General features: G+C 45.1%; 2 protein-coding genes, 2 long non-coding RNA genes and 1 pseudogene across 9 annotated transcripts; 2 read left to right on the top strand and 3 right to left on the bottom strand.

The window, feature by feature from the left end:
* Window positions 1-56,266: 56,266 nt before the first annotated feature.
* Window positions 56,267-162,912, bottom strand: RGS9 (regulator of G protein signaling 9). Of its 5 annotated transcripts, XM_030923902.1 has the most exons (22): window positions 162,682-162,912; window positions 161,393-161,551; window positions 161,076-161,165; window positions 152,506-152,582; window positions 132,596-132,692; window positions 127,676-127,726; window positions 125,833-125,939; window positions 125,571-125,622; window positions 125,246-125,304; window positions 122,891-122,967; window positions 117,666-117,747; window positions 108,034-108,105; window positions 95,135-95,164; window positions 94,248-94,309; window positions 90,805-90,918; window positions 87,124-87,239; window positions 82,311-82,398; window positions 80,061-80,199; window positions 75,953-76,038; window positions 73,058-73,175; window positions 58,515-58,999; window positions 56,551-56,683 (listed from the first exon to the last, which is right to left on the bottom strand). In XM_030923902.1, the coding sequence occupies exons 5-22, from the start codon at window positions 132,669-132,671 to the stop codon at window positions 56,551-56,553; spliced, it is 1,947 nt and encodes a 648-aa protein (XP_030779762.1). In that variant the 5' UTR covers window positions 132,672-132,692; window positions 152,506-152,582; window positions 161,076-161,165; window positions 161,393-161,551; window positions 162,682-162,912. The 5 variants fall into 5 exon arrangements, with proteins under 5 accessions (XP_010378297.1, XP_010378298.1, XP_030779762.1 ...); XM_030923903.1 differs by lacking the exon at window positions 161,076-161,165; XM_010379995.2 differs by lacking the exons at window positions 152,506-152,582; window positions 161,076-161,165; window positions 161,393-161,551; window positions 162,682-162,912 and adding an exon at window positions 149,575-149,834 and having other exon boundaries at window positions 56,267-56,683.
* A 13,494-nt stretch (window positions 162,913-176,406) lies between these two features.
* Window positions 176,407-187,152, bottom strand: LOC104675435. The gene is made up of 3 exons (XR_749776.2): window positions 186,829-187,152; window positions 186,572-186,661; window positions 176,407-176,786 (listed from the first exon to the last, which is right to left on the bottom strand). It is a non-coding gene; the product is annotated as an uncharacterized LOC104675435 (long non-coding RNA).
* Window positions 187,153-187,154: 2 nt separating this feature from the next.
* Window positions 187,155-204,269, top strand: LOC115894714. The gene is made up of 3 exons (XR_004054851.1): window positions 187,155-187,188; window positions 202,226-202,302; window positions 203,875-204,269. It is a non-coding gene; the product is annotated as an uncharacterized LOC115894714 (long non-coding RNA).
* Window positions 204,270-222,652: 18,383 nt separating this feature from the next.
* Window positions 222,653-225,348, bottom strand: LOC115894956 (annotated as a pseudogene). Its single transcript, XR_004055170.1, has one exon. The product of XR_004055170.1 is annotated as a tropomyosin alpha-3 chain pseudogene (transcript).
* Window positions 225,349-239,861: 14,513 nt separating this feature from the next.
* GNA13 (G protein subunit alpha 13) lies at window positions 239,862-288,036 on the top strand. Its single transcript, XM_030923006.1, has 4 exons — window positions 239,862-240,428; window positions 242,993-243,219; window positions 278,144-278,194; window positions 282,541-288,036. Exons 1-4 carry the CDS (start codon window positions 240,146-240,148, stop codon window positions 283,111-283,113), a joined length of 1,134 nt encoding a protein of 377 aa, XP_030778866.1. The 5' UTR covers window positions 239,862-240,145; the 3' UTR covers window positions 283,114-288,036.
* Window positions 288,037-288,358: the final 322 nt, after the last annotated feature.

Below are 288,358 nucleotides of genomic sequence, written 5' to 3'. Positions count from 1 at the left end.
GCTGTGTATCTGTGCACAACTTTGTTACCTTCACCCAGGCCTTCAGTGTTCTCTCTGTAAAATAGGCACACTATCACCTTGCTCCGAGGGTTGCAGTGAGAATGAAATGAAGTTGAGACAATGCACCTAAAGCATCTGGCAGAGCTGGCAGAACTCCTACTATGTAGAGGCTGTGTTTGTGGGGACAAGACAATGGGCTGCAAGTTTCAGTGCTTGGAACAGCACTTAAGACAGAGGTTGGAAGTAGTGATTCCTAGGCATTTGCTTCTAAAGGCTCCAGTGAGTTGCTGGCAAAGTGACTTTTCTCTGACATCATCTCCTGAAGAGGGAGAGTCTAGGTCCCGGGCCAGGCAGAAGTCACCGTTTGGAGAGTGAGTCAAGGAGTCCTGGCACTTGGATATTCAGTCATTACTTCCTGCCAAGAGTCTGGGTATATGGGGAGGAAGCCCTGTGCCAAGGGAGGCTTCGGGCTTCAAAGCCAAAGAAAAGGCAATTAAGTTTATGATGGAATTAGTCAGGAAACTGTAAACCTAGGACGTCGCCCCTGTACAGTAGATTCTTTTAGCACCACCTCAGAACACACTGAACAGTCTGGTCCCTGGTTCCAAAATTGTCTTAAAAATAAATGCAGAGTCTAGACAAAGTCACTTTGACCTTTCTGCCACTTGTGGGTCTTCATATATCACCAGGTTGAGGTGCATGCCCAGGAATAAACCGAGATATTCCATGTCCTGTACCTCTAACCCGAATCCTTCCCCATCTGGGATCTGGCTTCCATTAAGCCCCTCCAAAGTGGGGAAACAAGGGAAGGAAACTAGAGATGGTGTAGTGCACAGCCCATCAAGGTGAGCCAGGCATGCGTGTGACTTGGCCTCCCACAATGCATTGACTTCACCTGAGTCCCCAGTCTTACTTGGTGAAATTAAACTTAAGCAATAAGAATGTTGCCTTGTGTGCCATGAATTAGGCATAAATGAGATCATTTCATAAGGACAAAGGGATCTGCTAATCAGCAGGACATAACAATTCTGAACATATGTGCTCCTAATAACAGAGCTTCAAAACAGATGAAGCAAAATCTGACAGAACTGCAAGGAGAAATAGACAAATCATAACTGTTGCCAGAGACTTTAATACTCCTCTTTCAGTAATTGATAAATCATGTAGACAGAAAATCAGAAAAGATACAGTAAACTTGAACAGTACTGTTAACCCAACTTGATCAAATTAACCAGAAATAAACCAAGTGTCCATCAATAGAAGAATGAATAAACAAATTGTGGCATATGCAAACAGCAGAACACTATTCAGCAATAAAAAGAAATAAACTATTGATCATTCAATGACACAGATGAATCTCAAAATGCTTAGCGAAAGAAGTGAACCGAAAAATAATACATATTATATGAATCCACTTACACAAAACTCCAAAAAATGCAAACTAATGGAAAGTGAATAGGCTGTTACCTGGGGAGAAGGGTGTTGGAGAGACAGGGAGGGATTACGAAGGAGCACGAGGAAACTTTGCAGGAGATGGAACTGTTCACTATCTTGCTTGTAGTGATGGTTTTATGGATATAGACCTATGACAAAATTCATCAAATTATATGCTTTACGTGCAGCTTATTATATGTCAATTATACCTAAATAAAGTTATTTTTAAAAATATCTTAAGACTGTTCAGAAGACAGGGGAAAAATCCTCCACTTGGAAACCTTGTTTTGGAGGTTATACAACCTACCTGGTTCCCAAATTCATGTATTCTCCTCCTGAGATACTGGTAGAAGCATCAGATACATCGTTTGGCATTCTTGGTTTAAAGTCAGAATCTCTGGGAGCCCAAGATAAAGTGCCAACTGTCCCCAGTAAAAATCCCTTCCATGAAGGGAATAGACACTTTGCAAACAACTACAAAGATTTTACTGTAACAGAGTGGCATAGAGTTCTTGTTTGGGCCAGGACTGACCTTCGGTTACTCTTAGCATCTGCAGTTGTGACACTCAGTTTCCCAAGTGTCTGTACCCATCTGGGCCTATGTCAGGTCTGAAGACCTACTGCAGGGAAAGCTTGGTGTTAGTCCATTCTCACTTTGCTCTAAGGAAATACTTAAGACTGAGTAATTTATAAAGAAAAGAGGTTTAGTTGACTCATAGTTCAGCATGACTAGGGAGGTCTCAGGAAACTTACAATCAAGGCAGAAGGCAAAGGGGAAGCAAGGCACCTTCTTCACAAGGTGGTAGGAAGGAGAATGAACGCAGGGAAACCACCAAACACAAAACCATCGAATCTTTTGAGAACTCACCATCATGAGAAGAGCATGGGGGAAATCGTCCCTATGATTCAATTACCTTCACCTGGTCTCTCCCTTGATACGTGGGGATTATAGGGATTGAAATTCAAGATGAGATTTTGAGTGGGGACATAGCCAAACCATATCAACCTTCTTGTACACAATCATCACTCAGTCACTCGCAGGCATATGTATTCAACTTTGGGTGGTCATGTTGGGGAGGACATGTGAGTCATCCAAGAAAAAAAAAAAAATCAGTCATTTGGGGAGGAGTTTGACCAGAGCATGTCAGATTCAGTTACAGGACCTGAAGATCAGGGGTGAGGGCAGTTCTGAGCAGAATAATCCAGCTGGGTACCCTGGGGCACATGTGAACCCTGAAGAAGAAAAAGGTTTTCTTGTGTGAATTGAAAAACTCAATTGACACCAAAGCCTATGCTCTTAATGATACACCAGTTTGACTTCCTAGATCAGGGGTCTGAAAACAACTCACCACAGGCCAAATCTGTCACACCGCCTGTTTTTGTAAATAAAGTTTTATTGGAATACAGCCCGATCCATTCATTTGCACATGGTCTGTCGTGGCTTTAGTGCTGCAACAGCAGAATTTCACAGTTGTGTGATTGCAATGGAGGCCAAATGGCCTGTAAAGCCTAAAATATTTATTATCTTGTCCTTTAAGAAAAAGTTTGCTGGGGCCTGGCCTTACATGTCAGGCCTTATTATAATGTGAATACCTCATTTAACTGGTGAGTAATGTAATAAATTTTATTTAAAAGACACATATACAGAAAGAAAATGTGATATAGATGTACAATGGGATAAAAGAAAAAAGAAGAAATTCCTACAGCTTAGATGAACCTTGAGAACATTACACTGAGTGAAATAAGCCAATCACCAAAAAGACAAATACTGTATGATTTCACTCATATGAGGTATTTAGAACAGTCAAATTCATAGAGACAAAAAAATTGTGTTGCAAGGTGTTGAGGAGCAGGGAATGGGGAATGAATCTTTTTCATTTTTATTTTATTTTATTTTTATTATTTTTGAGATGAAGCCTCACTGTGTCATCCAGGCTGGAGTGCAGTGACGCAGTCGCAACTCACTGCAACCTCCACCTCCCATGTTCAAGCGATTCTCCCACCTCAGCCTCCTGAGTAGCTGGGATTACAGGCATGCGGCACCACACCCAGCTACTTTATGTATTTTTAGTAGAGACAGGGTTTCACCATGTTGGCCAGGCTGGTCTCAAACTCCTGGCCTCAAGTGATTTGCCCACCTCGGCCTCCCAAAGTGCTAGGATTATGGGCATGAGCCACTGTGCCTGGCTGGAAATGAATGTTTAATGGGTATAAAGTTTCAATTTGTAATTTGAAAAAGAGTCCAGTCTCTCTTCATCTCTCCCCTTCAACCTGGCAGCCCTACCATACCCCATCCCAGCTCCACCAGGAAGGGAGTCTGATCTCAGCCAAATCTTTTAGGATTTACAGGCCATATGGATGGATGGCGGGATGGCTGCACAACAGTGTGAATGTACTTAACGCCATTGAACTGTACACTTAAAAATGGTTAAGACTGCAAATTTTATGGTATGCATATTTTATTATAATTTTTTAGAAAAAAGAAGCAGAAAGAAACAGATATGTGATGAAGTAGAATGTAATTTTCTATAAACTTTTTTTTTTTTTTTTTTTTTTTTTGAGACAGAGTTTTGCTCTGTTGCCCAGGCTGGAATAGAGTGGCGCAATTTTGGCTCACTGCAACCTCCACCTCCCAGGCTCAAGTGACGCATCTGCCTCAGCCTCCTGAGTAGCTGAGATTACAAGCGCCCGCCACCGCACCAGGCTAATTTCTGTATATTTAGTAGAGACAGGGTTTTGTCATTTTGGCCAGGTCGGTCTTGAATTCCTGGCCTCAAGCAATCTGCCCACCCCAGCCTCCCAAAGTGCTGGGATTACAGGCATGAACCACTGCACCTGGCCTCACAAACTTTTTTTTTTTTGATAAAATATAACATTTCAAAGAATTTTCAGATATCCTCCCTCGCCGCCACTATTAAGGACACACAGGTGGACATTGTTGGGAAGCACTGCAAATACCACACCAAGTGGTGGCCTTTCCAGCTGCTCGGAGGATGTCATTCAGTTGCATTCCTCTTTGGTACAGGTGAGTCCCATCAGTTCACAGTGCCAATAAAGGCCATTAAGCCCAGGAGGCGTCAAGGTGGGAGGGTGGCTGCCTGCATCTTCCTGGGAGAAGGTTTCCCGAAACAGTTGCAGTGTCTCTTGAGGGAAGACATCAGTTCTAAGTCTGGCTACCCCCCCAAAACCACACAAGCAGGGAGTGTGTTGGGAGAAGCAAAAAAAGATACCAGAAGTCAATGTGAAAAGGCTTTTTTTTTTTTCTTTTTTTTTTCTGAGACAGTGTCTCACTCTGTCACCCAGGTTGGAGTGCAGTGACGTGATCTCTCGGCTCACTGCAAGCTTCACCTCCTGGGTTCACGCCATTCTCCTGCCTCAGCCTCCCTAGTAACTGGGACTACAGGCACCCCCATGACGCCTGGCTAATGTTTTGTATTTTTAGTAGAGACGGGGTTTCACCAAGTTAGCCAGGATGGTCTCGATCTCCTGACCTCGTGATCCGCATGCCTCGGCCTCCCAAAGTGCTGGGAGTACAGGCATGAGCCACCGCGCCCAGCCGAGAAAAGTCTTTTAAAAGTTTAAAGCATCTGATGGTGGCTGGCTATTCCTTCAGCCTCCAAGGGGCCGATCTGTTTTTACAGGTGGTGCAGCAGTCCACGCATGGGCAAAAGGCTGCTGATCAGGACCCGGGTCTGTGACCTACTGGTTTTGTGACCTCTGGCAGGGCACGCCATTGATCTGAGCCTGTTTCCTCGTGGGTAAATGGGCATGTAATACCACTTGGGGTGGCCAGGAGTAATCAATGCAGTGTTGCATGAAGCAACCGCGTGGTCTGTCAAAGCTGGACCCTGTGTTATCATCTTCCCACGTGGACGCAAGTCCTCACGCACCAGCCAAACTGTGGGCAATAGGCAGGTAGCAGATCCCTTCCCCCAAGACCACTCCAGAGACTGGACTCTTATATCTCAAACCCGAGGTGGGCTCTTTACTGTGAGGGTGGTCTGAGGGAGGTTAGCAGACACCTGCTAGGGTGCCAGAGAGGCTAGCATCTGTGTAAACCTGCCCCCATCCTGTGCCCACAGGCCTGCTGGAGTGCTGAATGAAGCCATCACGAGGAATCCCACTGTTCCACCGACTTCTAAGTAAAACGGAGCTGGGTGGCACAGCCTGAGGCGTCATTGATTATTGTGACAAGCAGATCTGCGGGCTGAGTCGTGAAGCCAATGCCACACATTCATCAGGATGGAGTCTTCCGTGCTAGAGGGACCGCGGCCCATAACAGGACTTCTGAAGGATAAGACACCCTCCTCCTGGCCTCTCGAGGGACTGCACCCATCACAACTAGGCTCCCTGCCTGTGGGATGACCTGAGACTCCAAGGCGGCCTTTGGAAGCGACTATTCACCATTGCTTGGGGGCAAAGAACAGAGTCCCTAGAAGTCCTGTAGCATTTATGGAGTATTGCCCTTTGACAAAATCTGCACCTGGGAGATTTGGCTGTGATTAGATCCCCTTCCTGTTGGAGCCAGGATCGGGAAGGTAGGGAGGCTGGGTTGGATGCAAGACATGGAGACAGACAGGGAAAACGACTTGGCTTAATGTTTTTGCATCAGGAAATGCAGATTCCCTGGTCTTCTTAGGAAGCCTCATGTTGACCCTTGTAACCAGAACAGAAGTTAAGACCCAGAAATGGAAATGATCATGTTTCTGTGGAGATTTTTAAAAATTAAATAACGGGTGAAAGCAAAAGATAAAATAAAGTCGATGACTCTGGGCTAAGTCTTCTCATCTGACTCTCAATCCGGTCGGCACGTTTATGAGAGGACATTCACTTTTCTTTCTAAATGTGGTTGAATTGTCAAATGACACTTTGTTGAAAATATTAAAACCTAGAGGTCATGCCAAACTCAGCTTGAAAGCGAGGAGACATTCTTTCGTCTTAGCACGAGTGCATATTTGGAATTGTAAATGCAAATTCTTTGGAGACAGACTCGCCTTCCTGGCCGGCGAGTACAGACAGAACATTTGAAAGCAGGTCTCGCTTTAATTTTTGACAAGTGTTAGGAAGAGATACTCTTCGCAGCTTGAGAGAGAGGGGAAATGAAAGCCAGCTTGTGGGTTAGAGGAGGTGGCGGGGGAGGGCGATGAGAGAAGGACTAGCTTCTGGAAGAAGCGTCTGACTCAGTTTCTGCTCCTGCTGAGGGCTCTCTCTGATGATAAGGATGGGGTGCCAAGGAGGTCACTAAGGGAAGTCAGGTGACACCTTGCAATGGTTCAGATACCTACGAGTCTGGCAAGCTATCCAAATTATTCTAGGGGAGGTGAGGAAGCAGCAGAAGCTTGGGTGCCTGGAAACTCATTGTAGTCACCTGGCTTAGAAAATTCAACCAGCTCTGATTCTTACGGCTCAGCTGCATGCTTGTACGCTCATGCAAGTTGCCCTCAGACAAAATCTACACCTGAGAGGTTTGGCTGTGATCAGATTCCCCTCCTGTTATTTAACTTGAGTGAAGGAGGGAAGGGGATGTAATTTGCCCCTTTAACCAGACTTCTCCTACCTAGGCTTTCTTGTGTACAAACACTGAGCTCTCACCACCCTGGGAAGACAAGGAGAAGGAAAGAGCAAGACACTAACATGGACTGGGTATGCACCACGTGCCTGGAACTTGACATTGAGTCTTCCCACCAACCAATGTTATAAATGAGGAAATTGAGGTCCAAGGGGCCGGGTAACTTGCCTGAGGTCTCCCAATGAGCAAAGGACAGAACCAAAATTCAACGCAACACTGCTGGCCTCTGAAGCTCATATCCTTTCTTCTGTACTAAGCCACCTACACGTAGAGGAGAATATAAGATATCCATCGACTGCATGAAAGTTATGTAGCAAGGGAAGAAATGACACCATTTTGGGCCAGTGACATGATGGACAAGTGACCTCTTGCCTGTACCACCTACATTTGATGATTAAGAAAAGTCCTAGAGTGAACCAAGAGAAATGAGCCTTGATGTCTCCAAAGTCCTCATTAGTCCCTGTTAGCATGCTTAAACTATCCCCCAAATTCATTTCCATGGCCTTTCCTAAAAATTGACATAATTTACGTATCATCAAATTCACCCATTAAAAGTGTGTGACTCAGTGGTTTTTAGTATATTCACAGAGTTGTGCAACCATCACCATTATATAATTTCAGAATATTTGTATCATCCCTAAAAGAAATCCCATACCCATTAGCAGTCACTCTCTACCCCATCCCCAACCCCCAGTCCTTGGAAACCACCAGTCTACTTTCTGTCTCCATGGATTTGCCTATTCTGGACATTTTCTATAAATGCAATCATATAATAAATATGTGGCCTGAATATGTCTGGCTTCTTTCACTTAGCATAATGATGTCAAGGTTCATCCATGCTGTAGCACATAGCAGTATTTCATTCCTCTTCTACGGCTGAAAATATTCCATTGTACGATATACTACATTTTGTTATTCATAAAAATGAATAATGTTTAATGAATATTTGGGTTGTTTCTAGCTTTGGGGCATTAAGAATAATGCTGCTATAGGCCAGGTGCGGTGGCTCACACCTGTAATTCCAGCACTTTGAGAGGCCGAGGCAGGTGGATCACGAGGTCAGGAGATCAAGACCATCCTAGCTAACACAGTGAAACCCTGTGTCTACTAAAAATACAAAAAAATTAGTTGGGCATGGTGGCAGGCGCCTGTAGTCCCAGCTACTTGGGAGGCTGAGGCAGGAGAATGGCATGAACCTGGGAGGTGGAGCTTGCAGTGAGTCGAGATCGTACCACTGCACTCCAGCCTTGGTGACAGAGAAAGACTCTGTCTCAAAAAAAATAAAAATAAAAGAATAATGCTGCCATAGGCCAGGTGTGGTGGCTCACACTGGTCATCCCAGCACTTTGGGAGGCCGAGGCAGGTGGATCACGATGTCAAGAGATCAAGACAATCCGGGCCAACATGGTGAAACCCCATCTCTACTAAAAATACAAAAATTAGCTGGGTGTGGTGGCAGGCACCTGTAGTTCCAGCTACTTGGGAGGCTGAGGTAGGAGAATCGCTTGAACCCGGGAGGCAGAGGTTGCAGTGAGCCGAGATCACGCCACTGCACTCCAGCCTGGTGACAGAGCAAGGCTCTGTCTCAAAAAAACAAACAAACAAAAATAAGAATAATGCTGCAATATACATTTGTGTACAAACTGTTGTATGGTCATTTGTTTTCCATTCTCTTGGGTATATACTTAAGAGTGAAAATGCTGGGTCTTCAAGTAACTCCATGTTTACCTTTTTGAGGAATTGACAAATCATTTTCCAAAGTTCGTACACCATTTTACATTCCCAACAGCAAAGCATGAGAGTTTCAATTTCTCTACCATCTTTGCCAATACTTATTGTTTGGAGGAACGGAGGCAAGATGGCGCACTTCCGGGTTCTTCATCACCAACTTTTTCCACGCCGGAAAATGCAGCCTGCACCCGGGAAGGTGCAGATCAACCAGGCATGCGCCAGGTGACATCAATCCAAAGAGACCAAGATTTACCTGGCCGCACCTATGGAACACCCCCCGACACGCCCGTGTCCCACCTATTGCCCTCCCACTCCTAGAAAAGCCGCTCCTGGCAAGCGCGCGAAGTCGCGGAGAGCTCCACCAGGCGACTCTCTCGGCCTCCTTTGCCGGAGGCCGACAGACCTCACCCTCCACACCTTCTTCCCTGAAGCTAGGTGACCAAAAAATAAATTTGCAGTTTTGCTCCTAGCCTTGCCTACTCCCTGGTTCTTTTGTGCTCGCTCTGGTGGTCTTAGAAAAACAAATCACTTATTATTATCGATCTTTTTGAGTAGAGTCCACCTAGTGGATGCAAAGAGGAATCTCATTGTGGTTTTTGTTTGAATTTCTCTAATGACTAATGATATTGAGCTGCTTTTCATATGCTCACTGGCCTTTTGTACATCTTCTCTGGAGAAATATCTATTCAAATACTTTGCCAATTTTTTAAATTGAGTTTTTGGTTTTCTGTTGTTGTTGTTTAAGTTGTAAGAGTTCTGGATACTAGACATTCATTAGAAATACACAGTCCCTTCCATTCTGTAGATAGTGTCCTCTGAATCACTTGATTTTGATAAAGTCCAGTTTAACTTTTTCTTGGGTTGTTTGCTCCTTTGATGTCATATCTAAGAAACCATTGCCTAATAAAAGGTCATGAAGATTTATATCTATGTTTATTTTTTAAAAGTTTCAGCTCTTACATGTAGGGCTTTGATCTGCTTTAATTGTTGTATATGGTGTGTGAGGTCAGAGTCCATCCTCATTCTTTTGCATATGGAAATCCAGTTGACCCCACCATTTGTTTAAAAGACTATTCTTTCCCCCATTGTATTGTCTTGGTGTCTTTGTCTAAAATCAATTGAATTGGGTTTATTTCTGGGTTCTCAATTCTATTCCAACAATCCATAGATCTGTCCTTGTTCCGGTATCACACAGTCTTGATTACTACAGCTTTGAAATTGGGAAAGTGTGTGCCTTCCAAATTGTTTTTTTTTTTTTTTTTTTTTTTCAAAATTGTTTTGGGCATTCTGGGTCCCTTGCATTTCCGTAGGAATTATTGGACCAGCTTGACAATTCCCGTAAAAAGGAAAGCGGGGATTTTGACCCCATAGCATTTTATCTTTGAAAAGGGAAGGGAAGAAAAACTGTGAGCAGATAAGGGAACTTTCTTAGCACACTGATAATGGAAAAAGGACAGTGTCTGTTCTTCAGGCCAATTGTCTTACACTGACTGATAAAAGCCAATATAGCTGTGACCTTACAATGACAGCAAAATGACACAGTTTTCTATCCAAATCTGTGCAATAAAGGAGCATTTTATATTTGCCTATTTTATTCCATAGCCACTTGCAAAGGAATGAGTTGATTTGCATCAAATTTAATCTACGACTAAGAGTGTCAAGATGCATAGTAAGTTTGATTTGAGGTTAAGCACACCATCTTGAAATTAAATGGCATACTTTTTGTGATTTTTTTTTTTTTTTTTTTTTTTAAGATGGAGTCTTGCTCTGTCGCCCAGCCTGGAGTACAGTGGCGCAACCTTGGCTCACTGCAACTTCCACCTCCCGGGTTCAAGCGATTCTCCTGTCTCAGCCTCCTGAGTAATTGGGATTACAGGTGCCCACCACCATGCCCAGCTAATTTTTGTATTTTTAGTAGAGACAGGGTTTCTCCATGTTGGCCAGGCTGGTCTCGAACTCCTGACCTCAAGGGATCCACCTGCCTCGGCCTCCCAAAGTGCCAGGATTACAGGCACGAGCCATTGTGCCCAACCTTTTTTATGATTTTTAACCAAAGTCACTGAAAATTGATGAAAGTTATGAAGGTATAAGTATGCCAAATTATATCACTGATTAACAAAATAGTTAATTATGTATGAATATTCATAGATGTGAGCCTCAGTTTTCTCATCTGTAAACGGAGATGATTCTTGGGTGTCTTTTAGTTCTGAAGGTCTACGGTTTCAGGAAGTAGCCAAGTTTTAGTGAACGAATGGCTCCTTCACATCTCGGGTCTTTGCTCAGCGCATGAGCCATCACCTTCCCTTGGTGTTCCTCTTGAAAGGGGTGTCTTGTAACTGTATCATGGGTTCACTTTGCCCACTGCCTAGACAGAGCTGATTTATCAAGACAGGGCAATTGCAACAGAGAAAGAGTAATCCACACAGAGCCGGCTGTGCGGGAAACCGGAGTTTTATTATTACTCAAATCAGTCTTCCCCAGCATCCCCTGATGAGGGGATCAGGGTTTTTAAGGACTGCTTGGTGCGTGGGGGAAGCCAGTGAGCCAGGAGTGCTGATTGGTTAGGTCGGAGGTAAAATCACAGAGAATTGAAGCTGTCCTGTTGTGCTGAGTCCATTTCTGGGTGGGGGCCACAGGATCAAATCCATCTGGGTGGTGCCACCTGATCCATCAAGTGCAGGGGCTGCAAAATGTCTCAGGCACTGATCTTAGGAGCAGTTTAGGGAGAGTCCGGATCTTGTAGCCTCCAGTTGCATGACTCCTAAACCATCATTTCTAATCTTGTGGCTAATTTGTTAGTCCTGCAAAGGCAGTTGAGTCCCCAGGCAAAAAGGAGGTTTTTTGTTTTGTTTTGTTTTGTTTTGTTTTTTTAAACTACAACTGTAAATTAAGTTCCTCCCAAAGTTAGTCCAACCTACACCCGGGAAGGAGCAAGGACAGCTTAAAGGTTAGAAGCAAGATGGAGTCAGTTAGGTTAGATCTTTCACTGTCTCAGTCACTAGTCATAACCTTGCAAAGGCAGTTTCAGTCTCAGAGCTACTTCTGGGCTGAACATAGTGATGAAAAGGGGATGTGCCGTGCTTGACCATATCCTGCTGCTTTATGAGGTTCTCTAAGACGAAAGAGTAAATGTCTATGAGGGAGGGGAGATTTCCCCATCAGCAACTCTTGAGCATCTTATACATCTTATACTGAAGACCTCTCCTTACACATCTTCAGGTTATTTCAATTCATGGGAGGCTCGTATTGTAGTGTCACCAATACTGAGTTTTCTTGGGGTTTCATAAGTCCTAAGTCACTCACCCGTTTGCTAGATCCAGGCCCATGTGAATCCTTCTCAACTTGTAGTGTCCTGACAACATGGTTTTTCCAGTAGCCAGGTTGGAGTGCAATGGTGTGATCTTGGCTCACTGAAACCTCTGCCTCCTGGATTCAAGCGATTCTTCCTCCTCAGCCTCCCAAGTAGCTGGGATTACAGGCGTGAGCCACCATGCCTGGCTAATTTTTGTATTTTTAGTAGAGATGGAGTTTCACCATGTTGACGAGGCTGGTCTCGAACTCCTGACCTCAGATGATTCATCCACCTTGGCCTCCCAAAGTGCTGGGATTACAGACCTGAGCCACTGTGCCAGGCCAGGAAGGAAGTCTTTTTTTTTTTTTTTTTTTTTTTTTTTTTTTTTTTGAGACAGAGTTTTGCTCTTGTTGCCCAGGCTGGAGTGCAACAGCACAATCTTGGCTCACTGCAACCTCTGCCTCCTGGGTTCAAGCAATTCTCCTGCCTCAGCCTCCTGAGTAGCTGGGATTACTGGCATGCACCACCATGCCCAGCTATTTTTGTATTTTTAGTAGAGATGAGGTTTCTCCCTGTTGGTCAGGCTGGTCTTGAACTCCTGACCTCAGGTGATTTGCCCGCCACAGCCTCCCAAAGTGCTGGGATTACAGGCATGAGCCACTACACCCAGCCAGGAAGGAGGTCTTAATGTAGCAAATTAAGTCTATCCCATGCTAATGGGTCCTCAGGGATGAAGGAATGACTGTCACTACAATCTCTCCCCAATTTTGATCTCATAGAAGGTCAGAACCATGAATCTTGTAATGTCTGCTTTAGTGCTTCAGCCACAGTGCTGTTAGTGGCAGATTTCTTTTTGCCACAAAATTTTACCCAGAACTCAAAACGTAAAACAAATCAAAGAGTAGTCACTCCAGTTGAGTGGAGGATGAAAGACCAGCCTCCTCCTCTTGGGCACCCCCAGGGTACACCATGGCAATGCTTGCAGATTTCCAGTCCTGGGTACCAACAGTATCTCAAACCTCCGACCTCATGGCTGCCTTTATCGAGTGGGGTAAGGAAACGAAGACCCACACCCTCAGCCACAAACCTCAAGCCAAACCTTATCCAGCAGCCCTGACAAAATCCAGGCAAGTCAAACATTGTTCTCTTTCCAAACTGGTAAGCTAAAAACAGCTGTGATGATGCATGCACGTTTGAATCGCCATGACACCAAAGAGGGTGACAGCGAAAATCTCGAAGGCTCACTGCAATCCTGATCATGAATCCTTTCAGGCTTTGAGAGTTTGTCTCTAATTTAAAAATATTAAAGTATTTTTATACAATGCCAAAATGCAGACATCTTGTGTCTCATTTATATCTTGTATCTTTAGTGTAAAAACTGCCCAGAGAGTCCACCTCTGCCCCTTGCCGTCCCTCCTCTTTCTCCTCTCCCCTCTTTTCCCACCACTTTGCTTTTCCCTCGTGCTGGGTTTCAGTCAGCCTCGCCCGGGTCCCGCCCCTGTGGTCTGGGCCCGCCGCAGCCCGCAGAGCAGTGAGGGCCTGACTCCATTCCATGCCACCCCCTGGGCAGTTCCTTGGCAGAGATTTGAAACGTTTCTATTTAAATGACATTTGAACAAACGCGGAGGGGTTCAGTTGCACTTCAATCAAATTCCGTGGGATCCAGTTGGGAGCTGGGTCCCCGTGGACAGGGCGCATGGAGTTCCCCCTGTTTTCTGATTTGAATTGCTTTGTTCTCGTTCCAAGAAGGGGGAAAGAGGGGGATGCATTTGGCCTAAAATGAAACATTTCCCTTTTAAGTCAAAAACTTGAACGTGGCTTGGAGGAGAGAGTTTAAGCTCCATAATCCCCGGTCCTGAGCAAAGCAGTAACATGCCTGCAATTTCCTTTTTGGAAGAGAGAAGTCAAGGAAACAGCCACTGGGCAGAGCATCCTGGCGCCCTCCGTGAGCCTGGTCCGAGCAGACGTTTCACAGGCTCCTGGAGCCACTGCAAGGCAGCTGGGCCTGTTTTCTCTCAATGCCCACACAGATATGTGCTGGGTTTCAATTGTTGAGAAAAGAAAGAAAGAAAGAAAACCAGGGGGCAGCTTTTCTGTCCCCATCCCCCAATCTTTTCCACTTTCCGTGCCTGGGTTGAGCCAGCCCTTTGAGGTAGCCTCCATACCAGCTACCGCTGGTCTTTGCTGAACCTGCTGTCCTGGAACCTACGCGTTTTGCCTACAGCCTCTTCTGTCCATGTCCACCAGTCATCACAGCATCACTGAGTAATTGTCACCAAGAGAGTGATGTGGACTTCAGGTCAAATCCCTCAAACTCCCCAGGTTTAGATTTTCTCATCCCAAACATGAGAAAATTGAACCAGATAACACTTGAAGGTATCAGCCCTTTTGAAAATTGTTTCTTGTTTTATTTTGAGATGGAGTCTTGGTCTGTTGCCAGGCTGGAGTGCAGTGGCGTGATCTCAGCTCACTGCAATGTCCACCTCTGGGTTCAAGCGATTCTCTTGCTTCAGCCTCCCAAGTAGCTGGGACTACAGGCATGTGCCACCACACTCAGCTAATTTTTGTACTTTTAGTAGAGAGGGGGTTTCACCATGTTGGCCAAGATGGTCTCTATCTCTTGACCTCATGATCTGCCCACCTTGGCCTCCCAAAGTGCTGGGATTATAGTTGTGAGCCACCATGCCTGGCCTTGAAAATTGTTTGAATCATCAAATAATAGCACTGGAAGGACGTGAGCAAGTCTCTAGGTTAGATATTCTTATTTTGCAGATGAAAAAGAGGACATCTGGCTGAACCCTGGCCTCCAGGAGAGGAAGCAGCTTGCTAGTTTGACCTTGACCTAGTGCTTCAAACCCTCTCTGTCAGAAGTCCTATATCTAGCACTTATTTAAACTCAACAGATATTTGTTTAATTAATAGGCAAAAGTAGAGACAGATGGATGGATGGTTGGATAGATGGGTGGATGGAAACTTTACCAGACTAACAAATGTTTTCTACCCTGCCCAGAATTCCATACCTGCTATAATCTAACTGTTTATGTCTCCCCCAGAATTCATATGTTGAAACATAATCACCAATGTGTATTAGTAGGTGGAGCCTTAGGGATTATTAGATCATAAGGGAAGAGCCATTGTGAGTAGAATTAGTGTCTATATATTAGTGAATAGAATTCACTAATATATATGTATACATATAGACACTAATTCTCTTCACTATTCATATATATAGGCACTCATTCTATATATATATAGGCCCAGGAAAACTGCCTTCCCCCTTCCAACACATGAGAACACAACTAGAAGGTGCTATATATGAACTAGAAAGTAGACCATCCCCAGACACCAATTCTGTCAGTGGCTTGATCTTGAACTTCCCAGGCTCCAGAATTGTGAGAAATAAATTGTTGTTTATAAGCTACCTACTTTATGGTGTTCTGTCACAGCAGCATGAATGGATTAAGACACTATCATAATAAAAATCTGCAGAAGCAAGTGTCACAGCAGAAGCAAAAATGTGTCCCATCTTCCCTGACCCAGACAAGCCTCCCTTAGGTATAGGTCATTTCTTTCGGGCCCAGCCTTGCATCAGATTCCACTCTTCTGAAGGAGGAAGAGCCATTTTACATGATGATTTCATATTCTTGGAACCTTGAAGTCTTTTTCCAAGGAGAACATTGCAAACTTCTGATTCAATTTCTGCATGTTAACATTTATGTAGGAACCTGACTACATGAACCAGAACATTTTTTAATTGCAAGGGCAAGAAACTAACTCAATCTGACTTAGGCCCCACAGGGGATGTATTGGTATCTATACACCAAAAATTCAAAGGTAAATTTTTCCACTATAGGTAGCTGAAATCAGGTCCATAAACAATGCGGTCAAAAATCTTACTCTCTCTTCGTTTTTCAGTTTTGCTTTCCTCAGTTTTGGCTTCATTCTCCAAGGTTCTTAAACATGGAGCCCTAAAAGATGCTGCACACCAAGTAGCTCCAAGCTTACTTGTCTTTACAGGCAATGATCATCATGAAAAAAGTAAGAGTCTTTCCCAGTAGTTCTAGCTAAAGTCCCAAGGCTAACTCTTACAGACTTTGCTTGGATCAGGTGCCTATTCCCGAACCAATCACTGTGACTAGAAAATTAGAATAAATATTCTGATTGGTCAGGCCAGATTTGGGGTGGTAGCTGAATGGAAAGGAAGGGCTCTATGTCCAGAAGGAGAGACATGAAGAACATAAAGATGCTACCCGACCACCACCCTGACCTGCATATTCTGCCACAGGCTACAGCTGTGTTTTTCTCCACATCTCTTCAGGACACATTTACCTTCATAAAAGCCATGAATATTTAAAAGTAAATTAAACCAAAGACACGAAAGATCTGTTCACTGGAAACTATAAACATCAATGAAATAAATTGAAGAAGACACAAATAAATGGAAAATATTCTCTGCCAATGAATTGGGAGACTTAAAATTGGTAAAATGTCCATACTACCCAAAGTGATCTACAGATTCAGTGCAATCTCTATCAAAATTCTAATGACATTTTTCTTAGAAATAGATAAAATATCCTGAACTCCATATGGAATCACAGAAGAGTTCAAGTAGCCAAAGCAATCTTGGGCAAAAAACCTCAAAACAAAAAAAAATTTTAAAAACTGGAGGCACCATACTATGTGATTTCAAAATCTACTATAAAGCTACAGTAATCAAAACAGCATGATATTGGATGAAAAGAGACACATAGACCAATAGAACAGAATAGAGAGCCCAGAAATAAATTCATACATATGTAGTCATTTGATTTTTGACAAAGGTGCCAAGAACACACAACAGGAAAAGGACAATCTCTTCAATAAATGTCACTGGGAAACTAGATATCTACATGTAGAAGAATAAAGTTAGACTTTTATCTCATACCATATATAAAAATCAACTCAAAATTAATTAAAGACTTAAACAAAAGACTTGAAACTGTAAAATGACTAAAAGAAAACACAAGGAAAGGGCTCATAACATCGGTCTAGGCAATGATTTTTTTGACATGACCCCAAAGCACAGGCAGCAAATGCAAAAATAGACAAATGGGGTTACATCAAACTAAAAAATTTCTGCACAGCCAAGGGAACAATCAATAGAGTGAAGAGACAACCTACAGAATGGGAGAAAATTGCAAACTATACATCTGATAAGGGATTAATATTCAAAATCTATAAGGAATGCAAACAATTCAATAACAAGAAAATAAATAACCCAACTAAAAAAATAGAGGACCTGAATAGATATTTCTCAAAAGAAGACATCCAAATGGCCAACAGGTATTTGAAAAATGCTCAACATCACTAACAATCAGAGAAATACAATGAGATACTCCCTCACATTTGTTAAAATGGCTATTATCAAAAAGACAAAAGGTAACAAGTGTTGGTGAAAATGTGGAGAAAAGGGAAACAATGTAAGTTAGCTAGTCATTATGGAAAACAGTATGACAGTTCCTAAAGAAATTACAAATAGAACTACTATATGATCCAACAATCCCTGCTGGGTATACCTACAAAGGAAATCAGATCAGTGTGTCAAAGATATGTCTGCTCTCCCGTATTCACTGCAGCATTAGTCACAACAGCCAAGATATGGAATCAACCCAAGCGTCCATCAGTGGATGAACAGACAAAGAAAATGTCCATTTTCACAGTAGGATACTACTATCAAAGAAGGGAATTCCGCCATTTGTAACAACATGAATGAACCTGGAGGACATTATGCTTAGTGAAATAAGTCAGTGCAGAAAGACAAATAGTGCACAATCTCCCTTGTACATGGAATCTGAAAAATCAAACTCACAGAAACAAAGAAAAGAATTGTAACTTACAGGGGCTGGGGTTTAAGGGGAATTTGGGAGATAATGGTCAAAGGGTACAAAATTTCAGTTGGATAGGAGGAATAATTTCAGGAGATCTATTGTATAACATGGTGATGATAGTTAATAAAAATGTACTGTAGGTTTTAGGTGTCCTTACCATAAAAAAATGCATAAGGCAATATGTTAATTAACTCAATTCAGTCATTCTACAATGTATATGTATTTCAAAATATAATTTTGTACACCAAAAATATGTATAGTTTTATTTGTCAGCTAAAAATAAATAAAATAATTTACGGCATGGATGAATAAATGAATAAAATAGGGATGAGTTCAAATCCCAGCTCTACCATTTATAGAATGTAAATTACAGAAGCCACTGAAATGTTCTGGCATTCAGTATTCTCCTCTTTAAAATGAAATGAACAAAATATTAGTCCATTTTGTGTGCTATAAAAGAGTACCCAAGATCGAGTAATTTATAAAGAAAAGCAGTTTATTTGGCTTATGATTCTGATGGCTGTAAAGTTCAAAGGTGAGCATCTGCCTCTAGTGAAAGCCTCAGGCTGCTTCTACTAATGACAAAAGGCAAATGGGAGCTGATGTATGCACAGATCATATGGTGAGAGAGGTAGCAAGAGAGAGGGGAGAGGTGCCAGCTTTTCAACAACCAGCTCTTATGGGAACTAATAGAGTGAGAACTCACTCCCCCTCCCACAGGGAGGGCATTAATCTATGTATGAGGGATCTGCATCCATGACCCAAACACCTCCTACTCAGCCCTACCTTTAACACTGGGGATCGAATTTCAACATGAGGTCTGGAGGGGACAGACATCTAATCCATAGCACATGTGAAGCTGACACAGCTGGCTGACATGAAGCAACCATCTTGGCTGGCCAGTGGCCCACTAAGTGGTTTGGTGCAAGAGCTCTGTTCATAGAGTGCCCTACAATGGCTGTCCGGTCAGATTCCTCACTCAAAAGTGAGGCCTGCAGAGAAAGAGAGATATTAGTGGAGTAGGAGAAGCCATGGAAAGACACATGGAGAGAAGATATTATGCAGATGCTATAGAAACTCTGAGACTATGGAAGCCTGAATGTGGCAGAATCTGGAAAGTGGGAAGAAAGAAAATCTAGTACTACTTTGTCAATAACAGCAGGAGCCCACTGGCCATGCAGCTGATAAATGACACCTTCTTCTCAGAAGGAAAGCATATGGCCAGGTCACTCTGTTGGGTGACTGAAGTTGCTGTTAAAATAACAGTACTCATGTTATGAGATGTTCCAGTTCTTTGTGGAGCTTGACTATGAGGCTGCTGAGACATTTCCCGTCTCTCTAGGTTTCCTGTATACCCATATCATAATATGCCCTGGTTCCATACAACTTAAAAGAACCTATCATACACTACACTCTGTTCTCTCTCTGACATCTACACTTTTTGGGTAGGCAACTAATGTTTTAATCAATAGAAACTGTGACATAGACATTTTATGCATCAGTGAAAAGTCTAATGGACACATGTACTTTTGAGCAAGAAAACATCAAAAACTACACCACATGAACCACAATGTCCAACAAGACCAACAGTAAGGATCAGAATCCTACCATTTACAAAGGACTATAGTAATTATTCTTTAATTACTCTATACAGAAGATGTGAACAGGACTTCAGAAAATGAATATCTAATTGGCAAATAAACCCATGAAAAAGTATTCAGGTACTTAACTTTACTAAGGCAATGATGTGCCACAGCACACCCACCAAAATAGAAAACCAAGTGTTGCCAAAGATGTAAAGAAATTGGAAACTCTTACACACTTGTAGCTGGATGTAACTTGATACAATCATTTTGGAAATCTTTTTTTGTGGCATCTACCAAAGTAGAACATACATATACCCTGTGACAGAGCAATTCTGCACCTAGGTATATGCCCAAAAGAAATGCATATGTGTGTTCACCAAACAACACACAAAAAAATAAAAAATAAAAAATGAATGCCAATCAGCATTGATTGTTGATGACTGGGTAAATGATAAATAGGTAAATAATGAATGGGTTGAAGAATGGGTAAATTCTACTGTAAATACTCACATATGACAAACATGTGAAAAGCTATATGTCAATGGGTATGAACAAACTTTACATAAACATCAGGGATAAATCTCATTAACATACCGTAGTTTTCACCTTTATTGAGGAGAAAGTAACTGGCTGAGGGCATGAGAGAACTTCTGGGTTTCTCGGAATGCCAGTTTCTTGATTGGGAGCTGGTTACATGAGTGTGTGTAACCAGCTCTCAATGTGTGAAAATTCATTAAGCTGTATCCTGGTTTTCTGTGTGCTCTTCTTTGTCAAACTTCAACGGAAATGTACCTTGAAAAAATACTGCTGCCAGACATCATAGCCCAGGCCTATAATCCCAGCACTTTGGGAGACCAAGGCAGGAGGATCACTTGTGCTCACAAGTTCAAAACCAGCCTGGGCAACATAGTGAGATCCTTTCCTACAAAAAAATCAAAAAACCATCCCAGTGTGGTGGCACACACCTGTAGTCACAGCTACTCGGGAGGTTGAGGTGGGAGGATCGCTTGAGCACCAGAGGTTGAGGCTGCAGTGAGCTGTGATTGCATCATTGCACTCTAGCCTGGGTGACAAAGCGAGACCATGTCTTTAAAAGAAAAAAAAAAAAAACTGCCTAGTTCAGAAGTAATACTAAGTAGATCAATGTTGATGTGATTCATGTACCTTTGTCTCTTAATTCAGTTCTTTCAAAAATGATCATTTCACTGCTGCATCAACATAATTCATCATGGCAAATTTTTCTTTTTCACTATACAGAGAGTTGCGTCCCAGGCCCCACACTGGCCAGCCCTTTTTATGGGCTCTTCTGTTTATTGGCAAGGCTAAGCACTGCTCCGCACCTGGGCTTTCTTGCAGTCTTTAACCCCATCCCCAGATGCCTTGGCTAATTTTGTGTTTAGCAGAAAAAGTTCCCCAGATGGACAATGGAGTGAGCTAGAAAGGACACAGGATTTGAATTCAGATGGACCTGGACTATCACCACATTTCTGCCACTTTGGGTAAGTTGCTTGATTTCTCTGAGCTTCAAATTTCCCATCTGTAAAATGCAAGAATGGGAGTTGTGAGAAATGAATGGGATAATATGAAGTGGCCAGCCCCATGCTTGACATATGAAGCTCCCTTAATAACTGTAAGCTGGTGTTGTTGCTGTTGTTGTTCTTGTTGGAGGAGAAGGAGGAAGAGAAAGATTTTTTCTTTAAATAATTTCAATCTTTGTTTTAGATTCAGAGCATGTGCCAATTTGTTACTTGGTTATATTGTGTGATGCTGAGATTTGGGGTACAAATGACGCCATCATCCAGGTAGGGAGCATCGTCCACAATAGGTAGTTTTTCCGCTCTTTTTTCCCTCCCTCTCTCCCCCGTCTAGTGGTTCCCAGTGTCTGTTGTTCCTATTTTATGTCCATACGTGCCCAATGCTTAACTCCCACTTACGAGTGAGAACACATGGTATTTGGTTTTCTGTTCCTTCATTAATTCACTTAGGATAACGGCCTCCAGCTGCATCCATGTTGCTGCAAAGGACATGATTTCATTCTTTTTTATGGCTACATAGTATTCTGTGGTGTGGATGTGCCACATTTTCTTTATCCAGTCCACTGCTGATGGGCATCTGGGTTGATTCCCTGTCTTTGCTACGGTGAATAGTGCTGTGAGGAACGTATGACTGGTAAAACGATTTATTTTCCTTTGGGTATGTATCCAGTAATGGGATTGCTGGGTTGAATGGTAGTTCTGTTTTAAGTTCTCTGAGAAATCTCCGAACTGTTTTCCACAGTAGCTGAATGAATTTACATTCCCAACAGTGTGTAAGTATTCCCTTTAAGAGAAAGATTTTAAATATAAATTTTTTTCTAAGCTGTTGCTGCTATTAATGATTAACTTACTGCTATGATTGGTCTACATATAATTTGAATTTTTGGAAACTTTAGCTGTGCTATCCACTTTGGAAAAATATTCCAGTTTACCATGTTGAGGGGGCATTGTACAGAAATTAACAGCCATATTGCTCTAGAAAAGTTAAACTTAATTTTTTCCTTTTGTACAAAGGTAACACACTGTATTAAATATGTAAAGTTTTATCTGTGTGAGTCTGACCACAGAAACTAATAAAGTACTCTCTAAATTTATTGAAAAAAATTTTTTCTGACCTCAAAATTAATGTTTTATTGAAAAAAACAAAACAAAACACGAAACACACAGAAAGCACAAGAAGGAAATACGAATTACTCAGTGATAACCACTGAATCATCATTTTGTGGGACTTCCTTTCACTCTTTTCCTGTGCACAAGCAGTGGGCGTAAATCCCCCATCCACTGCTTTAGGTAGGCAAGAAATAGATCTTTATTTCCTCTAGCTCAGCTTGATTTCTATTGTGATTCTTGATTCCCGCAGGCAGGAATTCCAAATCTCCAGTTCCATCTCCCTTCTTGGAATAGGAGGGGGAGAAGATGAGGGGCAAGGGGATGTGGTCCATGGATGGATGTTAGATCCCAGGACCAGGTAGCCTCGCCTTGCCTCCAGCTCCTCCCCCTCTTCTTACTCCTCCAACTTTTCCACTGTCTACTATTTTATTTCCCTTCCCTGAGGCAAGCAGCACCAAAGAGCTGAACTTTTTAATACAGAGGATGGGGGTAGGGAGGAGGTTCCACAAAGGGTAAAAGGAAATGTGGACACAAAAATATCCCTTAATATTTAAAAAATATTGTCTACACACACACACACACATACACACACCTGCATGCACGCACCGGTGTAATGCAGCTTTGTGGCCTAATTTTTCCACTTAGCAGTGTATTGTGGACTCACCCCTGTATTATTATAGCATTTTTATGGTCTATACATTATGCCATTCTACGAGGTAAGTAATTTACCTCTCTGCACCCAGTGTTGGAGAAATGGATTCTTTCCAAATCTTTATTACTGTAAATTATGTTGCAATGAATATCCCCTGAACATGCCACTCTCAAGCCCTGCATTCAAAGTCAAGAGTAATTACATCTCTAAACCTCAGAGAATGCTTGAAAGGATTAAGTGAGACAGTATCTGTAAAGTACCCTGCAAATACACGCTCAACAGAGGAGGATGACGGTGGTTATGTTGATGATGACAACAACACAACTTCTCACAAATTCGTGATATAATCCTCAGGATAAAGACCTAAACACAAAACGGCTAGATTAAACGACAAGAACGTTTTCTACAGTCTTCTGGCAAATCATTGGATTGACCCCCCATAGTACCCTGCCCAGAGCCCCTGTGCCAGGACAATGCCTCCGTCTCCCAGCTGCTGTGAGTGTGGATGCAAAAGGCTCCCGGCTGCTACCAGGAGAACGACCCTTCGCCTGTTGTAGGAGCCACTGAGGCAGGAAGTGTCTGGAATGTCAGCTTACTACCCAGAGGCAGCTGCAGCTAATGGGTGACTGATACAGGGTACAAAGGCCAGAAGTGGGGACCACCTTGTGCTGCCTTTCACACTTCCCAGCTCCCGCTGGGATCAGGCTAAGACGAGACTTCAGCTGAGTCACATCTTGGCTTCTTCCTCTTCCCTACCCTGTTTCCATCACTTCCTTAAAGGATTTTCTTCCAAGAGCCTTCCTTCATAAATCGCTTGTATGAGAATCCCCACTTCTAGCAAACCCATTCTAAGAACCCTTCCAAGAGCAGTGTGTGAGGATGGTCAGGGAGAAGCCTCATGTGCTTTATGCAGTGTCGCTCTTGAAAACTAGTGGAATGGGATTTCGATCTCAGAAAACCCCTGTTCAAATGGTTCCGTCTCCACCTCTTCCAGCAAGCCAGTGGAGTCTCAGAGGCAAAATACAGACAAGCCAATCTTGAGGGGCTGGAGATGTGGAGTTCTACTGCTCTTCACAAAGAGAGATCGTGGAAGGCACCAAAACAGAACCCCAGGAGGCTAAGGGAGGCCAGGGGTGGGGCGGCAAGGGGGGTGGTCAGGCTGAAAGTGAACATAAAGGTAGTTAAGGACAAAGTTCAGAATGGGGCCAAGGTGAAAAGGGAACAGTCTATGACCTGGTTCATGTACATCCATTTAACAAGGACACTCACTGATGACTAGCCACCTGATGCTTATTACATCCTTGAAAAAATAATAATAAAACACCTGCTACTGCCTTGGGGTTGATAAGCCAATATCTTTAATCTTTCTCTTTCTTTCTCTCTTTTTTTTTCCTTGATGACTGAAGTACCCTCTCTGTGCGGCCTTCTGCTCAATCCACACTGGTAATAGTGACAAGACTTTGATGTCCTCCTCCTTCAACAGAATGTTGTTTAGTTCAAAGTGAAGAACAGAGGCAATTCTTTGCTTTTAAATTATTAGCTCCCTAAGTCTTCTGTAATGATATAGTTTGACTGAAGTGTGCAGTTTATTAACTACATAAAGACGACATTATCAGAGCAGAGAAAGGCCGCTGTGAGTTTTGCCTTTCAGCCTAGCAGCAGGGGTCCCTGATACTTTGATCTCAATCAATGCTAAATGTCTTTGTGAGATAGAGAGAGCGCTGAAATTATCTTTGGCATGGCGGCAGCATCAATTATTCAAGTCCTTTTCCTTATGAATTAAAGTGTTCTTCAACTTTTACCCCACTTGTGGGTTTGGATTTTTTTTTTCTTTCTTTCTTTTATTGTTGTTTTTCCAGTCAGGAAAGGCACTTGGAATAAGTCTAAGAGTTCACTAATTGTACTCTGCCTGACCTTTGAAAATCCACATCCACTTCTCCTCCTCCTTCCTAATTGCTCTCTCCACCCTCAATTCCAAGCCCTGGTCTTCTCTGAGGTGACCCGAAGGACTATTCAGAGAAAAGGGGGACATTGTTTCTACTGGGCTTCGTGCCAAAATGGTCAGCAAAGCCAATAAAGTAGCCCCTTGACAAGAAGCATTAGTTTGAAATTCCATGAAATGGAGGCATCCACGAACCACTAGAAACCCTCCCAGCTGACCTCAGGGCTCGCAGTGCCTCCTAAGGAGCAGTTTGACTATTAAATTATGCATATGATCAAGACCCAATTCTCCTTAATACACCCACCCTCTGGAATGGTGATTTCCAAACTACAGGCTGAGACTCATGAGGGGGTCATCAAATTAGCTCAGTAGGTCTTTTACAGCAGGGAAGGGAAGGGAAGGGAAGGGAAGGGAAGGGAAGGGAAGGGAAGGGAAGGGAAGGGAAGGGAAGGGAAGGGAAGGGAAAGGAAGGGAAAGGAAGGGAAGGGGAAGGGAAAAGATCAGCTGCATTTGATATATTAGGGTAAGCATTCTCAAAACTTTTGTTTCACATATGAGTATGCAGTCAAGCACAGTGGCTCACGTTTATAATCCCAGCTACTCTGGAGGGGGATGGGAGAGAATTGCTTGAGGCCAGGAGTTGAGACCAGCCTGGGCAGCACAGAGAGACCTCATCTCCAAAAAGAAAAACAAAAACCAAAAAGCAGATATGAGTACATTGGATCACCAAATATCTTCACTGCCCCTTTACCCACAAAGAGACTCTGAAGTAGAGTTTATTTTTTAAAATTTGCGTGGGTGCATAGTAGGTGTATATATTTATGGGGTACATGAGATGTTTTGATACAGGCCTGTGATGTGAAATGAGCACATCATGGAGAATGGGGTATCCATCCTCTCAAGCATTTATCTGTTGAGTTACAAACAATCCAATTACATTCTTTTTTTTTTTCTTTTTTTTTTTTTGAGATGGAGTCTCACTCTGTAACCCAGATTGGTGTCCAGTGGTGCAATCTCAGCTCACTGCAACCTCCACTTCCCAGGTCCCAATTCAAGCAATTCTCCTGCCTTAGCCTCCTGAGTAGCTGGGATTACAGGTGCGCGCCACTATGCCCAGCTAATTTTTGTATTTTTGGTAGAGACAGGGTTTCACCATGTTGGCCAGATGGTCTTGAACTCCTGACCTCATGATCTGCCCCCCTCGGCCTCCCAAAGTGCTGGGATTACAGGTATGAGCCACTGCGCCTGGCCTCCAGTTACATTCTTTAAGTTATTTTTAAATATAGAATTAAGTTACCATTGACTGTAGTTATCCTATTGTTTGAGATAAAGGTTTGAGGGCAAATGGGTTATTGTGGAGGAGGTCATTCTAGAATGTACTGCGAGGGAATGGAGGAAAGGAGGCAACGAAAGAGAAAAGTCAATGAAGCATTTGTTTATGACCGGGCTCCTGCTTTGGGACCCTGGAGCTCAATCTCATGGAGACCCTTGGAGGGACCCTGTGGAAGGTGCCTCAGAGCTGTCCCTACCTAAGGTGAGGAAGTGGAGTGTCAGCCACAATACCCGTCCTCTGTTGGTTGGAGTCTCGCCTGGGCATTAGTTCCTAGGATGCACCTCATAGGGAGCAAGTGTGCCCCCATGGCCAGAGAATGTCCTTGAGAGGGCTAGGTCATCCACAGGAGTGCAAAAGAGCTGTCTACGGGTGACCTCGGGGTAGACCCAGGGGATACAGATGGAGCACCAACAGCATGGGCTCTGCCCTGTAAAATGTATTCCTTACCATGCACGGCAGTCAGAAAAGTTCAAACACCCATGCCCTGGCAGATAAAAGTAGGAGAGGCACCATCCACACCACTAAAATATCCTATAGCCTTCTAGGCTTTTTAACAACTCCATATTAATTCCATGTTAATACTTGGACCCTACAAATCAATAACATTGGCACAACATAAAATTCTGTAGGTCAATGAGGAGCCCAGCATGGTGTTTAGTGCTACTTCTTTTCTTTTTTTCTTTCTTTCTTTCTTTTTTTTTTTTTTTTAATTGAGATAAGGTCTCACTCTGTCACCCAGGCTGGAGTGCAGTGGCAAAATCATGGCTCACGGCTCCCTCGACCTCCCAGGTTCAAGCAGTTCTCCTACCTCAGCCCCCATCCCCACTCTCACCCCCCAAGTAGCTGGGACTACAGGTGTGTGCCACCACACCCGGCTACTTTTTGTAATTTTTGTAGAGACGGGGTTTGACTATGTTTATTAGTCTTGGAGCCGTCTGTCAATTTTGTTGATCTTTTCAAAAAACCAACTCCTGGATTCATTGATTTTTTGGAGGGTTTTTTGTGTCTCTATCTCCTTCAGTTCTGCTCTGATCTTAGTTATTTCTTGCCTTCTGCTAGCTTTTGAATGTGTTTGCTCTTGCCTCTCTAGTTCTTTTAATTGTGATGTTAGAGTATCAATTTTAGATCTTTCCTGCTTTCTCTTGTGGGCATTTAGTGCTATAAATTTCCCTCTACACACTGCTTTGAATGTGTCCCAGAGATTCTGGTATGTTGTATCTTTGTTCTCATTGGTTTCAAAGAACATCTTTATTTCTGCCTTCATTTTGTTATGTACCCAGTAGTCATTCAGGAGCAGGTTGTTCAGTTTCCATGTAGTTGAGCGGTTTTGATTGAGTTTCTTAGTCCTGAGTTCTAGTTTGATTGCACTGTGGTCTGAGAGACAGTTTGTTATAATTTCTGTTCTTGTACATTTGCTGAGGAGTGCTTTACTTCCAATTATGTGGTCAATTTTGGAATAAGTGCGATGTGGTGCTGAGAAGAATGTATATTCTGTTGATTTAGGGTGGACAGTTCTATAGATGTCTATTAGGTCTGCTTGGTGCAGAGATGAGTTCAATTCCTGGATATCCTTGTTAACTTTCTGTCTCGTTGATCTGTCTAATGTTGACAGTGGAGTGTTGAAATCTCCCATTATTATTGTATGGGAGTCTAAGTCTCTTTGTAAGTCTCTAAGGACTTGCTTTATGAATCTGGGTGCTCCTGTATTGGGTGCATATATATTTAGGAGAGTTAGCTCTTCCTGTTGAATTGATCCCTTTACCATTATGTAATGGCCTTCTTTGTCTCTTTTGATCTTTGATGGTTTAAAGTCTGTTTTATCAGAGACTAGGATTGCAACCCCTGCTTTTTTTTGTTCTCCATTTGCTTGGTAGATCTTCCTCCATCCCTTTATTTTGAGCCTATGTATGTCTCTGCATGTGAGATGGGTCTCCTGAATACAGCAGACTGATGGGTCTTGACTCTTTATCCAGTTTGCCAGTCTGTGTCTTTTAATTGGAGCATTTAGTCCATTTACATTTAAGGTTAATATTGTTATGTGTGAACTTGATCCTGTCATTATGATATTAACTGGTTATTTTCCTCTTTAGTTGATGCAGTTTCTTCCTAGCCTCGACGGTCTTTACATTTTGGCATGTTTTTGCAATGGCTGGTACCAGTTGTTCCTTTCCATGTTTAGGGCTTCCTTCAGGGTCTCTTGTAAGGCAGGCCTGGTGGTGACAAAATCTCTAAGCATTTGCTTACTGTAAAGGATTTTATTTCCCCTTCACTTATGAAACTTAGTTTGGCTGGATATGAAATTCTGGGTTTAAAATTCTTTTCTTTAAGAACGTTGAATATTGACCCCCACTCTCTTCTGGCTTGTAGAGTTTCTGCCGAGAGATCTGCTGTTAGTCTGATGGGCTTCCCTTTGTGGGTAACCCGACCTTTCTCTCTGGCTGCCCTTAAGATTTTTTCCTTCATTTCAACTTTGGTGAATCTGGCAATGATGTGTCTTGGAGTTGCTCTTCTGGAGGAGTATCTTTGTGGCGTTCTCTGTATTTCCTGAATTTGAATGTTGGCCTGCCCTACTAGGTTGGGGAAGTTCTCCTGGATGATATCCTGAAGAGTGTTTTCCAACTTGGTTCCATTTTCCCCCTCACTTTCAGGCACCCCAATCAGACGTAGATTTGGTCTTTTAACATAATCCCATACGTCTTGCAGGCTTTGTTCATTTCTTTTTCTTCTTTTTTCTTTTGGTTTCTCTTCTCGCTTCATTTCATTCATTTGATCCTCAATCGCTGATACTCTTTCTTCCAGTTGATCGAGTCGGTTACTGAAGCTTGTGCATTTGTCACGTATTTCTCGTGTCATGGTTTTCATCTCTGTCATTTCATTTATGACCTTCTCTGCATTAATTAGTCTAGCTGTCAATTCTTCCACTCTTTTTTCAAGATTTTTAGTTTCTTTGTGCTGGGTACGTAATTCCTCCTTTAGCTCTGAGAAGTTTGATGGACTGAAACCTTCTTCTCTCATCTCGTCAAAGTCATTCTCTGACCAGCTTTGATCCGTTGCTGGCAATGGGCTGCGCTCCTTTGCGGGGGAGATGCGCTCTTATTTTTTGAATTTCCAGATTTTCTGCCCTGCTTTTTCCCCATCTTTGTGGTTTTATCTGTCTCTGGTCTTTGATGATGGTGACGTACTGATGGGGTTTTGGTATAGGTGTCCTTCCTGTTTGATAGTTTTCCTTCTGACAATCAGGACCCTCAGCTATAGGTCTGTTGGAGATTGCTTGAGGTCCACTCCCGACCCTGTTTGCCTGGGTATCAGCAGCAGAGGTTGCAGAAGATAGAATAGTGCTGAACAGCGAGTGTACCTGTCTGATTCTTCCTTTGGAAGCTTCCTCTCAGGGGTGTACTCCACCCTGTGAGGTGTGGGGTGTCAGACTGCCCCTAGTGGGGGATGTCTCCCAGCTAGGCTACTCAGGGGTCAGGGACCCACCTGAGCAGGCAGTCTGTCTGTTCTCAGATCTCAACCTCCACGTTGGGAGATCCACGGCTCTCCCCAAAGCTGTCAGACAGAGTCGTTCGCGTCTGCACAGGCCCCCGCTGCTTCCCCTGTTGGTCTTCAGCTGTGTGCTGTCCCCAGAGGTGGAGTCTACAGAGACAGGCAGGCTTCCTTGAGCTGCTGTGAGCTCCACCCAGTTCGAGCTTCCCAGCGGCTTTGTTTACCTACTTAAGCCTCAGCAATGGCGGGCGCCCCTCCCCCAGCCTCGCTGCTGCCTTGCGGATAGATCACCGCAGACTGCTGTGTTAACAATGAGGGAGGCTCCGTGGGCGTGGGACCCTCCCAGCCAGGTGTGGGGTATATTCTCCTGGTGTGCCTGTTTGCTTAAAGCACAGTATTTGGGTGGGAGTTACCCGATTTTCCAGGTGTTGTGTGTCTCAGTTCCCCTGGCTAGGAAAAGGGATTCCCTTCCCCCTTGCGCTTCCAGGTGAGGCAATGCCTCGCCCTGCTTCAGCTCTCGCTGGTCAGGCTGCAGCAGCTGACCAGCACCGATTGTCTGGCACTCCCTAGTGAGATGACCCCAGTACCTCAGTTGAAAATGCAGAAATCACCGGTCTTCTGTGTCGCTCGCGCTAGGAGTTGGAGACTGGAGCTGCTCCTATTCGGCCATCTTGCTCCGCCCCCCTCATCTGTATTTTCACTTTGTATTGCTTTTAGAATGAGAAAGTAAATTAAATTTATCTTGAATGTTCTTTTAAGGGAAGCTTAGCAAATAAGAACAGAAGAAAGAGTTGTGCCTAGAGGAAGATACAGGGTCAAGGGATGGTTTAACATTTTAGTCTTTATTCTAGCTATAAAATCATATTTCAAGTGTATAGAGAAAATATGAACATTACAAAAATGTGTTGAAAAGTATAATAATCATATGCAATCTTGCTGCTCAGAAATAATCACTGGGTAGTGGACACTGGTGCTCTATTCAGAGTCCTGGATCTCTTTTTCCATTTCTGGAGTTCCTCTATCGACTTCAGTGTGGTTTTGCTTCTAACCCCCAGCAAGTGGGATTCTGAAAGACTGCCCACAAGTTATCAGAGCCGCTTTTTGCAAATGTGCAGAGAGGTGGGAGTAACTGAGCAGATTACGCTCAAAGGAGTACAAAACCCTGGCAGATGCACCTCCCACTCCAGGGTTGTCCTGTGATAGGAGACTGAAGCTACTCTCCATGGTACTGACATTCCACCCTTTCTTGGCTTCTCCCCTTGCCTGTCCTGCTTCCCTAATCCCTGACTAATTTTTCCAGGAACCGCTTCCCTAGTTAATCCCTTGCATGTGAATTCTCATCTTAGGGTCTACTTTTGGGAAACCCACCTAAGATGTTGATAAAACGTTAACACATTTCTTTCCATTCTCTTTCCTATACATTAAATATGTGTTTCATTCTTTTTTCTATCCATTTAACACATGCACAGCTCTGACACACAGTACTCATGGAAGATTTAGCTCTGATCTCCCTGGAGCTGGTGCTTAGAGAGAGTCCTGATGGGCCACATGATTCATAGCACCCATGGAAATTGTGCAGTCTAAGGGAGTCACTATTCAGCTTCAATCAGGAATTGCTATATGGGAACATTATTGCCAGATCTTTCAGCTTTCAAGAGGACCTAGGAACTTGAATTTATATAAAAAATAGCTCAGTTTTAATATATTAAAAATATATTGAAAATGAATTCTTTTTATTTTCAAAACACTGAGCCAAAGAAATATGACCATGAACCAAATCCAAAGCATGACTGACAATTTGCAGCCACAGTCCTAAAGGGGAAAAAGAATGCATGCTCTTCAGAGAAGCCAACAAAGTAAACTATTTAAGAAAATATTGTATGTGCAATAAAAACAACCTGAAGAAAATATATTAAAATAAACTTTGTTTATGCTTTTATTATAATAGACTGTATTGATGTTTGTTTCTTTACATCTGGTTCCCTAAGGAGTCAGTTTCTCAAAAGAAAGGATGGTTTGTCTTATAGCTAGCATCTGATCAATGTTAGTGGCATTGATATTTGAATAAATGAATTTACGCCCTGGCTTATACATTTCCCTGCAGGTGTATATGCCCTGTGTCCCATGGTGCTAGCCTCTTCTCTGTGATAGACTGCTTCTTTGGAATCCATTATGACCTTACTTTGCTATGTTCCAGCCCTAAATCTGATGCCACCAAACACTGTTCTCTTGTCCTCAACCCTCATTCTCTCACTCAAATGATTCCCCAAGTCCTATTCAATCTATGATGTACATATCTTTCAGATCTGTTTCTTTCCATCCTCATTGCCACTTTCTTGGTTCAGCCAATGTATTTTTTACATTGCTCCTAGACAGAGCTTCAATCATAGAAATCTTATTGTGTCTTTCCTGATTTAAAATCTTTTGATGACTTTGCACTGTCTTACAGACTAATTCCCTATTTAGAAAGTGCTTATAACCTGGCTCACTCCTCTAGCTTTGTCCCTGGTCCCTCCATTCCTCACACTTGTTTCTGGCCATATGAATGACTTACAACATCCTGAAACTATCAGAAAAGCTACAGATCAGAAGAGCTGACTGAGAGCTACATATTTTTTAATTAATGTAATGGGAAAACATATAAATGCTAAATAAATTCCGTTTCTTAATTCCTTTTAAACTTGGTATAAGTGAGTGGAATAGAATAATAATTTTTTAAAAAGCTGCAGGCCAGGCACAGTGGCTCACTCCTATAATCCCAGCACTTTGGGAGGCTGAAGTGGGTGGATTACCTGAGGTCAGGAGTTCGGGACCAGCCTGGCCAACATGGTGAAACCCCATCTTTACTAAAAATATGATAATTAGCCAGATGTGGTGGAGGTGCCTGTAATCCCAACTACTCAGGAGGCTGAGGCAGGAGAATTGCTTGAACCCAGGAGGTGGAGGTTGCAATAAGCCGAGATCGTACCATTGCACTCCAGCCTGAGTGACGAGAGCAAAACTCTGTCTCAAAAAAAAAAAAAAAAAAAAAAAAAAAAAGCTGCAAAGTTTTAGAAATCACTGAGATGGGATATAAATGACCATTAACATGTATGAGAAAAGGAAAAATAATACTGTTACTTTTATTCTCATTGTATTAGTCCATTTTTGCACTGCTATAAAGAAATACCCAAGACTGGATAATTTCTAAACAAAGGAGGTTTAATTTACTTACAGTTCTGCATGGCTGGGAAGGCCTCAGGAAACTTTCAATCATGATGGAAGGTGAAGGGGAAGCAGGCGTCTTCTTCACAAGGCGGCAGGAGGGAAAAGAGTGAGGAACGAAGAAGAAAGAGGCCCTTATAAACCATTAGCTCTCATGAGAACTCACTCACTATCACAAGAACAGCATGGGGGAAACCGCCCCATGATCCAATCACCTCCACTGGGTCCCTCCCTCGACATGCGGGGATTGTGGGGATTACAATTCAAGTTCAGATTTGGGTGGGGACACAGAGCCAAATCGTATCCTCACCCATGGTGGGTCAAAGAGGTATGGAGAAATGTGAAAGAAAAAGTTGTTTAAGGATGAAGCATTTTTTTCCTACCTACTACGTGAAGGTGAGTAGGGAATGTTAGGAGGGAATTTTAACTATGCCTTGGGAAAAGGAGAAGTTGAAAGTTACCAGAAACATTACTTATGAGGTCAAATATTTAGAGTCAGCCTGCACAAAGAGTGGAGTAAAGGACATATATTTGGACCTATAAGTTAGTAGTGGGGCTGAGGCATTTGCCTATGAAAACTTGTAGCATAAAGCAAAATGCAAGCTTGTACAATTCTGCATTCTATAATGCAGAATGCCAGCTCATGCTCTCTCACCACAAATGGGTTCTTAATGCTACCAGGCAACCCTCTGCACTCACCTTACCCATTCTCACTCCCACTCTCGTCCACGATTATCTGGAATCCCCACTCTCCACGCACTGCCATAACTCCTCTTCCATGTCCCTTTGCTCTCTCTGTCTGAGAAACTGAAGCCACTGGAAGAGAGTTCTCCCCTGCTCTCACTGCCACATCCATCCACCCCCCTGCATCTGTGCCTGTGGACCTGGCCTCTCCTCTGATCTTCTGTGCTCCCAGCAGAAGCTCATGCCTCCCCTTGCACATTCTCCTCATCTGCTTTCACCCCAGCAGAAACAACCCTCCAGAACCCCTCCCACTCCCTCCTGGATCTTCATTTTCCCCCTCACTGTTGAATCTTTCTCATCAACTGCAAAGCATGCTGTTATTTCTCCCATCTTAAATTTAAAACCCTTTGGCCCTACTCCTCATGCTAGCTACTGCCCCATTTTCATCTTCCCTTTGTAAGAAAACTTCTTGAAAGAAAGTTTTCATTCCATACTGTCTCCTATTTCTCTCTGTACCTACTCTCTTGAACCCAAAATTCCATCGGATCACTGTCAGCCCCCACCCCACTAAAACTACTACTATAACATCAAGGCCATCAAAGCTCTCCACATCATTAAAGCCATGGTGAATAAGCCCACACTTTATTAGACCTGTCAGCAGCATCTGACACCACTGATCACTCTCTCCTTCTTGAAGCACGTTCTTCCCTTCCTCCAGAACATACTTATCTAGTTTTCTTCCTTCATCTGTTGCTACTTTGTCATATCCTTGCTGGTTTTTCCTCACTTACATGACCTCCAGTTGTAGACTACCTCAGGACCATTCTTGGGCCTTTACGTTTTTCCATTAACACTCACTCCTTAGATGATCTCATATATAAGTTGGAGACTCCCATATTTATAACTTCAGTCTCAGACAATCCTCTGAGCTCTGAACTTACATATTAACTTCCCGCTTCAGTATCCAGTAAACAGCCACACTTAACCTGTCCGTAAGGAAGCTCTTCCCAATAACTGCTCTCCCCCAAGTCAATAAAGGCCACGTCATCTTTTCTATTTCTGTGGCCAAATAAAATCTGGAGTCACTCTTGCCCCTTCTCCTCCTCGTATTCCTTGTCCAAGCCATCAGGAAACCCCTCAACTTTCATGTCAAAATATAAGCAGAACCTATCTCCTTCTCACACTTCCACTGTCACCACTATGTTCTAACACACCATCCTTTCTCGCCCTGGTATCTGAGAGTCTCTTACACAGTCCTTCTGCTTTCACCCTCGCCTCCACCATCTGTCCTCAGCCCAGAGACACTGGGCACACACACGCACAGAGAGATGACCATGTGAACACATAGCGAGAAGGTGGCCGTCTGCAAGCTAAGGAAAGAGGCCTCAGGAGAAAGCAAACCTGCCAACACCTTGATCTCAGACATTCAGACTCCAGAAATTTGAGATAATAAATTTCTGTTGTTTGAGCCACCCAGCCTGTGGTATTTTGTCACGGCAGCCTATCGAAAGAATATGGGGATGTATTTGCTTCATACGATTGTGAAGACTCAATGAGAGTGCATGTGTGAGTGTGTGTGTGTATGTGTGTGTGTGTGTTTGGGGGGGTGGGAGAGAGAGAGAGAGAGAGAGAGAGAGAAACGGAATGCTTGGCACACACAGTCAGCCTTTAAAACAGAAACCAGCAACTGGAAGTTAGTAGTAACAGTAAAAATTCATGAGGCATCTCCTATGGGGAAAATAAAAGCAAATAAGAAACTTATTCAAGTCTGGGTGCAGTGGCTCACACCTATAATCCCAGCACTTTGGGAGGCCAAGGCAGGCAGATCACTTGAGGTCAGGAGTTTGAGACCAGCCTGGCCAACGTGCTAAAAATCTTGTCTCCACTAAAAAAAAAAAAAAATTAACCAGTCGTGGTGGTGCATGCCTGTAGTCCCAGCTACTCAGAAGCCTGAGGCATGAGTACCGCTTGAACCCAGGAGGCGGCAGTTGCAGTGAGCAGTGATGGTGCCACTGCACCCCAGCCTGGGTGACATAGCGAGACTTCATCTCAAAAAAAAAAAACAAGAAACTTATGTTGCAGTCAAGAGATGCAGAGTTTTGAAAAGGACAAGCCATGATGTTTTTCTTCAAGAATTTGCAAAGTCTGGATGTGCCGGGTAAGCCAGTGACTACAGAGGATAGCAAGGATGCCGCATCCTAAGCTCGGAGGTGAAGAGGAGGTGGGTCCCTGCCACAGTCGACAGGTTGGCTCCCCAGCCGTGGGGGTCAGCAAAGACCGAAATCCAGCCTTTGCTCCTCTTCACAAGCTGAATGGTAGAAGAAAGGGTGCCTTTTGGAATTTGCACAAAGGAGTAGTGTGCTTGCCAAGCCACATGCCTGAAGGATTAGGATTATCTGGAGAAGATACCATTATTCTAATTTGCACAAAGGCATTGAAAGGACCAGCAGGGGCACAGGGAGAGGGAATAGGAAATTAAGTGACAAGGAGAGTGAGCTGACATTATCCATACAATCCCTAGTAGTCTTGGGATGTAGGGACCAGCTCATAAGAAAACACAACAAACCTGAAGTCTTATGAAAGAGTGCAAATTGCCTATGCATCATCAACATTGTGCTTGCAGTTTAGGTACTGGAGGAAAAAGGTTACAATCGTCTATAATAATGCATACTATGTGAATACAGTTGACCCTTGAACAGCACAGGGGTTGGGGGCACCCACCCACACCCAGTCGAAAATTCACATATAATTTTTAACTCCCCTAAAACTTAACTACCAATAGCCATCAGTGACCAGACGCCTTACCAATAACATAAACTGTCAATTGACATATAAATAGACCACCGTCTACATATATTTTGTGAATTCATGATGTACCTTTTTCTTAATTGTTTTCCATATTTCTAGGCTATGAGGTTTGCCTGTGAGTTTTTTCACATTGTCACAAATCCCCTCTCCCTAATTTTTCAGTATATTTATTGAAAAAAAATCCGTGTATCAGTGGACTCACGCAATTCAAACCTGTGTTGTTCAAAGGTCAACGGGGCTGTGAATAGCAAGCGATGTTTGAGGATTGCCTGATAGAAAGTCTGTGAACGTGCTCAGAAAAGCCAAAACCTCATTGAAATCAGGTGTTTCTCCTTCCAGCTCCCACTGCTGGCGTTCCTTGTGCCTTTCTTAAAAGACAATGTGTCCCCTCCATATCTCACTCTTCCTTCTCAGACTGCATCCAGGACCTCAGTATGACTTTTATGGGCTTTGGGCACTTATGTGATTTTTTTTTTTTTTTTTTTTTTTTTTTTTTTTTTTTTTTTGAGACAGAGTCTCGCTCTGTCACCCAGGCTGGAGTGCTATGGCCGGATCTCAGCTCACTGCAAGCTCCGCCTCCCGGGTTCACGCCATTCTCCTGCCTCAGCCTTCCGGGTAGCTGGGACTACAGGCGCCGCCACCTCGCCCGGCTAGTTTTTTGTAGTTTTTAGTAGAGACGGGGTTTCACCGTGTTAGCCAGGATGGTCTCGATCTCCTGACCTCGTGATCCGCCCGTCTTGGCCTCCCAAAGTGCTGGGATTACAGGCTTGAGCCACCGCACCCGGCCGATTTTTTTAAGAGACAAGGTCTCACTCTGTCGCTCAGGCTGGAGTGCAGTGATATGATCTCAGCTCATTGCAACCCTCACCTCCTGGGATCAGGTGATCCTCCCACCTCAGCCTCCCAAGTAGCTGGGACTACAGCTGCACCCTACCACACCCAGCTAATTTTTTATATTTTTTGTAGAGACAGGGTCTCGCCATGTCGCTCAGGCTGGTCTTGAACTCCCGGACTCAAGCGATCCACAGCTCCCAAAGTGCTAGGATTGGAGGGGTGAGTCACCACGCCCGGCCCTTAACGTAAATGTTTTCATTCACATAATTTTAAAAAAATAAAAAATTATGTACGTTACAACCGTGTTGGTATAAAGATGAATATAATCCAAGTTGAATTGCATTCATCCTTTTTTTCTTAAGTTTAAAAGAAAATAAAACATTTCTGTGGACCGCTAAGTGTAGCACGGGCCCCGGCCACAGTGCCTGCTGTGCTGGAGGAGCATTCGGCTGCTGCGTCTCTTTCTTTGCTCTGATCCCTGGGAAGGAAGGAACATCCCCCTCCTAGACTGCATTGTTTTACCTTTGGTCATGATCACTTCCCCCATCTTTCCCGCTTTGCCACTTATCCTCTCCCATATTCAACCCATGAACTTTTCATCTAAAGAGAGTATTTGATCTACCCCTTTTTTTTTTATTGCAGACCATTAAATCATTTTTTAGTATACTCAGAGAATGGTGCAACCGTCACCACTGTGTAATTCCAGCACGTTCTCATCACCCCAAAAGGAAATCCCATCAGCAGCCGCTCCTCCTTCTCCCGTCTCCCAGTCCCTGGCAACCATCCATCTAATTTCTGTCTCTATGGGTTGCCTCTTCTGGGCATTTTGTATAAATGGACTCATAACGGGTGGTCTTCTGTGCTGGGTTATTTCACTCAGCATAATGTTTCCAAGGTTCATCAATGTTGGAGCGTGTATTGAAACTTCATTTCTTTTAATGGCAGAATAATAATATTCCATTATATGGATAGACCACATTTTGTTTATCCATTCATCTGCTGATGGACATTTGGGTTGTTTCCGCTTTTCAGCTATTATGAATGAATCATGCTGCTATGAGCATGCATGTATAAGTTTTTTGCAGACATACGTTTTCAATTCTTTTGGGTATACACCTAGGAGTGGAGTGGCTGGGTCATAAAACAACTCTAGATGGTCTACCTATTCTAAAAAGAAATTTCAGTATGCAAGAGAATAAAACCACAAAAAAAAACTTCCCTTGACCCTGTTAGCATCATCTCTCATTTTCTTCACTGCCAAATTTCTCAGGCCTATAGCATTCATTCCTTAATGCTTTTTTCTCTTTTTCCTTTTCTTTCTTTTCTTTTTTTTTTGAGACAAGGTTTCATTCAAGTACAGTGGCACAATCACATCTCAATGCAGGCTCAACCTCCCAGACACAAGTGATCCTCCTACCTCAGCCTCCATAGTAGCTGGAGGCTACAGGTACATGCCACCACGCCCAGCTTTTTTTTTTTTTTTTTTTTTTTTTTGTATTTTTTGTAGAGATGAGGTTGCACCATGTTGCCCAAGTTGGTCTCAAATTCCTGGGCTCAAGCGATCCACCAGCCTCAGCCTCCTAAAGAGTTGGGATTGTAGACATGAGCCAGCACTCTTGCCCATTCTTTAACTCTTGAATTTGGTTTCCAGAAGGCAGTGGCTTTTTCTCAGTCTCAGTTCCCTGGAACGCTCCACTGGAAATGACGGTGTGTGCAGCAAGTACTTAGCATGTGCCAGATGCTTCCTGAACCTTCTCCATGCACTTCTACCGCCAGGCCCTCCTTCATCTTCTCCGGCCTCCCTCCCTGGCTTCTCTCCCTAAGGCCAACTTTCCTCCAGGTTCTGTCCTAATACTTCCTCTCCCATACCCCCAACTCTGTCCCTCAATGCCTCCTCCCTTCCAGGACCCCAATATTTTCATTATGTCAAAGAGGATGATGTCACCAAAGACTACATCTCCAGTCCTATTTCCTCTCCCAGGTACCAGTTAGTCATTTTCAAACTCACCATCATGAGCTTGTCTCCCCCAAACTGCTTCCTCCTCCTGATTTCCTGGCCCCATGGACTGGGAGTGCCTTCCTCTATTGCACTGGTGATGTAGTTTGGATATCTGTCCCCCCCTCCCCGCCACCCTAGCCCAAATCTAATGTTGAAATGTAATCCCCAGCCTTGGAGGTGTGGTCTGGTGGGAGGTGTTTGGATCATGAAGGGGTGGGTCCCTCATGAATGGCTTCAGCCAAACCCTTGGTGATATGTGAGCTCTTGCTCTGAGTTCACATGAGATCTGGTTGTTACAAGTATGTGGCATGGCCAGATGTGGTGGCTTACACCTGTAATCCCAGCACTTTGGGAGGTTGAGGAGGGCGGATCACTTTAAGTCAGGAGTTTGAGACCAGGTCAATGTGGCGAAACTCCATCTCTACTAAAAATACAAAGATTAGCCAGGTCTGGTGGTGGGCACCTGTAATTTCAGCTACTTGGGAGGCTGAGGCAGGAGAATCACTTGAACTTGGGAGGCGGAGGTTGCAGTGAGCCAAGATCACACCATTGCACTCCAGCCTGGGCAACAGAGTGAGACTCCATCAAAAAAAAAAAAAAAAAAAAAAGGATGTGATCTCTCTCTCTCTCTCTTTCTCTGTCTTTCTTGCTTGCTCTCATTCTCACTATCTTAATGCAGGCTTTGCCTTCTGCCGTGATTGGGAGCTTCCTGAGGCCTCCCCAGAAGCAAATGTTGTTATGCTTCCTGTACAGCCTGTAGAACCATGAGCCAATTAAACCTCTTTTCTTATAATTTGCCCAGTCTCCAGTATTTCTTTATAGCAGTGCCAGAATACAACTTGGTTTTGCATCTCAGCCTCCATTGACTCCACCTCTCCTTCCCACCTCCCCCAGGTCGCATTCCAGGTCCTGCTCATCCCCATCAGGCTGTTCTTTCCTTTTCCATCCCAGAGCTGTCATGTCACCCTAACACAGTCTCCTTACCTCTTCAGCCCCGTGGAGATTTTGAAAACTTATAGCCACTTCACTTCTCAGTCCATCCTACAGCTGCACCCAGATTCATTTTTCCAAAGCACAGCTTCAGTCAGCCACTGCCAGTCCCAAAAGCCTCCTGTGGCTCCCCATGGCCTGACAAATTAAGTCTAAACTCAGTTCAGCTCTAGGATCAACCTACCTTTACAATATTATCTCCTTCCATCCCTTTAATGAACCAGATTCCTTATGGTTCTCACATTCGCCCCCATCCCCTCGCCACACTGTTGTTCTTGCCCTACCCTCCAACTAGATGCTTCCTATTTCTCTCCCTGTCATTTGAGGTCCAACCCAAATTCATCTAGGGACACCCTGATTGCACCAGTGGGGTGATTCTCTCCCTCTGAAATGTCGTCATCTCTAGACAATTGATCATATTCTGCCTTGCATTATTTTATTTATTTATTTTTATTTTTTTATTTTTTTGAGATGGAGTCTCGCTGTGTCACCCAGGCTGGAGTGCAGTGCTGTGATCTCAGCTCACTGCAACCTCCACCTCTGAAGTTCAAGTGATTCTCCTGCCTCAGTCTCCCAAGTAGCTGGGACTACAGACACATGCCACCACACCAGGCTAATTTTTGTGTTTTTAGTAGAAACGGGGTTTCACCCTGTTGGCCAGGCTGGTCTCAAACTCCTGACTTCAAGTGATCCTCCCTCCTTGGCCTCCCAAAGTGCTGGGATTATAGGTGTGAGCCACCACGCCTGGGCTGCCTTGTATTATTTTAGTGCATTTTCGTGTCCTGACAGCTGGGAAAGTCCTCAAGGACTGAAGCCATGTGAGCCATTCGCATCCTTCAGCACCACCCACATAGTATATCCTCAATAAGTGGGTGTTGAATGAATGTGTAAGTTACTAACGGTGCTGAGACATGCTGAGTCAGCCCATTTATAAGCCACCCTCTTCTTAGCTCTGCTACTAAAAACACAGACCGTTGCATTTGCACTTTTCTCTCAAGTCAAGCAGCGCATACACATCCTCTCATTACAGATCTACCTGACTGCTCTCTCTTCAGACCCAGATATCTTGCCCTTAGGGTTTCCAGCCAACTCCCTCCGACTAGAATCGCAGTCTCAGAGCTTAGTCGACTTCTGAGGCCTTGTTCTCTGTCTTGCTGTCCCCAGCTTTCTGCTTCTAGGACAATCCCCAGGCCCAGAAGCAAAGCCAAAGCTTGGTCCCAAGGCAGTCCCCTTAGAACCAGCTAAAGAGCAAAAGAAACTCTGCCTTCTCCGAGATCAAAGCTTTGTGCAGCAGGATCACCGGTGGCCTAATGCCACGCTGCCATGGCAACCTGAATTTTAAGCAGTCATCAGCAGAACCTGCCTCCTCTATTTCAACAACCCTGGAGTCAGCCTCTCCGGCATGAGACTTCCCACAAGAGACAAGGGTGTGCCTGGGGAATCTGAGTCATTTTCTGGGGTCAGGCCAACCTGCCCCCATAACTGACATCCTGAGGCCTGACTCCATGGGGAGTGGGATGTCACACTTATGTTTCCAGAGACCAAATGTGTTACTGGAGAAGACATGAGGGCACCAGCAGCCTCAAGGGCGGAACCCCAACAAGGAGGCTAAAACAGCTTCCCACTTCCGTCCCTTCTAGGAACAGGCTCTTCTATGTCCAGGGATGCAAAGAGGACTGCATAGTCTCCAGTCCCAATGACTTCACAAACCCTCAGAAAGATAAATCACATATTAAAATAATACAGGCCGGGTGCGGTGGCTAACACCTGTAATCCCAGCATTTTGGGAAGCCAAGGCAGGTGGATCACTGAGGTCAGGAGTCCAAGACCAGCCTGGCCAACATGGTGAAACCCTGTCTCTACTAAAAATACAAAAATTAGCCAGGCGTGGTGGCACACACTTGTAATCCCAGGTACTCAGGAAGCTGAGGCAGGAGAATCGCTTGAACCCAGGAGGTGGAGGTTGCAGTGAGCCAAGATCGGGCCACTGCACTCCAGCCTGGGCGACAGAGTGAGATGTCATCTCAAAAAACAAACAAACAAACAAATAAAATAATACAGGCCAGGCGCAGTGGCTCACGCCTGTAATCCTAGTACTTTTGGGAGGCCAAGGCAAGCAGATCGCTTGAGCCCAGGAGTTTGAGACCAACCTGGCAACATGGCAAAATCCTGTCTCTACCAAAAAAGAAAAAAAAAATTAGCCTGGCATAGTGGTGCATGCCTATATTCTCAGGTACTCTGGAGACCGAGGTGGAAGTATCACCTGAGCCCAGGAGTTTGAGTGCAGTGAACCCTGATCACACCGCTGCACCCCAGCCTGGGCAACCATGAGATCCTGTTTAGAAAAAAAGAAAGATACAAAGTGAAATGTAACAGATTCTCTGATTTCCTGTTAAGCTTTACCCTGGGACCACTGATGATGGTGGCACAAGATAAGCACCAAAAGCCCCACTGAGGCTGAATCCCCTGGTGCAGGCTAGGACACACCAGAGGACAGGCAGGGAGGCTCATGCCCCACAGTCTCCCTGGTCATCCTTATCATCTCTGTCCTCCCAGGGTTAGGAGTTTGCAGGAGGACCAGAGTCCCCAACATTCTTGGCCTCTAGAAGAATGTGGTGCTCAGCCCCACGTGGTCTCACTGCTGCAGTAAATGCTAGCACCAACAATGTGAAAGTATTCCTAACAGTTCCAGCTAGGATGTAAGGGCATGATTATCCTCATACATGCATTATTGGTAGCAATCTAAATTAGTACAGACTTTTAAAAGGCGATTTGGTGGTTAGTCATGGTGGCTCACACCTGTGATCCCAGCACTTTGGGAGGCCAAGGTGGGAGGATTGCTTGAGTCCAGTAGTTTGAGACTAGCCTGGCCAACATAGGGAGACCCCCATCTCTACAAACAAATATAATAAAATAAATTTTTTATAAAGATTATTTGGCATGGAAGATTGGTCTTAAAATATGCATACTCTAACCCAGCGATTCCTCTTTTTAGTTTCTTTTCCTTTTTTTTTTTTTTTTTTTTTTCAGATAAGGTCTCGCTCTGTCATTCAGGCTGGAGCTGGAGCACACAGTGATTCAATCAAAGCTTACTGCAGCCTTGACCTCCCAGGCTCAAGCAATCCTCCCACCTCAGCCTCCCAAGTAGCTGGGGCTATAGGGGTACACCACCACACCCAGCTAATTTTTGATAATTTTTGCATAGAGACAGGGTTCTCTATGTTGTCCAAGCTTATCTTCAACTCCTGGGCTCAAGCAATCCTCCCACTTTGGCCTCCCAAAGTGCTGGGATTACAGGCATAAGCCACCATGCCTGACCTTTGGTTTTCTGTCCCAGGGAGATACTTACAGATATGCACAGAGGAATGTACAAGGATGTTCATTACACCACATATGTTTTGATAAAAAGTTGGAGACAATGTTCATCTGTAGGAGAATAGTCAAAGTATGATACAACCTATGTTATGAATTCCCCAGAGCTGCTGTAACAGAGGACCACAAACAAGGTAACTTAAAACAACACAAATTAATTCTCTCACAGTTCTGGAGGCTACAAGTCCAAAGTCAAGGTTTTGGCAGGGCTGTGCTCCCTCTGAGGCTAGGGGAGGGCCCTTTGTTGCCTCTTCCAGCCTCTGGTGGCTCCAGGCAATCCCTGGGGTTCCTCGTCTTGCAGCTGCCTCACTCCAATCTCTGCCTCCATCTTCATGTGAACTTCTTCCCTCTGTGTGCCTCTGTGTGTCCTCCCACTTCATATGAAGACTCTGGTCATTGGGCTTATGACCCACCCTAATCTAGCATGACTAGTGTTTCAGTAAAATCACCTTTAGAAATTTGTTTAAAAAGACAAAACTCCAGGCCACTGACTGCTGTGAAGCCATGGACTTTATCTGTTTTAACGAGAATGCTAGAGATTAAATAGGAGATATAAATGTGAAATGATAAAAGGGCCACTCATTCACAATATTGGCCTCCATTGATACAGTGATTTATCTGGACATGTTCTATATAATCAGGAGATTTTTAACTTAATAACTGACAACCCAACATCTTCAACACCCTAAACCCCAAACGGATGGTGGTGCTACTTTGGGCTCTGTACATAGACGAGAGTGTGGACATGAGTCGTGCCCCATAGAAGTTCCCGTTGTTGAAATATATTGAGATGAAGGTAATGAGCCACACACACAAAATTCAAGAACCATGACACAGGGACAAAGGCCTACCCAGAGGACTGGCCAGAAGTCCCAAGAGTACAGTGTTACTGCAATGCTTCAAATTTCCTATGCCTAGAAGCCCAAGAATAGGGAGAAAAGACTGAGGTTTAGCAGAGGGAAGGACCAGGACTGGGCGCTCTACAAAGAAAGTAAAGACCTCTGCCATCTAGGTCTTTCTAATGTCCTACTAATCACATACGCAATGGAAGCCAGTGACTTGGGTCAAATATGTGGATGCTGCTGGGTGTAAATCTTGTTGTGTTCCTGTATTAGTCCATTCTTAACACTGCTATAAAGAACTACCCGAGACTGGATGATTTATAAAGAAAAGAGGTTTAATGGACTCACGGTTCTGCCGGCTGTACTGGAGGCCTCAGGAAACTTACAATCATGGTGGAAGGCAAAGGGGAAGCCAGCACATCTTACATGGTGGGAGCAGGAGAAAGAAAGTGAAGTGGGAGGTGCTACACACTTTTAAATAATCAGATCTCATGAGAACTCACTCACTATCCGAGAACAGGAAAGGAAAAATCCACCACCATGATCCAATCACTTCCCGTCAGATCCCTCCCCTGACGTTGGAAATTACAATCCTACATGAGATTTGGGTGGGGACACAGAGCCAAACCATATCAGTTCCTGAATAGGTGTCCAGGTTTCCCTGCTGCCTAAAATAGGCACTGCTCTTTCTTTGTCCCTAAACACTGACTCCTGGTCTTCCAAGGACTGGATCCCAAAAAATACTTTATTTCAGCTCCTTACTGAAGTAGCTGTCTCCTTCATTCGGTGACTTCTCATTTTATATGGGATCATATTTTAACATGCTATTTTTCATTTTTCAAATGTAAGTGTTCTGTGATTATTTTCTTATGTTTCTGACCTTTTCTGCTACGTGTTCGTCAAAGGAACGAATGCTTTCTACATACTAGCCTAATATACACACATAGAGCCACATTCTGAGGCCAGCAAGACTCTCTCAAGTCTCCTCTTTGCTTCAACACTACCTTGGAGCAAATATTCATCAAGCATTCACCAGGTCCTAGCCACTGATCTGAGCTGTTTACATAAGTTAGCTGGTGATCCTCACACCCCACCCCCAAGGAGGCTGTGTTATTCTGATCTCAAGTTTATGGACAAGAGAACTGAGGTTTGGAGAGCTTTAGTGAAATGCTCAAGGCCACTCGGCTAGGAAAGGGTAGAACCTGGATCTGACCTGAAGCAGTGTGACACCAGAGTGTGTACCCTTAGCTGTCAAGTTCTGCACCCACTCCTAACACAGTGCATTGTAATTCTTAGTTTAAAAGTATGCTCCCTATCTAACCTATGCATTATTGAGATCAAGGTCTAACTTTATTCATGACAGCATACCAAATGCCTAGTGGGCCCTCCATGAAACTTAGAGGGGTGCATAGATGGATGGCTATGGTGTAAGGGGAAGAAAAATGTTTCCTTCTACCAGTTTAGGTTCAGTGGTTGGGGGCCTGCAAATTAACTGACAAAAAACAGGTTGTGAGAAGACAAAATTTATTTGTATACCTAAGAGTTCCCAAAAATCTGTCTCTCTGAATAGTGAGAGGTAAGGGGTTATACATCATCTTAATGAGAAGGGGTTTTAAGACTTTCCAGGAGAGCAAATGATAGAGAGCTAATGAGAAACAAGCAGAAAGCATGGAAAGTTTTGATAAGTTTTTGTTTAGATAATTCCTTATCCAGGTGTGAGTGGTCCATCTCCTTTCTGACTGTAAACCTCCTGGAGAGAGTATTCATGGCAGCTATATTTTCAGGAGATTCTTATTAAGTCATCAAAAAAAGAAAAAAGCTTAGATAAAGTATTTCGGGTCTTTTATTTCCCTGCTGCGGCTGCTGTTTGTTCAGATGTTTTCGACTTTACATAAGCTTCATATAACATTGGTGTGTCCAAGTGGATCTTATGAGATAGATGGACAGATAGATGGATGGATGGATGAATGGATGGATGGGTGGATGGATGGATGGATGGATGCATAAATGGATGGATGGATAAATGGATGGATGGATAGATGGATGGATGCATGGATGGATGGATGGATGGATGGATGGATGGATGGATGGATGGATGGATGCATGGATGGATGGACGGACAGATGGATGGATGGATAGATTGACAGGTAAATGGAATGATGAGGGTGGATGGTGTGGACACATTTGTGTGTTTAGGATGGAAATCAAAGAGGCACTTCACAGCAGGACCAAAGCCAGAGCCCGTCTCATAAAGCATCCACAAAGAAGTGTGAATCTCCCTGTCCCCAAGTTACAGCTTGTGGTGCTTACAATTCCAAGTTTGGAGATGCATTTTCTTAAGCCAGAGGTCCCTGTTAAAATGGAGCTACAATGGAGAAGGAAATACTATAATTTGATAACTTAGAGCAATGTGTGTATATATAAATAAAATATACATATGAATTTATATGAAGTATATTCATTTAAGTATAAGAAATATATGTGTATAACAATATATGACACATATGCAGGCAGCTATGTTGTTGTGGGAAAAAAAAAGTCCTTGGTGGACACCCAGCTCTAACAATAGGACAACTGAGCTAACATGAACTCCCTTCTATCAGAAAACATGGAATTAATACTGAATGAAGAGAACAATTACCTTGGCCCCAGGGAAGAGTGACAGGAAATGGCCTGTGGTCCAAAGGCTTGGAATACCAGACCTAAGACTCCTTCATCAGTTGAAATTCCTGAAGGGCTGCCCAGGGCAGGAAAAGGGGACTCAAGAGAAAAGAGGCACTTCTCCCTAAGGTATAACAAACATGCAATAGGAGCTGCCAAAAGAGAGAGCAAAGAAAATGGAGAGGAGGAGGAAGCATTATCCAGAGACAATAAATGAGAATTTTCAGAGTGGAAACAAGATATGAACCCTCAGAATGAAGAAGCCTCACCCCTAGAAGGATAAACACAAACATCTCTGTGCCTAGGCATGCTACAGGGAGACTGCAGAACACTCAAGACAACGACTAGTACCTAGAGGCAAAATAGAGAAGAAAATCTGTTAAGCAACAGTAATTGAACTTCTCATCAGCAACAAGACAGGGCAAAGATGATGAAATACTATCTGAATTCCTAAGAAGAAATTACTCTCAACCTATCTTTTTCAATTCACCTAAATGATTGTTTAATATTAAATGATTAAAATAATAATAGGGTAAAATAATGATGAGGATAAAGACATTTTTAAAACAAAAAAATAGAGTTTGCTCTCAAGGCCATCAATGAGAGAATCACTAAAGGATGCACTTCAGTACAAACAAAACTGGACCAGGAAAAACAAGTGCTATCCAAAGAGAAGTGATGAGCACAAATTTGGGTAAACTTGTAGCTGACGCTAAAAAAGAATTGACTATAATACACAATTATAGCACCCCTAATGAGTTATTTTGCTTAAAAACATAATGAAATTAATAATAATGTGGCACAAAGTTTAACAAACTTTGACCTTGAGCTAAATCCAGCCAGCAGCTTATTTTTGTAGTCTTCTGATAAGAATGGCTTTAGTTTTGTTTATTGTTTTAAGGTATTCATACCATAAAATTTATCATTTTAACCATCATTAAGTGTATGGTTCAGTGGTATTAAGTACATTGTTGTGCAACCATCACCACTATCCATTTCCAAAATTGTTTTTGTCTTCCTGAACTGAAACTCTGTGCCCATTAAACACTGACTCTCCATTCCCACCATCACTATCCCAGCCCCTGGCAACTACCATTCTACTTTCTGCCTCTGTGAACTTGACTACTCTAGGTACCTCATATAAGTAGAATTGTTACCAGAAAGGGGTCCTGATCCAGACCCCAAAAGAGGGTTCTTGGATCTTCAGCAAGAAAGAATTCAGGGCAAGTCCACAGAGGAAAGTGAAAGCAAGTTTATTGAGAAAGTAAAGGAATAAAGAACGGCTACTCCATAGGCAGAGCAGGAGCTTGGGCTGCTGGAATAAGATACTTATAGCTATTTCTTGATTTATGTGCTAAACAGGGGATGAATTATTTATGAGTTTTTTGGGAAACGCACGGGCTATTCCTAGGACTGAGGGTTCTTCCCCCTTTTAGACCACATAGGGTAACTTCCTGACATTGCCATGGCATTTGTAAACTGTCCTGGCACTGGTGGGAGTGTCTTTTAGCATGCTAATGCATTATAATTACTGCATAATGAGCAGTGAAGGTGACCAGAAGTCACTTTTGTCACCATCTTGGTTTTGGTGGATTTTGGCCAGCTTCTTCACCACAACCTGTTTTCGCAGCAAGGTCTTTATGACCTGTATCTTGTGCTGATCTCCTAGCTCCCTCTCTCTTCCTGTGACTAAGAATGCCTTCACATCCTGGTTGCAGCCCAGTATGTCTCAGCCCTATTTTACCCAGCCCCTATTCAAGATTGAGCTGCTCTAGATGGAACACCTCCGACAGAATCATACAGTGTTTGTCCTTTTGTTACTGGCTTAGTTCACTTAGCATAACATCTTCAAGTTTCCTCTATGTTGTAGCACGTGTCAGATTCTCTTTCCTATTTAGGTTGAACAATATTCCGTTATATGTATAAACAACGTTTTGTTTATCCATTCCTCCGCTGATGAACAGTTGAATTGTTTCCATAGTTTAGCTATTATGATTAATGCTGCTATGACCATAGTTATACAAATACCTGTTTGAGTCCCTGCTTTCAATTCTTTTGGATATCTAACCAGAAGTGGAATTACCACATCACATGGCAACTCTGTTTTCAGTTTTTAAAGGCAACATTGTACTGTTTTTCATAGTGGCTGCACCATTTTTCCCTTTTATTTTGTTTGGTGTTTATAACAGCCATTCTGGTTGGTGTGAAGTGGTATCTCATTGCGGTTTTGATTTGCATTTCCCTAATGATTAGTGATGTTGAGCATCTTTTCATGTGCTCATTGGCCATTTGTATATCTTCTTTGAGAAAAGTCTATTCAAGTCCTTTGCCCACTGCCCCTCCCCCACCCCTTTCTTTTTGAGACAGAGTCCCTCTCTGTCGCCCAGGCTGCAGTGCCTAACCCTAACCTCTGCCTCCTGGGCTTTAGTGATCCTCCACCTCAGCCTCCTGAGTAGCTGGGACTACAGGCATGCACCACCATGCCTGGCTAATTTTTGTATTTTTGACAGAGATGGGGTTTCACCATGTTGCCCAGGCTGGTCTCAAACTCCTGAGCTCAAGTGATCTGCCTGTCTCAGTCTTCCAAACTGCTGGGATTACAGGCATGAGCCACCATACCTGCTCCTTTGCCCTTTTCTAATCAAGTTGTTAGTTTTTGTTGTTATTGTTGAGTTGGAGGAATTCTTTATATATTCTGGGTATTAAGCCTTTATCAGGAAAGGGTGATCGATATTACATTTTTTAGTAGTTGGAGGAAGGGGAAGAAGGAAGAGGAGGAGGAGGAGGAGGAGGGACCAAATGTGGTCTGCAAGGCCTAAAATATCTATTAACTGACCATTTACTGAAAACGAAATTGTTGACATAGAAGATGAGAGGGACAGTAGATGAGAAAAGGAGAATAAAGATATTATTTTACCTTTTTTAAGCATTAGAAACAATTAGGGCAAAATGTTAACTTTAGGCAATTCTAAGTAATATACATACGGATGTTTGCTATATAATTTATTATATTTTCTATATTTTCAAAATTCCAAAATGTATTTTTTTACTTTGTTTTATTTTTTGAGACAGCGTCTTGCTCTGTCGCCCAGGCTGGAGTGCAGTGGTGAGATCTCGGCTCACTGTAACCTCTGCTTCCCAGATTCAAGAGATTCTCCTGCCTCAGCCTCCCAAGTAGCTGGGATTACAGGTGTCTGCCACCACCCCCAGCTAATTTTTGTATTTTTAGTAGAGATGGGGTTTCTCCGTGCTGGCCAGGCTGCTCTCAAACTCCTGACTTCAGGTGATCTGTCCGCCTCAGCCTCTCAAAGTGCTGGGATTATAGGTGTAAGCCACTGTAGTTGACCAAAATTCCAAAATTTAAATATAGAGTATACATAACATATAACGTGTGTATATACAGAGAAAGAGAGAATAAAGGCCATTAGGCTTCAATTGGAGTGTTTCTACCACTTGTAAGTGAGGAAATCACATCTGCAAACTGAAGGCGGTCTCCCACCTCCCGACACTGTAGTGAGGATTAAATGTGAGCAGGAATTCGTGAGGGGCTCTTTAAACATAAGCCTGTAAGCTGTGGTTGTCTGAATCCCTAACTCCCGAAGATGGAGTCCTTCACGACAAAACAACTTGGTAGCTACCTATGGGTTAACGTGAGGGAATAAAGGGTGCCAAAGTTAGAAGATGGACTATGAAAATGTTTTCTAAAGGTTCTGTAGGGAGACCTGCTGTAATGTGCCCAGGACCAGCCCAGAGTATGACCTTGGTCACATTCATTTAACCCCTTTGCACCCCAGCTGCCTTGTCTAACACACTGTGCTCCCCTTTCCCTAAACATGGTGGGTCAGGGAGACAGAAGTGCGCTTCCTAAAGCAGAGAGCTTCTCACAAACATCCTGGTGATGCTTTCCACAAGCCTGCCCATGCTCCCACGGAGTAACCGCTGTGTTGGGGGTTGCACAGTGTTCCCTGACACCTGTGCCAGTATTAGGCGCATAGCCACAGTGCTCCATGCATGCGCCACGCAGACACTCCATGCCTGCATGGACCAGTGTGCGTGGACCAGAGTGTGGCCCTGGGCGCTTGCAATGCACATGCGCACCTCTATGCAGGCAGGCTCCCGCCCCTCAGACATGGCTGATGCTGCTCTAACCAGTGCCATACACCAAGCCAGCTGTCCCTAATAAATATACTCCCCCTACTCCCAGGAGTCCTTGAATACTCTCATTCTGTTCTTCCCAGAAGAAAAGGAGACTGCCCCTCCCTCAGTGGCTTGTCATGAGGCCATACACAGGTCCCTCCCATCAACTGAGTAGTTCAAAAGATTGTTTTCTGATCCCGTTTATCCCCACTACATGCCACCCCATTCTGGTCCCTCTGGGTGCCCCAGCTCAAGCCTCAACCTCTCAGCAGAGAAGCTGATAATCCCTCAGATTATCATCAAAGATGAATGAGGGACCAGGCACAGTGGCTCATGTCTGTAATCCCAGCACTTTGGGAGGCCGAGGCAGGAGGATTACTTGAGCCCAGGAGTTCAGGACCAGCCTGGGCAACACAGGGAGACCCCCATCTCTACAAAAAACCTTAAAAATTTTGCCAGGCATAGTGGCAAGTGCCTGTAATCCCAGCTACTTGGGAGGCTGAAGTGGGAGGATTACCAGGAGTTCAAGGCTGTAGTGAACTATGATCACCATTGCCCACCAGCAAGACCCTGTCTGTAAAACAGAAAAATGAATGAGGCTTCGTGGGCCTCCAGTCCTAGGGCTCAGAGTTTGACACAAATGCCCCTTGAGAGTGGGATTCTTCTGGCCGCAGTCTGCAGGAGAGGGAGGGGGTTTTCTTTCTTTCTGCTGGAGATTTTCCGCAAAGCCACGGGGGCAGATCCTTGCCTCCCTCCTCCCAGCCTCCTCATCCCTGGTCCGCATAAGCTCACAGTAGCCAGGAGAGCTGCATAGGGGCCCCACAGTCACCCAGGGTCGCATAGGCAGGCAAGACGCTTCTCTTTCATGGGTCCCCACCTTGGCCAGCTTATCCTGCTACCCCTACACCCCAATCTGCCTTTCCAAAAAGGAAGGCACCGTTCTTCAAGCCCCTCTCGACACAGGTCTCTGAATGCTAACAAGAAACTCCCAGCTGCCTCTCTTTAGGCGTCTGCGAACCTAGGACTCCCTCTTCTGGTGAAGTGTGAGGAGGTGACAGCTGCCCAGAGGGGAGAGCTGGCCTCTGAAGCTGGGGTGTGTGAGGCATAAAGTGTTCCCGGGTCCCAGGCTTCCTTCAGCCTCCTCAGCTTGTGAGTCCTTGGCCTGTACAGACTCCTTAGTGATCCCTCTTCTTTTCTTCCTGGGCAAATAAGCAGGAAGCAGCACTGCCTCCTCTCAGACTCAATGACTTCACCCTGTTACTGGGCCACTGTATTCATCCATTCTCACACTGCTGTAAAGAACTAACTGCAGCTGGGTAATTTATTTAAAAAGAGGTTTAATTGACTCACAATTCTGCATGACTGGAGAGGCCTCAGGAAACTTACAATCATGGCAGAAGGCAGAAGAGAAGCAAGAATCTTCTTTACAAGGCAGCAGGAAAGAGAGAGCCCAAGGAAACGCCAAACACTTATAAAACAATCAGACCTCGCGAGACTCACTCACTATCGTGAGAACAGCACGGGGGAAACCGCCCCCGTGAGCCAGTCACTTCCCACCGGATCCCTCACTCAACATGTGGGGATTACAATTCCAGATGAGATTTGGGTGGGGACACAGAGCCAAACCATATCAGGCTAGACGGCCTCAAAAATCTAGGAAACCCTCTACCTAAGTGAGAGCCGGCAGGGGGATCCCAGGAGCACCATGATGAATGGTTTACGTGTTAGTCAACTAAGAACCTTCTTGTTCTCCCCTCTCCACCTCCGCTTTCCCAGGGTCCCCACCTCCACCTCCCTGCAGACGTTCCAGCTGCAACACCCCAAGCCCAAGGAGGGAAGTAACCATGCCTTTGAACGACGTTCCAAGTTTTGCTTATTATACTAACATTTGAACTACATACAGAGCTAAATGGAGACTGTTCTTGTCACTGATAGTACCTGGAGGATCTGTATTATCCAAAAGTGACCAGAAAAGTTATGCGACCTTCTCAGAGTTTTCATCCAGGGTTAGGAAAAGAAATAACTTGCAGCATAGGTTTAAAGGAAGCATTGTGGGGTAAAAACAAAGCTTTTTTTTTTTTCTTACACCATATTAGGTTCTGAGCAGGCAACACAGTTATATCCATATCATCTCATTCTGTAGGTTCCCAAGCATCCCTGTGAAGATCAAATTGTTACTCCCAGTTCGCAGATGAGGAAATCAAGGAGCTATTCCAAGTTTTAAAGGGGTGGGGCGGGACTCCCACAGCCCACAGCCCTGCACTCCCCCAGCAGGGACTAGATCCAATGCCCCCAACTTGCTCCCCAAGCAATGATAGCACCTCCATGAGGGAGTCAGCTTTATTCCCAGGACCTCACTTGGTGTTTGAAACCTACCTGGTGTTCAGCATGAATGAGTGAAAAGCACCCAACTGATCTAGAGCATTGCTACATTTTATAGGCATTTACCAAATATTGGCCAAACAGAAACTAACTGGTCACTCCTGTCTCCTCTTGCCCCACCTCTTGCATTATGTTATGTTATGTGTTATGTTATGTTGTTATGTTATGTTATGTTATGTTATGTGTAACCCATTCCCCCCAAGACTGTGTAATAATTCCACTGTGGGAGAGACCAAGTGTCCACCAATATCCACTCTCCCCATCTTCCTTCCTAGTATTTGAACCTCTAGAACTTTAGCTACTCACAAACTGTTCTAACTGAAGACTACATTTCCCAGACTCCCTTGCGGCTAGGCAATGGTCATGTGGCCAAAGGCCAATCAATGGGTTGTGAATGGAAATTCACACACTACTTCGTGGTTGTGAACTTAAGATGAAGCCACCTTCTCACCATTGCCTCTTTTTCAGTTATCCCCCTGCATATTGGCATGGGTGTAGGGGTAGTGAACCAGCTTCAATCACTACCTCAAGGCAGTGGTTCTCAAGCTCACCTGGACATAGAAACCACCTGGGAAAGCCTCTTTAAAAAATCCCAGTGCCACAGCTCTGTGCATGTGGCCTGAACAGCGGGATCTTTCAATCCCAGGGGATTCTAATGTCCAGACAAGATGAAGAATCATCATACTTGTGACCAGGGGATGGGTGGAGTAACAAGATTAAAAAAAAAATTGGTCCTTGGATTTTTTTTTTTATCTTCCCTGGTCTCCATTCACTCCCAGCCCATGACCTGGACGGCCCTACTGCCTTTAGGTAACTCTGTGTTACAGACAGAAACTCTTTCATGTTAGAACCCACTTCCTCCATTCTGATGTCTATTTATTACTGAACTTTAGCCTGGACTTTGTTTAATCCAACCATTGGATTCTGGAGTCTTCTGTCGTTGATGCTGTATCCATGTGGATCTTAGTTTCCATGTGGGCTTAGTTTCTCTTTAGGACCCTGGGGGCTTAGGAGAGGAACCCTTAAACGCTGATATCCAAACCTGGGGTTGAGATTCTCCTTATTTCTTGACATTGGCTGGTAGCAAACTAAGGGTGTGGATTGCTTCGCCTTTTATCTCATTTTAGAGCAGTATTGCAAATAAAGGCGTCAGATTAACAGCTCACTCACCCTTCCAAGAAAGGACCAGACTCTTTCATTTACATTCTGGGAGAAAATTTTTATTAGCCCTTTGTGAGTGACTTGTGTGAGCCCAATGGAATAGATTCAGTAAAATCTAAAATGAGCAATGGTCTTTAAATATTGAAGCATCTGTGTTTTCCCTACAGGAATTAGCAAATCTAGGTTTCAGCCACGCACCCACCCAACATTCATTTGTAGAAATGTGCAGAGACGAGTCAGCAACCCCAGTATTTATGGGCTAAATAAGTTGTCAGAGGTTAAAAGCAAGTCAGGGGCTCTTATCTACTAATTGAATTCTGAGGAAGTTGAGGGCTAAAGGGGAGGGATATAATGAGTGGTTTGGCAAACAACTTGATTTTTTTCTCCTGTGAGGACTTCCCATGCAGCTTTTAAGAGCTGTTTTATTCACCACATAGCCCTTAATCTCAATCCACTGTCCAATCTAATCATGATCCCAGCAGTGCCCTTTGGGGCAATACTTCAGAGCATGGGCAGAAACCAGGGACAAGTATATAGACTAATCTCTAGTGCAAGGTTTCTCAACAGTGGCACCACTGATGTTTTGAACTGATAATCTTTTGTTGTGGGGGCTTCTGTGCATTGTAGGAAACTAAGCAGCATCTCTGGCCTTTACCTACTAGGCGCCAGTAGCAACCCCCACCCGCTGGCACAGTCTTGACAACCAAAAATGTCTCCAAACACTGCCCAGTGTTCCCTGGCAGGCAAAATTGACCTGGTTGAGAAACATTGTCCCAGATTAATTCCATGAGACAAAGAGTCCTACTCACAGCAACATCCCCAGCACCTATCATAGTGTCTGGCACATAGTAGGGACTCAATAAACACTTGTTGAGTGAGTAACTAGGAGAGGAGGTGGGAGGAGCACACCAAAGCCCAAAGCTCTAGAATTTCCCACTGGCCTAGTGCAGCAGAAGTGAAAATGAGCATTCAGAGCTCCTACTGCAGGGAGCATGTGGGCCGATGGGTGAGCTGCTGCAGCTCAGGACCCACCAGCATGTCCATGCCAAGGCCAGGTTTCCCATGGGATCTCCCAACCCATGACCATGCACTGTGGGGGTACGAATGCAGGGCCATTCCCAGAGATGCAGGCCCTCTCCAGCAATGACTTTGGCTCAAGGACACCCCAGTAGCCTGGTCAAAACTTTCTTGGAATGCACTGCCATCTAAGATTCTGTCTGCCCAGAGGTCAGACTTGCAGCACAGTCTGGACTACCCCCTGCCCTGAACCCCCACAACACCCAACTTGAACTTTCTCCAGATCTGGCCCCTCCTCTATCTACCACAGGTGTTTTCCCCAATAAATCTCTTGTCCACGGAATCTCACCCTGGTGTCTGCTTCTTGGAGGACCTGAGGCAACACACCTGGCATTTTAGGAGTGTACCTCCTCCCAGCCCTCTCCATTCCTGTGAGATGCCATGCCCTGGGGCATCCCCTGGGGAGCTCTGCTAATGAGAAAAGCATTGTGCACAAACCAATTTAGACAAGGAGAGAGCTCTTGGAAGCGACTCAATGTCCCTTTGTCCAGAAGATTGAAGAAGACGTGAGTTTAACTCATAAATAATAGCTCATAAATTACTAACAAAACCAGGCACACACTAACATTCCAAGAAACTTAAAGTTAACCTTTTATTGTTTTTAAGGCAGCAGGGAAAGTTTTCTGGTCTACATGCCTTTCTTCTGCCCAAGGGAGGGAGGGTCAGGAGGAGGAGAAGGAGTTGGCCCCTGGTAACCAGCCAGAGCATTCTTTGCCACAATCTACCCCATCTTGTCTCCCCAACCCTCAAATGTCACCCAAATGCACTTTGGTTCTTGACTGAGTGTGTCCTGTGGCCCATCCCATGGCATCTGTCAGAGCATCTTCCTGGTCCAGAGCCCCCAGCTCTGCCTGCCTTTCCCTCACAGGCTCTCCCAGGGGCAGATGACCTCCTTTTCTGCGGCCCGGTCACCCGACTCTCCTGTTCCAGCATCCTCTGAGTCCATCAAGCAGGTCCCGCTCCCCGTGGGCACATCCATTTTGATCTGGAAAAAGCTTCAGGTGCAAGAGGAAAGTCAGTAATGTAGGGGCAGGGGCAGGAGGGACAGCACATCCCCAAATTATCCTGACCTCCCTGGAGATGAGCATACCAGGTGCATTTGCCAAACACTGTGATGGGGCAGGTATAGCTCAGGGGTAGAGCATTTGACTACAAAGGTTGTGTGTGTAGTGATTGGCTCAGTGGAATCTTTTTATTGGGGAGTCATATTTTCATGTCGAATGAAAGATAATTCTGAAGGTGCTTTATTTTCATTTTTGAGGTGCTTGAATCTTTATGGTTTTGAAGGATTCAGGAGGTCCCTGTAGGGCATACCAGGACTTAAGTCATCAACCCCTTTAACTGCCTTCATGTGTGCTGGTGACTGTGACTCATGCCTGTAATCCTAGCACTTAGAGAGGCCAAGGCAGGCGGATCCCCTGAGGTCAGGAGTTTGAGACCAGCCTGGTCAAAATGGTGAAACCCCATCTCTACCAAAAATACAAAAAAATTAGCTGGGCATGGTGGCGTGTGCCTGTGATTCCAGCTACCTGGGAGGCTGAGGCAGGAGAATTGCTGGAACCTGGGAGACGGAAGGGTTGCAGTGAGCTGAGATTGCACCGCTGCACTCCAGCTTGGGTGACAGAGCAAAACTCCAACTCAAAAAAAAAAAAAAAAAAAAAAAAAAAAACACAAAACTGCCTTCTGAGGTAGTAGTAGTGGCCTTTGAGAAGAGAGCCTTTTAAAAGTCCCAAGCCCATGTATGAGGCATAGCAGCAGCCCCAAAGCTGGAATATTCCCTCTGCAGGGCCAGTTGGGAAAAATCAATAGACACACTCACACTGGATTCTGACCCCCTCCTAAGGCAACCGGAGTCTCCTGCTCCTCCCTCTCCCCCTGAGCGACACAGGCAGGAGGGATAGCAACCTCTGCCTGGCTGTCCCCATGCACACCGCACAACAGAGGCCACGTTCCTTGGGTATCCATGGCAACCTAAGACCTCTGCATGGCGCTTTCTTCTCCAAGCCCAGGCAGGGCCAAACACATGTTGATTGGTGCAGGGGTGCCCCTGACTGTCTCCCCCAAAACTCAGAAAGAGTAGGAGCTGATTCTCTGTGTTTCATCGCTTGCAAGTTTTCTTTCTGCTCTGATCCAGGCATTATGGAGCACTCCTCAGAGCCTTAGTTCTGCTCCCCCTGGGCTGCCTCAGGGAACTTGGGATTCTCAGAGATCAGACTTGCAAGACCACCCAAAATGAAGTTTAGAGGGGCCACCCCTCAGGCAAAAGCTAGGAACTTTCATTTTCACAGAAATGACTGCCAGACAAGGCTCCCTGAAAGTCCCTCTAAGAGACTGTGCCAATGGATGGAGAGGAAGGTGGGAAGGTTTCCTAAAGGGTGAGGGGAAGGGAGGCAAGGGCACTTATGGTGAGGGAGGGGGCTGGAGCACCCGGAAGCATGCCCAGGGCATCCCACCACCTGCAGCTCCCACTGCTGCCATCAATCTTTCCTGCTCTTTACAGATGCAATGGATTCCTTAGACTGATGATGGTCTTGGGATGGGACAAGGTGAGTGGAAGAACATATAAGGAGAAGAAAGATTTGGAAAAATGGAAAAGATTTGGAAGATGAAAAAGAAGGACACCTGTTCCTTCTCCTCCTCAGGAAGCGAACGGAGGACAAAACTGAGTTTCTGAAGACCTTCCAGTGGCCAAGGGATCTGAGTGGGCTGCCTGGGGTACCTCTTCTCCTCCACCCCAGTCCCGGCCCAAAGCATGCACGTTCACATGCAGAGGCCTGCACACCCACAGCCACCCATGCATATGGCACGTCCCCTTCTGGGTCTTACTTTGCTACTCTCTTGGATTTCAGTCGTGGCAGCTGCTGGCCCACGTCCCCCAGGGGCTGCACCCTCCCGTGGGACACAGCAGGGCACTTGGGTGAGAGCCTGGCAAAGACAGGTGAGGCCAGACAGCCTCGTCTCAGAAACCTGGTGAAGGACAGAGCCATGCGGGCCTTAGGAGGGGCCCTGGGCCGGCTGCGAGGCCAGGAGGTGTCGAGGGAGGTCTCGCTGCTCTCAGTGACAGAGGGCCCACGGGGGGCCATGGACCCGCTGCACTCCCCTTTCTGCTCCAAGCCTGATGAGCTCTCCAAGGCCACTCTGATGGGTGAGGGGCAGATGGTGCTGCTGGGTCGCCGAATGAAGCGGCTGGGCGAGGCGAAAGGCTTCCTGGGGGAGCGGCAGGAGGAGGAGAAGGGGCTAGAAGGAGACGGGGGCACACAGGTCCCGGTGTACACAGTCAGATGGGGGCTGGGAGCCATGTGCTGGCCCGGCTGTAGAGAAGGAAAGGAGAGAACTCAGTGATGAGTTGCATGGCCCTGGCCAGCAACTGTGCTGTCCTCTGCTAACTTAGTCCCCTTCCGGAGACAAGAGTGAGGGCCTGATATGGCTGCCTCCTGGAGAGCTGGGAACGGTGCCCAAAGCTACCTATGACAGTGGCACAGCCACACAGAGGCCTCCTGTCCAGAGACCTGCCTGTCGCCCAGCCCTGGTCACAGTCCCGGGGCTAAGCAGTTGCATCCCGGGACACGAACTGACCTTCTTCCAGGCCAAGGATGCTGGAGTGTGGCCAGGCTGCACTCCCAATCACCCCTCAACTCCAGTCCCCAAATGAGCAATGCGTAGTACCTGCCACAGCCCATGCCCTGCCTTCTCCATCCTCGGGCGCCAACCTCAGGTCTGGAGGCGTTTAAAACACTTTTAGCGGATAAGTGGAGGTGACAGAAGTCCCAGCTCATGCCTTGCTGACTGCTCCAGGCCTGAGGCCACTCCATGCACTGAGCCCTGCCCAGTGTCCACAGTGACAACCCTTTTGGGGTGGTCTAGGCCCAAAAGCGCCTTCCCAGACCTCCCCTCAGGTAGAGCTGGGGTGGCCAGGACGAAAGGTTGAATGTAGAACCAGGCCAGGCCAGGGAGAAGGAAACAAGAATGCATGGCAAGGAGGTGTTCAGTGGAGAAAGGGGAAGGATCTCAACCTTCCTGGACCACCATGGCCCCAGCCCCTAGAGCATAGGGCAAGAGGAATAAATCTGGCATTTACAGCCCAAAACTGCCTGAAAATAGACAAAAGGAAATTAAAATCAGAATTTTCAGTGAGCCTCTCTGCTATCACCCCTTTTCCCATGGCAGAACATACTGGCCCATGGGCCTGGGTTTGCTGGATTCCCTTCTAAAGGCCTCCTGTGGCCCAAGTCACATCAAAGCCTGGCATGAGGCCCGGCATGGTAGCTCGCCCATGTAATCGCAGCACTTTGGGAGGCCGAGGCGGGTGGATCACCTGAGGTCAGGAGTTCAAGACCAACCTGGCCATCATGAAGAAACCCTATCTCTACCAAAAATACAAAAAAAAAAAAAAAAAAAATTAGCTGGATGTGGTGGTGGGTGCCTGTAATCCCAGCTACTCAGGAGGCTGAGGCAGGAGGATCACTTGAGCCCGGGAGGCGTAGGTTGCAGGAAGCCGAGATCGCGTCACTGCACTCCAGCCTGGGTGACAGAGCAAGACTCAGTCTGGAAAAAAAAAAAAAAGCCCGGCATGAACAAGCTGGGGATGCTCTGGCCCTGGGAGAAGGAGGTGAGGGGCTCCAGGACAGTCAGAGCAAAGATGGCCTAACACACAGCACAGCCACATAGTTGCCCTGCTCAGTGAGAGCTGCCTGACCCCGGGGTCTGGGCACTGCCCTGGGCTGAAGGAGGCAGCCCCTGTCCTTGAGCAGGCGGCTGCTGCAGAGGGTGGCCTGGCTTTCAGATCACCTGCATGGGCAGGTCCCAGCCTGAACAGGGAAGGGCAGGCACACCCAAGAACAGCTTTTGGAGGAAAAGAAAGGCCAGGGGTCACTGAGCGCAGGGCCGGGAGGGCATGGAGAGCTTGTCTCATTCCCTCCCACCAGCTCCCTGAAGTTCAAACAAGATTCTGTTCCCAAACAGCAGCTCAGAGCCCATCATTCTGCCTCACTGCCCAGAATCCCACAGGGCAGCAGAGCAGAGGCAGGCTCAGGCCCAGGGCCATGGAGTTATTATAGTAATGACAATCACATTAATTCACAATGAGAACACAGCAAATGTGAGGCCCCGGGCTGAGCACTTTACTCAATAATCATGAATTACTGCGTTTGCAATAGTTACTGCAATTGCAATTGCAAATCCACATTGTGGATTATTGCATACTCCACAGGGCCACCCAGTGAGGCAACTGTTATTGTCCCCATTTTACAGATGAGGGCACTAAGAGAAGTCCAACCATCCCTCCAGGGACACCACACTGGGAACAGCAGGGTCAGACTTTGAAACCCAACTGGCTGACTTAGAGTCGGCGGAGTCACCGCTGGCGGGATGCCTCGGTGTGGTCTGCAGATCAGCCACATCAGAATCACTCAGGGTGCTTGGTACAAAGGCAGAACCTGGCCCCACCACAGCCCCACTGAAGGAGAATATCAGGGGAAACGACTGAGGGAAAGCATTTCTAGCTGACATCTGAGATTATTCTGTCCTGTAAGCTTAAGGGACTCCACTAAGCTTCTAACCCCTTCCCTTTTATAGGGAGGTGCAACTGTACTTAGGACACATTCTGCAGAGAATACACAGCAGGGAAAGCTGGGCCTTGATTAGGGGCTTGGGAGACAATTGTTAGGTGGAAAAGTGTGGCTCTTAGATCTGGCAAGTATCTACTACCTGCTAGGTACTTTGCTTATCTGTAACCACCCCATTTTAGAGAACAGAACATTGAGGCCCACAGGGGTTCATTACCGTTTCCCAGCTCTCATGACTAGTCAGTGACTGTGGCATGTAGGATCACAGTGACTGTGGCATGTAGGATTCCCACCCCTGTCCTTGATTGTGCACATAGATGTGATGGGGCAGTCACTCCCAGTCAGGCTGTGTGATAAGGCATAGCTGACTTTTAAAAAGGGGGAGTGTCTGGGTGAGCTCCAGCTGTCACAGGAGCCCTTTCCATCTGAGTCTAGAGGCCAGAGGCAGAAGGCAGAGAGATTGGAAGCTTGGCAAGGATTCAGTTGTGGAGAAGGTCTCCATGGCTGGCGTTGAAGATGGAGGGGGAACTGGTTAAGGAAGGCAGGTGGCCCCCAGCTGCTGAGGGCAGCTGCCAGCTGACGGCCAGCAAGAAGACAGTGACCTGAGTCTTAAACGAGGCACTGAATCCTGCCAGCAACCCAAGTGAGCTTGGAGGCAGATTCTTCTCAGGAGCATCCAGATGAGAACCCCGTCAGCCCAGCTGACACCTTGAGTGTGAGACCCTGAGCCGAGAGCTCAGCTGTGCTGTCTAAGATTTGTGTCCTCCACAAAATGTATATGTTGAAGTCCTTCCCCTTGCAGGTGATGGTATTAGGAAGCGGGGTCTCTGGGAGGTGATTCGTCATGAGGGCAGAGCCCTTGTGAAGAGGATCAGTACCCTTATGAAATAGACCCCAGGGCACTAGCTTGACCCTTCCACCATGGGAGGACACGGCGAAGAGACCATCTATGAACCACAAAGTGCGACTCCCCCAGACCCCGAACCTCTCAGGGCCTCCTTCGTGGACACCCCAGCCTTCAGAACCGCGGGAAGTGTTTGTTGCTGGTAAGTTCCCCAGTTTATGGAATTTCCTTACAGCCCCTTGAACAAGACATCAGCCAAATGTCTCCTGGAAAACTGAGCTCATACCTGGCTGGTGCTTGCGGTCATTGCTATGCAGCAATAGAAAACCGAAGCAGTGACTAAATGAGAACCTGAGGTCAGGTCTGTGTGACTCAAAGGGCCTTGCTTTCCTTACTGATTCATATTGCCACAGAAAAATACCAAATCTAGGAACTCGGCTTTGTCAAGAGAGATACAGAATTAACTTCCATTCCACTTCCTCAGAATTTGTGATAAACTTCTATCATCCCACTATACAGATAAGACAACTGAGGCTCATGGATATGATGCAGCTTGACAAAAATCATAGTTTGTGACCAGACCAGCCTCTCCATATGCCCTCCCCCAACTCTGTGTCCTCCTCTCACCCTCCTACCTCTCTCTGTCCTTCTCTGGCTCCACTCCTCCCCTAGCACCTTCTCTTTGCTGAGATGAATGACAGACAGGTGAGGAAGATGGCCACTTACCTGGCCTGAGATGGTCCTTTCTTCTGGGCAAATGACCATTAGCCTTATTGGTCCTGGACAATCTAAGCAGATGTCTTTTCCATCCGCTCCCAAAATTCCCCACCTTGGTCCCTCCCATGGAGACCGGGGGATCTGCTTGGAGACCCAGCCCCTCCAGCCCATGCCCCACCTACCATTGGTGTGAGGCAGCAAAGCAGTGGCATGCATGACACATGGCAAAGAAATGTGACACCACAGAGACGCAGTGAAGGAGAGCTTGGCATTCTTTTGTTTCATGCTGCTGTTTTATTGTGCAAGAGAACCAAGAGAAGGGGGTAAAGGAGCATGAAATGAAACAGGTACGTTAACATGAGAACACAATCACAGGCATTTTAATGAATGGCAAAGCAGGTAGTGCATAGAGATGCAATTCATTTTCTATCCTCAGAAAGTGGTTGAGAATTTGAAGGAGACCTTGGGGCCACCTGAACTCCCACTTCCTGGGAGCAGGAAGGTGAGCAGAGGGCCACATTTAGGTGCAGCATGCAGTGTGCAAAGTCCCCTCTTCCAGTGCCTTCCCACTCTCCCCTTCCCCACCACTCCCAAGCAAATGTGCAAAGTTAGCCCCATGGGGAAAAGTCTGCCATGGGTGAACACATGGCATGACCCCATACTGGTCATCCCATTTGACACAGTCTAGCACAAGACCTTCTCAGTTAGCAATCACCCTTACTTCAGCCACGAAACTCCAGACTACAGGACTGACCAGTCGCTACACTGTTGCTGGTCAGTCCTCTCCTAGAAGCTGCAGACAGAGGACATGACATCAAATTCTTGCCCTCCTCCCCTCAAATATATCCTAACATTCCCTGGAGAGCTGGAGGACTGCACTGCAAAATTCTCAAAGAACAGAGAAGATAGATGGTTTGAGATGATAACGTTTTAAATATCTCTCAGGAAATGCCTTAAATAAAGAATAATTAGTTACTATATTGGACAACACCAACAGCTGGAAGAAAGCACAAGCTTACGCTAAGACTAGGTGATGGTGATGATGATGGTGTATTGGTGAGGATGGCGGTGATGATAATAATAATGATATGGCAGTGATGATGATGATGGTAGTGGGGGTGGTGTTGATGGTGATGATGAATGATGATGGTGATAGTGATGGTGATGGTGGTAATGGTGATAGTAATGGTGATGAAGGTGGTGATGATGATGATGGTGGTGATGATGATGGTGGTATTGATGATGATAGCAGCTAGTGTTCATTGAGTGCTTATAATAGGCCAGGCATGGTCCTAGGTCTTTACTCATATTTTGTCCCTGGCCCTTACATTTTTACTTAATATTCACAATGAAATCAGTCTTTTCGCTAAAAGTCAAGTTGGAAAATGGAATTCTATAAAGGAAATCCTTGTACTTACAGAATAACTTATATCCTAGCACAAGCTATACACCCCGTGGATACAGGGGTTTGTTAAGTTGTTTAAAATATAACATTAAGAAATTAAAATATGTCTAAGAACATGGCATAATAGAGATTTTCATAATGATTTAAATATAATATTAATATTGTCCAAATAAATGTTTATTTTTTATGCTATTTGGGATTTCAATGGGCCCTGTGGGACACATAGTTTAAATGTTAGCAGGAGAAGCTGCCACCTGCTGGAATAATAGCAGCAGCCACAGATGCTCTTGCAAGTCCTCAGAACCTTCAGTCCCTTCATTACCAAACATGAGAATTGCCTGGTGGACTCCAGGGTTGGAGAGCAGAGCACTGGCATACACTGCAGTTGGGGAGAGGCAGGTGTAAGAGTGGAAAAGAGCTGATACCTGGAGTTGAGATCATGGCGAAGTCACACAAATGCACACAGCCCTGAGTCCCTAGGAGCTGCATAGAGCTTTCCAGGATGGACGGTCCCGGTTGGCCGCTGGTCCTGATCACCAGTGAATTGCCCTGCCCACAGCCCCTCTGCTTTAGCTTCTGCTGATCTCCCCAAGTCTCCACCGCCCTCATCAGGCTAGCAGTCCTTGCCAACCACTCCCAAAACATTATGTGGCTTCCTTATAATATCACACCATTTGGTTTAATCGTCTTTCCTGTTGAACAGCAAATGCCCCAAGGGTGTCTCTCTTGCTCACTGGTGATCCCCAGCACCTAGCAGGATGCTGGGCACGTAACAGGTGCTGAATGTCTCTGTTGAATGTTGAGTGGTCATAACAGATAGAAGAAAACTGGTATCAGAGCCTGACCTCTATATTCACAGAAGCTAGAACTCTGGATCCCAGCCTTGGCAGATTACAAGAAGCAAGACAGTGAGCAAGAAAGTGAGTGAAAGAAGAGAGCAGAAAGAAAGGGGGAGGGAGGAGAGAGAGAGCTATTTCTGAGCATCCGCCCTATGCCAGACACTCTCTACTATCAATAACCTTCTAAGAGAAATTATAACTTCAGACAGATTGAAGGTCAAAGTCACCCAGCTAAAATATCAAAACTATGTCTGCCTCACCCCAAAGTCCACATTCCTTCTCCTACCCATTCAAGCCTGGCTTCAGAAAAAAAACTGTTCTCATACCATCTAGCTTCAAGGATTAAAATTCCTGGAACCACAAGACAGAGATGTGTTCACTCAGTGATGTTTAAGGATCAACCCTTTACAAGTGCTGTTCTGACTGGAAGCTGATAGCAAGCGGGTTTCTTAAAGTTCTGCGTGGAAAGCAGTCAGTGATTACTGGAAGACAACCCCTCCCTCCTTCCTGTGGCCATCCCACAGCATTTCCCATTGACAAAGCTGCTGGAAATTCCAAAGGTTTCCTGAATGGCTGCTTGGCTGACCAAGGAGTATCACGGAATGTACATCTCTCTCTCTCTGCCACCTTCAAACATACAGAAAGTTCCATATAAGGAGATGAGACACTTCTTCCCTCTCATAGCTTGACAACTTTCTACTCAACTGTTTGGTTCAACATCCATCATCACTGCCTTGCAGTGATTGTCAAGCACTTCCCCTACAGTCACATGGTCTTGCTGCTGTGGCCACACTGCCCTCCTCCTGCAATGCTCTCAGCAAATGCCCCAAATGTTCCTTAATCATTAAAATTGATCTTATCTTAACTTAGCCTTCAGCTTCCTTCCCTTCCACTTCCAAATCTCTCTGAGTTGCAACATCAGAGAGTAAACTATTCCTCTCCAAGACCAATCTGGACTTTGGTCTCATCCCTCCAGTTTTTTCCAGACTTTCTCTTATCAATTATTCTTTATTTTACCTCCCCACCTCTCCAGGATCATCCCCTCATTTGGTAAACACCCCCACCTCACGCTGTCCTTTGAAAATGCCTCCCCTCAACCCTCCATCATCTAAGTTACCACCATACCTCTCGCCTTCCTCCCAGACTTCTTGAAGTGGTAATCTACACACACAGCCCACTCTCCTTACTTCCAACATCTTCTCCTTTATTCCCATAAAAGTGACTTCTTCCCTCACTATTCTGCTGAAATCACCCACTCGAAATCCCCAATGATTTCCTAACTGCTAAATCCAGTAGCCTCTGCCGGTCCTCAACATGCTCAACTTCTCGATTCTGCAGGACAGGATGGGCTATGCTACAGCAACTCCAAGCTCTCCGTGACTTCTTATAATAAAAGTCTGGTGTTTTGTTCACATAAAGTCCTGCATGGCCCAGGAGGGACTCCTGCATCTGTGTTGTGCAGAAGATGATGTAGACTCCCAGGTCCACAGCAGGGGATGAGATGGAGGTGGAGCCCCAGGCTCTGATCCACCTCAGCAGAGCCCATGTCTATTGGCCACAACTAGACATGTGGCCCCAGCTAACTGCAGGGTGGCTGCAAAGTGAAAGTGTGCCCAGGGACTATCCAGTGGGCACTGTCTCCGCTCAATGTTGCTGGCCACTCACCCATATCCCCCACACATCTTCTCAGGGAGGCATCCTAACAGCTCTGCTACTCCGTTCTTAACTCTTCTCTCTCCTCTTACACCTTTAAAATGAGGCCTCATCCAAGCTTCCCTCTTACCCTTCTTTTCTCTCTCCATCCACTCTCTGGCCCTCAGGTTCCATCTGCTATCACATCTTCAACCGTCACTTCTGGGTCAAGGAACCCATCTAAAATTACTCCCCTTCCTTAATTCAGAGTTACTCGAACCTACTTTCTTTTCCTTTAGAGCACTTATTTATGATCTACTGCCTGTCCCCGCACTCCCAGCTAAAATGCAAACTCCATGAAATAAGACTTGATGATCTTACTCAGTTCTGCATCCATTATGCCTAGAACAGGAACAGATTAGAAATATCTCTCTCCAGAAGCACATTTTCAACTTCGTGTTGGGACTTAGGAGTACGGGGAGGATCCAGGTAAAGAAGGACTTGAATGCTTGATTTCATGACACAGTAAAATTGTCACCCAGGCTGGAGTGCAGTGGTGCGATCTCGGCTCACTGCAACTTCCGCCTCCCGGGTTCAAGCAATTCTCCTGTCTCAACTGCCTGAGTAGCTGGGACTACAGGCGCCCGCCACCACGCCTGGCTAATTTTTGTATTTTTAGTAGAGACAGGGTTTCACTGTGTTAGCCAGGATGGCCTCGATCTCCTGACTTCGTGACTCACCCACCTCGGCCTCCCAAAGTGCTGGGATTACAGGCGTGAGCCACCGCGCCTGGCCCGACACAGTAAAATTCTAAAACCAATCTGTCTCTCTGTTTGCCTGGTAGTTGTCATGAATTTCAGAGCAAAATTTCATGCAAAAAAAAAAAAAAAGTAACATTCAGTTTTGATAACCCAGTCATCCAAGGTTCACTGTGTACAAACTACTTTTTAAAATTGGTTTTCAATCTATCATTTTAGACATTCCATCATATGGTATTGTAGTATTCTAAGCTGCCTCAAATCCCTTCTGGAAGAAGGGGGAACTATAATTAACCACAGTTCTCTGCCTTCCACTTGGAAAATTCTACTCAATCTTTGAGGTCCAGTTTCCCCGATGCCTCCAGATAGGATCAGTCACTTCCTCCTTGACACTCTCCTCCTGTTCTGCTTGCTCCGCTATGAGTCCTGATATCCTCTGTGTCAGTGAGTTGTACAGTGTGTCTATCTCTTTCCTAGTCTGGAGTTCCTTGAGGGGCTTTGCAGGCTCCCAGTGTCTGGTACATAAGAGCTCCATGGCCAGGCACAGTGGCTCACACCTGTAATCCCAGCACTTTGGGAGGCCGAGGCCAGCGGATCACTTGAGGTCAGGTGTTCGAGACCAGCCTGGCCAACATGGTGAAACCCTGTCTCTACTGAAAATACAAAAATTAGCCTGGCGTGGTGGTAGGCACCTATAATCCCAGCTACTGGGGAGGCTGAGGCAGGGGAATGACTTGAACTTGGGAGGCTGAGGTTGTAGTGAGCCAGGATGGTGCCACTGCACTGCAGCCTGAGACTCTCAAAAAAAAAAAAAAAAAAAAAGGAAGAAAGAAAGAAAAAACTCTGTAAATGTTTATTACATGAATAGTGTATACATTTTCATCTGGGACTCCAAACCTCCCTGGTCCCTCCCCAATTGCTAACACAAAATCCAGTCCTCTTTCATAATCAATACCTTCTTAACATCACCTTATCATCTTAACATCTTAATATCATCTTAGGAGGATCAAAATCTCTGGGTCTTCTTTAATTTCTTCCCCCACATCACCCCATTTCAATCGGGTCCTATCCACCTGCCTCTAGCATCTCTCCTCTTTCCTCTGAACCCATCACCACCCTCCTAATCCACATGTCCCTCCTGATGGAGACCAGAGCAACCACTTCTTAATTCATCTTCACTCCTCAGCTCCTGATTTCCAGTGTGCTAAAGCTCTTCAAACATCCGGCATACCAACTGCAAGCCCATGCTGTGTCTAGCCCTGAGGACACAAAACCCCACAAGACACTCTCTCTCCTTTTTAAGGAGTTTTACAGTCCGGTGAGAGAAAAAGACACATAAACAATTGTTTCGATACAGTGCAGCATTCACAGACAGAGGCATGAGCAGAAAGGAAGGAGAGCCAGAGAAGGGGCATCTAAACCAGCCAGGGGTGGGTGGGGAATGACACTTATGAGACTGCAGTAAAGAGTCCACGTGCCAGCCTTCCATGACACATCTTCAACCCAGTACCCTCCCAGCTTTGCTTCCTGGACCCTGTACTCAGGGCCACCAAATGGTTACGCAAGCTGTGTGCTGCTCAGGGGCACCTGGCTGAGGGGCAAGGTGGGACTGCAATTCGGCCAGGTGTTATAAGGACACCTACTTGGAGGGAGCACCTTTGCCTGATCCAATAAGCTCCCTAGAGGCCAGCAGTAGCCCTGCCTGGGCTCTGCCCACACGCCCTGCAGTGCCCACTCCCCGGTCTCTATCTGATGACACCTACTCTCCTTCGAGACCCACCTCAAGCATGCCTCCTCCAAAAACCTTATCATGATCCCGCAGCCAAACAATTCTCTCCCACCTCTGGGTTCCTCCAGCGTGTGGTCTCAATCAACAATCATCATCCTTGATCATCATCCAGTCTCGACTGCATCCTGCTTCTGGCTACACCCGTTTGCATCCATGCATCTTGTCGGCCCCTTGAGGGCAGAGACCATTTTGTTCATTGTTGTATCCACCATAGCACCCACCACAGATTCTTACACAAAAAAGGTCCTTAAAATATATCTATGGGGCAGGTGCAGTGGTTCATGCCTGTAATCCCAGCACTTTGGGAGGCTGAGGTGGGTGCAACACTTGAGCCCAGGAAATCAAGACCAGCCCGGTCAACATGGCAAAACCCCATCTGTGCAAAAAAGTAGCCAAGTCTAGTGGCGCACACCTGTAGTCCCAGCTACCTGGGAAGCTGAGATGGGAGAATTGCTAGAGCCTGGGAGGTCAAGGCTGCAGTGAGCCGTGATTGCACCACTGCACTCCAGCCTGGGCAACAGAGCAAGACCCTGTCTCAAACAAACAAAAAATAAATAAATAGAATACATCTATGAAGCATAAATGCTGCCATTTAGCCATGAAGCCATTCATATTCCTTCCTCTAGACAGGCAGTGTTGAGACGCTCATGTCCTCATTCATTTAATAAAGAATGCTCATCTGCTTTGTTTACATGCTGTGTCTCTCATTAGATTGTGAGATCCTGTGTGTCTCAACTAGAGCAGGCTTCCATCGATACACAAGGAGTCCCCATATGAGCCTGACACAGAGCACACAGTAGCCTGTGGGAGAATGAGAGAGAACTGGAGCACAAACCTGTGGTGAGTGAGACACGGGATACCTGAGTCAAAGACGAACAAGACAAGGTCTGTGCCCTGTAGAAGCCACAATGCATGTGATGCCCTCACCACCACCCTCACTACCATGCTGCTGGGTACGTCATCTCAGCTCATATGGAGTGACCAAAAGAACCAGCAAATATTCTCTGGTTTCATGCTTCTCAAACATTCCCATAAAAGTAGGCCACACAGCAGGAGAGCCCGAAAACACATTCCCCCAGAAGTTGGAGGGCAGAGCCTGAGCCTGCCACAGCCAAGCTGTGACAACAAAATGCCTTTGATGTCTCAAATTGTATCTTTAAAAATTCATGTACATTTTGCATTCTACTTCATAATATATTCACGATTATTTTAATGTGAAACTTTTTGAAATTACCTAATTTTCCTCCAATTCCAAATCTTCAAGTAAACTGGATGCCCCAGCCCGGGTTCCCAGTCAGAATTCACAAAGTCTGTTTTGAGAAGTTTAGAGCTGGTCCCGATCCCTCATTTCACAAATAAGGACGTAGAGAGGTTAAGTGACTTGTCTAAGGCTATATGACTAGTGCCAGAGCCAGGAGCAGGAACCAGGAGGCTTTCTCCAAATCCAGAGCTCTTTTCATTCATTCATGTATTCATTCATTCATTCATCCACTCATGTCATTCATGTTGGTGCAGAACCCGCTAGGTGTCAGGAATCAGGCTCCAATTAATGAATGAGATAAATACAGTCCCTCCGCTCGTGTCACCCAGTTTACAATGGTTTAGATTTCTACTTGGGGTACCTTCCGGAGTGGGAAGACTCCAAGATTCTCCAGAAGAGAGATGAGCAAAGCATATCCCTCCGTGTGCTTTCAGCATGGAAACTGGTCTGCAATCAGTGCAAATGGAAAGCATAAGCGCCCCTCTTCTGGGCTAGAACCATTTTTCTAACGTGAAACCGGTGACCACAGACTCCTTAGAACAGCCTTGAAGGTCATCAACAATCTGGCCCCTGCGCACTCTGTAAACTCATCTTGCACCGTTTCCGCCTCACCCAGCAGGCTTCACTCACCTGGCCTTTCGGTTCACTCGGAGCCACTTCCCAGCTCTGAGCCTTTGCCCACACAGCCTCCTCTCCCCAGAACATTCTGCTTGCCTGGCCCACGTGCTCTTACAGCCAACTCTTTCTCATTTCCTGCTTCTCTGTCACCACCTGGCAGAGGCGTAGTCTACACATATCCCATCTTCCCTATCCCCGTACCACATTAATTTCCTTTATCATCCCTTGGGCAGGCATTTGTGCTGTTAATTACAACAATGGCCCTCATTCTTCACCTTTCCCTGTATTTTGCGATGAGACTTTGAAATTTCATCCATCTTTCGCCATGAGACTTTGAAATTTTTCTCACTAAAGAGGTATCGTCTATTCCCTTGTCCCTTGAATCTAGGCTGGCTTTATGACTTGCTTTGGCCAATAAAATAAAGTAGAAGAGACTATGTGAAGCCTTGTGTGTTTCTACTTGCTCCCTTGCAATTCAGTCCTCAGCATGGGATTCTGCCCAGGCGAGACTGCTGGGAGATTAGAGGTACATGAAGCAGAGAAAACTAATCACACTCAGCTCAGCCTAGGCCACTGCGACACCCCCAGACAGATGAGTGAACCCAGCCAAGATCCACAGAGCCACACAGATGACCCCACATGTAGGAACAATAAACACTTGTTGTATGTTGCTCTATTTTTCTGGTTGATGGTCACACAGCAATAGCTACCTAATAGTTTGTTTAATTATTGTGTCTCAGTCCTAGACCAGAAGCTCCATGAGAAAGAACCATGTCTGTTTCATTCACCGATGTTTGCACATAGTAGGTGCTCAATAGATGTGCTGAATGAGTGAGTATTCCTGCTTGGTCAGGCTAGTCTGTTGCTCACCTCTGTGTTCTACGTCTGTTGCATTCTTGCACAAGTGTAAGGAGTGAGCTTAACTTCGAGAATGACCTTCTAAACCTCCCAAGGTCCATTAGAACTATCCTCTCCCCCAGTCCTGACTACAGGGCTGACCTCGTCTACACCTACAGAAGAGGGAAGCATCGACATCTAGAAAATGTCCTAGATAGTATCATCTTTGATCCTCACTCATCTTGATGTCTACCATCCTCTTTCCATGAATGAAGACATCAATGCCTTTGTTCTTTAGCCAAAAAGATGCTCCTCAGAGGGCCATTCGAGTCCTTCATTCCCGAAAGCCACTTGTTTCCCCAGCATGGACAAGCGGATGGGGAGATGGGAAGAAGAGAGCCAGTCAACCCTCCAGTAATTATGACTGAGAACAAACTCCACAGGAGAAATGTCTCAGCAGGGCCTTTCCAGGCAGGCAAAGCAGGGGAGTTCAGAGAAAGTACTTCCCTGCAACTAGCCCCTTGGCGGGATCTCAGACTCATTTAGAAACAGTAAATTAGAGAGATAGGATGAGGAGCTTCATAAAGCTATTTTAAACAAATCTCCCTGAAAAACACTAGGCCTTGGGGGTAGGGAGAGGCCTTCTCTTTAATTTTCCAAAGCAAAGCTGTCACTGAGCGAGAGCTTTGTGTACCACGTTTCCCTGTGGCTCTCACTGAGAGAGCTTTTCCCCCCTGGCTCTCACTGTGAGAGTTCTCGGTTCCCCTAAGAACTCCCTAAGGTATACTAGGCAGCCACACAGCAATTGAGTCAGGTGGTCCCCTCTCCCACCCACCATCTTCGCCGACCCTGTCCCCTGATGAGTGGGCTTGGGAGAACAAGCTCTGGTGGCTGTGGTATTAGGAAGTCCCCCATGAAGAAAGTTAGAGGAGTATGGGATGAACCTGATGACCTCCATAAACGGGGAATGGAACCTTCTAGACTCTGACCCTACCCTTCTTCATTTGCCTCTCCCACGTGCGTGCCCCCACCCCCAGGAATCACAGATTTATTTAGGAGGCAGCTCTTTTTGGAGTTGGCTCCTCCGGTCCAGCTTGCTCATGACCTGGGTGATGTCCACGGTGTTGGCTGCTTCTCGGGCCTTGGCTTCCTCTTCCAGCTGCCTCAGGATGACAGGGCTTGGGCTGGATCGCAGGTGACGCCGCATAAAAGGGAGGGTGGAGCTGGAAGGAAGGACAGATTGGTGGTTGGAGGAAAATGACACAGCTTGCCCAGCACTGACACTCTCACACTCAGTGGGAGCTAGGGCCGGAAGGTCCAAAATCTAGATTTTGTTCTCTCCTTTTCCCAGTGAACCTCCAGTGGGGTCCAACCTTGCCTCCATTCACCCCACTTGGAGGATAAGACCAGAGTGAGTACCAACTGCCATTAGATTTTAGGTCAGGCACAAGGAAGACCCTTTGGTTGGTGAAGTTGCATTGAACTTCTACAAGATTTAGAAACCAATTTGTTTTCTTAACTTCTTGTAACATCTTCATGAAAGAAGTGAGTAATGAAGGTCTGGGTACTGGAGATAGTTGGAGCATTTATTTGTTTTCTTTTCTTTTTTGGGGGGGTAGGGGGGTGGGCACAGGGGACAGAGTCTCGCTCTATCACCCAGGCTGGAGTGCAGTGGCATGACTTCGGCTCACTGCAACCTCCATCTCCCAGGTTCAAGCCATTCTCATGCTTCAGACTCCCAAGTAGCTGGGACTACAGGCATGTGCCACCACACCAGACTAATTTTTGTATTTTTAGTAGAGGCAGGGTTTCACCACATTGGCCAGGCTGGTCGCAAACTCCTGACCTCAACTGATGCATCCGCCTCAGCTTCCCAAAGTGCTGGGATTACAAGTGTGAGTCACTGTGCCTGGCTGGAGCATTTGTTTTCAAAAGCTATGGTTCTGGGAAGGAAGGAAAGAGCTGGACTGTCCAAGATAGCTAGGCCCCAATGAACAGAGAAAGAGGGAAGAGGCCTAAAGAGGGCTGGTGGGCTGTTGGCACCCTGCTCAGATACAATATCTTGACATGTGCCAGAACCTTCTTCAAAGCCAAGCATGGATTCCTGGAACCAAACTCTCCCTGCCATGGCCTTAGGATCCAGGACAAAGCTCTAGGTATCCAAGTGATATAACAGGCAGTGAGCAGCAGAGCCACCTGTCTTTGAGGGCCCACGCAGGCTTGGAGCCAAGCACTTCAGCGGCAATGATAGACAAAGACCTGCAACCTGCTCCAGATTTCTGGACTACATAAGCCCCTTGAACTCTTACATCTATCTTAGGGAGAAGAAGGGCTCCCCTACCAGAACATAAAGCCTGATATTGACATTGGATCTCTCACCAGCCCTGCCAAGGGGAAGGCTTGGAACTAGGTGCAACTTGTCATGGAAAAATTAAGTTTGAATACACAGTCTTATACCTGGGATCATGGAACAAAATTCACACCCACTGCAGTCCTGGCATGGACACAGACCAGGCTTCACACTTTACGAATGCATCCACATGTAATTCTCACTCACAATAGTGAGAATTCTCACATCTGCCCCAACTTCTAAAATATCTGGAGAGAGAGGTATGAGACTCCTCTTCTTTCCCCTCGTTACTTTCTGGCAGAACTTCTGGAGCTATTACGGGCCTTTCTTCTGGCTTAAAGTAGAAGCTTTTAAGTCCTCAGGGACACTGAACTCCCTTCCTTACTTGGTAAACCCAGAATAGCACCACAAAGACCTTCTTTCTCTCCTTTTCATAACAGGGCCATTATCCTCAAGAATGAAACCAAGTTGTTTTTTTGTTTGTTTGTTTTGTTTTGTTTTTTTCTCTCCTTTGATAAAGGCTTTGGTCCAGCCATCCCCCTTTGAATTGATGGAAGATGCTGGAAAGGAGCCCAGTGAGGGTTGACCTGGCAAACAGGGGAACAGTCACTATGGGGGGCAGGGACAGGACACATGATTGCCAGGGGAAAAACCTCTTCCAAAGCCTTACAGTTTTGTTCAAGCTGCCATTCGATTACTATTTTGAATCTTCAATCCTTGCAGATTGAACTCCCCCCAAAAAGAGTTCAATCTGCCCCTCAGAACATTATTTCGTCCATTGTCCCAGTGGCTCTACCAGATGAGATGATCCACATCTCCAATAAGAAAAGTGAGAATGAACGAGTTAATGGACTTCTAAAACATGGTTCCCGGAGGCAGCAAGAATACCTAGCCCATTACTGTCCGTTTCCCCTCCATTGAGCATTTTCTCTTGGGGTGTAGTCTGGTATTCTCTCTGAGGTCTTAGAACAATTTAAATACCAGGATGTAGCTTAATTAATTCCCATACATCAGTCTGAAGGTAACACGTAGCAGTTTAAAAACCAAGGAGATTGGCCGGGCGCGGTGGCTCAAGCCTGTAATCCTAGCACTTTGGGAGGCCGAGACAGGCGGATCACGTGGTCAGGAGATCAAGACCATCCTGGCTAACCCGGTGAAACCCCGTCTCTACTAAAAACTACAAAAAACTAGCCGGGCAAGGTGGCAGCCGCCTGTAGTCCCAGCTACTCGGGAGGCTGAGGCAGGAGAATGGCGTGAGCCCAGGAGGCGGAGCTTGCAGTGAGCTGAGATCCGGCCACTGCACTCCAGCCTGGGTGACAGAGCGAGACTCCGTCTCAAAAAAAAAAAAAAAAAAACCAAGGAGATGCTTCCATTTGTGATAAGGGTAATTATTGGTCTGATCATCCAAACTCTTTCAAGCCAGCATTCAGGAAACAAAACTCACTGGTGGTAATTACTAAGGAAATCTTGCTAGAGTGATCTCAGGGCATTATGAAGCAAATGAGGCACTCATTCCCTGAGCAATACTTCCCAATCCCCAATATTTTCATCAAGCAAATATCTCCATAATAGCCATTTGGCTGAAAGAGACCCTCACTTCTCTGTAAACTAAACAGCAGTCAGCCAGCAATTACAGATAATTCCACTTGCCTTTTCTTGGTGGTTTCCTGAGGTTCAATAGCTTTGGCCAGCATTTCCTTATAGATTGGAGATTTTAAATAGCGAGCATAAGAATCCTAGTGGGAACAAGAAAACAACAGTAATTATGAGAGGAAAAAAGGGTCAAATCAAACCAATACCCTTGCCATTTTCAAGCCTCCCTTGGCAGTAGAACGGAGAAGTTACGAGAATTTGTCTCCTTGGGTGAAAGGTGTTTGGGGAGGTGTTGAGAGCAGTGGTTCTCAAGTGTGGTCCCCCCTAGAAGCATCAGTTTCACCTGGGAACTTCTCAGGCCTGCCCCAGTCCTCCTGATGAGAAACTCTGGGAGAGTCACCCTGAGCCTGAGCAGTCTCAGGTTTTACTGAACAGTCTCAGGTTTTACAGCTCACAGCTTCAGATCCTATCAACATTGTCTGTGATTCAGCCAATGTTGTAAATGTAGCCAGTTGCATAAAAGCTCTACAGTTAAAAGTACACTAGACCCAGAACTGCTTAATTTGTTTCACTTATTCTCATATGCTGCATGCTACATGCCAAACAGGTGAGACAGCTGGTCATGTACTGAGACATAGTCTGTCATCATTTGCTCACATGAGGATACCTAAACAATTAACAATTAACAACTACCTGAACAGTCTCCAGGTAATCCTGCTGCACCTTTATGTTTGAGAACTACAGTCTGTAACCCTACCCATGAAGTTCCACCTCGGCGTGGTTCAGTGAAGCCAGCATGAGACAAGAGGACACCCCACCTCTCCTCTCCAAGACTTTCTTTCAAGGAAGATGAGCAGCCAGGAGTACGGGGCCCACTTCTAAGCCACTGACAGCCCTGTCTGCCCTGTGTTTTGGCTGTAAAGGCGAGAGAATACCAAAGCAAAACCAAAAACAACCAACACTTAGAGTCCAATTATGGGGATGTTTACTGGGACCCTGGGCAATTTCAGAGAAGCTTCATGAATGCTTGTCACTTTCAAGCCAGCGGAAAACTCTAGTCATACCCAATACGGGACAAAGCCCACTGCAACAAACCAGGGATTGAGATATTTTAAAAATTTATTGAAATGGCACTATTCTAAAGACTAAGTGGGAGCAGTAAAAGTTACGAGAACTAGAATAGAGTCTAGGAATAGGGGTCATGGAGCCACAGGGATACGTTGAGTGTATCGCCATAGGACATGGCTATAATGGCATATAGAGAGTCCAGTGGGCATATGTGCCATTCTTTTCTGAAGTTACCTGACTGTTGCATTCTGGCTTGTAGCTGGCCTCCCTGGGCAGCCCCTAAAAGGCTACATGAAAACTACATTTTTTTTTTTTTTCTTTTTGAGACAGAGTTTCGCTCTTTCACCCAGGCTGCAGTGCAGTGGCAAGATCTCAACTCACTGCAACCTCCACCTCCCAGGTTCAAGCGATTCTCCTGCCCCAGTCTCCTGAATAGCAGGATTATAGGCGCCTACCACCGTGCCCAGATAATTTTTGTATTTTTAGTAGAGACAGGGTTTCACCATGTTGGCCAGGCTGGTCTCGAACTCCTGACCTCATGACCTGCCCGCCTCAGCCTCCCAAAGTGCTGGGATTACAGGCGTGAGCCACCGCGCCCAGCCGAAAGCTACATTTTTAGGAACCAAAACGTTTTAAAATACATTAAAGAGGATTATTAATAAAGAAACCCTGCTGTGAATCTTCTAGTAAGAAAAACACAGAGACACCCCACTGATTCAAAAAAGGATGAAAATGGCTAATCTGGCTTGGTGGCAATTCTAAATTATTACATGCTTTAAAAACAAAGTAAAAATATTTTAAAATGATACAATAAAAGACTAAGTAGAAGAAATGTAAATTAGAAGAAATATAAATCAGGAAAGCTAATCAGCATTTACCATTCACACAAACCAATGTATATAACCTATATCATATAACCTATATCACATGACCATATCATACACTTAATCTCATATAACCCATATCACATACTCTATCTCATATAATCTACATCACATAACCTACATCATATAATCTATCTCATATAACCTATATCGAATAGCCTATATCACATAACCTACATCATATAAACCACATCACATAACTGATCTCATATAACCCACATCATGTAACCTACATCATATAATCTATATCACATAATCTAGATCACATAACCTATATCAGATAGCCTATATCACACAACCTATATTATATAACCTATATCACATAACTGATATCACATAATCTATATCACATAACCAATATCACATAACCTGTATCATATAATCTATCTCATATAACCTATATTACATAATCTATATCATATAACCTATATCACATAATCTATTTCATATAACATATCACATAACCTATATCATATAATGTATCTCACATAACCTATATCACATAACCTATATCAGATAGCCTATATCACATTATAACCTACATCATGTGACCTATATCATAAAATCTATCTCATATAACCTACATTACATAATCTATATCATATAACCTATATCATATAATCTGTCTCATATAATCTATATCACATAACCTATATCAGATAGCCTATATCACATTATAATCTATAGCATATAACCCACATCATATAACCTATATCATATAATCTATCTCATATAACCTGTATCAGATGGTCTATATCACATAGCCTGTATCATCTAACCTATATCACATAACCAATATCCATAACCTATATCACATAATCTATCTCATACAACCTATATCACATAACCTATATCAAATAGCCTATATCACATAACCTATATCTTATAAAGATACTTTGCCATTAAAGAAATCATTGCCATAATGAGAAGTTGAAGCACCCAAAGAAAGTCTTGTCAAGGATGGCACCAAAGAAGAATGAAACTAGTCAACTTCTCTAAAGCTAACTCTGAGCCTCTGATTCTAGTTTCTTAAGAAAATGATTGATTTTTCTCTCAGGTTCGCTTCATGTATTTTTTTAAAAATTCCCACCACATTCACACTTTGTTAATAATCCAGAGGGCTATCTGGATTCTCACAGAGTCTTACTACAACCACACACACACAAATTTGTCTCTTCTAGACACTATGCCTCTATGTGTAATATTTGCTTAGGGCCAGGGTGGTGAGAATTGCCATCACTCTACAGCAGAAACTAAGAGCTCAGCCTTGAAACCCAGGAAGACCTGGGTTTGATGAATCCCAGCCCCATCTCTGGTGAGACCTTGACCAAGTCACTAGATTCTGGAGCAGCAAAGCCTAACTTGTGGGTTGTCTTTGAGCATAAAGTTCTGTGTTTTGCACAGTGACTGCACCTTGTAAGCTCTCAATAAATGAAGGCTGTTATCATAATGCTAGCATTACTAATGCCATCACTCCTACCTGCCTACCACTGCAGAGTGGGGCCCATAAGGATGCACACAGCTTCTACAGGAGTCCCTCTAGGCCCATGAGTGAGGGGCTCAAGGCAAGTCCACTCCAATAGACAGGGGGAAGAGATGGCTGACAATTCTGGGTTTTTTTTTCTCTCTCTCTTTTTTTTTTTTTAAATATATACAGAGACAGGATCTCACTGTGTTGCCCAGGCTGGTCTCAAACTTCTGGGCTCAAGCAATCCTCCCACCTCAGCTTCCCACAGTGCTGGGATTACAGACATGAGCCCCCAAGCCTAGCTGCATCCCACAACCGGCAAAGCGCTGTCCATGTATCATCTCCCTTTTTCCTATATGTAAAGAATTTTCCGGCCGGGCGCGGTGGCTCAAGCCTGTAATCCCAGCACTTTGGGAGGCCGAGACGGGCGGATCACAAGGTCAGGAGATCGAGACCATCCTGGCTAATACGGTGAAACCCCGTCTCTACTTAAAAAATACAAAAAACTAGCCGGGCGACGAGGCGGGCGCCTGTAGTCCCAGCTACTCGGGAGGCTGAGGCAGGAGAATGGCGTAAACCCGGGAGGCGGAGCTTGCAGTGAGCTGAGATCCGGCCACTGCACTCCAGCCTGGGTGGCAGAGCAAGACTCCGTCTCAAAAAAAAAAAAAAAAAAAAAAGAATTTTCCAGGTACCTAGGGATGGAAGGCCTATCTGGACCCTGTATCCTCAGCACGGATCTACCTACCTTCTTCATGAGCATGTAAATGTGGGTCTGTGCGGCATCCAGCACGTAGCGGTGGGGGTGCTTCAGCCCCTTCACCGTGATGTCCATGGTCTTGCCATCTATGTTGATCCAGCGCCTCGCCCCTGGGGCCAGGAACAGCCTGAAGTGGGAGGGAGATGTCAGTAAAAGTAACTAAACCAAATGGGTTCATGAAAAGCTCCCAGCTGCTTGGAAGGGAAGGACTGACGTGACTCAGGTTACCCAAAGTGAGGGTGGCAGTTTTTTTTAGGAGACACTAAAGAGCGTGAACTTTTGAAGAGGCTGTCAAGCAATTTTTCCTCGAAGCAAGAAACATCCAGTATTGGGAATGCGAATATTTAACTTTGATGTTTCCAGCCTCCAGGAGAGAGAGCAAGAAGGGGCTGGGGTAAGCCCAGGTCAGATTAGGCCCTGGCCATGAGGGCGAAAAATTCAGCCTCCAACTTCACACCTTCTACACCAGGATTCCAGGGCCGACCTGGGACCAGGCTAAGATACCTTCACACAGGTATTTTGGGGGTCTCTGCTCTCCCTCTCCCAATCCAGATGTGCTTTGTAATGAATCTCACATGCTGCGGTGAGAGGCAGCCCATGGTCCCAGAACCCAGGGGTCTGAGCCCCTGGGCAGACAGGCCAAGGCTCCCAGTTAGACCAAACTTGGCCACACTTCCTGAGCCTGTGGCTCTACCTGGGATGTCGGGATGCAGAACTCTCTCAGTCTTTCCAATTCTGAGCTGTTGCTGGATTAGAAATACTCACATGAATATTTTCCCACCTTTCTAAGATGTACATTAAAATTTTGGAATTCAAACTGAGATTTACGTAACTAGGGAGCCTGGGGAAGAAGGAGAATCACACTAATGGCAGACGCAGCAGGCTTCCTGTAGCAGATTTTCAGAATCAGGAGTTGTGTGTGTGTCACCGTGTGTAAGGCAGTCAGGCACCCGTTGTACTGCGAAGGATGTCATGGAACCTTCCTGGACCGTCAGCCCTCCCCACTGCACCACACCCGCACCCCCATTTCTCTCAATGCATGGATCCCCTCCCTGTGGGAGGAGCTGGGCAAATTTGCAAGAGAGTGCATGAACCCCTAAGTATAAGAAGAAGTGAGACCTCAAGCTTTTCTCTTCAGTGCTGCAGGTGCTTCTCTGGAAACCGGGGTGTTGCAACCTAAGTTCATTTGCAGGAAGGACATCCAGGATCCAGAAGCTAAGTCCTCAGAGGAAGGGACTGTTTGGCCTGCTATCCAAAGTTCAGCACCACAGTCTCGTGGCTGCAAAGGGCTGGTTCCAGCCCAGCGTGGTGCTTGGGCTTTGGGAAACACGGCTAAGCATGTGAGCATGAACTAAAAATGCTGGGCCCTCGATGTCCAGGACTCGTGTCCACTGCAGCCAGTGCAGATGAAAGAGCCCACAGAGATGGGACCACAGCAGGACAGGAGCACCCACCAGGCCTGCAGGGGGAGTAGCGTCGGGGAAGGGGAGTGTGGCTTTCAGCAACCTTGGGGGCCTCATCACACCTTCACCCCTTCTCCACTTGGCCATTGAAAACAGGACTGACCCTTTTAACCTGGAACGCTTGGCTCTTGTATAATTTGGAGGAGAGACGGGCCTGGAGAGGGACAGACTTATTGCTGCTCAGAACAAGTGGGGGCTAGAGCCGTGATGTCAGGAGTGAGATGTGCCCACCCATGTTTGTACCCCAAGCTGCACTCACTGTCTCAGACACGTGGGAGGAGCTCCCTTCCCCTGTGATCCTCACATCTCTAAGGAATAGGTTTTCCCATGTTGCTGCTTCTCTCTCTCTCTCTCTCTCTCTCTCTCTCTCTCTCTCTCTCTCTCTCTGTCTCCCCTCTCTCTTGCTCTCTCTCTCTCTCACACACACACACACACGCACACGCACAGCCCTCAGGACACCTAAGAAGGCTTTAGTCAAAGACAGAGCACTCTGCACTGTAATTCGGGACAGCTTGCTTTTTTAACCCCTAGACACATTCCCATAGGAACAGGAGACTCACACTGCATGTCTCACCAGGCTTTCTTCAGGGAACCCCCAAACCTCCCAAAGCAGCGGGGAAGTATTTCTAGCATGGCAAGTACAGCGAACCGATGCTGACCAGGGCCCAGCCAGCCACCAGGCTGTGGTCCTCTCGTCCAGTCTCCACCTCAAGCGCAATGGGGTGGTTCTCGGAGGCCCAGGGGAAGGCTTTCCAACGCCCTGGCTGATGCTCACTTGTAAATCTCCTCTGCTTTCTCCTTGACCTTGGACTGATCTCCGTACTTTAGATCCTCGCAGGCTTCCCAGAACCCCAGATTCTCTCCTGCGTGGTGAGAAGTCCACGTGGATGAGGGCCGGGAAGGAAATAAGTTGAGAGAAGAAAAGAGGAAATGAAAGAAATGAGTCAGCCAGGACGGATTCCATTTCCCAGCTCGGTGAACACCTTTCCTGCCACAGAACAAGCTGTTGTATATTGTGATGCTAGACAAAAATACTCCTTGAGGAAAGGAGCCACATCTTCCCTTCTACGGCCTGGGAGAACATTGGGAACTTAGTAATTGCTCAATACGTGGTCTTTGAAATAAACTAGATGGGCACCTACCATGTTTGCAGCAATGCATTCACACTGTGGCGGCTTCCTTTCCTCCAACAATACACAGGCCAATGTTCATATCACCCCCCAGAGGTTGTCATACTCTTTTTTATTCTAGCATTTGGCTGTAGCAAATATTGCTTGAATGAGTTCGCACATGAATAGGCTTATATACATGTGTTGCTACCCTACGGTTTTCTTCATAAAGACCTCCTTCCTTTGCTCCTGTTGAATGACTGTGCGTGAGTTCTTCCTCCTTTGTTTGGCTGTGCTTAGAGAACCCATCATTTCCAGTCCCTGAGCGGGCATATTCCAGGCCATGGTTCTTACAGAGAGGCTGCTCAAGCAGCAGTGCTGATGGACTGACCCTCAGGGAAGGTCTGGCCAGGAGCAGGACTGAACTGCGCATCACCTGAGCCAGAGGGAATTGGCCCAGAAGGAAAAGCCAGGTTCCCCCAAATCCTTCATCTCCCTCCAACTCAAAGTTCTCTAACCTGCAGCGCCCAGAGGCACCATGCATATGTTCACACGGTGGTCCCAGGTGGCAATTTTTGCCTGGGAAAATAAAGATGATCACGAGAGAGCAAGTGTGTGTGTGTGTGTGTGTGTGTAAATCGTGGAGTGTGTCACAGTGTGGAGAAATGAACAACAAAATCCTCTCCTCTCCTTTCTCAGTACAGTTGACCTTGAACAACTAAGTGGTTAGGATGCAGACCCCCATGCAGCGGAAAATCCAAAAACTTAACTACAAATAGCCTGCTGTTTACCAGAGGCCTTACTAATAACATAAACAGTCAATAGACACATACGTGGATATGTATCTACATATCTATTGTATGGATTCATGATACTTTTTCATAACTTTTTTCTATTTCTAGGCTGTGCAGTTCATCTGCAAGTTTTTTCAGATTGCTGTAAATCCCCCCAAGTTTTTAAATATATTTACTGAAAAAAAAAATCCACCTCTAAGTGGTCTCGTGCAGTTCAAACCAGTGTTGGTCAAGGGTCGACTGTATGGTTTTAAAGCTCCTGGGTGTTTCATATTAGAAAAGGCTGCACAATTCTAAACTAGTTGGCATTTGTCCCACAGCTCTGTAGAGGTCCTTCCTCTTCAGCATGAACTTTAGGGCGTTCTTTGGACCGAGATCACAGACCAGTGATGCTCTTCACTAAAATGTAATTGACCTGACAACAAGTGCCATGTAAACTGTCTTGCCCACAGCAAAAGACAGTTGATTGCTTAGTAAAATTAAGCAAGCAATTATTCATGATAGCCAAAAAGTGGAAAGCACTCAAATGTCCATCAATAAAAGAATGGATGAACAAAATATGGTGCAGACTACAAGGGAATATCATTTGGCCTTAAAAAGGAAGGAGATTTCCGCCGAGTGTAGTGGCTCATGCCTGTAATCCCAGTACTTTGGGAGGCCAAGGTGGGTGGATCACGAGGTCAGGAGTTCGAGACCAGCCTGACCAAATGGTGAAACCCTGTCTCTACTAAAAATATAAAAATTAGCTGGGCATGGTGGCACATGCCTGTAATCCCAGCTACTCAGGAGGCTGAAGCAGGAGAATCACTTGAACTCGGGAGGTGGAGGTTGCAGTGAGCCGAGATCACGCCACTGCACTCCAGCCTGGGTGTCACAGCAAGACTCCATCTCAAGAAAAAAAAAAAAGGTTAAAATGGTAAAATTTATGTTACATATATTTTCCCACCAAAAATATTAAATAAGCACACAAAAATGTGTACACAAAAGTTCATAGCAGCATTATTCATAATGGCTAAAAAGTCAAAGCAACCCAAATGTCCACTGACTTATGAATGGATAAGCAAAATGTGGTACATACAAACAAGGAAATAGTACAGGGTCATTAAAAAGGAAGGAAGGAAATATAATGCAGTCATTAAAAAGGAACCAAGCAGCCAGGCACAGTGGCTCACGCCTCCCAGCACTTTGGGAGGCCAAGGTGGGTGAATCACCTGAGGTCAGGAGTTTGAGACCAGCCTGACCAACATGGTGAAACCCCGTCTCTACCAAAAATATAAAAATTAGCCGGGCATGGTGGTGGGCGCCTGTAATCCTAGCTACTCGGGAGGCTGAGGCGTGAGAATTGCTTGAGCCCGGAAGGCACAGGTTGCACTGCACTGAGATGAGATCACGCCACTGCATTCCAGCCTGGGTGACAGAGTGAGACTTTGTCAAAAAAAAAAAAAAAAGAACAGAAATGCTGTTACATGCTGAAACACGGACAAGTCTTGAAAACATTATGCTAAGTGAAAGAAGACGAAAGGCCACATAGTGCATGATTTTGTTTATATGAAATGTCTTGAAGAGGCAAATCCATAGGGGTAGAAAGTAGATTTGTGGTTGGTTGCCTAGGGCTGGGGTGCAGGAGAGGAAGGAATAGAAGATGATTCTAATGGGTAAAGAGTTTCTTTTTAGTGTGGCAAAAATGTTCTGGAATTAGTGATGATGGTTGCACAATTTAGTGAATACACTAAAACCCCTGAATTGTACACTTTAAAAAAGTTAATTTCATGATATGCAAATATTTCAATTTAAAAATCTTTTTAAAAAGTAAATGAGCAAATTGATGATTTATCTGCCCTATTCATACCTAAAGCCTCAGGAATCTCATGAGGAGATGGCTAATAATACGGTTTAAATAACGCAGGGAAATCTTTTCGCTGGATTCTCATTAAGGAATGAGTGCGGGGGGCAGATAATAAACTCAGGGTGTATGTTGTCACTTTGCCACTAGATGGCACTATAACCACTTATTCACCAGTCCATCCATCTTTTCTGGGTTTTGTTCTAGAGTGGTAATTAGACTTGATTAGGGAGGCAGACTATCAACAATCCATATTATCATGTAATGTTCTGCATCCAGCAGTCAGCCAGGCTAAAGGCATGTCCAGTAGGATTCGTTACTGGAGCAGTGCCACAGACAAGTGGATCTTGGGTAGTAAGCCGCCGAGTGCCAAGGCTCAAGCGTGATGCCCCCAGGGCTGGGGACTGAGCAAGGAAGTAAAAGAATCCCGTAAGGGTAAATATTTCAATGAAGGTGGTGAATGCACAGCCTGATTCTGATCTGGCCTCGTGGTTTTCGTGGATGCTTCTCCGGGAAGTGCAGTATATTTAAAAAGCCAAAGGCCTGGTGCGGTGGCTCACGCCTGTAATCCCAACACTTTGGGAGGCCAAGGTAGATGGATCACTTGAGGTCGGGAGTTCGAGACCAGCCTGGCCAACATGGCGAAACCCTGTCTCTACTAAAAATACAAAAATTAGCCAGGTGTCGTGGCACGTGCCTGTAGTCCCAGCTACTTGGGAGGCTGAGGCAGAAGAATCACTTAAACCTCAGAGGCGTTGGTTGCAGTGAGCCGACATTGTGCCACTGCACTTCAGCCTGGGCAACAGAGCGAGACTCCATATCAAAAAAAAAAAAGTCACAGTGCCCCTTATGAGGTGACATCCAGAGATGGGATATAAAATGTGGCCCTGCCCATTCCACTAAAATCCACACCCTCCTAAGGCCCTGAAGAAATCAGGCCAGGAGTTAAGGTGATGGCTGTCAATCACCACACATTGGAATCATCTGAGGAGTTTCCAAAATTTCAGGGATTCCAACCTCCACCAATTTAAAAGCAACTTTAGGGATGAGATCCAGGAAAATATGTTTTAAAATATCCCCAGGCAGACTGAATGTGTAGAACCACTGAGCTAAAGAAAATCAGGAAGCCAGGCGCAGTGGCTGATGCCTGTAATCCTAACACTTTGGGAAGTTGGGGAGGGCGGATCACCAGAGGTCAGGAGTTAGAGACTAGCCTGGCCAACATGGTGAAACCCCATCTCTACTAAAAATACAAAACAATAGCCAGGTGTGGTGGCAGGTGCCTGTAATCCCAGCTACTTGGGAGGCTGAGGCAGGAGAATCACTTGAACCTGGGAGGCACAGGTTGCCGTGAGCTGAGATCATCCCACTGCACTCCAGCCTGGGCGACACATCAAGACTCTGTCTCCAAAACAAAAGAAAAGAAAAAGAAAAAAGAAAATCAGGCTGGGGGACAAAAAGAGAAAGAAAGGGAAAGCCTGCCTGTCTCCCTTCCCTTCCTCCAGGTTCATTATACTTAGGCTGGAAGGAGCGGGAACTCCTCGGGTGACAGCGGGGGCATCCAGGATGAATGGAGCCCTCAGAAATGTGAGGGATCCAAATGTGGATTCTGTGAGCAGGTGCAATTTTCCCCCAGACAGTGGGGCCTCTTTGAGTCTATGGAAAGAATGAGTCTTGGGCTCACGTCCCATTCTTAAAGCTGTGAAAGGAAGCGACTGTTTGAGGGCATAAGCAAAGCTCTGAAAACATCTGCTGAGAAATTCCCCAAACCTTAGGCCAGACATTAAAGGACTCTTTCTAAAAGTAAATTATTTTAATTTTTTTTTTTAAACAAAGACCCACCACTGAATTCTTTCTTGAGGAAGTACTGGAAGCTCTGTCGACCTTTGGGGTCTCGGATCAATTCGCTGAAGTTGAAGGCCCATCGTTCCACTCGCATCTTGGTTGGGATTTCCACCCTGCAAGGATGATTTGTAAATGCACCAGATAGGTAGGGGTTGTGCCAGGCGGTGGCCTGGGTTGGGGTAAGGGGCTTTAGTCGAATGGCCCAGGGCTCAATCCAATCCTCCTCCTCCTCCCAATCCCTGCATAACACACAAGCCAAGTAATTACTTGCTAGGAAGATGCGGCCACAGACAAGTCCCCTGGGGCTCACATCAAAGACATGACCATCCCAGTGGTGAGGAAGATGCCCACTGTTGGGATCCCACACTCAGGTCCCGCTCGCTTAGCCTTCAAGACAAACGAATTCAAATGCCTCCTCCAAGGGCTGGTAACAGCCTAGAGCCTGGCCAGCAGAGGGTCAGCCTGCCACCTGGATCAGGAGAGAATTCTGGAGCAGCATTGGCGATGGGTGCTACAATCACTGCCACCTGCTGGGTGCCTATCACCCATGACAGCTGCCCCTCCACCATGGCATGCCCTGGCTTCTGGTGGAAGCTGGTGGCTCCTCCTGTACCTGCCTCAGGCCACGTGCCTCGGAGTAGACCCGTTTGCCGTCTCTGCACTCCCTTTCAGGGCTTCCTCTAAGATGCAGGTCCCACTGCGTTCCTTGTTTGGAAAGATTTCCCTGATCCCAGGTAGGACATTCGAGCCCAGCTAGCAGAGATCTAACAGTCCAGAGAATCAGAAAAAGACTCAGTTTTCTCCCCTATTCCTTACAGAATTCTCCTAAACCTAACACAGACCTTTGAAACTAAGGTTTCAAGTCCATCACACCATGTTTCCCACTGATGTAGCAGCTAGGACCAGAACCAGGCATAATTCATGTCTATGGGATCCAAGATAAAGCCTGCCAAGCAAGTTTTACACTTTTCTTAAGAACAAGTGTAGAAACAATAAGAAATCCGATAACACTAATAGCTGCCATTCACAGAGCATTGTCCTATGTGAGGTACTGTGTGTTACATACCATTGAATCCTTAAAAAAACACTGAGTTGAGTATTACTATCCCATTTTATTGTCAAGAAGACTGAGGCTCAAAGAGATTAAATATTTGCCAAGTCTCACATAATTAGTAAGAAGCTGAGTTGTGATGACGACAGTGGTTTGCAAACTTCCACATGCATCAGGATCACCTGGAAGACGCATTGAAACAGATTGCTGGGTCCCAACCTCACAGTTTCTGATTCAGTAGGAGTGGTTGGGGCCCAAGAATATGCACGTCTGACAGGTTCCCTGGTGCTGCGGACGCCGCTGGTCCAGGGACCACACTGGGAATCAATGCTCTAAACCAGCCTCAGAATCCTGGCTGCTTGTGAAAATCAGCAGAGCTTTCAAAAAACACCGATAGGGGTGAGAGAGCAACCCAGGCCAATTAAATAAGAGGTTTGGGAGGATAAGGCCTGAACACTGATGTTTCTGTTAAGCTTCCCCAATAATCGTAATAATGTTCTAAAATCTAAATCATTAAGAACAAGACTTCCCACTTTCATGGGAGCTAAGCTATGAGGATGCAAAGGCATAAGGAATTACACAATGGACTTCAGGGACTCAGGGGAAAAGGGTGAAAAGGGAGTGAGAGATAAAAGACTACAAACTGGGTTCACTGTATACTGCTCAGGTGACAGGTGCACCAAAAAAAAAAAATATATATATATATATATGTGTGTGTGTGTGTGTGTATATATATATATATATATATATATAAAATAAGTTCAACAAACATATAGGATCCACAATAAAGAACAGGGCTTCCCACTTTAACGGGGAGTTCCAGTTGTCACCCACCCAGTGCCCTCTGATCAACGGTTGTTACACAGAACACACCCTTTTCTTCTCTCCAGCAACCTCTACCTGTCTTCAATACCATGCTCCCCATTTTACTTAAAATTCAGCTGCCATCCATCTCTCCTCCCCAAGCCCTCCTAGGACAACCCTCTTCCTGGCCAGGTTCCCTGCCTTCTCCTCCATGGAGAGCCGGCGTCTGCACACACTTGTCCACAGGCAGACACAGGTCGCCTCTCTCATTCAGTACCCTGGGAGGCAGACACGGGCTGCAGAGAAGCACCCCAATAACCAGAGGCCACAGAGGATAAGGGAAGCCACCCCAGAAGATAGCTCTAGAGTCTTTGGCTCTGCAGTTGACCTTAGTAGACAGGGGACCCCCAACTCCAGAGGATTGGCCTCCTTAACCCGTTAGCTGCCCAGAGCGGGCCACGTGGAATAGGTACCAGTGTTGCTTGAGATAAGAAGTGGGACCCTCCCAGACCAGGCCTGCTTACCCAGCTGGGTCAGTGTCACCTGTGTGTTCCTCATGGCCTCGGCAGTGTTGACCCAAGCTGTGACCTATACCTGGCACTCCCTCCTTTCCCATCACCCCACCTCCCTCACACACTCAGGCCTGTCCTTTCTCCCCTGTCCTCCTCTCTCTCTCCCTCTAACTTGACCATTATACCCTTCTCTTCTTCCTCCCTCTGTGTGCTGGAATTCTCCTGCATTTCTGCCTCTGCCCCCTCTTCCAAATAACACATGAGTGCAGGTCCAGTGAGCAAAGAGTGTTCAAAACTGACAGAGCCAAAGGGCAAGGGAAAGGGCAGGTTTAGGGCTCTGCCCACCCAGAACTTAAGTTTACTCTAATTAGATATCAAACTTGCAAAGCCATACATATGATTTTTTAATTTTCAAAACCAATCTGTTGTTAAACATAGAGTCACCATTTGACTCAGCAATTCCACTCCTAGATATACACCCGAGAGAAATGAAAACATGCCCACGCAAAAACCTGCCCACGAATGTTGATAGCAGCATTCTTCATAATAGCTAAAAGGCAGAAACCACCCAAATGTCCATCAGCGGATGAATGGATAAACAAGCTCTAGTGCATCCATACCACGAAGATGATTCGACCATAAATGGGAATGAAGTTCTGATCCATACTACAAGATTCATAAACCTTGAAAACATTATGCTAAGTGAAAAAAGCTCATCACAAAAGACCCTATTGTCTTTCCTAGATTTCCTAGAAGCGCAACATCCAAGAGATGAAATCAATACACAGGTCAACTGACCAGCCTGTCCTCTTTTCCGAAATCAATACACAGGTCAACTGACCAGCCTGTCCTCTTTTCCGAAATCAATACACAGGTCAACTGACCAGCCTGTCCTCTTCTCCTGTATCGATTTGGTGACATATTTATTACTGTCTTCTTAGAAACTAGCTCGACTCGAGTAGCCCTTGGGATTGGCAAGTATTTGACAAAATCAGTTCCTCTTCTACTTGTGAAATGAAACATTGTCTGCCATCCAGTCCCTCTGTCATTCCTCCAATTCCAATTGATGCCATTGATAGGAAATGTCCGGATAGCCAAATCCGTAAAGATAGAAAGCAGATTCATAGTTGCCTAAGGCTGGAGGGGTCCAGGGTTTCTTTTCCGTGTAATGAACGTGTTTTAACATTGATTGTAGCTCTATGAATATAATAAAAACCATTGGACTGTATGCTTTGAATGGGTGAATTTTATGGCATGTGAACTGTAACTCAAAAATGGTTTTTTGAAAACACCAATATATAAAATACATACAATTTGGCGTTTAAGTCCCAGAACTGGGTGTCATCGGTGATCCAGGGGTTGCTGGGAAGGCAGCCTGACATGATGGCATCGTTGGATGAGAACTGCTCACTGTATTTCACAATCCTGAAAAGCAAACAGAAAACAATTTCTAAGAAGCACAACACCCAAGATATGACATCGATACACAGGTCAACTGACCAGCCTCTTTTCCTGTATTGATTGGGTGACATACTTATTACTGTCTTCTTTGAAACGTCCTCAGATAGAATAACCCTAAGGATTGGCAGGTATTTGACAAAATCAGTCCCAATCCTACTTGTGAAATGAAACATTGTCTTCCATCCAGTCCCTCTGTCATTCCTCTGTACCTATTTCTTTCTTTTGTTTTTCTTTCTTTCTTCCTTTTTTTGAGACAGTCAAGCTGGAGTGCAGTGGCACAATCTTGGCTCACTGCAGCCTCCGCCTCCCAGGTTCAAGCAATCCTCACACCTCAGCCTCCTGAGTAGCTGGGGCCACAGACGTGCACCACCATGCCAGGCTAATTTTTTTGTATTTTTGGTAGAGACGGGGTTTCGCCAAGTTGCCCAGGTTGGTCTCAAACTCCTCGGCTCAAGCGATCCACCTCAGTCTCCCAAAGCGCTGGGATTACAGGTGTGAGCCCCCACGCCCGGCCTTTCTGTACCTATTTCATTAAAATATGGCCTGTTTCTATTTTATCAATACGTTTTTAGATTCAAAGCCAACTTGGAGTGTTCAAACTTGTGTCTCTGCACCCATCTTAGAAGCCCAAAGTTGCCATAGATTCCAAGACTCTTGCCATGTTGCATTCTACCCTTTGTCAGGATAATGCCTGGGTTTGGAAACTTAGGTCCATTATTTAAACCTGGGGCTTAATTGGCTCACATACACTATTTGGAGGAAGGGCTAATTCCTTCTCTTCTAGCTATTTGGAAATACATACTATATTATTATTAACTACAGTCATCCTACAATGCTACAGAACACTGTCTAGCTGTAATTTTGTAACTTTTTTTTTTTGCTCTGTCACTGAGGCTGGAGTGCGGTGATGCAATCACGGCTCACTGCAGCCTTGACCTCTCAGGCTCAAGCCATCCTCCCACCTCAGCCTGATGATGAGATGGGACCACAGGCATGCGCCACCACACCTGGCTATTTTTTTTTTTTTAATTCTTTGTAGAGATGGAGTCTCACTATGTTGCCCAGGCTGGTCTTCAACTCCTGGACTCAAGCAATCCTCCCGCCTCGGCCTCCCAAAGTGCTGGGATTATAGGCATGAGCCACCACTCCCAGCCTAATTTTTTATCCTTTAACAAATAGTTTCCTATCTCCCCTCCCCCCTGCCCTTCCCAGTCTATAGTAACCTCTGTTCTACTTTATATACTTTCAAATAGCCAGAAAAGAAGATATTGAATGCTCCCAACACAAACAAATGATAAACCTTTGAGATGATGGATATGCTAATTACCCTGATCCAATCAGTATACACTGTACGTACTGAAACATCACTATGTACCCCTAAACATGTACAATTATGTGTCAATTTAAAAAACCTTTCTAAAAAAGAGCTAATTCCCTTGAGTTGACTCAGACTTTCTGAGTTAGTGCATCTCCTGCTGTCTGGGTATTGAAAACCTGCTGTGCCTCCTCCCCGTAGTTAGAAAATTGTGTCCACAGTGAATGTGAAATGCACCTGCCCTGAAGTCTTCCCTCAGCCATGAGATCTGGACAGAACAGGATCTATGCCTTAGAGATAAACCACTGGCGCCTTAGCGACAAGCACTGGGTTTGCAATTCTATGCAGAACTCAAGCCCCCTGACTTCTTCTCTCCCGAGACTCTCTTAGTCCACAATCAGACCTTTTTTTTACGTTTTTTTTTTTGAGACGGAGTTTGCGCTGTCTCCCAGGCTGGAGCGCAGTGGCACTCTCTCAGCTCACTGCAGCCTCCTCCTCCTGGGTTCAAGCAATTCTTGTGCCTCAGCCTCCCGAGTAGCTGGGACTACAGGCGCACACCACCATGCCCGGCTAATTTGTATATTTTTAGTAGGGACGGGGTTTCACCATTTTGACCAGGCTGGTCTTGAACTCCTGGCCTCACGTGATCCACCTGCCTCAGCTTCCCAAAGTGCTGGGATTACAGGCGTACACCACCTCACCTGGCCCAAACCTTTACCAGTACACACCAGGCCCAGACCTTTACCAGGTGCACACCACCTCACCTGGCCCAGACCTTTACCAGCGGAGAAGCTGGAGGCAAATAACAGAAACAAAAACAAAAACAAAAGAAAAAGAACTGGTTCACAGGTCAAAACACTAATGATGTCAAAATTATGGTAATGAGGGCCAGAGACAAATAAAAATTGAAAGGGTGTCTAAGAAATATCCTTGGGTCTCCTTCCATTTTCTTTCTGTTTGGTTTCATGAAACCGGGTTTATGGAACATGGAAGTAAATGGTTTTGTGTTTATCATAGAACAATGATGATTATTATAACCCAAAGTGAATGCCCCTGAGTACACAGGTGCCCTCCTCAGCTGGGATCAGGGCTCAGTAGCAGCAGAGTCACTGAAATGTGGGTGGGGTCAGGACATATTATCTCAGGCAGGTGGCATTTTTGCAAACTGGGGACATAGGGAGACGTAAAAAATTTTTACAAGAGCCCAACCCTTAACCATATTGAAGGAAGGCACTAAACAAAACACAGCATCTTCAGTCCCGATTAGTACCATGACTTGAGTCTTACACAGTCAGAATACATGATTAGTCACATCGTGCCTCCCAGGAATAAGCCAAGTTTATTTTCATGTGTGCAGGAAAATCCCAGAGTTAGCAATATGGTCCTAAAATAAATTCCGCATTTTAAAGGAATAACTGCTTGCATATGGGAAGTGGCACTCAGCTTTCTTGTCTCCTAGATGATGTCCTATTGGGGGGCTGGGTCAAGGTAGCCAGAAAGTTCAACAAATCAAACATAGATGTGTAATTTATCTTAATGGGATTTTAAATCAGAGATGAACGACGGACATTTAGTAGCACATGGAACCAGTAAACATGACTCACACACCCCTGATGAATTGGAACGGGTAATGATAGGAACCCAGGCTGTCTTGGATCCTCACAGGGTCTTCAGTCCACAGACTTCCAACCCTTTCCAACTTCCCCATCCACACATTAGTGGATTCCAAGAAACATAACAGTCTTTTCTAGAATCTCACCTACCCTTGATTTTGCCTAACCCAAGATGAGACCCGGAGGCTTATTCTGAGAGATGAACTAGGAACTAAGCCCCCAATAGACTGGTTTTGTCCCTCACAGTTCTGCTGAATCTTCAGTCCATCAGCCCAGGACCTGTTGAGTTTGCCTTAAAACAGAAGTTCTCCTCTTGTCTTAACTATTGCTCAGACTTTAGCAAGATCAACAAATCAGGGACATACCCTCCCAGGGACACGGAAGACTTCACTGTGGACCTCATCAAGGCCTGTTGGTAATACATGATCTGGAAGAGACACAGTTGTTAGAAGATGTTCAACCCCCCACCCCTTCAGTGTCACTACACACAGCCTCCAAACCCAGAAGCCATTTACCCACAGCCACACCCCATGCCCAAAGCCAGTCCCCTCAGTACCAGTGGGTCAGGCCCACAGTGGACAGATGACCACAGACTTCAAATCAGTGGCCTCCTTCAGCCATTATGTATTAGTCTGGGAAAAAGCATCAGCAGAAAAAAAAAAGTTGTAAGGAGCATTTAACTGAGACACGGGGACAAATACTTGACTTTTCCCTCACGTGCCTCTGACTGACAGAAGCAGAGAGTGGTCCCCACCACAGGTGACATCCTTAAACTTCCTGATTCTGCAGCATTGGCCAAAGCAAGTTATCCCCTCCTCAACCACCTTCTTCCATGTTCAGATAGCTAACCGCACATCCCACCTCAATGCCCAGTGCTTCCCAGGACTCTGTCTTGGGCCCCAGACATAAGATTTGCCAAAACAGGCAGTTTGCCACCTTGGGTACATTCTGGCCCTGTAATGATAGGCACAGGGGCCACGTTGGGGATGCAGAGTCTCTGCAGCCTGCAGCATTGGTTCCACAGTCCTCTCTGGCCACCCCTCAGCTCTGTGCCTTTGAGGGGTTTTTCAGACCCAGCCAGAGCTTACAAAAGATGCTTCATCACTCTGTGCCATCCATGAATTTGGAAATAATTGTTTGAACACAGCACATGGTTTTCATTTCATTACCAACCACAGAGGGTAAAGCAAAGTACATATAATCTGTCAGAAGATTTAAAACCATTCTTCACTGGAAGTGGAAGACTAATTACCTCTTTTTTGACAGCAATGACTGTTTGTTTCTGTAAAACAAAGAAACAAAACCATTAAACAGATGTCATGAAATCATTACAGCTCAAACACCCATTTGAAAAATAAAAATCCTTCCCCATGAGAAAAATGCCCATTTTTTCTTTCTTAAAAGGTAGGATTTCCCCGTTTCTACTGCCTCCACTCTATTCTATGTAAACCCTGTGGAATAAATACCAACTAAGAGATTTGGCAAGCGAAGGAGCATAACTTAGCACTGTAACTTTGCTTGCCTAAAGGCCAAGATGAATTAAGGACTAAGTTTGGGATTGGTGCCAATTTAGCATAGTGCCTACAGAATGATCTGTAGAGTGAGAGATAAAGATTCCCATCTGAGATATGGATTAAAAGAAAATGGGGAAGGCCAGGAGTGGTGGCTCAAGCCTGTAATCCCAGCACTTTGGGAGGCTGAGGAGGGAGGATCGCTTGAGCCCAGGAGTTCGAGACTAGCCCGAGCAACATGACAAAAGCCTGTCTTTACTAAAAGTACAAAAAATTAGCCAGGCATGGTAGCGTGCACCTGCAGTCTCAGCTACTTGGGAGGCTGAGGTGAGAGGGTCACCTGATCCTGGGAGGTTGATACTGCAGTGAGCCATGATCATGCCACTGCATTCTAGCCTGAGTAACAGTGCAAGACCTTGTCTCAAAAAAGAAAAAAGAGAGAGAGAGAGAGGAGACAGAAAAACTAGCACAGAGCTTGGGTGTTGGTTTCTTTTGTTACGGGGAGAGCTCTGAAGCATGGTGAGATGCATTCCTCAAAGAGTCATAACAATTTGACCAATAATATAAGTTGAAAAATAAACCAATGTTACCAAAAATAAAGCACATAATGGAAAGGCTTGAGGCCAGCATGCACTGCGTGCACAGCTCCAAGAGGGGCTTCATGTTCAGGCTCTTAGAAGATCCTGGAAGCCATTCAGATCTATCTCTGGCTAAAATACATAGATCTGCAGTTGCAGTGGGCTGTGCTGCCTCTGTGCTGCTTTTCTGCTCCACGTAACTCTTGGAGGTTGGGCAAGGTGGTGATCCCAGCCTCAGTTCTCCTGGGTTTGGTTGTGTCCAGACGCTGGTTGGTACTGACTCTTACACTTCAAGAGGAGCCTCTTTTTTGTTGTTGCTGTTTTTGTTTGTTTGTTTGTTGTTGTTGTTGTTGAGACAAGAGTCTCGCTCTGTTGCCAGGCTGGAGTGCAGTGGTGTGATCTCAGCTCACTGCAACCTCCACCTCCCAGGTTCAAGTGATTCTCCTGCCTCAGCCTCCCAAGTAGCTGGGACTATAGGCACGCACCACCACGCCCAGCTAATTTTTGTATTTTTAGTAGAGATGGGGTTTTACCATGTTGGCCAGGATCGTTTCAATCTCTTGACCTCATGATCTGCCTGCCTTGGCTTCCCAAAGTGTTGGGATTACAGGCGTGAGCCACTTTGCCCGGCCTCACGCAGAGCCTCTTAACTCCTGCCTTGCTAATATCCATGCTGCTTAATGCCCCTAAGTCTTCACTTGGGAAAGAGTCATAAGTCTGAGGAGGACACTACTTCCTTTGAGCCAGTCAGCAAAATAAACACTGGCCCATGAGCCCATTGAAAAGGAGTAAAGGAGAGTCCAATCTAGAATGTGATATACTCGTCTCTCCTTTCTAACTCAGGCTGGGTTTCATTTTGCTTCCCTAGATTGCTTTTCTATCATTGCTTTTCACAAGAAATCTTTTTCCTGCATAAGGGATTAGGAAGAGTTATCTCAGAAAGGTAAGGCTCATGTAGTTCTTTATGTTTTAGGCTCTTATACATCCTGACTTCCTCCTTCATAGCACTGATCACCAGTTGAATATTATCCTTATTTGTGTAACTCTTTGTTTAATGTATGAACCAATATGAAAACACCATTAAGGGCAGGGGGCCATGTCTATCTTCCCTAGCACAATGTCCGACGCAGAGTAGATGCTCTGTAAATATGTAATAAATGATGACTTCAGTGTGCTTGGGGGCCTAGAATAATGGGGACATTTTCTAAGCTTAATAGCATTTTTTTCCGCTAAAAAATTGAAAGCACTCCCCAAATGATCCAAATGCGTTGGCAACTATACTTATTTGATTCCATTCTCCTCCAACATAAGGCACTGTTTTAGAAGATGCACATTTCAGGTAGAAAAGGACCCTGGGGCCAGAGTGGACTTACATTCAAATCTAATACTGCATAATTACTTCCTTCTGTTGGAGCCTTGCTGGAGTGGGTTATTCAGAATAGCATCTACTGGTCCATGCCCTCTGCTCAAAGCGGGAGCTGTACTTTTACATAATGATAACTGCCTAGCAACTACTGCGAAGCAATTTACACTTCTTTGAGTCTTTACAAAGCTTAAGGTAAGGAGATTTTATTATACTCATTTTTAGCAGAGGAAACAAAGCTTCTGAGAGGTTGTGGGTAACCTTCTCAAAACCTCCTGGTCAGTAATTGGATGGGCCAGGATTCATATCCAGCTCCTCCCCTTGCAAAGCTGAAGAGTGATTGTTGAGAAACACAAACTAGTTGATCCTGTTCACTTTCTCCTCCTAGCCTGCTCTCTTCCCATTCCTTCCTTGCCCTGAAGCTGAGAGTGCTACAGGATGGAATGACTCTGTCCAGTCACTTAATTTAAAATGTAAACAAGGCCGGGTACAGCGGTTCACGCCTGTAACCCCAGCACTTTGGGAAGCTGAGGCAGGCAGATCACCTAAGGTCAGCCTGGCCAACATGGTGAGCCCCCCATCTTTACTGAAAATACAAAAATTAGCCGGGCATGGTGGTGCACACCTGTAATCCCAGTTACTTGGCAGTGGGCGGGGGGGTGCGGGGTATGGTGGTGGAGGCGGGAATGATGCAGGAGAATGGCTTGAACCCAGGAAGTGAAGGCTGCAGTGAGACGAGATCATGCTACTGCACTCCAGCCTGGGCGATAGAGCGAAACTCCATCTCATAATAAATAAATAAATAAACAAAATGTAAAGCAAAAGTGAATTAGAGCCTAACACAAGACAAACACAAGTACCAGAAACACTCTGTCCTTAACGCTCATGATGGTGAAGACCAGAATCATGCTAGGCCCATACTCAGCAGCCAGTGTCTTAAGCACCTCCAAGGAGTCCAGACCCCAGCATCAAGCTTTCTGCCTGTCAGCCACTGTCCTGCAGCCAGAACCTGGGGGCACAGGGCTCCTGAGTGGACGCATCCTGGCTGCCTGGTGTTCTCTGGACCCTGCAGGGAGCTGCATTTGCAGGACTTTCTGCCATGCTCATTTCCATTCTGCCTCTAGGGGGTCTTCCTTTGGCCTAATATACTGGCTTCTAGGGCCATTATCTCAGTCTTCAGGGGTTTACAATTTGTATACTCCTGTTCACTTCATTTGATTTTATTATCTTCCTAGGGCTCTGCCTCTGTGCTGTAGTTTGCTATTTTGTTTTCTGATTCCCAGAATTACCAGTTACCTTCTGGGAATGGAACTGCAGCCTGCTCTCCATTAATAGGATTTGGTGGAAGGTGAGACTTTCCCACCTCTACCTTGGATTGTCCACATGAATTTTAGCTTGTATTTCTAGCTTTAAAAATAGCTGTCCAGGTTGCGTATGTTGAAGGACAGTGGCTGCGGAATGTGTGGCTTTGGCTAGATTGAAATCATGGCAGGTCCAGAAAATGATGCCCAATTCCAGGCAGTAAAATACATTTCAACTCTTAGATCCTCACCAGTAGAATGAGCTGTGTACTGGCCACATATGTAGGCATTGCTTTGATGACCTTTCACTCCAAGTCAAGTCTAAAAAAACTCCAGTTGTGAAAGCAACATAATGGATTCTAAACTGTCTGTGCCTCCTCCATTAAGTTCTCATGCCTGGAGAAGCTCATGTCAACTTGTCATGTGATAATTCAATTTGTACAATAAATTATGAACCTGGAAATATTAGCCGTCCATGGGATCTGCTTCCTCTAGGTTGACATACAGGGATCTCTGCTCTTCTAGGAGTGCGTGCAGGGAGGGGACAGTGAGGGAAAACAGTCTTGAACTTCTCTAAAAGGTGAAGAGACAATTTGATTTGGAGGGAGTGGTGGAGAAGAGATTCAGGAAAGAGTATGGATGGTGATACATGCCTGTGGTCCCAGCAACTGCTGGAGGCTGAGGCCAGAGGATTGCTTGAGCCCAGGAGTTTGAGGTGGCAGTGAGCTAGGATGACACAACCGCACTGGAGCATGGGTGACTGAACAAGACCTTGTCTCAAAAAAGAAAGAAAGAGAGAGAGAGAGACAGAGAGAAGGAAGGGAGAAAGGGAGGAAGGGAGGAAGGGAGGAAGGGAGGAAGGGAGGAAGGGAGGAAGGGAGGAAGGAAGGAAGGAAGGAAGGAAGGAAGGAAGGAAGGAAGGAAGGAAGGAAGGAAGGAAGGAAGGAAGGAAGGAGAAAGAAAGAGAAAGAAAAAGAAAGAAGGAAGGAAGGAAGGAAGGAAGGAAGGAAGGAAGGAAGGAAGGAAGGAAGGAAGGAAGGAAGGAAAGAAAGAAAAGGGAGAGAGCGGAGGGAGGGAATGAAGGAGGGAAGGAAAGAGAGAAAAAGGAAGGAAGGAAGGAAAGAAATAGAAGTATATGGGCTTTGGGGGTCAGACAAAGGTTAAAATCCTAGTCCTACCACTTCCTGGCTATGACCTTGGATGAGTTGCTCAGCATTTCAGAGCCTCTAACTTCTCATTTGTAAAAGGAGAATAGAAAAAAAGAGGGACTTGGCCGGGCGCGGTGGCTCAAGCCTGTAATCCTAGCACTTTGGGAGGCCAAGACAGGCGGATCACGAGGTCAGGAGATTGAGACCATCCTGGCTAACACGGTGAAACCACGTCTCTACTAAAAAAAATACAAAAAAAAAAAAAACTAGCCGGGCAAGGTGGCAGGCACCTGTAGTCCCAGCTACATGGGAGGCTGAGGCAGGAGAATGGCGTGAACCCGGGAGGCGGAGCTTGCAGTGAGCTGAGATCCAGCCACTGCACTCCAGCCTGGGCGACAGAGCAAGACTCCGTCTCAAAAAAAAGAAAAAAAGAGGGACTAAATGAGATAACAGACATAAGGTGCCTGGCACATAACAGAGACCCACACACAGAGCCTACTCATTAGGGTTACTACACCACCACTGAGTACGTGCATGCCACAATTTTAGCCCTCATCATAAGATACAATGCAGGATTCACAGGCAATATTTGGGACCTACTTATGTGAAAAAGATATTCATTGCTTATCTGAAATTCAAATATAACTGGGAATCCTGTATTTTTATTTGCTAAGTCTTGTAAAACTATTATCAATATTATTGTATCTTAGCTGAAGGCAATAAGAAACATTATGTTAAAGTGAAGTCGTTACAAAAAAAAGAGTACACACAATTCTAAGCAATTCAAAGAAAACCACCTCATGATAAAATAAGAAATAAGGGGTTTTTTTTCCAGCCTGGCATTTACACACAACTTTCCTCCTTTCTCAGCTGCCAGCCCTCCTGGAGCGAAGCCACTTCTTTATGCCTCATCTCAGCGACACACTTTGCTACAGGAGGAAGATTCCACCTGAGGAATCTCTGGATTCTTAGCATTCTAACAACTTCTTATTTTTCCCTTGCAGAGTTGCCCACATAGGGACACATCTAGACTTGCTGTTTACATAGCTCTGGGCCGGCTGACAGGGGAACCCGGGATGGAGGCTGCAGACAATTATCACAGGGCAGGAGGGGTCAGGCCACCGGCAGGAGTGCAGGAGAGAAATAAGCAAGGACCTTGGGATTGGGTAGCCGGGCAGGTCTCTGCAGAGAAACACAGGTGAGGGGCCGAGAAAGCCATGGAGCCAAAGGCGAGATGGGGAGAACCGTGAGGAATCGGGCAGCACTGGCTTTGAGAGCAGAGAGGGGATCTAAATTCAGAAACCGGGAGATCCAGAAACACAAGTGGTTAAGGCAAAGCAGGCAAGAAAAGAGATGGGGCTGGGCGTAGTGGTTCATACCTGTTGTAATCCCAGCACTATGGGAGGCCAAGCCAGGTGGATCACTTGAGCCCAGGAGTTCAAGACCAGCCTGGACAACATGGTGAAACCCCGTCTCTACTAAAAATACAAAAATTAGCCAGTCTTATAATCTGGTCTCAAAATAAATAAATAAAGGCCAGGCATGGTGGCTTACATCTGTAATCCTAGCACTCTGAGAGGCCAAGGCAGGCGAATCACCCGAGGCCAGGATTTTGAGACCAGCCTGGCCAAAAAGGCAAAACCTTGTCTCTACTAAAAATATAAAAATTAGCTGTGCATGGTGGCACACGTCTGTAATCCCAGCTGCTCAGTAGGCTAAGGCACAAAAATCGTTTGAAACCAGGAGGTGGAGGTTGTGGTGATCCGAGATTGTGCCACTACACTCCAGACTGGGCAACAGAGCAAGACTGTCTCAAAATAGATAGGTAGGTAGGTAGGTAGGTAGGTAGAGAGATAGATAGATAGATAGATAGATAGATAGATAGATAGATAGATAGATGATAGATTTTTAAAAAAAATAAGGGGGTGCAGCTGTCTAAGGAGTCTTGGATTCAAGATTGTGATCATGCAAAGTAAATAGCCATCCAGCCATAGATAGATAGATAGATAGATAGATAGATAGATAGATAGATAGATAGATAGATAGATTTTTAAAAAAAAAATAAGGGGGTGCAGCTATCTAAGGAGTCTTGGATTCAAGATTGTGATCATGCGAAGTAAATAGCCATCCAGCCAGGTACGACCTCATCGGTAGAGGTAGAACTGCTTACAGTTTACAAGGCTCAATGCAAAATAAAAATGCAGGTTTACTGTTCAGAAAAAAAAGTGTGAAGAATTCTGAGAGGGTAACAGAACATTAAACCAAACAAGGGTTCTTCTGAGGGTGGGGTCTTGGGCGGCTGTACAAGCCCCCTGCCCATGAAGCTGGCCCTAGGTGCAGGATGTAGGCCTTGCCAGATGGAGAGGGGAGCAGTGGTGGCATCAGGGAGGTACATGAGCTACAGAATTGGAAACACATAACTGAATCCTGGCTGGGTCACCTTGGGCAAACGGCTGTGTCTCTCTACTTTGTTTTCTTCATGTGAAAAAGGAAACTGAGGGCCGGGCGCGGTGGCTCAAGCCTGTAATCCCAGCACTTTGAGAGGCCGAGACAGGCGGATCACGAGGTCAGGAGATCGAGACCATCCTGGCTAACACGGTGAAACCCTGTCTCCACTAAAAAATACAAAAACTAGCCGGGCAAGGTGGCGGGCGCCTGTAATCCCAGCTACTTGAGAGGCTGAGGCAGGAGAATGGCATAAACCCGGGAGGCGAAGCTTGTGGTGAGCTGAGATCCGGCCACTGCACTCCAGCCCGGGTGACAGAGGAAGACTCCGTCTCAAAAAAAAAAAAAAAGAAAGAAAAAGGAAACTGACATTACCTCTGTTAATGGATTTCAGGAAATCCAGAAAAACTTCTAAAGCCACAATAAAGACATTAGAAAACGTCAGGCAGGATGTGGAGTGGGCTCTGGCGGCCATCAGCTGAGGTTCAGATCCTGGCTTCACAACTTCTCAGCTGTGTGTCCTGGGGGAGCCAGCCTCTCTCTCGACCTGGTTTCTCAAATGTGAAACAGGTCAACGTGGCCGTCTACCTCATAACACAGTAGCGAGTCTTAGCTGAGCCGTGACAAGGGGTGACGCACTCTGTTCCGTGCCTGGCACGCAGGGAGCTGTCAGCAAACATCAGCCCCTTCCCTTCCCTCAGCCAGCCATGGTCACACAGTAGCCACAAGAAGAAAGCAGTTTGTCCCCTATTGGTGGGAGCATATGGTGTGGGAAGGGGGTGTTGCTCACTGAGGGCTGCAGGCTGAGCACCTCTGCAGAGCACAGTAGTTTATACTGCCAGGCCGTATTTCTGCCTTTTACCGAAAGATCTGTATACTCGCCAGTGTAGACTGAGGTTCTGAGCAGCTGCTTATTGGAGTAGGCAGAGAGATTGAAAGTGGCATGTAACCCCTCCTTCCACCTCCAACCAGGGGAGAAGTATGAGAAGGTGAAGAGGTAGAAGAGGAAACTGGCTAGGTACAGCACCCTAACATGGAGTCTGAGGTCTACAAGTCCCACAAATTCTCTCTCACAGCATGACAACATTTAGAATAATACCAGCTGTGTGTGGAGTGTCTCCACGTGTTGATTAGCATTCTAGACACTACACATAAGTGATCCCACTTAATCCTCTGAGGAAGGAACTAGCATGCTTCCCCTATTAGAGACGAGGAAACTGAGACTGTGCCTCAAGAAGGAGCTCACCCAAGATCACGTGGACCGGAAGTGGCAGAGTTGGGACTCAGGCCTATGTCAAGGGTCTCTTCAGCACCCGGCACTGCCCTCATCCCTAAATGATAGCAGTGACCCTGCCATGAGCAGCCCCTGCCCCCATCACCTTCTGGGGTGGAGGACTTGGAGGCTCCATATGCCTTAAGGTATTGAAGCTGAAAGAGGACTCCCTTCTAGAGTGTGGTCCTGGCCCCTGGCCAGTCCCTCCCAGCGGCCATCAGCCAGCAGGAGTGGGCTACCCAGGGCCCGAGACACCTGCCAACCTAATGAGCTTCCTCCTTATGGTTGACGGTTACTTCCCTCTATTTGGGGAAAACAGATACATCTTCTCAAGAATTTACTCATTCTCGAAATGCAAATCAAAACCACAATGAGATACCATCTCACACCAGTCAGAATGGCTATTATTAAAAAGTCAAAAAATAACAGATGCTGGCAAGGAGAAAAGGAAGCTGCTGGTAGGAATGAAATTAGTTCAGCCATTGTAGAAAGCAGTGTGATGATTTCTCAAAGAACTTAAAACAGAATTACCATTTGACCCAGAAATCCCATTACTAGGTATATACCCAAAGGAATATAACTCATTCCATCATAAAGACATATGCATGCCTATGTTCACTGCAGCACTATTCACAATTGCAAAGACATGGAACCAACCTAAATGCCCATCATTGGTAGACTGGATAAAGAAAATGTGGTACATATACACTGTGGAATACCATGCAGCCATAAAAAAAAAAGAGATCTTATTCTTTGTAGCAACATGGATGGAGCTAGATACCATTATCCTAAGCAAACTAACGCAGGAACAGAAAACCAAATACCACATGTTCTCACTTATAAGTGGGAGCTAAACATTGAGTACACAAGGACACAAAGAAGGGAACAACAGACATCCAGGCCGGGTGGAGGGTGGGAGGAGGGAGAGGATGGAAAAGCTACCTATGAGTACTATGCTTCTTGCCTGAGTGACAAAATAATCTGTACACCAAACCCCTGTGACATGCAATTTACCTGAAATGTAACCCCCGAACCTAAAATAAAAGTTTAAAAAGAAGGATTGATGGCTGGACGCAGTGGCTCACACCTGTAATCCCAGCACTTTGGGAGGCCAAGGTGGGTGGATCACCTGAGGTCAGGAGTTCGAGACCAGCCTGGACAACATGGAGAAACCCTGTCTCTAGTAAAAACATGAAAAAACGAGCTGGGCGTGGTGGAACACACCTGCAATCGCAGCTACTCTGGAGGCTGAGGCAAGGAATTACTTAAACCCAGAAGGCGGAGGTTGCAGTGAGCCGAGATCGCGCCACTGCACTCCTGCCTGGGTGACAGAGTGGGACTCTGTCTCAAAAAAAAAAAAAAAAGAATAGAAAACAGGCCGGGCACGGTGGCTCAAGCCTGTAATCCCAACACTTTGGGAGGCCAAGGCGGGTGGATCACGAGGTCAGGAGATCGAGACCATCCTGGCTAACACGGTGAAACCCCGTCTCTACTAAAAATACAAAAATATTAGCCAGGCGTAGTGGCGGGCACCTGTAGTCCCAGTTACTCGGGAGGCTGAGGCAGGAGAATGGCGTGAACCCGGGAGGCAGAGCTTACAGTGAGCCGAGATTGCGCCACTGCACTCCAGGCTGGGCGACAGGGCGAAACTCCATCTCAAAAAAAAAAAAAAATACAAAAGAAAAAAAGAAAGAAGGATTAATTCCTTCTCAAAATGACCTCTCTTCAAACCAGCTCAGGCACCGAGAGTTCTCTGAAGTGAGACAAAAATCCAAAGCCTCTGCACTCCCAGGTCTTCACGGAGATGCTTCGTGCTCTTGGCGACCCTCTCCTCTCAGGGCAGATTAACCCAGGAACACAGGGGACTCGCAGACAGTGGGAAATGTTGCAGACAAATAAACCACAGCATGCTGGGGCTGGCTGAGGGGAGGGCTGGAAGGGGCTCTGCATGCATGAGAATTGCAGTTCTTTATTCTTCTTAATACTTTATTCCACAGCAGCCAGAGTGCACAGGAAAAAGATAGCTGGGAAGAAAGAGAGAGAAAGACAGAGAAGATAATGGTAAGCAACAGCGGAGACATGGCCGGTATCACACCCCACCATGGCAAGGACACCCTCTGTTGCACACCCAGCCTGCCCACTGGGCTCTGGGCTGAGAGTGTTGCCAGTATCCACATCCGCAAGAAATGGGCTCTGAGGGCCAAGGGGCACAAAGATGCCTCCCCAGTAAAGACAGTAATCTGGTCACCCTCCTCGGAAGTCACATCCAGGATGGAGCAGCTCAGCTCCTTAGCTTCCCTCTCAAATGGATGAAGTTAAGGTCCTGCCTAACACCCCCAACACACACACACACACACACACACACACACACACACACACACAGATACACAGCTGAGCAGTATCCTGGCTTGGGTCACGGATGGGTGCCCCTTGGTCCCCACTCCCTATGTCAGAATGAGTGATGTGCTTTCTGCCTCCACCCTCTCTTTCCTCCCCAGGAAAGAGGTTTCCAGAGCTGCTAGTTAGCCATAGAAAAAAAAAAGCAAACCTTCCACCCAGGTTCAGTCTTTTACTCGAGGATTCTGTTTCTATGGCAACCAAGCCTACAAGGCCTCAGCAGTGATCTGTTATCTGACAAGGAGAACACAGGAAAGGCTGCCCTGGGAACAGCGGAGTTAAGGCTGACTGCGCCCTGTGTGTATCAAAGGAAGGGTCTCTCCGGCTTGTGGACAAGGGACCTAATGATTCCCCTGGTGACCCTCTCCAGGGAGCAAAAGCAAACACTGTCCCAGAGCTGCCTTGCCAACATTTCTGGCTCCTTTTTCTTTCCCCTCCCACTTCCACACTCCTCCTTCCCCTGCACACCCCTACAAGCCCCCACTCATGCCTTAAGGCTCTGCAGAGCCCTATAGATACACCCGAGGCTAAAGAGATGATGACCCTTGCTACCTAAAGACAATGTTTGACGGAAAGCAATGAAACCATCTAAGACCTGTTTAAATGGATCTAGGCTGGTTCATTGGAATCAGTGGTTCTCAGCCAGAGCAATGTTGACTCCCTCCCCAGCGTACGTTGGGCAACGTCTGGAGACGTTTTTGACTGTTAGGACTGGGGGTTAGGTGGGCAGGGAGAGGAATGGAGGTACTCACATCTCATGGGCAGAGGCCGGGGATGCTGCTAAACATTCTAAAATGCACAGGACAACTTCACCAAAGAATTGTCTATCTGAACCAGGCACAGTGGCTCACACCTGTAATCTCAGTGCTTTGGGAGGCCAAGGCAGGAGGATTGCTTGAGCCCAGGAGTTCAAGACCAGCCTGGGCAACATAGAAAGGCACTATCTCTACAGATAATTTTAAAAATTAGCCAAGCATCGTGGCATGTGCCCATGGTCCTAGCTACTTGGGTGGCTGAGGCAGGAGGATCACCTGAGCCCAGGAGGTCAAGGGTGCAGTGAGCTGTGAGCATGCCACAGAACTGCAGCCTGGGCAACAGAGTGAGACCCTGTCTCAAATGATAAATTAATTAAATAAATAAATAGAAAAAAAAAGAATTATCTGGCCCAAAATGTCAATAGGGCCATGGGTTCAACAGCTTATGAACTGTATTTCTTTTTTTTTTTTCTTTTTTTTGAGACAGAGTCTCGCTCTGTCCCCCAGGCTGGAGTGCAGTGGTGTGATCTCAGCTCACTGCAAGCTCCACCTCCTGGGTTCACACCATTCTCCTGCCTCAGCCTCCCGAGTAGCTGGGACTACAGGCGCCCACCACCACAACCGGCTAATTTTTTGTATTTTTAGTAGAGACGGGGTTTCACCATGTTAGCCAGGCTGGTCTCGATCTCCTGAACTCATGATCCACCCGCCTCGGCCTCCCAAAGTGCTAGGATTACAGGCGTGAGCCACCGTGCCCGGCCTATGAACTATATTTCTATAAATAAATAAATACGCATAGGACATTGGTTATCCATCATGAAAGATGGCCTATTGAGGAAAGTGTTTTTTTTTTTTTTTTAATGAAACCTGCTTGGAGAATCTTTACAAAGATTCCCCTCCACTGGGATATGAAAGAAAGTGTTAGATTCCAGGTCCTGTCATGGATTAAGGTTAAATCCAAAGCTGATTCAAGAGTTTTGAGGCTGGGGTCTACAGTCTCCTCAGGATCAAGGAACTGGCTGAAAATGTGTACAGAACATCTGTCTATGCATCTTTGAGTGAAATGAGCTCATAACTTTCGTCAGATTTTCAAAGGGGGAAGTGACTCAGAAAAGTTTGAAAACCAGCCATCTAGATCCCATTAGCTCTTCCCTGCACTGTACAACCTCTGTCTTCAATCATAATTTCTCCTTACCCAGCACCCTGCCATGGTCCCACTTCTCCTCCAGCCCCAAGTCCACAGAGCTCACAGTCCTCCTCTCTTTGGCAGTCTCAAAGGGGAGACATCGTTGCCCTAACAAACATGAATAGATGTGTGGACACCTTCCCAGCCCCAGAATCCGACCTAGGCCCTACCCACACTATGCGGCAGAGACATACCTGGTTTACCTTGACTTCATTCGGATTGGTTACTCGGTCCAAGCCATAGTCTAGCACATTGTCCATTCCAGGCTAAACGGGATAAAAACAACATAAGGATCATTACAGGGAGTCTCTGGTTTCTGGTTAACTGTGGGTCTCGGTTAATCTGCCAATTGTGAGATCGAGCTGAGAAGAACTTGTGGCCTAGCCCACAGGAAGTTTTGAGTGGGTGTAAACCCTCCAGGTGAGCTGTTGAGCTTCATGAGGGCTGTTCTGTCTCCCAGTATCCCCAGCACCTAACATAGTGAGATGGAAGGATGGATGGAGAGAAGAATGGGTAGATGGGTGGGTAGGTGGATGGAAAAATGGACAGGTGGTTGGCATCCCCAGCACCATAGTGGGATGCATGGACGAGTGGATGGATGAACAGGTAAATGGGTGGCAGGTAGATGGTGGATGGGTGGGTGAGTAAATGGATGGATGGATGGCCAGACAGATGAATGGCATTCCCAGCACCAGAGTGGGATGGGTGGCAGGAAGGAGGGAAGGAGAGGGGGATGAGTGGATGGATGGATGGATGAATAGGTAAATGGGTGGTGGGTGGATGGTGGGTGGGTGAATAAATGGATGGATGGATGGGTGGATGTACGGATGGATGGACAGACAGATGAATGGCATCCCGGCACCATAGTGAGATGGATGAATGGAGGGATGGAAGGATGGATGGATGGATGGATGGATGGATGGATGGATGGATGGACAAACAAATGAATGGCATCCCCAGCACCATAGTGAGATGGATAGATGGAGGGATGGAATGGTGTATGAATGGATGGAGGGAGGGAAGGAGGGATGGACAGATAGATAAATGGGTGGTAGGTGGATGGTGAGTGGATGGGTGAAGAGATGAATGGATGGACAGATGGATGGATGGATGGATGCATAGACAGACAGATGAATGGCAAACTCAGCACCATATGGGATGGATAGACGGATGCATGGATGAATGGGTAAATCGGTGGTAGATGGATGGTGAGTGGATGAGTGAAGAGATGGATGGATGGATGGATGGATGGATGGATGGATGGATGGATGCATGGATGGATGACAAACTCAGCACCATAGTGGGATGGATAGATGGAGGGATGGATGGATAAAGGGAGGGAGAGAGGGATGGACGGACGGATGGATGGATGGATGGATGGATGGATGGATGGATGGTTGAATGAGTAGATAGATGGATGAGTGAGTGGGCATATGGATGGGTAACATTTAAGCCCCAGAAGAGTTCACTGAGACTAATACATGGGCCTCCTGACTCTTCCCACAGTGCTTCCCCACACTCTGTGGTTTCGTCTTGGGCTGGGTGGGAAAAGAGAAGTGACAGAGCAGTGCTTTGGGAGAGTCCAGGCTTGTCAGGTACCTCTGGGTGCCACTCCTGGTTCTGCCACTTCCCAGCTGTGCAGAAGATCTTGGAAAACACTCCTTATCTCGGCACTCACTAACCTCTCTAAGAAACAGAGAAGAAGCCTCCTACGTGGTAGGTTCTTGTGAAGACTTAACAAGATAGGGTGTGAAGCTCTCAACAGAAGGTTGCTATTGCTGAAGAAGGGGTTGTAGTCATTTTAAAATTATGTATATAAAAGAACGGCCCAAAACTGGGACTGTAATCTCTGTTAGCTCCCTTTTCCAGCAGGTAACCCAACTCTCCAGAAAATCTTACTTGATCTCTCTCAACTCCTTGACTCTTTGAGGCCAATAATTTGGCCTCAAATTCCCTTTCACTTCCCTTGATGCAGGTGTGATGCCAGGCATCCACCTACTGCTCAGCTCATGTGACCAACCAGGTTGGCTACACCGAAGCAGAGAATTTAGAATCAACTGGGCTTTCTTGCCATCAGATTCAGCCTCATCCATGGGATCAGAGTGGGTTTTAGCTCAGACGTAAGACTTCCAGATAAAATGTAGGAAGTCCAGTTAAATTAAGATAAATGGCAAATAATTTCTGCTCCAATATTTTGATGCTTATTATATGTTTATACTAAATATACAAAATACATTTACGTAAAAATTATTTGTTGTTTATCTGAAATTCAATTTCAATCAAATTTCCTGTATTTTATTTGCTAAATCTAGCAACCTAGCTCATTAGGCTATCATGGAGGCATATATGTGCAGACAAGACGACACAGGGAAGAGAAAGGAGAAGGCAATAGAAAGTGGGTGGGGAAGAGGACAGGGAAAGGGAACAGCCATCCTTACCCTAGTTGTTACAAGTGGATCTTGATCAGCAAATATCTATGGGGTACTTCCTATGTGCCGGACATTGTGCTGAGCCCTGGGGAGCCCATGGTGAGTGTGCCCCAAGACCACTGCTCCCCAGCAGGCATATTGAGGCACTCCCAGTCTCAAGGGGGAGGTAGCCACTCAGCAATTAATCACACAAAGGATAAATTACAGTTGAGACAGGTGTCTTGAAGGGATAACACCATGGGATCTAACCTCACATGGCAGGGGCTCAGCAAAGTCAGTGTCTTTGCCAAAAAGGGTTCTAGGAGTTGCCCCCTGAATCTGTTATGGAGAAATCCCCCTGCATAACTGAAGACAGACTTCATACACACACTTTGGCATGTTCACACACTCTCACACTCACACACATCCACACACTCTCATACATACATACTCATACTCACACATGCTCACACACATACATGCCCTGACACACTGGCACACTCACACACATGCATGCTCACATACATGCACACACCTACGCATATTCCCACATGTACATATGCACACCCACACATGCTGACATACACGTATGACCTGACACACACATATACACACATTAATATGGTTTGGCTCTGTGTCCCCACCCAAATATCATCTTGAATTGTAATCTCCATAATCCCCAGGGATTGAGGGAGAGACCTGGTGGGAGGTGATTGGATTATAGGCGTGGTATCCCCCATGCTGTTCTCACGATAGTGAGTTCTCATGAGATCTGATGGGTTTATAAGTGTCTGACAGTCCCTCTTTCACATACTCGCTCTCTCTCGCCTGCCACCATGTCAGACGTGCCTTTCCCCCTTCCACCGTGATTGTAAATTTCCTAAGACTTCCCCAGTCATGCAGAACTGAGTCAATTAAACCTTTTTCCTTTATAAATTACCCAGTCTTGAGTATTTCTTTATAGCACTATGAGAATGAATACACAAAAACATGCTCACATACATGCATACACGTATGCATGCTCACACATGCACACATTCACACACACTCACACATATGCGCACACTGACACATATATACATGTTTACATGCATGCATACACCTAGGCACACTCTCACACATACATATGCACACTCACACTCACATACATGCTCACTTACATGCACACATCTACACACACTCTCACACATACATACACACACTCACATACATTCACACCTTGACATGCCAACACAGACACACATACATCCTCACATACATGCGCACATGTACACACACTAGCACACATACATTCGCACACTCTCACTCACATGCAGACCCAGATACACTGACATGCACTAACACTCACACACACACAGCCTGTGCCCATGACGCCCTACAACCACTGTCTGGCTGCTCTTCCACAGGTGCTCACTGCTTCAGTGACTTCAGTGTGGTTATCCGCTCAAGTCTTGAATTCATTATCTAGTTCTTTCCTTCCAACGTGCCCCAGGCTCTGACATAAATTTGGTTGTCCCAGTGCTCAACAGTGCACTGCATAACTGAGATAGACTCCTCTGTGCCCTCAGCTGCCCAGACCAGATGGCCTTAGACTCTCAGATCCGCAGCCACCCACTGAGCTTGATGATTCTGCCAGTCTGTCCAGTTGTAGCCCCAACCTGGCTCTCTGTGCCTCCCCTACAGAACAGCCAGGCACAGTCCCCTGGCCGCTGCTGCCTTGGCTCTTGAGCCTCTGTGGGCAGCAGCCCTTGAGTCTCAGTTGTTCCCAATCAAGCTGTGGTCCTTTTCCAGTTCCCTGCCCTCGAAACTCGTGAGGGGGCTGCCTTTCTGCCTCTGCTGGTTTCAGAGACCCCCAGGCTCCTTTCATTTATCCATTTCTTCATTCATCAGGTAGTGTAAAGTCTTTGATCCACTGTGATCATCACCAGAGCACTGCTGACGCAGTTTCTGGCACATAACAGGGTGTTCAAATGAAGATAACCAGGACTGACTGTTAGCACCCAGGAAGTAAGGGCAGCCAATGCATCCTGCGGTGTGCCGCCCGCAGATAAGGAGGCAGCAGGCGCTTTCTGCCCTGGTGCCTTACGCAGGAAGCCTTCAGAGACCTGCAAGCTCCCCTCCTTCACCCTGAGGAACTGTGAACACCAGGGTGTGACCCCACCCCCGCCAACAACATCCCTTGGGTGTAAGCCGAAGAGGCAGTTTGCTCAATGCCTCATCATTCAGGTCAGGAAAGGAGCTCCTGTACTCGTGACAACTGCTGGTAAGGAGGCGATGTTCCCAGGAACCCACATACAGAGCAGAGGCAGCATGGGAGCTGACGGTCACTTCTTGGTGGCACTCCACCATGTCCCTCTGCCCCTCCTTCTCTCAGCTTCACTCTCTTCCCAAAAGTATCAGACTCTTCTGATGCATGGAATAGAAAACAAATAAGTAAAACACTAACTCGTTTTCTAAACAAAATAAGACAGGGGAAAGAAATAAAGATGAGGCCAGGTATGATAGCTCATGCCTGTAATCCCAGCACTTTGAAAGGCTGAGGCAGACAGATCATGAGGTCAGGAGTTCGAGAACAGCCTGGCCAACATAGTGAAAAACCGATCTCTACTAAAGTTACAAAAACTTAGCCAGGCAAGGTGGCAGACACCTGTAATTCCAGCTACTTGGGAGGCTGAGGCAGGAGAATCACTTGAACCCAGGAAACAGAGGTTGCAGTAAACTGAGATCACACCATTGCACTCCAGCCTGGGCAACAGGGCGAGACTCTGTCTCAAAAAAAAAAAAAAAAGAAAAGAAATAGAGTTGAGGTGAAACAGGGAGACAATTTTACATTGCAGCGTTAGGAAAGTCAGCTCCTAGAGGATCTTGGCTTGAATGTCACTCTCCATGCCCTGTGTTCCACGTTCCCTGACCACCAACTGGACACAGGGTCCCTGCCTCCTACCAGCTTCTGTGGCATTCTGCATGTTACTCATTCATTGGTTTAATCATTTTAGTCTTTGTCTCTCCACCAGACTACAGGAAACTCCTTGAGGTCACGGGCAATGTCTGTCTTGGCTCATAATCTAAATATCCCCATTGCCTAGTAAGCACCCGGCATAGAGCAGATATTCACAAAATAAATGTTAACTTTTTTTTTTTTTCTGGACCACAGTACACGGAGCATTCCACCCACCCTGGTTTTATAATATATTATGTGTCAGGTCGCCACAGTGCCTCATGCCTGGAATCCTAGTACTCTGGGAAGCCAAGATGGAGTCAGGAGTTCGAGCCCAGCCTGGCCAACATGTCTCTACTAAAAATACAAAAATTAGCCAGGTGTGGTGGCAGGCACCTATAATTCCAGCTACTCAGGAGGCTGATTCAGGAGAATTTCTTGAACCCAAGAGGCAGAGGTTGCAATGAGCTGAGACCATGCCATTGCACCCGAGTGAGACTCTGTCTCAAAAACAAACAAAAAACAACAAACAAACAAAAAACACATTATATGTCAGATCATTTTCCTAGGTCAATGAATGGCCTTTGAAAATATTATTTGAATAGCTTCACAATGTTCTATCATGTTAATATACCTCAATTTATTTTGCCATTTTCCATGGTTGGACATTTAGCCCAACCTCAATGGGAAATGGAGGGCAGACATCTCTGGCAAGTGTCTGCATATGTGGTTGAAACAAGGGTCATTTAGCTTGATATGCAGATAAGGGATCACTTGATTTAGCACACCCACCTCCAGGAGGCAGCCTCAGACTACATCCTTGGGAGGCAGGAAGTCACAGATGGCACAGCAAAGATGCAGGGAAGGCCTCCACATGACTGTCTAAGGGAGCACTTTCTCCCTTTGTTCATTTACAAAACTTACTGTTGTTTGCATCATGCTCAGATCTGTACTTGGTACCATTTGGGTAAAACACGGATGAGGAACATCATTTTCCTTCATTACAGGATGCTGAATCACAGGTGTCATTTGGGCTCTGGGTAGGAACTCAGGTCAGAGCCCTCAACTACCACCACCCACGTGGGGTCTTGGCCTTTGCCAGTGATGATCTCCTTGATACAGCATCTATCAGACATTTCTCCCTGGCTTTCTAAATCAACCACCCTCTCACTGTGCCCCTTCTGCATTTAGGTCTTATCTCTGGGAGAGTGTTACTCACCTGTGCTCCAGCAATTTTGATTTTGAGCTCTTTGAGCTGAGAGACGGACCACGGGTGGGGCCTCCTTGCACAGAAGTAGCATATCAGGCTTTGCCATCAGAAAGGTGTGGCTTCCTCTCCCAGAACTGAGCAGGCAACTGAACCTCTATGAGCCTCAATTTCTCCATCTGAATAATGGGGATGGTGATATTCCCTATATCATAGCATCGGACGTCAATAAGGTCATCTGTGCCAAGAGCTTAATACAGGCACAGAAGAGCACTCAATGACTCTTGACTTATTTCACACCCAGCACCTAACCCCTTCCCTGGGACAAAGTCAAGGCTCGATGAAGGTTTCATGGATCAGTGAACAGACAAATGAACAAGTGAATGAGTTGGTTCAGTAACAGCAGGCCGCGTCTCACTCTACAACTGTTGGTTACAGTCTGACACGGAGTGGCCGCGACACTCCACAGCGCCAAGTGCTTTGTTTGCCTTGGCTGGCTTTTTTTCCCATTGAACTGACGGTTTGTTTGGGTCTCCTGGAAACAGTCTGGCAGTCTGTGAGCTCCAGGGCTTCCTGAGCCTGTCAGTCAGATTGCTCAATTTCTAGACTGAGATGCTCTTCAAAAATGCTACCTTCCACCCCGACAGGCCAACAGGCCAACAAGAGATGGGGAGAATTTTAAGAAAATCGCAGAGAGTGGGGCAACGGCACTCTCCTGCCTCATCTTTGACTACTGGTCTGGTTTTCGCTTAGGAAGCAGTCATGAAAGAGGTTAGATGTAGGGAGCAGTTTTATGTCCTGGAAGTTCTAGGACCACTCTGAGTCCATCAAAGCCTCAAGCTGAACTTGGGTCCCCAGTGCTGTCAAAGAGGGACCAGGCACTTGTGGACCCAGGCATTCAGCTGCTTAGAGCAGCAGTGACCCAGGCAACGTTCTAGACCCAGGAGGTTACCAAAGGACTGAACTGCGCCAAGACATCCCATGACATTGCCTGAGAGGCAGAAGTGCACAGGGCTAAGTCGGTGCGGGGTTCCACAGTCGGAGGTATGTAGGTTCAGACCCTCTGGCACTTACTAGCTGTGTAACTTCGGGCAAATTAGCAACATCCTTGAGCTTTCACTTGCTTATCAGTAAAATGAGAATAATAACAAGCCCTTCCATACAGGGCTGCAAAGGTTCAATAAGAATGCAAAAGGCAGCCAGGCGCGGTGGCTCACGCCTGTAATCCCAGCACTTTGGGAGGCCGAGGTGGGCAGATCACGAGGTGAGGAGTTCGAGACCAGCCTGACCAACATGGTGAAATCCCATCTCTACTAAAAATACCAAAATTAGCTGGGCATGGTGGTGCACGCCTGTAATCCTAGCTACTCAGGAGGCTGAGGCAGTAGAATCGCTTGAACCCGGGAGGTGGAAGTTGCAGCAAGCCGAGATCGTGCCACTGCATTCCAGTCTTGGCAACAGAGCAAGGCTCCATCTCAAAAAAAAAAAAAAAAAAAAAAAAGAATGCAGAAGGCTTAGCACAGTGCTCAGCACACTGGGAGTTCTCAGTTCATGCCTACTGTGACGGTGATGGTGACAATGACCACAATGACGATGACAATAAGGGTGGTGGAGGTGGTGGTAAAAGTGGGGGAAATAAGAGATGTGGTAGAGGTCAGGGAGATAAGGGAAGTAAGGGAGTGAGAGGTGGGATGACGGTCATGGTGGCGGAGATGGGCGGTGGGGAGGTGGTGGTCATAGAGACACGTTGTCATATTTATGTGATTCCGCATCATGCTGTGAAGAGCCACTCAGCCACTAGCCTGGTGGGGGCTGAGAGCTTACCCCAGGAGAACTGAGAAGAACCTGGCTGATCAGTTTTTCATTTTACTGCATAGCTAGTCCATGTCACTTTGCAAGGAATGTAGTCACATCGGCAATCCCACAGTGAGGAGTCTCTGCATATAATATAGAAGCCATTCTTTACCTTGAAAGAACTAGAGTTCCCTCAGGCATGGTGGCACTGGGCACCAAGGTGTCTTGCCAAATGTGGCGTATCCACCACATCTCCTTATCCTCACCACAGAGTGCTTCTGGAACACACGAGCAATGTGAGGCTCCTTCTCATACAAAGAGCTTCTACGCTACCAACCAGCAGGGGTGCTTGTCTCTAGGACCCTGTTCTCTGTCACCCAGCCCCCAGATACTTGTGTCAGGCATCTGTAAACTGGTTTCCCTAGAGGAGAAACCCTGAAGCCACGAAAAAAATCAAACAAGCTGCTTGGGGATCAACCTCAGAACCTTAACCTCAGCAACACAGCATCCAAACCCATGCCCCTACAGGGTGGAACACCTTAGGAGAATCTGTTTTGAGTATATAAATAAAACAAGCAAAACAACCAAAATCAGATGGGCTTGAAGTTCAAAAATCCATAAACTCTGACACCAGGCCTCACTCAGTTCTCTTTCTGGTTCTGAGAATGTCTGATACCTGGCAGGCAAGGAAGCTAAAGGAAGAGGAAGAAGAACATTTCTTTGTAACTCTTTGGTTTCCAGAATCTCATTCACATCTCCTACCTCCCCTGACCAATAGGCAGCACAGGGGGCTGAGACAGGAGGAAACTGAGGCAGCAGAGTTAATCCCAGTATGTGGCAGTCAGAGTCCACTTCTGTGTGCTGCGGAATGAGGCTACCATTTCCCAGTGATGATCTGGGGCAAGTTACACCAGCTCTGTACAGCTTGTCTCTCTAGGCCACCGAAAGTCCCAAAGCCAGAGATTCAGTGTGCTCCAAGCAAGAAGCAGCTCAACACAGACGTATTCTTTCTCCTCCTCCCCTCTCAGCTGCTGGGAACTGGATCTAGGAGAGGAAAAGGTGAGGGAGCAGGAGACACCAAGGAGAACTTTGGCCATGCAGTTTCCATTCTCACGGGACACTACTTTTCTGCATTGGAGCCTCCATTGGGGCCTACATTCTAATTTTTTTCTCCTTATATTCCTTTACTAGATATCCTAGTAAAAAAAAAAAAAAGTCCCAGCCCTCATAAAAGATAAATTCATTCAGGTCCCTCCCTACCTAACAGCAACACATGGGCCATGAGCAGACCCCATCCAGACAGAGAACTTCCTTTTCTAGTCAAGAGGCCCTGGGATGCTAACCCGACACTGAGCAGCTCCTCCTGCTGATCCAATTCTCACCCTAGAGAAAGAGGAGTTGGACACAGGCATGGAGAGCACAGGATGGAGGTGGGAGGCACAGGAAGAGACATAGGACACCAGGCAGGAGGATACTCACCGGGCATCGGTGCACCAGCCAGTATGCCTTCTCCTGGCAGTCCAGGGCATATCTGTCTGCTTTGTTCCTCTCCTTTCCAGCCCTGAAAAGCCAAAAGCCACGTTTAAGGCCAGGAAGATTTTGTATCTTTTGATTAGTGATGCCCCCGATTCCTGATGACCTAGACCCCTCTCCCAACCTGCCCAAGTAATTCACATATACTGTAATAGTAATGAACACAGCAAGTACTGACATCACACTTAAGTACTAGCACCCTTCTAACCACTTTGACACGTAGTAACTCTTTTAATCCCACTTAATCCTCCCAGTGGCCTTTTCTCACTTCAAAGTTCAGGGCACTGAAACAAAGAGAGGGTGAATGCCCCACCAGCCCACCAGGGTCACACTGCCAGCAACTGGCAGAAGTGGCACTTGCACTTGGGAGTCTGGCCAGGGTCTAACTCCCCTGGACAGCACAGTGCTGCACTGAGATCACACTGCTGCCACGAGCCCTAAATCAAACCAACTCCACCAACTTCAACACTGGAGCACAGTGCACATGGGTGACCTTCTGGCATTTGACCTCCTGGCTTCTTAACTTTTCCCTGTTTGGGCAAACAACAGAGTCAACGTCTGGACATCCCACCTGTGGGATGGTGACAAGGAAGATGCTGGCCTGGGGAGTCCTCTCTCCTCCCTGCCTGTGACTTCTACTCTGGCACTGCAAAGAGTTCATGACACATCAGGGGTTTTTCTGAGCACAACTTATTGCTATAAAAGGCTATTTATGGCCCAGAGCTGTGGCTCATGCCTGTAATCACAGCACTTTCGGAGGCCGAGGCGGGCAAATCACTTGAGGTCAGGAGTTCGCGACTAGCCTGACCAACATGGTGAAACCCTGTCTCTACTAAAAATACAAAAATGTGCCGGGCATGGTGGCACACACCTGTAATCCCAGCTACTCAGGAAGCTGAGGCAGGAGAATCATTTGAACCTGGGAGGCAGAGGTTGCAGTGAGCCGAGATTGTACCACTGCACTCCAGCCTGGGTGACAAGAGCAAAACTCTGTCTCAAAAGAAAAAAAAAAAAAGCTGTTTATTTTCCTTTTTATCTCTCAGTCTCTCTCCCTTCCCCACTCTGGATGGGAAATGATGCAGGGCCTTCTTCCTCCAGGGGCACAGTAACACTAATAATCCTGCCATGGGCCCCCTTCTGTACCATTTCCACGGCGACCCGCGCTCACACTTGTTAATGCTTGTTTTCCCAGGCAACATGGGATGACGCACATGCCCTCTGCCAGACAGAGTCGGCGGACTCATCGCCCCATTAACGTACTATGGAAAACATCATAACACTCAGGGAGCCAGATGGGTGAACAGCGCCATTTCATTTGGGCGTTCCATCAGCCTCCTCTGGAAATTAAATATAAACACTGTCTTCAAACTTCCCCTTGACAGCCTAACTGGATTTTCTACCAGGTTAACTAGCCCCTGACCTCAGGAGCATGGGCCACAACCAGCCTGAGGTATTACAGAGTTTCCACAATGCTGGAGAGCCTGGCAAGTAGAGTCACTCTCTGATTTACCCCATGGGTCCTGTCCGGCTTTGCTCTTCTGCTTTTCCGTGACAGATGTTATTAGAGGAGAGTTGTGATAAATGGAATGCAAGAGAGTTAGTAACCTAGGAATTACTTTCGTTTGTCATTTTGTGATTTTTTCAGCAACAGCATTTGCTTAATTATTCATTCATTCATTCGTTCATTCATTCACATATTCATTGATCTTCCACTAAGTTCCAAGCACGGGGAGTCTACTGGTGAACCAAACATAGTCCCTGCCCTTGAGTAGCTTTTGAACTAAACATCATATACACAGTCAAAGAATCAATACAGAATTGTAAATTGCATTATGTGCCATAAGGAAACATTCAGGGTACCGTCATGGAGCATCAGGGATGGCCTCTGTGGTGATTTTTAAATATGTCTATAATTCTTTGACACTCTTTCCGTTGACAGATGTGGGTCTATGTCTCCTCCCCTTGAAGCCAGGTGGGATTTTGTGGTGGTTTCTGCCAACATGGGATGTCAGGCATGGCACTGTAATTTCTGAGGCTGGGCCATAAAAGGTGGGACAACTGTCACCCTCCTTACTGGAATATGTGGTCTTGAAGTCCCCAAACACCTGTAAGCTATCTAACAACCCTCCCTGATGCAGCCATGTTGTGAGGGAGCTCAAGCTAGATCACAAAGAGATGCTACAAGAGAGCAGGAAATGCCAGCCAGCCCCCAGTTGCTCTAGGCCGCCAGCTCCAGCCATCTGCCAGCAACCACTCAAGAGACTCTGAGTTAGAATTGATCAGCCAAGATATTCCCAAATCCCTAACCTATAGAAATCAGGACACATAATAAAATAATTGTTGTTTTGAGCCACTAACTTTAGGATGATCTGAATGCAGTAACAGCTAATCAAATCAAAGAAAAGCCTCTTTGTGGAAGTTACATTGGAAGTGAGTGCTCTCCCTGATAGCTAGAGAAGATGGAGTGAGATGATCTTATTCGTATTTCAAACATGGGGGCAAATTGGGAGCAGAGAGGCCAGTCGGGAGGATGTTGCCATGGTTCAGATGATGGTGAGGTTGGTTCAACCAGGGTAGGGGCAGTAGAGGTCCTGATATGGGTGATACTGGAGGAAGAGACTTGGAGAGTGAGGGAAAGACATATTCAAATATGGACAAGGTAAGTCGGAGGTTTGACAGCAACGTGAGATCTTGAGTAGGTAGCTGGATGCTGAGTGTGGAACTTGGAAGATGGGACTCAGCATAACAAAATGACTACTTCATGGGCCAAGCTACACGGTCAACCTCGTTTTGTGCTGAGACCCTAAATCTGAAATCAGAGGAGCCTTTAAGCCATAAAATTAGCGGGAAAAAGCCATCTCAAGTGGAGCAAGCCTTTTAGGAATCGCTCATTCCAAGGCCCCTGGAAGAATGGAAGAGGGGAATGTCCCAGGATCTGGGCAGCACAGAGCTTTCTCCCAGCTAAGGCCAAGGCCGTGGTGGTGGACCTGCAGGGATTACTGAGAACAGCTCTGAGCTGCAAGAGCACCCAGAGCGCCCAGGAAAGCAGATATCAGGGTTCACAGTCCTGTGAGTTGCTGGGATCATCCTGCTCAGAGCAGACAGGAGGAGGAGGGGATGGGCGGGCTGAGGGAGAGGGGCACATCTTACCCATTTCTGTGTCCCTGGAGACCAGCCTAGTGCTGGAACCCATCAGAAACTCAAAACTGGTGCAACAAATGGAATTAAGTAACATCAGCCAAAGTTCTACCATGATCTCACCAAGTAACCTCAGCTAAGTAATTTTCACCTCCCTAAGCCTCAGTTCCCCATTTGTAGAAATGCAGGGTGACAATAATTACTATGGTATTTCCCCACACCAACATAAAGTGAGACAGTACCCAAAAACTCACCACATGAAGTTTTGTGAACAAATGTAAGTGATTAAAGATAACCCATGTTGTTTCATCTCAAACGTGCCCAGGTAAAAACATGTTTGTGGCTAACGAGTAGTGGCGGCTCTCTCACTGATGTTCTGCCTGATTCTAAACCCTAAGAATATATTTTCCCCCATGCAGGGCAATAAAGCTATTCTGCCATAAGAATCTATTTTTCCCAGACCAGCTCTCCCGTAAATAGTGTTCATCACTATTCCAATACTTAGGCTGCTGGGTGAGAATCAGGTCTTCCCCATCCAGCCCAGCTGAGCACCAGCAAGTCTAGACCTTCCCGGATCCAGTGAGTCACAGTGACTCACTGTCACAGTGAGTGAGGTCGGACCAGGGGATCATCGCTTTTGGTAATCACTGGTGCGGGTCACCAGATGTTCCCAGCTGTCCCTCTTCTCAGGCACCTGGTAGGATTCTATGTCCCCACCCACCAACCTTTGAAGTTGACCTGCTTTGCCTTGTGACTTATGGGCAGGATGACAGTGCTGCTCTGATACACACAGGAAATCCCTGTCCCTGCTAAGCAACGCACAAAGCCCAGATGGTGCTGCTGCTTCTGCATGGGACCTGGAGGTGGGGAAAGCATGTCAGGGTCCCAGCTGCCCCACGGGGGATGGGGAGCACCAGCAAGAAATGGACCTTTTGGTTTCCAGCCCCTGAGAGTCGGGGGCTGTTTGTTATGATAGCCTAACCTTGTCATGACAGACACCCTCTCCCAACCACTCACTGTCCCCAATATCTGCATCCAGCTCTCGTTAAGGCAGAGCCCAGGAGGGGACTTCCAGTTCCAGTTCTGATATGGCAACAGGCAAATGCAAGTGAGCGAGGCGTGGTTCTGACACGTGAATCTGATCACTGTGTATCCCTCCCCTGCTTAAACATCATTCTATGGCTCTCTGTGGCCCTCAGCACAAAGCCCTCTCACGATCCGCTCTTGCTAACATCTCTAGTTCACATCCTGCTAATTTCTGCCATTTCCACACTTTGCACTCTCAGATGCACCTGCAAGGAACTGCTTGCAGTGGGCACACTCCTGCCTCCAGGCTCTGGTTCTGCCTGCTGGGAGCCCCTTCCTCCTACCACACCTCTCCTCTTCCTCTACAACTGCCATCCTTCACCTGGACCCCTCCTATGCATTCCCCGGGTTCAATGCCATTTCTACGACTCCCTCTGAAAACCCCAGCCAGGTGGCCCTCATCTCACAGCAGCACCATAGCCTATTCTTTCATCTGCCTGACCTGTGAGACTGTGTCTTTTTATTCCCCCTACCCAGCCCAGTGTTAGGCACACAAATGCTCAAAAACAAGTTTATTTTAATAAAAGGAAAGAGTCCAGGTGCAGCGGTTCACGCCTGTAATCCCAGCACTTTGGGAGACTGAGGCAGGCCGATCATGAGGTCAGGACTTCAAGACCAGCCTAGCCAATATGGTGAAACCCCATCTCTACTAAAAATACAAATAATAGTAATAATAATAATAATAATAAGCAAAAATTAGCTGGGCATGGTGGTGGGCACCTGTAATCTCAGCTACTTGGGAGGCAAGGGAGAAGAACCACTTGAACCCAGGAGGCGGGGTTGCAGTGAGCCGAGATCACGCCACTGCACTCTAGGCTGGGCAACAGAGCAAGATTCTGTCTCAAAAAAAATAAAAATAAAAAATAAAATAAAATGAATAAAAAGAAACAAAGAAGGAAGAGAGGGAGGAAAGACACCGAGAGGACAAGCAGTCTCCTTTCACTCACCTGTACTGCTCTTTGGCCTGCATAATGACAAAGTCCCACTTATAGTTCATTTTTTGGTTCAAGAAATTGTAATTTTCCTAGAGAAGAAAAACAAAATGAGAACAGTAAGCCCCAAGACATATACCATGTGCCACAAGGCAACAAACTCTAAGTCAACAGGGGCACACCCCTGGCTCATGGCAACCATGGACCCAGCCTGATGGTGTCTGAGCTGGTTTTACCCTGGTGTTCACTCAAGGAGCAGCTGAATTCTCAAAACGCTTTCATAAGAAGCCTCACTTTTACTGGTTTTCTTCATTTGTAAAAATAAATGTATCCCGGCTGGGCATGGTGGCTCACGCCTGTAATCCCAGCACTTTGGGAGGCCAAAGTAGGCAGATCACAAGGTCAGAAGATTGAGACCAACCTGGCTAACATGGTGAAACCTGGTCTCCACTAAAAAGAATACAAAAAAATTAGCCGGGCGTAGTGGCGGGCGCCTGTAGTCCCAACTACTTGGGAGGCTGAGGCAGGAGAATGGCATGAACCCAGGAGGCAGAGCTTGCAGTGAGCCAAGATCACGCCACTGGACTCCAGCCTAGGTGACAGAGCGAGACTCTGTCTCAAATAAATAAATAAATAAATATATCCCAAATCTGATTAGGAAGAAAGCATCAAAGAAGAAAAAGAATTTGAAAATCTTTTTTTTTTTTTCTGAGACAGGGTCTTACTCTGTTGCCCAGGCTGGAGTGCAGTGGCACAATCATAGCTCACTGCAACCTCAAAGTGCTGGGCTCAAGCCATTCTCCTGCCTCAGTAGCTAGGACTATCTGTGCATGCCACCACACCTGGCTAAGTTTTTAACTTTTTGTAGAGATAGGGTCTCACTATGTTGCCAGGCTGGTCTTGAACTCCTGGCCTCAAGTGATCCTCCCATCTTGACCTCCCAAAATGCTGGGATTACAGGCGTGAGCCACCGCACCCAACCTGGAAACTCACTATTCAGCAACAGAGCATCACAAATTCACAAAAATAAACCCTAAGATAAACCAAAGATAAGCCGGCCTTTCTGAAAACATGCCTGTAAGAATAAAAACACATGGCCTAACATGGTGGCTCACTCCTGCAATCCCAGCACTTCGGGAGGCTGAGGTAGGCGGATCACTTGAGCCCAGGAGTTTGAGACTAGCCTGGGCCCCCTGTCTCTACAAAAAAATACGAAAATTAGCTGGGTGTGGTGGTGTGCACCTGTAGTCCTAGCTGCTAGGGAGGCTGAGGCTTGAGCCCAGGAGACAGAAGTTGCAGTGAGCCGAGACTGCACCACTGCACTACAGCCTGGGCTATGGAGCAAGATGTTGTCACAAAAATAAATAAATAAATAAATAAATAAATAAATAAATAAATAAAAGAACACAGCAAGATTTTCACCCTCTGCCCAGAAATTCTAGCCTTTTGAGGGCTAGCATATGTTCTTTGGGAAATTGGACTCACCCAGCCTAAAACAAAAGTCTATACAGTACTATTGTTTTCCCATCATAAATTGAAGTTCGGGCCAGGCATGATGGCTCACGCCTGTAATCCCAGCACTTTGGGAGGCCGAGACGGGCGGATCACGAGGTCAGGAGATCGAGACCATCCTGGCTAACACGGTGAAACCCCGTCTCTACTAAAAGTACAAAAAACTAGCCGGGCGAGGTGGCGGGCGCCTGTAGTCTCAGCTACTCCGGAGGCTGAGGCAGGAGGATGGCGTAAACCCAGGAGGCGGAGCTTACAGTGAGCTGAGATCTGGCCACTGCACTCCAGCCCGGGCGACAGAGCAAGACTCCGTCTCAAAAAAAAAAAAAAAAACAAAAACAAAAACAAAAATTAGCCAGGCATGGTGGCACATGCCTGTAATCCCAGCTACTCGGGAGGCTAAGGCAGGAGAATCGCTTGAACCCGGGAGGTGGAGGTTGTAGTGAGCTGAGATCATGCCACTGTACTTTAGCCTGGGCAACAGAGCAAGACTTTGTCTTAAAAAAAAAAAAAAAGAAAAAAAAATTCAAGTTCAAATCTGTTAACCAAGGTTGTCCATTAGAGTACATATTAATTATGTCACATTGTTTTGGGATGGCAAAAGGAAGCGGGGAGCCACCGTGTGCCCAGTAGCCACCGAGGCAAGGGCTTAAAGTACAGCAAGAGAAAGTAAAGTTAGACATGGGAAAGAATTTACTTCAGTTAGCTGCTTCTAAGTAGTAAAAGGATGGCTAGCTGGCTGGCTGGATGGATGGATCATGAGGGCACATATGAATGTAGTGATGTAAGAATGAGGAAAGTACAGCTCAAAGCTATATTCCACTCAATTATAATAACCTCTACTTAAAAGCACCTCCATACCTTTTCATATTCTTCCAAAATTCCTTTCTTCTTGATATTTCGCTTGGCCAGATAGATGGCTGGAAAACAAAGCAATGACATTTTCCATCATCATCATCTTTCAGAACCCCATCTGCAGCCTCCCTAAGCCTGAGGCTGCTGCGCTCAGAGTGAGGGAGAGAACGCTCAGCACACCCAGTCCCTTGCCCCTGGGGACACGCCCAGTGCAGATGTGGACTGACATAAAGGTCATGATGACAGCAAGACAAATGTCACCAAAATGCAGCAAGTAAATAAGCAGCATGTTAAGCACTACCAAAGGCATAGTTGGGACTGAAGTATTTACCGTAATCGGTATCTTCAGCTGGCCACTGCTGGGTGGGCCAGAAATACGGTGTCTGCAAAAGAAACCAGGGAAACCACACTTTAAAACTGGATTGTGACTCAATGGACCCCAACCCTGTGACTAAAGAAACTGAACCACCTTAGCCCCCTCCACCGTTTCTGAAGTCCTGATCTGTGAAACTATGAACCCGACCTTTACAAATGAGATCTTTTCAAATGAGATCAACCCTATATGAACAGCCAAGGTCAAGGCCAAGACTCACCTGAAATCGGTAGAGGCTGCCATCAGGCTTGAGAACGAGATTCTTGGGGTCTTGCAGGGGGTAAATGTAGCCATACCTGACAATAAAGTTGCCCAAGTTCTGTGCCTCTGGGAAAAGCAGTTCAGACACGGATGTTAAGAGCAGGGCTGAGACAGGAGCTCACTGCCGGCCCTCACGGCACCCCAAACTCCAGGACAGGTGCCCCCTCCTAACAGCACTGCCTCTCACGAGCAGTGAGGACACTAGTTCCTGAACTTGGCTGTGGACAGGCATCAGGTGCGTTGCACACTAAAAGGAGGACCTCCCAGGTCTTATCCTCAGGAATGACAACTCAGTAAGTCTGGATGGGAACTAGGAAACTTGGATGTTAACAGAACCCACAGGTGGTCTGCTGCAGCGGGTGATGGTTAAGGAAGGCCTAGAGAAGCCTCTGTAGGCCCACTGGGTCTGGGAAAGGCCACAGGACTGGGAAGAAAATGTCTCTGTTGGACCAGCGGACACTTTGTCACTCAAAGAATGAGCGAGGAGCACTATGTTTATTGCCAACTTCTATCCCAAGCTCACCTCTACCTGATCCCAGGTCCAGGTTCCTCTCCTTCCCATTTCACTTTAATTCCTACCCTGCTCCAGTTTATTTGGAAGCACAGCCTTGTTTATCAATTATATCAATTAAAGGACAAACTTCTTTCTTTTTTTTTTTTTTTTTTTTTTTGAGACGGAGTCTTGCTGTGTCACCCAGGCTGGAGTGCAGTGGCCGGATCTTAGCTCACTGCAAGCTCCACCTCCCGGGTTTATGCCATTCTCCTGCCTCAGCCTCCCGAGTAGCTGGGACTACAGGCACCCGCCACCTCGCCCGGGTAGTTTTTTGTATTTTTTAGTAGAGACAGGGTTTCACCGTGTTAGCCAGGATGGTCTCGATCTCCTGACCTCGTGATCCGCCCGTCTCGGCCTCCCAAAGTGCTGGGATTACAGGCTTGAGCCACCGCGCCCGGCCACTTCTTTGGTTCTTTCTCCAAAGCACCAATGGAAGCAGATGTCTTTCCATCCTCTGGAAGGGATTCCATCCCTCCATTCCTGCAGGAACCCCCAGCCCAAGGACTCAACCCATCTCCCCATCCCATAGCTCAGCCTCCAAGGTGTGGGAAGACCTCCTCCCCAACCCTCCCTCTCCGGGTCTCGCTCTCTCCGTCAAAGACCAAGTCCTAAAGTTGTATCCCTCATTGTACCAACAGCCTATTTTCTAGTGTGAAATCCCCTCCAGTTTCTTTCTGCTCCAATCCGTCTTCTAAATTGCTCAGGCACCCTAGTTGAAGTACGAGTATCATGTACACTGCCATGCTGGAAAATTGTCTGTGGCTACCTATTGCCTATCTCCCAGATCTTCAGGTGCTCTTCCACCCCTCTGCCACCCTCCATAGCCATCTGGAGCCATGACTCTCAATCTCCCTTGTCGCGCCTCCACTTTCCGCTCATTCCATTTCTATACCATTGTTCTTGCTAGTGTCCCCTTATAGGAAGACTCTCAGAGCTCCTCTTCATCAATTCACAAGCATCACTTCTTTCAACACCAGCTATACACAGCACCCCCTCCAGGACTTTCTTGACTGAGTCCTCCCCACTTATCCCTGTTATTTATGCTCTAAATATTTGGTATAAAATAACTCTTTTGTCCCCAAATTATCCTGCCTTTGCTTTTGATTCTGGCAGTTTTACAGTCGAAGGTCATGACTCTCCAATTAAAATGCAAATTTCTCAGAAACACAGGCTAAGTCTCTATTTAGTTTCTCCCATGGTGCTGTACACACAGCTGTCCTGGATAACTGACTGCCAGATGAGCTCTCACCCAGATTGGAGATCCAAAGCCGCTGGACGATCCATTGCAGAACATCACTTCCTGCAAAACAGAGACGTTTGCGGTTATCGTCATAGCCTCCTGACATATCCCTGCTCCTCCACGCTGTTGCCTGACTGGTCTCCTTCCTGTTCAGCTGCAATTTCATTCCTCTTTGCTCAGAACCTTCGGAAACCCCCACCTCATCATGTTCAGTCCCAACTCTGCAGCCTGTAATTCAAGGCTATCCATGATCTCACTCCAGCAGATGTGCAACCTAACACCGCACCGCACCGCACCGCCTGGCCCCCCACCACACACACTTCATCTTTATCGTCTCTTATCGTATTGACCTTTTACCTGACAATAACTTGTGCATGGACTGTTATTCACTAACTAGATAGTAAATAGACTAAGTCTAAACACACACACACACACACACACACATACACACATACACACACACAAAACAGACCCAAGGCAAGTTGTTTGCAGGGCTCTGGACCAAGCTAGGACTCATGGGAGTAAAACAGACCCAGGGATGGGAAGAGGACAGGCTGGGGGCTGCGGCTGGCTCTCCATCTCCCCAAGTTCCCAGGCAGAACTCCGAGGAGTCAGAAAATTCTAAGCTTGAACCTGGCCTTCCATGACGTTGTGAAGGTACTTTTGTCAGGGTAGGAAGATGGGACCTATCCTAGTTATTTATAACTTTAGATGATGGAATGAAGGCTCCATGTGTACCCTTGCCCCAGGCCTGGCAAATCTTAGAGGCTGGCTTGGGAACAACACACAAACACACCAAAAAAAAAAAAAAAATGTAAAAAACAGCAGGAGATGCAGGCTTGGAGGCCAGGAGAGAATGTGCACCCATGCACCTGTCCCACCCACCCGCTCCCCTCAAAGATTCAGATTTATCTAAGGATCAAGGCAAGCCAAGTTCCATCAACAAGCCCAGAGGTGCCATACAACCCCACAGAAGCTCTGAGCCCCTTTCCTCAGCCTGGGCCCTCTGGCCTCACAAGCAGAAGGTACGCCTTCTAGGCACAAGGTAAGAGCATCTCAGAAGATAGACAAGGTGCCCTGGAACGAAGCACCCCATCACAGAGGCCATCATGCAGATGCCAATGGTCAGATTTCCAGCAATCTTAGCCTACTCTCCAAAGGCTAAGCTGGAAACCTGTCTGCATGGGAACAGGTCCACAAAACGCACCAAAGAAGAGGGCCAGGATTGAGACCCCACTGCCTGTATTCTTATGTCTGGATAATTGCCAATGATACTTCCCTCCTCGGAGGTGGTGCAGGGACATTTCTTCTTATGACCCACATGCACACTCTCTGGGCATAATTGCCTGCCTATGACCATGACTGGGTATAGACAACCTGCAATTCTTCCCTTCATGCCCACACGCTAGGACACAAATGTCCAGCCATGATCTCTGTCAGTGTCTGCATGCACACCATTGTGGTTTTCCATGGTTCTACTTCTATTGTTCTTAGCATCATTCATTCCTGGTTGGCTGTTCAAAAGCAAAATCCTTCATCTAAACTCCTACTTAAAATCCACTTTCCACACCAAGTCTCTCTCTTTAAATGCTACACAGTGTTGCGCAGGCAGAGAGAGAGACCCAGGCAGACATCAGACTGATTAGCTCTCTCCACCAAGGAGCTGAGGGCTTTCTCATCCACTTGACTGCCTCCCAAAATAGATCAAATGAGATTATGGTGCCACCAGCCTCTGTACCACACGGTCTGTGCTGACAGCATGGAAGACTGCTCAGGCTCCCCCATCAGTCACCTTTGTCCCGAGGAAGCCCTGGGACGCCTGCCGTCCATGAAGTTAAATAATTTGTTTTTATCGGTGCTAATGTTGCAGGACCAGGGCTTCTCCCTGTGTTGTTTCTATAGCAGCTGGAATTCACCTGTGCAGGAGGAACAAGGAGAAACATGGCAGGATGGGCAACCTCGCCCAAATCCAGGAACCAAGTGTGCCCCGTGTGCAAGGAAGGAAAGCAGCTGGTGCACACTGACAGTGGATAAGAATATGGACTCTGGGCTGGGCGCAGTGGCTCATGCCTGTAATCCCAGCACTTTGGGAGGCCAAAGCGAGCGGATCACCTGAGGTCAGGAGTTCGAGATCAGCCTGACCGACGTGATGAAACCCCATCTCTACTAAAAATACAAAAATTAGCTAGGTGTGGTGGTGGGTGCCTATAATCCTAGCTACTTCAGAGCTGGGGCACGAGAATCGCTAGAACCCAGGAGGCAGAAGCTGCAATGAGCCAAGATAGCACCACTGCACTCCAGCCTGAGCAACAGAGCAAGAGCCTGTCTCTAAATAAATAAATAAATAAAAGTAAAAATTTAAAAAAAAAAAAAAAAAAATATATATATATATATATATATATATATATGGACTCTGGAGTCACATTGCTGGGCTGAAATTCAAGCTCATTCATGAAATGAGCTTAAGGACATGAAGGCAAGTTGCTGAAAGGCAAGTTGCTGAAACTCTTTGGTCTCCATAGCCCCAGGTGCAAAAGTGGGCAGTCATATCTACCTTTAACTTTATTGTGGCCAGGCGCGGTAGCTCAAGCCTGTGATCCCAGCACTTTGGGAGGCCGAGACGGGTGGATCACGAGGTCAGGAGATCGAGACCATCCTGGCTAACACGGTGAAACCCCATCTGTACTAAAAAATACAAAAAACTAGCCGGACGAGGTGGCGGGCGCCTGTAGTCCCAGCTACTCGGGAGGCTGAGGCAGGAGAATGGCATAAACCCGGGAGGCGGAGCTTGCAGTGAGCTGAGATCCGGCCACTGCACTCCCGCCTGGGCAACAGAGCAAGACTCTGTCTCAAAAAAAAAAAAAAAAAAAAAAACAAACAAACAAACAAACAAAAAAAAAAAAACTTTATTGTGGGTGTTAACAGACAACGCATGGGCAAGCGCTAGCTACGACCACCATCCAGCACCCACTGCACACTCAGCACCGGCACAACAGCCTCTCACTTCCTTCCTGCACTCGTTCCCTTAGGGAGGGATTGCTATTCTTGCATTAAAAATGAGAAAACTGGCCAGCTGTGGAGACTTGAGCTGGCAATCCCAGCACTTTGGAAAACCGAGGCAGGAGAATCACTTGAGCCCAGCAGGTCAAGGCTGCAGTGAGCCATAATTGCATTACTGCACTCCAGCCTGGAAGGCAGCATGAGACCCTGTCTCAAAACAAACAAACAAACAAACAAAACAATGGGGAGAGTAAACTGAGACCAGAGCTATAGCTAGAAAAGACACCTGAAGGATTTAATCCTGCACTTTCCACACAATGACAGACAAGAAGTGACTCACGCATTCAATAAACTTTTACTAACCATCTGTCATAAACACAGCTCTGCTAAGCATTGGGGTTACCCAGATAAGCAAGACAAGATACTTTCCCTCGAAGGGCCCCAGTCCAGTGGAGAATTCAGGCCAAAATTAATGACAATCAGAGGCAGGGAGGGGGACGGGGTTGGGGATGCCTTCAGGAAGAATTGTCCCAGCTGCATCTGAGATGATGGGGGATGCAAAGGCACCCTGAAAAGTCTGCCCACTGTTTCCACTCTTTAGGTGCCCAGAGCTACTCTGGTTCTTAGCCTTTCCAAAGTCTGGCTTGTCAATGTTTCCTTTCCCTCCATGAGCTGCTCTCTAGCGTTTCAATTAATTCCCCTTTTGCTCCAACAAAAGAGTGGGTCTTCTGTTGCTTGCACGCAAGGAAACCTGAGTGACACATTGCTGGTGGGGGCATCCTTTCTTCTAAGCAGTCAGAAAGGGAAAGGGGAGGCCGTGAGCCAGCTTGTCTCTGCAAAGACTAGGGCATCTTGAGTGAAAAATAAATAGTCAGGTCAGGGGTGGCATAGAGAGGGAGGCCTCACATTGAGCACAGCAGTGGTGAGGCCCTGGCTTGGGCTATGAGAAGCTGTCTGCTTCTGCAGGCAATACACCCAAGTATGAAACACTGTCTTTACTGCAAAATCAAGACCAGAAAACAGGTAACACATTAACCAAAACGCTCTCCTAGTTTGGTGTCCAGCCCCTCTTGCCAATATCCCCAAATGATGCTCTGTAGGCACGTCACCCCCCAACACACACACACAGAGAGGAGACAGTGGCACCACCCCGAAAGGGCAGTTGAGAAGGGCCTGAAATGAATTAGAAGGTAGAAGGTGGAGCAAAACAAAGGCCAACTTTTTTCTGCTAAATAGTATTTTTTTTTCTGCGACTTGGTTTCACCACAAAGCAAACAAAACAACAAAACAAAAAATAACAGTGAAGATTTCTAAAATGAACTTCTGGGAGGAATGGCTTCAGGAAATGACCTACTGAGTCCTTTTCTCCTTCCTGACCCCTTCCTCAGAGGAAGACTTTAGTCCGGGAGTCAGCAAATGTACTCTGTAGAGCGCTAGATAGTAAATAAACATTTCAGCTTTGTGGGAGTCTTGTTCTGTCATCCAGGCTGGAGTGCAGTGGTGCGATCTTGGCTTACTGCAACCTCCGCCTCCCAGGTTCAAGCAATTCTCATGCCTCAGCCTCCTGAGTAGCTGGGATTACAGGCATGCACCACCACGCCTGGCTAATTTTTGTTCCTGTAGTAGAGATGGGGTTTCCCCATGTTGGTCAGGCTGGTCTCGAACTCCTGACCTCAGGTGATCCACCTGCCTTGGCCTCCCAAAGTGCTGGGATTATAGGTGTAAGCCACTGTGCCTGTCCACAACTATATATTTTAACTCTGCCATTGTAGTGTAAGAGCAGCCATAGACAATACATAAATGAGTGAACATGGATATGTTCCAATAAAACTTTATTTAGAAATAAAGTTTTTTACAAATACAGGAGGTGGGCCGTATTGGGCCTCTGGGGTCTATTCCAGGCCAAGACTAAAGTGCAAGCTACATCACCTGTCATGGCATGAGGAACGCTGGTGACCAGGACCCTCTGGTTCTGCATTCGGACCCCTGTCTCTGGGTTCTGCATGTCCTTCACGAGCGCTTCAATCTGCAAGACAGAACGGGAAAAAGCCAACTGACGAGAACAATTTTGAAAGTTGTGCAGGGCCATTTCCACTGCACTGAGAGGGATCTCAAAATGCAAAGGCGGACACCGGGGTTCCCCATCTGGTACAGGAGCCAGGTGGGCACTGAGGGACTCTAATGCAGCCAGGACTAAGGTGTGCTCCACAGCCACAGATCCCATCCCTGTGTGTGAAGACTCGCACATTCATCCTGACTGGGAGATTCTGGGGTGGCTTTTAAGGAAAGATGGAGCTTAACGAGAAAGGATTTTGCTGGGCCAGGCACGATGGCTCACGCCTGTAATCGCAGCACTTTGGGAGGCCGAGGCGGGCGGATCACGAGGTCAGGAGATCGAGACCATCCTGGCTAACACGGTGAAACCCCATCTCTACCAAAAAAGACAAAAAAATTAGCTGGGCATGCTGGTGGGCGCCTGTAGTCCCAGCTACTGCAGAGGCTGAGGCAGGAGAATGGCGTGAACCCAGGAGGTGGAGCTTGCAGTGAGCCGAGATTGCGCCACTGCACTCCAGCCTGGGCAACACAGCGAGATTCTGTCTCAAAAAAAAAAAAAAGAAAGGATTTTGCTGGACAGAAAGTGATAGAACACCATGGGCAAAGGCGTGAAAGGATGACAGCTCCCAGGGTTAGTGGAACAGAAAACAGCAGGAGTTGCGGCTGGAATAGCCAGTGGAGGCCAGATCACATGGACCTCAAAGCCACCCCTGCAGTGTGGATTTTGTTCCAGTGACTGTTCCTGGAGAGCATTTTGGAAACGTGGCCCATGACAGAGAGAAGAACATGAAGTAGGAAAAAGTTCGCAGAGGTAGAGAAAAGTGCAGTGACCTCTTCAAAGCTATTGCATACAGCCCAGTGAGGAACAACAGTGACCAGGCACAGTGGCTTACGCCTGTAATCCCAAATTCAGGGAGGCAGAGGCGGGAGGATCGCTTGAGTCCAGGAGTTTCTGACCTGCCTGGGCAACACAGTGAGGCCTTGCCTCTACAAAAAACTTAAAAATTACCTGGGCATGGTGGCACATGCCTGTAGTTCCCAGCTACTTGGGAGACTGAGGCAGGAGGATCACTTGAGCCCAGGAGTTCCAGGCTACAGTGAGCTATGATCGCACCACGGCACTCAGCCTGGGTGACAGAGCAAGACCCTGTCTCTTTTTAAAAGAAGCAAAGAAATGACAGTGCTTCAACCCTTAACACCCCCACTCTTTGTACTCTCAGCAGAGCAGCCAGATGGGCTTTCCATTATTTTAGAATATGTCACTCTTCTGCGTGGCTGTTCCACTGCAAGGGCCACTTGACACCGAGTAAATGATAAAGTTTCCCTACTGGTCTACATGTTCGGGACCTCCTTCCTCTCTGACTTCTTTCCTACCACTCCCCACCAGCTCCCTCTGATCCAGCCACACTGGCCACCTTCCTTCCCCCAGCCATACCAAGGACACTCCCAGCCAGCCTTGGGTGGGTCCCGTGCTCTGGCTGTTCCCTCTACCTGGGCCAGTCTTCCCAAGAGACCAATCTGGCTCCCTTCTCACCTCCTTCCCCTTCTGATGGTCTCAGGAGGCCCACTCTGACCATTCCTAAAGCTGCAACCCTGAACTCCACCCTTGGCATTCCTGACCCCCTGCTCCATTTCTCGAGAGCATGCGTGTTCTTCAAACATACAAAATAATTGACCTAGTTATTACATTGTTGATGGTGCATCTCCCTTTGCTCCTGGAAAATAAGCTCTTCCTGGGGGTCTTTGTCTGTTGTTGTTTGCTGCTGGATGTCAAGTGTCAGGAAGTGTGCCTGGCACATAGGTAGTACCCAGTAAGCAGGTGATGTGTGAATTAATAAATAAATGAGGCAGTGGCCAGGAAGATGGTAAGCAGGCATGACCTTCAGAGCCCTAGAAGAGCAAAAATAAACTGTATTTGCAAGTGACTGAGTGGTTCACTGAGGGTGACACAGAATAATGCCAAGGTTTATAACTTATACAACCAGAGTTACCAGTTACCAAACTAGAAAATGCAAAAGAAGAAGCCGCTTCTGGCAGCAAAGGCATCTGCCTTGGCAGGTCGACTGCAAGGGGCTGCTGAGATTCCCACAATGTCTGGGAGGTGATTGGAAATGACTGCCCCAGGTTCAGAAGAGACAGGATCAGAGATACGAATTACAGCCATGACTGTCAGGGAGAGTTGAAGCTAAAGAGAATCAAGAAACTGTCTGAGGAAGCCTGAACTGCAGGAAGGCAGCCACAACAACAGCCCTGACTATCTTTAGAGTTGTTTTTTTCATTTTTATTACTAAAAATTATTTCCCACTTGAAAAAATCAAATGGAAATAATATCAACTGAAGGATTTATTTTTTTTTTTTTTTTTTTTTTTTTTTTGAGGCGGAGTCTCGCTCTGTCGCCCGGACTGGAGTGCAGTGGCCGGATCTCAGCTCACTGCAAGCTCCGCCTCCCGGGTTTACGCCATTCTCCTGCCTCAGCCTCCCGAGTAGCTGGGACTACAGGCGCCCGCCACCTCGCCCGGCTAGTTTTTGTATTTTTAGTAGAGACGGGGTTTCACCGTGTTAGCCAGGATGGTCTCGATCTCCTGACCTCGTGATCCGCCCATCTCGGCCTCCCAAAGTGCTGGGATTACAGGCTTGAGCCACCGCGCCCGGCCTGAAGGATTTATTTTTATTTTATTTTATGTTTTGAGGCAGGTCTCCCTCTGTCACCCAGGCTGGAGTGTAGTGGCACGAACTTGGCTCACTGCAACTGTCACTTCCTGGGCTCAAGCAACTGTCCTGCCTCAGCCTCCCGAGTGGCCGGGATTACAGACACATGGCACCACGCCCGGCCAATTTTTGTATTTTTAGTAGAGACAGGGTTTCGCCATGCTGACCAGGCTGGTCTTGAACTCCTAACCTCAAGTGATCCACCCGCCTCGGCCTCCCAAAGTGCTGAGACTACAGGCGTGAGCCACCTCACCCAGCCTGAAGGACGTTTTTTTTTTTAAACAAACTGGATGTTTGACACTAGTCAACAAAGATGACTAGAGAAAACCCAGGTGTTTCTCTTGTTATTCAGTGTTTGCTACTGACCTTGAGAAAGCTTCATGTGCAGAGGTTTCAAACTTCATGTTCCCCTAGAAAAGCCCTCACTAACGGGAAAGCTGTCTACTCCCCGTGTCCCAGATCTACTTGCCAATGGTCAGTTGGTCATTTGACATCCAGGCACAGTCATGATCGACTCTGGGAAGCCAGAGAGAAGAAGCTTTGGTCCCTGAGCCCAAAGATCTCACTGACCAGTGCAAGCATATTCTAGGACAATGCAGAACGTACAATGACAAGGGTGAGTCTATGGTGTCATGTGAACACAGCAGTGCCTAGGGCTGGGCAGAAGGGAAGGACGCCTCCTAGATTGATTTTTCTTTTTTTTTTTAGACTGAGTCTTGCTCTGTTGCTCAGGCTGGAGCACAGTGGCGCGATCTCAGCTCACCGCAATCTCCACCTCCTGAGTTCAAGCGATTCTCTTGCCTCAGCCTCTCAAGTAGCTGGGATTACAGGCACCCACCACCACGCCCAGCTAATTTTTGTATTTTTAGTAGAAACAGCGTTTTACCACGTTGGCCAGGCTGGTCTCAAACTCCTGATCTCAAATGATCCACCCACTTCGGCCTCCCAAAGTACCAGGATTACAGGTATGAGCCACCGCGCCCAGCCTCCTAGGTTGAATTTTACAAAGTTTAGCAAGTATTAGGAAGCAGAAAGAGAAAAGGAGCATGGGTGAGGGTGTTCCAGGTGGAAGGGCCACAGGAGCAGAAGCACAGAACGTGAACCAGCAGCAGGGAACAAAGCCCTTTCCTGCCTTCACCCAGCCCAGGGCTCTCTCCTGAGGTCTGGGCTGCTACGTGCAGCTGGACATCCACGTGGAAGGCTGCTCTCACACCCAGTCTGTCCACATTCCCACCACTACCCAAAGTAAAACATTTCATCCATTTACCTGTTTCCCCTCTCCCCTCCATTTAGCCACCTCGCTTACACCATCTCTTGGCATTGAATTAAACAATATCTCCCAACACTGGCTCATTAAAATTTACAAAATCCTTTTGTGATCTGAAGGCACTTGCTAGCGGTCCAAAGAAAAAGCACTCAGGCTCTGTGGGATTTCCTTTCTCTATTTACTGTAGGATCTTGGGCAACTCACTTAACCTCTCTGAATCTCCTTTCTCTGCCATAACATGGGGACCATGATAGTATGTGGACTACTAAATGATTCTATAATACCTTAGAATTTAATTAATTTGTGGCTTTATAATCCCTTAGAATTTAATGATGTAAAATGCTCTATAAGGAGAGATATATGTTATGTATGCATAATGATATACGCTTTGTCAGGAGAGACATATGTTCATTGCTATGGTTAGAATTACTAATATTAGTAGCATTCATACTAATACGTTTTGAAACTTTGCATGCAGGGTTGTGTTTAGGTGCCCAGGAATAGAAACCCAGGTCAACAAAGCAAATAAGTATAGGTATTTACGGGGCATGTATTAAGAACACTGCACTGCAAGGATACAAGGTAAAAGACTCCAGTCTTCAGAGAGTTGAGCAGACAGTTACATGAAAATAAAAAGTTAACTAATATGAAAGCTAGGAGTCTGAATGCAGAGAAAGCTCAGTTCACACCTCTGCTCCAAATTAGAAGCTAGAGGCTTTACGTAAATTGCTAAATTTCACTAGGACTCATTTATCTGTAAAACAGAGCTTGCAGTAGTATCAGGCCCGGTGTGATGGCTCATGCCTGTAATCTTAGCATTTTGGGAGGCCAAGGTGGGTGGATCACTTGAGGTCAGGAGTCCGAGACCAGCCTGGTCAACATGGTGAAACACCATATCTGACAAAAATACAAAAATTACCCAGGTGTGGTGGCAGGTGCCTATCATCCCAGCCACTTGGGAGGCTGAGGTGGGAGAATCCCTCGAACCCAGGAGGCAGAGGTTGCAGTGAGCCAGGATCACATCACTGCACTCCAGCCTGCACAACAGTGAGACCTTGTCTCAAAACAAAAACAAAAACAAAAAAAACACCAAAACCATTCATCATAGGGATGTTGTGAAGACTAAATGAGATTAAGCATACAAAGTATTTCATATCATTCTGTGCACAAAGTATTTATGAAATAGCAATTGCAAGTCAGACATGGTGGCTCACGCTTGTAATCCCAGCTACCCAGAAGGCTGAGGCAGGAAGATCACTTGAGCCCAGGAGTTCAAATCCAGCCTGGGAAACACAGGGACCCCTTGTCCTCCTCCCCCCGCCCACCCCCCCAAAAAAATAGCAACTGCAGACTGGCTGAGATGATCATAAAAAGAGTGCAGAGAGGGCCAACAGAATCTCCATAGATGGTGAGGACCCGGCTGCACTCCAAGGGAGGGGTGGTATAAGAAGGACTCAGGTTTCTTAATTCAGAAATGGAAAGAGATTGAAATGGGAACCCTGAGCACTGTTGGTAGAAATGCAAAATGGTGCAGCTGCTGTGGAAAACAGTATGGAGGTTCATCAGAAAAATTAAAAATAGAACTGCCACAGCATCCAACAATACCACTTCTGGGTATGTATCCAAAAGAATTGAAATCAGGCTCTGCAAAAGATACCTGCACCCCCATGTTCACTACAGCACTATTCATGCTAGCCAAAATGTGGAAATAACCTAAGTGTCCACTATCAGATGAACAAAGAAAATGTGTTCTATGCATACAAAAGAACATTGTTTGGCTTTTGAAAAGAAGGAAATTCTGCAATATGCAAGCAAATGGATGAACCTGGGGTTAATTATGCTAAGTGAAATAGGTCAGTCACAGAAGGACAAATACCACACGATTCCACTTACATGAAGTACCTAGAATAGACGAATTCATAGATCAAATATCAGAATGGTGGTTGCCAGGGGTCAGGGAGAATGGAAAACGGGAAGTTGCTACTCGACAGACATAAAGAACTTTCAGTTAAATGACATGAATACATTCTAGACATGTGCTGTACAACATTGTACCTCAAGTCAACAATATTGTATTATACACTTAGTTTTGAAAGGGTAGTTCTCACGTTAAATGTTCTTACCGCAATAAAATAAAAAATTTTTAAAGAAAGGCCAGGCACGGTGGCTCACGCCAGTAATTCCTGCACTTTGGGAGGGTGAGGCAGACAGATCATTTGAGGGCGGGAGTTCGACACCAGCCTGGTCAACAACGTGAAACCCCGTCTCTATAAAAAATACAAAAATTAGCCGGGTGTGATGGCACATGCCTGTAATCCTAGCTACTCAGGAGGCTGAGGCAGCAGAATCACTTGAACCCGGGAGGTGGAGGTTGCAGTGAGCTGAGATCACGCCACCGCACTCCAGCCTGGGTAACACAGTGAGACTCTGTCTAAAAAAAAAAAACAAAAAAAAGTTTTTAAAAGAGAGAGAGAATGATCCAGGTGCATTCAAGGTGACGGGTCATTCAAGGGAGTCCTGAAGTGGAAAAATGCTACCTGCCGCCTGTCACTCAGGCAGCCTGAAGCTGGAAGGCTCCCACCTTCCCAAGGAGCGTGGGACCATGTCCTAATTTGATGCTGAGGGGTGAGATTCCCTACTTCAATCTTTGTTGCGAAACCAGCATTTGCAGCTGAACCATGATTTCGAGAAATGGGCCAAGGGCAGGTACACAGCTGAGGCCACTCTGAGCACAGAGCCAGCCAGTGTGCAGAACCCAGGCAGCTCCAGGGACTCCCAGTGCAAGACTGACTGTCAGCTTCCTCTGCACAGATACATTCTCGGCTCACAGAATTGTTTTGGAACACAAAATACTCATTTTGACTTGACTCAGAGCCATAGTCCTTGGCCATCTGCAGTGTCGGGACTTAGCGGCATCTGAGGTCACTGGGTCAGCTGTAAGTCTAGCAGCAATGAGGGGAGCAAAGGGACAACCCCAGGAGGGTGTTTGCGGGGCGCTGAGAGGTAGAACTGCTGCTCCTGGGAGTGGCCCAGGGAACGAAGGAGCCGACAGGTTGTGGGAGTGACTCCTTCTGGAGTTCTCCACTAACTGTGACCTCAGGTCTCCATGGTACCCAAGAAGTGCCCGAGTTTCTTGTGTTTGTTTGTTTGTTTGTTTTTGAGACGGAGTCTCACTCCATAGCCTAAGCTGGAGCGCAGTGGCGTGATCTTGGCTCACTGTAATCTCCACCTCCCAGGCTCAGGCGATTCTCATGCCTCAGCCTCCCAAGTAGCCGGGACTACAGGCGCACACCCCATGCTAATTTTTTGTATTTTAGTAGAGACGAGGTTTCACCATGTTGCCCAGGCTGGTCTCAAACTCCTGACCTCAAGTGATCTGCCCGCCTCAGCCTGCCAAAGTGCTGGGATTACAGGCGTGAGCCACCATGCCTGACCAAGATTTTCTTTTTTTTCTTTTTCTTTTTTTTTCTTTTTTGAGACGGAGTCTCGTTCTGTTGCCAAGCTGAAGTGCAGTGGCGGATCTTGGCTCACTACAACCTCTGCCTCCCGGGTTCAAGCGATTCTCCTGCCTCAGCCTCCCAAGTAGCTGGGACTACAGGTGCACACCACCAAACCCTGCTAATTTTTGTACTTTTAGTAGAGATGGGGTTTCACCATGTTTGCCAGGATGGTCTCGATCTCTTGACCTCGTGATCCACCCGCCTCGGTCTCCCAAAGTGCTGGGATTACAGGTGTGAGCAACCGCGCCTGGCCAAGGTTTTCTAATATGAGGGTCCAAGACTCCTTTTTCCCACATTAGCTGCCGGATGAAAGGCTGCCTTCATTAAAAATGGTTTTTATTAGATGCAACAACAGCATGTTATAAAAACAGGGAGTCCATATATTGGAGAAGACATATAATCCCACTTTAAAAGTTAGAAACCCGAGTTTCTCCGATAGAAAGTTGGCAGATTTGATTCCTTGTCTTTGCATTAAAAAAAAAAAAATCGAGTTATAAAGAGTTTGAAAATAACCTTCAGAGGAGGAATAATGAGAGTTATTTTTAAAACACAATGAGGGGAGTCAGATTTCTTTCTAGCAGGTGTGTCACCCTGCACAGAAAGAAGGGCTGGGTGGGAGGAGGGAACGTCACGTGAACCTCAGGAACATTTTGAGGGAGTTCGGCCCATTGGGATCCCGATCCTTTCTCCTCCTTTCCCGATACAAATTCCTCTGAGGCGTCTCCTCAGTCACCACAGGAAACCACAGAACTCTAGCTCTATGGGCTGAACTGCGTCCCCCTATAAATTCGTACATTGAAGTCCTAATCCCAGTACCTCAGAACGTGACTGCTTTTGGAGATAAGGTCTTTAAAGAGGTGAAATGAGGCCAGGTGCAGTGGCTCATGCCTGTAATCCCAGCAATTTGGGAGGCTGAGATGGGCGGATGGTTTGGGGTCAGGAGTTTGAGACCAGCCTGGCCAACACGGCAAAACCTCATCTCTATTAAAAATACAAAAATAAATAAATAAATAAATAAATAAATAATAGCCAGGAGTGGTGGCAGGCACCTACAATCCCAGCTATTCAGGAGCTGAGGCAGAAGAATCGCTTGAACCCGCAAGGCAGAGGTTGCAGTGAGCCGAGATCGAGCCACTGCACTCCAGCCTGGTCACGGAACAAGACTCAGTCTCAAAAAAGTAAAAATGAGGCTGGGCACATGGCTCATGCCTGTAAACCCAGTACTTTGGGAGGCCAAGCCGGGTGGATCAAGAGGTCAGGAGTTCGAGACCAGCCTGGCTAATACTAAATACAAATAATTAGCCAATACTAAAAATACAAAAAAATTAGCCAGGCGTGGTGACGGGCACCTGTAATCCCAGCTACTTGAGAGGCTGAGGCAGAAGAATCTCTTGAACCTGGGAGGCGAGGTTGCAGTGAGCCGAGATCTCATCATCGCACTCCAGCCTGGGCGACAGAGCGAGACTCAGTCTCAATAAAAATAAAAAAATAAAATAAAGCGGTGAAATGAGGTCATGGAGTGGATCCTAATCCCCTATGACCAGTGTCTTTATGAGAACAGATTAGGACACAGAGAGACACAGAGGGAAGATGATGCAAGGACAGAGCGAGAGCAGCCATCTGAGAGCCAAAGAGAGAAGCTTCAGGAGAAGCCAACCGTGCCACACTTTGATCTCAGACTTCCAGCCTCCAGAACTGTCAGCAAAGAAGTATCTGTTGCTTAAGCCACTCAGTCTATGGTTCTTTGTGACAACAGTCCTACAAACTCATACAGACTCTGTGTCCTATATTCAATCAGAAACATCCCTTCCCCTGCACAGAGCGGGGAGAATCTGAACTGTTTCCTGAGTTCTCCAGGAAGTGAGATGCCCTTGCTATTCTGCTGCAAACTTCAGCAGATCTTGCACTCTCCTCCTTGTGTCCTTAGGGGCATCCTCACCCTCAAAGGCCAACACTCTCATTCCCAAACGAACTCTGCTTCCCAGCTCCTCCCAAGACAAAGCATCAGCCCCGCTTCGTTCCCAGGCAACATGTCAGTGCTGCACAACCAGGCGCCGCGGGACCCTGTCTGACCCCGTGTTGGGGAGAAGGGGGTCAGGGTGTCAGCTGCACCTTTCCTCTCTCAGATGCCAATGTGCTGAGGCATGACAGTAGGCGTGCCAGGGAATCCCGACATCACAGAGGGATCAGGGATGAGGGCTTTGATGGATCTGACATCCCACCCACCACGCCCACACTGCTCCTCACATTAAGGAGCTGTCACTCACTGCGGAAGATCTCTGGGGCTGGAATTTTCCTTTAAGCTGGAGAAGGCACCCGGGGGAACAATAACAATCGGTACTTTTCTGTACAAAGATGGGAAAAGTGACCCAGAACTGCAGAGTTGTTTTTCTAACAGAGGAGGATGTGCTCCGGCTAAGAAGCCTGGCCACACAGAGTCCAGCCACCCTCCCGCTGTCTCGCCCAATATCTCCCAGACACTCAGCACTATGCCCTAACCAGTGCTTCGTAGTCTTTCACCAAAATCTGCTCTTCCCACCCTGGTCAAAAGCCTGGGAATTGTTCCAGGCGACCCCAGCCAAGATGTGGGCAACTTCTGTTGAATGGGCTTTTTTATCCCTTTTTTTTTTCAGGCTGGAGTGCAGTGACACGATCATAGCTCACTGTGGCCTCAAACTCCTGGGCACAAGTGATCCCCCCACTTTAGCATCCCATAGCTAAGACTACAGGCATGTGCCACCCGCCCAGCTAATTTTTTTTTTTTTTTTTTTTTTTTTTTGAGACAGGTTCTGGCTCTGTCACCCAGGCTGGAGTGCAGTGGCACAATCCCAGCTCACTGCAACCTCTGCCTCCTGGGTTCAGGTGATTCTCACACCTCAGCCTCCCGAGTAGCTGGGACTAGAGATGCCTGCCAGCACGCCTAGCTCATTTGTGTGTGCGTGTTTGCATTTTTGGTAGAGACAGGGTTTCACCATGTTGCCCAGGCTAGTCTCAAATACCTGGGCTCAAGTGATCCACCCACCTTGGCCTCCCAAAGTGCTGGGATAAAGGTGTGAGCCACGGCTCCTGGCCCCCAGCTAATTTTTTAATTTTTTCGTAGAGATGGGTCTTGGTATGTTGCCCAGTCTGACTGCTTTTGTTTTCAACACATCTCTTATCTGCCCACTCAATCCTGCCTCCGTGGAACTTCTTCTAACCCGTCTCCCGAACTATCAGGTTCTGCCTTTCAGCTGTGGCATCTGTCTCCAGCCTTCGGGGTGCTCCTTCGCTCAGGGCTCTCAACCGTGGCCCCATCGATGCTTGGAGCTGGATCATTCTTTGGGGGTTGGTGAGGGCGGCTGTCCTGAGGGCTGTAGGATGTTTAGCAGCATCCATGTCCTCCACCTACTAGATGCCAGGAGCACCTCCAGTTATGACAACCTAAAATGTATTTAGACATTGCCAAATGTCCCTGGGGGCTTTCATCCTGGCTGCACATTCAAACCACCTGGAAAACTTTTCAAAAAGAGCAATGGTTAAGCCTGGCATGATGGCAGGCACCTGTAAGTGAAATTACTCAGGAGGCCAAGGTGAGAGGATCCCTTGATCCCAGGAGTTTGAGTCCGGCCTGGGCAATATAGTGAAACCCCATCTCTAGAAAAAGAAATTGTTTTAAAAAAAAGAAAACCAGGCCGGGCATGGTGGCTTACACTTGCAATCCCAGCACTTTAGGAGGCCAGGGCAGGTGGATCACCCGAGCTCAGGAGTTTGAGACCAGCCTGACCAACACAGTGAAACTCCATCTCTACTAACAACACAAAAATTAGCCAGGTGTGGTGGCAGGTCCCTGTAATCCCAGCTACTTCAGAGGCTGAGGCAGGAGAATCACTTGAACCCGGAGGCAGAGGTTACAGTGAGCCGAGATCTCACCACTGCTCTCTAGCCTAAGCAACAGAGACAGACTCAAGTCAAAAAAAAAAAAAAAAAAGAAAAAAAAAAGGAAGAAAACCAGTGGCATAAAAAGACCAATGCTTAAGTCTCACTTCCAGGCCAAGTAAATCAGAAACTCAAAGTACGGTGAGTTGATATTAACGTTTTTTAAAGTGCAGTCCAGGCCGGGCACTGTGGCTCAAGCCTGTAATCCCAGCACTTTGGGAGGCCGAGACGGGCGGATCGCGAGGTCAGGAGATCGAGACTATCCTGGCTCACACGGTGAAACCCCGTCTCTACTAAAAAATACAAAACACTAGCCGGGCAAGGTGGCGGGCGCCTGTAGTCCCAGCAACTCGGGAGCCTGAGGCAGGAAAATGGCGTAAACCCGGGAGGCGGAGCTTGCAGTGAGCTGAGATCCGGCCACTGCACCCCAGCCTGGGCGACAGAGCAAGACTCCGTCTCAAAAAAAAAAAAAAGTGTAGTCCAGGTTGAGAATTACTCATTCCATCTCTTACCAGAATCATCTTTCTAGCTTATAAACCAACTCATCTTATTCATCCCTGATTTTAAAACGTCAAACAGCTTCTCATTAAACACAGAAGTCATTAAACTCTGTAGCATGACCTAGGAGGCCCTCCAGTTCTAGGCTTTTCTTTTTGTTTGTTTGGTTTTTTGTGTGTTTTTTGTTTTGTTTTGTTTGTTTGTTTTGAGACTGAGTCTTGCTCTGTCACCCAGGCTGCAGTGCAGTGGCACGATCTCAGCTCACTGCAGCCTCTGACTCCTGGGTTCAAGTGATTCTCCTGCCTCAGCCTCCCGAGTAGCTGGGAATACAGGCACACGCCACCACGCCCGGCTAATTTTTGTATTTTTAGTAGAGACAGGGTTTTACCACGTTAGCCATGCTGGTCTTGAACTTCTGACCTAGTGATCAGCCTGCCTCGGCCTCCCAAAGTACTGGGATTACAGGCGTGTGCCACCGCACACACAGTTCTGGGGCATTCTTACCTACCAGCCTTCCCCTCCATCAATGCGAAACTCACTTCCTGCACACTTGGAGCCAGCTCTCCCGACCCCCAGGCAATCTCCCAAACCACCCTGCTACTTTACATGTCCATGTTTTGTATTGCCTAAAATGTCACTCATTTCCCCAACCTCCTGGCCAAAAACTACTGACTTCTTATCATTCGACTCCATTACAAGCCCCCTTGTGAAATCTGTCCTGATCCCCCGTGACCCCAGATAGAACTGACCACCCCCTGCTTGGTGTTACATGTATCCTCTAACAATGTCTGTCACAGCCTATGGAACAATTCTTGTCTCCTTGTTTACACATCTGTCTTTCCCCACTAGACTCTAAGCTCCTTGGTGCTCCCAGGACCTGGCACAGCATTTAGCCCATAAGTGCCCAGTTATGTGTCTGTATTGAATGAAAGAACATTACAAGCAAGAGATACCAAACTCTGCCTGAATATCCTCAATATTTCTGCTTCTGCATTCCTTTCTCAGGCAAAAAGAGGTGCCAGAAGCCACACAGGAAAACAAAGCTGTCTACCAGAAGGCTTCCCCAAGAAAGTCCATCCCATGGTGAATCCCAAGGGCAGTGGTGGTACTGGCTCGGAGTGTGATCTGGTAATTGCAGAGGGGAATGGGCCATCCCCAGAACAAGAGTCCATGGGTGCTGGAACCACAGGAGGCCACCTACCTGCGTTCATCTGTCCACTGTGTGCCATCAGCTAATTCCCCAGCAAAGCCTCTGCCTCTTTCTACCACATCTTAAACGAGCCCAGGCATCAGAGGTGGGCAGCAGCATGGCTGGTGGGCATGCTGACCCATGGTTACATTGAGACTGAGATGGAGGCATGAGTGTGAGAACCTCAGGAATCGCACAAGGGCCTTTCTGACCAGCATGGCTCTCGCTGGCCCCATGACAGCTGTCATTTCTCAAGAGGCTGTAGTTGCAGGGGCACAGAGGATCCTGAGTGAACTCTCTTAGTTCAGGGAGAAGGCATCCCACCCATTCCTCTGGCTCACATCAGTGGCCTTTTTTTTTTTTTTTTTTTTTTTTTTGACAGAATCTCTCTGTCACCCAGGCTGGAGTGTAGTGGCATGAACTTGTGAACTCAAGTTACTGCAACTTCCACCTCCCGGGTTCAAGCAATTCTCCTGCCTCAGCCTCCCAAGTAGCTGGGATTACAGGTGCCCACCACCACGCCCCACTAATTTTTATATTTTTAGTAGTCACAGGGTTTTGCCATGTTGGCCAGGCTGGTCTCAAACTCCTGATCTCAGATGATCCACCTACCTCGGCCTCCCAAACTGCTGGGATTACAGACATGACCCACTGCATCTGGCCCACCAGTGGTCTTCTTAATTTGCAAATCTGCCATATCACTTGCCCATTCCAATTTCTGTAGTGGCTCTGTACGAGATAAAACCAAAACTTTCAAAGGTCTTGAAGGCCCATATGCACCTGCTGCCTCCGCCTTCCTTTCCAGCTTCCCACTCCCCTTGCACTTCAAAATCCATCCATTACAGAACATGGCCCCAACCTCCTTAGCTTTCCCATGCCTCTGTGCCTACACTGTTCCCCCTGCCGGAAACATCTTTCCCTTCCTGCCTGGAAACTCCTATGTATCCTTCAGGTCTCAGCTCTGTGTCCCTAAGCACATTGAGCTGGGCTTTCCCACAGCCTCCACACTCTGCCCTACATCATGGGAAAGCTCCTGGCATTGCATCACCACTTGTGACAGACAATGACCACTCCTGTATTTCTTCCTGGTTTCACACCATCTAGTGCTGCGTGACTGGCAAGCCGCTTAGCCTCTCTGAGCCTCAGCTTTCTTCTTTGTAAAATGGTGACCATAACCTCCAGCTTATGAAATAGATGAGATAATGCACATAACGCCCCTCCCCACCCCATCGCAGACACAGCATACTTCATCACATGCACAGAACAAGTGGTGAGTGACAGTTGCACCCAGGTCCACACTTTTTAGTTCCAGGCCCTTCTCCAGAAAGCTGGACATAGAATGCAGCTGAGTCTTCATTAAGGATCACCTGGCACAGGCTCTTGAGGCCTGTTCTGCAGAATTTTATTCTGTCCCCTGCTCCAAGGAGCTCTGTGACATGACCAATACATACACAGATATACAGGATAATAGACAGGACCCTCGCCAGCACAAGGTCTAGGGAAAGAGCAATGCTAGAGGTGCGGCAGGGTCTGTAGGGCACAGAGAAGGGAGCTGTCCTGCCCAGGGGCAGTAGGAGAACCAGCCTTCATGGACGAGGCGTAGCTGAGCTGGGCATGGGAAGAGAAGTGGAGCTTGGCAAGCGAGAGGGGGAGAAAGGACTTTCCCAGCAGACGGACCCTGAGGCATGAAAGGGCACGGGTTCCTAAAAAGGAAGGAAGTCCTTGAGGCAGGAGCCCAGGGGTGCCTGTGGCTGCTTTGTTGTTTCCCAGAGGGCAGGTGTGGAAGGCAGGCAGGCAGGAGGCAAAGCCGGGAAGATGGTGGGAGCGGGATCCTGGGTAGCCAGGGTGCTCAGGGGAAGGCTGGACTTTATCCTGGGAATGTGGGAAGCCAGTGGAGGGTTTCAGGTCAAGGAGGTCGCCATTGATTTGGGGGGGGAAAACTGTGTATAGGAAAGATGTCATGGGGGGGGGAAGCGGGGTGGAAGAGGTGGAGCTGGGATGCAGGAGGGGAGGTTAGGGTAGAGAGGGGTAAGTTAGGATGGAGGAGGAGAAGGCTGGGGAGGAAGAGGACAATGGGGTAGAGGAAGGGGAAGACAGGGTGGAGGAAGAGGAGCTGGAGTCGAGAAGGGAAAGGTGGGTGGAGGGGGGAGAGCTGGGATGGAGGAGGGGCAGCTGAAATGTAGGATGCAGAGGTTAGGGTGGAGGAAGGGAACTGGGGTGGAGGAGGAAGAGTTTGGGTGGAAGAGGGGAGGCTAGGGTGGAGGAGGGGATGCTGGGGTGGAAGAGGGGATGCTGGGGTGGAGGATGGGGAGTTTGGGTGGAGGAGGGGAGGCTAGGGTGGAGGAGAGGGAGTTTGGGTGGAGGAGGGGAGGGTAGGGTGGAAGAGAGGATGCTGGGGTGGAGGAGGGGTGGCTGGGGAGGAGGAAGGCAGCCTGGGGTGGAGGAGAGACTAGAGACCAAGACACTAGTTAGAAGACCAAAGTAAAGAGAGGAGAATCTACTAGAGAAGAGTCGTGATGGAAAAGAATGCCAGAGATTCAATAAACAAATTGAATATCTCCAGACAATTACTCTCTGAGCCTCCAAGCCAGAGCTGTCCTGCCTGGGAGGAGGCAGTCCTAGGGTAAATCCTGGAAGATGATGTGTGGCTTTCAGATAGCTGACTTAGGCAGCTTCTTCTGCTTTTAGTAACTGGTATCTGCAATACAGGCTCTCAGGGTTCTTTCTGAGGGAAACAACATCCAGCCTGTCTGCTTTATGGATGATACCCACACCTCTACTACCCAGGAGATGAGCACAAGCATCTTGAAGTAGGTGGACCAAATGCAACCAACTGTCCCGGGGTCCCCAGGACTGTCCTGGTTTTAGCACTGAAAGTCCTGGGCAAATCAGGACAGTGGTCACCGACTATACCAATTTGCTGAGCTCCAGAGGCTCAGGGAGAGCCCAGCTAGTCACAAAACATTCAACTAATTCTACTTAACAAGATAAGCCTAAGAAGATGGACCCTACGCTGTGAAAAGTGGCTATGGGTGGGAGGAAGGACAAAGACATGACCCGGGACCTAATCCTCCACAGATCTCTTCTGACAGTGATTATCTCAGAAGCTCAGAACTAAATGAACCACTTTGTCCCCAGACACATCACCCCACAGGTGCATTCCACCTCCCACATGTCCATCCTGTGTGCACACCCTGTGCCCGGTCACTTTGTCTGGGAAAGCATTCACAAGGGAAGCGAAAAGGTTGGGACTTCTGCCGCCAGCGCAGACAGCGGGAGATGCACAGACAGACACACTCAAATGAGGGCTCTTGGGGCACTGTAAGTGGGGTGGCCCTTTATCCTACAAATCACCCTGTTTTCATGGTCTGTGTGTACACACACACACACACTTTAAAATAGTGCAGTTTTGGATCAGAAACTAAAGGCAAAAAATGGTAATGTCACATCTGGTCGTCTTACAACAATATCAGCAGGCTGTCTCAAATCTGCCACAGCCTGAACTGAACCTGCCTTTCCCGAGTAACAGGTTGTTTTCACCTCCCGCAGACCATCGCGCTGGCTTCAGATTCTCCACTACAGGCAGGGCGCACGAAAACCTAATTATTATAGTCATCAATATCGACACACACAGCAAAGAAGTCACTTAATAAAATCGAGCAGCACAAATCGACCCAAAGGAGTGCCCTCCACTCCTGCCCCACGTGTCCTCGGACGCCTCGCAGATGCGGTCCCCGGCCCGCCTCCCAGGGCCCAGGTGAGGGGCCAGGGTTACCTTTTGGAGAAATGCCATCCTCGGCCTGTACTGCTGGCCTTGGTGTCGGATTGTCATCTTGGCCCCTGGATGGATTCACAGCCAGAGCACCAGTGGGAGACAAGAGGAGAAGCCCCCCAAGTTCGAAAGGCAGCCTGGCTCGCCCCAGCCCTGGGCGTCGACGGGGAGGCGGCTGGGCGGGGAGGGCGCGGGCCGGGCCCCCCTGACTCTCACTAGGCGCCGCTGACTTGGAAAGCAGCTGGAATCCGCGCCAGCCAATCCGCGAGCGGCGCCGCGGGCTCATTAACATGCGCTGCGCGGGCGCCCACCTGCCGCCAGGGGGCGCTGTCCGGCCCTCGCCGGGACCCCGCGGAGCAGCAGGTGAGACCCGCAGGGCAGGGCCCCGGGAGGAGGAGGAGGGGGAGGAGGAGGAGGGGGAGGAGGGGGAGGAGGGGGAGGGGGAGGGGGAGGAGGACCTGGCGGGATGAGCGAGCCTTTTAACTTGGGGCGGAGGTATGCACAGAAGTGACACAAAGAGCCCTCACTAATGCAGCGCGGTGGAAAATACAGACTTTCCCATTTCAGCTCTGCCACTAACAAGCCGGCAGGCCTAGGTAAGTTCCTTACAATCTCTAAGTATCAATGTCCTTCACTCAAAAGTAAAAATTGGAAAATGGGATCATAATATCAACAGAAAAGGTTGCTATACCATTTTAATGAGGAGACGTGTAACACAGTGCTTGGCCCTCAATAAATGCTTAGAAAAAAAAAAATTAGAGGTGGCGATTTATTGACCCAATAGCAGAAGAATTGCTAACATGTGGGTTTAAAAAGAGAGAGCAAAGAAGTGAAGAAGGAACAGGGGAAGGTTGTAGTGCTCACCGGGCTAGCTGTCCGGCATTGAGCGAATTATGTTTTACTTCTCTGGTTCTTAGTGTTTCGGTTAGTCGGTTGGTTGGTTTGGGTTTGCTGTTGTTGTTTAACTTTTTTTTGAGACAGGGTCTTGCTCTGTCACCCAGGCTGGAGTGCAGTGGCGTGATCACGGTTCGTTCCAGCCACAACCTCCCAGGCTCAAACAATCCTGCCACTTCAGCCTCCCCAGTAGCTGGGGCTACAGGCACGCACCACCACACCCAGCTAATTTTTACAAAAATTGTTTGTGGAGAGGGTTTCACTATGTTGCCAAGGCTGGTTTCAAACTCCTGGGCTCAATCGATCTGCCCACCTCGGCCTCCCAAAGTGCTGGGATTACAGGAGTGAGCCACTGCAGCTGGCTGGTTTGCTTGTTTTAATAGACTTTATTTTTTAGAGCAGTTTTAGGTTCACAGCACAACTGAGCAGAAGGTATAGGGACGTGTCATATATCCCCTCTCCCCACACACGCACAGCCTCCCCCATGATCAACATCCTCCACTGGAGTGGCGCATTTGTTACAACTGATGAACCTACATTGACACCACATTATGTCAGCATTTTCATCTTGAGAAAAATGCAAGGATGAAGCCTCTAAGTTACTATCAAGAGCCCTTCTGCTTTGTCATATAAAGCACTTTCTCTTAAACATACTCGATGGTTATTGAGTGTAGCAGATAAAATGTTTAAGTTGGAAGAAAACAAGAAGGCATTTACCTCAGAAAGGCATGGTCAACCAATGTCCCTTTAAAGCAGTGGTTCTTGGCCGGCTGTGGTGGCTCACGCCTGTAATTCCAGCACTTTGGGAGGCCCAGGCGGGCGAATCACTTGAGGTCAGGAGTTTGAGACCAGGCTGGCCAACATGGCAAAACCCTATCTCTATTAAAAATACAGAAATCAATCAGCATAGTGGCGCAACCTGTAATCCCAGCTACTCAGGAGGCTGAGGCACAAGAATCACTTGAACCCAGAGGCTGCAGTGAGCCAAGACTGAGCCACTGCACTCCAGCCTGGGTGACAGAGTCAGACTCTGTCTCAAAAAAAAAAAAAGGCCGGGCGCGGTGGCTCAAGCCTGTAATCCCAGCACTTTGGGAGGCCAAGGCGGGCGGATCACAAGGTCAGGAGATCGAGACCATCCTGGCTAACATGGTGAAACCCCGTCTCTACTAAAAAGTACAAAAAACTAGCCGGGCGAGGTGGCGGGTGCCTGTAGTCCCAGCTACTCGGGAGGCTGAGGCAGGAGAATGGCGTGAACCCGGGAGGCGGAGCTTGCAGTGAGCTGAGATCCAGCCACTGCACTCCAGCTTGGGAGACAGAGCGAGACTCTGTCTCAATAAATAAATAAATAAATAAATAAATAAATAAATAAATAAATAAATAAATAAAGCAGTGGTTCTTATCCATTCTCACAGGTGATATTTACCTGTAAGAATCTGATGAAAGCTATGGACACTCAGGAACGCACACACACACACACACACACACACATGCATACACACACATTCACACAACACTGACTGAAGTTTGCAAACAATTTCAAGAGGTTCATGCCTGGGCCCTCTTGTGCCTTTTCAGGAATCCCTGATTCAGAGCCTCCAATTTAGAGGACCCTGGACCCTGCAGAGATCCATCCATGCAGAAGACCAGAGATTCTGCCAAGCAAATGGAACCACTGAGAAGTATGCTCCTGGTGTGAGCTGAAATCCTAAGAAAATGCTGGAATATCTTGATGTTTTTCTCATAAAGCATCTTTTGAGCCTATTGTCATACAGAGCACATGCTGGGATCTAACCAAGAAGATGAGCTATGAAGTTCCTTCCAACTTCAGCATCCCTTATCTCTAGAAACCCTAAGCATCAAGAAGATAAGTGGCTTTCCTAAAATGAAGGATGAGAAAAGTTATTCAGGAGCAAAGAGAGGCAAAAATACAAAGCGCTTTGCTCACTAATAGGATAGGAGAGGCCTCAGTGCCTGCCACTCTCCTCCCCACCCCTTCTGTCAGGCCCTGCTCTCCAAGCAACTATGTTTTGTGGGACCCACCTTTGCTCACTGGACTAGAGATGCTGGGCAGGGGACCCAGAGGCCAGTTCCCCACACGATAGGACCATGATGTGGATCTGAAAAACAGAGAGGAGCTTGTTAGATTATTACCTTCACAAATGTCAGCTTGAGTCAGATAAAGTCAGGGCCACAGGAAGCTGAAACCAAATGCAAGCTGAAGTTATGAGGAAGGCAAAATGAAAGGTGAGCAGAAGAAGCCGATCAGAAAAGGGAGGCAAACAGGCTGGGCGCGGAGGCTTATGCCTGTAATCCCAGCACTTTGGGGGGCCGAAGCTGGTGGATCACCTGAGGTCAGGAGTTCGAGACCAGCATGGTCAACATGGCGAAACCCCATCTCTACTAAAAATACCAAAAAAATGAGCTGGGCGTGGTGGTGGATGCCTGTAATCCCAGCTACTCAGGAGGCTGAGGCAGGAGAATCGCTTGAACCTGGGAAGTGGACGTTGCAGTGAGCCGAGATTTGCACTCCAGCTTGGGCAACAGAGAGAGACTCTGTCTCAAAAAAATATACATATAGGCCGGGCGCGGTGGCTCAAGCCTGTAATCCCAGCACTTTGGGAGGCCGAGACGGGCAGATCACGAGGTCAGGAGATTGAGACCATCCTGGTTAACACGGTGAAACCCCATCTCTACTAAAAAATACAAAAAACCAGCTGGGCGAGGTCACGGGCGCCTGTAGTCCCAGCTACACGGGAGGCTGAGGCAGGAGAATGGCGTAAACCCGGGAGGCGGGGCTTGCAGTGAGCTAAGATCCGGCCACTGCACTCCAGCCTGGGTGAAAGAGCGAGACTCCGTCTCAAAAAAAAAAAAAAAAAATATATATATATACACACACACACACACACACACACACACACATATACATATAAAAGAAAAGAAAAAAAGGGAAGCAAACAAGCTGAACAGAGAGCAGTGGAGGGGCCATGACACAGACAAGCCCCTCAGATTAAGTTGGGTCAGTGCCTTCCCAAGGGCAAGGGTGTCTTCAGGAATCCTCCCACATTGTCTGAGTCTTTGTTTCTTGCAACTGAAAGAGCCTGTCATGTAATATGGTATTCAAAGTTTCATGCCAGTGTCCTGGGGGAAAAAATTGATTTAATTCATCGATTTATTTAATCAACAAACATATTGTTTGCCAGCCATTGTGGTAGAGTCTGGAATTCAAAGCAGAATATGACTCAGTCCTTTCTATGAGAATAAGACCAGAAAAATACAAATATAAAAAAGGAAAAAAAGAATGTGATCCAGTTCCTGTCTCAAGGAGCTCAGAGTTTAAAATGGAAAAAGAATATTTTTTTAAAAAGTTATAAAATAAAATCTATGTGTAATGAAGATGTAGCCAACGCAATACAGGATTTTGTGGAAAGGCACCTCACCCAGCCTGAATGGAAGAGAAGATCAGGAAGGCTTCCTGGAAGAGGAGTCTTAAAGAAGATAGGAAGTTAACCAGGTGTAGGGGCAAACAAAGTTTCCTCACAGAGAACAGCACAAGAAAAGGTGCAGAGGCAAGGATTAACATAATTTGAGGGTGATGACTAGGAGTTTGTTGGACACAAGGTCAAGAAGTTTGGAGGGGTCAGGCATGGTGACTCATGCTTGTAATCCCAGCACTTTGGGAGGCCGAGGCGGGAGAATCACCTGAGGTCAGGAGTTCGAGACCAGCCTGGCCAACATGGTGAAACCCCCGTCTCTACCAAAAATACAAAAATTAGCTGGGTGTGGTGGCAGGCACCTGTAATCTCAGCTACTTGGGAGGCTGAATGAGGCAGGAGAACCACTTGAACCCAGGAGGCCAAGGTAAGCCAAGATCACACCACTGCACTCCAGCCTGGGTGACAGAGAGAGACTCTATCTCAAAAAAAAAAAAAAAAAAAAAAAGTAAAAAAAGAAAAGAAAACTTTAGAGGGTTTGGGTCAGGGATTAAATGGAAAGGGACATAAAAAATGTTTTATATCTTGATGGGAGTGCTGGTTAAACAGGGAAATAAGTTTGCCAAAACTCATCCAACTATTCTTAAAATTAGAGCATGTAATTGTATGTAAACTGTACCTCGAATATAAACTTTACCTCAAGTAAAAGGTTGGCCCTGTCATCTCAATGCTTTGAGAGGTTGAGTCGGGTGGATCACTTGAGGCCAGGAGTTTGAGACCCAACCTGGATAACATAGTGAGATGCTGTCTCTACAAAAAAGTTTTAAAAATTAGCCAGGCATGGTGGTGCGTACCTGTAGTCCCAGCTGCTGGGGAGGCTGAGGCAGGAGGATCACTTAAGCTGAGGATCACTACTGTACTCCAGCCTGGGTGACAGAGTGAGACCCTGCCAAAAAAAAAAAAACAGGCCAGGCACAGTGGCTGATGCCTGTAATCCCAGCACTTTGGGAGGCTGAGGCGGGTGGATCACTTGAGGTCAGCAGTTCAAGACCAGCCTGGCCAACATGGTAAAACCCCATCTCTACTAAAAATACAAACATTAGCTGGGCATAGGGGCAGATGCCTATAATGTCAGCTACCTAGGAGGCTGAGGCAGGAGAATCGCTTGAACCCGGGAGGCAGAGGTTGCAGTGAGCCGAAATCGTGCCACTGCACTCCAGCCTAGGTGACAGAGTGAGACTCTGTCTCAAAAAAAAAAAAAAAAAAAAAAATTGACCAAAAAAAGCAAATAGTTCCTTGCAATAAACCAGTACTAAAATTAAATCCTCCTGTGACTCTGACTGAGTCAGTAAATGGACATTCCATTATCATCAACATCAATATCATCATCAGTTTTGTGACTAGCATCCTCTGCATCATTATCAACAGAAGAGTGTGATTCAGACCCTACGTGGAGTCATGCTGCCCTGGGTATTGTACAACGTGATCTACATAGTCCTGGACCTTGTTCCCTGTAGGCTAAAACCTCATCCCAGTACAATCATGTGTTCATCCAGACAGAACACACAAGCAGCAGTGCCCTTTAATGTCCAGGTCTAAGATCATTTCAATAAAATATCACAACACCCCTAGTCAACCCAATAATTTAGTTCAGTCCAAGCGCTGCACTAAAGCTTAAAAGGACATGTTGCCTGCCTTTGTGCCCCTCTCAAAGTCTGGGAAAAGAAACATAAACTTAAATAGTTCATTTGGACATGATGGATGTTTCAGATCGCTGCCAGGCCAAGACTTCCATGAAGGGACTTCTTAGAAGTGTGGCAGGGTTAAAGGAGCCACTAAGGGATGTTAAAGATCCCAGGTAATATAATAGCGACCATGGAAAGCTGTTATCCATTATCTAGGCATTTAAGGATGGAAAGCCAGAGCCCTGCTGGGAGAGGGGGCTGTCATCTTGGAGGGAGAAAGCCTGAGGGAGTACATACCCCGGCTCTCTCTCCTCCTGCCCTCCATCTCCTGTTTCCTCCCAGTGTTCAGTCTTGACCCAAATCCAGAGGGCAATGGGTCTGCAGTCTTTTAAAGTTAGCCTCCTGCAGTGCAGAGGCAGAGAAGGGCAAATATTCTGGGGGCTGGAAAGGACACAGGGGAGTCACACTGTGAAGAGGCAGCATATGGGTTAAATGTCTGTGGTAGTGTGCACGCCCAGATCTCGGTCTCAGAGTTCATCCTCTGTCCCCAAGCACTTTGGACAACTCAGGTACAGCACCTCCCACACCTGCACAAAGAGACATATCCCTGACCTGGACAGAAATGGTGTCGGGTTCATCTGACTCCCGGAGTCACTGCCCATCCTCTACCCTTGCTTACGTTTCATCTAATTGTCTTGTGTGAAAGTATTATAAGTGTATACTACATTTGCAATTCTTAAAAAAATCATACAGAGAGAAAAACCTTCAGATGCATGAATGTTTCTTCTTAGGTCCTTGTAGCCAATACAGCATGAAGACATACTCTGGTGGGAAACCAAAGGGCATTATTTTCCACGCTGAGCATATCAAGCCAGCTGGGCAGAGTCTCTATGGGTCAGTCCAAGTTCAACAATAAAAGGAAGTGATGGTTGGACACACCCACCTTTATCTCTGCACTTTCACGTTCTCCACAAAGAAGCCATGTTGGACCTCTGGAAGCTGGCCAAACCTGGTGGCCCTGGGTGTTTGATCAGGGAAAGAAGGAGAAAAAGAAGACTTGGTACTTCCTAGAAGGCTTCCTGCCTCTTCCTCATCTAGGGGTTGTTCAGAAACTATTTCAACCTAGTGGGGACCACCGGCTACCACCACAAACCACAGTCCTATCATAGAAACCTGGTTCCTCTCAATTTTTTTAATCCTAAATTCAATTCACCGGATGCATCCAGAAAAGATATTTTCACACGCATTGCTCGAGATGAACATAGCAAAAAAAGAACAAATCACACCTTTCTCTGTTCCCCACCCCTTCCCAATTCTGTAGGGTACACTTCCATCTAAGGACCAGGTCAGATTGGAACTACTGAAGGGCATTTGCTACTTGTTTTAAGGGTGTTATTATGTATTATAATAGAAAATTTAGAAATACAGAGTTTTTAAAAAATGACAGTATGGGAAAAGGTACTTTTATGACTTAGAATAAGCTTTGCTTTTAAGACAGTCCTGGGGTTAGCGGGGTGTGAAGATGACACAGCACAAGACATGTGCCCTTGTCCCTCCGCTGCCTCTGACCAGATAGGAGCCTTTTGTTCACAGCTTCATGGAGCATAATCGGCATACAATAAACTGCACATATTTAAAGTGTGCAATTTGATACGTTTTGGCATATATATACACCCATGAAACTATACACACAATCAAGATAGGGAAATTATCCATCATCCCCCAAAATTTCTTTGCACCACCTTCTGACCTTCGCCTCCTCCCCTACACTGTCCCCACATAACCACTGACCTGCTTTCCGTCACTATGGATTAGTTGGATGGGTGACTTTGTTTTATTATTATTATTTTTTTATTTTTTAGCTCTGTCGCCCAGGCTGGAGTGCAGTGGCACGATCATAGCTCACTGCAACCTCCAACTCCTGGGCTCAGGCAATCTTCCTGCCTCAGCCTCCCGAGTAGCTGAGACTACAGGCATGCACCACCATGCTAGGCCAATTCTTTTATGTTTTGTAGAGACAAAGTCTCGCTGTGTTGCACATGCTGGACTCCAAATCCTGGGCTTAAACGATTCTCCAGCCTCAGCCTCCCAAGTAACTGGGATTACAGATGTGTGCCACCACACCCAGTGAGGATGGGTGACTTTGATCAAGTTACCTAACCTCTCTTGATTCTCTGGTTCCTCACTAGTAATATGTAATTTCAAAAAGAAACAGACGTGATAAATTCAAAACTCCCCTCAAATTTGGAAATCCTATGAGGTCAGTATTCTGAGGAGAGTAAAAAGCTCAATCAGCCCTAAGGTGTAGCAGAATGGGAACAATGCTCCCCCAAAGTCAAGGCCCTTCTGAACTTAGACCAGTCCCCAAAATGGGACTCCATGTGGCAGACATTCAAAAGAGCTGAGGGCTACCAACAACATTCCCCACAAGTTACCAGACAGAGATCAGGGATGGGGCAAGAGGGACCTACTTTAGAAAAAGAGACCTCAGGAAAATGTACTAACTGCTGCACTCCATTTGTATTAATCTTACTGAAGCCCCTTTCTTTGGCCATACACTCCCACCCTGCAAAGGATGCTTAAACAGAATGCACGCCAACTGAGGGTCCTCTACTGACAGTGGCCCCCAAGATCCACCTGGAGGCTTGTGCCTCCCTCAGTGTTTCTGCCAACTGCCCAGGTTCCCCCCTTGCCCTGACTGTGACAGGATGGCTACGGCACCACAGCTGTGTGGATCGGGGGGGATCCCACCTCCTCCACCAGCCACCACCACTCTTTGTAAGGAGCTGAGAGGGTGGTAGGGAACAAGCATCTGTCTTACGGTTTTCCAAAGCAAGGGATTTTCCAAAACTCCTGCCCGTTTTACCCTTGGTTTTCCCAGAAATGGAAATGTCTGGAAGGGCACAGGAAGATGATTGATACAGGAGACACAAAGAAAATAAAAACATTAACTCCTGCAAGAATGCATTTTTAATCCAGTTCAGGTGTTACTTCTAAAGATCCACTTTCCCTAGGCTCATTTCTCTTTGTTTTGATGTGTGAACCTAATAATCACTTTCTCTATCTGTGAATCAATCAGTCTGTCTATCTAATCATCTATCCATCCATCCATCCATCCATCCATCCATCTTTATCTCTATGTCTTGTTACATCACCTAAACCTTGGAAAAGCTAATTGTGCTTTTTTTCTCATCTTTCTTTATCTTTAGTAGACAGCCCTTCTGGGTTCAAAATTTAAAACACCCTGCTGACAGCAAATGTGGTGTTAAAAAGTACAAATTCTGACCGGGCACAGTGGTTCACACCTGTAATCTCAACACTGTGGGAGGCCACGGTGGGCAGATCACTTGAGGTCAGGAGTTTGTGACCAGCCTGGCCAACATGGCAAAACCCAGTCTCCACTAAAAAATACAAAAATTAGCCGGGCATGGTGGCACATGCCCATTAATCCCAGCTACTTGGGAGGCTGAGGTAGGAGAATCTCACTGCCACCCAAGTTGCAGTGCAATGGCGTGATCTTGGCTCACACAGCCTCAACCTACCGGGCTCCAGTGATCCGCTGACCTCAGCCTCCTAAGTAGCTGGGACTACAGGCGCGTGCCACCATGCCCGGCTAAATTTTTTTTGTAGTTTTGGTGAAGATGGAGTTTTGCCATGTTACCCAGGTTTGAAGTCCTGAGCTCAAGTGATCCATCCACCTCGACCTCCCAAAATGCTGAGATTACAGGCGCAAGCCACTGCACCTGGCCTACTACCTTCTTAAGAACCTCTCAAGAAGAGCCCCTCACCTTCTCTCTAACAGACTTGTCCCAAATTTCCCAGTCATGGATCAATCAATCCCATACCCAGGTAGACACAGCCAGAGTTTATCATATATTTATTTATTTATTTATTTTGAGACAGAGTCTCGTTCTGTTGCCCAGGCTGTAGTGCAGTGGTGCAATCTTGGCTCACTGCAGCCTCCACCTCCCAAGTTCAAGCAATTCTCCTGCCTCAGCCTCCCGAGTAGCTGGGACTACAGGCTCATGCCACCATGCCCGGCTGATTTTTGGTTTTTTGTTTTGTTTTGTTTTCTGTTCATTTGTTTGTTTAGTAGAGTTGGGCTTTCACCAAGTTGGCCAGGCTGGCCTCAAACTCCTGACCCCAAGTGATCTGCCCGCCTTGGCCTCCCAAAGTGCTGGGATTACAGGCATGAGCCACCGTGCCTGGCCGACACAGCCAGAATTTATTTCACTGAATTTATGTCACTGTTATCTACCAGTTCAGGGAGGCCGAGCACTGCAGTCATGGAAAGAGCACAGAATTTGGAACAAAATAAACCATGGCTGAGTCTTGGTTTGGCTGCTTACTAACATGCATGCCCCTGGGCAAAGCCTCCACTTTCTAATAATTCATTTGTTTGCTATGAGAAAATCAAATTATTCTTAACAAATTATAATTACTATTGTAAGTGAAAATGTTTAGGCCAGGCACGGTGACTCACGCCTGTAATCCCAGCACTTTGGGAGACCAAAGCAGGCGGATCACCTGAGGTAAGGAGTTTGAGACCAGCCTGGCCAACATGATGAAACTCCATCTTTACTAAAAATACAAAAATTAGCTGGGTGTGGTGGCACAGACCTGTAATCCCAGCTACTTGGGAGGCTGAGGCAGGAGAATCACTTGAACCTGGGAGGTAGAGGTTGCAGTGAGCCGAGATCATGACAATGCACTCCAGCCTGGGTGATAGAGTGAGACCCCATCTCAAAAAAAAAAAAAAAAAAAGTGAAAATGTTTGCTAAATTGCAGAACCTGGTGGTAGGAGAAGTTAGTTAAGTCAAGAAGTCCTCTATCTGTTAAGTTCCGGCTGGCTCACCGAAGGCTGCTAAGGGTTACTAGTACCTGAATTAGGACACCATTACATTAACACCAATTAGGACTTCATGGAAAAACTTTCTAACAACTAATTTTGTTCTTTAAACTAAGCAGATGATCTCACAGACCAGGGAACTGGGTGTCTTTGGAGTGTTCCCAGCGTCAGTGGCCATGGTCCAACGTTGTAGATGAGATCTACTCTATACTCAATGGCAAACTGTGTTCCTGTCCATCTCTTTCAACTCTGAGAATTTCTGAGTCTCAGATGGATTCCAGGAGAGTCTTGTATGGCAGAGAAATTGATGCTGCTATCACTCGTTCAGTATCACCATCAAAAGATGAGTAATCACTCATTAGAAAGGGTTTTCAAGGGTTTCCAGGCTGGCCTGACACATCTGCTCCAGGCACCTAACGAAGCCTGCCCCTTCCCTAGTGTCTTACTGTATCTTTGTTGAGATGGGGTCTTGCTATGTCGCACAGGCTGGTGTCAAACTCCTGGGCTCAAAGGATCCTCCCGCCTTGGCCTCCCAAAATGCTGGGATTACAGTTGTGAGCCACCATGCCTGGCCTTGTTTACTGTATCTTAAGCTTCCTCTACACTTTGCATTTTATGTCTGAATGTTTGCATATGAATACTGGCCTTGCAGGGTGGTCTTTCTTGAAGGTAGATTGGATCTATCTGAAGAGAATGCTAATTTCTCCTTTTAGTCTCCAAGGAAAGAGATGATTCCTAAGGCAGAAAAAGGAAGCAGTAATTCAGAAAGTGAATTTTAGGCACAAGTCTGTCCCTAGAACTCATCTGTCCACCATATGGGAGCCAGTCTAGGGATAGGGAGATAGGCAGTCTGCAATCCCCAGGGATCAAGTTTTTTGTTTTTATGTTTTTCTTTAAGAAAATTGTTCATATTCATGTGGTTCCCTCTATTCCCCTTTTGTCGATCATCTAGGATTTATTACCTTTTCACTAGTTGTTCCAACTTCTTTCTCAGCTCTGGACTCGAGGCTATTCTGTTTTCTTCAAGAAGACTTTATTGAGCACCATTTCTGGGGTGGGACAGTGTTAAGCACCCAGAGTACAAAGGTGAGTAAGACACAGTCCCACCTTCAGGGTATTCCCTGTAGGAAAGAAAAATATAAAATAAATGTCTAGGATAATGCAGTAGATGATATTGCAACATGTGGAAAGTAAACAGAAAAGGAAAGAAAGGAAAGGTGGTAATAAAGCGTGCTAGACATAGAAAATATTGATCAGTCACAGAGGCAGGAACTGATGATGGTAGGACGTAACAAGCATTATTATACCTGCTTCATTCATTTAATTTTTACCCTGTGAGGCAGGGAACTATTAATGTGCCCATTCAACAAATGAGTATACTGAGAGTCAGAGAAGCTAAATAACAAGCTGACATTCATGCATCTGTCAAGCAGCAGAGCCAGGACTGGGGGGCCTTCAGTCTGGCTCCTGACTTCATGTCTTACTGCCTCGCCATGCTGAGATATTCTCATTGGCCAGGCCTGCGTCATGGGCTCACCCAGAAGTGGATTGAGGGCTAGCAGGTTTCCCGCAGAAAAATCCTACTGTTAAAATCATTAAAAGAAAAACTAAATGTTGGGCAAACAAAAACAATAGTTGTCCATTGCAGAATCACTTCAAAAATGCAGCTTTTCCTTTCTCTTGCATTATTTGCTTGAGATAAATTTTCACAGATGGGATCCCATGAGTCACGGTGGCTTTTGATATAAAATGCCAAGTAGTTTTTCAACAGGATGGCATATATTTACATTCTGTCTGCTTAGAATGAACTAATTTCATCACACCTTTATTTGTGTTGGATGCCATGTTTTATAAAGCTAGACAATTCTAATTTTACTAGATTCTACAGTTATTTGTATTTGCATCATTTTCCCTATCCCTTTTTAGAGTGGAAAATACAGATAAGAAAGTCTATATAAGTTGGTTAGCAAGAACCTTCGAATCAACAGATGGGCCAGCTGGAGCCCTGGGAGCACATGGAAGGACAGGTGTGTCTCTCCTGCCCGCCGCCCTAGGGACCAGAGGGCAGGGTCTGTGCTGAGAGATGAGACCAGCTCATCCAGACCCAGCCTGGGGTTCAAACTCAAAAGGAACTTCAAATGTCAAACATTTTGGGGTTATTATTATTATTATTACCAGTCATTTCAACTGTGTTATTGCATGAATGTTAGACTTTATCTAAATTTTTAAAATGCATGTGTGCATACACTACCGGAAAAAAGCCAGAGAGACTTGTTGACGTTGGGGGTGTCCTAGTGTGTTCTTGTGTCTTCATGTTGTTAAATCGTGATGAAAGCAATTTCCGAGACTGTGCTGGTGGTACTGCCAGGTGCGCTCGAGTGTGAAGGGGTAGGAAAGGGATCACGAAGAGATGAACCGATGCTCCTTCCCCTCCTCGCTGGGAGGCCACTTTCCTTTGCACCAGAGACCTCAGGCTCCGCCGCTTGAGGCCCAGACCATAGAGATGCGGAAACCTCCGGATTCCTAGAGAGGAAAAGCGAACTCAGGAAGTCGGCTTCTGCCGGAGGCCCACTTCCGGCTTCCTTCAGACAGCGCGAGTGCACTGAGTTCGCGGGCTTCTGTCTGCTGGAGGGTTTCTCGCATCATCTTAGGTCCCTGCTCTGGGCTCAGGGGAGGCCTTGCCGGGTGGACACGAGCCCCTAATGCCGATTCTGGGGCCGCAGGCGGGGCCTTCTCCACGGAACTCGCACGCCGCGGGATTGGGGGTCAGGGTGGAAGGCTTTTCGGAGGAGCCACCTTGAAGCCCGTAGCGCCGGGATCCCTTTCTCCTAAGTGCTACTTCGAGATCGGCCCCTCGAATACCTAAGCTCTGGACTTTCTTTTATATAACCCCTACAGGCTCGAAAAAAATAATGGTGACACTGCAACTTAAAAGTATTTAGTTTAGGCCGGACGCATTGGCTCACGCCTGTAATCCCAGCACTCTGGGAAGCCAAGTTGGGAGGATCGCTGGAGCTCAAGAGTTAGAGACCAGCCTGGGCAACATAGCGAGACCCCGTCTCTACTAAAAAATACAAAAATTAGCCGGGCGTGGTGGTGTGCGCCTGTGGTCCCAGCTGCTCGGGAGGCTGAGGTGGGAAGATCGCTTGAGCCTGGGAGGTCGAGGCTGCAAGTGAGCCGTGGTGGCACCCCTGCACTCCAGCCTGGGTGACGCAGTGAGACCTGTAGATATATATATATATTTAGGACTCATTTTTCCCGTATGTAGGAGAACGACTGACTTGTCAATTTTAAAAACAGTCAAGTAACTAAAACAAGACGAAAACATGCACTTTAGTATTGTGACCAGATATGGGGAAGAAGATTAGTTCAAAAGATGAGGAACTATGACCCTGGAAGAGAAGAGTACAAGAACTATGCAGACAATGCCACTTGGAAGGAGGATTGGAGGTACAGGGGTAGAAAGGGTCCTAATGTCCTCCCTGTGGGAGAGGAGGGTGAAGACAAAATCAAGATCTCTTTACCAAAGGCCGTGCGGGGTGGTGCACGCCTGTAGTCCCGGCTACTCGGGAGGCTGAGGCTTGAGCCTGGGAGGCGGAGGTTGCAGTGAGTTGAGATCGTGCCACTGCACTCTAGCGTGGGCGACAGAATGAGGCCCTGTCTTAGGAAAAAAAAAAAAACTTAACCAAGGAGAAATGGGACTCATGAGTGTAGACTACTAGTTTGAGAATACTGGCCTGGATTCTGTACCAGGGCAGCCACTTACCACGGGTATTAGTTGCTCAATAATTTCGACATGTTATTTACTGTTCATGATGTATGGTGGAGGAAGGCCAAGGCCAGGTTTTGTTCATTTCCATTTCCAGGAGTTGTATGGCTTGTGGCACTTCACTGATTATGAATCATTTTCTTGAACGTTCATAAAACAGAAACTATCCATTCATAAAATGGAAACTATTCATGTGTGAAACTGATATACCTTCTCTGACACTTGTATGAGACTGTGTTGGGAAATAGTCCCTATAAAGAAGCATTTACCATGATGTGTTCCTGAGGAGAAAATGAGAAAGAAAGAAGGAAGTTTGTTATCTGCCAGTCTCTTAACACAGTTAATAGAATATTAGATCGCTCAGAGAAGGCCTACAGTAATGAACTTGCTTAACTTTGTCTGGTGTTTCTGTAGCATTTTGACCACAGTAACTTTAAAGTAACACTCTATTAATATCCCTCCCATGTGGTTTTTCCCAGAACACATTTTGCAAAATGCTGACATAAATCATTGACCTGGGCACAGGACTGCTCAGAAGGCACTCTCGGCTCTCAAAAGGCATTTCAGATCTACTTTTTTGAAATCATCTGACTGGATTTCGGTAAGGATAGTTTCCGTTTTATGAACGTTCAAGAAAATGATTCCTAATTAGCGAAGTGCCACAAGCCATGTAACACCTGGAAAAGGAAATGAACAAAACCTGGCCTTGGCCTTCCTCCTGCATACATCATAAACAGTAAATAACATCTCAATATTATTGAGCAAACACTATCAATATACGGTTATTTATAAAACTGGAAATAATTATTTGGAAAAATGTGAATTGTGTCAAGGAAATTCTAAAATTCAGTAGATTCAGGGATTCTTAATGACAAACCTAGAAATTTGTTCACGGTCTCCTAGATGGACCTATTTTAAGAAGACATGATCAATATTTTCTAACTGTATAAATAGAATGTAAGTAAAAACCATTTAAATGTGTTGTATATTTGCATTGATACTCATTGGAACCTTCCTCTGACATTATAGAGTAAAATTTAGAACAATTGTTTTGAACATCATTCAACATAGCTTCATTACTGAAACTATCTTGTTTGGCACAAACCTTCAAGTAGAGCTACGAATTGACTTACTAGTATATTATTAAACTGTTGGAGTTTCAAACATGACCTGACTGGGGATGACTGGGTAACAACGCCTTGGACTGTCTTCTTCCAGTGTCCTATGCTTCACTGTAGGGCCCAAAAGCTGGTTCCATTAGTTGACACAGAGGTAAGCAGGATCCAGAGGACACATGCTAACCAAACTAAAAGAAGTTGTTGTATAAACCTGGAAAGTGAGTTAATTCCTTTCTAGTGAAATAATATAATTATCCGTCAGACTGGATCATTGTATTTGCCAACAGTGTGTTTCTTTCTGGTAGGAAGATCTACATGGGAGACTAGATACTTATATTCTATTGAAACATACAGTGAGCTTGGAATCGGAACAAGGAGATGGTCGGGAGTTCAAGACTAGTCTGGCCAACATGGTGAAACCCTGTCTCTACTAAAAATACAAAAATTAGCTGGGCATGGTGGCATGCCCCTGTAACCCCAGCTACTCAGGAGGATGAGGCAAGAGAATCGCTTGAACCCTGGAGGTGGAGGTTGCAGTGAGCCGAGATCACACCACTGCACTCCAGCCTGGGCGACAGAGCGAGACTCTGTCTCAAAACTAACTAACTAACTAAATAAATAAATAAATAAAGTGTCCTGAAATTGTGCTACCTTTTACTCCAAAATAGCAAAAACCATACATTTTGTTTATAGCGGTCTCCATCCCACTGACCACCTGTCTCTGCTTCATATTTGACTGTCAGTATTTAAAGTGTTAACATCCCTCCCTTTCTTCAGGCCTTAGACTAACCCCCATCACTACCACCCTTTTTATTGGACCTCAGGCTTATTGAATTGGGGTTAGTCATAATTCTCAGTTCCTGGTACACAAACATCTTTGTTCCATGCATGGCCCTTTCTATTTATTTTATTCTATTTAGATTTATTTAATAGTATTTAGGAATATTTCATGAACCAACATGACCAATAACTTATAGTTACAACATGCTCCTGTCTGACCAATCCTCCTGCTTCCCTGTCTACAGGGGTGACCACTATGATAAACTTTGTAAAGATTATGCTCTTGCCTTTGGAGTTTTTTGTTTTGTCACAGCCATTTATATCTAAACAGTACATTAGTTACTTTTACTTTTTTAAAACTTTATCAAAAGGGTGTCTTACTGTATTTTGTCTTCTGGGACTAGCTTTTTTTACTCAACATTATGCAGCTAATATTAATGTATGTAGTGGTGTTTAGCTCATTCATTTTCATTGCTTGTATGTCATTCTGATTATACCCATCATCCTTTCCTAGTTTTACATTAGTTTAGTTCCAGACCCTTTCGTCATCCAATAAAGAAGAAAATTTTCTTAGGCACTTTTGTGCTCATTTTCACTCTTTATTCGTCTACCATTTATCAAGTGAACCACAGTGGGTAAAAGGTTAACAAAACTCCACTACTCAACAAGAACGTGACCTTCAGCTAACTCTTGTGTTAGTTATTGCTGAGTAGCAAATTTCCACAAAACGTAGTGGCTTAACACAACAAGTATTTATTATCTCACAGTTTCTGTGGGTCAGGCATTTGGCAGCATCTTAACTAGGTAGTGCTGGCTAGCGTTCTCTGATGAGACTGTAGTGAAGGTGTCCGTCAGGGCTATATTCATCTGAAGGCTTGGGTAGAGTTGGAGGATCTGCTTCCAAGATGGTGCCCTCACATGGCTGTTGGCAGGAGGCTTCAGTTCCTCATCACACAGGCCTCTTCATAGGATTGCTTGAGTGTCCTCATAACATGGCAGCTGACTTCCCCTGGAATAAGTGGTTTAAAAGTGCTGTAATCCCAGCACTTTGGGAGGCCGAGTCACCTGTAAGACGGAAGCCATAATATCTTTGATGGCCCAACCTCAGAAATCACACACCATTATTTCCCCAATAACCTAGTGATTACATAAGTGGACCCTACTCAGTGTGAGAAGGCATGAAAACAGGTGCAGGGATGATTGGGAGCCATCTTGGAAGCTGGCTACCAAAACTCTTGCTGTTCCCTTGGTAACCTATTAAGGTGGTATGTCAATTTCTTGTTGGACATACTGCCTAAGAGAAAAGTGACCCCTGACTGGTCAACTGCATCTGGCTGGGAGGCCTATAACCTCTAACAGGAAGCCACAGTTTTGGGCTTTCCTGATAATGGCAACTCTTATAACTACAGGGACCCTGAAAGAAATGCCCATGTAGTGGTTATAAGAAATATTGGCGGCCGGGCGCGGTGGCTCAAGCCTGTAATCCCAGCACTTTGGGAGGCCGAGACGGGCGGATCACGAGGTCAGGAGATTGAGACCATCCTGGCTAACACGGTGAAAGCCTGTCTCTACTAAAAATACAAAAAACTAGCCGGGCGACGAGGCGGGCGCCTGTAGTCCCAGCTACTCGGGAGGCTGAGGCAGGAGAATGGCGTCAACCCGGGAGGCGGAGCTTGCAGTGAGCTGAGAGCCGGCCACTGCACTCCAGCCTGGGCGACAGAGCGAGACTCCGTCTCAAAAAAAAAAAAAAAAAAAAAAAAAAAGAAATATTGGCTCCTGTGAGGAATGAGGCTTTAAAGCCAGGCTGATTTCCACAGCCACCTGATGTGTATCTCATCTCCTCATAGCTGAGCAGTCACCTGGAGAAAAGATAGCTATATGGACCACTGCAAGGACTCCCCTAGAAAAGGAATGCCCCTGTCTGTCCTGCTGGGCATCTGTGTTTCCTGTCTTAGCAGATGAGTGACAAGGGTGGCTTATGGAGGTCTTGTGAACCTAAATACTTAGATGAGTCCCCTGAAAAAACCCCCTGGTGGGTGATAGAATTGAATTTCATCTTAACTCATGAATGACAAAGAAGAGTAAGATATAACCACTATGGAAAACAGTGTAGGGATTCCTGAAAGAACTAATCTTCCATTTGATCCAGCAATCGCACTCCTGGGTATCTACCCAGAGGAAAAGAAGCCATTATGCAAAAAAGACACTTGCACACACGTTTATAGCAGCACAATTCACAATTGCAAAAATATGCAACCAGCCCAAATGCCCACCTATCATCGAGTGGATAAAGAAAATGTGGTGTGTCTATGCCATGGAATACTACTCAACCATAAAAAGGAACAAAATCATGGCATTCACAGCAACCTGGATGGGATTGGAGACATTATTCTAAGTGAAGTAACTCAGGAATGGAAAAACAAACATCGTATGTTCTCATTTATAAGTGGCAAAGCAGGGCGGGCGCAGTGGCTCACGCCTGTAATCCCAGCACTTTGGGAGGCCGAGGCGGGTGGATCACGAGTTCAGGAGTTCAAGACCAGCCTGGCCAAGATGGTGAAACCCCGTCTCTACTGAAAATACAAAACTTAGCCTGGGGTGGTGGCAGGCACCAGTAATACTAGCTACTTGGGAGGCTGAGGCAGGAGAATTGCTTGAACTCAGGCAGCAGAGGTTGCAGTGGGCTGAGATTGCACCACTACACTCCAGGCTGGGTGACAGAGTGAGATTCCGTCTCATAAATAAATAAATAAAATAAGTGGCTAAGCTATGAGGATGCAAAGGATGGACTCGGGATTCTGGAGGAAGGGTGGGAGGGGCGTGAGGGATGAAAGACCACACATGGGGTACAGTGTACACAGCTCAGGTGATGGATGCACCAAAATTCAGAAATCACCACTAAAGAACTTATCCATGTAAGAAAACACCACCTGTTCCCCCAAAACCTATTGAAATAAAAAGAAAAGAAGAGTGAGACATACTTGCTTTTCAACAGTGTGTGTGAGTGATTCGTAAACCAAAACATTGCAGCATTTGAGTGTTCATGCAGGAAATCTACATTCAAGCATATGGCAGAACATACGGCAGGTGCACTGGGGATCCCTAAGACCACTCAAGACTCCCAGGTTCAGCGATTTGTTTGGAGGACTCACAGAACTCAAAGTATAGCCATCAGCATGGCTGTAATTTATTACCATGAAAGGATATAAAGCAAAATTAGCAAAGGGAAAAGGCACACGGGGGCAAAGTCTGGAAGCCACCAGGGGCAAGCTTCCAAGAGCCTCTCTCAGTAGAATCACACAGGACACGTTTAATTCCTCCAGCAATGCACTGTGACAAGTGTGAAATGTTGTCTATTGTCAGGGAAGCTCATTAGGGACTCAGTACCCAAAGATTTTGCTGGGGGCTGGCCATGTAGACAACCTCTGCCTAGCATGCACCAAGATTCCAGACTCCCAGAAGGAAAGCAGGTGTTTCACATAAGCCACACTGTTTGCACCAACAGTCCAGGCACAGTGAGCCACTCTTATCAGGGAATCATGGGAACTCTCCTGAAACCCAAGCTCCTACATGCCAGCCTTGGAAGGGCCAACCTTGAAAGCAGGCCTTTCTAAGGATAGCAGTCTCAGGCATGCTGTGGTAACTCTCCTCTGCACGGTAGAAATTGCTGAGTGTAGCCTGCAGATACTCAGGAGAAGATGAGAGAAATGATGCTTGGAGTGAACCTTGAAAGCTGAAAAGATCACTAACAGTGTGAAATGAGGAGAAAGGGGACTTCCAGCAGAGGGAAAATAGTTAGCAAAAGCAGAGAGGTGGGAACATCCAGATGCCTTTGGAGAAATGTGTATAGTTTGGAGTGACTGGCATGTGGGTATGGATGGCATGCGGGTGTGAATGACAACCACTGACCTGGTCCAAGTCTCAGTTTCCTCATCAGTGAAATGAGATGATTGTTGTGGATGACCTCTAAGGTCCTTTCCAGCTCCTGCTTTTCCAAGGAAAATGGGAGCAACTGAGTCACGTGTCAGCAGCTGAGATAGGCATAGAAAACGTGACTGGACCTAGAGCAAAGAGCGTGAATTAAATCTGATCCAAACACTCTCTGCACTTACTAGATGCGTGACCTTAGGCAAATTGCTTCCCTGAGCTTCCACTTCCTTACTTGTAGTGTATTAATCCATTCTCACACTGCTAATAAAGACATACCCAAGACTGCGTAATTTATAAAGGAAAGAGGTTTAATTGTCTCACAGTTCAACATGGCTTGTGAGGTCTCAGGAAACTTACAATCATGGTGGAAATGGAAGCAAACACATCCTTCTTCACATGGCAGCAGGAAGGAGAAGTGTCGAGCAAAAGGAGAAAAGTCCCATATAAAACCATCAGATCTCGTGAGAACTCACCCATTGTCACGAGAACAGCGTGAGGGTAACCACCCCCACGACTAAATTGCCTCCCACTGGGTCCCTCCCATGACATGTGAGGATTATGGGAACGACAATTCAAGATGAGATTTGGGTGGGAACACAGCCAAACCATATCAGATAGTAACGATATTTTCTTCACAGAATTGTTTTGAGTATTCATGAGATGCTCTATAGAAGTTTCTGGCAGAGCACCTGACAGTAGGTGCTTAAGGAATGGTAACTGCTAAAAAAAATTTGTTAACTTCATTTTGTCCATAATTCAGTTTATTATTATTAAAATTTAATAAGACAGGGTCTTGCTGTTACCCAGGCTGTCACGAACTCCTGGGCTCAAATGATCCTCCTGCCCAGCTTCCCCAGTAATGACTGCTAAAATTGTAATATTCAGTCTTTCCTCCCATACAGTTCAAGCTCTTGTTGCTGAATCAGTTATCAGTGTCTCCAGCCTTTCCAGTTGTAATCTCCACAGGAGGTTAAAGCACAGCTAACAAATGGTGCAGTCAAAGGGAGGCTCTGTCCCCATGACCAGGCCATGTCTCAGAGCAGCCACAAATGACAGCAGGTCTCCAGATCAGCAATATGCAGAAAGAGAAGCTGATGGGGTTTGTGGAGAAAGGCTTCCATCCCTCAGGGCAAAGGAAGCCAGAAGGTTGACAAAAGGACACTGTCTCGGTTGGCCTGAAGCAGAGGTGAATTGAATTGAGGACACCTTGACAAGGAGAAAAAAAAATCAAGTCACAGATGGGGCAATCTGGGAGGGCTGACAAAGACAGCCCCACAGTGTGAAGTCACACACATTTCCTCAGGAAACCATCTGTTTGAACAGTAAGGAATGTGTTCCTAAAATACAAAATTTTGCTTCTTTAAACAGAATTTAATGTTTTAAAATATATGTACCACATTCTGTTTGTGAAAATGTATTGATCTGTACATGTTTTCTGAGTGAATACCATATTTCAATTAAAATGTGTATATGTATATTTCAATTAAAATGTATATATATACATGCGCCAGGAGTACCTATAATCCCAGAACTTTGGGATGCCAAAGTGGGAGGATTGCTTGCACCCAGGAGTTTGAGACCAGCCTGGGCAACACAGTGAGACCTCACCTCTACAAAAATTTAAAAATTAGCCAGGCATAATGGCACATGTCTGTAGTTCCTGCTACTCAGGTGGCCACGGCGGGAAGACCGCTTGAGCCCAGGAGGTTGAGGCTGCAATGAGCCATGATTGTGCTACCACACCAGTACAGCCTTGGTGACAGAGGAAGACACTGTCTCTCAAAAAAGAGAAAAAATACAAGAATAGATGAATATATAGGTAATTATGAATGAATATTTATTGCCAACCCAATAGTTATAATGTCTTATGGAATTTAAATATATGTGTAGAACTAAACATGTATAACAACAACACAAAATGAGGAAGGGGATAAATAAAACTAAAGTTTCCTAAAGTTTTAAATGTTTTGGGAACTGGTAAAAGTAATAATTTGTATTACACAGAAATAAGTCAAGATTGCATGTTGTTTAATCTTTAGGATAACAGCTAAAGAAAAAGAATATGTAACAAAAGTGTATAACTAACAAGTTTGAGGTAGAGAGTAGAATGGTAGAAGATATTTTATTAATCCAAAAGAATGCAGGAAAGAAGAAAAACAACAGAAAACAAATGGGTCAAGCAGAAAACAAATAGTAAGAACAAACCCAACTTTATATCAATAATTACTTTACTATTATGTAAATAGACAAAATAGTCCAAATAAAAGACTAAGATTGGCCAGGTGCAGTGGCTCATGTCTATAATCCCAGCACTTTGGGAGGCCCAGGTGGGCAGATCACAAAGTCAGGACATCAAGACCATCCTAGCCAACACGGTGAAACCTCATCTCTACTAAAAATACAAAAATTAGCTGGGCGTGGTGGTGCGTGCCTGTAATCCCAGTTACTCGGGAGGCTGAGGCAGGAGAATCACCTGAACCAGGGAGTCAGATGTTGCAGTGAACCAAGATCGCGCCACTGCACTCCAGCCTGGGCGACAGAGCGAGACTCCATCTAAAAAAAAACAAACTAAGATTATCATACTGGATAAAAAACATAAAACCTAACTATATGTAACTTCTAAGAGAGACACTTTAAATACATGGAGATAGATGATTAAAGATAAAGGAAAAGGAAAGATAGACTATAAAAGTCTAACAAAAGAAACCAGGTATATCTATAGCAGTATGAAGTAAGATTTTGAAGCAAAAAGCATTACTACAAATTAAAAGGTACATATTATAATGGGTCAATCCAACTAGTAGATATCAAGTCACAAATCTATACGTACTTATAACTTCAGAATACATAAAGCAAAAATTAAGCAACTCAAAGAAGAAAGCGACAAATTCACAATCATAGTGGAAGACTGTAACATATTTCTCAGTAACTTATAGAATAAGAAAACAGAGCAGTAAGGATCTAGAAGATTTAAATGACACAACTAACAAACTTGACTTAGTTGTTATATATATATCAAATTCTGTACCCATAATGATAGAATTTTATTTATTTATTTATTTGTTTGTTTATTTATTTTTTTTTTTTTTAAGATGGAGTAGTTGCTTTTGTTGCCCAGGCTGGAGTGCAATGGTGCAATATTGGCTCACTGCAACCTCCACCTCTCAGGTTCAAGCAATTCTCCTGCCTCAGCCTCCCAAGTAGCTAGGATTATAGGCATGTGTGAATTTACTTTTTAAGTGTACATGAAACATATCAAAATTGATCATATGATGGGCAATAAAGAAAGCCTCAACAAATTTCAAAACATTGAAATCATTCAGAGAATGTTGTTTGACCAGAATAAAATTAAGTCAGAACTCAATAATAAAAAGATAATATCCACTGCCTGGAAATTTCTAAATAACTCATAGATTAAAGAAGAAATCCAGACAGATATTAGCAAATATTTTGAACTGAATGTGACCCCATAAAACTTCTAAAAACTCATAGGATGCAGCTAATGTAGGGACTAGAGAGCTATTTGTAACCTTAAAAATTTATATATTAGAAAAATGCAAAGGCTGAAAGTCAATGATTTATTTTTTTAGTTTAAGAACAAAAGAACAGTCAGTTATATCTAAGGAAAATAGAAGTAAGTAATAAAGATTATAAATCAGTGCAATAGAAAACAAATCTGCCGGGTGCAGTGGCTCAACGCCTATAATCCCAGCACTTTGGGAAGCTGAGGCGGGCCGATCACGAGGTCAGGAGATCGAGACCATCCTGGCTAACACGGTGACACCCCGTCTCTACTAAAAGTACAAAAAAATTAGCTAGGCATGGTGGCGGGCGCCTGTAATCCCAGCTACTCAGGAGGCTGAGGCTGAAGAGGCAGAGCTTGCAGTGAGCTGAGATCATGCCACTGCACTCCAGCCTGGGCGACAGAACAAGACTCCGTCTAAAAAAAAAAAAAAAAAAGGAAAGAAAGAAAAGAAATAGAAAACACATATACAATGGAAAAAAATCAACCAAATCAAAAGTTGGTTATTTGAAAATATTGTTTATATTGATAGACTCCAAACAATACTGATCAACAGAAACAAGAAAGATAAATTTTCAATATTAGAAAGGAGTATCCCACAAATATAACAAAGATAAGAGAATATTATTGTCTTCACACCCAAATATTGACGACTTGGATAGACTAGACAAATTCCTCGAAAAATACAACTTTCCAAAGCCCACGTAAAAAAATAAAATCTGAGGCCGGGCGCGGTGGCTCAAGCCTGTAATCCCAGCACTTTGGGAGGCCGAGACGGGCGGATCACGAGGTCAGGAGATCGAGACCATCCTGGCTAACACGGTGAAACCCCGTCTCTACTAAAAACTACAAAAAACTAGCTGGGCGACGTGGCGGCGCCTGTAGTCCCAGCTACTCGGGAAGGCTGAGACAGGAGAATGGCGTGAACCCGGGAGGCGGAGCTTGCAGTGAGCTGAGATCCGGCCACTGCACTCCAGCCTGGGTGACAGAGCGAGACTCCGTCTCAAAAAAAAAAAAAAAAAAAAAAAAAAAAAAAAAAAAAATCTGAATAGCCAATATCTAATAAATAAAATGGAATCTATTCAAGAGCTTCTCACAAAGAAAATTCCAAACCCGAGATGACTTCATCAGTTAATTCTTCCAAATATTTAAAGAATAATATCATGGGCTGCACGTGGTGGCTCACACCTATACTCCCAGCACTTTGGGAGGCTGAGGTAGGAGAATCACTTGAGTCTAGGAGTTCAAGAGCAACCTGGACAGTATAGTGAGGCACCGCCTCTACAAAAAATTTAAAAATTAGCAGGGCATGGCAGCATGCACCTGTAGTCCCAGGTATTTAGGAGGCTTAGGTGGGAGGATTGCTTGAGCCCAGGAGTTCAAGTTTATAGTGAATGAGCTGTGATGGCATCACTGCCACTCCAGTCTGGGTGACAGAGTGAGACCCTGTCTCTAAAAAAAAAAGAATAATACCAATCTTGCATAAACTTGCACAAACTCTACCAAAGAATAGAAAAACAGAGTGTACTTCCCAACTCCTTTTATGTGGCCATAACCTTGATAGAAAAACTGGACTAGGATATTACAAGAAGAAAAAATTACAGACCAACGTCAATCATTGTGGTATGAGAAAAAATAAATATTTGGGTTTTGTTCCTGATTCCTTGCACATGGCTCCCAAAACTCCTGAAATCTCCACAGAGGCAAGAGTGTCTTCTGTATACTAATGAAATGACTAGTGGCTAGAGGCTTCTAGGTAGTTTGGGATGAAGGGGTCACCAGAAAGACCTAGACAATAGCTCTTATTTTGCATGCCAAGAAAAATAAATAATTTAAAAAAAAAAAAAAAAAAGGAGAACTAGGCATGATTAGAGGGTTGGAACTTTTATCCCCACCCACTGACTTCTGGGGAGGGGAGAGGGACAAAGGGCTGGAGATTGAAGTAATCACCAATGTTCAATGATTCAATCAATCATGGCTATGTAGGGCTCACACCTGTAATCCCAGCACTTCGGGAAGCCAAGGCAGGCGGATCACTTGAGGTCAGGAATTCAAGACCAGCCTGGCCAACATGGTGAAACCCCATCTCTACTAAAAATGCAAAAATTAGCTGGGCATGGTGGTGTCCACCTGTAGTCTCAACTACTCGGGAGGCTGAGGCAGGAGAATTGCTTGAACCCAGGAGGTGGAGGTTGCAGTGAGCCGAGATGGTGCCACTGCACTCCAGCCTGGGTAACAGAGTAAGACTGCGTCCCAAAAAAAAAAAAAAAAAAAAAAAAAAAAAAAAATGCTTATGTAATGAAACTTCCATTAAAACCTCTAAATGATGGGGTTCAGAGAGCTTCCAGGTTGGTGCACAGCAAAATGCTGGGAGAGTGGCGTGCCCGAAGAGGGCAGGAAAGCTCTGGGCTCATTCTCCCTTGCCTTGCTCCATGCATCGCTTCCATTTGGCTCTTCCTGAATTGTATCCTTTGTAATAAACCAGTAATATTAATTAAGCACTTTCTTGCATTCCACTAATCATTCTAGCAAATTGTCAAGCCTGTGGGAGGTGGTCATAAGAACCCCCAAATTATAACCAGTTGCCCAGAAGTATGGGTGGCCCGGGACTTGCAACTGGGGTCTGATTAGGACAGTCCTGTGGGACTGAGGCCTTCAATCTGTGGAGGCTAATGCTAACTCTGGGTAGTTAGTGTCAGAATTGAATTGAATTGTAGGACACTCAGTTTGTGTTAGAGAATTGGTTGGTGTCAGGAGAGGAAAAAAATTCTCACTTGTGAATATAGATGCAAAATGCTAAATAAAATATTAGCATTTTTGCTAAGGAATTAGAAAAAATCAAGCATCTATCTAGGATTTATTCCGGGAATACAAAAGTGAATTAATATTCTAAAATCAATCAAGGTAATTCATCACATTAGTAGGAAAAATTAAGATCATAAAGTCATATTGATATATACATAAAAATGATGAGTTGATAGATACATAAAAATGGTGACTTCAGAAAATGTGGTCTCAAGAAGTAACATCAGATTCATTTTTCTTTCCTCCCTCGGAGTTCTGTCCATCCAGTCTAGATTGATTTGTAGGAGAGAACTGCAGTCTGTTCCATGCCTAGCCTAAGCCATGGCCTGTACTACCTGTTATGCTGTAAGACCCTCTGATTTCCAGGACCCTCTGGCTTTGGATTTTGGTCGCCATCTTTGGTTCTGCATGTTTTATACTGATGGTTCAACCTGCAAGACAAAAAAGAAGGAGGTATTGTTTAACATCATTACTGACATATTTAATATAATTATTGTGTCAGACACTCTGGTAGGTTCTGGAAGGACAAATGTGAACCCAAGTTCTGGAAGTCTAAGTAACTCATCGAAAGTCCTACTGCTGGTAAATGACAGAGCTGATATGTGAACCAGTCAGTCTGGCTTTGGAATTCATACTCTTACTCATTGTGTCACTAATTCTACATGACCAACCACAATACTAGGCATTAAGTGTCAAATAGATGTAAGTTACACAGGCTGTGAAAGTATAAAGAAAAGATATCAGTTCTGGCTAGGGGTGGGTTGGTTCTGGAAGGCTTTTAAAGAAAGAGTATTTAAGCTGATACTTAAAAGATAAAGATTTTTAACTGGCAGAAAATAAGAATGTATTACTCAGGATAATTTAGATTATGCTGTGGTAACACAGGTTTAACCCAACAAGGGTTTCTCTCTCTTAAGAAAATGATAAGTCGGCCAGGCGCGGTGGCTCACGCCTTTAATCCCAGCACTTTGGGAGGCCGAGGCAGGTGGATCATGAGGTCAGGAGATCGAGACCATCCTGGCTAACACGGTGAAACCCCGTCTCTACTAAAAGTGCAAAAACTTAGCCGGGCGTGGTGGCAGGCACCTGTAGTCCCAGCTACTCAGGAAGCTAAAGCAGGAGAATGGCATGAACCCGGGAGGCGAAGCTTGTAGTGAGCCAAGATCATGCCACTGCACTCCAGCCTGGGCGACAGAGCAAGACTCTGTCTCAAAAAAAAAAAAAAAAGAAAAGAAAAAAAGAAAAGAAAATGCTAAATCAAGTTGGGCAGTGTCCAGGGCCCTCCCTTGATATCTTGACTCAGCTCTCTAGGCTGCTACCATTTAGAGTTTCTCATTCCATCACATGTGCTCCATCAGTGTGCAGGGGAAGAGAGAAAAACATGGAGAATTAGTACTTGCCCTTCAAGGCTTCGGCCTGAAAACCCACACAACACTTCTGCTCATGGCCCATTCATTCTAACTCAGAGAACATGGGCTATTTGGCAAGAAGTTGTTGCTTCTGCTCCAGAGAAAAGGAGCATTTCAGACTGAGGAACAAGCACATGCAAAGGCATGAAAGGGTAAAACTGCATGGTATGCAGTGGAGAGCAAATAGATCCAGGACACAACAGGTCTTCAATGCCATTCATAGACAAATGGAAGCTCTCATGGAGGAGCAGCAGAGTTTGCCTTGTTTTACAAAATTATAGATGGTTTTAGATGTGCAAAATTATAGATGCAAAAAAGGAGGGCATGCAGAGATGAAAGACCAATGAGCTGGTTATAACCATGCCCTTGGACTTCCCAGCCTCCATAATTGTGAGCCAAATAAGCTTATTTTCTTCGTAAATTACCCAGTCTCAGATATTCTGTTAGAGCAACAGAAAATGGACTAAGACAGATGATCAAGAAATACTTCCTAGAGGAAGTGAACTTGGAAGGGAACCTATGGTATGGTCAAGCAGAGAAAAAGGAGGAGTAAACCTTTCTGTATCAGCGGGAAATAATCATGCAGGAGAGAGCACAGTTCAGGCAGAGGCAATGAGGAAAAGTAAGAGAATATGGTCACTAGAAGCACTTTAGGTGAGTCTCGTGTACTTAGACACTGCAATCCTAATTGCACAGCTCAAAATGGACAGCAATCATGGGATGGTCCTGTGGTTTGAATGTGACCCCCAAAAGTTTGTGTGCTTGAAACTTAGTTGATAATGTATACAATTTGGTGAAGGCAAGAGAACATGATTCCAAGATTTCCTACCTCTCTGCCAAGCCAATAGTGGTAGTCAGTATCTAAAATAGGAAACACAAAAGAAAGCAGCCTGTTTTGAAAGAGAAAAACTTGTTTGTGCCGTGCTCTGGAACACATACACAGAAATGTGTAGGAGACAACTGGAAATACAGCCTCAAGCTCTGGTGTGAGGAGAGGCATCCCAAGATGAGGGTACAAGAGAAGCAAAGGAATGGAGACAGGAAATATCAGGGTATACAGGAGACCTACAGTAAGAATGAAGGTCATTCCTCACCCATTTACTGTCCTTGCCACCCTCCTCAGAGTCACCTCCCGCTGCCTGCTACACATCTGCACCTGGAGGGCCCCTCAAATGCAATCAACTCTTTGGCTCCTATCAGTAAAATCCAGAGCCATCCATACATACTGCTCTGTCTTCACTGAACTGTTTCAATCTTGCAGTAGCTATTTTTCTGCCATTAATCCTAATTCTATGCAGCACTGTATGAGCCCTCAGTTCACAAAGTCCTTTTAACATATATGCACGTAGCCGTCCTCTGAATGAGATCACTAGTTTTTCTAGCCTCAGTGAAACTGAAAAATAGATCATGTCAGCTGTGTGACACTGGGCCAGTTAATTGACCTCTCTGAACCTTAGTATTTTCATCCACTAGGGGAAAAAACATCTAATATCTGCCCTATCTATTTAAATGGGTGGTTGGGATCAAATGAAAATAATGAATGTGAAACAGTTGTATAATCCCTATGGGCAATATAGGAACAGTGACAATAGGGTGAGAGTGGTAGTGATAGAAGTTATCGTTGTCACAATATGCCTTCTAGGGACCAGTCAGTAAAGACACATAAGAAAAACTCAGCTAGACAACCTAATGCAAAGAGAGAGATTTAACTGAATACTTTTTATATATGACTGCTACAAATAAACAGCATACTTGGTGTCCTCTGGGAGCTGGGGTGATAAAGTATACAGACAGAGATGATCAATGCACAGCATAGAATAAAAGTGTGTCTCATGTGAATCATACAGATCCTAATTGCACAAGAGCTGAAAAGGGACTGTGATCACAGGCTGCGTCTTTGGGTTTGAGTGTGTCCCCCAAAAGTCCATGTGTTGGAAACTTAGTCACTAATATAACAGTATTGAGAGGTGGGGCCTTTTGAAAGGGAATTAGGTAATAAGGGTAGAGCCCCATAAATGGATTAAGGCTGTTTGCGAGTGAGATCGTTTCCAAGGAACTGAGTTAGTGCCCTGAGGTCTCTTTGGCATGCACTCACTTGCCCTTCCACATTTCTGCCGTGTTATAACGCAGTATGGAATCCCTTACCAGGGGCCAGGCACAGTGGCTCACACCTGTAATCCCAGCACTTTGGGAGGCCGAGGCGGGTGGATCATGAGGTCAGGAGGTCGAGACCATCCTGGCTAACACGGTGAAACCCCATCTCTACTAAAAATACAAAAAATTAGCCAGGCATGGTGGTGGGCACCTGTAGTCCCAGCTACTAGGGAGGCTGAGGCAGGACAATGGCATGAACCCAGTAGGCGGAGCTTGCAGTGAGCCGAAATCGGGCCCCTGCACACCTGGGTGACAGAGCGAGGCTCCGTCACAAAAAAAAAAAAAAAAAAAAAAAAGAAGAAATTCTTACCAGAAGCTGTCACCATGCCCTTGGTTTTCCCAGCCTCCATAACCGTGAGCCAAATAAGCTTCTTTTCTTTTTAAATTAGTCCATCTTAAACATTCTGTTATAGCAACAGATAATGGACTAAGACAGATGGTCAATGAATGCTTCCTAGAGAAAGTGAACTTGGGAAGGAGCCCATGATATGGCCAGGTAGACAGGAAGGAGGTGTAGACTAACCTGGATATATCAGAAGAGAGCTGAATCAGAAAACTCCTAATTGCCCCTCCCTCTCAGCCAGCCTGCTCCTGAAGCTAGAAGGCTCCAATCTTCCCAAGGAGGGAAAGAGTGTGGAACAATGTCTTATGCCAATACTAAGGAAAGGGATTTCCTATTTCAATTTCTGTTGCTAAACAAGCATTTGCAGCTGAACCACAATCTCAAGAAATGGGCCAAGATCAGGTGCACAGGGAAGGCTCTGAGGATGGCCTTACCACTCAGCATTCTGGGCACAGCGCCAGCCACTCAGACAGCATGCAAAACACGGCTGGGGCTCCTTGTGCAAGACTGACTGCAAGCTTTATCTGCATGGACACTTTCTTGGCTCACAGAATTGTTTTGGAACAAAAGCTATTCATTTCAGCTTGATTTGGAGCCACAGTCCTTGGCTTTCTGCAGTGTCAGGGCTTGGCAGTGTTTCTGGCCACTGGGTCAGCCATGAGGCCAACAGCAGAGAGGGGAGCAAAGACACAACCCCAGACTGTATTGGGGGATGCTGAGAGGTGGTCCTGCTCTTCCTGGGATGGCCAGGGGACTGAGGAGCCAAGGCTGCTGGAGTGATTCTTTTCAGCAGCAGTCAATGGCCCCCTCCTCCCCAACACACACACACACACACACACACACACACACACACACACTCTCTCTCTCTCTCTCTCTCTCTCCGTTATGCTAGTTTCTGATGACAGGGCTTAAAGCATCCTCATCCTTTCAGTCATAACTTTTCAGATTATAAATACAGTACTTCATCAGGTGAAATAACCATCTCCTTAGTAGTGAGGCAGAAGCAACTAAATGGCAGATGGTGGAGTTGTACCTAATTTGCCAGTTAGAAATTTAAACTTCTTTGATAAAAATGACAGACACTCTATTTCTTTCCCTTTGTGTTTAAAAAAAAAAATCAATCTCTGAAGAATTTGCAACTACCCCTCAAAGAAGATTAACAGGAGTTATTTCTAAAAGCACAATCAAGAGGGGCTTTCCAGCGATGACGTCTCTTTACACAAAGGAGGGATTTGCTGGGAAAAGGGGAGTCTGTGTCGTGAACATTTTTGGGAGTCTTCCCGTTAGGGGACAGAATAATCTTCCTCTAACCATTTCCCATATAAATTCACTTAAGGGATTCCTTCTTAAATGGTAATAAATCTAAACTACAAAAAAGATGACTGACTCCTTGGGTCTGGAATGGTCTTCAAGAGGTGATCTTGGTGCCCACTCACGACGGGAGAAAACCCACCTTGATATTCAAGCTCCCCAGGAAGGGTGTAGCTGTGGTCTTTCTCCAGGCCACCCCTTCTCCTTCTGTCCAGCGTGCATCCCTTCTGAGCTATCTCCTTTCGTGAGACACATTGAAGACCCCCGGTTCTTCCCCATACCGTCACCTCCCCACCCCACCCCGTCACCGTTAACCAGACCACAGCTGCCCACTTCTCCCAGAATCCTGACTTCTCCACAACTATTTCCTGAGGCCTCAAACAAATGCTGCACAAAAGGGTCATCACTGGGCCGGGCACAGTGGTTCACATCTATAATCGTAGCACTTTGGGAGGCCAAAGCGGGTGGATCACCTGAGGTCAGGCATTCGAGACCAGCCTGGCCAACATGGCAAAACCCCGTCTCTACTAATAATACAAAAATTAGCCAGGTGTGGTGGCAGTCACCTGTAAGCTCAGCTACTCAGGAGGCTGAGGCAGGAGAATCGCTTGAACCCAGGGGTGGAGGTTGCAGTGAGCCGAGATCGCACCGCTTCACTCCGTTGGGAAAAAAAAAAAAAAAAAAAGCGTCATCACTGGACTCTCTCTGACCCCATCACAGGCCTAGCATTGCCCCTCTCAGATTCCAGCTAAGTGAGGTATGACATTGAACATTTTAAAGAACTCAGAGGGCCGGGCGCGGTGGCTCAAGCCTGTAATCCCAGCACTTTGGGAGGCCGAGACGGGCGGATCACGAGGTCAGGAGATCGAGACCATCCTGGCTAACACAGTGAAACCCCGTCTCTACTAAAAACACAAAAACTAGCCGGGCGAGGTGGCGGGCGCCTGTAGTCCCAGCTACTCGGGAGGCTGAGGCGGGAGAATGGCGCAAACCCGGGAGGCGGGGTTTGCAGTGAGCTGAGATCCGGCCACTGCACTCCAGTCCGGGCGACAGAGCGAGACTCCGCCTCAAAAAAAAAAAAAAAAAAAAAAACAAAAAACAAAAAACAAAAAAGAACTCAGACAGTCACTAAAAGTATCAGAAAGTGATAGTCTCAATATTCCATCCATCCCATGGTCACGATTTCTTCTCATAGGAAGTGGGTGTCACGCTCTACAAGATTTCGGGGACTGGAACTTTCCTATAATCCAGAGCAGGCTTCCTGGAAGACAATCGTAATTATGTGTTTGCTGTGCAGAGATGTAAATAGTGACCCCAAATCATTGTGCTCTTTTTTTTAGTAGGCAACTCACATCCCAACTATAGCACTGCCAGCCACAGTCCAAATGCCCAAGTCTAATATGCCGTGTTAACTGTACCCAGCCTCAGAAACGTCTCTCATCTCTATTACATTCTCAATGACCCGTTTAATGTGTCTCCCAGGTTTTTCAGGCCCTGCCTCCAGACACATAATTGCCTACTGGACATCACCATCTGGCTCTGACCAACAGCTGACACAAAATAGATCCAAGCCAAGTTCACGCTCCTCTTCTACCTTTGTCCCAACTCTCTTCCTGGCACCCCATCTGCCCTAAGAACAGCTTCACATCGTCAAGACCCAGAGAAATCACCACCATATCTTTCAGAATGCTTTCTTGACATTCCATCCAGGATAAAGTAAAGGCCCACACTTAAGCACCTTCTTTACCCTCCAGCTGTCTGCATGGCACCTGCGCCATGCCACTGAGTTGATACACGTGGCCATCTCCTACCACTAGACTACAAGTCACGTGAGAACAGAGACTGTGTCCTGAAGGTCCTGAAGTCTGTGTTATTACAGTGCCTAACTATACCCGACACATAGTAGATGCCCAATAAATGTCTGTTACGTGGAGGAATGACCAATGGTACAAGCAATTCTAAATTCCACCCAAGCCTTATTAAGACCCTTCCTTCCTGTAGCCCTCATCTAAGTTCAACTCTCTTCCTGGAACCCCATCTGCTGCAAGAACACCCTCACATCCACAAGTTTTCCTTAAGTCAAATAGGAAAGCATTTTAGAAGTCCAGATGGAAATTTTTTCCACCTCGCCCCAGGTGGTCGGGGCTGCAGGAACACAGGAAATGAGAGGCTAGGCTGAAACAAGAGCCCTGCATGTGCTGGAGGCCACAGCAGGTTGCCCAGCCCTACTGTTTAGTTTACTATGTGTCACCAGCTAACACCCCCAGGCAGAGCCTCTGGACAGGGGAATTCTTCATCTCCTTCTACACATTAAAAAAAAAAAGAAAACTACGCAAGTATTTTTGAGACAGTGTTTCACTCTTTCACCCAGACTGGAGTGCAATGGTGCAATCACAGCTCACTGCAGCCGGGACCTCCTAGACTCAAGCAATCCTCCAGCCTCAGCTTCTCGAGTACCTGGGACTATGGGTGTGCACCACCAAACCTGGCTAATTTTTTTTTTTTTTTTTTTTTAGAGACAGTGTCTCACTCTGTTGCCCAGGCTGGCCTCAAACTGATGGGCTCCAGCCATCCTCCTGCCTCAGCCTTCCAAAGTGCTGGAATTATAGGCATGATCCACCATGCCCAGCCTCCACCACATTTTAAACAAGTCTAGGCATCAGAGGTGGGCATCAGCTTGGCTGGTTGGCGTCAGCTTGGCTGGTAGACATACCTACACAAGGCTGCATTGAGACTGGGACATCACAGGAGAGATAGGTGTGAAAGCCTTGACAATCACAGGAGAAGGGCCTTCTGGCCAGCACCACTCCCTCTGATCCCATGAAAAGCTGTCATTTCCTAGTTGACTGGAGTTGCAGACAGCACAGAAAGACACTGAGTGAATTCTCTTGGCTCAGGGAAGGAAATATATCCCATCCATTCCTCTGGCTTATATTAGAGTCCTCGTTTGAATGTAAATCTGGCCACTTCACTCACCTGCTCCTTGGGGAAAAATAGCACCACCTTTGTAAGGCATAGACTTTTCCTATCCATCCCTGCCTGCCTGTCCCACCTCACACTCCCCTTGTACTCTATGCTCAGCGAACAGCAATCAGCATGCCCTCAGACACGCCAGACTCATACATCGCTGTGCTTCGGCAGGGTCTGCTTCTGCAGCCAGGGTCTTCCTTCCTCTGCCCAGCTGAAGCCTCAGGATCCTCCAAGCTTCAAGGCTCTCTCTTCATAGATGACTACTCCCACTCTTCATGTAGAATCGGAAGCTCCCTCTCACCACAGTCTTAATGTTATGTTTCTCCTGGCTGGGCACAGTGACTCATGCCTGTAATCGCAGCACTTTGGGAGGCCGAGGCAGGCAGATCACATGAGTTCAGGAGTTTGAGGCCAGCCTGGGCAACATGGCACAAAATCCCATCTCTATTAAAAATACAAAAAAAAAAAAAAAAAAGAAAGAAAAATGAGCCAGGCATGGTTGTGCCTGCCTGTAGTCCCAGTTACTTGGGAGGCTGAGAAGGGAGAATCACTAGAGCCCAGGAGGTCAAGGCTGCAGTGAGCCGAAATCACGCCACTGCACTCTAGCCTGGGCAACAGAGTCAGACTTCACCTCAAATAATAATAATGGTAATAATAATAATAAAATAAATAATTATGTTTCTACAATTGTAGTGAGACCAGTTTTTCTGTATCATGTCAACAGTTCTTCCAGTGTTAGTCCTTACCAGCCTCAGTTTCCTTACCTGTAAAATGGAAATAATAATTGAACTACCCTTTCGCATGGGTGGGAAGATTGATCCCAGAAAGCGGCTGGTGCCTGGGGAGGTGGGACAGGGAAAGTAAGGTGGGCAACACAGGGCTCATTCACGAGCAGCAACCCCTGTGGGCCACCTGAGTTCTGCCCTACTGGGAGCCTCTGGGAGAAACAGCGTAGAACACCCTCAGAACAGGGGGGCAGGGAGGAAGCTTGGTACTTTTTATCAAGCAACTATTTTTCACTATCAGTTGCAGGTTGATCCAGGGGGCATCCACTCCCTGGCGCTCTGGCCACATATGTGGCAGTCATGTTCCTATGACCAGAGAAAACCCCCTGAGCAGAGAGGCTCAGGCACTTCCCGTGTAAGTCCCTGATGCTGGGTGGGATGTCCACACCATCTGATGTCATTCACCTGCAGCTCTGCCATTGGCTGGCTGAGGGAGCTTCGCTCCTCTAGAAAGTAGATATATTTCGCCAGGTGCAGTGACTCATGCCTGTAATCCTAGAACTTTGGGAGGCCGACAGGGGCGGATCACTTGAGGTCAGGAGTTTGAGATCAGCCTGGCCAACATAGTGAAACCCCGCCCTACTAAAAATACAAAAATTAGCCAGGTGCGGTGGTGCACACCTGTAATCCCAGCTACTCAGGAGGCTGAGGCAGGAGAATCGCTTGAACCTGGGAGGTGGAGGTTGCAGTGAGCCAAGATCGCACCATTGCACTCCAGCCTGGGTGACAGAGTGAGACTCTGTCTCAAAAAAAAAAAAAAAAAAAAAAAAAGTAGATATATTTGACTGGGGGCACCCTAAGGTACCTTGTGGTGGACCCAGTCCTCCATCAGCCCACATCCCCCAAGGCTGGGCACCCTTAAGCTGCCCTTAGCCTCAAGGGACTTTGAGGGCAGGAGCCATACTCGTTTTGCTCATCACTCTGTCCCTGGTACCTCGAGCAGTGCCCAGCAGATGCCAGCCTCCAAGTCCACATTGGCTGCCTGGCTGACAGAGAGCACGTGGTGCAGAATGAGGTTATAGCAAAGGAAACCCTGACATTCAACCTCAAACCTAGCCCCAGGACCCCAAGCAATGGAAAACCATGACCACTGCCTTTGCATCTGTGAGTAGGTTGTGGTGTAAGATACGTTTTTGAGATCTATGTGTGTGTAAGATACGTTTTTAACTTTCATATATCACACTTCAGATCCAGAAAGGGCAACTTACAGGAGCTTTAAATTCGTAGGTGGCGGTCTGGGTTACCTTATGTGACTCAGAGCTGGGGCGGGCCGCCTGAACTGCAGTCTACGGATCTCTGTCTCAGTCTCCAGGCCCAGGAGGCAGCTTGCAAACCTAAACGGAATTGTCTTTATCACAACTCACACCAGTCACTTAATGAAATCGAGCTGCACAAAACGACCCAAATGGGTGCCCTCCACTCCTGCCCCACGTGTCCTCGGACGCTTCCCAGATGTGGTCCCCGCCCGCCTCCCAGGGCCCAGGTAAGGGACCAGGGTTACCTTTTGGAGAAAAGCCATCCTCGGCCTGTACTGCCGGCCTTGGTATCGGATTTTCATTCTGGCCCCTGGATGGATTCACAGCCAGAGCACCAGTGGGAGACAAGAGGAGAAGCCCCCCAAGTTCGAAAGGCAGCCTGGCTCACCCCAGCCCTGGTTGGTCGACAGGGAGGTGGCTGGGTGGGGAGGGCGTGGGCCTGGCCCCCCGACCCTCACTAGGCGCCTCCAACTTGGAAAGCAGCTGGAATCCGCGCCAGCCAATCCGCGAGCGGCGCCGCGGGTTTACTAGCATGCGCTGCGCGGGCGCCCACCTGCCGCCAGAGGGCGCTGTCCGGCCCCCGCCGGGACCCCGCTGAGCGGCAGGTGAGACCCGCAGGGCAGGGCCCCGGGGCGGGGGTGGAGGGGCGGAGGAGAAGGAGGAGGGAGAGGAGGAGGAGGGAGAGAAGCTGGAGGAGGAGGTGGAGGAGGTGGAGGAGGCGGTGGAGGAGGAGCTGTCAGAGGAGGGAGAGGAGGATCTGTGGCAGAGGGCGAACCTTAGACTGCACCACTAAGGACTGGGGAAGTGAAAACAGATGTAACATGCTTTGGCTCCCTGGCTAGCCAGCCCCCAAATCATTGAATGGCACTAAGCAAATTATTCGGTTTTTGCCATTAAAATGGCAAGCCACAATTACTTTTGCACCAACCTAATATTTAAACTTTGTCAGCATCAGTTTCCCCAGCTAACACGAGAAAAGCAAGTGGGTAGGAAATGACTCATGTGCTGTGAGGCCTGAATAAGTATCTGGGTTAAGGACTGGCAGTGGGGTGTGCTTGGTGGCAAAGAATGCTGCTCACGGGCCAGATGGGCTGGCTCCGAGCCCTGGATTTGCCACCTAGCTATAGGATCTCAAGCAAGTGATGGAACCTCTCTGGGCTTCCTTTGTCTCATCCGATGAGTGAGAATCACTGCACCCTCCCCAGGGTGCGGGCAGCGGTTTGTTTGGTTCTGGTTTTGGTTTTAAGATTACTGAGCTGATTCATGTACAAGCACTTAGAACTATGACTGACACTTGGTGAATGTCCAATAACCAATAGTTTCTCTCTTATGTCTCTTGGGACTCTAAAAAAAAAAAAATGTACTAGGCGTAGTGGTTCCATTATATACACAGTCTGATATACTGATATATATATATATACACATAAAATTCTGAAAATAATTCTCAGAGTTCTCAAAATAATATGAAAACTGTTGGAGTCAAAACTGGAGGTAAAGTATAATCTCTGGAATCAGATTACTCAGGGTCAAATATCAACTCTGCTACCCTCTGTGTGACTTTGGGCAAGTTACTTAACCCCTCTGTGCTTTGATTTCTGTCAAATGACGATGGTGCAATGACAGGGGACAAAGGAGTAAAGAATCAATAAATACCAGTTGTTGTTAGTATTATCAACATTAAAATCTTTAAAGATAGTTTAAATATGGAATGCTAGCTACATCTCCGGCAGGAGGAGATTTTCCAGGTTTAACATTCAGGATCAGGGACGTTCCCATCTTTTATTTCTACAGCCAGGTGGCCTGAGCATGGCAGACAAAGCTGATGTCAGATGGAGGCATGTGGGCATTTGTTATAAGAGGTATGCTCAGAAGATATGTCTTCAGATCATCTGCATCTCATTCCTATGGAAGAGCCACGTTTCCACCAAGCTACCGAGACATCTTAGCTCCAGGTTAGAGTACTGGAATAAAAGTTTCAGAAATGAGACTCTGAAGTCTGGTTGACTCACAGGGAAATGACTAGGCAGAAAGCCCTGAGATGTAGCTTCCAGCCCTAGCTTGGCCACGGCCATAGTGAATGACAATGTGGAAACCAGGTTTTCAAATTTAGTTGACTTGGTTCAGCAAAGCAATTTCAAAATCATTTCAACTTTGTTGTATCTGTGATTGGTTCCCATATTCTCTTATTTTGCTAATTTGGGCTTTCTCTCTCTCTCTTTTTTTCTTCTTCTTCTTCTTTTTTTTTTTTTTTTTTTTTTTTTGAGATGGAGTCTCGCTCTGTAGCCCAGGCTGGAGTGCAGTGGCGTGATCTCGGCTCACTGCAAGCTCCGCCTCCCAGGTTCATGGCATTCTTCTGCCTCAGCCTCCCAAGTAGCTGGGACTACAGGCCCGGCTAATTTTTGTATTTTTAGTAGAGACGGGGTTTCATGCTGTTAGCCAGGACGGTCTCGATCTCCTGACCTTGTGATCCACCCGCCTCAGCCTCCCAAAGTGCTGGGATTACAGGCTTGAGCCACCGCACCCAGCTTCTTTTATTCTTAATGAGGTTAGATAGTTATTTTTTTATTATAATAAGATGCATGTATTATTTTTCCTTGAGAATCAGGTTTTTTTTTGAAAGTTAGAACTTTAGGTCGGGCACGGTGGCTCAAGCCTGTAATCTCAGCACCTTGGGAGGCTGAAGCAGGTGGATCATTTGCGGTCAAGACCAGCCTAGCCAACATGGCGAAACTCATCTCTACTGAAAATACAAAAATTAGCTGGGCAGTAGTGGCACATGCCTGTAATTCCTGCTGCTTGGGAGGCTGAGGCAGGAGACTCACTTGAGCCTGGGAGGCAGAGACCATGGTGAGCCAAAATTGTGCCAGTGCACTCCAGCCTGGAAAACAGAGTGAGATCCTGTCTCAAAAATAAATGAATAAATATAAATACATAAATAAAAGTTAGAACTTTAAAATTATTTTGTCATCAGATATATATGCAGTTTAGTTAACAAATATGAGGGGGTCCTGTAAATTAGAAATATCTTTAGGTATATAGAGTGACAACTTATGTCGGGTTGCATTTATTGTCCTGAAATAGCTAATGGTGCCCTCTTGCACTCTCAAAAGTGACTATGTTTAGGCCGGGTGCAGTGGCTCATGCCTGTAATCCCAGCACTTTAGGAGGTCAAGACAGGTAGATCGCTTGAGCCCGGGTGTTTGAGACTAGCCTGAGCAACATAGTGAGACCCTGTCTCTAGTAAAGAAAATTATTTTATAATTAAAATAAAATAAAACAAAAAAAGTGACTATGTTTGGATGATAACTCATGTGGCTACCCTAATCACATGCTAATTTCCTTCTCTAACAATTATCAAACCAGGCCTCCTTGTTTCCTAGATGAGGGAGACACCCACGGTGCGCTGGAAAGTTAATATGACTAGGACTTGTGACACTTGGATTCTAATCCCAGATCTACTGACTGATTAGGGAACTTAGACAAGGCACATTGTTTCTCAGAGCCACATTCACTGATCAGACATGTTCAGTGTTTCCCAAAGTTTGTGCTAAGATCAATACTTCTCAACATTTAATGCCAATGTTCGTCTCCTAAGGATCTTGTTAAAGTGCAGATTCTGGCCGGGCACAGTGGCTCACACCTGCAATCCCAGCGCTTTGGGATGCTGAGGCAGGAGGATCGCTTGAGCCTAGAAATTCAAGATCAGCCTGGGCAACAAAGGGAGATCTCCCTTTCTACAAGAAAAATACAAATATGAGTTGCATGCTGTGGCGTGCCTCTGGAGTCCTAGCTATTCAGTAGGCTGAGGTGAGAAGATCTCTTGTGACCGGGAGTTTGAGGTTGCAGTGAGCTATGATCACACCACAGCACTGTAGCTTCAGCAACAGAGCAAGACTCTGTCTCAAAAATAAATAAATAGGCTAGGTGCAGTGACTCATGCATGTAATCCCAGCATTTTGGGAGGCTGAGGCGGGAGGATTTCTTGAGGCCAGGAGTTCGAGATCAGCCTGGGCAACAAAGTGAGACCTCCATTTCTACAAAAAAATAAAAATAGGAGCCGGATGCTGTGGTGTGTGCCTGCAGTTCCAGCTACTCAGGTGGTTGAGGTGAGAAGATAGCTTGTACCCAGGAGCTTGAGTATGCAGTGAGCAATGATTGAGCCACTGTACTCCAGCCTCGGTGACAGAGCAAGAACCTCTCCCAAAAATAAACAGGCTGAACATGGTGGCTCACGCCTGTAATCCCAGCACTTTGGGAGGCTAAGCTGGGAGGACTGCTTGAGCCCATGAGTTTGAGACCAGCCTGGGCAACATGGCTGGTCTCAAGTCAGATGAACACCTTGTCTCTATTTTTTTTCCTTCTTCTAAAAACAACAACAACAACAACAAAAAACAACAGGATACATGTGCAGAACATGCAGGCTTTTTACACAGGTATACGTGTGCCATGCACCTATTGATCCATCCTCTGAGTTCCCTCCCCTCACCCCCCACTCCCCAAGAGGCCCCAGTGTGTGATGTTTACCTCTCTGTGTCCGTGTGCTCTCAGTGTTCAACTCCCACTTATAAGTGAGAACATGTGGCATTTGGTTTTCTATTCCTGTGTTAGTTTGCTGAGGATACTGGCTTCCAGCTTCATCCATGTCCCTGCAAAGGACATGATCTCATTACTTTTATGGCTGCATAATATTCTATGGTATATATATGCTACATTTTCTTTATCCAGTCTAACATTGCTGGGCATTTGGGTTGGTTCCATGTCTTTGTTATTATAAATAGTGCAGCAATGAACATACGTGTGCATATGTCTTTATAGTAGAATGATTTATATTCCTTTGGGTATACACCCAGTAATTGTATTGCTGGATTAAACGGTATTTCCGGTTCCAGATCCTTGAAAAATTGCCACACTATCTTCCACAATGGTTGAACTAATTTACAGTCCCACCAACAACGTTCCTGTTTCTCCACAGCCTCATCAGCATCTATCGTTTCCTGACTTTTTAATAACTGCCATTCTGACTGGCATGAGATGGTATCTCACTGTGGTTTTGATTTTCATTTCTCTGATGATCAGTAATGATGAGCTTTTTTTCATGTTTTTTGGCCACATAAATGTCTTCTTTTGAGAAGTGTCTACTCATATCCTTTGCCTACTTTTCAATGGGGTTTTTTTTTCTTGTACATTTGTTTAAGTTCCTTGTAAATTCTGGATTTTAGACCTTTGTCAGATGGGTAAATTGCAAAAATTTTCTCCCGTTCTATAGGTTGCCTGTTCACTCTCATGATAGTTTATTTTGCCGTGTAGAACTCTCTAGTTTAATTACACCTCATTTGTCAATTTTTTGTTTTGTTGCAATTGCTTTTGACATTTTAGTCATGAAATCTTTGCCCTTGCCTATGTCTTGAGTGGTATTGCCTAGGTTTTCTTCTCAGGTTTTTATGGTTTTGGGTTTTACATTTAAGTATTTAATCCATCTTGAGTAAATTTTTATATAAGGTGTAAATTTCTAATTTAATTAATTTAATGTATTAATTAAAATTTATAAATTTATTAAATTAAATTAAGTAAATTTAAATTTATTAAAAAATTATAAATTTATTAAATTAAATTAATAATTTAATTATTTTAAAAATAATTAAAACGTTTTAAAATTTTAATAAATAAATAAAGTACAGTTTCTGATGCAGTAGTTCTGGGGTGAGGCTGAGATTCTGCACTTCTAACAGGCTGCCAGGGGATGCCCAAGCCAACTTCAATCTGAGTAGCAAGATGTAAAAGCAATGGCATGTTAGCTTCTAACAGCTGACATAAAGAAATATAAGAAATGGGGGTACAGGTGGGGTGTATTATAGCCAAACACATTCAGAAGTCTATGTGTTTAATACATTTAAAAAGGATTATTGCCAGACACGGTGGCTCACGCCTATAATCCCAACACTTTGGGAGGCCGAGGCAGATGGATCACCTGAGGTTGGGAGTTCAAGACCAGCCTAGGCAACATGGTGAAACCCTGTCTCTACTAAAAATACAAAAATTAGCTGGACATGGTGGCAGGCGCCTGTAATCCTAGCTACTGGGGAGGCTGAGGCAGGAGAATCGCTTGAACCTGGGAGGCGGAGTGAGCCAAGATCACACCATTGCACTCTAGCCTGGGCAACAAGAGTAAAACTCTGTCTCAAAAAAAAAAGGGGGAGAGGGGCGGAGCAAGATGGCCGAATAGGAACAACTCCAGTCTCCAACTCCCAGCGCGAGCGACACAGAAGACCGGTGATTTCTGCATTTTCAACTGAGGTACTGGGGTCATCTCACTAGGGAGTGCCGGACAATCGGTGCTGGTCAGCTGCTGCAGCCTGACCAGCGAGAGCTGAAGCAGGGCGAGGCATCGCCTCACCTGGAAGCGCAAGGGGGAAGGGGATCCGTTTTCCTAGCCAGGGGAACTGAGACACACAACACCTGGAAAATCGGGTAACTCCCACCCCAATACTGCGCTGTAAGCATACAGGCATTCCAGGAGAATATATCCCACACCTGGCCGGGAGGGTCCCACGCCCACGAAGCCTCCCTCACTGCTAACACAGCAGTCTGCCGCGATCTATCCGCAAGGCAGCAGCGAGGCTGGGGGAGGGGCGCCCGCCATTGCTGAGGCTTAAGTAGGTAAACAAAGCCGCTGGGAAGCTCGAACTGGGTGGAGCTCACAGCAGCTCAAGGAAGCCTGCCTGTCTCTGTAGTCTCCACCTCTGGGGACAGCGCACAGCTGAAGACCAACAGGGGAAGTAGCGGGAGCCGGTGCAGACGCGAACGACTCTGTCTGACAGCTTTGGGGAGAGCCGCGGATCTCCCAACGCGGAGGTTGAGATCTGAGAACGGACAGACTGCCTGCTCAGGTGTGTCCCTGACCCCTGAGTAGCCTAGCTGGGAGAAATCCCCCACTAGGGGCAGTCTGACACCCCACACCTCACAGGGTGGAGTACACCCCTGAGAGGACACTTCCAAAGGAAGAATCAGACAGGTACACTCGCTGTTCAGCAATATTCTATCTTCGGCAACCTCTGCTGCTGATACCCAGGCAAACAGGGTCTGGAGTGGACCTCAAGCAATCTCCAACAGACCAACAGAGAGTCCTTCTGACTGTCAGAAGGAAAACTATCAAACAGGAAGGACACCTATACCAAAACCCCATCAGTTCGTCACCACCATCAAAGACCAGAGACAGATAAAACCACAAAGATGGGGAAGAAGCAGGGCAGAAAAGCTGGAAATTCAAAAAATAAGAGCGCATCTCCCCCTGCAAAGGAGCGCAGCCCATCACCAGCAACGGATCAAAGCTGGTCAGAGAATGACTTGGACGAGAGGAGAGAAGAAGGCTTCAGTCCATCAAACTTATCAGAGCTAAAGGAGGAATTACGTACCCAGCGCAAAGAAACTAAAAATCTTGAAAAAAGAGTGGAAGAATTGACAGCTAGACTCATTAATGCAGAGAAGATCATAAACGAAATGACAGAGATGAAAACCATGACACGAGAAATACGTGACAAATGCACAAGCTTCAGTAACCGACTCGATCAACTGGAAGAAAGAGTATCAGCGATTGAAGATCAAATGAATGAAATGAAGCGAGAAGAGAAACCAAAAGAAAAAAGAAGAAAAAGAAATGAGCAAAGCCTGCAAGAAGTATGGGATTACGTAAAAAGACCAAATCTACGTCTGATTGGGGTGCCTGAAAGTGAGGGGGAAAATGGAACCAAGTTGGAAAACACTCTTCAGGATATCATCCAGGAGAACTTCCCCAACCTAGTAGGGCAGGCCAACATTCAAATTCAGGAAATACAGAGAACGCCACAAAGATACTCCTCCAGAAGAGCAACTCCAAGACACATAATTGCCAGATTCACCAAAGTTGAAATGAAGGAAAAAATCTTAAGGGCAGCCAGAGAGAAAGGTCGGGTCACCCACAAAGGGAAGCCCATCAGACTAACAGCAGATCTCTCGGCAGAAACTCTACAAGCCAGAAGAGAGTGGGGGCCAATAGTCAACGTTCTTAAAGAAAAGAATTTTAAACCCAGAATTTCATATCCAGCCAAACTAAGTTTCATAAGTGAAGGAGAAATAAAATCCTTTACAGATAAGCAAATGCTTAGAGATTTTGTCACCACCAGGCCTGCCTTACAAGAGACCCTGAAGGAAGCCCTAAACATGGAAAGGAACAACCGGTACCAGCCATCGCAAAAACTTGGCAAAATGTAAAGACCATCGAGGCTAGGAAGAAACTGCATCAACTAACGAGCAAAATAACCAGTTAATATCATAATGGCAGGATCAAGTTCACACATAACAATATTAACCTTAAATGTTAATGGACTAAATGCTCCAATTAAAAGACACAGACTGGCAAACTGGATAAAGAGTCAAGACCCATCAGTCTGCTGTATTCAGGAGACCCATCTCACATGCAGAGACACACATAGGCTCAAAATAAAGGGATGGAGGAAGATCTACCAAGCAAATGGAGAACAAAAAAAAGCAGGGGTTGCAATCCTAGTCTCTGATAAAACAGACTTTAAACCATCAAAGATCAAAAGAGACAAAGAAGGCCATTACATAATGGTAAAGGGATCAATTCAACAGGAAGAGCTAACTCTCCTAAATATATATGCACCCAATACAGGAGCACCCAGATTCATAAAGCAAGTCCTTAGAGACTTACAAAGAGACTTAGACTCCCATACAATAATAATGGGAGACTTCAACACTCCGCTGTCAACATTAGACAGATCAACGAGACAGAAAGTTAACAAGGATATCCAGGAATTGAACTCATCTCTGCACCAAGCGGACCTAATAGACATCTATAGAACTCTCCACCCCAAATCAACAGAATATACATTCTTCTCAGCACCACATCGCACTTATTCCAAAATTGACCACATAATTGGAAGTAAAGTACTCCTCAGCAAATGTAAAAGAACAGAAATTATAACAAACTGTCTCTCAGACCACAGTGCAATCAAACTAGAACTCAGGACTAAGAAACTCAATCAAAACCGCTCAACTACATGGAAACTGAACAACCTGCTCCTGAATGACTACTGGGTACATAACGAAATGAAAGCGGAAATAAAGATGTTCTTTGAAACCAATGAGAACAAAGATACAACATACCAGAATCTCTGGGACACATTTAAAGCAGTGTGTAGAGGGAAATTTATAGCACTAAATGCCCACAAGAGAAAGCAGGAAAGATCTAAAATTGACACTCTAACATCACAATTAAAAGAACTAGAGAGGCAAGAGCAATCACATTCAAAAGCTAGCAGAAGGCAAGAAATAACTAAGATCAGAGCAGAACTGAAGGAGATAGAGACACAAAAAACCCTCCAAAACATCAATGAATCCAGGAGTTGGTTTTTTGAAAAGATCAACAAAATTGACAGACCGCTAGCAAGGCTAATAAAGAAAAAAAGAGAGAGGAATCAAATAGATGCAATAAAAAATGATAAAGGGGATATCACCACTGACCCCACAGAAATACAAACTACCATCAGAGAATACTATAAACGCCTCTACGCAAATCAACTAGAAAATCTAGAAGAAATGGATAATTTCCTGGACACTTACACTCTCCCAAGGCTAAACCAGGAAGAAGTTGAATCCCTGAATAGACCAATAGCAGGCTCTGAAATTGAGGCAACAATTAATAGCCTACCCACCAAAAAAAGTCCAGGACCAGATGGATTCACAGCTGAATTCTACCAGAGGTACAAGGAGGAGCTGGTACCATTCCTTCTGAAACTATTCCAATCAATAGAAAAAGAGGGAATCCTCCCTAACTCATTTTATGAGGCCAACATCATCCTGATACCAAAGCCTGGCAGAGACACAACAAAAAAAGAGAATTTTAGACCAATATCCCTGATGAACATTGATGCAAAAATCCTCAATAAAATACTGGCAAACCGGATTCAGCAGCACATCAAAAAGCTTATCCACCATGATCAAGTGGGCTTCATCCCTGGGATGCAAGGCTGGTTCAACATTCGCAAATCAATAAACGTAATCCAGCATATAAACAGAACCAAAGACAAGAACCACATGATTGTCTCAATAGATGCAGAAAAGGCTTTTGACAAAATTCAACAGCCCTTCATGCTAAAAACGCTCAATAAATTCGGTATTGATGGAACGTACCTCAAAATAATAAGAGCTATTTATGACAAACCCACAGCTAATATCATACTGAATGGGCAAAAACTGGAAAAATTCCCTTTGAAAACTGGCACAAGACAGGGATGCCCTCTCTCACCACTCCTATTCAACATAGTGTTGGAAGTTCTGGCTAGAGCAGTCAGGCAAGAGAAAGAAATCAAGGGTATCCAGTTAGGAAAAGAAGAAGTCAAATTGTCCCTGTTTGCAGATGACATGATTGTATATTTAGAAAACCCCATCGTCTCAGCCCAAAATCTCCTTAAGCTGATAAGCAACTTCAGCAAAGTCTCAGGATACAAAATCAATGTGCAAAAATCACAAGCATTCTTATACACCAGTAACAGACAAGCAGAGAGCCAAATCAGGAATGAACTTCCATTCACAATTGCTTCAAAGAGAATAAAATACCTAGGAATCCAGCTTACAAGGGATGTAAAGGACCTCTTCAAGGAGAACTACAAACCACTGCTCAGTGAAATCAAAGAGGACACAAACAAATGGAAGAACATACCATGCTCATGGATAGGAAGAATCAATATCGTGAAAATGGCCATACTCCCCAAGGTTATTTATAGATTCAATGCCATCCCCATCAAGCTACCAATGACTTTCTTCACAGAATTGGAAAAAACTGCTTTAAAGTTCATATGGAACCAAAAAAGAGCCCGCATTGCCAAGACAATCCTAAGTCAAAAGGACAAAGCTGGAGGCGTCACGCTACCTGACTTCAAACTATACTACAAGGCTACAGTAACCAAAACAGCATGGTACTGGTACCAAAACAGAGACATAGACCAATGGAACAGAACAGAGTCCTCAGAAATAATACCGCACATCTACAGCCATCTGATCTTTGACAAACCTGAGAGAAACAAGAAATGGGGAAAGGATTCCCTATTTAATAAATGGTGCTGGGAAAATTGGCTAGCCATAAGTAGAAAGCTGAAACTGGATCCTTTCCTTACCCCTTATACGAAGATTAATTCAAGATGGATTAGAGACTTAAATGTTAGACCTAATACCATAAAAACCCTAGAAGAAAATCTAGGTAGTACCATTCAGGACATAGGCATGGGCAAGGACTTCATGTCTAAAACACCAAAAGCAACGGCAGCAAAAGCCAAAATTGACAAATGGGATCTAATTAAACTAAAGAGCTTTTGCACAGCAAAAGAAACTACCATCAGAGTGAACAGGCAACCTACAGAATGGGAGAAAATTTTTGCAACCTACTCATCTGACAAAGGGCTAATATCCAGAATCTACAAAGAACTCAAACAAATATACGAGAAAAAAACAAACAACCCCATCAAAAAGTGGGGAAAGGATATGAACAGACATTTCTCAAAAGAAGATATTCATACAGCCAACAGACACATGAAAAAATGCTCATCATCACTGGCCATCAGAGAAATGCAAATCAAAACCACAATGAGATACCATCTCACACCAGTTAGAATGGCAATCATTAAGAAGTCAGGAAACAACAGGTGTTGGAGAGGATGTGGAGAAATAGGAACACTTTTACACTGTTGGTGGGATTGTAAACTAGTTCAACCATTATGGAAAACAGTATGGCAATTCCTCAAGGATCTAGAACTAGATGTACCATATGACCCAGCCATCCCACTACTGGGTATATACCCAAAGGATTATAAATTAGTCTACTACAAAGACACATGTACACGTATGTTTATTGCGGCACTATTCACAATAGCAAAGACTTGGAATCAACCCAAATGTCCATCTGTGACAGACTGGATTAAGAAAATGTGGCACATATACACCATGGAATACTATGCAGCCATAAAAAAGGATGAGTTTGCGTCCTTTGTAGGGACATGGATGCAGCTGGAAACCATCATTCTTAGCAAACTATCACAAGAAGAGAAAACCAAACACCGCATGTTCTCACTCATAGGTGGGAACTGAACAATGAGATCACTTGGACTCGGGAAGGGGAACATCACACACTGGGGTCTATCATGGGGAGGGGGGAGGGGGGAGGAGGGAGGGATTGCATTGGGGAGTTATACATGATATAAATGATGAATTGATGGGTGCTGACGAGTTGATGGGTGCAGCACACCAACATGGCATAAGTATACATATGTAACAAACCTGCACGTTATGCACATGTACCCTAGAACTTAAAGTATAATAAAAAAAAAAAAAAAAAAAAAAAAAAAAAAAAAAAAAAGGGGGGGATTTTTTTAGTGCAGAGCTCCCCAAAGCCTCTAACATACTTCCAAATAGAATGACTTAAGCAACTCAGAAGAAAAGTTTTTCAGAAAGACAAAAGTGTTTATTTGCAATAGAGGCAAGAGGGCAACTGGTTTTCCCACACTCCTGCTCAATCCCTCTCCCAGATGAACAGATGATGTCTTGCCATACTTAAACTTCATTGCAAAGAAACTGGTTTCATCCACAGCTCCCTTCACATTCCCACCCAATCCCTTAGCTTCCATTTTAGACCATGGGACTTGACTCACAGACTGGCAATCAACCTGTAACATGGCCAGGTATAAAAGGGATGACCTGAGCCTAGGCAACGCAGTTAGACTCCGTCTCTGCAAAAAAATTTTAAAAATTAGCCAGTGGTGGTGGTGCATGCCTGTAATCTCAGCTACTCAGGAGGATGAGGTGGGAGGATCACTTGAATTCAGCAGGTCGAGGCTGCAATGGGCTGTGAATGCACCACTGCATTCCAGCCTGGATGATGGAAAGAGACCCTGCAAAAGAAAAAAAAGAAAACAAAAAGGATGACCTGGACCAATCAACAACACGATCATTCTTGGAAACAGCCAGTTGAGCCAGTTGGTAGAGTTGGACAAATTTGAAAAGCGTGGAATCAGGCCCATGCTGAGGCAAAGCCACAGGAGAGCAACCTTATGAGGGAAGTGAACTCTGAGCAGGCAGTGAAAGCCCACGGTAGAAACAGAAGCAGAACGTTCTGTTCCAATATGGAACAGAAGCACAGAGCACTGCAGAGATGCCCCAAGAGCTCTTAGAAATGGAAGTTGATACGGTGTGGATGTGTGTCCCCTCCAAATCTCATGCTCCCCAACGTTGGAGGTAGACAGGGTGGCAGATATTGGATCATGGGGGCAGATTTCTCAAGAATGACTTAGCACCATCCCCTTGGTGATAAATGAGTTCTCCTTCAGTTACTTCACATGAGATCTGGTTGTTTAAAAGCGTCTAGAACCTCCCCTTTCTCTCTCTTGCTCCCTGTCTCACCATGTGACATATCTGCTCCTGCTTGGCCTTCAGCCATGAGTGAAAGCTCCCTGAGGTCTCTCCAGAATTGAAGGGGATTCTGGCACCATGCTTCCATTACAGCCTGCAGAACCGTGAGCCAATTAAACCCCTTTTCTTTAGGAACCAACAACACAGAAGGAAAAGCCACTGGGGGCTATTGCTGGGTCAAAAAGAGCAACTTAGTTTTTCGTGATGGTAACAGGCTACAGACTAGAAGAATAATACAGTTATGTTTCAATGAGACTTTTCTGTTTTTTGTTTGTTTGTTTGTTTTTGGGATGGAGTCTTAATCTGTCGCCCAGACTGGAGCGCAGGGGCGTGATCTTGGCTCACTGCAACCTCCGCCTCCCAGGTTCAAGTGATTCTCCTCCCTCAGCCTCCGAGTAGCTGGGATTACAGACGCATGCCACCACACCCGGTTAATTTTTGTATTTTTAGTAGAGACGGGGCTTCACCATTTTCAGACCAGAGGGGAAAAAGTGAACTTTGCCCCCTTCCCTCTAGAAAGCCCAAAGCCAATTTGCAGCCAACTTGAAGCAATAGTAGTTTATTGCCTTTATATCTTCATTCTCTCCAACCTCACCCTATATCCACCCTGGTCTTGACTCCATATTTAATTTGTTTTTTGTTTTTTGTTCCGATTTTTAATTTATACTTTATCATTTTATTTGATTCATCTCCTAAATGCCCTGTCGACTCACTTGCGAAAAGAGACACAACGGCCGGGCGCGGTGGCTCACGCCTGTAATCCCAGCACTTTTTAAGAGGCCGAGGCGGGTGGATGACGAGGTCAGGAGATAGAGACCATTCTGGCTAACACGGTGAAACCCGTCTCTACTAAAAATACAAAAACAAAATTAGCCGGGCGTGGTGGCGGGCGCCTGTAGTCCCAGCTACTTGGGAGGCTGAGGCAGGAGAATGGCGTGAACCTGGGAGGCGGAGCTTGCAGTGAGCCGAGATCGCGCCACTGCACTCCAGCCTGGGTGACAGAGCGAGACTCCGTCTCAAAAAAAAAAAAAAAAAGAAGAAGAAAACAAAAGAGACGCAGAGACACAACAATAAATAAATGTACCACATGAGAGCTAAGTGAAGTGATTTGTGTCTGAATGACCATAATCCCAATTCCTCCTATTAATCATCATCGCAGGCATAGAGATAGGTCTATAGAAGCATGTCACAGGATTCACCCAAAACTGCCTCCTGTTAAAAATTAAAATGATTTAGATAACAACATTGATGACACACTGTTTACATTTTCAAACAAAGATGCAAATGGAAAGAATGACTAACATGTTAGAAAATAGGATTTGCTTCCAAAAGTTCTTGCCAATCTAAGCGTAAGCCAGTGTGCCTTCAGGAACTGATCAAATCTCCACTGTGAATCAGCATCTCTGGGCTAAAGTTCAGTGTTACAGTTTCCCACTGTTATCTAAAATCATTATAAGAATCAATTGTACTGGGTGCTGTGGCTCACGCCTGTAATCCCAGCTCTTTGGGAGGCCAAGGCAGGCAGATCATTTGAGGTCAGGAGTTCAAGACCAGCCTGGCCAACATGGTGAAACCCTGTCTGTACTAAAAATACAAAAAAATTAGCTGGGCACAGTGGCTGTAATCCCAACAACTGGGAAGGCTGAGGTGGGAAAATCGCTTGAACTTGGGAGGCGGAGGTTGCAGTGAGCCCAGATCGCACCACTGCACTCTAGCCTGGGTGACACAGCGAGGCTCCATCTCAAAAACAAACAAACAAACAAAAACAAAAACAAAAAAAAAGAAAAAAAAAACAAGAATCAGTTGTGTGAATTTCTCTTTGAAAAAAAATTGTGATTTGATACCAATCAGATCCAAACACTGTTGTCAAAGAATTACCCATTCTCTCTCTCTACCATGTACAATAGGAGAAATTTCTTTCAAAGTTTAATACCAAGAAAAACTTAATTTTCCTTAAAAAAAAAAACTCAGAATCTTTCTCTGCTCAAGAGAGATGTGTATCATGTTTCTTTTTTCATCTTGACCATCAAATCACTTCAGATCTGCCATCAGTCTCCCTTGGAATAAACATTTGATTTCTAATATTTTCTCCACTCTTTTCCTATTTTGATTCCTATACAATTGGCTTTTACTATCTGGGCTTTTATCTATTGGTAAGCCACAACAACTTTTTTTTTTTTTTTTTAGAATGACTTGGGATATAAATAAACTAAATATATCCTATTTGAATAATAAGTGGAAGACAGCGTGATGAATTGGACAAGGTAAGTGAAAAAAGGGCAAAAAGGAGCAATCTCAATAGTTTTCAAGATAAATAACTATATCAAACTGATTTTTTGAATCTACATTGTTTTACTTTGGTCCAAGACATCTGCTAGAGGGAGAACAGTCTGAAGAAGTGTATTCAGGTTTGATAAGCTTGCTCCTTCTTATCCTTACATTCTTTTGCATCTTTGTTTGAAAATGTAAACACTGCTTAGAGCACCTCTCTCCATCTAAATCAACTGGCTTTGCTTGACAGTAAAAGGAGGTCTTGTTCCCGCAAGCCTGGAACTCTGTTCTTCTCCCTCCACCTCCATCATTTCCAGGCAAGGTGGGCCAGTGAGTAGGTGAGGAAGGGGGGAGTGGGGAGGAGAGTGGGTTTTAGGGATTTCATGGAGAATGATTTGACCGAAGACAGACCTCCTGGTCACCTCCTCCATGTGCTACCCTACAATAAGAGATGTTTCCTCCTTTCCATCCTAAGGAATGGAGTTCCTGCAATGGTAGAAATTTCCCAGAAACACTTGCTAGAAATTATCAAAGACAAATATGGCAATACCATCCTGTCTTCTGACCCCGCTCCCCATGACACCCCACATGCCTCCTTTAGACCAAAGTCAGATGATTCTGTTTAATACTGATGTCTTTGCTTTTGCAAGTCTCTTTTTCCCCACTATAAATATTATACATGTCCGCTACTGAAAATTTAGAAAATAGAGAAAAGCAAATTTTTTCAGATGTAATAATATCTGCACAAGGCATGGTGGCTCACATCTGTAGTCCCAGGTACTCAGAAGGCAGGCAGGAGGCTCACTCAAGCTCAAGAGTTCACATCTGCCGTGAGCTATGACCTTGCCACTGTACTCCAACCTGGACAACAGAGCAAGACTCCATCTCTAAAAACAATGAATCTGGGAAAAGAAGTCTAAAAGATGTGAAATTAAATGTATGGTAGAAAGGGATGTACTGAGAGTCAGAAGTCTTGGATTATAGCCTCACGTCTGCCGTAACTATTAATAGCTGGGGTAATCTTGGGCAAGTAACTCATCCTTGATGATTTTTTTTTTCACTTGTAAAAGGAAAAGGTTAGGCTGGGCAGACCTGCTCTTCTAGCATTCCACGATCACAGAATGGTTCAACAGGAGACATAATAATCAGTCTGTCTGGGTTTATATTCCCAGCACTGCCACTTATGAGTTGTTTGACTTTGGGTAAATTTCACAGCCTCTACATGTTTCAACATCCCCATCTATAAATGAAAAATGATAATATCTCTCAAATATTGATGATTTGGTGAATGTCAGCTACTGTTATCTCTCCCTTCCCTTCCGCTTCCTTCCTTCCTTCCTTCCTTCCTTCCTTCCTTCCTTCCTTCCTTCCTTCCTTCCTTCCTTCCTTCCTTCTTTTTGCAATATGGTCTTGTTCTGTTGCCCAGGCTAAAGTGCAGTGGTGCTATCTCAGCCCACTGCAACCTCCACTTCCGGGCTCAAGCAATCCTCCCGCCTCAGCCTCTCAGGTAGCTGGGACTACAGGAGCACACCACCATGCCTGGCTAATTTTTGTATTTTTTGCAGAGATGGGGATTTTCCATGTGGCCCCAGTCTGGTCTTGAACTACTGAGCTCAAGCAACTGCCCACCTTGGCCTCCTAAAGTGCTGGAATTACAGGCAAGCTATTATTATCTTAAACATGGCCCAGTCTACCTTTCCAGCTGTATCTCATGTCACACAAGACCTCTTTTCTGAAAGCCACATGTCCAATGCTGTCTACCCAGCAACGCCATAACCTCACATGTCATTTGGGATCTCAACTTTGTGATATCCAAAACCGAGTGAATAATTTCTATGCACCTACAGTCTGTGTCTCCTTAACTGTTTCCTATCACAGCAGGTAATACCAACACCTACTCACTTGCTCAGCTCAAAGACCTGGGAGTCATCCAGAGACCTCTTTCTCCCTTACTCCTGAGAGCCAATCAATCATTAAATTAATTAAATCTGTCTCCTTAATGTTTCTTTGATGCATCAATTTCAGTCATCTTCACTGCCACCCACCCTACCAGTATCTCCTGCCTGGGCAACTCCCATGGTGCCTCATTGGTCTTCCTTCCAGCTTCCAATTCATTCCTCCACTGTGGCCGGAGCAACTTTTTTTTTTAACTCTGTATTTAGACATTCCACTTTTCTGCTTAGAGGGCTTCAGTTGTCTACCACAGCTCTTAGAAAACAGCCCATTTGTAATGAGTCCTGCATGGCCCCCCAATCTCGGTGCTGCCCACCCCCAGGGATCCCCCCCCATGCCCCTCTCTTTATGGATCTCTGTGCCCCGGTCACACTGCTCCCTTTCCATTTCTGGAACAATCTCAGCTTCTTTTTGCCTCGAGGCTCTTACGTGTGGCCAAAACTATTCTTCATTTACCTTTTACCCAGCTAACTTCTCATCCTTTGGGCTCCAGCCAAAATAGAACTTCCTCAAGGGAAAACCTTCCCTCTCTCCGCCTACTAGGTTAGATCCTTCTATTATGCCTCTTTTTAGTCCTCTTTCCTTAACCATACATTTTATTCACTTGCAAAAGGAAAAGGTTAAATGTACACCCATGTTCATAGCACCGTGATTCACAATAGCCTGAAGGCGGAAGCCACCCAAGTGCCCATCAACGGATGACCCGACAAACAAAATGTTATATACATGCAATGGAACATCGTTCAGCCTTAACAAGGAAGAAAATCCTGACCCATGCTGCAACACGGATGAGTTTTATGTGATTCTCCATATTGTCTGTCTTGCTCATTGGTTTGTCAGTCCCTGCAGGGCAGAGATTTTATTATTCACTCTCTATGCAGCACTTGGCTCCATACCTAGCATAGAGCAGTTCCTCCATCAATACACAAAAGAAGAAGATTCAAAGAGAGATGCAGAGACCAGAGATGGGAAACCACACAGCCCCAGGAGCCTCTGTTTCTGCCTGCTGGGTTCCAGCCCTGGTGAAGCTCAGCTGTCCGCTGTCCATGGAGGCACAGACATGTCATTTAAATTCCTTTACTTAAGATGGCATGAGGTCCTTTTTCTTCCTGGAGGAGCTGGAACTTTGCTTTTTCCCTTTTCAAAAGAGAGGCTGATGTGAGCCTCATGGGCCCGGTGTGGTGGCTCATGCCTATAATCCCAGCACTTTGGGAGGCTAAAGCAGGAGGATCACTTGAGCCCAGGAGTTCGAGACCAGCCTGGGCAATATAGTGAGACATCCCCATCACTACAAAAAATAAATAAACACAATTAGCCAGGTGTGGTGGTACACGCCTGTGGTCCCTGCTTCTTGGGAGGCTGAGGTGGGAGGATCACTTGAGCCCAGGAAGTCAAGGTTGCAGTGAGTCAAGATCTCGCCACTATATTCCAGCCTGAGCAACAGAGTGAGACCCTATCTCAAAAAACAAAAAACAAAACAAACAAACAAACAAACAAACAAAAAAGCCCTCAAGGCCTTTCATTTAATAGCCAGGGTAATAACCAACACTGATAGAGTCTATCTGTAAAACATTCATATAAAGACCACTCATTTAATCTTCATGACCAGCCCCTGAGGGGGATATGGTGATAGCCTCCTCATTGTTCAGATGAGAATCTGGAGGCAGGTGTGGACTTGGCACAGAACTGTGAAGTAGCGAAGGTCAGATTCAAAACCTGGGTAGTCCAGCTCCAAAGTCCATTGCCGAACCATTATACTGATTGCAACGCCCTGCCCCAAGTGTAGCATAAAAGTGTTTGTAGAATAGACATAAGAGACACGGAGTAGCTGAATGTTAGGGGAAGGCTTGCTCCCCATTCCCCTTTTCCTCCTTGAGTCTGCCCTCGCCCCAACAACTGCTGAGGCCCCTTTGCTGGCTGGGCCCTAGGAGAGGTGGAATGACTCACTGGATTAATACATTTGGGAAGAACTATATAATACAAAATAAATATTATAAATCTAATATAAACTATATTCATATTAATAAAATATTTACTATATTATAAATATAATATATAGCTTATAAAAATATATATAACTGTTAAATTTATTTATTTATTTTATCTGTTTATTTAATTTTTTTGAGACGGAGTCTCGCTCTGTCACCAGGCTGGAGTGCAGTGGCATGATCTCAGCTCACTGCAACCCCTGCCTCTCAGGTTCAAGCAATTCTCCTGCCTCAGCCTCCCGAGTAGCTGTGATTACAGGTGCCCGCCACCATGCCCAGCTAATTTTTGTATTTTTAGTAGAAATGGGGTTTCATCGTGTTGGCCAGGATGGTCTCATTCTCTTGACCTTGAGATCCGCCTGCCTCGGCCTCCCAAAGTGCTGGGATTACAGGCATGAGTCACTGCGCCCGGCCGTTAAATTTATACATAAAACATGAATATATAACATATTTATATTAATGCCTTTCCTCTTACACATTGAGCTTCCTGCAGGCAGCATCTATTCTGCATTACTCCACCCTAGGCCAGCCCCTGCCTGTGGCCAGCGCGGCTGTGACCAGGTGGGAGAGTCCACTCCACTCTGACTTTAGGCAGGCCCGTTTGGCTCTCAGACTAAGCTAAGGTCTTCACTTAGCCTTTATCAGAAATGAAAGTGTAGGCCAGGCATGGTGGCTCATGTCTGTAATCCTAGCATTTTGGGAGGCCAAGGCATGAGGATTGCTTGAGCTTAGGAGTTCGAGACCAGCCAGGGCAACATACTGAGACCCCCCCCTGCTCAGGAAGGAAGAAAAAGAAAGAAAGAAGGGAAGGGAAGGGAAGGGAAGGGAAGGGAAGGGAAGGGAAGGGAAGGGAAGGGAAAGGAAGGGGAGGCGAGGGGAGGGGAGGGAGAACAGAAAGGGGAAGGGGAAGGGGAAAGGGAAAGGGAAAGGGAAGGGGAAGGAAAGAAAGAAAGAAAGAGAAGGAAGGGAAGGGAAGGAAGGAAGGGCAGGCACACTCCACATCCATTAGGATCTTAAGGGAGTACTAAGTGGTCTGGGTGGAGGGCTGGGGTTTAGTGCCAGGCCCCTCTGACTCAGACACCCCAAGCTGAATTCCCAGTAGCAGGCACTCAGCCATGAGCTAAAGGATCATACCCCACCTTTACTGGGTGTTTGGGGTCCCCACCATTCAATTCATTTAATTCTCACAAAAACATCCCTATGAGGAAGCAGCAATTATGATCCACATTTTACAGATGGGGAAACTGAGTCACAGAGGCTTTAAATCACTTGGGGAAACTGAGTCACAGAGGCTTTAAATCACTCGCCCGGGTCCTGTAGCTTTGAATGGTAAGTGGCAGCACTGGAGTTTCGCCCTCGGCAGGCTGGTTCTGGAGTCCACACTCCTAACGCTTCCTAATCCCTGCCTGGGCTGCTTCGGCCAAAGAGACACCAGCTGATGGCCCTCAGAGACACCAGCCACCAAGACCTCCCTAGGGGTCTTAGCGTCCCTAATGTTCCTGCTACTCAAGCTCAGCCTTCCAGACCCCCCACCCCTCCTTCTGCTTCCGGCAGGCATCTCCTTCCGTGAGCAGCAGATGGGGGAGCAGGAGCCGGTGCATCCACCCAAGACTCTTCACAACAGGGACTTTCCGGTTCCCACCCCTGCTGCTCTCTGCCCCTGATTTTCCTGGGAATGGCAACATCTGGAAGGGTGCAGGAAGATGACTGAGCCAGGATATGCAAAGGAAATGAAAATGGGAGCACCTGCAAGGATTTTGTTTACTATTCCACAAGTTCTACTTTCTTTCTTTAGACAGGGAGTTTCAAATTCCATGTCCTTCACTCTTCGGGTCCTCCCACCTTGGTGTGAAGACTCTCCCTCAAGTCCCCCAGGTGTGGGACCATTTGCGTTATGTTTCACAAAACATAACTGTGACATCACATCAGGACACTCCCAAGGCTCACCATCCGACTAGGGTCCGTAAACTGTTCATCCCCCTCTTGAACTTGGCAGCTCTTTTTGCGGCTCTTACACATTAGCCCATCTTCTCAAGCTCCTGACCAAGGCTTCACTCCTCTCATTCTTGGCAGGTGACAATGCATTTGCTAAGCTAAGCAGCTGGCAGCCTTGACTGCTACCTCCCCCACCACAAATGCATCTTCATCTGCAGTGTTAGAGGGTGATGTATCTCTTTCCTCTTCAAGACCACCCCCTCCAGCTGTGTGTGCTCTCCTGCTATCTCCTTTTTGACCTTGCCCACCCCTATTCTCTTGGTCTATAAATATCCTAAAGTCATTTCTATCCTTTATTTTTATTTATTTATTTATTTTTATTTTTCTTTATTTATTTTTATTTTTTGAGACAGAGTCTTGCTCTGTCGCCCAGACTAGAGTGCAGTGGCACAATCTTGGCTCACTGCAACCTCTGCCTCCCGGATCCAAGTGATTCTTCTGCCTCAGCCTCCTGAGTAGCTGGAACTACAGGCACCTGCCACCATGCCTGGCTAATTTTTGTGCTTTTAGTAGAGACAGGGTTTCACCAAGTTGACCAGGCTGCTCTCGAACTCCTGACCTCAGGTCATCTGCTTGCCTCAACCTCCCAAAGTGCTGGGATTACAGGTATGAGCCACCGCGCCTGGCCACCTTTTCTATCTTTTAAAAAAATGTGGTCCTCCCTTCCCTGCCCTCAGCTACCACTTTTATCTGTTTGCTACCACTCTATCTGTTTTCAGCCCTTCTCTGTGCCTTCTGGGGAGCGGTCGTCTCTTGCTCTCCTCCCATCTACTCCCTAATCTGGGGCAATCTGGAATTGGCCCCATCCCTGTTTCATTTAAACTGCTCTCTCCACAAATGTCCTGCCAAATGTCAACTGCAAGAGACACCCCGCATTCATTTTGTTTGTTTGTTTGTTTTGTTTTTTTTCCAGACAGGGTCTTACTCTGTCACCCAGGCTGCATGATCACGGCTCACTGCAGCCTCAACCTCCCGGGCTCAGGTGACCCTCCCTCCGCCTCCTGGAGACTACAGGTGTGTGCCATCCACTCCCAGCTAGTATGTATGTATGTATGTATGTATGTATGTATGTATGTATGTATGTATTGTAGAGATCAGGTTTTATCCTGTTGCTCAGGCTGGTCTGGAACTCCTGGGCTCAAGTGATCTGGCCACTTCAGCCTCCCAAAATGTTGGGATTTGCAGCTCTACAAAAGAGGGCCACTCTGTCTGCTCCCATTTTTTTGTTCTATCTGCAACATTTCACACTGCTCACCTCTCCCTTCTTGATGGCTCTTCCTGGGTTTCTGGAACATGATTCTATTCTAGTTCTTATTCTTCATCTGATAGCTATTTCTTGGTCTTCTTTGCTGGCTCCTCAAGCTGCCCAGTAAATGTGTGTGTTCTGCAAGAGTTCACTCTTTTTATTTTTTTCTTTCGATACTGTAAGTTCTAGGGCACATGTGCACAATGTGCAGGTTTGCTACAAGTTGGTTTGCTACATCCATCAGCTCCTCATTTACATCAGGTATGTCTCCTAATGCTATCCCTTCCCCGACCACAGGCCTTGGTGTGTGATGCTCCCCGCCCTGTGTCCCTGTGTTCTCATTGTTCAATTCCTACCTATGAGTGAGAACATGCAGTGTTTGATTTTCTGTCCTTGTGATAGTTTGCTGAGAATGATAGTTTCCAGCTTCATCCATGTCCCTGCAAAGGACATGAAAGAATTCACTCTTAGTCCATCTCTCTTCTCATTCTTCGTGCTCTTCAAGCTGACCTCACTCCTCCCATCATGGTTAACCACCCTTATGTGTTGATGATGTCCAAGTCTCTCCTTTCCAGCCCCACCTACTCTCCAGTCTTCTAGATGAGTGCTGTGCAATAGAACTTGCTGTAATGATGAAAACGTTCTATACACTGAGCTGTCCAATATCGTAGCCACTAGCCACATGTGGTTACTGAGCACTTGAAATGTGGCTATGGCCAGGCATGGTGACTCACACCTATAATCCCAGCACTTTGGGAGGCTGAAGTGAGAGCCCGGGAGTAGAGACCAGCCTGGGCAACATAGTGAGACCTCATCTCTATATTTAAAAAAAAAAAAAAAAAAAGGTAAAAAGAAAGAAAGAAAGAAATGTGGCTAGTGTGTTTAAGGAACTGAGTTTTAGATGTTATTTAATTTTAATTTTAATAGCTACAGGGCCAGCTCACGCCTGTAATCCCAACACTTTGGGAGGCTGAGGCAGGTGGATCACGAAGTCAGGAGTTCGAGACCACCCTGGCCAACATGGTGAAACCTCATCTGTACTAAAAATACAAAAATTAGCTGGGCACGGTGATGGGTGCCTATGATCCCAGCTACTCAGGAGACTGAGGCAGGAGAATTGCTTGAACCCGGGAGGCAGAGGTTGCAGTAAACCGAGATTGCGCCACTGCATTTCAGCCTGGGAGACAGAACAAGACTCCGTCTCAAAGAAAACAAAAAAAATAAAAATTAAAAAAATCAATAGCTACAAGTGGCTAGTGGCTACTGTATTGGATAGTACAGTTGTAGACCTACATTGCCAACTGCCTGTGGACATCTTGATTAGGATGTCTCTCTGGCTCCTCAGTAAGTCCCAAACTGAGCTTATTAGCATCACACTCTCCCCTACCTTCGCCTCCATGCCCTTTAGCAAAATGAAAACCTTCTCTTTCTCTTGATTTCCCTTCCTGAATTGACAGCATCAATACTCATGCCTTTACCCAAAGCCTAAACTTCTAGACTTCCAGGCTCTTCCTTTTCACTCATCTTCTATAATTATGTGGTCAATTCTCCCTCCTAAATTTCTTGTAGCTCCATCCTTACCTTTCCAAACCTTCTCAAAGGCTTGAGTTCAGAATCAAAGCTTCTCTTGTCAGGCTATTACCAATTCCCTGCACCCAGCCTCTGCCAAGCCACCAGCAGACCTCTGAGCTGGACAGCTTTCCTTTGCTTCTCCAGATGCCCTCTCCATCTCCACCCTCTCCATCCTGATGCCCTAGTAGCTGGCTTCTATAGACTCTGTCACCTGGACTTCTTTGCTCTTGGACTTCCAACTAGTTCAGGAAGATTGGAAGGTGGGAAGAGGTTGGTGTATATAACCCCTGAGCTCCTAGGGTTGTCAGTGGCTGCCTTGGTCTACCAAAGCGCATGTCCATGAGGTGGCCACTCCTACAGCTATGGGATTCTGGTTCTCACTCTTTTCACTTGCTGCTTCCAGCCTAGATGCAGTAAGAGTTCCCTGCTGTGGTTGTGCTGGGGCACTGAGCCACCCTTTGTTGTTTCCCTAATCACTTCTCAATCCCCCTGCACACCACCCCCCACCTGTTTTGTTTTTTGCTTATTTGTTTGTTTTTTGGAGACAGGATCTCACTCTTGCCTAGGCTAGAGTACAGTTGCACAATCATGGCTCACCGTAGCCTCAACCCCCTGGGTCCAAGTGATCCTTCCAACTCAGCCTCCCAAGTAGCTGGGACAACAGGTGTGTACCACCACACCCAGGTAAGTTTTTTTGGTTTTGTTTTAATTTTTAGAGATGAGGGTCTCACTATGTTTCCCAGGCTAGTCTCGAACTCCAGGGCTCAAGCAATCCTCCCACCTTGGCCTTCCAGAGTTAGAATTACAGGCGCGAGCCACCTTGCCCAGCCTTTCTCAAACCTTTATTCATGGTCCATTTATTAAACTCTCCTTGTTTGTCCAGATTGAGTGTGTTATCCGTTTCTTCTGGGACTTGATTGATATTTCCAAGCTTTGAAATGCCTCCTCGTCACCCACAGGAGAAAAATAAAGCCTGTGCTTACTTGAAGAGCACCTGAAGTCACTTATGATCTGTTTCCTGCCTGCTCTTTCCACTTCATCTCCCACCTCTCCTTCTCTTGCACTTTATAGTCCTATAATGCCAGGTTGCTTATATACCTAGAAGGGGCCCTATTGTTTCCCACCTCCATGCCTATGCCTGCCAAACTCTTGTTTAACCTTTAAAACCATTCTCCAGATGTTGCCTCCTCTGGGAAGTCCCCCAGGCCTTCCTTTCTACTTCTACTGTATTTTGTAGATATTTCCATTATTTATGACATCATGATATATTATAATTTCTTGCTTAGGTCTGTATTGTCTTTTCTGCCCTTAGAGTGCCTCTTAAGGAAAGGACTAGGCCAGATGTGGTGGCTGACACCTGTAATTCTAGTGCTTTGGGAGGCTGAGGCAGAAGGTTCACTTGAGGCCAGGAGTTCAAGACTAAGCTCAGCAACATAGTGAGATTCCACCTCTAAAATAAAATTTAAAAATTAGCTAGGCAGGGTGTCACACACCTGCACTCCCAGCTACTCAAGAAGCTGAGACAGGAGGATCACTTGAGCCCAAGAGTTTAAGGCTACAGGGCTACAGTAAGCCATAATCACACCACTGCACTCTAGCCCAGGTAAGAGAGTGAGACCTTATCTCTTACAAAAAAAAAAAGTAAGGATATAAATACAAATAAATAAATAAATATATATATATTTAACAAAATATTTATTGATCCTGGCATTCTAGGTGCTAGATAGCTAGAGATATCAGTAGTGACCCCTTTCTACAAGCACTATGAGAGAAGTACGATTGTCCCTATCTTAGAGGACACCCAGAAGGCCGAGGCTCCCATGATGTGCCAGGTTCAGAAAACTGGCAGGAGGTTTGGATTTGGTGTGAAACCAAGTCCTTCTAGCTGCACAGTTCATACTTTTGGCAACAGTTTTATGTTGCTGCGGGTCTTGCCAAGAATAGTTTTATTAAGACTGGCGTTACAGGTTGAATTGTGACCCCCTCCCATACTCACAAAAGGATCCGCTGAAGTCCTGACGCCCACTGCTTCAGAATGGGCCTTATTTGGAAAGAAGGTCTTTACAGAAGTAATCAGGTTAAAATGAGGGTCAGGGCTGGGCGCAGCAGCTTACGCCTGTAATCCCAGCACTTTGGGAGACTGTGGCAGGAGGATCACTTCAGCCTAGGAGTTTGAGACCAACCAGGGCAACACTGTGAGACACTATCTCAATTATATTTATAAATATATATACACACATATATGTGCATATTGTTATATATTTATTTAATATATATTTATAGTTTAAATATATTTTCTTTAATATATATTTATATAATATATAATAAAATATAAACATAAATGTGTTATATATTCATGTATTATAAATTTAACATTTATACATAATATAATATAAAAATAATATTTATATAAGCTATATATTGTTTATAATATATTAGTTATATTAATATGAATGTAGTTTATATTAGATTTATAATTTAACATTTACACATAATATAATATAAAAATAATATTTATATAAGCTATATATTGTTTATAATATATTAATTATATTAATATGAATATAGTTTATATTAGATTTATAAAATTTATTTTTTCATTATATATATATGAAAAATAATAAAATGAGGTGGGGGGGCCCTAATCTAATATGATTAGTGTCCTGGTAAACAGGAAATTTGGACACAGAAATACAGCGGGCAGGTGGTGTGAAGATGTGGGGAAGAGACAGCCATATGAATAGAGATGCCAAGGATGCTGGCCAGCAACTGAAGCTGGAAGAGATGAGGCAGCATTCTTAACCCAGAGCCATCGGAGAGAGTACGGCCCTGCTGACGCCTTGCATTTAGACTTCGAGGCTCCAGAACTGGGAGATAATAAATGTCTGTTGTTTTAAGCCTCTCAGCTTTTGGTTCTTTGTTATGGCAGCCCCAGGAAACGCATACATCTGGGGAGGCTCAAGCCCCTCCTCGCTGGGAAGCAGGGGGTGGGGGGGGCGTTGGGATCCTAACTGGATGTGGAGTCCCCCTGGGGCTCTACTGGGAGTGCCAAGTGGATCCTGGCAGTCACTGAGTAGGCTTCTTTGTGTCATTTTGCTCCAGCATTGACCTGACAACTCAACAATTATTTTTCTTTTTCTTTTTTTCTCAGAGACAGACTCTTGCTATGTTGCCCAGGCTGGTGTTAAATTCCTGGGCTCTCGCTCTGCATATTCTCAGTGCAATAAAAAAAGAAAAAATAAAGTGGCAGTCAACAATTTTATTTTTTGGTGTTTTTTTGTTTTGTTTTGTTTGTTTGTTTGAAACGGAGTCTCACTCTGTCACCCAGGCTGGAATGCAGTGGTGTGATCTCAGTTCACTGCAATCTCTGCCTCCTGGGTTCAAGCGATTCTCCTGCCTCAGCCTCCCAAGTAGCTAGGATTACAGGCATGCACCACCACACTTGTCTAATTTTTGTATGTTTAGTAGAGACAGCGTTTCGCCATGTTGGCCAAGCTAGTCTCGAACTCCTGACCTCAGGTGATCTGCCCACCTCGGCCTCCCAAGTGCTGGGATTACAGGCGTGAGCCACTGTGCCTGGATACAGTCACTGATTTTAAATTACACTTCCAACTGGCTCCAGTGACCCCATAAGTCTGTGACACGCAGTAATTTGTAAACCTGAGTCTCCTGCCCGAAGGACGTGATCCTCAGCATGCTCAAATCCTCAGCTCCCAGCACAGGGCCTAACACCCCCCAGGTTTCCAGTGCTGGGTACTGAGTCAATAAATTCTGCTCAACTAAGGCACCAGGAGTCCGTGCAGTGCTTGGGATCTCGAAAGGTGTTGAGAAGCCTGGTAGAGCTATTGTCTCCCTTGCCACAGGCCAGCCCCCAGGACATATTCCAGTCTCATGCCATGGTCAAAACAAACAAGTCAAGTTTCAGGATGCTCTAGTGGGTTCTATTGACTGTTTCCCAGGGTGAGTCACTGCTCCAGGGAGAGAAGCGGGCTGGGACTCAAGTGTCTGTGCTTTCTTTTTCTTTCTTCTGTCTTTCCAGGAAGCCCTTGGAACAGGATGTAAAAGCAGCACTTTCCATCCAGCCTGACATCCTGCTTCCAGATGCAGAAGGCTGAGCAGGCCACCAGGATCACATTTAAGTGGCTGTGGCCATGATGTTCCAATTTGAAACCCGGACTCCACTAACTTCCATACTCATCCCTTGCTCTCAGCCCTCTCCGTCCCCTGTCCAGGTCCTCAGGATGATCTGAAATATATATTACACTTTTATTCCTCACTAGATGTCAACATGTTGGAAGGCAGGGACCTTGATATATTAATCCTTAGGGCCTTGGGTTCTGCTGTAGTTAAGACGCAACAAATGTTGGGTAAAGTGAATTTTAAAAACAACTTGTGACCGGGCATGGTGGCTCATGCCTGTAATCCCAGCACTTTGGGAGGCCGAGGCAGGTGGATCACCTGAGGTCAGGAGTTCAAGACCAGCCTGTGCAACATGCTGAAACTCTGTCTCTACTAAAAATACAAAACTTAGCCTGGCGTGTTGGCGGCACCTGTAGTCCCAGCTACTTGGGAGGCTGAGGCAGGAGAATCGCTTAAACTCGGGAGGCAGAGGTTGTAGTGAACCGAGATTGTGCCATTGCACTTCAGTCTGGATGACAGAGCAAAACTCTATCTCAAAAACAAACAAACAAACAAAAACAAACAAAAAAACTGGCGAGAGTCAGGCATAGTGGTGCATTCCTGTGGTCTCAGCTACTTGGGAGGCTGAGATGGGAGGATAGCTTGAGCCCTGGAATTTTTTTTCTCTTTTCTTTTATTATTATTTATGTGTTTGTTTTTTAATTGAAACAGAGTCTCGCTCTGTCACCCAAGCTGGAGTGCAGTGGCACAATCATAGCTTACTCAAGCCCAGCCTCGATCTCTCTGGGCACAAGTGATCCTCCTCCCTTGGGCTCCCAAATAGCTGGGACTACAGGCACATACCACCATGCCCAGTTAATTTTCGTATTTTTTTTTTTTTTTGTAGAGACAGGGTTTCACCATGTTGCTCAGGCTGGTCTTGAACTGCCCTCAAGTGATCCTCCTGCCTTGGCCTCCCAAAGTGCTGGGATTATAGGCGTGAGCCACTGTGCCCTGCCATATTTTTTTCTTTTTTTATTGGACTGAGAATATGTAGAGCAAGAGCCCAGGAGTTTAAGGCCACCCTGGGCAACACAGTAACAGTCCATCTCTAAGAAAAAAAGAAAGAATGATAAAAAAGCAATTGTGGAGTTTTCAGGTCAATACTGGAGCAAAATGACACAAAGAAGCCTGCTCCGCTGGGGTTTGCTGAGCACCCATCCCATCGGGGTCCCACTGGCACCACCCAGCTAGTGATCCTCTTAAACAAGGACTCCACAATTTTACAGTCTCCTCATCCTCTTTTTTCCCAGGTTCTCAAAGCTCCAACTCCCAGAGTACGAGACAGGAGCTGAAATGAGCTGATAAACGTTTATGTGGAATATGCTGATTGTGCTATTAAGTGAAATAGATGCCAGAAGTTTTTGCAAGTGTCTGACTAATAAAGGGAATGGGACTTTTAATGTCCCTGGGTCCATGATGAGAGCTGAGCACCCCAGAATGGGCAGGATAGGAGCGTAGAGGATCAAGGAACATGAGTGACCACAAGTCAAATCCCGTGACCCAACCCCGGCCTCACATTTGGTAGCAGCATGTTTGGGTAAACCCACCAGGATGCGATTCCTCATGGCTCTAGCTAAGAAAATACATTTATTCATGCAGTGTCATTGTCTGGGCCTCTGTGTGGCAGCAGTTCTGCTTGTGCCAGGGAAAAGCTTTTAAGATCTTTCCATGTGAAAAGTGCCACAATGGCACTATCATTCAACCTGTTGAATGACAGGACTGAGCTAGGGGATGCACCTGACCATCAGGCATCTATTGAGCCCTTATTGGGAACATTATTATTATTACTATTATTATTATTATTATTTTGTGACAGAGTGTCACTCTCGTTGCCCAGGCTGGAGTGCAATGGCATGATCTCAGATCACTGCAACCTCTGCCTCCTGGGTTCAAGCAAATCTCATGCCTCAGCCTCCCAAGTAGCTGGGATCACAGGTGTGCACCACCACACTCAGCTAATTTTTGTATTTTTAGTAGAGACAGGATTTCACCATGTTGGCCAAACTGGTCTCAAACTCCTGACCTCAAGTGATCTGCCCGCCTCCGTCTCCCAAAGTGCTGGGATCACAGGTGTGCACCACCACACTCAGCTAATTTTTGTATTTTTAGTAGAGACAGGATTTCACCATGTTGGCCAAACTGGTCTCAAACTCCTGACCTCAAGTGATCTGCCCGCCTCCGTCTCCCAAATTGCTGGGATCACAGGTGTGCACCACCACACTCAGCTAATTTTTGTATTTTTAGTAGAGACAGGATTTCACCATGTTGGCCAAACTGGTCTCAAACTCCTGACCTCAAGTGATCTGCCCGCCTCCGTCTCCCAAAGTGCTGGGATTACAGGCGTGAGACACCGCGCCTGGCCAGGGCCCTTATTATTAAGCCCTTGGGAAACCTGGTGGTCCCTTGTTCCTGGGAGGTCATCTTATTGATACCGAACTTAGTGCAGACGCCCAGTTGGCATAGTGCACTATAGCCCAGAGCTCCAGGACTCAAGCAATCCTCCTGCCTCGGCCTCCCAAGCAGCTGGGACTACAGGTGCATGCCACCAGACCTGTATGCACGAATACCAGGCATGGAGTCACATTGGGGCCACCCTGGAGGCCGGCTACTGCTAGTACTGAATTGTGTATAGAGACCATGAGCTCCACAGGAGTTCGGATGAAAGGGAGAGAGATGAAAGTGAGAGGGCTCAGGGCATGTTCAGATTATTATCTGGTCTATAAGCTAGATCTTGAGGGAATGTCTTTCCTCATTTCTTTCTCTTCATATTCCTCCCTTCAGCAAAACTCAGAAAGAAAGGAAGATGGAGGACAGGACTCACAGTCAGAAGGGCAAGAAGGAAGCAGGGAAATGTGAGGAAATGTTTAAAAAGAGTGGAGCAGGGCCTGATTTAGGGGCGGTGAAGAGTAGACTGACATTGAAAAGAATAAAAAGTTTATAAATAATGAAGATGAGGCCAGGTGCATTGGCTCACACCTGTAATCCCATCACTTTGGGAGGCTGAGCTGGGCGGATCACTTGAGGTCAGGAGCTGGAGACCAGCCTGGCTAACGTGGTAAAACCCTGTCTCTACTAAAAAAAAAAAAAAAAAAAAAAAAAATTAGCCTGGCATGGCGGCACACTCCTGTTATTTCCAGCTACTTGGGAGGCTGAGGCAGGAGAATCATTTGAACCCAGGAGGCGGAGGTTGAAGTGCGCTGAGATCTCACCACTGCACTCCAGCCTAGGGGACAAAGCAAGACTCTGTCTCAAAAAAAAAAAAGATATAATAAGATGAAAGAAGTAGTGGACCCATCAAGGAGGGCCCAAAAAGCCAAGAAAACACATTTTAACTAGCTGGAGTAGAAAGTAAATGTTCAGGGCCTAAGGCTTTGAAAACAAATTCCTGCAGGTTTGTTTAAACTGGAGGATTTGAGGCTGGGTAATGGATGGTGGGGGCGGGGGTGGTGGGGGGTGTGAGGGTGGGGGGGTGTGAGGGTGGAGGGGTGGGGGGGTGGGGGATTGTGGGAGGGTGTGAGGGGGGTGTGGGGATGGGTTGGGGGGGGGTTGGGGGGCGGTGTGTGTAACACTTCTCCTCTAAAGGACATATGCTTCTACACAAGTTAAGTCCTGATGGGGTCAAGGCAATACCAGGAAAGGGACTTTAATAGCTTCCTTATATCAGAATAGGAAGCACAAGTTGATAAGAAGTTGGAATCCAGTATCCCAACTGGAGGGGAAGCCTCCCCAAAGGAAAAGCTGCAGTGGGAGATAGTCTGTGTTTACACAGCACGCCTGCAATGTCTGCAGTTTACACAAACCGTATCCTCGGGCCAGCCTGAAGATAGAACTGCCTGACCTAGAAAAGCCTGGGTCTGGGAGCGGTGCCCAGCCAGCTCCGGGAGGAAGCGTCTGCCCAGACCCACCCAGCCAGGGGGCTCTAAGCTGCTGGGACATGCTGGGGGCTGCCGGAGAGGGGCGGGGGCTGCCGCACACTGCTGGCTCCATACTGCAGGCTGGGCAGAGCCATGACAATACCTTAAGTATCCCCTTCATGTCCCGCACAGAATTACAAGTTCAGTGCTTCCAGTTTATTCCAATGAGAAATAGGGAATACCTCATGACACCCCCACTTCATGACTTTGGTCCACTCATCAAAACTGTAATAAAACCTAATGTTTTGTAGACCAGTGTGGGGTTCCCCAGTGCTCCCAATAGGCCGCTCAGTGGTTTGCAGATCTGCGCTGCTTAAAGAAATGGACATGAGTCAGGCTTTTATGGGTTTGAATGCGCACCATTCTTTAAGTATGACCTTGGACAAGTGCATTTTACTGCTCAGAGCTCAGTTTTTCCATCTGAGCAATGAGGAGAAGGCTAATAGATGAGAAGTCCTTGAATGGTGCCCAGCATGCAGCAAGAGCTCAGCAGACAACAAGTGCCATCATCATCTTATTATCTTTGCATTATTATTCCACATCTCTGTGTCTTTACCGCACGTGGTTCCCCAGCCCAGAATGCCCTCCTTCCCCTCTGTTGCCTAGGCGGGAATGCAATGGCCCCATCTCGGCTGCCTCCCAGGTTCGAGGGATCCTCAGCCTCCCAAGTAGCTGGGACTACAGGTGCATGCCACCATGCCCAGCTAATTTTTGTATTTTTAATAGAGATGGGGTTTTGCCATGTTAGCCAGGCTGGTCTCCAACTCCTGACCTCAGGTGATCCACCCATCTCGGCCTCCCAAAGTGCTGGGATTACAGGCATAAGCCACCATGCCCAGCCTCTTCCTCTTCTTTTGAAACTCATGCCAAGCTCAAGGCTGGTTCTCTCAGAGTCCTGGGCAGCTGTCCCTGCCCCCATCATGGCACAGAGCACTTAGCACTGTAGGAGCTGGGTGACACATTTGCCTCACCCAGGTTGACTGTGATCACCCCCATAAACTCTTACTCCCAGCATCTAGTCCAGTGCCCGACCCAGGGCGGGCACTCCTCACATGTCTGAACAATGCAGTGTTGGGCTTGTTTCACATAACAGAAAGCGCAGTCCGTGGGTCAGTCGCTGAGTGCCAGCAGCCTGAGTCCCAAGAGGCTTGCTTTTGACCTGGACTGTCTGCGCGCGGCAACTGGACATTGCAGAGACTCAGGGGAGTGGAAGATTAGGGACGCTGAGGGGAAGGGGAGGAGCAATTTCCCCGGCAGAACCTCCTTCATAAGGCACAGCAAAACCTAAATTCACATTGGAAGTAATGCATTTCCCAGGGAAGGTGTCGGGGTAAGAAATAGCAAGCCAGAGAGCCCAGGAGTTGCCTTCTAGCCTCTTTCCCTCACTGCTGAGTATGAAGCGCCTTTAATTCAAATCCCATTTGGACCCAGCACCTCAAAGAGTTCCCTAGAACAAAGGAGTGTTTCTCAACAAACTCAGAGACTCAGGGCAAAGTCCAGGGTCACTGTGATTCAGAGGGTGGGGTGGGTGTTACACATTTTACGTTTACTTTTTAAAAACCCATTTAAAAAAATACAGATTCCAGGGTCTGGGTTCAGTTATCTGTCTTAGGGAGTCATGTCCTAACCAACAGAATCACCCTGGTTCGCTGAACTTTTCAGTGTCCACCCAGTCTCCCAGACACGTAGGCCCCAAGCTTCCTGCCCTCTCTGGCTCTTTCCTCTAAAGAGCTATCTCTAAACAGCCTGGCTGGTTTCTAAGTCCTTTGGAGTATGGCTTTATAATGTCTCCGAATGGTTCTATCGGCTCACATGCTAGCCAGGTGCTTTCACCACACACCTGAACCACTGCAGCCATCTCCAACCTGCTCTCACTGGATGCTGTCTCTTTTTTCTCCATCCCCTCACGGGCACTGGTGCCAGACAGTTAACCTAAAACAGTGCTCACATTGCCTGCCGGTTGCTCAGAAATATTCCAGTTGGCTGGGCATGGTGGCTCATGCCTGTAATCCCAGCACTTTGGGAGGCCGAGGCAGGCAGATCACTTGAGGTCAGGAGTTTGAAACTAGCCTGGCCAACACAGGGAAAGCCTGTCTCTACTAAAAATACGAAAATTAGCCAGGCGTGGTGGCGCATGCCTGTATCCCAGCTACTCGTGAAGCTGAGGCAGGAGAATCGCTTGAACCCAGGAGGCAGAGGTTGCAGTGAGCCAAGATGGCACCACTGCCCGCCAACCTGGGTGACAGCTCTCTATCTAAAAAGAAAAAGAAAAAGAAAAAAAGACAGAGAGAGAAAAAAGAAATATTCCAGTGGTTACTGTTTAACGACAGAATAAAATGCTAACCTCATAACCTGAGGTCCAAACCCTTCCTGATTTGACTCTACCCTGACTCATCAGCCTCAGCTTGTTGGTCCGATAATCAAACTGGCTTCCACATTGTCCCAGGCTCACGCCAGCTGCATGCCAGCTCTCTGGCTATTCCACCTGCCTTTCCCTACTCCTTTCCTCATATCCAATCATTCAAGGCTCCTGCCCACTTGCCATGGACTAGCCCAGGAAATAACTGCTAGTTCCAGGTAACTACTGAACACTTGAAATGTGGCTAGTGTCACGAATTGGAATTTATTTAATTTAATTTTAATTAACTTTAAGATTGATCCTTAACTCTGACTAGAAATTGTGTGACCACATTTGGAGCAGCTTGGTTTTGTGAATCTACTTTTTCTACTGCACATTTTATGAAATCCAAATACAGATGAAGTATCTCTGATGAAAATTTCACATCTGAACTCAGATTGCTGCAAATGTAAAACACACACACTGGATTTTCTTCTCTTTGCTTCTTTTCTTTTCTTTCTTTCCCTTTCATTTTTTCAGAAACAATTCTTCCTCCAGACACACTGGTTTTTTTTTTTGGTGGTTGTTGTTGATGTTTTTTAAATTTTCTGAAATGACGTCTCACTCCATCACCTAGGCTGGAGTGCAGTGATGCGGCCTTGGCTCGCTGCAAGCTCCGCTTCCCAGGTTCAAACGATTCTTCTGGGTCAGCCTCCGGAGTAGGTGGGACCACAGGAACGCACCAACCAATTTTTGTATTTTTCAGTAGGGATGGGGTTTCACCATGTTGGCCAGGCTGCTCTCGAACTCCTGATCTCAGGTGATCGGCCTGCCTCAGCCTCCCAAAGTGCTGGAATTATAGGCACGAGCCACCTCGCCTGGCCAGACGCACTGGATTTTGAAGACTTAGTCTCGTATCTCTTAAATGATCTTTATATTGATTACATGTTGAAATAATACCTTAGAGATATTGGACTTGATAAAATATTATCAAAATCAATTTCACTTTCTTTTCTTTATTTGTACAATTTTAAGTTTCAAGAAACCTCACCTGGACTTTTAACCTTTTTAATGTGGCTACCAGAACATTTAAAATTATCTAGGTGGGCTTGCATTGTGTGTGTGTGTGTGTGTGTGTGTATATATATATATATATTTTGGAGGGACTGGTTCTTTATTTCAAAAAGTCACTTGTCAATATTCAGTATCAAAACAGTCGCACTATTGATTTCTCTTTCTCTCAATAGACCCCAAAGAGACCACATCAAAGGAGAGTACATTTTAAGCCAATAAGCCGCAGGATGTACACCTAACAGACCTCCTAGAAACCTTACCAGAAAATGGGGACTCGGTAGGGAAAGAAATTTTAAAAGATCAACAAACTGCCAGCCCACGGACTGCAGAGGCTGTCACAGCCAGATGGGGTGGCCAGGCTGCCACAAACCCAAAGAAGCAAAGTTTCAAAATAATATGAAATTTTAAAAGTTTTGTACATAAGCTATTCAAGATTTTTCCAGCACTGACTGATACAAAGCACAATGAGATGGTACTTCTACAGACAGCAGCTTCAAACCCAGAAAAGGGTAATGAGTTTCACATGGTTAAATCAGTGGCAAAAACACAATCTCTTTCTTTCAACGAGGCAGGAAAGCAATTAAGGGGTCACCTCAACATAAGGGAGACAAGATCCATTCTCTAAGCAGTTGGGAGGGGGTAAGAATGAGACAAAATTTTGGTCTCAGAGGTCTTACCATCTTAATTTGGTCACGTCTAATGTAAAAAAATAAAAAATAGAAATAACATTATCCAACGATATCTTAAAGCTGAAAACTTGAACAGCACATTTTTTGTTCTTGTTGTTGTTTGACTAACTCCTCCTGGAATCACCTTTCCGGTTTGGCTAGTACTTTGTACAGAGCAATGAGGTTTCCCACAGTGGAGTCTCCCTGGGCTGTTTGGCTCTCAGTAAGGCAGGCCTATACCTTTTCCTCTCCTCTATGGAGAGGGGAATATGCACTAAGGTGAAAAGTCACCTTCCAAAAGTGAGACAGGGATTCGATTGCTGCTTCAGGGCTGTGGAATTATTTGGAATGTTTTACAAATGTTGCTACAAAACAACAAAAAAGGTAATGACAAAATGTGTACATCACCACCTGCTTTTTAAAGACATTATGCATTGTGCTCACATTCCCTTAAATGTTGTTTCCAAAGGTGCTCAGCCTCTAAGCCCTGCTGGAATCTCTGGGAAGAGGCAGAGACTGTTTGGCGAAAAAGACACAGGGAAGGAGGGGGAGGCAAAAGGAGAAAGCAGCCTTTCAGTTAAAGATCAGCCCTTAGTTAAAGGGCAGCTTCGGGCAGGCTGGCCTCAGGCGGAGTCTGGGTCAGAGGGAGGAGCAGCAGCAGGGTGGGACTGGGGTGTTCTACATCTCATTCAGGTCAGAGTCTGGTCCAGCATCCTTTGTGTACAGAGGTGTTCCTCTCTGGTGCATTTCAGTTTATCTTCCAAGTCATCAATTGTCTTTTCCAGCTTGGCTACCGATCTCTCTGCAAACTCAGCACAGGTCTCTGCCTCCTTGAGTTTATCACTAAGAATCTTGATCTCTTCCTCATATTTGTCTTCTTTTTGAGAGTATTTTTCTTCAGCAGCACTCAGACACTTCAGGTTCTGGTCCATCAGTCTAATTTGCTCATCCATCTCTCGGCAACGGGACTCTGCCAGCTCAGTTCGTTCCTCTGTGCGTTCCACGTCTCCTTCAATGATTAGTAACTTATGGGCCACCTCTTCATACTTCCTATCTACCTCTTCTGCAATGTGCTTAGCTTCTTTGAGTTGGATTTCCTGGAGTTCCATCTTTTCTTCATCTTTTAAGGCCCGGTTTTCAATAACCTTCATACTTCTCTCACTCTCATCAGCAGCTTTTTCCAATTCTTCCAGCTTTTGCAAGGCAGTGGCCAGGCGCTCCTGAGCATGGTCCAGCTGCTCTTCAACCAGCTGGATCCTACGGTTCAAGAAGGCCACCTCAGCCTCTCCCTGTTCCCCGGGCACGTCTTTCTCCCTCAACTTCTCGCTGGAGGCGCTCAGCTCGCTCCTCTGCATCATCTGCCTGCTGCTGCAGAACCTGAATCTTGCACTTCACCGCCTCGATGGTGGTGATCCCAGCCACGGTGCCCACACAGCGACTCGCATTGTATTTATAGTAACCGTGCTCTGGTCTCTGCATCCCTGAAGCAATGATCAGCACACCTTCTTTAAAACTCAGCATATGCAGCTTTGTGTTGGTTTTTTAAATCTTCATATGTATATTATGACCTCATTGTTACCATTTTTTATCTCCATTACCTAGCAGCAAAGGCTACTATTTCTGGACTCCTGTTATGGGACAGGCACTTTGCCAGGTGCTTTACATATGTTATCATACTTAACCCTTTCAGCAACCCTGAGGTGTGGGCATATTAGCTCCATTTTTCAGACAAGGTAAATGATGCTCAGAGAACTTAGGTGGGTCATGACTGGGAACCGATAGATGCATGAGGTGCCAGAGCTGGGATTTGAAAATGCCTGCTGACTTCTTTCTGACCCCAGCTCACATCTGACAGGAGGGCATCCATGAGGTATCTGCTGTTGATATTGATGGCTGAAGTTCTGGTTTACCCTGGCCCACACACGGAAACGTGACTGTCCCACTCGCCCGTCTGTGAGAGGCTACTAGACTGATGTCTGCTGTATGCTGTTGCGCCCCAATCTTCCACCCCCACCCCAACACACATACATCCTTAATTAGATCCACTTCATAGCCCACAATGTGGTATTATTTACCCCCTGACCCTTTTTTTTTTTTTGAGATGGAGTCTCGCTCTGTCACCAGGCTGGAGTGCAGTGAGATCTCAGAGGATCTCAGCTCACTGCAACCTCCACCTCCTGGGTTCAAGCAATTCTCCTGCCTCAGCCTCCCAAGTAGCTGGGACTACAGGCATGCGCCACCACGCCCGGCTAATTTTTGTATTTTTAGTAGAGACAGGGTTTCACCATGTTGGCCAGGATGGTCTCGATCTCTTGATCTCGTGATCTGCCCTCCTTGGCCTCCAAAGTGCTAGGATTATAGGAGTGAGCCACTGCACCCTGCCTATTTACCCATTTTTAGGTAGCATAGTGTGCAGTAAGACCCAGGACTCTGGTTCTAACCAGTAGAGATGAGCCAAAAGTCTCTTTTCTAGTCATTGCATAGTTCCCTATAGTTCTGGTGGACAGCAAATCCAGCTCCTAACCCTTAGAAATGCAGGAAGAAGGGTGGCTGCCTGGAGATGGTGCACACTCATTTAAATTATGTTCAATTATTGCATCTTGGCCAGGTGTAGTGGCTCACGTCTGTAATTCCAGTGCTTTGGAAGGCTGAGGTAGGTAAGTCGTTTGAGGCCAGGAGTTCAAGATGAGCCTGGGTAACACAGCAAGACCCCATCTCTAAAAAAAAAAATGTTTTAGCCAGGTGCGGTGGCTCATGCCTGTAATTCCAGCACTTTGGAAGGCTGAGGCGAGTGGATCACGAGGTCAGGAAATCGAGACCATCCTGGCTAGGACGAGACAGTGAAACCCAGCCTCTACTAAACATACAAAAAAAATTAGCCAGGCGTGGTGGCAGGTGCCTGTAGCCCCAGCTACTAGGGAGGCCTGTGGGGAAAAGAGAGGAATTTACTTCTTTCTATATAAACACAGTAACAAGTTGACCTCTTTTTTCCCCACAGAGGCCGAGGCAGAAGAATGGTGTGAACCCAGGAGGCGGAGCTTGCAGATCATGCCACTGCACTCCAGCCTGGGCAACAGAGCGAGACTCCGTCTAAAAAAAAAAAAACTTAACTAGCTGACTGTGATCATACCACTGCACTCAAGCTTAGGCAGCACAGCAAGACCTCATCGCTACAAAAAATTTAAAACTTAGCAGGGTATGGTAGTGTACAACTGTAATTCCAGCTACTTGAGAGGCTGAGGCAGGAGGATCACTTGAGCCCAGGAGTTCAAGGCTGCAGTGAACTGTGATTGTGCTGCTGCACTCCAGCCTGGGTGACAGAACGAAATGCAGTCTCTAAAAAAGTAAAAAATTTTTAAAAAACACTATTGGGCCTTTATTATATGTCATGCTAGGTGCTGAAGATATAGAATAAGTTAGCTGTGTCCCTTACTTGAACCCCTATTCCGGTGTGGTAGGCAAGGAAGGGGACAATTACAATCTAGGGTGACAAGAGCTGTGATGGAAAGAAGCGAGGATGCCATAGAACCTCAGAGGCAAGGTACCTTGAGCAGCCTGGGAAAGGAGACTAGGGAAGGAAGGGCTGGGAGGGAGGGGGAGGAAGGAAAGGATGGGAACGGGGGCAAGATGGACTGGAAACCAAAAACAAGGAGAGCTTTGTGTGTTTTCTACCACTGCTGGTGAAACTCGAAAAATGGCTGGCACTAAATGGACATAAAATTAACCAAGACAGTAATTTGTCCAAAAAAAAACCAAAAAACAAAAAAACAACTTCCTAAGAAAATGCTGTCATTCTGACCAGCCTGGCCAACATGGTGAAACCCCATCTCTACTAAAAATATAAAAATTAGCCAGGCGTGATGGTGGGTGCCTGTAATCCCTGAGGCTAAGGCATAAGAACCACTTGAACCCGGGAGGTGGAGGTTGCAGTGAGCCAAGATCATGCCACTGCGGAAGGAAGGAAGGAAGGAAGGAAGGAAGGAAGGAAGGAAGGAAGGAAGGAAGGAAGGAAGGAAGGAAGGAAGGAAGGAAGGGAGAGAGAGAAGAGAGAGAGGAAGGGAGGGCGGGAAGGAGAAAGGAAAGGAGAGGAAAGGAGAGGAGAGGAGAGGAGAGGAGAGGGAAAATGTTGTTATTTTAAGAGAAGACTAGGTTGAGGGATGGAGGGAAAGGCGTTGTAGAAATACTTCATAGTTTCTGCCTATTGATAAAGTGATCACCATCATTATTTGTTCCCTCTTTTATGTCAAGGATTAAGTAATTAAGAAAAGGACCATTGAGGGTCAAATCTTTCAGGAAACAAGACATAAAATTGTTAAGTATGTAGTTTGTTTAGCTTTTCCATCAGAACTCATGTTGCTCTCCTTGGTGAGTCTATTGGGTGAAGACTGTTTGTCCCAAGAAGAATTAAATAGCATTCCTTTTCTCAATTCCTTAATCGTTGTAACAAATTAGCCCCCAGTCTCTGTGGATCTGTGATCCTTAGAAAACCATCTAAGACAGTAGGTATTTATTTTTTCTTTTCTTTTTTTTTTTTGTTTTTGAGGCGGAGTCTCGCTCTGTCGCCCAGACTGGAGTACAGTGGCCAGATCTCAGCTCACTGCAAGCTCCGCCTCCCGGGTTTACGCCATCCTCCTGCCTCAGCCTCCCGAGTAGCTGGGACTACAGGCGCCCGCCACCTCGCCCGGCTAGTTTTTGTATTTTTAGTAGAGACAGGGTTTCACCGTGTTAGCCAGGATGGTCTCGATCTCCTGACCTCGTGATCCACCCGTCTCGGCCTCCCAAAGTGCTGGGATTACAGGCTTGAGCCACCGCGCCCGGCCTCTTTTTTTTTTTTTTTTTTGAGATGGAGCTTTGCTCTGTTCCCCAGGCTGCTCTCTGCAACCTCCCCTCCCAGGTTCAAGAGATTCTCCTGCCTCAGCCTCCCGAGTAGCTGGGACTACAAGCACGCACCACCACGCCTGGCTAATTTTTGTATTTTTAGCAGAGATGGGGTTTCACCATGTTGACCAGGCTGGTCTTGAACTTCTGACCTTGGATGATCCACCCTCCTCAGCCTCCCAAAGTGCTGGGATTACAGGCATGAACCACCGTGCCCACGCCCAGCCTGTAGGTATTAATCTTTACAAATCTGAGCACCTTGCACCTTCTACTCTTCTGAATGCCTATGCTTAGCTCATTAATCATGGAGGAAGGGGCTTAGGGGCTTCACACCCTGCCTCAGGGCAGAACTCTCACCTCCTCTTGAAGTGTGTTTAACTCCTTGAGGATAATTCTCTTCCCTTAGCAGAAATCCAGGGTGACAGAATAACTGAGGGACGGTCCAAAATGCATTTTATATCTGCTGTTCTATAAAGTGCCCTTTGGGTTCTTGCCCCGGGTAGCCTTGGGAACGGGAGTGACCACAGGAGCCTCAGCAGGCTCCCATGGGAAGGGCACAGACAGTCCCCTGCCAAACTCTGGCTACTGCATAAATTCAAGGCAGTGTTTCAGCAGAACATTCAGTGTCCCCATTGGGATCCACTTCCAGAGTCTGGGACCTTGGAGGTCTAGTTCAGCCCCTGTCAAACAGGGACAATTTAGATGCTATTGCATTATGTCTTCCCAGCCAGTACCACTCTTAGCTCCAGGCAACAGAGGCCCCTGCCCGCCAGTGCTTTACAGGATCCTGCTCTGGCCCTCACCTGGTGCTACCCCTACGCATGAAGCAAGGCCAAGGGACTTATCAGAGCCTGTACTTCCCCTCAGACCAAACCCTAGGTACGGGGAACTCCAAGGCTCTTCATTCAAGCAGGCCAAGGTCTGGGTGTAGGGCTGTGCTGAGGGAGGACTGCAACACTGATGTGCCCATCCTAGGCTGTCCAGTGGCAGCTGAGGGGGTGAAGGAGTGCACAGAGCATGGGTGTGCAGGCTGACTCATCCACATTCATGCCCGAGGCACCTCCCATTGCCCATGACCTTGATGGCATAGATAGCAGTCCATCAACTGGACAATGAGCACTTTGATAGAAGAAAATGTGGTAACATGGATAGCCTGCTCTTTTATATAACCCCTACGAAACCCTCTGAAATTATGATGTCCAGTTTCCAGATTAGAATACAAAGCCCAGACTGGGTGCAGTGGCTCATGCCTGTAATCCCAACACTTCAGGAGGCTGAGGCGGGCAGATCATTTGAGGTTAGAAGTTCGACACCAGCCTGGCTAACATGGTGAAACCCTGTCTCTACTAAAAATACAAAAAAATTAGCCAGGCATGGTGGCACACACCTGTGATCCCAGCTACTAAGGAGGCTGAGGCAGGAGAATTGCTTGAACCCGGGAGGCAGAGGTTGCAGTGAGCCGAGATCATGCCACTACACTCCAGGCTAGGCAACAGAGTGAGACTCCGTCTCAACAACAACAACAACAAAAAAAAAAAGATTACAAAATCCACTCCTTTTTTTTCCCCCTTTTGCACAAGCCCCCCCACCCCTTCAGATAAAAGCTCTTGCTCTTACTGTACAGTGCCAGCATCCCTACTCGAACCTCTGCTTTCTGGCTGAAGAAGTGATTCCTTAGGCTCATAGGAATTAATAAACCCTTCCTCTCTTCAGAGTTGAGATTCTGGATATAACCCTAAATAGGCATGTTTTTTTTTTTTTTTTTTTTCTTATTGCTGCATCAGGCCCTTTCCACCAGAAACAGATCCTGTTTGGGGACACACCTGTGGCTGCGAGTGAGCCTGAGCATGAGAAAAGGAGCAACTATGTTTAAACCGCAGAAGGAAGGGCTTTGGAAAGATACAGCAAGAGCATTCCGACAGTAACAACATTGCTAAACCTTCAAAGGGCTTTTAAAGAAGTTTTGTTTTTCCTTCCCCAAAAAATCTAAAACTAAACCTCCCATTTATGGACAAACACTGAGTCTGGGGGTTCTGTAATCTAATCCTACCATAAATCTGTGTGTCTGACTCCCAGTTTACAGATAAGACAGGCAAAGCTCTCTTCTATTAACTGAGTTCTCCCTGGGGTTCTCCCCACTGTACTGCATTCTTCTCTGGAAAGCCAAAAGAATAGCAAAGAATCTGATATGGGCCGGGTGTGGTGGCTCAAACCTGTAATCCCAGCACTTTGGGAGGCCGAGGCGGGCGGATCACGAGGTCAGGAGTTTGAGACCAGCCTGACCAACATGGTGAAACCCCGTCTCTACTAAAAATACAAAGATTAGCCAGGCATGGTGGCTAGCGCCTATAATCTCAGCTACTCAGGAAGCTGAGGCAGAAGAATCACTTGAACTCGGGAGGCGGAGGTTGCAGCGAACCGAGATCGCACCATTGCACTCCAGTCTGGGTGACAGAGCGAGACTCCATCTCAAAACAAACAAAAAAAAAATCTGATATGATCCATACTGGTTTCCGCAGAAGTCAATTCCCTCGCTATCTTAAAAGTATATATATATATGTATATATATGTGTGTGTATATATGTATCTATATATATGTACATATATGTGTGGGTGTTTATACATATATATACACACACACACATATATATACATATTTGATATAGAGATGGGATCTTGCCATGTTGCCCAGGCTGGTCTCAAACTCCTGGGTTCTAGCAATCCTCCCACCTTGTCCTCCCAAAATGCTGGAATTATAGGCATAAGCCACCACACCCAGCATCTCACTATCTTAAGGGAGTTTTTCCTATTATAGTTCTGCTTATTAGCAAAGAAAGGGGAAACAATCACAAATACACAATTGCTTGCCACACACCCAGCACCTTCGTTTTTTTTTTTTAGGCGGAGTCTTGCTCTGTCGCCCAGGCTGGAGTGCAGTGGCCAGATCTCAGCTCACTGCAAGCTCCGCCTCCTGGGTTCCCGCCATTCTCCTGGCTCAGCCTCCCAAGTAGCTGGGACTACAGGTGCCCGCCACGTCGCCCGGCTAGTTTTTTGTATTTTTAGTAGAGACAGGGTTTCACTGTGTTCGCCAGGATGGTCTCGATCTCCTGAGCTTGTGATCCGCCCGTCTCGGCCTCCCAAAGTGCTGGGATTACAGGCTTGAGCCACCGCGCCCGGCCCTTCCTTTGTTTTTATTTTCTCCTCTTCTCCTCCTTGGGCCTGACATAACCTTTCCACAACCAGGAGAAAGCTAATAACTAAAGTATATGAGGGCCAGGTGCAGTGGTTCATGCCTGTAATCTCAGCACTTTGGGAGACTGAGGTGGGCAGACTGCTCGAGCCCAAGAGTTCAAGACCAGCCTGGGCAACATAGTGAGACTCCATCCCTACAAAAAATTTAAAAATTAGCAGAGCATGGTGGCACGTGCCTGTGGTCACAGCTACTTGGGAGGCTGAGGAAGGAGGATCGTTTGAGCCCAGGAGGTCAAGGCTGCAGTGAGCAGTGATCTCACCACTATATTCCAGCCTGGCGACACAGCAAGACCCTGTTTCTAAATAAATAAAGTAAATGAGGGACCTCAGCTACAGTGCCTCATCTGCTAAGCCCTTTAAGTCTGTCATTCTGACTCAGCAGTTGCTGCCTTTCCCTGACTCCTATCGTGAGCAGGCCTTTCCTTTCTGTAGCAGCTGACACAGGAGCTTAAAGAAAACTTACGATATTGTTTGCACTGGGAGCCCACATGTTATGGTCTGACAAAGGCTGCATGGACTATATCTCAGCACCCTCTGAGTCTTTCTGCTCAATGATAAACTCAACCAGCGGACATGCCCTGGCATTCTGCACTGAGGCAAAGGCCAGGTCTACAGGCCATGACATGTGATGCTACCTGTAGACAGAGCAAGCTAGCCAGAAGTGTGGTTGCTGGAAGCGGCAGGTCCAAGCTTGCTAATCCAGTGTTCTAAGGGAAAGAAAACTGCTGCCTACTGTCGGGTTGCGAGCAGAAGATCTTCATGTGGAGGAATGAATTGAGACTGCCAACTTGAACTTCACTGGAGAAACAGAATTGACGTTCAAGCATCCTTAGGCCAGGCACAGTGGCTCTCCTCTGTAGTCGTAGCACTTTTTGAGGCCAAGGTGGGAGAATCACTTGAGGCCGGGAGCTCAAGACCAGCCTGGACAACAAAGTGAGAACCTGTCTCTACAAAAAATAAAATAATTAGTTGGATGTGGTGGCCTGTGGTCCCAGCAATTTGGGAGGCTGAGGTAGGAGGGCCCCTTGAGCCTAGGAGTTGGAGGCTGCAGTAAGCTATGATCATGCCATTGCACTCTAGTCTGGGTGACAGAGTGAGACTCTGTCTCATAAAAATAAATACGTAAATAATTTAAAAGTATCGTTACCCGTTTCTGGCAAGGGGCAGCGCACTGACAGGCAATAAAATACTAAAAACGTATCCCTCTGCTTTGAAAGCTGTAAGTAAAAATAAAGGAGGGGGGTAAGCACGATGTTTTGAGTTTTTCCGAATCTCAGATTTACGGGCAAAGCCTTGTGATTAGTGTTACATTAAGAGATTGCCCTTAAACCTATCTGACGCAGTGAGCGAGGTGGAAGGATTTTGTGAGTGCCAGTGTGCCTTTAAGACAGTACCAGCAGCCGGGCGTGGTGGCTCAAGCCTGTAATCCTAGCACTTTTGGGAGGCCAAGACGGGCGGATCGCGAGGTCAGGAGATCGAGACCATCCTGGCTAACACGGTGAAACCCCGTCTCTCCTAAAAACTACAAAAAACTAGCCGGGCGAGGTGGCGGCGCCTGTAGTCCCAGCTACCTGGGAGGCTGAGGCAGGAGAATGGCGTGAACCCGGGAGGCGGAGCTTGCAGTGAGCTGAGATCCGGCCACAGCACTCCAGCCTGGGTGACAGAGCGAGACTCCATCTCAAAAAAAAAAAAAAAAAAAAAAGACAGTACCAGCTTCTGACCTTGGGGGAGCTGTCTCAGCTGGTCAACAGCAGCCCATAGGTCTCTTTTGGAGGCTGAGAAAAATAGAACCAATAATGAAAGTCATGTTTTCCATTATTAACGACAACAAACAAAACCACCAACAATTCGATTCCACATGTCTAGTTTCATACAAAATTTTCCACATGAGAGGCTTATTCTGGTAAAGGCAACACCAAATTTCATTACACACACACACACACACACACACACACACACACACACGGTTTTCTTTTTAAATCTACCTCATGGTAAGTGAACAATGTGTGGGGCTTGTGCATCGTACAAATAAACAAACAAACAAGTTTGGCTCTTTTCTTATTTCTCCATCAGCCACCTGGAATATTTTACAAACCAGAGCCTGAGTTAAAAGTACAGAACATCTTACCAGGATCCATCTGAACTGGGGAACTTCAAGATGGCAGTCAGCCTGAAAGAGGCTGGAAAAATAATAAAGAAAGTACTAACTCTATGGTGCCTGGAGGTTAAGTACAGTTAGCTACTTGTCTCAGGTTTGAAATTCATTCAGTTGAGCATTCTGGGCACTACGGCAATTTTGGTACATCAAAAAGAGCACGGGGGGCCAGGCATAGTGGCTCATGCCTGTAATCTCAGCACTTTGGGAGGCCGAGGTGGGGGGATCGCTTGTGGCCAGGAGTTCAAGACCAGCCTGAACAACAAAGTGAGAGCCTGTCTCTTAAAAAACAACAACAGAAAAAGTCAAGAACATTGGGGCAGGGTGCAGTCATTCATGTCTATAATCCCAGCACTGTGGAAGGCCAAGGCAGGAGGATCACTTGAGCCCAGGAGTTCAAAATCAACCAGCGCAACATACTAAAACTTAAAAAATTTGCCAGGCCTGGTAGGGCACACCTGCTACTCAGGAGGCTGAGGTGGGAGGATCGAGGCTACAGTGAGCTATGATAGTGCCACTGCACTGCAGCCTGGGCAACAGAGTGAGATCTTATCTCTTACCAAAAAAAAAAGAAAAAAGAAAACAAAGCACTGGACTAAGCAGCTTCCAGTTCCAGCTCTGCAACTGGCCACAGTGAATGAGGCTTTCAGAGAGTCATTTGCTCAACGGGAGTGAGGTTAATGTTGGGTGTTCCTAGTCAGGCTACTGTGAGCAGAGAATGAGATAAAGTAGGTCAAAGTGCTTTGAGGCATTTAAAACATGACACAAATGCAAGGGATTTGTATTTTGGGAGGGCTTGGGAATTCCCTTCCTTTCCCTATGGAAGGTAAGAAAAGTCCACGCCTGTTTTATCTGTAAGGAAGGGTTAGAATCCACCTATTTTGTACTGATGGTGAAACAAAAGAGAGTTTCGTAATAAGAAGGTTGGATTAACACAAGGTTTAACCATCAAGTAATGTGACAGATTTTTAAATAAACATATCTAAGTGGGCGTTGTCCCATCCTGAGTAGTGAGTAGTCACCTTGGCAGGGGAAACACTTATTTAAATTATATTTCCCATCAAAAAAATTTTTTAACTCCTCTTTTGGAACTGTTCCTACAGCCTTTGGCACATTCTTCTGAATATGTCTGAGGGTGACACATTTTTTGTCCTTTGTGGATGATTCTGATTTTTGTAAACAGCCCAAAGTTATTTGGCACAAAGTAAGACCTTTTTTTTTTTTAATTGAAAATAAACTGTAACTATAAGAAGCCTATCTTTCCAGAAGAGTTAGAAATAGATTTCAAGACTGGCAGTATTGTTGGAAAGAGCTTGTTTCTTTCTAAGGTGACAAGAGGAGAAAAGCTATTTGGAAATGTATTTCCTTTTCAGTCACACGTTTAATTATTTATCTTGCAAGACTGACACTAAACTGAGTTTCCAGAAAGAAACGAACATTGCAACTAATCAACTGCTGCAACTATTTTATCACAGCTCCACAGGGCATCTGAATCCATCTGCATATGGATTAACGGGCTAGCAACAAAACAGATGCTTCCAATGAGTTCACAACTGGGTCCGTTGGAAATACAGCATCCAGTAGATTCAATTCTAACTAGCAGACTTTATACTCCCTTAAAAAGTTTGGATTTTTTTAAAGTTACAAAACAATGTATCTGAAAATTAAAATATCATTATTATGATTACAATGTAACTTGAAGCAACTGCTAGATTTCCTTCTGTTGCAAAGAATTTCAGTTGTATTATTTTGAAATAAACACAATGGCACTTTCATTCTTTGAATGTTGCACACTGTGAGCACTTCAACCTTAAATGCCAATGACTTTTTACAGAAAATATTTTTCTGGCTGGGCACGGTGGCTCACGCCTGTAATCCCAGCACTTTGGGAAGCTGAGGTGGGCGGATAATGAGGTCAGGAGTTCGAGACCAGCCTGGCCAACATGGTGAAACCCCGTCTCTACTAAAAATACAAAAATTAACCGGCTATGGTGGCAGCGCCTGTAATGCCAGCTACTCAGGAAGCTGAGGCAGGATAATTGCTTGAACCTGAAAGGCAGACTAAAAATACAAAAATTAGCAGGGCATGGTGGCAGCGCCTGTAATCCCAGCTACTCAGGAGGCCGAGGCAGAATTGCTTGAACCTGGAAGGCAGAGGTTGCAGTGAGCTGAGATCACGCCACTGCACCCCAGCTCTGGGTGACAGAGCAAGACTCTGTCTTGGAAAAATAAAATAAAATAAAAATATTTATAGTATACATATTATAAATATATAATATATATTTATTTTTTCCCCAATTCATTTGTTTTATTGTGGCAAAATTCACATAAAATTCATCATGTGACAATTTTACAGTGTAGAATTCAGTGGCATTTAGTACATTCACAATGTTCTGCAACCATCATATCTATTTCCAAAAACATTTTCGTCATCCCAAAACAAAACTCTGCACCATTAAGCAGTCTCCCCACATCTTCCCTCACCTCATCTGCTGTCTGCTTTACGGATTTGCCTACTCTGGACATTTCGCGTAAGTGGAACCTTATAGTATGTGGCCTTTTGTTTCACTTAGCCTACTATTTTCAAAGTTCATTCATATGGTAGCATGTGTCAGCACCTCATTCCCTTTACGGCCGAATAATTGCAATGCAGATATATGACATTTTGTTTATCCATTCATTCATCGATGGACATTTGGACATCTTTCGGTTATTCCTTTTTTGTTGTTGTGGGGTTTTTTTTTAACTCTTATTTTAGGTTTAGGAGTACACATGCAAGTTTGTTACATAGGTAAACTGCTCATCTCAAGTTTGGTGTACAGATTATTTAGTCACTCAGGTAATAAGTATAGTATGCGATAGGTTTTGTTTTGTTTTTTGAGACGGAGTTTCACTCTTGTTGCCCAGGGTGGAGTACAGAGGTGTGATCTGGGCTCGCTGCCACCTCAGCCTACCAGGTTCAAGCAATTCTCCTGTCTCAGCCTCCTGAGTAGCTGGGATTACAGGCATGCGCCACCATGCCCAGCTAATTTTTGGTATTTTTAGTAGACACAGGGTTTCGCCATATTGGCCAGGCTGGTCTCGAACTCCTGACCTCAGGTGATCCGCCCGCCTTGGCCTCCCAAAGTGCTGGGATTACAGGTGTGAACCACCGTGCCCAGCCAGGTATTTTTTTTAATCCTCTCCCTCCTCCTACCTTCCACCCTCAAGCAGGTCCCAGTGTCTGTTGTTCCCCTCTTTGTGTCTTGTTTTTTAGAGACAGGAGAGTTCAGTGGCATAATCATAGCTCACTGTAGCCGTGAGCTCCTGGATTCAAGCAATCTTCCTGCCTCAGCCTCCTGAGTAGCTGGGACTACAGGTGTGTGCCACCACATCTGTAGTAGGCTTTTTCTTTTCTTTTTTTTTTTTTTGAGACAGGGTCTGGCTCTGACAGGTCTAGGCTGAAGTGCAGTGGTGCAATCTCGGCTTACTGCAGCCTCCGTCTTCTGGGCTCAAGCGATTTTCCCACCGCAGCCTTCTGAGTAGCTAGGACCACAGGCACACACCACTTTCAGCTAATTTTTATATTTTTTTTTTTTTTGTAGAGACAGGATTCCACCATGTCGCCCAGGCTGCTCTTGAACTCCTGGCTTAAGTGTTTGGATTACAGGCGTGAACCACTGCGGCCAGCTAATCTTTTGGCTACTATAAATGGTGCTGCCATGAATGTGGGTATACAAGTTATTGTTTGAACACTGGTTTCAATTCTTTTTAGTATTTTGGGGGGCATACCCAGGACAACATTACTGGGTCACATGGCAATTCTACGTTCAACTCTTTGAGAAACCACCAAGTCTCTAACTCATTTTTATGTTTACAATTTACAAGGTGTCTCGATCACCAGTTAGAAGCTGGACAGCTGCAGCCAAACCCCAGGTTAGACCCAAAGAGGTCTCTTTTTCTTTCATTCATTCATGCCTTTTTTTTTTTTATTGAGACAGAGAGTCTCACTCTGTCACCCATACTGGAGTACAGTAACGTGATCTCAGCTTACTGCAACCTCCACCTCTCGGGTTCAAGCAATTCTCCTGCCTCAGCCTCCCAAGTAGCTGGGACTACAGGCGCGCACCATCATGCCCCACTAATTTTTGTATTTTTAGTAGAGATGAGGTTTCACCATGTTGGCCAGGCTGGTCTCGAACTCCTGGCCTCAAGTGACCTGCCCGCCTCAGCCTCCCAAAGTGCTGGGATTACAGGCATGAGCTACTGTGCCTGGCCCTCTTTTTCTTTCTTTCTTCCTTCCTCCTCCTTCTTCTTCCTTCATTTGACTTTCAGGTCAAAGGGGTCTCTTTTTAAAAACTACACTGAGTAGAAGAGCCAGACTCGATGTGAGCCAAGTTTGTTCCAAGGCAAGCTTACACGCAGGACCTGGAACAGCTTTCTCTGCTGCTCTACATGTCAGAACATGAACTGGCTGGGCAGGAATACCTTCCTGCCTCCTAGGCATTCTTGGTTTTCCATTATGTTACACACACTTCTGAAAAAAGATGTTAACTATCAACTTACAAGTTTCTCTCCTCTGTCTTTGTTGGAGTTGAGATTAGCACCTGGGGTCAATGCAAAAACAGTGCTTGGGGACAGGTTCTATGCCCCAATCCTAGGATAGGCGAGTCCTTGCATGGTGAGAGAACAGGGCCTCCCAAACACTAGATGGGATGATGGAGAAATTCTCCATCCAGGGCGGGCTTTTACCATGTATTTTGCCTGACAGCACTGCTCAGTGATTCTGACTCTACCAATCCACAGATATCGGAGGTGAGCCTACTGTACTTATATACCATATGTTGTCCAACCTCCAGGCTTGCCAGAGCCACAGGAGATAATCCTACTATAGGCATTGTTTACTGCAGCCAATCTACTGAGTTGAGGCTTCTCAGTCATTAACCCAACCCCAGACAGTAACTCATTAGTACTGATTTTAAAATTTAAACCTGTTCAGGAGTTTCTTGGAATGCTGATCTCTTACCTCAGCTCCCTCACACATAGGAAGTTTCTGAGCCACAGGAGCCCAAAGCTGTGTTGCATTGCCAAAAACAAGGACAGATCAAAGTGGCTTTTTCCACTTGAAACTAAATATGAAGAATGAAGAGGTCGGTTTTAGGGGGTCTCGGTTAAGCAGTTTCTCTGACAACCCACAGCAGTCCCTTGAGGCTTGTCTCCTGGCCTCCTTTCAGGTGTCCTGGCCTGAATCTGCCATTAGGAAAGAAAAAAAGTCCCTTGACGGGTCATATCCTCTGTAATCTGGCAGGAAAGCTGAAATTTGCGTGCTCCCATTCCTAGTTGTGTTTGTGTATTTGCTTCCTTGTTGGGAAGAGCCTGCATCACAGTGTCCGGTGTAGGGGATTTTCACCATGACCTCACCCTCCTGCTGCCACTCACTAATTCCGGCTCGGCCGAGCGTCCCCGAAGTCACATCACAGCCCAGATGGAATGCACGAGTGAGCGATTAACAGTCCCTCGTAGCACGTCTCAGGTGAACATCAACTCCAGTTCTTTCCCCTCATAGATGGCCCTGGCAGGGGTCTGAAAATGTCAGAAAGAACTGGAAGTGGGGGTGGAGGACGTCTGGTGACCGTTCCGGGATTTGAAGACTAGAAGGTCAAGGGAGTCACCTTAAGAAAACACATCAGGCCAGGGCCCGCTGACTCTGTCTGGAATCCCCGCACTGTGGGAGGCCAAGGCTAGAGGATTGCTTGAGCTCAGGAGTTCGAGACCAGCCTGGACAACACAGGGGAAGACCCCTGTATCTAAAAATAAATACAAAAAATTAGCCGGGTGTGATGGTACACGCCTGTAATTCCAGCTACTCGGGAGGCTGAGGAGGGAGGATGGCTTGAACCTGGGGGGCGGAGGTTGCGTGAGCCGAGATCGCGCCACTGCCCTCCAGCCTGGGCGACAGGGTGAGATTCCGTCTCAAAAAATAAAAAATAAAATGAAATAAAGAAAATGCACCAAAAGCCTGCCAGGCTCACGCCAGCTGTTCCGTTCGAATAACTTTCGAGTCCGTGGCCTCGAAATGGGTCGGGTGGGCGGTAACAGCGGGCAGCGGGCGCGCAACGCGGGAGAAAGGGCGGCTAAGTGGGAGCCCAAAGAGCCGCGTCCGGGACCTGGTCTCCGGCCTCCAGGCTCGGGCAAGCCCTTCTGCCCACAAGTAGGTTCAGACCATGAAAGGGAAACAGAAAGTTGTGCTCCCTAGCCCGGCCCACGTGACCGCGGTTCCTCATCCCTCCCCATGGGCACCCAAGCGACACATGGAGCGCGTGACTCCCCGCCCAAGGCGGGAGGTGGGGGAGCGGCCACGGCGTGCGCGCGCGCCCCCGGGAGGCAGCGGGAGCGCGCACGCTCCGGGGCCACCGCCCCTCCCGGGTCGGGCCCGCCCTCCTTCCCTCCCTCCCCCGCTTTCCTGGCCCGCCCTGCCCGGCCCGCCCTGCGAGTCAGTTCGCTGGTTCCCTCCCTCCTGGGCGCGCTTGGGCCGCCACCGCGCACCCCGCCCTCGAGCCGCGGTGCCGGAGCCGTCCGCCGCCGGAGGAGGAGGTGGAGGGAGCCGGAGGGGCCCGCCGAGGCGGCGGCGGCGGCGGCAAGATGGCGGACTTCCTGCCGTCGCGGTCCGTGCTGTCCGTGTGCTTCCCCGGCTGCTTGCTAACGAGCGGCGAGGCCGAGCAGCAACGCAAGTCCAAGGAGATCGACAAATGCCTGTCTCGGGAAAAGACTTACGTGAAGCGGCTGGTGAAGATCCTTCTGCTGGGCGCAGGCGAGAGCGGCAAGTCCACCTTCCTGAAGCAGATGCGGATCATCCACGGGCAGGATTTCGACCAGCGCGCGCGCGAGGAGTTCCGCCCCACCATCTACAGCAACGTGATCAAAGGTGCCGGGCCGGGAACGGGGGCCGGGGGTTAGGGGCCAGGGGGCTGGGGCGGCGGCGGGCACGGGGCCGGGCACCGCCCTCGTCCGCTCTGTCGCTGGCGGAGGACCGGGCCCGGCGGGCGGGCTGGCGGGAAGGGGGCGCGCCCGGGGAACCGACCCTGCCCGCCCGGGATGCCCTCGCCCCCCAGGCGAGAGGATGCTCGGGGTCGCCCTGCTCTCCCTCTTGTCTCCCCGGTGGGCGTCACGGCCATTCCCCCACCCCCCACCGCGTCCTGGTCTCGCCCCCTGCGAGAGGGAAGTGGGGCGAGCTGGGTGCTGCCTCAGGGTGTGGGGAGACCTCTTCTGTCCTCCCCGCTGCGGATGAGGCAGGAAGACCCATAGCAGCCCCAGCCCCTTCACCCCCATTCCCTGCTCGGGCGATGTGGGCCGAACCTCGTTATCCCGCTGGGTGACCCGAGTCACATGGGGTCGCATGCGCTCCCAACTCCCTGTTTCCTTGGCAGTCTCCTAAGCAGGGGAGTTCTGGAACCGTCGCAATAAGGGAACTTTTTGCCCGATACTTCTTGTCAAGGGCGTAGGGTGACAGCCTCCTTTTAAGCAAGGATATGAAACTTGAGAGAGTGTCAGGTTGACCGTACTGGAATCAGAAGAGAATGGACCCGTACAGTTAGTCTGAAAAAGTAGCGTCTGTGCTTTTTCGCCCCAGTGTCACGGTCAGGTAGGATGTTTACGTGTAATTTCTGTGCAACATGTTCCACTCTCCTTTTCGCTAAGTAACTGGGGGCTGGCGGGAAGGGAGTACCACTAGTTCTGTTGAGATGAAATGTAGTGGTAAGAAGACTGGCCTAAAAGTCATGTGGATCCTGTACAGATAGAGACAATGAATGAGTGTTGAGTTAGATAATTGGTTCTACCCTTTATTGACAGTTTTAAAGTTAAGCTTTGTTCTTAAGTGAAAAACAAGTTGTTTCTGGGCATTCAAAGAAATCAAAAAGACGGTTTTTATTTTGTCATTTGAAAGATAATTAACACTCGTGTTTCTGTGTGTCATATGTGTGCTATAGAAAAGACATTTTGGCAGAATTTAGGTGCAGAGCCTAGTACCTCAGGTGCATCTGGATTTTATTTTATCTGGGGAGCAGTTTAGGAGTTTGCTACAGATTGCAGGTCTTTTTAAGCGGGATTTTTGGTCAGGAGGTACATAAGGGACTTCTTCATGTCACCCCTGCTCCCCCAACCTTCCAGCGTTTGGGTAAAGGAAAAACTGCCTGAAGAGCTGGACATTGTGGAGTAATGAACTAGAGAGAATCACTAGACCACAGCCCGCTCTAGCCCTAGTGCCTCTGCAGTTAAACTATAAAGAACAGTTGTATTTATTCTACTGTAATGTTTAGCACAAAACTAATTAAGGTCTTTTTCAAGGCTGCAGACTCTGCCTTGACAGTCCTTAATTGAAGGAACCTTTGTAACCTGATGCAGCTGAACTTAAGGAATTATGTTAATGAATAGCATCAGCATGTTAACTGATTGTGAGCCAGGTAAACACCTCGTTCTTAATGTACACGGAGTTGTAAGTGTGATCTACTTGAGCATTGATTGCGAGATGATGTAAGTCGTCAGGAATCTAGTTTTTCCGAGTTGACATGAAATTTGACAGAACAGTTTTTCAGGCTGGGCGTGGTGGCTGACTCCTGCAATCCCAGCACTTTGGGAGGCCAAAGTGGGAGGATGGCTTGAGCCCAGGAGTTCCAGACCAGCTGGGCAACATAGCCGGACCTCGTCTCTATTAAAAAAAAAAAAAAAAAAAAAAAAAAAACAGAAAACACCAGGTTTTCAGTTATTCAAACAGATGACTTCCTAATAGCCAAGTGACTGCTCAGATTGATCAAAGGTAATGAAAGTAGTAAATCAGTGATAATGAAAAAAGAGTTTGAACTAACCTCTGTGAGCTGGAGTCCGATTTTGTATTATTTTGCAGTTGCTCTTCCTCCCTTTTAGGGAAATTGAAGGCCATCCTGTGACTTAAACTGGATTGAAACTTGGGCTGGAAGAAGTTTTTAAATTTTGAATGTGTTCCTAGAAGACTCAATGTTGGGTTACGGTGCCGAAGGAACAAACAGAACGTGGAGCTATAATATAATAGTTGGTTCTTAGTGTTTCATAAATGAACATCTTTTAGGCTCGTAATATCTTGGTTGTATCTGTTTTCTTGTGAGCTTGGACGTTGGTCTGTGCAGCATAAGTTCTTTTTCCTTCTTGAGTTAGGTTCTTTTTTGACCACCTTCTACCCCAGAAGTTATTTTATAAATTGGAACATGTTAAAAATCCTTCAGAAAGAGGAATTGTCCTAATAGTATTTGCTTTTCAAGGCTCTAATTTTGAGACAGTGAGCAACTGTTATTTTTTTTAACCTCTGAGAAGTTACATTTCTTTTTGATGTTGGTCTTCTTTTTTGAAGATTTGGGATAATTCAGAAGTATAAGGAAATAATACTGAAATAAAAACTTATGATAATATGTAATGACTCCTCTCCATACATTTTTTTTTTCTTCTTTTTAAACAAAGGTATGAGGGTGCTGGTTGATGCTCGAGAGAAGCTTCATATTCCCTGGGGAGATAATTCAAACCAACAACATGGAGATAAGATGATGTCATTTGATACCCGGGCCCCCATGGCAGCCCAAGGAATGGTGGAAACAAGGGTTTTCTTACAATATCTTCCTGCTATAAGAGCATTATGGGCAGACAGCGGCATACAGAATGCCTATGACCGGCGTCGAGAATTTCAGCTGGTAAGAGATTTGCTCTTTTAAAACGTGTGATTTTATTTTAACAACGTTTAGTAATACAGGTTGCACATCCCTAATGCGAAAATTCGAAATGCTCTCAAATCTCAAAGTATTTGAGTTGGAGGAACAGACTGAGAGGCTAAGGGACAGACCTAATGTGTTCTAGTCTGTAATGACTACTTGTAAAAATAGTGCATAAAATTACCTTTAGGCTACATGTCTTAAGGTATATATGAAACATAAATGAATTTCTAGTTTAGACTTGAGTCCCGCTCCCAGCATATCTCATGTGTATGCAGATATTTCAAAAATCTGAAAAAATTCAAAATCCAAAACACTTCCGGTCCCAGGCATTCAGATAAGGGATGTTCAACCTGTATCTGATTTTAGCACACTTTTTTCACTGACTTCCATAATACAATGTATCTATCCAAAATTGTAGCCTCAGAAATTTGTTTTTTTGTTTTTTTGGGTTTTATTTTGAGATGGAGTCTCACTGTGTTGCCCAGGCTGGAGTGCAGTGGCGTAATCTTGGCCCACTGCAACCTCTGCCTCCAGGTTCAAGCAACTCTCGTGCCTCAGCCTCCTGTGTAGCTGGGTCTACAGGCACATGCCACCACACCTGGCTAATTTTTGTCTTTTTAGTAGAGGCAGTTTCACCATGTTGGCCAGGCTGATCTGGAACTCCTGACCTCAAGTGATCTGCCCACTTTGACCTGCCAAATTGCTGGCATTGCACCAGGCATTTTCCCCCTTTTTCCTTAAAGGAGTACCCATAAAATACTTTGTAGCTGTTACACAACATTGAAGACAGGTTTGGGAAAAAAGTATCCAGTCCAGGTTAAAAATACAGAATACAGTTGAAACAGATTTTTAATCAAGTGTTCGGTACTTTAACTGTGAATGCTGTGATTGGGTTTTATTTGCCAAAGGCCAGAAAGATTCCAGCAGTGATAGAAATCTAGACTGTATGCCATTTGGAAGTAATTCAGATCTGAAGTGTTTTACTCTAATATGATTAAAATGGAGTCACAGTTAAAAGTAAAATTGCTGGCTGGGCGTGGTGGCTCATACCTGTAATCCCAGCACTTCGGGAGTCTGAGGCGGGTGGATCACCTGCCTGATAGCAGAAGTTTGAGACCAGCCTGGCCAACATGGTGAAATACCATCTCTACTAAAAATACAAAAATTAGCTGGGCGTGGTGGCAGGCACCTGTAATCCCAGCTACTCAGGAGGCTGAGGCAGGAGACTCACTTGAACCCAGGAAGCGAAGGTTGCGGTAAGCTGAGTTCACTCCACCGCACTCCAGCCTGGGCAACAAGAGCGAAACTCCGTCTCCAAAAAAGTAAATAAATAAACTCCTTAGGAAGTTGTTTGATGATGTCACCAACATTAATCCACATTAATGGGTATGGCTACAAGGTGATGTACAACCAGCCGTCCTTGCTGTTATTATTTGTACTTAGAAGTAGTCTTGCCTTTTAAAAGTTCTAGGAAAGTGTTCATGATAGCTTTTTATAAAACTGACACCTTAATTTTTACTATATCTGAATTATAGCTTTTATATCTGTCATTCAACTAGCATTGGATTATTTACCGTCTTGTATAGTTCTCTTCTATCATGTTTGTACCTTGTCTTTTCAAGTAATGTGTTTATTTCTGTCTCACATTGTTGTTAAAATGAATAGCTGCCAGTATTGCATGTTTAAAATGATGAATTTAACTTGACAAATGACCTCCATCCAATTCCCAGATTTCTGGTTAGTTTTGTCCTTTGATGAATGTTTCTTACTTTATTTTTGGTAGACTTGCTTGCATGAGTTCTTCCATATACCCCTTCCCATCACCCATCACCCTACCTCCTGTTTTTCGTTTTTTTGTTTTTTTGTGTTTTTTTTGAGACAGAGTTTTGCTTTTGTTGCCCAGGCTGGAGTGGAGTGGCGCAATCTTGGCTCATCTCCGTCTCCCAGGTTCAAGCGATTCTCCTGCCTCAGCCTCCTGAGTAGCTGAGATTACAAGCATGCGCCACCACACCTGGATAATTTTGTATTTTTGGTAGAGACGGTGTTTCTCCATGGTAGTCAAGCTGGTCTCAATCTCCTGACCTCAGGTGATCCACCTGCCTCGCCCTCCCAAAGTGTTGAGGTTACAGGTGTGAGCCACTGTTCCTGGCCATCTACCTCCTGTTTTTAAGTGCTGCTTAATCTCCTTTCTTCTTAGTTCATTTTCTCAACAAACCACACAATTTCAACTGTTTTCTCAGGCTCTATTCATCCTTCCAGGTCAGAGAAGAAACATTCATCTGTAATAAGCATACAGTGCATATGGATTAAATGAATAAATGAAGAACTGCATACCTGAAAGTTCTCTGTGGGCAAGTTCCATATTTGCCCTAAGTCCGTTTAATTAAAATTGGGTTTACATGGACAGTTTTTCAATTTGGAAGCTTACGTCTAACTGTCTAACATCAGAACTATCATGTCATCATCGTTGAGAAAGCATCCCTAAGTATATCTTTGTGATTAAGAACGAATAGGTAAAACCACTCAGGATGAGGACCTGCTTGTTGTTGACTTGAGCCACTTGATGCTTAAGGAGCAAAGAAGTCCTCAAAGATGAGGAAAGTTCCAGAAATACTTTTTTCCATGATGAAAAGTAGAGACAAGAAAAGAGGAACAGAGCAAGATCTAATTTTAAACTTCTGGAGGACAGAGATTCTTTTTTCCTGAGTCTATGTTCAGCATTGTTTTTTGTTTCTTTGCTTTTGTTTTTTAAGAGACAAGGTCTCACTGTTGCCTAGGCTGGAGTGCACTGTTGTGATCATAGCTCACTGTAGACTCAACTCCTGGGCTCAAGTGATTCTCCGGCTTCAGTCTCCCAAGTAGCTCGGACTACAGGTGTGTGCCACCACACCCAGCTAATTTTTTAAAAACTTTTTGTAGAGGTAGGGTCTTGCTATGTTGCCAGTGCTGGTCTTGGACTCCTGACCTCAAGCAGCCCTCCTGCCCTGGCTTCCCAAAATGTTGGGATTACAGGTGTGAGCCACTGTGCATGGCTTCAGCATTGTTAATAGCACCTGACACATATAGATGCTCCATTATTATGTTGACTTAGTGGCTCTTAAACCCTTGGATGTGCTGTGGTGCTTGGCATAGTGTCAGGCACTGAGAAGGCACTGGCTTACTTAAAATTTTCCTCAAAGTCATCATCAATTCCATCTACTCATCTACATGCAGCAGCTCCCCAAGTTCTGATTTTTCTATCTCTGTAACATGTCTTGTATTCATTCCCTCCATGTTATTGTCCTGCTTCCTCTTGCTTGGACTCCAAGGCAGTCTTGTTCAAACACAGCATTGCTTTGCTCAGAAAGCTTTGGTGGCTCACCATTGCCTCCAGAACAGAGTTCAGCTTCTTTGTGTGAGTCCAGACTCTAGCTAGCTTACCTGTGATTCCACCAATGTATTTCATTAGGCCACTGGACATACTCTGTAATCTCTTGATTCCCACATACCCTAATTTTTTGCTTCTATAGCTCTCGTCATGCGTAGTCCCTTGCCAGAATTATTCTTGACCCTGTCTGTTATTAGGTCTTGCCCTTCACTTAATGCAGTGATAATCACACTCATTGTGGCCCACGGACCCAGTGGACTGGAATGCTTGTTAAAACAAACAAGTAGATGCTCAGACTTCATACCTGAGGATCTGATTCTGGATTCTGGGATGGGACCCAGTGATCTGTATTTTTAGCAAATAACCACAGGTGATTTGGATGAATTTGCCCCATGCCGCCTCCCTTTCCCCAGGACCAGTGCCTTAGGGGCTATGTCTCCTTCCTTGAAACATCTCCAGTCTTCCTGGCTAGAATGGAGATCTCTGTGTCCTTTGCTTTCCCTAGCATGCTTGCTTCTGTCACTCCTCACGGTACCCATTATGTGTGTTAGAGTTACAACTTTCATGTGTAGCTGTCAATCATGTAGACGTCCTTTGGTATGCCTTGTCTTTTTCTCTCCCACTAGCATAGTGCCTGACACTTTTATTTCCTCCTTTTTCAGACATTCTTAATTACAGAGGTCTTCTAAAAAAGTAAAATGTCTGTAATCCCAGCTCTTTGGGAGGCTGAGGCAGGCAGATCACTTGAGGTCAGGAGTTGGAAACCAGCCTGGCTGACATGGTGAAACCCCATTTCTACCAAAAAAAAAAAAGAAAACAAAAACAAAAATTAGCCAGGCGTGGTGGCATGTACCTGTAGTCCTAGCTACTCAGGAGGCTGAGGCACAAGAATCGCTTGAACTCAGGAGGTGGAGGTTGCAGTGTTGGGGATCATGCTAATGCACTCCAACTTGAGCGTCAGAGTGAGACCCTGTCTCAAAAAAATAAAAATGTAAAAATATATAATATAATTTAATTCTACATTAAGTTCCTTTTGGCAAATATAGATTATTTCTGTAACCATTTCCTAATTTTCTAGGAAATGGAAAGTTCTTATATAATTATAATTTTTATTTGGGGGGGTTTGGAATGTGTTTTTGTTATGTTTAGCACATATTTTTGAATTTTGGTTAGGAAAGGTAAACAGAAGAAATAGGAGAGGTTAGCAGATAAAGTAACTAAAATTAAAACTAACCTTTTCATTTCACCTAATGATTTGATTATTAAACTTATTAATGAAAATTAAAAACTGACATGTTTTAAGGCTCTACATGACTTAACATTTTGCTTAAGATGAACAACTGCCCTTTAATCAATTTTCGGGACAAGGGATAGGGTATTGATAACACAGCTTAGGTTTTTAGCAGGCTACTCATTTGTTAGTAATAACTTTGGGTGTAAACATGAATGTTTTTCTTTCTAAGTTCCCAAAGGCAAACATTTCCTTTTTTGGTTAGTTCCATTATGGGTCAGCTAAATAGCTTACTGTAGAAAAGAAAAATACAAGATTCGCATTCTTGTTATAACTTAAGGTACCTTTCTAGTTATTATAAATTAGCACATTGAGGATAATATATTGTAAGAAGTGGTCTCTTTTAGTACTGAATGAAAGATTTAAAATACTCTACTTCGGCTGTACGTTCAGTATGCCTGCCACTGCACTTTTGAGTTACCCTGTTTTAGGAAACCTTCTCATGTGACGATAACTAGATAGTTTGGTAACTCAGATGAATAAAGAGATGGGAGTCAGGGGTTGGCTGGATGATACAATTGGAGATATAGATGAAAACTAACAAAATGGCTAGGAGTCATTTCCAACTAATTTTTTTGTTTAATTTGTATTCGCTTATTGAGAAGTATAAGCAACACTGGTTACGTAGGACTGGACAGAGTGTGTGACAGTGGGAGGAACATCCCACAGCTTCCTACTTTCTGTAAACAATTTAACATTGTCAGCATTAATACAGCTTCCTGTAATGGCCAGTCTGTCTTTGCAATTCCTGAAACCAAACTGTTTTTGCTAATCATGGTACCTTCAGTTAGACTTAATTCTTTTCTTTTTTGTGCCTGATGTTATTCTTCTTGAAGCCCATAAGGTAGTGTATTCATTAACACAGAGATTTACTCACTCAATCTGTGTGACAAGGTAACCATTTAGCTCCATGACTGGCATGTAAAAAGCTGAGGTCCAACTAAGTATTCTAGAAACTTCAGTTTCAGCTAATTTTTTAAAAAATGTATTTGCACTGCAGCGTGTGTTTGAAATATAATACAATCGAGAGTCATTTGAAGCTCCTGTAGTCCCAGCTACTGGAGAGGCAGGAGGATTGCTTGAGCTCAAGAATTCAAGTCCAATGTGGGCAACATAGTGAGGACAGCCCCCCCTTAAAAAAAAAAGAATCAGAGTCATTTATTTATAAATTAATGCGAATTTGGATTTGCTTTAAATAGTAAAGAATTGCTACTTTCAGTTGTAAAATATTATGTTTCTTTTAGATGATTGGTCCATTTTCTCTATAAGTGTAGTGAAGCAAGGACTTTGAGTTGCTAAAAACCTATTGGGTATCTTTTGGTTCTAGGGTTAGTGTTAAATGTTTCATCCCATATAAAATAAAGATTATATATAACATTAGAGATAGAAGAGGTTTTTATCTTACTTTATTAATAGTTTTTAGAGACAGAGTCTCACTCTGTTAAACAGGCTGAAGTGCAAGTGGTGTGATCATAGTTCCCTGTAACCTTAGAACTCAAGTGTTCCTCCTGTCTCAGCCTCCTAAAGTGCTGGGATTACAGTAGTGAGCCACCTCACCCAGCCAGAGATAGTAGAGATTTTAAAATTGAGTTTAATTTCCTTGTGATGACATTGATCAGATGTCAGAGTGGTTACATTTTATCCAAATCTTGTAAACCCGGAGCTTTATGTTTATTTACGTTAAACACAAAGGTTTTTTTTTTCTTTTTAATTTCTTTTTTTAAATTTCCGTCAGTTCCTTTAAGTGTACACTTATAGTTTTAATACAACTGTGAGGTGTGTGTGCATGCACACATAGGTGATATCATTTGATGTATTCTATTATGTTGAAATTTTCATGTTTGCATTTTTTTGGGTGAAAACTTGTCAGGCTGTAGGATGTCTGGGTTCTTGGTCCTAAAGGGGAATTGGAAAATACTTGCTGCTTTCTATATTACCTTTTATTGCTAAACAAAGCTAGTGGCACAGTAATTTATGATTCTCTGAAAATGTTTATTAAACAACTAAGAGGTGGAACAAGTAAATAGTTTTGTTATGAAAAGTAGACTTTAGTTTCAGAACTCTTTGCCTAGAGTGTGAACCTAACCCAGGAAAAAGGTTTGTGAGCTTACTTTAAAGAAAAGCATAATGACCAAAGGACTCCTCGGATTGAATGTTCCCTGCTCATCTTTCACAGATATGCAGCAGCCAAGCGAGTTGGGGTGTCCAGTCCTGTTAGCCCAAAACAGGTGCCAGTTTCTTTCTTCAGAAACTTAATTCAGGCTGAGAATTGCTTGAGGCCAAGAATTCCAGAACAGCCTGGCCAACATAGCAAGATCCTGTCTCTACGAATAATTCTAAAAATTAGCCAGGCGCAGTGGCACGTGCCTGTAGTCCCACCTACTTGGGAGGTTGAGAGAAGGAGATCACTTGAGCCCAGGAATTTGAGGTTGCAGTGAGCTATGATTGCACCACTGCACTCCAGCCTGGCCGACAGTGAGATCCTGTCTCAAAAATAAATAAAAATAAAATTCATAGTGCTGATAATTATAATAATTGTTTAATATAATAACTGTTTAATACCTTATGTTTTATAACATTTGCTTTGCGCTTTTCAAAGCCCTATCACATTCATGATCATATAGTCCTATATTTAAAAAGGAGACAGAGGGGCCGGGCGCGGTGGCTCAAGCCTGTAATCCCAGCACTTTGGGAGGCCGAGGCGGGTGGATCACGAGGTCAGGAGATCGAGACCCTCCTGGCTAACACGGTGAAACCCCATCTCTAGTAAAAATATAAAAAACTAGCCGGGCGAGGTGGCGGGCGCCTGTAGTCCCAGCTACTCGGAGGCTGAGGCGGGAGAATGGCGGGAACCCGGGAGGCGGAGCTTGCAGTGAGCCGAGATCGCGCCACTGCACTCCAGCCTGGGCGACACAGCAAGACTCTGTCTCAAAAAAAAAAAAAAAAAAAAAAAAAAAAATAAAAAAAATAAAATAAAAAGGAGACAGAATCCTGGAGTGTCAGGTCCCCCAAAAAAAGAGCAAAACAAGATATACTGTTATGCCCATTTCACAGATTAAAAAATGGAGACTCAGAAAGATTCCTTGAGATGCTTCAATTCACAGACCTAGTAAATAATAATAGAATAGACACTGCAGTCCCAATCTGCTGACTCCTAGTCCACAGCTCTGGCCACCAAACCATTTTACTGACACTTGGACATGGCATCTGTGGAGCATTCTTCTTGTCTTTCATTCCCAACTTCTTCTGACCACCACCCATACATACAAATAATTAACACTCCCCTATTCTAGCACATTATTTAAGTGCGTGTAAGGTTTTATTTAAGAGTATTTTTATATCCTGAACTTTCCTAATATTCTTGTACCATTTCTTCTTTATTATAGTAATGATATAAGTAATCTTAAGCGATGTTTAATACTAAATTTACTAACTCTGAATGGTACATTTTATCCTAATCACTATTCAGCTTGGTAAAGGTTCAGTTTGAATCTTTACCTCCTTGAAAACTAACTGTAATAGTGATTCTCAACTGATGTTTCATCAGCGGACACAGGTGTTTTTTTTTTTTTTTTTTTTTTTTCCCCAGACAGAGCCTTGCTGTGTTGCCCAGGCTGGAGTGCAGTGGCATGATCCCAGCTCATTGCATCTTCCAATTCCCAGGTTCAAGCCCTGACCCAGCCTCCTGATTAATTGGGACTACAGGTGTGCACCACCACACCCAGCTAATTTTTGTATTTTTAGTAGAGATGGGGTTTCACCGTGTTGGCCAGGTTGGTCTCGAATTCCTGACCTCAGGTGATCTGCATGTCTCAGCCTCCCAAAGTGCTGGGATTACAGGCATGAGCCACCGTGCCTGTCTGAACACAGTTTTTAATGTATTCTGAAAAATAGAAGTTTAGTGGCAACCAGTTAGCTGAAAGAGATTGCCAACCTTTTTCTAGGATATTGCCATTTGGAAATTAGTGCCTGTCTTATATGTAATTGGTCAGATTTGAGTTTGTTTTAGAAAAGAGGACACCATAACATTTTTTTTTTTTTGAGATGGAGTCTCACTCTGTTGCCTGCATTGGAGTGCAGTGGCATGATCGTGGCTCACTGAAACCTCCACCTCCCAGGCTCAAGCAATTCTCCTGCCTCAGCCTCCCGAGTAGCTGGGATTACAGGTATGGGCCACCATGCCTGGCTATTTTTTGTATTTTTAGTAGAGACAGGGTTTCACCATGTTGGCCAGGCTGTTCTCGAACTCCTGACCTCAAGTGATCTGCCCGCCTTAGCCTCCCAAAGTGTTGGGATTACAGGCGTGAGCCACCACGCCTGGCCTATTGTTAACTTTTTGTGAACTCCTTTGAAATGCTTCCCATGTAATCATGTCACAGTTTTCATACTGCCTATGAGCACTTGAGACTGCAATTTGTCACAAAATTTTTTCTTCTTTTTCCTTTTTTTAGGAGATGGGGTTTTGCCAGGTTGCCCAGGCTGGTCTTGAATTCCTGGGTTCAATTAATTCTCCCACCTCGGCCTCCCAAAGTGCTGGGACTACAGGCGTGAGTCACCACCATGCCTGGCTTGTCACAAATTTTTGTTCCAGTTAAAAGTGACCTATTTTTTTTTTTTTAAGTGTGTATTTCTGGAAATTAGAAGTGATTTTTATTTCCCTGCTTGAAAGTATTTCGTTTTTCCCTAGCTATGTAGTATTCACCTTTGACTATATTGTGAACCTATCTTGTTTGCAAGATGCCTTTTATTCAAAAGAACTTGTTATGGCCACATTAGCAGAGCATAGAATGAGCTGATATGGATCAAGAAAATAGTTTTGTTTTGGAAACTGAACTTGAGTGCACTTGGCCAAAGTACTGATCTGTTGGGTTGATGGTAGCTGTTTATCTTAATCTTCCAAATGTAATCACTCTTCTTTTGGCAAAATGAGTTGAAAGTAGTTTTTCTTTTTCTACTTTTTGACACAGGGTCTTGCTCTGTTCCCCAGGCCTGTGTGCAGTGGCACAGCCATGGCTTACTGTATGTAGCCTTGACCTCCCCAGCTCAAGCAATCTTCCCACCTCAGTCTCCTGAGTAGTTGAGATTACCGGCACATACTACCACACTCGGCTAGTTTTTTTGTTATTTTCAGAAACAAGGTCTCACTATGTTGACCAGGGTGGCCTTTCCCTGGCCTCAAATGATCCTCCCATCTTGGCCTCCTAAAGTGGGGGGATTTCAGGCGTGAGCCAGTGTGCCCAGCCTCGAAAGGATTTTTAAATCCCTTCAGTGGGTAAACTTTTTCATCCCCATCTACTCTGCAGTAGATCCAGAATACTTCAGTGGAAGTCTTTGTTGATTTTTGTTTGTTTTTTGTTCTTGTTTTCATTTTTTATCAATCCTGGCCTATAGATATTTTTGTTTTTTAATCTAAGTAGTACAATCTCTGTGCTTGGTTGTGCTGTGACTTTTTATAAGCTTTTATCTTCCATACAAATTAAAAAATAAACATATTTTGTTGAAGCGTAGTGGCTCACATCTGTAATCTCAGCACTTTGGGAGGCTGAGGTGAGCAGATTGCTTGAGTCCAGAAGTTTGAGACCAGCCTGGGCAACATGCCAAAACCCTGTCTCTATCTACAAAATAACACAAAAATTAGTCCAGCATGGTGGTGCACACCTGTGGTCCCAGCTACTCGGGGGTCTGAAACAAGAGGACCACTTGAGCCTGGGAGGCAGAGTTGCAGTGACCTAAGATTTGCACGGCTGCACTCCAGCCTGAAAGACACAGCAAGACCTTGTCTCAAAAAAAAAAAAAGTAATAAACATGTTCAAACTTAATGATTTTATATATTGCAAAACATTTTTACATTTGGTTTCATGTGATGGCCTTAAGATTGGATTTGGTTTTGTGCTGTGCTGTGGGATAACGTGGAGTAAGGCAGCAGCCAGAGTTCCTGTTCTGGCTGCCACTCACTGTGTGAGCTCAGGCAAGTCCCTCGGCCTCTGAATTTCTAATTCTGCAACTGTAAAATGAGGATGATCTATTATTAGGGGCCTACTATTATTATTGTGATGAGGACATGAGATCACCCATGTAAAGCCCCACAGTACCTATATTGTATTAACCATATTATTAACATTATTAATATACTAATGGTCTTTATGCACCTAAGTAGCTTCATAGAAAAATAAAGCACTGTAAACTTTGATTTACTCTCTAAACCTGATTACCAATATAAAAAATTCTGAATAATGTAGAATATATTACTTGTGTTTTCTTACTAGATTGTATGTTGTCTGTAGGACCACATGTTGAAAAGAGATTTGAGGTTTTCCTTGTTACATTTGTTCTTTTTTTTTTTTTGAGATGGAGTCTCGCTCTGTTGCCCAGGCTGGAGTGCAGTGGTGTAGTCTTGGCTCACTGCAACCTCCTTCTCCCAGATTCAAGTGATTCTCCTGCCTTGGCCTCCCAAGTAGCTGGGACTACAGGCCCGCGCCACCATGCCTGGCTAATTTTTGTATTTTTAGTAGAGATGGGGTTTCACTGTGTTGGCCAGGCTGGTCTGGAACTCCTGACCTCAATTGATTTGCCCACCTCGGCCTCCCAAAGTGTTGGGATTATCGGCTTTACTGCGCCTGGCCACCTTGTTATGTTAGTTCTTGTTGCCTAGTGATACCGCTGTGCTTGAGTTTTAGATCAAAAACTTATGATGTGGTTCTTCGTTTTTTTTTTTTTTTTTGAGATGGAGTTTCACTCTTGTTACCCAGACTGGAGTGTAGTGGCGCGATCTTGGCTCACGGCAACCTCTGCCTCCCGGGTTCAAGCAATTCTCCTGCCTCAGGCTCCCGAGTAGCTGGGATTACAGGCATGTGCCACCATGCCTGGCTAATTTTGTATTTTTAGTAGAGACAGGGTTTCTCCATTTTGGTCATGCTGGTCTTGAATTCCTGACCTCAGGTTACCTACCTGCTTTGGCCTCCCTAAGTGAGGGGATTACAGGCCACCACAGCTGGCTGGTTCTTCATTTTTTCACAGTGCCTTTTTAAACAAGTGAAAACATTTTACAAACAATAGGTCTATATTTTTATGGCTAGTCCTTGTGTGTCTTTGTAAATGTAAAAACATACAACTCTAAAGAATCAAATGTCATTTGAAAATAATAGACTGTTATATAGATGGTTGGTGAAACTAACCAGTATTGATCCTTCTCATTATCACGATGAGATTTGTAGCCAGAATTATTTGATTGTTTGGAGAATGTGTTCCTGAAATGCCTCAGATGTACCAGAGTGAGACAAGTCATTTATCTTCCTGCTGGAGGCATGGGGAGATAACCAGTGGCTCAGGTGCAAAGTGCTCACCACTCCCACTGAATGTGCTGCTTTCGTCCCCTCTTCCTTCACCTTTGTCTCTGAGGCGCTCCTCACACCTCTTCCACATGCACACACAGACATACTCTTTCCCTTTCTGTCATTTCTCTGCCCTGTGACTTCATTTCCAAGGTAAAAAAATTCATATGTTCACAAAATACAGAATTTTTTTTTTTTTTTTTTTAGATTCCATGTTTTTTGTGAGATCTCAGCACTTCTATTTTGTATAAAAACCAACTAAAAAGTTAGTCTGGAGGATATCTACTTTTTCTCAGGGAGCAAAATTAGCAAATTTCAAATTTGCTCCTCTCAAAGAAAAAAATATTGAATTTAGCATTTAAAAACAAAACTCTTCTATACCACCTCCCTCTCCCCAAAAATCATAAAACAATGCCATTGGGTTCTTTGAGCCAAGGCAGCTATATTTAGCTTGTAAATAGGCCATTTCTTTTCTCTTTAAACTCTTCTGGAAAGGTTAAAGAAAAAGAGCTGAAATAATGAATAATTGGGGTGAGAGACTTTCACTTTCCTTTTCAACATCTTGGTTACTGTTTTCTTAGTCTCTGGGTAACTTTAAAAAATTTTTTTTCTGCTAAATAGGATGAATTGGCTCAGAAATTATATAGAAAATCAGATATATCATCTTGTGATTTTTATTTAAGCATCATGATGTGAAATGTGCTTGTGTCTTTTCATTGATATTAAATAAAAGGAACATTTATGGAAGCTACTAGCAATGAGCAGCTGCCCCAGAATTTCCATGTTGCTAGAGAGTTGCTCACAAGTTATTGCCTGGCCAGCTCTGCTACAGTAAGCCTAACACATGAGAGAATGTACAGGAGTATACTTGAGAAAGATAAAGTTGCTATTCAACTATTAAGATGGTCTCTAAATTTTTAATGGGTTTTTAAAAACCTAAATTATTGGCTAGGTGGGGTGGCTCATGCCTGTAATCCCAGCACTTTGGGAGGCCAAGGCAGGCAGATCACAATGTCAGGAGAGCGAGACCATCCTGGCCAACAGGGTGAAACCCGTCTGTACTAAAAACACAAAAATTAGCTGGACATGGTGGCATGTGCTTTGTAATCCCAGCTCAGGGAGGCTGAGGCTTGAACCAGGGAGTCGGAGGTTGCAGTGAGCGGAGGTCGCGCCACGGCTCTCTAGCCTGGTGACAGAGCAAGACTGTTTCTCAAAAACAACAAACAAACCCTGAATAATACTGTATGTTTACAAAGTTGCAAATACTGTTTATCCTAATTGCAAATTTTAAAAAGAAAATATGATTTATCCAATTCAGTTAAAAATATTGTAATACAAATGATTTGCTATTTTTAACTGTTACCAGCTTGCCACATTTACTGTTAAACTATTTGCCACAGCTTCAAACATGGTAGGGACTTTAAACTGTTGCCATAAAGATAATATACATTTCAGCTCTAGACTAGAACAAGGAGAATTATACTTGCTTCCATTTTGTCTTGACTTTTCCAATTATGGTATGTTATGATTAAATGTTGCAACCAATTTTAAAGTTGGTGCTATAGTTTAATAGTTTAGTAAGAGAACCAAGGTTCCCCTTGTTGTATAGTATTTTGCACAGTTGGCCTTAAATATATCTTTTTTTTTTTTGAAAAAGAGTATTTTATTAAGCTTCATTTTGTAGAAACACTTTTTCTGATAAGAATATGTTCATGTGATATTTTTGTATGTAATTATAGTTTATTCTATATGGAAAGTAAATAGCGAATGTAAAAAGTGATGAGGACAAGAAAGCCCTAGGTAGTGAATTACAGGAAATGTGTTATTCTGAAACAGGTCTGGTAACAGTTCACTGTTAGCTTTCAGCAGCCATGCAGTCACATGTTACTGAACACCTATAAATGAGTCAGTTACCTTTTTGTGGGCTAGGTGTTTGCTAATGAACCAAATGAAAGTAATCTCTGCATTGATCTTAGATGCTAGTCAGAGTAATGAAATATGCACACAAATATGTAATTACACACGTGGTAAATGCTCTGAAGGAAAAGAAACAATGAGAGACTAGGAGGATAGTCTGAGGAGGCAACATTTAGGTGAAGATCCCATGGATGAGAAAGTCCTCCAGGAAAGGAGGGGGAAGAATGCTCCAGGCAGAATGAGCACCGTCTGCACAGTTGGAAAAAAACTTACTGCCGGTCAGAAAACGTGATCCAGGCCAGGAGGGAGGAGCAAGTGAGGGAGAACTGAGGTGGAGGAGGCAGGCAGCAGCCTGTGACTGCCAGGCCTTGTAGCCCATGTTGAGGAGTTTGAGGTTTCTCTGCCTTGGGAAGCCACCGAAGGATTTTAAGCAGGATCACTCAGGCTGCTGTGTGGAAATTAGAGGGGAGTGAGGGAGAGCCTTTGCACCAGGTACTGTTTTTGGTTCTAACCAGTTCCAGAGTTAGGAGACTGTTGCAGAGCAAGCAGCTTGTTGTCAGGTGGTGGCCATAGAGATAAGAGAAGAAAATGGATTCAGGATATACTTTGTAGGGAAAATCATTGGAATCTGATAGATTGGATGTGGGGTAGGGGAGAAAGGCATATATTAAGAGTGACTCAAGTTTCTGGTTTTATCAACTAGGTGGATATTGGTGCTATTTACTCAAATCACAGGATCATGGGAGAATGATATTTGAGGGGGATGATTAAGAGTTTAGTTTGGGCTACAGGCAGTCCCTGATTTACTGTGGTTTGACTTATGATTTTGTTTTACTTTATGGTGGTGCAAATGCAACACACATTTAGTATAAACTGTACTTCAGGTACCCACACAACCATTATGTTTTTCACTTTCGGTATAGTATTCAGTAAACGTTGTGAGATATTCAACACTTTATTATAAAATAAGCTTTGTGCTAGATGATTTTGCCCAGCCATCAGCTGATGTGAGTGTTCCGAGCATGTTTAAGGGAGGTTAGGCTAAGCTGTGATGCTTGGTGGGTTAGATATATTAAATGTATTTTTGGGCCAGGCACGGTGGCTCACGCCTGTAATCCCAACACATTGGGAGGCCGAGGTGGGGAGGTTGCTTGAACTCAAGAACTCGAGACCAGCCTCACCAACATGGTGAGAACTGCCCCCGCCTGACACCGTCTCTACTAAAATTACAAAAAAAAGTTGGGTATATGGTGGTATATGCATGTGATCCCAGCTACTCACAGCTGAGGTGGGAGGATCCCTTGAGCCCAGGAGGTTGAGGCTGCAGTGAGCCATGATTATGCCACTGTGACTCAAGCCTGGGTGACAAAGCGAGACCCTGTCTCTAAAAATAAATGGGTTTCTTTTCTTTTTTTTTTTTTTTGAGATGGTGTCTCGCTCTGTCACCCAGGCTGGAGTGCAATGGCGCAATCTCGGCTCACTGCAACCTCTGCCTACCTGCTTCAAACGGTTCTCCTACCTCAGCCTCCCAAGTAACTGAGATTACAGGTGCATGCCACCAGGCCCGGTGAATTTTTGTATTTTTGGTAGAGACGGGGTTTTCCCATATTGGCCAGGCTGGTCTCGAACTCCTGACCTTGTGGATGTTTTCATCTTAAGTGATGGGTTTGTTGGGGCATAACCCCATCAGAAGTCAACGAGCTTAAGTACTAGGTTGAGATCTCTGTGAGATATCTGGGTGGAGATAACCAGGTAGACAGCTTGATACATGAGTCTTGAATCCAGAACAGTTTGGGGCTAGAGATAGAAATTCAGGAGGTGTTTGTATCTAGGAGGTGTTTGAAGTCTGTGAAACAATTACTGAGTATAATTTTTCTTATATGATTACTCAGGGAAAGGGTGTAAAAAGAGATGAGGGCTCATGGTAGAGTCTTCTTTTCATTTTAGTAGAGGCCGGATCTCGCCATGTTGCCTAGGCTGATCTTGAACTCCTGGGCTCGAGCAATCTGCCTGTCTTGGCCTCCCAATGTGTTGGGATTACAAGCGTGAGCCACCGTACTCAGTCTGACAGTAGAGTCTTGAGAAACCTCCACATCTTTTGAGAATGTTCAGAGGAGGAGATCCTAGCAGAAATGGCCAGAAAGGTAGGAGAAATTTAGGAACATGTCATGTCATGGAAGCCAGGAAAGTGTTTCAAGAAGAAAAAAGTGGTTAGCAGTGTCCTGTGCTGGTGAGAGGTCTAGGAAGAATGACATGTGCATTGATGTTTGGCACAGGAAAGTTGCATATGCTGACTGGCAGCAGGTGCCCTGCTGAGGGACATGCCAGCCTAGAAGGACTTAAAAGGAGAGAGAGGCGAGGAAGTGGAGAAGATTCAATTGAAGTCAAGCAGACTGTTCCCTTGTCCCTTTTACGGTACTTTCAACCCTCTGGCTTAGTAAGTTGTGGTTTTTCTGATCTTTTTAAAGTTTGACAGGACATTGTATTTATATTAACCAGTTTATTTGAATTACAATCTCAGAAGTATTAAATATTCATAAGATTGTTAATCTGTTAGGTCAGGCAAATACAGAAGAGTTTTTCACTTTGTACTTGATTATTTTATTTATGATCATTTCCAATTTAGGGTAATAACCTGATCAGTTATATACATGGCACTCATTCATTCTTCAGCAAACATGTGCTGAATACCTGCCCCTGGTATGTTCTTGGCCCAGACTAGGCCCTAGCAACCCAAGTGAACTGCCTGTCTGGCTGCCTTAATGGGGGCTCCCAATCTAGTGGGGAGCAAATGAAATGGTCAATGCGATCATATACTGCACTTTTGCAGCTGTTCTGCCAAGAGTGTGCAGAATTACTCTTTATTAACCAAAAAAATACCTAAGAGAGCATGTAGTCGAGTTCTGTTCATGTTGTATATAGAGCATAGGGCCACACAGGTGAAGGACACATAGAGGTTAACGTCACAGCTAGTTTTATTTATTTATTTATATATTTATTTATTTATTTGGGACAGAGTCCCACTCTTTCACCCAGGCTGGAGTGCAGTGGCACGATGTACGCTCACTCCAACCTCTGCCTGCCAGATTCAAGCGATTCTTACGCCTCAGCTTCCTGAGTAGCTAGGACTACAGGCATGCACCACAACACCCACCTAATTTTTGTAGTTTTAATAGAGACGGGGTTTTGCCATGTTGGCCAGGCTAGTCTCGAACTCCTGGCCTCAAACAGTCCACCCGTCTTGGTCTCCCAAAGTGCTGGGATTACAGGTGTGAGCCACCGTGCCTGGCCCAGCTAGTTTTAGTGATAGAGCCAAGATTCAGACTCCGGGTTGTAGGGTTCCAAAGCTCAAGTCTGATACTCCGCTGCCTTGCTTTATTGCTTCCTTAGTAACAAAATTAACCAGATCGGGACTTAGAAACAGGAGCTGATGTGCCATTATACATGTTGAGCTAATTTTCACATTCATCAGCTTTTGAAAATATTTAGAAGTTGAACTGCTTTGCTGCCTGACTGGTTGAAGAATAAGGATGGGAAGGTATTTAGTGCTCCTTATAGGCTGTGTGGAAATTTTCTGCTGGAGAGAGTTTGGTTGGGATAATGATTGAACTCTAAACTGGGAATAAAGTCATCTGGGTTTTCCTTGCACCTGTTTTGTGATCATATGCATAGAATTACTTTATTAATTAGTGTTGATTATTGTGTAATGTTTGACTTATAGGGTATTTTTTAGCACACCATCACAGAGCAGAATTTTCCATCTGGAGTACATTCACGAGGACTTCAGGGTATTATGAAGCGCTCTTATAGGCCCTTCTGTTTAGATACTAGGGGAATTGAAACTGCATTTGGGAAGTATGTCCTGTGTTGGAAAGCAGCATATTCTTTTTTTCTTTTTAATAATTGAAGTCATTTCTTTTTGGGAATCAAAAAAAATTTTTTTACAGTGAAGGGTTCTAGTTCTGACAAAGCTAAATATTTCTTGCTATGCTGATGGGATTATATATGATTGGCCCTTTTCAAAAAGGTATTTTAACCTTGAGGGATTTTTCAAGGCTTAGAACTCTGAAGCTTTGTTATCATTATGTGAAAACTCAAGAGTAGGAAAGTGGTTTGTCTGTTCTGAGGGAATGACTTACAGGCTCCAGAACCTAAATTAGCTTTTTTTTTTTTTAAGTTTAAAATTTTAAAACGACATGGTTTCTTGTAAAATATCCAGCTAGCCACTGTCCTACCACCTCAGGACATCTCCGCTGACATTTTGGTGTATTTCCTTCCAGTATTTGAATACAATATTGGTTGTTGAGATAAGCTTGTTTGTACTTTCTGTACAACTTTATATCCTGTTAATTTAATGTTGCAACATTAGCATTTCCTGGAGGAGGTGATTTTCTTAGAGGAACAGCAAGGCATTTTTTAGAAATAGATGTGGATTTCTTATTTAAATGGAAAATTCTTCCCTGTATATATATGTATTTTTTTAGCTACCAGAAGATAGTGGTGCTAAATGGTAACATGGAACAAATACGGCTTTAATATGACCATGTTGCTACCTGATTGATCAGCAATGTATATAATATCAGAGCTGACCCATTTGTGCAGTATTAAACTCCTTTCTCACATTTACAATTTGTACTTAATTTTGTTAAGTACCGTGGCTCATACCTGTAAACCCAGCACTTTGGGAGGCCAAGGCGGGCCGATCACCTGAAGTCAGGAGTTGGGAGACCAGCCTGACAAACATGGAGAAACCCCATTTCTACTAAAAATACAAAATTAGCTGGGCGTGGTGGTGCATGCCTGTAATCCCAGGTGCTCAGGAGGCTGAGGCAGGAGAATCACTAGAACCAGGGAAGGCGGAGGTTGCAGTGAGCCAAGATCGTGCCGTTGTACTCCAGCCTGGGCAACAAGAGCAAAACTCCGTCTCAAAAAAATAAAATAAAATAAATACTGAACATACAACTATAACATTTTTCTCTGTTTCTCCATGATGAAGCATTTTAGTAAGGTCCTTTTTTTGTGACTTCTGTAGTAGGAGAATTACGAAACTGCATTGTACATTTGTGTTAACATTTGATAGGAGTGTGGAAATACTCCTAGAACACTTGGATTATTAAGATTATTAGCCTTGGGCCAGGCATGGTGGCTCACACCTGTAATTCCAGCACTTTGGGAGGCCAAGGCGGGAGGACCACAAGGTCAGGAGATCGAGACCATCCTGGCTAACACAGTGAAACCCTGTCTCTACTAAAAATACAAAAAATCAGCCAGGCATGGTGGCGGGCGTCTGTAGTCCCAGCTACTCCACAGGCTGAGGCAGGAGAATGGCATGAACCTGGGAGGCAGAGCTTGCAATGAACTGAGATAGCACCACTGCACTCCAGCCTGGGCAACAGAACAAGACTCCATCGCAAAATTAAAAAAAAAAAAGATTATTAGCCTTAAATTATTTTGGTGATAAAGCCAACACAAAAACTTGATATAAAGAGGAAATTATTAATTTGTGATCAGCAACAAGAAAAAGTCAGTTTCTAGAATAAGGTAATAAGTTCTTTCCAAAAAAAACTTATTTCATGTGCAGTAATTTATTTTTGTAGCGTATATGCAAGAAAACATTGAAATAACTTAATGAGATAAAGGTAGTATTCTACTCATGCTATTGTAGACTGTCTTACATTGGTCTGAAAAGATACTTAATTTGAAAAAGAAATTTTCAAATATTGGGATGATTTATGATGTAACTAATTTTAGTTCTTTTGGAATTTTTTTTTTTTTTTTTGAGACAGAGTCCTGCTCTGTGGCCCAGGCTAGAGTGCGCGGGGTGATCCGGCTCACTGCAACCTCCGCCTCCGGGGTTCAAGTGATTCTCCTGCCTCAGTCTCCCGAGTAGCTGGGACTACATGCACCCGCCACCACGCCCAGCTAATTTTTGTATTTTTAGTAGAGATGGGGTTTCACCATATGGTCCAGGCTGGTCTCAAACTCCTGACCTTGTGACCCACCCACCCCGGCCTCCCGAAGTGTTGGGATTACAGGCATGAGCCACCAAGCCTGGCCTCTTTTGGAAATTTTAACTGATAAACATAGAAGTTGCTGGCAAAAAATTTGGAACTGTGTATTCACTTGGAGTCTGCTTAATTTTTATGTATCTACACAGCAAAGGAAAATGGCTTGTTGGCTATAAGTTTTGTTCCTCGTGAACTAAACATTTTACTCCTCCTGAACTAAACAGAAAGGCATGACGGGTGGTACTTTAAGTATGCTGTAATTTTTTAAAATTATTTTTTTAAAGGCAGGGTCTCATTTTGTCACCCAGGCTGGAGTGCAGTGGTGCAGTCATAGCACACTATGGCCTTGCACATCTGGGCTCAAGTAATCCTTCTGCTTCAGCCTCCTAGTAGCTGGACTACAGGTCTACCACACACCCACACCCAGCTGATTTCTTCTCTTTATTTAGAGATGGTGTCTTGCTCTTTTGCTCAGGCTGGTCTCGAACTCCTGGGTTCAAGTGATCCTCCCACCTTGGCCTCCTAAAGCATTGGGATTACAGATGTCAGCCAGTGTGCCCAGCCTAACTATGCTCTAATGATAACGATGACAGTATTACCCTTGTTGAAAACATATGCTATGCATCATATCAAGTACTGTGGATTTGTTTTGTTTTGTTTTGTTTTTTAAGATGGAGTCTCGCTCTGTTGCCCAGGCTGGAGTGCAGTGGCACGATCTTGGCTCACTGCAACCTCTGCCTCCTGGTTTCAAGCAATTCTTCTGCCTTAGCCTCCCGAGTAGCTGGGATTACAGGCACCAGCCACCACACCCGGCTAATTTTTGCATTTTGAGTAGAGATGGGGTCTCATCAAGTTGGCCAGGCTAGTGTGGAACTCCTGACCTCAGGTGATCCACCCGCCTCAGCCTCCCAAAATGCTGGGATTACAGACATGAGCTGCTGCGCCCAGCCTAGTACTGTGTTTTTTTTCCAGAGAAAAATGAAGTCATAGAGAAAGCCATGGGGCAAAAAAGGCAATATCAACATAAAAACCAGTAGAATAGGTCCCTTGTGACAACCAGGCAAAATGAGAATGTTGGAAATTAAATAATTTAATTAAATATTAAATTAAATAAAAGAAGTGAAACTGGTCCATGGTAAGCTCTGAGAACCAGGAGGAGAGTTTTGTAGGCTGTATGTAAGCCAGCCTCTGGACTGGGAAGGCCTTCGAGGTAGTATATTTTTCAAATGTTTGAAATAAGATGGTTCCAAGATTTTTTAACTTTAAAATCGTTTTCAAAGCTGTGAATAAACTTAAAATATAACCAGGCCTGGTTTTGTATTTACTGTCTTTAAGGAATTGCATGTAATAGATTTCAGGTAAATAGTCTGGGCAGAACAATATCATGCTATATTTCATATTTTTATGTTAATATGTGGAAAGACAGTAGAGAAAGGACAGATAGGATGGGAAATTGAGTGTAAGTAGTAACAAATATTACCTTCTGTCTTTTTACTAGCCATATCCTCGGATTGAATCGAAAAGTCTTGGTTGATTAACCAGCCTTAACCCCAGAGTTTTCCATTTTGTATCTGTTTATGTTTGACATTTAATTCTTGCTGAAAACTTTCTGTAAGTACATGCTAGATGGAAAGTCTTCTGAATAGAGTCCATTATAAGCCTACTCTTGTATTGAACTTGGACTGAAATTATTACTGTATACGTATTTGAATTATTGATAAAAGCCTATATTCTAGGTCTCTTTTACACACACACACACACACACACACACACACACACACACACACACACACACACACACAGTCTCTCTATGTTGCCCAGGTTGGTGTAGAACTCCTGGGCTCGATAGATCCCCTGCCTCAGCCTACTGAGTAGCTGGAATTACAGGCGTGCACGGCCGTGCCCAACTCTTAGGTCTTTTTTAAAACCGAGGTAATAACTTTGCTATTGAATAGCTTTCCCCAATCATATGCTTAATGAATCCTGCCTAATGAATATTTAGAAAACATTTTGACCTGGATTTGTTTTGGGATTATAACTCTGATGGAAATTAAAGGCATATTATAGGTATGTAAAAACCTTATGCTAATAAAGATCCTCACAGTTGTGATTAAGTATGAATACACTTAGTTCCAGTTTTCTCTCATATCCCTTGATTCTTTTTCCTCTTTGAAATGTTCAAAACATTTCAAACTTACAAAACAAAGAACTTAACATATGCATGGGAAGTGTGTAAACCATTTTAAACCATTGGGCTTAGCTATTTTAGAACACAGACATTTACAGTCATGTGCCAGGAAGATGTTTTGGTCAACGACTGACTGCATATAAGATGGTAGCCCCATAAGATTATAAGGGCGCTGCCCTATACAGGTGTAGCATTTTAAAATCTTTCATACTATATCTTTACTGAACCTTTTCTATGTTTAGATACACGAATACTTACCATTGTGTTACAGTTGCCTACTCTATTCAGTACAGTAACATGCTATACAGGTTTGTGCCTAGAAGCAATAGGCCATATCATATAGCCTAGGTCTGTAGTAGGCTGTGTATACTAGTACTTAATTTAGATGTCCTGCTCTTTATAGCACTTGGTTGGTTCTCTATAAAGAAAAACTGGGTATTAACTTTGAATTATACTTTCATTTTCGGAATCACATGTATACTTAGGTTTCAGAAGAAACTCTACTTAATTATCTTGGTAATATAGATTGTTTTACTTTCAATATTTTTTGAGCTGTTTACTTTTAAAAGACACATGTAGATGATGTTAGCCTCATAACTAAAGAGATCTCAACACATAAAAATTGGATACATTTTTAAAAAATTGAGATGGGGTCTCGCTATGTTGCCCAGGATGGTCTTGAACTCCTGGGCTCAAACAGTCCTCCCACCTCTGCCTCCCAAAGTGCTGAGATTATAGGCATGAGCCACCACACCCAGCCAAAATTGGATACTTTTTAATTCCATTTATTTAGTTCTTCATAATTGACTTGGTTTTTTCAAAGTGAAGTTTCTGCCATTTACGGTACATACTTAATTGGCCTGCAATTAAATTCTGGACATTTTACAAGATTAAGCAATGATGTTTTATTTTAGAAGCAAACAAACTTATGAATAGCCTACTTCAGTGTGACCTTCATTATAATGTGATCTTCATTATAGTCTATAAAATCCAGTAAAATGAAGTTAATTACATGTGTGTTGCATATTATTACCTAACATTCTCATTGTCAGAATTTGACCTTTGTCAAATTCCCAATATTAATCATTAGAATATATACTGTCTATGACAAAAACAAAACCTTTCAAATTCTGCATAATCTGTGATTCTTCACTAGCATCTGGAGATATAATCTTGGAGTAGTTAATAGCCCTACTTGGTCATTACTTTGAATTTGGATCTGCTAAAACTTCAGGATTAAGAATATTCTGAAAGTTTCTAAATCTGCTCAGAGAAAAAGCAGTTAGGAAGATTTGTCATCATCTTTGCCCCTTCCAAATTCTATCTTTATATTATTCTCTATGAACTACCAGGATACTTTATTTCTCTTTTATGGGACGTATTTTTGATTGATGTTAACACTGAATGGTTACTTACATGGAGTAGGAGCTTCCCATTTTGTCTTAGCATCTTCCCGAACCTCTGCCTACAGTGCTCTTCAAAGCATTCAGACTTATTGAAAAGAGTCATGCACTTTATGCCACTGAAGATCTTTGCGATGTACATTTGAGTTGATCTCTTTTTCTGTCTTTAGCATTTACATTTATAAACAAGTGGAATTTAGTGGCAGAAAGTTGCCTTTAAAAAAAAAACCTTCCCGTTCAATGTATTATGCTTGTAACAACTCTGACATTTGTAGAAATAGTAAGATGGAAACAGGATGTCTTAAAGGGGAAGTTATAATACAAAAAATTCAACATGTTTATGTAGCTATTGCTAGGTACAGGGTAAAATTGCTATCCTAGGATACAGGGAGGTGTAGCAAAGAGATTTGGAGTCTAAATTTGACATGTAGGACTACATATAAAAATAAAGAAGTGCCATGAGTGGTATAAACTGTAAGTGCAAAAGATACTGAGTGAAGTGTCTGATTACCAAGAATTGGGAAATTGCAGTGGAGGTAGGGGAAAAATAAGAATCAGGATATATTAAATTCTTGGTTCTGCCACTAGAACAGTTTTGTTGGCTAAGCCACCTAACTTCCCTGACCTTTAGGCTTCTCATCTGTAAAATGGAGCATAAGGTTACTTGTTCTCCAAGCTGTCTTTCAACTTAAAATTTGTCTTTGTTCCCTGTATAATAGTAAGAACCCCAGAAAAGGAGAAGGGGAGGTGGAGGTGGAGGCAGAGGTGTGTGGGGAAAATGGTGTTAGGTAGAGGAGGTAGGAATGTGCACAGAATTTTCCAGAAGCATGAGGAGATGAGCATGGAGCTTGTTTCATAGGGAAAAGTAGGAGTTATATTGGAGATAGTTGGGACTAACTGGAGAATTCAAACACGACATGCTAACTGCATAACTAATTCAGCATTTTATCAGATACTGTTATCTTTCTCCTATTTTAGGTAGTTCTTGGTAAATACTTTTTAACTCAGCAGTACAACCGAACAGTATCCTTGATCCTTCAGTGTTTACCAAGTTTTTCCCAACATCTTTAACATTTCTCATTCAGGTGAACTTCTCAGTATTATATCAGTAACTCTGCCTCTTTTTTTTTTTCTTTTTCTTTCTTTTTGTTTTTGCCTCCTTTTTAAAAAACAAAATCTGTAGTATTCTTAAGGAATACTACACCTAGTTGGCGAAGGCTAGATTCTAGAGACTGCATGCAGAGGCTGTAGCTCTCTGGAAGGTGTGTATGTGGGGGGAAAGGTGGCTGCAGATTGGAAGAAGAAGGTGTTGTGGAACTGAAGAGTGAAGTAGGGAGACAGGAATTAGAAATAGTTTGATCTGTTTTCCTTGACTTTCATCTTTCTTGGTGACCTGAAAGTTGCTTAAGGTTGTGGTGCTATCATCCTAGTGTTGAAGCAAGACAAGTGATCTAGAGTCATACCTTTCATGATATATGAAATAGTCTTCTTTTTAGGCTCAAGTGTTTCATGAAATGCCCTAAGTACCAGTGAGCTAATTACTTCAAGAGGCAACTGCTACCATTTAGGAAAATTCTAATTACAGTGGTTCTTGCAAGTAGGTGATGAGCAACCTTAAGAATCACCTGTGAAGTGGTTTTTTTTTTCCCCCACTTTCTTCCTTATATGGTAGGTGGTATTCTTTTTTCTTTTTCTTTTTCTTTGTCTTTTTTGAGACAGTCTCACTCTATCAGGCTGGAGTGCAGTGGCGTGATCTCAACTCACTGCAACCTCTGCCTCCTGGGTCAAGCAGTTATCCTGCCTCAGCCTCCCAAGTAGCTGAGACTACAGGCACCCATCACCATGCCCGCCTAATGTTTGTACTTTTAGTAGATGGGATTTTACCATGCTGGCCAGCCTGGTCTCAAACTCCTGGCCTCAAGTGATCCGCCCACCTTGGCCTCTCAAAGTGTTGGGATTAAGGGCATGAACCACCACGCCCAGCATTGTTTTCTTAACTGTGATAGAAGTTTTGAATATTTGGTTTTGTTTTTGCCTCTCCCATCATTCTTAGGAAAGCCTTCTGTTGTAAAGGAGAAATTAGCATGTCAGTGTTCCTAGTTTCAAGAAGAGTCCAATTCTGTGATACTCATTTTTTTCAAACATATATATTATTTAACGCTATATGCAAATAATACGAGGGATACAATGACTAATAAAGCAAAAACCGTCCCCAGGAACAATCGTTCGTAGAAAAGGAAATAAAACAAGTACACGGATGATTGCGATGAGGTAGAAACTGACTCATGCCATAGGAGGTACTGATAAAACCGCCATGGAAATTTAAGCAAAAGATTTTCTTAGTTTTTTAAAGGGTCCCCAGTGGCTGGATGTGGTGGTCCGCCTGTAGTCCCAGCTACTCGGAAGGCTGAGGCAGGAGGACTGCTTGAACCCAGGAATTTGAGACCAGCCTGGGATACAAAGCGAAAACCCATCTCTTTAAAAAAAAAAGGGGGGGGGGGTGGGGCAGGGGAGGGGTGTGAGGTGGGAATTTGGCTTTACTGTATAAATAGATCTGGATGATTTGAGAAAGACAGGTGCACTTTGGATTTCTGAGGCAAGAGAGGACATAAAAGCGTTAGTGTTAAGATCAGAATTGTAGAAAAATGCTTAGGAAGTCAGTAAACTAGATTTTCATAAAATGATTTATTCCCTTCTGCTTCAGAAAATAGTGAGCCTTAAGAATATGCTGGGAAAAAGAGGCCAGGTGCGGTGGCTCACGCCTGTAATCCCAACACTTTGGAAGGCCGAGGCAGGCGGATCACCTGAGGCCGGGAGTTCAAGACCAGCCGGACCAACATGGAGAAACCCTATCTCTACTAAAAATACAAAATTAGCTGGGCACGGTGACTCATGCCTGTAATCCCAGCTATTTGAAAGGCTGAGGCAGAAGAATCGCTTGAACCTGGGAGGTGGAGGTTGCAGTGAGCTGAGATTGTGCCATTGTACCCGAGCCTGGGCAACAAGAGCGGAACTCTGTCTCAAAAAAAAAAAAAAAAAATATATATATATATATATACCAGGAAAAGGTTCATGTGTATGTCTTTATAACCACTGTTACATTTTGATGAGTTTCCTTATGATCTCATTTTCCGTGCAGTTTTCTTAAAAGGGGGTTCATGCTATATTAGATCTTATATGATCTAGAAGTTCTGTATTTTAATGAACCTCCTCTGCTTCAGATTTTTAAAATTATACTTACTTTGGAAATGGCTTTGTTTTATAGCCCGTATAAACCTGGCTTATGCTTTGTGAAAATGAGTACTGTTTTGTTTTTGTTTTTAATGCAAAGTCTTACATCTAAGCCATAGAGTATTTTCTAGTCATGGCTTCCTGATACTGATAAGTATTTATAGATCATCACTCCCTTTGGGGATCAGATGATAAAGTGATAGATTGTATTTGTCAATTATGTTGGTATTGGGCTCTGACTTGACTCAGAGGGATAGTGTAGTCTTGATTTGAAGGATTTGAGGTTTAAGGGTTGGATGTGATTTTTGTTTTATCTTACGGGGTTTTTTTATTTTGGGGGAGAGTAGTGATTTGGTCTTATTTTGGGAGTATAAAATATAGAAAATTGTATAGTTTTTGGGTTTTTAGTGACGATTAACAAATATATAAAATGATAATTGTGTTTGGCAGGGTAGGCCTCTCATTTTAACTCTGAAAATTAAAACCTTATACATTACTTATAATTTTTATTTGTTGTGTCTTATCTGCTGTTTTCATCATAGTGCAGTTTTTTACCTGTTTACCACATAAAAAGATGGAGAGTGCTGCTTTTTAGTTATGGCTCACTGCAGTCTTGAACTCCTAGGCTCAAGTGATCCTCCCACCTCAGCCTCCCAAATAGCTGGGACCACAGGCGTGCACCACCACACCTGGCTAATTTTTTTTTTTGTAGAGATGAGATCTCTCTCTGTTTCCTAGGCTGAGTCTCAAACTCCTGGGCTCAGGCCATCCTCCCACCTTAGCCTCCCAAAGTGCTGGGATTACAGGCATTGAGCCACAGAACCTGGCCAGGGAGTGCTGCTTATTAAGCATTTTTAATTGCTTATTTACCTATCATGCAATGTGTAGGTGTCTATTATAGAAGCAAATTAATTTTGTAAGTTTAAGTGAGGTTTCAAGTTCCTTAGGGTCCTATTGCTAAAATACAAGTAGCACTTACGATAACTTTTCCCATTTGCACTTCTTAGCACGTTCAGTAATGTTACATCTGGAGTATCAGGTCCATTAATTTTTAACCACAAAGTCTGAGTTAGCTTGAAAGCTGTGGACTATGGTGAACATTTGAAAATAGGCTCTAGGGGTATAGACAGGTAGGCAGCTAGAGCTATAGTACAGTAGGAAGTAAAATTTGTCAGAATTGTCTAAGTTTTTTTAAAGGAGGAAGCTATATGTAGACTTAATTTTATTGTTTATGATTCAGATATCACAAAAGAAGGCCTGATGTTTTCTTGTGAGACATGGTGAATTATGAAGAATGCAAATGCTGCTTGAAATCCACTGTTACGGCTGGGTGCGGTGGCTCATGCTTGTAATCCTAGCACTCCCGGAGGCTGAGGTGGGTGGGTTGCTTGAGTCCAGGAGTTTGAGACCACCCTGGGCAACATACTGAAACCCCATCTCAACTAAAAATACAAACAATTAGCCAGGCATGGTAGCGAGTGCCTGTAATCCCAGCTATGCTGGAGGCTGAGGTGGGAGAATCACCTGAGCCCAGGAGGTCAAGGCCACAGTGTGCTGACATTTGTGCCACTACTCCAATCTGGATAACCAAAGTTGAGACCCCGTCTCGAGAAAACAAAAAACAAGCCCACTTTTACAGTAAGATAAAACTAAGCTAAATTTCTTACCTTGGCATTTTTAGAAGACTTTAAAAACAGATTTTGTATAATTAATCCTAAAAGATGAAATTAATAATGGAATCCAGTTTTGAGTAAAATACATATCCAGATTTGAAGTAATGCTAGGTCTGACTGCGTCACAATCAATTCTCTTGGAGCTTGCTAAGAAATTGATTGGGTGGATTTGTTTGGAGACCTGGGAATCTGTTTTAATAAGCACATTAGGTAATTCTGATAGACTACTACCAGGATTAAGAATCATTGGTCTAGAAATGCGTAAAGGGTCAGATAGTATAATATTATAGGCACTGCATGCCAAGGGAAGAAGTCAAGGGCGTTATGTGTGTATTTATATAATAATTTTTATCGATGAGATTAAAAATGTAAACTTGTGTGCGAGTTTTTGTGGCTAGGAATGTGAAAAAAAATTGGATTCTTTTGCAGGGATAACATTTTGCTTATCGGTATTCAACATTTTAGCATTTTTTTTGTCAAAATCAGTTGCAAATGTTCCTCAATTCTGATCTGTAATGAGATTTTACACATTTCATCCTCAAAAATATATTTTCACACAGATACTGCCAAATGAGCATATGGTTTTTTTTTTTTTTTTTAATTTTTTGGAGAAGGTCGTGCTCTGTCACCCAGGCTGGAGTGCAGTGGCAGGATCACAGCTCATTGCAGCCTCAAGCCCTGGGATCAGGTGATCCTCCTACCTCAGCCTCCCTAGTAGTTGGGACTACAGGCACATGCCACCACACCTAGCTAATTTTTTAACTTTTTGTAGAGATGGGGTCTCAGTATGTTGCCTAGGCGGGTTTTAAACTCCTGGGCTCAAGCAATCCTCCTGCTTTGGCCGCCTTCCAAAGTGCTGGGATTACAGGTGTGAGCCACCGTGCCAGCCATAGCATATGATTTTTATTGAGCATAGTCATTGCTTGAGAGATACTTACAGAATTCTGTTAGATTCTTCTCAGTGTTTGCCTCTTAGTGTGTCATTACATTGCAGATTAACCACTTGAAGGTTAGGTAGAAGCTCTTTATTTGCATAAATGGATTTTGAAATATGGAAATTTCCTTTGCTCTTACATAGGGGTCTGAAAGATGCTGTTGGAACTGTAGTTAGAGTTTAGAAATATTATGTCCACTGGGAATTTGCATGGGAATGGAAGTCTCAATTCTTGTTTTGACAGCAAAGGAAGTATATAAAGCAGTTTGACATTGTTTTGATTAAAACTATGCTAGCTGTCGAAATGACTACCAGAGTGTAAGTTTCACCAACAATGCCGTTTTGCCTTGTAATTTTAGACTGAATTCATTCAGAAATCATCAAGTCTGCCCTCAGGCTAATTTCTGAAACCATTCAGTGTTCAACAGTAATGGTTAAGGGTAGTTCTTGTTCAGGAAAAGAAATCAGTTCCGTCCCTGTGCTCAGAAAAATGTCAGTAAAACTTTAGCACTGCTAAGACATCAAACTGTGTCAGAATTTTCACTTTTTGTTTCTGACAAAAACTCGTGACCTGATGATGGTCAAGTACACAGGAGCGTGTTAAATTCATCGTTGACACTACTCGTTCAGGAACACGTGATAGATTCCTGTGTTTCCCACAGGTTCCATGCTCATGAGTAATGCCGTGAATAACCCTTACACACGTTTTGTATGTGTGACCTCTTTTCTGTTCCACGCATTTTTACCACCGTCAGTTGTAACACAGCCTAGCATATTCCAGTTTAGGTTGTACTCATTTAGCGTTTTCTCAGCTTCTCTGAAAATATTCTCACACATAGCTCTTACGCATGGTCTGTTCACACAGGCTGGTTCCTCAGTCACTTCAAACTTGGCATTGCTTCCCCAAGTAAACAACAACTGAGCATTGTGGTAATAAACTCAGCAAAAGCCAAGGAAAACCACTGAACTAATTTGCCGTGTTTCTTAATTGATAGTTGATGGTTGTTCCCAGTGTCCTCAACTCTGAGCAGCTGATATCACTGGAAGGCCAATAGTCTTAAACAAGATTATTTTCTCTGGCCATATTTCTTCAGCGGTTACAATCAAACATGAGTTACTAACTCACTTGGCAAATGGCATTCCTTGCTTGTCTAACAAAAACTTTGAAAACACTTTGGTTGCAGTCTCATTTCATTTTTTGTTTTGGTGAAGAAATTCTGCAACGATAAGCTATTCTATTTTAGAATTTTGCGTGTGTTTTGTTTTTGTTTTATGACCGTTGCTTTTCTGTGGATTGGGGGGATTGAAGAAAGCTTAGTCTGTAAATGTTGGCTTACGTTGTATTCTTCTAGCATAGCTATGGTGTCATTGCATAATAAATAATGCTTTACCATGGAATTTGATAGCAAAATTATTTACATCCCGCTGTGCCTTAAAAGTGTGGTGTTCAGGGCCTTCTTTTTATTTGGATGGATGTGTATTTACTCCTATTTTTTTTTTAATGTCATGGTATGGCAATACTGGTGACACTTGCAACATTTTCAAGTTCTAACTGTCAGTGCAGTTTGTGGTGCACCAGGCAGTGGTGCAAAGTGATGAGAGTGCCACACTGCCTCAGTCTCCATCCGTCACCTCTGCTGTTGGAGCCTGGAAGTTCCCATAGACAATACACCAACAGGTGAGCGTGGCTGTGTTCCAATACATTTTTATTTATGGATATTGAAGTTTGAATTTCATATCATTTTTACATGTTATGAAACAGTCTTTTAATTTTTTCCCCCAACCATTTAAAAATGAGCCATACAAAAACAGGCGTTGGGCTGGATTTGGCCTTCAGGCTGTATAGTTTGTGGACAGACCCCTGGTCCAGAATCTAGATAAATACAAGGAGCAGTCCATTTGCCGTCAAGCAGCTCTTCCTTCTGCCACGATAGCACTTCACTAGCACTGTTGTAGTTGTGTATGCTTTTTCACTGGCACTGTGTTGAGGATCATTTGAAAGATCTTAATACATATTGCGAAATTGCTTTCTAGAATATATTTACCTTCTTTTTATTAGAAAATCTATATTTGATACCCATCTCTATAAACTTTCTGTTACATTCTTCAGGCATGGATCAGACTTTGCTAAGACTTTCCTCTTTACCTATTTTCTATAAACAGAGTTGCCGTTTTCTTATTGACATAAAACCAGTGGTGTTTTAGAGTATGTTCTAAAACAGGAGATCGGTTCTTGTGTGTTTTTTGGCTATCCAGCTTAAATTCCATATCCTTTTAAAGAAGTACATTCTGAATCCTTTTCTTTATATATTTTAGCTGTGCAGAAGAGAACATTGAATACAAATGTCACCTGTTCAGTAACTGGGTCGATAAGCTGCTAAGCCTCTCTATGACTATGAATTTGTTTAATAGAAAGTATTTTCTAACTTTTGTTCTTAGCTTTTCTGTTACCTTTAGGCTTAGGACTCCTGACCCATTTTGTCTTTACAAGCAAAGAATGTTTATAATAAATTATTCTTGTGAAGTGGGGGCAACATTGAGGCCATTCCAGCTTAGACACTACTTTGTAAAACTTATATGAAATATGGTTCATGGAACCTCAGAGACTTCTAATACTCAAAGGGTAACTGAAGCTCACCTAATATTGTTCGTTGACTTTGTCAATAATAAAGTCTATCTTGTGGCTAGAACCCAGGTCCACTGGCTGCTATGCCATTTAAATGGAGCTGAAATACCCACAAGGCTAAAGAAATATTGGACACTTTTCAGAGTGCCATGCTACTTTATACTTTTCAGCCTTACTGCAGTAACCCAGAAAGTTACCTGTGGTGTTATGAACAGAGAAACAAGAACTAAAGGCAAAATAAAACATCTTAAGTTTTTAAAGTGTTAACTGTGAAATGAAATTTCTTTGAAAGTTTATTTTTAAAATTCCCAGGCCGGTCACAGTAGCGCATGCCTGTAATCCCAGCACTTTGGGAGACCGAAACGGGTGGATCACCTGAGATTAGGAGTTCAAGACCAACCTGGCCAACAAATTAGCTGGGTGTGGAGGCACACACCTGTCATCCCAGCTATCTCAGAGGCTAAGGCAGGAAAATAGTTTGAACCCGGGAGGCGGAGGTTGTAGTGAGCCAAGACTGCACCATTGCACGCCAGCCTGGGCAACAGATTGAGACCTTGTCTCAAAATAAAAAACAAAAACCAAAATTCCCTTCAGTAACATAAAATGAACTGGGAAAAGTCTCAAGTTAAAACCAGCAAAAAGTGAGTCTTAAACCCATAATATTCTTGCCCAATACCTTAAATCATTTACTTATTAGCAAAGAATGTGGAAACAACACCATTTGAATGAGTCACAACAAAAGCAGATTTAGGATTAGTAGCCACATGGCATATGAGGAAAGGAGAACTTAACTTTAAATCGGTGGAACTAACTGAAATTGTTGCACAGGGCGGAACTTAAGTGGTTGGTTATCCATTGAACCACTGAACTTCTTCATGTAACTCTGGGGGAAATGGAGGCCTGAAGAAGTTTAGAGACTTGGCCAGATCACTCCTTGTTAGAGAAAGGACTGAAATTCACGTCTTTTCCTTAACATTAATATTAGACAACAAAAAGACGTTGATCACTTCTGAAATTGTTAGGAAAAAATTATTGAAGGGTAACTTTCTCCCAGTAATTCATATTTTATCTGCTAGATACTTTCGGAAGGTGGGAGGAGAGGAAACTAGTTGCCTAGTACTGAGCTTTGTATAAAATTTGAATGAGGACACAAAACACAGACAAAAAGAAGTGATAAGAAGCTGTTGAGCTCACTGAGTCCAGAGACATCATCATTTGTTTCCATGGCCTCCATTTTTATTTTTTAAATTTTTCTGTTTTTAATTTTGGTGGGCACATAATAGATTCATGTATTTCTGGCGTACATGAGCTGTTTTGATACAGGCATGCAATGCGTAATAATCACATCATGGAAGATAGGGTATCTCTCCCTTCAGGCATTTATTCTTTATGTTACAAACAATCCAATTATACTCTTTTAATTATTTCTAAATGTACACTTAAATTATTAGTGACTATAGTCACCCTGTTGTGCTATCAAATACTGCGCCATGTTCACTCACTTTAACTATCTTTTGTACCTGTTAGCCATCCCCACCTCCTGCCACCCCAACCCCTGCTGCCCTTCCCAGCCTTTGGTAACCGTCCTTCTCTCTATCTCCATGGGTTCAGTTGCTTTGATTTTTAGCTCCCGCAAATAAGTGAGAACATGCAATGTTTGTCTTTCCGTGCCTGTCTTACTTCACTTAAGGTAATGACCTACAGTTCCATACATGTTGCAAATGACTGAATCTCATTCTTTTTTATAGCTGAATAGTACTCCATTGTGTATATGTATCACATTTTCTTTATCTATTCATCTTTTGATGGACACTTAGGCTGTTTCCAAATCGTGGCTGTTGTGAAGAGTGCCGCAGTAAACATGGGGGTACAGATATTTCTCTCCTCCATATACTCATTTCCTTTCATTTGGGTATATACCTAGCAGTGCCATTGCCAAATCATATTGTGGGATCTTGAGACCAAAAAATTCACATAACTGCTACTTTCAAGTCTTGTTACTCAAAGTGTGGTCCAAGGCACTCCTTGAATCGCAGAAACTGGGGTCCCACCTAGACCTACTAAACCGGAGCCTGCAGTGTGAGGAGATCTTATGATTCCCAGGCATACTAAATGAGGTGCTGCTTTCAGGAACACTTGGAAGTAGCTTCAGGCAGGGGCGGTGCTGCAGCTGTAGACTCCCGCTGGAAAGGGAACGCAGTGGGTGAGGACTAGGAGACTCGGACACAGAGCCCTTCTTTCCCAAAATAGTTCTCCTCTTCTCTGTGTCCTCTCGTCAAGCATTTTCATGTTAGGAATGTATTCTCATATAGTTTAGATGTTTGAAATTGCTTGGAGGTTTCGTAGAGAAAACTGGGCTCAGAGAGGATAGGCCACTTGGTAGAAGACGTATTGGAGATGTGAAGCCAGCAGCACTATCCAGGACCTTCCTGAGCAAGGCACTCCTGTCCCTGCCTGTGACTGGGGGATTTTGTATAGTATTCTCACCTCATCTCTGGTTTGGTTTGTCTCTGAAGATAACTACCATCACTACTAACTTACTCACTTTAGCTAAAAAATGTAGACAAAAAGACTGTCACTTAAATTTCAGTTTTAGATTTATGTTTTATCTCAAAAGCAGTTTTCTAATTATATGTCTTCGCTGTGGGTACATAGTTATAGCAAAAAGCATGCATGTAATTCTGTCCAAATAGATGATCACTTGGGATATTGATGCTATAAAGCATTTGTGAAATCAGCCTGCCTTTGCAGATTTAGCGTTCTGTGACAGAGCAGACGTTTTATATGTTTTTAGGAAGGTTAGCCGTCTGAAATTGGTGACTAAACAAAATCTGTTTGGGTTAAGTATACAACCAGACAGTATAATATAAACTGTTGTAACAAGATCTTCGATTTCTAAGCCCTAATAACTATTTGTTTTCTTCTTGTTTTTAGGGTGAATCTGTAAAATATTTCCTGGATAACTTGGATAAACTTGGAGAGCCAGTAAGTGTTTAAACCGAATGTTTATGTTTAGTGCCGTTTGAAAGCAGAAGTCAGGATATCGATGTTGGGAAATTGAGAAAAATTATGTATTAAACTATTTCTCTCTCTCTCTCTCTTTTTTTTTTTTTTTTTTTTTTTTTAAGTGATGGCATTCTCATTCTTCCCTGCTTTATTTAGAGTGATTGGTAGCTCAGAATATTGAATGATTTTTATTTTTTCAAAATGAAAATATTTGTATTGTTTAATCATGACACTTTTTTCTCCCTCTAACTGTCCAGGTCTCTACCATTTTCTTGAGGAATGCTTTATCTGCTATTTCTTGGAAGTAAAACTGTTTAGAGAAAGAAGTTTATGTTTGAAAATGATACTGTGCATTATCTGTTATACTTTCATGTCTTTGGGTGTTTTGTTTGTAAACAGAAATAGAACACAGTGGGCTGACTGATTTCCAAATCTTTTGACAAATGACATTTCGAATTCATGCCCCCTTTGTGTTGAGTTACAGAGTAGGAGGGCTAGATTCTGAAGGCCTGCTGAAGAGACTCCACGAGGTAGGAGGAGTCACCCTTGAAAAGAGAGTTTATCATTTTCCTGTAGGTATTCCTCGGAGCCAGTAGCTCTAAGCTGGCGCTGTGGCCAGCGGGGCCCACTGCAGGCAGAGCAGCTCCGCTTGTTTGACCTCTGTATTGGACGTACACAGAAGAGTTCACTGGGAGAAAGGTTTCTGCTGTTTAGGAAAATTTTGAAAATCATTGCCTTAGAGTCATCTGTTACTCTCTAAATGTAGTGCAGCTTCATTTGCCTCCTCATAAGGCAAATTTCTTCTTCTTCACACAGCTGGTATGAGTGTGTCCTCATCAACATACTCTGCTCTGCCAGACTAGCACTTGATTACATGAAGTTCTGTGCTTCATGTGAAGCAGCCTTTAGATTGCTAACTAGATTGTTAGCTTTAATAGAGACAATAATAGAGAACTTTTTATTTTTATGGAATTACATTTTTTCAAAGCTCAGGGCCAGCAAGTTTCTGAAGGAGCTGGTGTAGGTGTATGCTGTAAATTGGTATTGCCTTCTAGAAAGCAGTTGGGTGTTAAGTATCCAGAGTCATTAAAATGTTTGTAACCTTTAACCTTATAATCGTATCCCTGATTATTTTAATCTTAGGAAATAGTCCAAAAGAAAAAATAGGCTGGGCACGGTGGCTCACGCCTGTAATCCTAGCACTTTGGGAGGCCGAGGCGGGCGGATCATGAGGTCAGGAGATGGAGACTATCCTGGCTAATACGGTGAAACCCCATCTCTACTAAAAATACAAAAAATTAGCCGGGCGAGGTGGCGGGCACCTGTAGTCCCGGCTACTCGGGAGGCTGAGGCAGGAGAGTGGCGTGAACCCGGGAGGCGGGGCTTGCAGTGAGCTGAGATCAACACTGCGCTCCAGCCTGGGTGACAGAGTGAGACTCCGTCTCAAAAAAAGAAAAAAAGAAAAAAAGAAAAAATAATGTGCTTGAGAATTTTAATTGCAGTATTTCTGTTCATTATGGCTAAAAATTGGAAACAACCTTAATGACCACTAGTAGGGGAATGTTCATGTGAAGTACCGCACATGAATGCATTTGGTCTATTTGATTGTCTTGTAAAATGAGGTATGACTGTATCAGCATATGGAACAGTTCACAAAATATTAAGCAAAAACGTAGAGGTAGGCTGAACATTGTGTGCATATGCTGATTATAAGTAAAGTAGGCGTGTATGTGAACAAAAGCTAGAAGAAAACATGGAAAAACTAACACTTGAGTCCTAGGGTTATTTAATGAATGGCTGTTGGATGCCAGTAACTAAGAACCCGCCTACTTTTTTTTTTTTTTTTTTTTTTTTGAGACGGAGTCTCGCTCTGTCGCCCAGGCTGGAGTGCAGTGGCCGAATCTCAGCTCACTGCAAGCTCCGCCTCCCGGGTTCATGCCATTCTCCTGGCTCAGCCTCCCGTGTAGCTGGGACTACAGGCGCCCGCCCGCCACCGCGCCCGGCTAATTTTTTTTGTATTTTTAGTAGAGACGGGGTTTCACCGTGTTAGCCAGGATGGTCTCGATCTCCTGACCTCGTGATCCGCCCGTCTCGGCCTCCCAAAGTGCTGGGATTACAGGCTTGAGCCACCGCGCCCGGCCCCTCCTACTTTTTAAAAATTCTTAATTCTGGCTGGGCACAGTGGCTCACGCCTGTAATCCCAGCACTTTGGGAGGCCGAGGCGTCCCAAATCACTTGAGGTCAGGAGTTCGATACCAGCCTGGCCAAAATAGTGAAACCCCATCTTTACTAAAAATACAAAAAATTAGCTGGCCGTGGTGGTGCACGCCTATAGTCCCAGCTACTTGGGAGGCTGAGGCAGGAGAATCGCTTGAACCCGAGAGGTGGAGGTTGCAGTGAGCTGCACTCCAGCCTGGGCAACAGAGCAAGTCTCCATCTCAAAAAAATATGTATATATATATGTTCTTAATTCCATTGCAGTATTTTGAGACAGTGAGTATTCTTGTTGTAATGAAATTTCAAAATCATATTACACTATTCAGAAAGGCATAAAGTGCAGCATTGTGAATAACGGTCAGCATTGTTTTAAATCCTGCCTTGATTTTTAAAATATTTTGACCTTGATGATAAATATTAGCTGTCCTGCTCATGTATTACCAGAAAGCTGTGTTGTAGTTTTGGAAAAATGCTAGACTGACAAGGAAGGACCAGTTACATTGCATAAGGAAGTGTGCCATCACAGAGTAGCCGGTGACTTGTGTGACCAGCAGCTTCTGTTGTTCAGGGTCTTACCGTTCACTGACCAAGAGTGCAGAGAAGAGCTCATTTGATCCTTGCAACAACCCTCCCTCCCAGGTAGACAGGCCAAGTGTGATCACCTCCATTTCACAGACAGAGGTGCTGACAGAGTAAGTGACTAGTTTGAGTTCTTGGGTCAATAAGTAAGAAAGCTGGAACATAGTTAATTATAGGAGAGAAAGGGTTTTTCATACGTAATATAGCAGCAGTGAAAACATAGAAGTTCTAAGTCATGAGTGGGGTTGCAGAGTAAAGGAACTTTTAGAATAGGTTAGAGAGAGGTGGGCAGAACTTGGAACTAGGAAGTGATCCTTGTGAATTGGCACTGGAATCAGATCCTATGGGCTTTTTTTTTGGGACGAAGTCTCATTCTGTCACTCAGGCTGGAGTGCAGTGGCGTGATCTCAGCTCAGGCTCACTGCAGGCTCCACCTCCCAGGTTCACGCCACTCTCCTGCCTCAGCCTCCCAAGTAGCTGGGACTACAGGTGCCCGCCACCACGACTGGCTAATTTTTTTGTATTTTTGGTAGAGACGGGGTTTCACTGTGTTAGCCAGGATAGTCTTGATCTCCTGACCTCGTGATCCGCCTGTCTCGGCCTCCCAAAGTGCTGGGATTACAGGCGTGAGCCACCGCACCCAACCCTCATGGCTTTTAATAGATGAGCAAGGAGCAGTGTGGAGAAGGTGGATGTGCAGACAGGAAGATCACTCTGGCTAGAACCAAGAGTGGCTAATAGTGGGGAGTAAAATTGCAGGTAGATATATAGCAGTGAGGGCGAGTGAGAACAATTGATAAGACTTCAGCTTAAATTTGGAGTAGTATTGCAGGGATAAAAACAAGTAGAGGCCGGGCGCGGTGGCTCAAGCCTGTAATCCCAGCACTTTGGGAGGCCGAGACGGGCGGATCACGAGGTCAGGAGATCGAGACCATCCTGGCTAACACGGTGAAACCCCATCTCTACTAAAAATACAAAAACTAGCCGGGCGAAGTGGCGGGCGCCTGTAGTCCCAGCTACTCGGGAGGCTGAGGCAGGAGAATGGCGTAAACCCGGGAGGCGGAGCTTGCAGTGAGCTGAGATCCGGCCACTGCACTCTAGCCCGGGCGACAGAGTGAGACTCTGCCTCAAAAAAAAAAAAAAAAAAAAAAAAAAAAAAAAACAAAAAAAAAAAACCAAGTAGATTCTGGCCATTTGTAGTAAATTTTGAACCCATCCTGCTAACATTTTAATGTATCTTGGCTTTTTTTGCGGGGAGCACAAATGGGGTCTTGCTCTGTTGCTCAGTATATTCTCAAACTCCTGGCTTCAAGTGGTCCTCCTGCCTCAGCCTCCCAAAGTGCTGGGATTATAGGCATGAGCCACCATGTCTGACCAGTCTTAACATTTTATAATAAGCATAATCTATCTGAAAATGTCATTTAAAAGGTCATTTTGTTGCATATCTATTCACTAGTCCAGTTAGTAGTCCATTAAAAATTTGAATTACTTCTGGATTGCTAAGTATAAAACAATTTTTCCTTTTCCAGGATTATATTCCATCACAACAAGATATTCTGCTTGCCAGAAGACCCACCAAAGGCATTCATGAATATGACTTTGAAATTAAAAATGTTCCTTTCAAAATGGTTGATGTAGGTGGTCAGAGATCAGAAAGGAAACGTTGGTTTGAGTGTTTCGACAGTGTCACATCAATACTTTTCCTTGTTTCCTCAAGTGAATTTGACCAGGTGCTTATGGAAGATCGACTGACCAATCGCCTTACAGAGTCTCTGAACATTTTTGAAACAATTGTCAATAACCGGGTTTTCAGCAATGTCTCCATAATTCTGTTCTTAAACAAGACAGACTTGCTTGAGGAGAAGGTGCAAATTGTGAGCATCAAAGACTATTTCCTAGAATTTGAAGGGGATCCCCACTGCTTAAGAGACGTCCAAAAATTCCTGGTGGAATGTTTCCGGAACAAACGCCGGGACCAGCAGCAGAAGCCCTTATACCACCACTTCACCACTGCTATCAATACGGAGAACATCCGCCTTGTTTTCCGGGATGTGAAGGATACTATTCTGCATGACAACCTCAAGCAGCTTATGCTACAGTGATGTACAAAAGACTTGCTGTTTTAATATCTTTTTGTGTTTTTGATGTTTTCTGTTTGTTTTGTTTTTTAAAATAGCAGTTTACAACCAGAATTAGAACAATCTTAATTCTGTGTTTAACTTCTTGAAAATCTTAGTACTTTTTCTGCGGCCTTTGGTTTGTGGCTGAAAGCTATTGAGTGACACATCGCCAAGATTTGCTGTAATGCAGGCTTTGATCTGTTTCACCATGGCTTCTGTTCAAGTCCGGTTAAAACTTCCCAGCTGACCTCAGACTAGGCATATTTCAGGCTTTAAATTATTCTACTTTTCAAACTGAATTCTCCTGCTGTGCCAAGTATCAAAGGTGTCCTTAAATACTTGTAGGGATGAGGTTAGGAATATTCAGTTCCAAAGCAAGTAAGGTACCTTCTGTCCGCCTTACACATAGCAGTGCCACTTGTTGCCTAACTTTATGGTGACCTCCCATTTTGTAAGGGCTGTTAGAAAAAAGTTTGATCTAAGAAATGGCATTCTATAGATTCATAGAAGGTTTAGCCTTCATATTTTAATTGCTTGTGTACACAACAGCTGTTTTGCTTTTAGATTTCTGTGTTTCTGAAGGTAATGTTCTTCGTGTTTTCAAGTTTACATAAGGTCTTTGGTCTAATGCTGATGAAGAATTCACAGGTGGTATGGGAGAGCAAAAGGCAAGCAAATGCTATTTACCGTGTTTTGGTCAAACGTAATGAGTGAAATAGAATTTGCCTTTCTCATATTTAATTATCATGTAGTTTAATGTACCACATGTGAAACATTCTGGCCATAGCAGCAACTAAAAACTGCAAGCAACTTGGTAACAGAACTTTCTAAATAAACTTAACCTGTTCCAGAATGTCATATATTTGACTTTTAAGCCCTATCTCAGTTGGTCAGTAAAGACCAATCCTTACTGTAGGAAATCATTGTGTATCATCACAAACATCTATCCTTTGCTGTCCTGTCCAGTCCCATCAGCTCCACACTGTGGCATTTGTGGGATTGTTTTGTTTATTTGGAGCTTGCCAAGGGCAGTATTTTTCTGTCAAACTATTCAAGAAGGCATTATTTGAGATTCCTGTTCATTCTTGGTGTGTCTCTAAAAGATACAGTATGTACACATTTGTATAATTGTTGTTTATGAAAGTCCAGCTTTTTTGAGGTATATTTTAAATGTTTTAAGGATGCTTCTAAGGATAAGTAGGAATTTTTTTAGTTTGCACCTGAAGATGATTACATTGACCCCCCCCCCCCCCCACTGCTTACCAAATTAAAATGTGTCGATGAAGTAGCTTTGTGATTGCAGATACATTCATAGTGAACTCATCAGAATGGCTGGTTTGCAGTACTGAAATACTATCTTGTAGGCTGTATGTAGTGTTACAATTTGATCAGAGAAACAGAAGTCCAAGGCTGGCAACAGCTTGAAAAGTCTGACAGCTTTTCTACTTTTCCTGAAAATTTTAAGACTGTGATATCTGTCGTTTTACTGTATAGCTGACTGTGTACTCAGGTATTTTATTGGTCCTTGAAAGATTGGTCGTTATGGATCACCCAGCCTTTCTAAGTCAGTGGCTGTTCTGTCTTGCTGTCTGATACGAGAGTGGGGCTCTTCAGTAAACTAACCAGGGATTGTTCTTGACATGCCTGACTTTTCTCACATTTGAACTTCCACTATCATTGTATCCATATAACTTCCAGTGTTTTCATGCCATGGTAATACATGAGCTACACATACGTAGCCTGGCACCATGATGCAGGTGTTCATGGTATCATTCATGCATGTTTGAATAGTTCTACATCTAGTGCTTCTTGCCAAAAAGAATACATTGTTGAAATTGACAAAGTTAGCATAATGGCAGTGCTGATGAATATCGGAATGTGTGCACAGTAACATTTGGACTGTTCAGTGGAGAGTTTACCCACACATTTAGCAAATTGAATGGCCAAAACATTTGACTCCAGTGAGGGCTCAAGTTAGATCCCTATAGAAAGAGGACACTTCATCTTACTGAAGTCATAATTAAGATCTGTGATATGAACCATAGATACTGCCGGACAAAGCAGAAATCACCAAGTTTCCCCCTTTTGACTTACCACCGAGAAGTGTTAAAACACCAAATAGATAGCGTGTTATTTTGGGCATTTGCAGTTTCCTTCCCTGCTGCATGTAATGTCTCAGAATCAACATTCTTTTAAAATCTAGACTATATTTTGAGGCAGTGAATTACTTATATTCAACTTGGGCTTGTTTTGACAGTAGAACTTTAAGTTCAATCTAAAGGCTTTAGTCCACAGTTTTTTATGTTTTATTTTCAAACCCTTTGAAAGGAGTCTTATACCTGTATCATGAAAATGGAATCCTTTTGAAATACCACTATAGGAAGAGAGAGATGCAATTTAGTGAACAGAATTGAAAAGGTGCTCATAATTTTCACTATGCCAACTTAACCCCAGTCTCTAAAAAAGTAATTTGGATATAAAGTTCTTTGATGTATTTGATTTTCTAAATCTTTATGGTTATGGTTTGGAATAAAATGTGCCTAATCCTGTATTACATTCTGTTCTTAAATCTGAATGCCTTCTCATTTAATTCTGAAGAAATACTACACAAGTGTCTTCATTGACCTTGAAGAAATGTATACACAGTTGCCTTATAAAACAAATTTAGACCATAACTTTTAGAAAGGGTTTTGTCAAATGTTTTCTGAAAATGTGAGTATAAGCATGCCTTTGCCCCTTTAATATTTTTAATAACCTCCATAGTTGCTGTCTGCCAAATATTAAATTGAAATCTTCGTTGCAGTTTTATTATCTGGAAAGGGCACTGGATTGCTCTGCAACCAAAGAAAGCAAATGTGAAATGAAACAAATCATTCACTTTGTCTTATTTTAAGGTGTATTGGTATGTAATTTGCATAGAGAAGGTCCTCTGGTTAGTCTCTCAAATTGAGGCTATTTAGGGAAATCCTTATTCAGTTGGTGGCAGTGGTTGGTTTAAAGTAGAAGGAAATAAGATCACCTTAATACCAGAAATGATTAGAAGTGCTGATTTAGATTCAACAGATACCATATGCCCTTAACATTTTTTTGTGAGAAGAAATGGGGAAGTCCTAACTTTCATTGTGTACCCAAATACTTGTATTTATGCTTTTGATAAAATGTATTTTCAGAATTATTACACATCCGATTATGCCTTATTTATATACGAAGAGTAAAATTACCATGTTATACTGTTATGTCCTAAAATTCAAATCGCTATTTGAGAAACCCTCAAATTGGTGCTTTCATTATATAATGATACATTTAGACAAAACCCCAAACCAAGCCATTTGAAACAAGATTCTCTCCATTGCAGTTTGTAGCAATGTTATTTCTGTGTATATCATGAGAAGGCTAAATATCAGTGTTAATTTCTTGTTTGAATCCATGAAATCATGCCTGTAAAGCCCAAACGTTTGTAACAAACTCCCTAATAAATTTAGAGAAAGTCACTCTGTTACCATTTGATTTATTTTAGTTTTATTTGAGGAATTAAGACCAGAAGTTTTGCTCATGTCTTTTTCACTTAAAAGTCTGACTTAGTACCTAGTTAGTCTCTCTGCCATCATTTCAAGGTGTTCACTTCTGTTAATCACAGATGATCCATCCTTGTGTTGTGCTGCTTGACTAAAAGCACTGAATTTTTTTTTTTTTTTTTCTTTTGAGGATAGGATACAGGGTGGCTTTTCAGTCTAGTAAACATGAGGAGGGGAGAGATTGGGTGGGTGTGGGTGTGTCTGCGTGTCTCAAATATAGCACATGCCCTTTTTTTATGGTACGAGGTTAGGGCTTAGTAAATGTATACTAGAGTTTGAAGTGTAAGTCTAAGTCTGAACATTTTAAACAAGTTGGACTTTATGGCTTTTTCAGGTTCCATCAAGTAGATACTAGCCTTAGGCTGGTAGGTGATTAACAGCATTATTTGGAGTACAGTGTTTGTACCACTAGCATTCTTATGTCTGTACTTGAATGTATAGTTAGCATTTAAGTTATGTTCACTCTTGCAGCGTTCAGGTCTAACCATCTGGTTTCAAATGCGAGAGCTTATATGGAACATTGTTTTGAAAGCATGAATGATACGGCAGTATTTTATGGCTTGATAAGGAGAGTTTTGTGACTTATTCAAATCTGCTGTTGATGATGGAAGTTTACAGATGGATCAGCGTGTGCTGGGACTCACTGTGCATGAATTTTCAGTCAGTGAATATTACTGAAAGTCATATACTACTTACTTGGTATGTGACTTTGGTTTGTATTAAGAAAGCTTGTTTATAATATTTCTTACCATAGTAAATGATAAATTTGTCCTTAATCATGCCTATTGGATGGTACTAGGAAAGAAAGGGGTAGAGATTAATTCTTGCAAAGTATATGCAACAGTGCAACAAACTGTGCCATATACCTTTTACCTCTTACTTGAAGGCAGAACCACAAAATGTTTGAAATGGCTTTTCTAAACTACTCTAGTCTGCTGAGAGCTCATTGACCACAAGAAGCCTTAGAAAGTATATTTTGTAATAACCCCATAGATACTGTACCTAACTAAACATGATTTGTATTAGCTCTATAAAATATTTGTGGCTTAGGGTTTTTTGTTTTTTTTTACATATGTCTTTTTATAACTTTCCAGGAACTAAGCACATTATCTGATAATTGTAAATTTTTTTGTCAGTGCTTTAGTTCAGGATGGGCAATAAATTATTTCTAAAGAGGTCTAAAAGTGGAAAGAATGGTTTGATTTTATAAAATGAGTTGCTAGTTCATGACAGCTTTTTACTTTTGTACATATTTTGCAAAACATTTGCCTCTTGCTATTAATATTTGCTTTGTAAAAATTACATTTAATAAACATTTGTAAATGATTCAGTACTATGATGTTATTTAACAGTTTGGTAATTGTAAAGTGTAAAGCAGATGCTAAAAGTTTGAAAGCAAAAGTTTCATCTAGAGACCGAGTTACAGCACAGAAATCTACTTCAGCAGAATCCCAGCACCACTTGGCTTGAATATTAGTCTAGAAACTTCTTACTAGAAATGGAGATGTGGACTTCTTCCAAGGAAGTTCTCAGCCACTTAATATATTTTAACAAGGGAATGGGGAAGAGAAACCACTTGTTTTCTCTGCTCTTATGGCTGCTGAAACTGTGTTAGGGTGTACCTGAGCTCAGTTCATCCAGCTGCAACAGTA

The sequence above is a fragment of the Rhinopithecus roxellana genome, chromosome 19, assembly GCF_007565055.1.
Source record: "Rhinopithecus roxellana isolate Shanxi Qingling chromosome 19, ASM756505v1, whole genome shotgun sequence".
NCBI lineage: Eukaryota > Metazoa > Chordata > Mammalia > Primates > Cercopithecidae > Rhinopithecus > Rhinopithecus roxellana.
Note: the sequence above shows the minus strand (reverse complement) of the source record. Positions and strands in the feature narration are given on the sequence as shown.

Coding starts and splice junctions, on each gene's coding strand:
- RGS9 (XM_010379995.2), bottom strand. CDS start 149,631: ATGACAATCCGACACCAAGGCCAGCAGTACAGGCCGAGGATGGCATTT. Junction 87,240..90,804: donor TGGGACTTAAACGCCAAATT/GTATGTATTTTA, acceptor TCATCCTTGCAG/GGTGGAAATCCCAACCAAGA. Junction 73,176..75,952: donor CAGGAAACCACCAAGAAAAG/GCAAGTGGAATT, acceptor CCTTCCTTCCAG/CTCCACCCTCCCTTTTATGC.
- GNA13 (XM_030923006.1), top strand. CDS start 240,146: ATGGCGGACTTCCTGCCGTCGCGGTCCGTGCTGTCCGTGTGCTTCCCC. Junction 240,429..242,992: donor CTACAGCAACGTGATCAAAG/GTGCCGGGCCGG, acceptor TTTTAAACAAAG/GTATGAGGGTGCTGGTTGAT. Junction 278,195..282,540: donor TGGATAAACTTGGAGAGCCA/GTAAGTGTTTAA, acceptor TTCCTTTTCCAG/GATTATATTCCATCACAACA.